This window comes from Manis javanica, chromosome 10 (genome assembly GCF_040802235.1).
Source record: "Manis javanica isolate MJ-LG chromosome 10, MJ_LKY, whole genome shotgun sequence".
Taxonomy (NCBI): domain Eukaryota; kingdom Metazoa; phylum Chordata; class Mammalia; order Pholidota; family Manidae; genus Manis; species Manis javanica.
The window spans coordinates 62349531-62615010 of record NC_133165.1 but is presented as its reverse complement, the minus strand read 5'-3'; the positions used below and the strand labels follow the sequence as shown (position 1 = coordinate 62615010).

At 41.0% G+C, this 265480-nt stretch overlaps 3 protein-coding genes across 9 annotated transcripts; 1 reads left to right on the top strand and 2 right to left on the bottom strand.

Moving 5' to 3' along the window:
* Positions 1-31175: 31175 nt before the first annotated feature.
* On the bottom strand, positions 31176-111337 carry TBC1D30 (TBC1 domain family member 30). Of its 6 annotated transcripts, none has more exons than XM_037007159.2 (14): positions 109035-109169; positions 105802-105918; positions 104880-105044; positions 67609-67670; positions 66990-67055; positions 65092-65217; positions 62703-62888; positions 54667-54835; positions 52424-52592; positions 48150-48255; positions 40980-41092; positions 40529-40668; positions 37126-37332; positions 31176-34747 (listed from the first exon to the last, which is right to left on the bottom strand). In XM_037007159.2, exons 2-14 carry the CDS (start codon positions 105821-105823, stop codon positions 33960-33962), a joined length of 2319 nt encoding a protein of 772 aa, XP_036863054.1. In that variant the 5' UTR covers positions 105824-105918; positions 109035-109169; the 3' UTR covers positions 31176-33959. The 6 variants fall into 6 exon arrangements, 5 of the variants coding, with proteins under 5 accessions (XP_036863054.1, XP_036863052.1, XP_036863053.1 ...); XR_005058233.2 differs by lacking the exon at positions 105802-105918 and having other exon boundaries at positions 31295-31399; positions 32835-34747; positions 109035-111337; XM_037007157.2 differs by lacking the exon at positions 105802-105918 and having other exon boundaries at positions 109035-111337.
* Positions 111338-119626: 8289 nt separating this feature from the next.
* GNS (glucosamine (N-acetyl)-6-sulfatase) lies at positions 119627-159268 on the top strand. Of its 2 annotated transcripts, none has more exons than XM_017661724.3 (14): positions 119627-119984; positions 125137-125196; positions 129728-129934; positions 132057-132122; positions 132526-132624; positions 134145-134312; positions 135896-135978; positions 137189-137307; positions 138919-139022; positions 144234-144335; positions 150946-151053; positions 152181-152291; positions 153721-153881; positions 156578-159268. In XM_017661724.3, the coding sequence occupies exons 1-14, from the start codon at positions 119790-119792 to the stop codon at positions 156654-156656; spliced, it is 1662 nt and encodes a 553-aa protein (XP_017517213.1). In that variant the 5' UTR covers positions 119627-119789; the 3' UTR covers positions 156657-159268. The 2 variants fall into 2 exon arrangements, with proteins under 2 accessions (XP_017517213.1, XP_017517214.1); XM_017661725.3 differs by lacking the exon at positions 119627-119984 and adding an exon at positions 120036-120093.
* A 15751-nt stretch (positions 159269-175019) lies between these two features.
* Positions 175020-246230, bottom strand: RASSF3 (Ras association domain family member 3). The gene is made up of 5 exons (XM_037007156.2): positions 245948-246230; positions 185941-186048; positions 183368-183605; positions 181570-181679; positions 175020-177682 (listed from the first exon to the last, which is right to left on the bottom strand). Exons 1-5 carry the CDS (start codon positions 246056-246058, stop codon positions 177533-177535), a joined length of 717 nt encoding a protein of 238 aa, XP_036863051.2. The 5' UTR covers positions 246059-246230; the 3' UTR covers positions 175020-177532.
* Positions 246231-265480: the final 19250 nt, after the last annotated feature.

Here is a 265480-nt window from a genome sequence, read left to right as displayed (position 1 = left end):
GCCAATCAGATGCTTCAGTTGTTCTATCATGTCTGATTCTAAATTTACCCAGAGACGGCTGTGGTTTGATGAGTTTAAATCACAGGAGAACGTGTGCCAAATTAAAGGTTTGTTGGTAATTTTTTTTTTGATGCTGGGTATTTTTAACCCTCCTCTCTTGGAGAAATAGGTTGTATTTCTCCACCACTTATAGCCAGGTCTTCAATTCCTAAAAGTCTCTGTGACATCGAGATGGCCTTGGCTGCCACATGGAACACAACGGTCCCAGTCACTCTAGATGGGTGACTACAAATGCCCCCTGGTTGGGAGTGAGGCAAGGAAGGGCAGGGCGGCTCAGACATGTCCCCCTGTGCAGGATGGGCTCAGGATGGGGGCTGGGCCCCCAGATATCTGCAAATGAGGACGGCAGAGGCAGGGATGGGGAGGTCGTTGGGAGGTGAACTACTTCAGGAACAGTTGAAGGAACTGGAGATGCTTGGCCACAGAAGACAAGATCTGGCATGAGAAGGGTGTACGGTGTGAGGAGAGAGAGAGAAACCCTTTACCTAGTCTTTAAAAGTTGTCTCATCAAGGCCAAACTGAATGTGAGCTGCGTGGCACTAGGGGGCAGATCTGAGACGGATGAGTAGAAAGTTCAAGGGAGCAAGACAGTATTCACAAGAACCAGAAGCTTCTGACATTGTGGTTTTTAATGGTGACAGTCCTGCTCCCTCCAGGGAACATTTTGGAAATTTATAGGTGCTTTTTTGACTTCTCATACAGTCACACCTGTGTTTACATGTTAAAATAGATGTTTTTTATTGTGTTTATTTCCTGTTACCTCTCCTATGTACTCCAGTTAAGGCAACATACTCACTTTTCTAAAATCATGCTTGATAGTTATATTATCTGTGGATTGCATTTCAGAATAGAAAAGAAGCTGATGCCAAATATACGTTCTGAAAATGGGGCATTGAGTTCGCTCTCAGTGTCAACCACTGCTGTGGCAGGAAGGTGACAAAATGAAGGATGTGGCCAAATATGCCCTGCAAGTATTTTTCTGGGGTTTCTTCAATATTGTTCAAAATTTTGAATTAGTTGCTGACATTTAAATACTAGGAGGTACATAAACATACAGTGGGTCTGAGCTGCACAGTTACTTGATAAAAACTCACCCTAAAGAGAGTAAACGATCCAAAAAGGGGTGGCCTCCCTGGTCCCCACCAACTCCACAGTCCCTCTTTACCCACTTCCACCACCCACCAGGGCCTTTAGGTATCTGAGGGTGGCTCCAGCACTCAGTAAACCCGTGATGTCCTCATCGGGGGCTTGCATTCCTCCCTGGCAGGGACCACATGCGGGAGGCTGGAGGGGCCAGTCCACAGTGCGGGGAACATGCATCAACCATCTGCTTAGGAAAGAGTTCTCAGCTTCTCAGGGCTGTGGCTCTTTGGGGGAATCACATAAAATCTGTTCACTCTCTCTCCAGAATGATACACAGACACACAAAATGTTGCTTACAATTTCAATAGACATTGGACCCGGGTATCTTATTATTCAACTCAAAATTAAGATTTGAACTTTAATGAGGTCAAATCCAACTGGTTTGCCAAACCACACTTCCTATCCCAATTCTCACTTGGGAGATGTTTCCTATGAATAGTGAGACAATGTTTTGATGAGCTCCCCATAAGGGAAAACTACATTAAGTGGGTGTCACCTGTGGACAGGCCGGCAGCTACTGAACTCTGGTTAAATAACCAGTTCTTTGAATAGGGTAACAAACATCTAAAATCTGCTATTCTTGGAAGCTGCTTGCTTCCCAGAAGTCTCCAATCTGACCACAACCAATAAAGAAAATAAATTATAAGACCAGATGCCCTCTCTTGCCAGTGACTCCTTAGGCCTAGAATTCAATAACCAAGACAGAGAGATCAGCGATGTCAGACAGCAGGCTCAAAGAAATGAAAGGTGGCAGTCTTTATTTTCTGGAGGGCAAATGCCTTGAAGCCAGTGCCTGATCATATTAATCTTTCATTTACATGTTTTGCTTTCAAATGACCCCTGAGCCCTTCCTGAACTGTAGCCTTCTCAGACTTCAGAAGTCATGCATCAAAAAATATTTTTAAATATACATTCTTATAAAAACCTATTTCTCCAAGAGAGGAGGGTTAAAAATACCCAGCATCAAAAAAAAAATTACCAACAAACCTTTAATTTGGCACATGTTCTCCTGTGATTTAAACTCATCAAACCACAGCCGTCTCTGGGTAAATTTAGAATCAGACATAACAAAAACAAGACATATAGGAGACTACTGAGGATAATCTTCAGAGATGATAGAAAATAATATAATAATCAATGCACATAGAAACTGTGCTTAGAAACCAGGCAACTCTACATATACCTAGGGCAATATCTTAATGTGAATGCTGGGAAAAGAGAGAGCATAAAAGTTGAATCATGTTTTCTTAAAACAAGGCAGTGTTTTCACAAAGCACCTTTCATCAAGCAATCAGATGCCTTCAGAAAGCCCTGGATAGAGAATGAGAAATATTCCCCAAATGCAATAAAGCTCAGCTGTGCCATGAAAAATAACTGCCAAGCAATGGGACATTTGGGGACAGAATTTTGGAGCAAAATACCATGTTATTATGTCACAATTTAGAAAAGGGAAACACAATTATGCCACTGAATGGCCTGCCTATTTGTGAATTGCTAAAAGGCTTTGAAAGAATAGATGAAAACTGTCCTCTCAGATCCACTCATACTCAGATACGGGGCTCTCTCTGCGTGGCACCCAGACACATATCCTTCAGATGCAAACTGTTCTGTCCAGAAATGCCTGTGCATTTAGTGATCTTTGTACAGTGGTAGGAATTCCTAGAAATGGGTTTTGGGGAGACTTTGTACTTTTGTGGTTATCGACTAAAATTGTACACACTTTGTGCTTTTCAAAATCCAAACCCTCATTCACCTGTGAATATGCTAGAAAGTGGGATGACATATCGATGAAATCATGCTCCACCTCCTGACTAACTAGTACTATACTAGATACTAATCAGTGTACATTCTAAAACACAATAAAAAGTGACCCTTGGGCTTGAGCAAATTAAGTGGTAGGAAATGTGGGGATACAGGGAAGGATCAAAACCAGCCAACTATCTCGGTCGCCAAGTCCAGTTTTGAAAAGAATTGATAAAGATAAGTTGCACCTCCCTGATGGAATTAAGAAATTGAAAACTCTGTCTGGAATTGTAGTTTTTTTTTTTAACAGAGTTAGTACTTTAACTCCAATCCAGGTCCCATCTGGGTATACTGACTCCAGGATCAAGGTCTTCTGTATCAACATCTGAAGCAAAACCACCCAGGCAGGTGGAAATTAGAAAGCATTCTCCACCAGAGCCCCACATACTCTCGCACAGGCCTATGCCTGGGGTAGGACAAGCTGGGCAGGAACTCTGGACTCTGCACTTAAGGGCCAGGGCAGGTGGTCGGGGGCAGGAAGCCTTATGATACTGAACCATATCCTCTTTACTGAATACAGTTAATATCCATTTCGAACTTTGGTCCCAAGTATACTCTAAAAACACTGATGGAGTGGACTCCTCTCAAGTGAGATTGTCTCGGGTGGACCCCACGCAGCTTGTGTAACCCCAGGCCCAGAACCCTCCTCCATGGTATGACCCTGCTTCAGTCTACATTCCCATGGTGACCTCTGCCAGGAATCCAGGGGGAGGTTGTAGGGGGCCCTGCAGCACCAGGTAGAATATTTCCACCTCTAGGAATGGGTCTTGTGGGTTCCAAAATAGAGGGGGAACTCCAGAAAGGCACAGGACATAGGTAAATATTTTATCTTTCCTATGAAGCAGTTTTAATATGTCCTCAGAAATATTTCCTCTGAACATATTTCCAAACCTATCACCAAGCAAACTGATGCCTCAAGCCACCTTTGGGTTGGCTACTGCTGAGCTTTATTTTGTTAAGGGAGTCACTCTGTGCTTCAGTAGAATTCCTTGGTGCCAACAATCAGTGAGCAACTGGATGTAAATCCAGGGATGAGAATGACAGAGAGAAATCTCTCCTGCCCTTCCCCCTCCTCCTCCCTTAGCTCAGCTCACTGTTGTGTTCCTATAATGCAGAATGCTGCCTTTGATTTTCCTTTTGGAAACTACGCAAATTTTCAGGGCCGACATAATTTCTTAGGAAGGTCAAGAGATAGAATCCCGGTGGTGCCACAAAGCTTGGAAGCATCTAAACCTCCAGGTCTGTAGTGACCAGGAGCTAAAAGAAATGCTGAGAGCTAATCTCTTTTCATCTTCAAAGTCCTTCATAAGCTCTGAATCACTCATCCTTACCACACTACTGGAATCCAGCAATTTGGCAGAAGTAATAGTCCTTTCATCTCTGGATTTCAATGTACTCTATAATAATGCCAATTAATCCTACAACTGCCCCTCAGTGGAACATCAGCTAACCTACTAGGATACACAGAGAGGTTGAATGACTTGGTCCACCCACACAGCAAACTGACAGCAGAAGTAAGTTGAGAATTTGGTCCTAGAGGTTCTGTTCCAGGGCTTGGACATCTGAGGCTGGAAGCCAGGTCTGTATTTAAAGTGCCCATATGGTAACCAGCACATAGTAGGTGCTTAGGTAGTAATTTTTGGATGAGTGACTAAATTGGATATCCGTATTTCCAATTGCCTGACAAACGTGTCTGAGTTCTGCTAACGACCCCAACTCAGGTTCAGATTTCTTCTCCAGCCTGGCTTTGATTCTTGGGCTTCCATTCATTTCTTCTCCAGCCAGCGTACCCACCATAGCAGAGGCCCTCTTCTAAGCCCTGGAGATAGAGTGGTGACTAAGACAGGCAGCATCCTTATCTCAAGGAATTTATATCCAAGAAAATGAGGCAGATCATCAAGAAGATAGATAATATTAGATAGTAAGAAGGGTGATGTAACAGCCTACAGAAGCTGATCACTGGAGACCAAAGGGTCGCCCAGCTGCCCCTGCAGATGCAAGGCAAGAACTGTATGGCACATGAGCGTCATAGCAACTTAGACCAAGAAATTCTCATTTGTTTCTCTTTCCATACAACTGACAGCAAAACCCTTAAGTCAAAAAGAAACAGGACTGTTTGTCTTCAGGACAATGAGAAAGAGGCAAACTGATGGTATTGTGTTTTAAAGAGTCCAGAAATAGCGTGTGGTGGCCGCCACTGTGCCTGGGCAGAGGACCAGGCTAATCCCCAGAGGCAGCCTGCCCCTGAGTGCATAACATCAGAAAGACCCTTGCACCCCAACAAAAGCTGCTCACCTCACTTACTCCCTTACCCAGTCACCCATTTCATACTTACTGACTATCTACTGTGGATCATGTTCCAGGCTCACCTTTGCCCTCCATGGTCCCAGCAGAACCCCGGCCTGCAGGGATCCATCCCTTTACACTTTCTCTCTTTTTGACATACAGCTTTATCTTTTCATTTTTATGAAATGATTTTTGACTCAGTAACAATGAAAAAGGGGGCAAATATGGATAAGCGATTTATAGTTTTTAAGGTGATCTACTCAGCTCCGGCTGTAGTTTTTTTTCATTTTCTTTAAATAATAGGTTTTATTTTTTTAGCAGTTTCAGGTGTACAGAAAAATTGATCAGAAAGTACAAAGAGTTTCCACATAGTCATTTCCTTCCCCCATCCTTCTGCTCTTGGTCTCTCCTAAAAATGAGCCTGCCTGCTTCTGTACAGGAGCTAGTAGGAACACTGAGAGCTTACCTTCATGCTTTTCTGATCCCTCAAACTGCACAAAGACACTTGAAAGTTAGAACACCTCAGGTTACAGAAACTCTAGCTCCTGTTTTTCTGCCTCAGACTGCAGAGCCAGCTGTGTCCCAGTAAAATTCCATTCGTGCTTCCTAGCCCTAAGGGGGCATTATTATAGGAGCACATTTCAATGTCCCTCTTGGAGCTCTTGGTTTCATTGTAAACCATTTCTTCCCCATCCTGCGTCTGACTTAGCGGGACGAGGAAGAGGAAGTGGAGGACGGGCCCTCAGAGTTCGCCGTCCTGGCGAGAGTGCCCCGATACCTGGGCTGCTGGTGGTGGGCTCCACTGTGAGAGTGTTTTTGTTTTTTTCTCAGTGCACACAAGATCAGCCCAAGCCAAGGTTTGGGGAGGCAGCTTTGTAAAAAGGACTTTTTTAGTCCTGTGTTCTCTACCTTCTTATTGCTTCTCCAAGTCAGTAGAGTTCCTTCTCTGAATATACCCAGGCAGGCTTAAATGACTCTTCATGCACCGTAACTATAATTTACCCAAAGGCAGCAAAGATTTTCTCATCACCGTACATGGAGTGTTCACCTCCTTTTATTTCCATTGTATCGTGGAAAGGCCAATGTAGATAAGCCTAAAAGCAGAGAGTAGAAGAGAAATGGTGAATTTCAAGGCTGAGATGATCCTCAAATTAAATACTTATACCCTGTAAGTAACAGTTCACAGAACATATTCTCCTGAACCCACCTAAGAGTATGGTGGTCAACTACAAGACCTTTAAGAAAATCAGAAACCACCTGAGCACCCCAATAATGCTTTCATAGATCAACTGAAAATGCTGAGGGTCCTTTCTTAGATAGCATTTAATCTGCTCTCCTGAACAATTTGTCAGTGAAGAAACTGAGGTCATACCCAGTGAAGGGTCAGGCCTGCATCACATAGTCAGGATGAGCTAGGCCCTGAATGTCCAGACTCTTCCCAAGGTGATGAGCTATGCTCACCATACACAGGTATTGATCTCTTATGCACCAATTTAAATATTGGTAGAGATTTAAAATCTCCCATCCACAGAATTTATCAGCTGCAAACTGGAAATGAAATGGGATCCTTCATCAACCAGATAGGTTCGTGTCCAAAACCCTAAAATTAAGCTGGGGAAGAGAAGTTGGCACAGCCAGTCCCAAACCGTGTGGCCCTGTCTTTCTGACATTTCCATGCCCTGCAAGTGAAATTGTCAGTTGAACACATGTGTCTGATAGAAAGACAGTTATTTAAATAGACAGTTGTCTGAATAGATAGAGGATCTAGAGATTGTCAGGGCAGCCAGTTGAGGTAAAAAGTCCTAGACAGCAGAGCCTAAGTTTTTCTGTTTATGCCCTCTGGGCTAAAAGCAAGGCCTTCCCCCCATGTGTCTTAGCCACTGCTGGATTTAAATTATGATGATAGCTGTAATTTGTTGCATGGCAGAGCCTGGACTGTGTGACTTTCCTCTAGCCTCACAATCATCCCTATTTTCCTGTAGGTTAGTTCATCCGTCTTCCTCCAGAATCTTCACTGCCCTTTTGGCTGCATGTCAGTCAGCCAGGAGTGTGTGCCCCTGCGTGTTCCCGCTGAGTGCAGGGGAAGAGGTGTCAGGACCCACAGGATGGCAAGTCCAGGAAGCTCAGCCAAGTGCTCTGGTAGGTTTTGTGCCCCAGGGGTTGGAGGAGGGGTAACTACTGTGGAATCAAGTACACGAGGAAGGCCAGTACAGCAGGGATGTTACAACTAGGCATCCCAAATCCACAGAGCTGCAGCTCCAGGTCCCAGTATGAGACCTTTTGATCAACTGACTTCACCCCTCCCTGTGACAGTCTCGGATGGGGCTCTGTCCTACTTCCTTCCCAGAGAAACCTCTTCTCCCACTGCCAATCCCAGACAACTTGTCCCTGCTGACTCCACTCATGACGCCACGGCCACATAACTGGGGAAGCGTTTCTGTTGTCCCATGAGTGCTTTGCCCAGAATCTTCCTCAAGGGGCAGCAAATCCACCCCTTTTGCTCATGTGCTGTGCTACATGCACAAAGGGATGTTGGTGTTTGACCGGAGGCCATGTCTGCAGGTAGACTGGACAAGGGGCTTCACATAAATGATTCTCTAATCCTCACATATCTGTGATGGCCTCTAGGCTCTAAGGTCACAGCCAGCTGTCCTCTGAACCCAAATCAGTCTGGTTTATACCTCACACTTAACCTGATGCTGCACCTATTTCTAGAACTTTCTCCTTTTTGCAGTATTCCTGTGGCATCCCACATATGCTCTCCCATCCTCCTCACCCCTACCTGCCATGGTGGTTACTGTAGCTCAGTGCTTCTCAAACTTGAGAAACATATAGAAAAAATGGGTTGGGGGAGGAGACGCACTTCCTGGGATCACTAGTTAGCAACCTAACAGCAAATGTGGGCACTAAAGTTAAACGGCAGTGCTTGGTTATAAGGTGATCATAAGAATGATCCAAGACTCAGGTTAGATTGGGTTTTGTTTTAAATATTGAAACTTTAAATGCATTCAATATATTTAGAAAAAAAAAATTAAACCTGCTCACCAGCCTCATGGATCTCCTGGGAATTCATGGCCTGCAGCTTAAGAAACACCTTTAGAGGATAAGGTCACCTTCACTTTCTCACCAATGGGCACAGGTAACCCCCCGTGGAATCTGAGATAGGACTTGCTGTGTGTATGTGCAGGAAGAGGGAAGGAGTGCTACAGCTAACATTTACTGAGCACTTACTTTGTACAAGTCTGGGTAAGCATGCTGCAGGCTTTATCGACTTAGCCCTCCCCCCAAGTCCTATGTGCTGGGCACTGTTCTCATCTCTGCTTTTACTGATGAAGCAGTTGAGACTTACAGAGGTCAAATCATTTGGCCAAGGAGACACAGGTATGAAGCAGAGAAGTTCTGGACTATGGCTAAAGCTACAAAGACTGGCTGTCTTGCACACGTGCAGACCCACTAATGAGGGACGGCAGCACGTCAGCCTGTTCTTCGCACTTCCTACTGCCACCTCTAGGTGCCTTAGCACTGATTCTGCACATCACTCAGAAGCTTGCCTCTGCATCACTTGGAGCACCAATGCCGTCATCGGGCACCTCACTGCTCATTAAACACTTGTTGTTTTAAAGGGCAAAAGGCACTTTAAACAATGTGTGTGTGTGTGTGTGTGTGTGTGTGTGTGTGTGTGTGTGTGTGTGTGATGTTATTGTTCGTTTCACTGATCCTTATTGTTCTGTTCCCCATTTCATGATAACGGAGTACTGGCTAGACCAAATCCAACCAAATTAACTTTCTATTATTGACAGCAGAACCATATTCCCACCTCCCCTGGGACCTGCTAGTCTGTGTGAATTCTCGAAGAGACAGAAGTCCCTACATTTCTGTGATGGGGGTTGAGCTTTGTGAGGCTTAACTGGTGGGAGACATCCTGTCAGAACTGGGGTGGGTGGACCCCATGCCTGCCTGTTCAACTCTTTCCCCTGTCCTCCTTCACGATCTCAAACAGGCCCTGAAGGACAAGGGACATACCTCCATTGTCTTACCAAACAATAGCTTCAGCAGCCCTCCAGTCATTAAGACACCACATAGAGACTTGATTGAAGAAGCACATGTTCAGACATGATTAGACTTGCTAACTGAAAGGGACATTGAAGGCAGGAAATGAGAAAGAGATGGGCCATATTACCTTACCTTAGGGACCCCAGATAATATATTTATATGGTCACCATGAGATAACAACACAGAAATGCTCCAAAGTTTGGGATGATCTAACTCGAGTCTATTTTCTTGCTTTCCGGTCTAGAATCCTCTCCTTGGGGGGCTGAATGCTGTCTGGTGCTAAATGTTTCCAGCCAGAGAACTCTGAACGTGTCTCTCCAGACCTTCTGAATAAATCAGTGAGTCGGAGTCCTCTCTTCCATTTCTTCTCACTGACATTGCTTATGTTTTAGACACTAGGCTAAATGTGTCCTCACTTTGATGGTGTACACCTTTCAAATATTTGCTGTCTGTTTTCATGTTCCTTGAAGTCATTTCTGGGTACCAGCTCTGCATTTTCATTTTCTTTAATCTCCCCGCATAAATCAGTCCCTCCTATCCTTTCATCATTCTTACTGCTTTTCTTTCAACTCTCTCCAACTTGTCTACATATTTCTAGTGCTGGGTATCTAAACATAATTTGCTAGACTAAAAGCCGTATTTGGAAGTACCTCACCAATTAATCTCCTGCTTTGCATCCTTTCAAGGGGTCGATGGTATAGTTCCAAATATCACTGACCTGTTTATCCCACGAATGCACTATAAACATCCCCTAGAACAACAGGGCAATGCTGTCCTGAGCTGCCTGCCTCAGGAGCCCTTAAAGAAGAGCCTCTTTTTCCTCTGGGTCCCTTGGTACACTGCAATTAAGCCATTATGGAGGGATTCACCTCACACCCTGGTACATTTTGTAATGAATGGTGTTAAAGAAAGATCCCAGGGTATTTTTCACAGGCAGCCCCCTGATTATGGAGGAAAGCTATTTCTAAGTTGGCCATTTAGGTAAGATATACTTCCTTAGAGAAACTGGTGTTGTTTGTGGTTAAGGCCTGATACCATTCCACAAAGTATACCTAATCAAATTTTAAAATATTCATAAATGCCAGCGTGGACAAGAGAGGGGTGAAAGGGAGCCCTCACACACTGGTAATGATTGTACCTGATGGGCACAACTTCTGTGCCTGGTAATTTGGCAATATATATCCAAAATCTTGACAACGTATCTGCCCTTTCACCAAAAGGTAACCTGTAAAGTTACTTCTAGGAAGTTATCCTAAGAAAATAATTGAAGAGAGGCAAAGATATGTGTACAAGGATGTTTATCCAAGCATTATTTATAGTCATAGGAAAATAACCTAAATATGTTTTAATTACCTGAAATCTAATAACCTAAAAAATTTCTGAAGGTGTGACTGGGTAAATATAACTGAAAAAGGGCACAAATATGTATATACAGGATATTTAGCCCAGTATTATTTATAGCAGAGGGAAAAACTGGATACAGCCTAAAATGCCAGTGTAGGGGTAGGTAGTTAAATAAGTGCTGGCCCAGCTCCATATTTATTCTCACAGAAAGATTCCTATGGCACCTTGAATTACAAGAACATTTTACAAAGAAGTAGTCATAGTGTGACCCCATTTTTATTCAGGAAAATGTCTACCTCTGTGTTCATACATACATATATATATATATACATAGAAAAAGGCCAGGAGGCAAGCCTCCTAACATCCACGGTGGTCATCTCTGAGGGGTGGGCTGAGGCATGATTTCACTTACAACTTTATTGTTTGATTCCATCTCGATGAACCAGGTTACTTGTAAAAATTAGCAAACATTTTCTTTTACTAGTTTTAAATTTCGATTATAACCTAGTCAGGGTTTAACTGAGCTTCCACTATGTGCTAGGTCTCCAAGAGACATGAGGGTGGTTTCCCTGCCTCCGGAAAAGCCTTGAGGATGCTCAGTGCCTTGAGGATGAGCTGAAGAAGACCTGCTGGGGCCTGGGAGGGCCGGGAGAGGTTTAGAGAGGAGCTCCATAGAGGATTTCAGTCTGACACCAAGGAATGCACAAAGCAGGGAGGAGAACTCCAAGGGAGTCAGAGCACTGTAAGCACACAGAGGGCAGCAAACAGAGGTCTCACTGGGCTGGAGTGGTCAGTACAGGAAACAGATCTGGAAGACAATAAGGCTGGAAGTAAGGGCAGGATCCATATTGGTAGGACCTTGAATGCCACACTCAGGATTGTCTACTTTATCCTGTAAGCAGAGAGAAACCATCAATTTTTCAGTTGGGGTACAATGTAAACAGACGTGTGTTAGAAAGACAACTGTGGAGTGGAGAGGAAAACGGATCGGAGTTAGGGAAGGGCTGGAAGCAAGGCCAGTCAGGAGGCCACTACAGCACCTGGTGGAGCACTGGATGGAGAGGACCAAACCAAAATAAAGGGTATTTTTTCCAGAACCAGAATCAAAAGAGCTTGGTAACTGAGCACAGACATTGAATGAAGTCTGCCTAAATCTTGGCTCTACAACTTCCTGGCTGTGATTTGGAGCAAATTACCTGAGCTTCCTCGTCTGAAAAAGACGTATGGGTATTGATAGCATCTATCTTAAAAGATTGTTGTGGAAATTAAATTAGTAAATATATGTGAAGCACTTGTAGAATGGTGCCCAGTGCCAGGAAGAGTTAGTCTGTAGCTATTGTTAAGTTTTAGCCCTTATTCAATAATAGCTAACACGTTTGGAGAACCTCTTCTAGGCCTGGCGCCGAGCTCTGTGCTTTACGTATATTCTCTCTACCCTCAATGGTTAAGTGACTTTAACCCCGTTTTCTATACCAGATGAGAAAACAGACTTGCAGTGCATGTGACCTGTTCAAGGCCACAGAGCTCTCCATGTCTGTGGGAATTCTGATCTCCCCCAGGCTGTCTGGGATGCAAACCCAGTCCTGTCCTCCATACCTGCTTAGATTCACGGGAGACAAGGAGGAGAGACAACGCAAGGGCGGCTCCATGCTTTCCAGTTAGGGACCGGGATGCACAGTGACGCCATTGGCCCAAGCAAAAATAAAAGGAGTCTTTCCAAAATGTTAGAGAAAGAAAGACTCTTTCAAGTTATCTAGTCCAACCCAAATTTATGGTTTCAAAATATCTAAATCTGAGACTTTAGCCCTCTCCTCACAACACATTGCCTCCTGAGTATCAAATTTACTTTTTAATTTAATAAATTACTTCCTTCCCAACATTTTGTTGGTTTTGAACTATCCCTTTAGTATACATATTGTTACAATAATTGATTATCTCTGGAGCACACAAGTATTTAATGTTTGTGTTGTATTATCCATGAAGTGATTAGTCAAGGTATACAACTAGCTTTCAGGTGATTTTGCTAACCACCTATCAAAACTAAGAAAATTAGAAAACCAAAACAAACAGTTAATTTAAAATCAAGTTCAGACTCTCAGTATGGAAATGTCCAGCTCAGAGTTAAGCAACAAACATGAGCCCAGCACTGAGCTAGACACTGAAATAGCCTTCTAAAATTCCCAGCCCCAGCCTCTTCCTCACTCACACACTCATATGGATGTCCAGCTTTCATCATTGTCCCCATTAAGCTGCTGTCTGTTAACTTAGGGTTGATGTTCTCTTCAGTGCTATTGTGAAAGACTGAATCCCATCTGAGGTTCCCTCCCACTTTCCAGATTCTTGGCTCTAAGACAGAGAACAGTCAATTGAATTCCAGATGCCAAGATGTATGCATCATCAAACAGAGGGACAATCCTCTGTTGAGAGACAATTTATCTCTCTCTACCTTCTTGCTTATGGGCACTCACTCATACCATGTGGAGCTTTGGTTCTTTGCACAGGCTACCAAAAGCCCTTTGCATATTAAGTCCTTAGTTTACCCACAGAGCTTCTGCTGACTTGTCTTCAAAATAAAGGTCTTTACCTTTATTAAAGCACCCAAATTCTGAAGCAGCCCAAGAGGGTGAGAATAGAGAAGCCACTAGAACCTACATTGTTGCTCACTCCTCCAAATTTAGATTCAAATTTGGTACACACACACACACACACACACCAAGTGGAACCAAAGAAATAATCAGGATATGCTAAAAGAAAAAATATATGCACCCTTATGCTTATCAAGTTATTGAAGCATCCTAAGTGTCCATCAATAGATGAATGGATAAAGAAGATATGGTATATATACACAATGGAATATTATTCAGCCATTAAAAAAAAGAAATCCTGCCACTTGCAACAACATGGATGGACCTAGAGAGTATTATGCTACGTGAAATAAGCCAGGTGGAGAAAGACAAATATCATATAATTTCACTTATATGTGGAATATAAAAACTAAGCAAAATAAAATGAACAAAATAGCAGTAGACTCACAGATACTGAGAAGTGACAGGTGATTACCATAGGTTGGGGATGGAAAGGGTGGGTGTTGAGGGTAAGGGGGATAAAGGGACACAAAAATTCTCAGTCATAATATAAGTTGTTCATGGGGATGGTAGTATAGCCTGGAGAATACAGGCAATGATTCTGTAACATCTTTCTATGTTGACAGATAGTAACTGCACTAGAGGGGGTGAGGAGTTAGTAATATGAGTAACTATTGAACCACTGTGTTGTATACGTGAAACCAATATAAGATTGTATATCAAGGATACTTCAATGTAAAAGTATAAATAAATAATAATCTTCAAATTTGTCCCTTCTTCCTCATAGCCTTAGTGAGACCCCCTTAATCATGTTTCCCATGGGCTATTTCCATAACTCCCTGACTTGTGACTAAGAGGCTCTCTACTTTCCCCTCTACATCACCACCAGATAAAGAATTCTTCAGAAGCATAAGGCAGAGGAGACAGGCCACATGATACCTCATGATATATGCAGCAGTCATCCCCCCTTCCTGGTCCTTACTCATACCAAAGCCTCATCCCACCCTGAGCCTGCCATAGCTTTCCAGTCCCCCATCCTTCTTCTTTCTCCTTGGATGAGCCCAAAGATGATGCTGATTGGTAGGTATCAGAGCTGGGAATGAGCATGGGGGTGGTGGTTAAGTATGTAGGGAAGTGACACCCCCAGAAGTGTCTACAGGAGGGGATTCAGGTAGGAATATACTTGAAATTGGGGGACTTGTATTACAGAGTAATTTGGGACATTTTGGGGTAGGGATCATAGAGACTAGGGGATTTGTAATAAAATAGTGTTGGCCTGCCAAGCACACTGTTTTGACTTTGTGTATTCACTTGGGTGGTGTGGCTGAGGGATGATGGGAACGATGGGGCATTCTAGTCCCATCAACCTGCCCCCGTTTACCCACACTGTAGCTTCCAGCTAACTCCTAAGTCTCTTATCACTCAGTTCAAGGATCGCTTTCTCGAGATTCTTTCCTGATACCCTGGTCTTGACCACAAGCCCCTCTTCCCGACTCTCATGACCCTTCAGGTATGCCTTGATCTAAGCACTTAACCCAGCACTCTGTCACTTTCTTTGTCTACCCTGACACTAGACTGCAGCTCCTTCAGAACAAGGAACGTCTTTCACTCTGCAACCTAAACACTGAGCACAATGTCTGACAAGTGACAAGTGCTCACTAAGTATTTTTTAACTAATAATCACATGAGTGAGCAAAGAAGAATTAAGGGTATGGGTAATTCATCTCAAGAATGTGAGAGGTTGCAGAGGAGTAAATGGTCTGCTAGTCTACACCTCTACAACCCTGACAAGCCAGAACAAACAGGCTTTATATATAATAAGTTACAGTGAACTAGCATGTGAATTGGTCATTGATGAATTAATGAATTAATGAATTCACCAAAAACAAGATTCAGGACAAATTTTGAAACAAAGTGAAACCAAAATATAGAACTATTTGAGCCCCTAAAGCTGAAGGCAGATAACAGACAGCAACAATATCATAGTCTAAAAATCTAAGAAAGACCAGGCTGGGATTTGTCAGACCTAGTTAGGTCATAGTTATTCCAAGAACAGATTGTGAGAGCATATGATATTCCTCTCCATGGACCTCTAAATAGCCCCGTCCTCCCCATATTCCCACTACAGAACAGCAAGCAAAGCCACTGTTATTTTCAGTCTCTTGCCAAATGTAATTCTAATTTACACAGCTTCCTAAAGGAGATGGTTTTGGACAATGAGCATGCGCAGGTCAAGCACAGAAGAGTAGATGGGATATTTCCGAAAGATACACAGCATGTGCACAGGGATGAAAGTGGGAAGGGCACGGTGTGTGTGTGGAGCAGTCAGTATCAGGAACTTGAGAGTAGCCCATAAAGCAGAGAAAAGCAGGATATGAGGCTGGAAAACACAGGTAGGAACTAAGTCCATGGTAGCACTGTATGCCACACAAGGGAGTCTACATTTTTATCTTGACTATGATGGGATACTAGAAACAATCTTTAGGCAGGGGAATGATACAGTCAGATTAGTATTTAGAGAGATTGCTCTAGAAGTAGCAAAGGGGATGAAGGGGAGCAACCCGGAGCCAGGTAAATGGCTGCTGCAGTTAAATCTAGACATCCATCGCCCTGAAATTTACATTGCACTTTCAAAGCAACGCAAAGTAAGTCCGCGCCTGGAGGTTAGAGATAACAGGGAATCTTGTGCTGAGTAATTGTGAAAAATTCCTGTAGCCACCTTGAGATCTTTATTTGAAAGGATAGCATATAAAGAACAGAATGTCTCAGAACTTGATCCAAGCTGTCAGGTCTGCCTCTGACACATAAAGCCAACACCCCAAAATAACTGATCCTTACACCTTTACCTCTTTCTTGACCTGTGTCCTCAATCATTTCTTGCTTCATTTCCTGGTTGTGGTCTTAAAGTCAGCACCCAAAACTTGTGCCCCGTTCTCTGACACTTAGCTCTGGCCAGCCACTGACCCATTTCTTTGCTCTCTATGCAGCAAAACCGCTCAAAATACGTCTTCCTCCCTTCTCTCTCAAACCCACCCACCATATACACTGAAATTATTTTTGTCAAGATCACCAAAGACATGCATGTTGCTAAAAACAATAATACATTTTCAGTTTTCATCTTATTTGATTAATCAGAAGCATATGACACACCTCTTTCTGGATAAACTTTCTTTATGTGGCTTCCAGGGTCCCCAACTTTGGGTCCATCCTGCTTGCTGGACTGCCCTTTCTCAGTCTCCTTTGCTGGCTCCTTCTCCTTCTGCCCTACCTCTTAAATATTTCAGGGTCTTCCAGGCTCGATCCTTGATCTTCTTTCTCCATCCGCAGAACAGTTTCTCACCTTCAGCACTATTGACATTTGGGGCCAGATAACTCTTTGTTGTAAGGAACTACCCTATGTATAAGGATACAGAGCAGCATCTCTGGCCCCTATCCATTAGATTCCAGCAGCAACCCTTCACCCCAGTTAGGACCATCAAAAAAATCCCCAGAAATGGCCACACATCCCCTGGGCAGGATGGGGAAGCACCTCTGGCTGGGAACCACAGCTCTGCACTATAGGAAATTCTCCTTTAAATACTTTAAGTGACTAAAGTCACTTAAATACTTTGACTAAAGGCTTTAATGATCTCTCCCAGTCTTTAGGATTTAAATACTATCTATACACCATGATTCCAAATGTACATATTTAGTCCCGACCTCGCTCCTGAACTGTAGACTAGAATATCCAATTTGCCATTCAAATATTTCACTTCAATATGTAATAAATATACCAAACTCAACATGCAGCCTTGCATCTCAGCTGGAGTCAACTCATTCCAGTTGCTTAGTCTAAGTCTTGGAGTCATCCTTGGCTTTGTTTTTCACATCCTGTATCCTGCCAAGAAAGCTTACTAGCTCTACCTTCAAAATACATCTGGACTCCAGCCTCTCACCATCTCCACTACTACTACCTGATCCAGGTCACCATCATCTCACATATGGGTTATCACAGTAACCGCCTCACTGACCCTCCTGGTTATATCCTCATCCCCTTACGACCTGTGCTTAGGAAAGCAGCCAGAATGAGGCTTTTACTGTATAACCTGATCATTTCATCCCTTGCTCAAAACCTACCAAGGTTTTCTCATCTCACTCGGAAGAAATTCAAAGTCCTAACAAGTCCTTATGTGATCTGGCCTCTTGCTACCTCTCCGATTTTACAAACTACTACTTTCATTTATCATCATCTGAGATGGGGTGGTCAGAAGTTTGTGCTTGGATGTTCTTATGCATTCAGTGGAGATGTTGTATAGCAGCTGGATCTATAAGTCTAAAATCAGAGGGAGTCTGGACTAGAGGTAAGAATCTGGGAGTTGTTAGCCCACAGGTGGGATTAAAGACATAGCCTGGGACAGATCACCAAGGGAGAAGATGCAGACAAAGAGGACTGAGGACTGAGCCCCCACTATTAAAATGAGTGGAAAGAAAAGGAAGAACCAGCAAAGGAGACTGAAAACAGCAATCAGAAGACTAAGGAAGTGTTGTGTCCCGCAAGCTAAGTGAAAACAGTCTGTCAGTGAACTAATCAGTGAATCGAAGGTTTCTCTCTAAACCTAATCATCTCAGGGACTTCTCTAAGAAATGTATTATCTACTTGCTTATCAAAATGCAGCACACAATATAAATATTTCTTTCATCACTGCACTTAGTTGCCCATTTATCACATACAGTTCTTGTGGTTCAGCCTCTTGTCTCCATTAAATTTCCATCTGTTTTCCTACTTCTGACGGAATCACAGTTGAATTAGGTAAACTAAAAGCTTAGGTGTTATATGAATAGGACATTTGTATGTAGAAATACCAAATCAACACATATGACTAATATCTGAAACGTGATGCCTGCAATACTATCTGATTATTAATCTTGTCATTTACCAAAATGGGTAGCTGAAGACTGAAACTGGGGGTAAAAGCCATTCCTCACTCTAAACTTCATCATAACAAAACCCTGTATGCACAAAATGGCTAAGATTTAATCATCAGTCTAGTATGTATTCAGATAATATACTAGTCAGTTAATTTCAAGGGTTGATCCCAGCACTTACTGAGTACCTGGAACCACTTGATTTGGTTATTTTTCCCAGTGATACAGATGAGTATTGATCTGGCCAGAGTGGCATAGCAAGACACAAACAAAACCAGAATTGGAACTCAGGGCAATGTTCTTGTATGAATAGAGATGCCTGATATTTTTCTAGACAGCTTCTTAGAAACATTATACCCCCATAAGGCTGAAGCTGCCTGGTCTTTGCTTCTGATCTACTTTCTAAATCAGAAGCTCATAGAGGTTACACTAAAGAGGGCCTTCAAGGTCATATTTCCTCCAGGCAATAACTGAACCCCACAAATAAAACTCAGCAGTGCTTCACAAGTGTAGGACAGCCCCTGTGCTTCCATAGTATCTATTTCTGATTTCCCTCATATACACTATTGTTCTGCAAACTCCTTGAACATAGTCATGTATCTATATGTATCAAACTTTACTAAAAATGTAGAACTAAGTAACTGCTTGAAATTTTTTAGAACACAGTGATAAATAGAATCCCAAAACTAAGCTAGGTTTTATTCACAGTCCTTGTGAAATCAGATTCTATAAAAATTAGCTCCTTCTCAAGTTCCTGCAGAACAAACAAGCACAAGCAGGCATGTTTTAGCCATTAGGATAAAGTCGGAGCAGGCATATGTTTTGAATCTGTGAATGAAAAAGCCCTGGGAGGGTCAGTTACACCAAACAGAGGAAGAGGTAAAATAATCGTCCTATCTCCTAAATAACATGTGGGGCTGTGAGGTGCTGAACACTATTTAAATGAATGAGTGGATGAGTAAGTATAAAGACCGGGTTTGTAGTGAAAATATCCATTAGAAAAGTCCAGGATAGAGAAAACTGGCTTGACACAGATGCTGAGAAAAGAGCTCTGGGAACTGAAATCCAACTGAAACTCAAATGAACCCGCACTGTTACGATATATAAAAAGTTAATACAGTCTTATTAGATGGAAGTTTCCAGATCAAGTGCAGTAATTGTCCCTATACTGTACATGAATTAGACCTCACCTGGAATGTTTCGTTTCAGGGAAGACCTAGTAAGGACTCCGGCAATCCCAGTTTTCCCCAGAGGATGCCCCAGATTGTTTAGCACAGGGTCTCAGACCTAAAGCTGTGCAATAAGTATTGAATTATTCTGAACTGATACTGAAGAGTCTGGAAATCATATGAGAGATGATTAGGCAAGTTGAAAGGAAGAAGATATTAGCTTAACACAGAATGCACTTTCTAACAGAGCTGCTCCACAGTGAAATGAGCTTCCCAACTAAGTAGGAATCAGTACAGCGAATATCACAGCAGGTGAATGCTTGTCTACCAAAAACCCCTTGTATTAAGTGGGAGACTGAAATGGACGACCTCCAAGAGCTCCCCCAGCCCAGAGGTGCCTGAGAAGACATCAGGGCCTACAGAGGGTATCTCCACAGCTAGCTGACCACACAGCCCAGCTAGTTCTATGCCCCTGCCCAGTATGAGCCCCTACTGTGCATACTATTCTTCAAACAAGAATGCTGTTGAGCTCCTGGCTGCAACTTTACCCTGTGCACAGCCAAGGAAGCATCTGGCGGGGAGCATCTTGTGACAGAGTGACCTGCACTGGCCGCTGGATGGTGCCTTTAGCCCTAAACCAGCTGTAACATTTGCTTTCCCTTACCATGCTTCACACTCTACTTGTTTAAAGGGACGCCGTTTTTGAAGTCATTCCTCAAGAAAATGATCTTTAGCTGGAAACTTTGTACCTGAGTGTTCCTTATACAACAGTCAATTCTACATACTTTTAAACATTTATAAGATGGGGGGTGGGAGGGAACAATGGGAGACTTCCTTCCTTCCTCACCCACCACCCTGAACTCTTCAGAGTAAAATTCCCAGCGTATTGCTGGAACGTAGGCATCTGGTGACGTTTGTATGAAGCAACAGCGACACCTAGTGGTTTAATTAGTTAATAACAACCCTGCTCAGTTCAAGTGAGGAAAAAAAAAAACAGTAAAAACCAGTCATTCTCTCCCTCCCTCTCTAACTCGTATCCAACAGGACCTAATGAGAAGTTGGTTGGGAAATAGAAAATGTCAGTAAAATGGGAATCACTAAAATGATACATGGAGAACTTAAAAAACACCTAGTATGTCTAACAGTGCATTCAGTCAACCATTGATTTACAGCCAGGGTCTTTCCTGAATGCAAATACTCCAAGTTATTGCTAGTCTGTGATCATAAACCAAACATTACACATCATCCACAATGTCCAATTTTTGTTCATTCGAATGGGTGAGAACTTTAAGACACTTGTGAAACAGAGTCCCTCCACGGATTTGTATAGGTTTTTTCTCTTATAGTTGTCTCTCGCTGCTTTTAATAATCATGGTTCTTTGGCTAAAGAACTAATTTAAAAGGGGAGAGACAACCCTAATTTAAAAGGGTTTCAGTCCTGGGGGCTGTATTGTCCACGTGTTGTCTGCCACACCCAGGGAGGCCAGCCAGCAGTCACCCTGGTCCAGCCCTGACTCAGAGATGGGCACATCCTGGACGTGTACGGAGCACCCTCCTCCAGCTGTCTCTTTCATCATAGCAGACTCTTAACTGGAGGGAGGAGGCCTCATAAGGGCAGGTGGAGGCACAGGCTTCTAGAAGCCCTACATTAGGTGGTTTGGGCTGTGAGAGCTGGAGCCATACCTCCTGGGTTCAATTCCACTCTCTACCACTTTGAAACTATGACCTTGAGAAAGGTGCTTGTTCTCGCTAAGCCCATGTTCCTCATCTGTCACACAGGAAGGAACACTAGCACCAACTCTTAAGAGTGGTTATGAGAATAAAATGAAATCCATGTAACACCCTTAGCACAGTGCCTGTGACACAGGAAGTGCTCAGTAAATAATGGATTCTTGTTATCTTGTGTTTATCTCTACCACTATCCCATTGACCTGCAGTTTCCAAGCGTTTTAGTCTTCAGAGGCCTTTATATAAATTCTTAAAAACTGTAAGGACTCAGTTTATAAATGTCTTATGTGCTGATATTTACTATTTTATAAACCAAATCAAAGTATTTGAAATATTTTGAAAATGACAATAATAAATCCACTAACATAAATAATATTTTGTAAAAAATAATCACATTTTCCAAAACCAAAATATTTGGTGAGAAAGTGGCATTGCTTTACATTTTTGCAAATCTCTTTAATGTCTGGTTATTAAGAAGACAGCTGGTTTCTCAAAGCTGCTCCTTCCCATCTGTTCTGTTATTGCATATGATGTTGCCTCTGAAAAACTCCTTGTACACTCATTAAAAAATGAGAGCAGAAAAGGAAAAACGTTTGGGTGTTATTATGAAAACAGTTTTGACTTCATGGACTCCATGAAAGGACTCCCAGGACTCACAGGGACCCCCCAGACCACACAGATTTGCAGCTCAAAACCCGTAGTCCAGATCTTCAGTGTCAGTATCAGTATGACAGCATCGCAGGCCCCCAGTCAGCTTACTGTCAGAATCTGGGAGGATTTTTACAGACCAGAAGGTCAATGGAATTGAACATAAAAACACAATTGCTGATGAAAGGAGGCAGGAAAACCCTTCACTCGGAGCCCCCCATACACCCTCTGCTAGAAATAGATCCAGGCCAAGCAGAAGGCCGGATCCCCTGCTCTGCTGCCTAGATGGAGCTTGGTTGTGACTATTAATTAATATTATTACTGGAATCCATCCATTTCTCTGGATGGATGGTATGCAGTTGTTTTTTGTTACTGTTTCTCTTGTTTGTTTTAGGTTTTTAAAATTTGTTTTGGAGGAGAGCCAATTCAAGAAAACAAAAATGTTCGCTTGATGTAATTCCTTTATTTGGTAATTATCTTTTTTAATTCAATGTTTGTGTGTGACTTAATCATTGTTATTTTTACATCTTTAAAGACTGGATTGTCGGGTTTGGGGCAAGCTTTTACACAACTTTCTTGCTGAATGAGACCCTCTTAATAATGTTTTATTTATTCTTTATTGACCTTTCAAGCTTCTTCAATGTAATCTATGGGGTGACATCACAGTCACCATGCCCGGGACACTGAGAACCATGTATGGAGCCACAATGAGCAACGGCTCTTCTCGGAGGGGGCTGCAGACATGACCTCTGAGGCGGTTTTCGAAGGGAGGGAAGAACCAGCCCTCTAAGGGCTCATGGCTTTGGGGGCAGAGCTTATATTTTCCTCTTCACATGGCTCTACAACACAGGTTCTCTCTCCCAATCCACTGGTTCTAGAAACTTGAAAGGTTACTGACCAGTCAAAACCCTGAGCTGCTGGCACCAATACCCCACTGAAGCAGCTGGAGAAGACAGGGATTTGGGGAGGAAATGCTCATTTATTGAAACACCCTGTAATGATCCTATTCAGTTCGGGAGTACTACGAAAATACAAACAACATGATGGATAGATTGTGGGCTGGGAAAATTATAGCATAGAAACTTATTTTCATTTATATAAACAGGATGCTAGATAAAAATTTTCCTACCTTAGTGAAGCATATTCTAATCTCCAGATCTGTCTCCATCTCTGTCCCCCTGAACTATCTATATTGTGCCTAATTCTATTTCTATTTCTATACCTATACCTGTGTCTCTACCTGTACATATGTATCCCAGCAACTTTGCACTTGCTGTTCCCTTTGCCTGGAGCACCTTTCCCCCAAATACCTGCAGGAGGACCTTCTGCACTGTAGCAGCCCCTGACACGGGCTCTGCATTCTCTGGCTAGCTTCCTGTGACTCTTTCACAGCTCCAACATCAATGGTATACTCCGTGCACACAGGGAGCAAAGGGACATACAAGTTGTTCTCACCAGGACACCATTTTATGTCACTTAATCACTCTGAGCTACAGTTGTCATCAGGAAAAAGACAGTAAGCCAGATCAGCAGTTTTCACCCTCTGCTCCCCAGAACCCCAAGGCCTCCACAGAACAGTTTAGGGGTGACCTCAGGCAATAAGGAGGAATCAAGTGGAGAGTGTTTGGCCCCTCCACCCCCACATCAACCAAAGCAGCTCTGATATTGCTGGGATTTGGTTTGTATACAGGGTTCTGCAGTGGATCTCAGAGTCCAAAAATACATCCTAAAACAGGAATTTAGTTTCGGATAAAAGTGCCTTTTCAAATCAGTAAAGGGAAGATGGATTATTTAATAAATGGTGTTCAGACCACTGGCTAACCATTTGGAAGAAATGGTAAGATGGACCCTTAAAGCACATCTTACACAGAAGTAAATTCCACATGGATCAAAGACTTAAGCATGAAAAATGAAGCCCACAAAAAAGTAGAAGAAAAGCAAAGAGAGAATTTTCAGATAATTACAAAGATGTAAGGAAGGACTTTCTAAATATCACACAGGACCCAGAGCTATAAAAGAAAACAGTGATGAATTTGACTGAATAAAAACGTTTTAAAATCTGTATATATGTCAACAAATTAGCATAAACAGTCAGAAGAAAATAAGCAAAATGAGAAAAACATTGCAACTCACATTAGAGACATTTTTCTGAATAAGTAAATAACTTGCATCAATAAGAAATAACAGACCAAAAATGAGCATAGGCTCTGAACAAAGGACGTACAAATGACTTTTAAATTTATCTTGACCTCATGCATATTTTTTAATGTATGCTAATACCTATCCAATTAGGAAAGATCAAAAAGTTTGATAAGATATTGAGTAATGGAAGGGTAGGAGGAATTTATAGAACATCTGTGGAGAGCAATTTGGCAGCAATTATCAAAATCCAAAATGCACATTGTTGATTTGCACACAAATGCACACTGGCATATCGGTTACTTTGAACTGGAACAGCTGGACAAACAGCAGAAGCAAGAGGAATCCTCTGACCCCCCTTTTGTTCCCCTCACCTTGAAGCAAGAAAATAAATCTCCCATGTGAAAGATACCCTCCCTCCTCCTGCTGCTTATCCTGGAGTTTCAATTCAAAGCAATCACTACACCAAAGTGGCATATTTGGGGGCAGCCTGCCCTTGGTCCCTACACTAAGAACGTATCCTGTAGCTAACTTTCCTCACTTGCAATATCACAACATATTACAAGGCTATTCATATTCTGTAGGTACAGAACTGGAAGCAAAACAAACATCTAACAACAGATGAGAAGATAGACGCACTGTGCACAGACCTGAAAGGGAAATGAATGCTATAGTAAAAAAAAAAAAAAAAGATATCTCTCTACCTGTACTATTATGGAATGATCTCCATGACATGTCTAGTGAATAAAGGAAGATTCAGAAGATTTTTATGCTACTATATATGAAAATATATGCATGTAAATGTGCTTGAATATGCCTAAAATATTTTCTGGAAAAATATACAAGAAAATGGGGTTTTTTGGTAGGGAAACTAGTGGCTGAGGGAGGAGGTATGGAGGAAGACTTGGTTTCCATATGGGTTTTTTGTATATTTTGAGTTTTTACCATGTGCAAATACCACCTACTTAAAGTAAAAGTTTAACTTATAATTTTGTAAATGTTCTATTGCTTAAAAATTTTTTTAAACTACCATGTTACATGATTGCTAGCTCTGACAACCGGTGATTTCATTATTCCACTACAAACAATTTTATTAAACGATTCCATGATTCTGATTTGTTTCCCCCTTGAAAAATGCACTAGACATTTCAGCTCACCACACCACATGCAAGAAAATCTTTAAGCTTTCCATCATCTGCTAGGTTCTGTTGCACATGCATTCATGGAGTTTATTTAACAGTTATATGACCTGATTCTCAGACCTCAGCACCTTTTTGGTGCAGACAAGTTCCCTGTAATAGCAATGACTCAAATCACTGTTTTCACAGACATATTTTGAAATAGCGCCTGTAAAGTCTTCCCTTGCCCTTAACATTGGACAAGGCTTCCTTGAAATCCTCGGGGGTGCCTCTCATGTGTTCCCAAACAAGTGTGCTCCCAGGGCTCTGCTGAGACTGCAGGTGCCCAAGAGGCCCATTCACCCACCCAGCCTGCTGCTCCCCAGCAGACACGGCCAAGGGTGTGCTCGAGCCTTCCTGGTGAGAGAGCAGCATGGCCCCGGGCAGCTGGCGGAGGGAACGCTGCCGTTTTCATTACACCCTGGGAGGGGATTTCTACAAAAACGCTGCCTGGGCTCCCAATTTTTCTGGAATTTGGTTAAAACACCTCTTTTGTATTTTGCTTACAATTACTCTGCTCTCCACAAGACTCTGCTGTGAATGCGGATAGGGCTGGAAGGGTAGGCCAACTGGCCGAGGGCAGCTGCACTCTCAGAATTACCTCTCCTTCGTGACAAGGGACCAAAGGTGCCTCAGGGCTTGGGGAAGAAGCCTCCCCATAAAATAAGACCCATGCTCCCTGACTCTGTCCCCTCTCCTACACTATTATTACCATGGGGAGGACAGAGCCACATATAAGAGAGAAAAGCTCAGGACAGGTTTGAATCACTGTAAAGTAAAAATATTAGCCACTTTCCACTGATGACACATCCACTATTTTGCCTTTATACCCCGTAATCTTCAGAACATTCTTGTTACAAGTAACAGTTCTTTAATCTGAATGATAGAAAACCTAATCAAACTGGCTAAAACCAAAAACTGGAATGCTGGCTTATGCAATAAAACGCTATGGAGAGATTGACTTAGTTGCAGGTCTGGCCTGCTCCAGGGGTCACCTGAAAAGGGCCTGGTTGCTGTTTCTCAGCTCTGCTTGCTTGTTCAGTATTGAGTCCCTTCTCCCACAAGCTTTCCTCTCATGGCTATAAGATGGCTGCCAGCAGCAACCCCTGGGCTTTTTCCCTCCAGGTGCAAGTCTGGTAGAAATGAGCAAGTTGGTTTCCCCAAGAGTTCAAAACAAGAGCCCAGAAACTGAACTCCTTTGCCCACGCGCTTGTCCGTGGGTGAAAATGCTGAGTGGCTTAGCTTGGGCCCTGTGTGCCAGGGGTGTCAGCCTCACTAGACACAGGAGAACAGAGAGGAAGGAGGGCTGGCTCCCCAAGCAAAATAGGGCATTGTTACCAGAGGAAGATAACTAGTTCCAGACAGCAAAATTAGCAGATGCCCACCACAAATCTTACGAGGTTGACATTATTACTCTCCTTGTACAGATACAGAAATCAAAGGTTTCAAATGTAACTTGCACAAAATCATACAACTGGAAAGTGACACTGATTGGATTTGACCCCATTAGTGTGTGTGATAAGACGAAAAGGGTGGGTACGTGTTTCCCAGGCAGAGCTGAGCAAGAAAGAGGTTTGTGGATACACAGTTACAGGGGTGCTGGCAGAGCAAGGAGCCTTCAGGGGATTTCAAGTCGTATGCAAAGTGGTCAGGGTAGCAAAGGGAAGATGGATCAGTCCTCTGCTGTTTACCAGGCAGGTGACCATGGACAAGGACAGCCATCCACTTCACTTTCATAAAGATGGTGGGTAAATGGGCTCAGAACATAACCATGAGCCAGACAGGCTAAGATAAGGATTTTAGATATTTATCCTCCAGAAAATGGGGAACGCTGTAGGGATTTTGACTGGAGGGCTGGCCTGATCACTTTCTCATTTGAGAAGGGTCCCCTGGTAGCAATGTGTAGTTACAGCAATGGAGAGAAGTAGGGCAAGATGAGATGGGTTGGGAGACCAGTTAAGAGACCAGGAAAATAGCTGGATTGACGGGTGGTGGCCAAATCTAGTTCAGTGCCAAAATTACTTGGGTAGCTTTTTGGGGTTTTTTGTTGCTTTGTTTTGTTTAAATACAAATTCCTTGACTCTCCAGGAATGGGGAGACACCTGGGTTAAGGTATCTGCTGGTTCCCATGCACAAAGCTGTTAGCCCCTTAGGGGAACAGATCCGCCTCCTCCCCAAGGATTAGCATTGCCTACAGGAAAACTGTTAGGCAGAAAGACAGACATGAGCAGGGTAGAGAGAGAATAAAGACAGTATGGTCTACTACAAGGGACTCAAAGAGTTAACCAGATAAAACTAGAGAGCCAGAAAGGACTCACAGAGTTAGTTGAAGTTTCAAAGGCCAGGAGTGACTTGGAATATTCCTCAGATGAAAAACAATTTCCAGATTAACTGTCAGAGTGCAGCCCATATCTTCATTGCACCAATTAGATCCGTCCTCCAAGGTGCAAGATTGCCAGCCCAGGACCTCTCTGCCCTACCTCATGAAGTAGCCAGGGAAATGGGACAAGGGTCATGCCATTATAAAATCTTCTTAGCCGAAGTAAAAAGCTAACCTTTTCAAACAATATGGCTTCTCTCTCACTTACCAACTTTACATTTCCCTGTATGGCCCCGGAAGATGACTGGTTAGCCAGAGACGGGTAAGATTCCTCAAGGGAGGAACAACCTAAGACAGGCACAGTCACAGGGGGGCCATCAGGTGAGAAATTGGGGATCAACAGAGGTGAGGCTCAGAACCTCACCTCCCCCTCTTTTGAGAGAAATCTCCTGCATCCGTGGATGTTTTGCTGCCCTTGTCTAGCTTGGATTAATACTTAGTCCATAGGCACACACCTGATCATCTACATTTGCCCTCTTTTCTACCTTTATTTTGCATCTACCTACCACTTCAGCATTTTATTAAAAAGAAAAATAATAATAATAATAAAGGGAGAAATGTGGGATCCACATATAAATCAAGTATAAAAATCAAACGAATATTCATATTTGACCTGATTGTTTATAGTTCATAATGCGTGATCAAAACCGAAAGTTTCTGTGATGAATGCCCTTGTACTGTTCACCATGTAAGAACTTATTCACTATGTAAGAATTCGTTCACCATGTAAGAACTTGTTCGTTATGCTTCAGAAGATTGGAGACTGACGAGAATTAGGCTTGAGATGGATTAATGATTGTGCATTGAGCATTGGCCCCCCTATACAGAATTTTATTGTTGTTAACAACCATTTGATCAATAAATATGAGAGATGCCCTCTCAAAAAAAAAAAACACATAAAAATCTTGCAAATTTGAAAAAAAAAAAATCTTCTTAGCCTGCAAAAAAGACCCATCTTATTCTTTAACTTAATCTACATGCTGTTCTTCCTCTTCTTTTAGTCCCTTATCAATTAAGTAACTTTGTAACCAAGACAGGAGATAGACCTCCAAAGTGTAAATAAACCTATGTGGATAAATAATGCTCAGATCAGGGCCAACACAGTCACCTAAATAACCCTTTTCTTAAGACAAAACTTCAAAGGAATTATGAATCACCTGTATTCATTATGCCTTATGCTGACCCCTACCCAAAAAACCCTAAAAAACCCCAAGCCCTAAATCCCTAAGCACGCCTCCTCTGAGGTTGCCCACACGCCCCTTGCTTCAAGTGTACACATTCTGCCTTAAATAAAGACTTACCCTTACTGCTCAACTTACTACATTTTGTCTCTACGCTCTTCCAGTGGTTAGTGTCTTTGTTACTTTGCTATTTCATTCTATTCTCCAGGCTTAAGCACACGTCTTCACTCTGTCTCTGTTCTACTCCAGATAAGTAGGAAGGGCTGCTGAGCGCACTGATTTGTGCCTGCAGGTTCCCATCACCTAGGTGACCAGGACAGGACTGCAGTACTTTTAGTAGCCTGCTGGAAAATCTCCTTTCTTTGCCTTTGGGAAATTCTAAGAACATAATCTTATTCCATCCTTTGCACAGAAGCTCCCCCAAATCCTGGAGTGGTAGGGGCTTAGTTCTCATGCTGTGCAGATTCAAGCAGACATTGGACACCAGGTGACCCTCACTTTAGGAGTTGGCAAGGGATTTGCCCGATGCCAAGCAGTTCAGTAGGCTTTCCTTCCCCCCCTGCTCTTGCTTGCTCTCTGTAAGGAAGAGGCAAGGCTATTCTCCCTTTAATGAAATCCTTCTTTAACTATCATTCTGACTTCTCTGCATCTCCGAACCAAACTCCTTCCTAACAAAACTGTAACTGTTATAGCAGGAACGCAAATATTAAGAAACAGACAACTTTCTGGTTTTTTAACTTTATTAAAATGGAAGTGGGAGGGGGAGCAGGGCGTAGCAATCAGGTAAGCTATCAGATTGCTGGTGCTGGGAGGGATAAAGAGAATGGGAATGGAGCCTGACTCTTCAGGAGGTCAATGCATCTGACCAGAGCCGAGCTCCAGGAAAGCAGGCTCAACTGCAGGAGCCAGCCAGCAGAGAACCTCATGGGAGTGCACACGACCCTGACAGTCCACAAGTCCCCATTCAGCCCGCATCCAGCTGAGCACAGATGCCTATGTGGATGAATCACTGCCCGGTTCTACTTTCAGCCACCAGACAGTAAAGGTCTTCCATCCTTAGCTGTGTCCCCATGGCTCTGTGGTTCCAGACACTGCTGACTTTAATCTGAACTGACTCACATGGATGATAGGTAATCACTACTTCAGTGGCCCGAACACTTATGGGCCATTGCATTTCCATCCTTGTGGATGAACCTAATTCACCCAACCCATTTCCCCTATTCTCAGATATTTGCATTATCTCCAAATTCCCACCAATAATGTTAATACCACAATGAAAATTTGCACATACAATCTTCACTGTTACCACTTCCAACTCTTAAAATACCTGATATTCTTTGATCAAACCTGGAAATGGCTTTCTCAAGGGCAAGACACCAAGTCTCAAGCACTAACTTCCTTCTCCAAAGACAAAATTAAAGATCAAAGCTTGATTTTTTTTTTAAATCCCTTAGGAGCAAAGAATAAAAGGTAATTTCCTTCACCTGATAAAGGATACCTACCAGAAATCACAGCAAATATCTTAGTCAATGGTCGCCTTAAGACAGAAATGAGATATAAGTGTCCATTGTCATTGCTTCTATCAACACTGGAGGTCCTAGAAAAAAAAAAAAACTGCTGCCTCTTCCAGAGGAACAGAGAAACTGGCATTCCTGTTCACTGCTTGGATAAGTAAGTTCAACGTTTATGAATGGTAATTTGGCAATATGTATACTTTAAAATCTGCATACTTTCTGACCCAGTAATTCCACCTCGACGTACATACCCTGAGAACATAGTAAAGGCTGTGCACAAAGGGGTAAATATTAGGATGCCCTCTCCAGTTACTAGCTAAAATCAAAAACCACCTGGCAAAGTACTGGCTATGTGAATTCTGTCACAAACACATGATGGACTACTAGTCACTGAAAATGATGCTGCATAAGAGCATTTACTAGAAAGACAGTTTAGACTCATTTGCTCAATATACCTTTTTGTAGCTAATGACGTGTATACACATACAAGAACATTTTGGAAAGACCCATAGCAGAATACCAGTGATTCTTTGTGCTGTTTTCTGTATTTTCTTAAAGCATGTGTTACTTTTCTACTTAGGGAAAATAATGTATTTTAAATGCTGCCTCAATTTTCATTGTGGTAGGGATCAGAGAAAGTGGGTCAGAAACAGTAACAGATGTTAGGAGGGGAGACAGCAGCAGCTGTACACCTGATCACAGATCTCTTCATTTAGAATCCGTACAACCAGGAAGCTAAACTACATTTTAATTTTTCTATTTCATTGAAGCAAAGGGAAATGACAGATCTAAAGGTTAATTTCATACACACACAGATATTCGCACACACATTCTCAAACTCTCTGCTTACTCATATTTAGGAACCTACTATACTGCCAGGTTCTCAGCAGGTCACAGGCCACTGTAACCCAGTGATGAGTCTGCAGGAAAGGAGCCTGCTGGGCTGTGTCCCTGGTTCAGGTGACCAAGGGGGGTGGTGGGTGACATGCTGAAGAGGAAGGGGAAAGGAATGTCACAAGTGTTCTGTGCAGCCGCTAGGAGAGAAAATGGCACAACGGCTACAACAATAAGAATCTTTATACATACATCTTTGTAATCAATACAGTTCTTCAGAGCAACAAGAGAGACAAAAAAAGGAATACAATGTTCCCAATAGTTACAGCCCACAGGCCAACATGACACATTAGGTTTAAATCATCTGGAGGCTTCTGTAAGAGGACTGAGGCGCAGAGGCAATGCAAAGAGTCAACTGCCAGTGTTGGTGCCAACAGGTACAGACATATCTAAAAAAAAAGAAACGGCTACTTGGTAAGTACTTCTGGCACTTGCATAGTGTCCAATACATAGGAAAGATGACGAGTCCATATGGGTCTTTGTACATGCTATGTGGTAGACTACTGCAGATTTATTTTCTAAGGTAGGTGAGGATCATAAATTGACCAATCCACATTGTGATTACACAGTACAATGCATGCACATTACTGGTACAGAGAGTGCTCTAATAGGAACCTGTCAGCTTTTAAATTCCTGACAAGATCACTTTTACCACAAAGGATTATCATCCTTTGAGTTATTCATTCATTCAACAAACACTCATCCTAAACTATGTGCAATCTCATCCACCCCTTTCTCAGGAAGAGCAGCGCTGGTGAAAAGGAAGGCATGCGCTACCCCCAGACCACTGGCAGACAGCAATGGCACAATTCCAGGGCCTGTAGTGAGTGGCCTCCACCCCATTACCCATCTCCCTGAACCCAGACCCTCAGAGAGCTGTGAGCTGACTCAGGAGAGAAAAGAACATTTCTCTATTCAAGTCACACAATCCTCAAGGGGAACATGACTAATCTGACTCGTTTGAGACGGGTGAGGAGAAAAGAATATAAGGTGGAATCATTCTTATCTGTAGGTTTAGCAGATGGAAGAAAATCATGACACTTGCCTAACTTTAGAATATGCAATGGGTCTCCTCCCGAGGGCGGTATTCAAAGTGAGCCCAACTCACACCTACACCCTTCCCAAGACCAGGTTGTGGGTGTGGCTGCTTTTTAAGAAGCTACATGCTAACTTCAAATGGCACAGAATTCAAGACCCAAACTGCAATAACTTTTCAGTCACGTTTTCCATCTTCGGTTCCCTGGGGGATAAAAATACCAAAAAAGGGATAAACTGGCTTTTCTCACTGTATTTGTCATTCTTGTGTTGTCTGTTTAAAAAAGCCCATGCAACGATAGTCTATTTTATTATGAAAATTAATACCTCTCATAGTAAAAGCCCTCTCTAAAACTGTAGTCTTGGCTTCAGGATTAGCAATCCAAGCAGCCCAAATTATTACGGGCTGCATCAACAATATGCCTGCAGGCATGAACACGCTCTTCCAGAGATGAGGTTAAAGATGCTGAATCTATTTTTCTAATGATGGTGGTAGCTGCAGATTGAGGAATGAACTTTCTGTTCAGCTGAGTTACAGTTGCAGAAGGCATTTTTTAAATGAACTACATCTGCAGGGAATCTGGTTCTGTGAAACACTATCACGGGACTGCCCAGCACCTGGAGAAAGGTCCTTTGAGTCAGGGGGGAATGTAGTGAATGAACGGCTTCCCAGTCTTGGTTTTTCAGAACCTATACAGCCAATCCTTCTGAGCACAAAAAGCATTGAACCCACACCGACTGCTCCGGAGGAGATGTGGCTAAGTCACATTGAATACCAGGAATATTTACCTTGAGTGTGTGAAGCACTGCTTCACCTCTGTGTGGCTCAGTTCCCATCTGCGTAGTGGAAATAAGAGTGCTGCCTCTGACCCGCTGGGGCGGAGGGAGGAGTGGGTGAGAGGGAGCTAGAGAGCACAAATGCCTTCTCCAGAGAAAGGCGGTATTCAAGTAACAGAGTACCCAATCAAAAAAGCACAAAATTCAAGTAAAAAGCTGCAGTTGCTATGTTCTGGCTTTGGAGCAAAGGCCTTACTGCATCTGCTGTGGAGAGCTGGTAGAGAAACGAGCTGCATGGTGGAGGAGGTAGGATGTGCTCCACGCAGAGCTCATCAAGCCATCCTAACACTGAGGACCAAAACTTCCTTACAAGAAAGGGAACCTCAGGAAAAGCTTAGTGGAATCAGCAAGCTGCTCAGAACAATTGCTTAGTGCTCATCCATCTGTGTTTTCTGCATAAGATCTTCAAGTTCATGATCAACCTAAATTTCAACAGATACAGGTCTTCATTTTGCAGGTAGAAATAGAAAATGAAAGAAAGGCTATCTGGATTTTTCTCCTGCACTTTAGCATAAGAATAAAAACAATTTCGAGGCCGGTTGAAAGAAACTGCTGAAGAAACGCACACACACACAAACATTCTCCCCAACAGGACATGAGGAGGACAATCAGGAAGTTTTTTTTGCAACGAAGAAACTTACTTTCTTTTTACAGTTTCTGTTCTAGCAAGCTAGTGTGGGCATGCTTGAGTATCAATAACACCCAGAAAACTGGAAGGCTGGGGGTAATGTCACAGGGACTGTGCAGGCCCTCAGAACAGGAGGAAGGAAGAGGGGTTAACAGTTCAGATACACAGTCTTTTCTAAACAGTTCACAGTGAAAACCTGGAAAAACTTCACACTTTAAAACCACAAGATTTATTTTGCCACAAAAATCCACTGTGTCAGTTATAAGTGGATGGGAAAACATCCCTATTCTAGCTCCCATTAGAAAACTCCAATTCCCATTTTAATGGACTGTTGCACATTGCTGAACCTGTCTATTCATTTCCACTGGACAACTGACATTCTTGGAGCCATCCTGCTGGAACCCTTATTCCACCAAGAAAAGGTGAATCTAGATTCCGTTTCGGAGACATCACCGTTTCTTACTGCCACTGCTTCCACTGCTGGATTTGCTGAAGCTCCTGCTCATGTGAGGAAAGTGCACGGTCGGGGTTCTCTCTGTGGGACCATACAACCCCAAATTCCTGGCGGTGGCTGACTTCCGCAGTGGCTTGATGCTGGGAAAGGGGCTAAAGATGGGTGTCTTGGGGTGGCTGCCGGGGGGCAGTTTGCTGGCGACTTGGTTTTCTCCAGATGCACGGGGCAGCTCTGGGAGGTGACGCGGGCAGGGCGGGCACAGCGTGGGCTGGGGCTCAGCAACGGCATCCCTTTGGTTCAGTTCCAGGGCTTCTAACTTCACCTGGACTGCAGACACATCGGCGCCGGCATCGGCAAACGCTGGCTCCGGGGGCTGCCCTTCCACTGTCCTCCCCAGGCCGCCTTCTGAGCCACTGCCTTGTCGCCGAGCTGTCGCCCCGCAGTCCGAGGAGAAGGCCTCTCCTGCCCCCAGGCTGTTACTCCTGCGGCCGTCGTTCTGCTCCTCTATCAGCCCGATGGTGTCCCCGCAGCCCAGCTGACTCTTTGTCCTCGTCATGGTCTTTTTGTGGACGCGGATGTGAGTTCGCCAGGGAGAATTGAGCTTCGTCCTGAGGTCTTCGTAGGGGACAGGAGATAGTTTGCCTCCTGTGTGACCAGGGATGTGGATGACAGCATTCTTGGCAGCTCTGTTTGACATTTTCATCTTTTTCCCTAAAAGAAGGTGGTTTATAACTGGAGAGTTGTTTACCTGAGATGGGAGAATGCTGGTCACTGGCCCTTTGTCTGAAATAAATGAAAGGTCATTTGAAGTATACCAGAGACACATCCAGCACAGAAGAGGAGAGACACAGAGGTTGTCCCCACACCCTTGCCCACGTATTTCCCAGGTATTGGCCGAGTCATGTGACTGGAGGCAGCAGAAACTGAATTCAACCCCAGAGCCTGGGAACCTACTCCCTCCTTCTCCCCCTACAAAGAGGAGGAGATGAGGGGCTGAGGATATGAAAAGGAGCAGACTGACTCCCTCACTACCAGTTAGAGTAAAGCCTCCCTCATGTTTTCTCCAAGAAGCAACCTGAGAGGTCTCCTACCTAGAAAATCTTTGAAGATTTTTAAAAGTAGTAAGTCAAATACCATGACCATATGGATTATCAGCTGTCAGCCTCTAAGAGGTAGGAAAAGAACATACTGCATATTATGAAATGAGAGACAGCATAATGAGAGAAGTGGTAAGGTGGTAAAAATGCAGTGAAATCACAACTACGCAATGCCTGATCTACATATGAAAAACCACTCCTACATCTGCAATGGACTTCAGGGAAAACTAGAAACTGGGAGCAGCAAAAGCTTTGTTCTCCTGGAGGGCACTGTTGATAGTGTTATTGTCCCAGGCAGAGAAAGACAAGTACCAAATGATTTCACTCATCTGTGGAGCATAAGAACAAAGCAAAGACTGAAGGAAGAAAACAACAGCAGACTCACAGAACCCAAGAATGGACTAACAGTTACCAAAGGGAAAGGGACTGGGGAGGGTGCATGGGAAGGGAGGGAGAAGCAGGGAGAAGGGGCATTACGATTAGCACACATAATGGGGGGGGCGGGCACAGGAAAGGCAGTACAGCACAGAGAAGATAAGTAGTGACTCTAAAGCATCTTACTACGCTGATGGACAGTGACTGTAATGGGGTGTGTGGTGGAGACTTGATAATGGGGGAAATCTAGTAACCACAATGTTGCTCATGTGATTGTATATTAATGATACCGAAATAAAAAAAAAAGCAATGCTTAAGAACTTTGCCTTTGAACAACAATCTCTCCCTAAAAAGAACTGCATAAACCATGATCTAGAGTAGGGGTCAGTAAACCTTTCCCATAAAGGACCTGGTTGTATTTTAGTCATTGCAGTGTGAAAGCAGTCATAGGCAAAATGGAAACAGATGGGTATGCTTGTATTACAATAAAACTTTATTTACAAAAACAGGCAGCAAGCAGGCTTTGGTCTGTAAACCATAATTTGCTGACCCCTGATTGGAGTGTCAGGCCTGGGCTGATTCAGTAACCAGGGGTGATTTTTCCCCACCCTGCTGCAAGGTTTGTGGGGTGTGGTTGAAAAGGACTATACAAAGAGGCAGAACACAAGAGTTCTAGCCCTGGCCTGACCTCTTCCCAGTGCTAAAGCACCCCAGACAACTGCCAAAGCTTCCTGAATCACCATTTCCTTATCTTTTCAAAGGATATCTGTCCTTGCCTTCCTCAAAGGAAGACAAAATGAGGACATGTATGTGCCAGTGTTTTGAAAAATAAAGTGATGTGGTTTAGTTTCTTTTGTGATTGCTTTCTTAGTGATTCAGGGTAAAGTAAGAATCTTTGAGAAGTCACCTTCTCCCCTGGGATAAGTGGAAGGTAAATTCAGTTTTTGTGCAAGATCAGTCACATCTCACAAGCCTCTTTAAAACACATCCAATTTATATTTTGGTTAATTCTGGACAGGCATCATTTCATTAGGATTTCTCTTAGAACAAGACAAACCAATTACCAAATCAGCAAATATTAAACAATAAAGCAGATTGTTCAATGAGATTCTCAAAATTAAAAGAAAAAAGAAGCTTGACAATCCTTGGAAAAGAACATTTCCAACTGCATCTTGTTTTCTTCTCAGTCAACTCCCAAGACACTGCTAACCCACCAGCAAGGCATGGTAATGGCGTTTTCCTGTCTCCGATCACAACATCTGTTACATTACCGCCAAATGACGAGTACACAGCGTAATCCACTAGAGCTCGGATGACTACACTCTATTTTCAAATACCAGAAACTTAAGAGGCAACAGCTGCAACATGTCTCAAGTCCAAGGATTGCATGGCTGTGTGACATTCTGATCATTCATAAACCCCTCTCTGCAGGCACACATGGTAAAGATATGCTCAATACCATCAACAGTCTGGTTCTTGGGACCTAAAAAGAACGCATGGTTTCTGTCTTCTTTCAAGCCTGGTAAGATAAAATAAATAATGAGACGCTCAATATGTTGCGTCTCATCCAGCTCTGTGCGTGGACACTGAACCCCAGTGTGTAGTGAGTCTGAGGCCATCCTGGGAACACCTGAGTTTCCGCCCACAAGCTGACACAGCTGAATAGACTGAGACACAGAACCACCTTACCTGCCCTGATGTACACCTGATGAACCTGCTGCTGCTGTTTCTTCGTGATGCGAGAATACTGCCGCTTCAGTGCGTCGATGTCGGTGGTCATGCGTTCCATCATCATGCTGTTCAGAGCTGCGTTGTACTCGCTTCGACACGAATTGATTGCTCCTGGACTCAGCTCTGCAATGTTATTAGACCTCAGACTCTGCTCTTCGTTTGGTTCTGTACTCCAGGGCAGAGACAAGGAGGAACAGGACAATGAGAACTGGTTACCCTACAACCCGCTATAGTAGCTGTAGTACCTTAACCTCCAGGAAATTGTAAACCACAAAAAAAAAAAATGTACTCTAGAATTTGTCTAGTACTTCTTTTGATTTGGTCCTGAGAATATGTCTGCATTTTATTCACCTAATTATGGGTCTGAAATGAGTTCTATGGGTTCACCATTTGATTTTTTTACCACTTGTTCACTTTCTAGATATCAGATCAACTGTTGGCAGATAAAATCGCTGTCATGTTCTAAAATTCTCTCAGAAAAATATAACTCCAGATATCTAACGTCAGTGTGCATATTTCCATATAACTACATGAGGATTTATAAGGGATTGATAGTTTGTAGAGGTTAGTCATTACAGTGAGTTTTTAAGTTAAAAACAGCAATACATTCTATAAAATTACCACAACTTTGGATCACTGTATCACTGAAGATGAATGTTTTTATTCATTTAGCAAACATTTTCTGATCATCTACTATGTGTATTATGTCTGGTGTGGTTTCTGCTCCTCCAGTGACCCCTACAACTGGCAGATTTGCCCCTTAAGTAAAATGGAGATGACATCTGAGAAAGAGAAACAAGCACCATGTGAGTGCACACACATTCTGCACAGGCTGGGGAAGGATGGAGCACAGCGCTCCTAGCACAGTAGGCACCACTGGCCTGGGAACCAGCTTTAAAAGAAAAAGATTAATTGGAGATTCCAAGTATCCTAACATCTGCCAAAAGTGCTACTCAGATAAAGCCTAAACATCAGATAAATTTACTTACCTTTTTTACTGAAAACCCTTCTTTAAAGAGAAGAAAATTACAAGGGGACCTCACATCTGAAATTAAAACCAACAAGAAAGATGAATGACGGGACTCGGCAGAAGACAATCCTGGTTGTATACAGAAAGAAAAGAGAGAAACAGAGGAACATGGACCCAGACCACAGAAATGAGGGCTAAAGAATTTTAGAGTTAAAATACATCTTGATCCCATGGCAAGGACCCATAGACCCCATGGCTGAAATCAAGGCAACAAAGAGCAGGGTGGAGGGCATCATGGACTCGACAGAACTCTTGTCAGGTTCAGATTTTCAAAAGCCACTTACAAAGTTGAGAAGCCATACCAGAGACACACGCACACAACAGCATGAACCTGAACCACTGAGCAGGTTAAAACTCAAAGCAAGCTAAGGCATGGGGAACTCAAAACTACCACAACCAAAAAACAAAAAGAGGAACCTTCCAAGCAAGAAGAGTAAAACTGACTCTGAGGAGAGAGCATTAAGTTGGCAGATGGCAAAGAGAACACAGAGGTGCCTCATAGCTTTTGTCTCTGTCTTCTTTTAGCATGTTTCTGTCCTTTTCAGCAAGGAGAAAGGTTCTCCAGACCAGAAGAGGCAGAACAAATACCCTAAAGGAAGAGCTGCTACCCAGATGGGAAGGAACACAGTGGGAGAACCAAGAGCCACTTTAAAAGGGTTCATCACATCAATGACGTCCAGACCGCAGCAAGTCCACGCTCCTCAAGAAAAAAAGAGAGTGTGGCGTTCAATTCAGAGTACCACATTTTTAAAAGGACACCTCTAAAGCATGTTTAGAGGTGAATTTATAGACTATCAAGAATTCTGGAAATAGTATCTTTGAGAAATTCTGAACATGGACCATGGAGAAAGCTTTAGGGGGACGTGGTGGCTGTCCTCAAAGGTACGAAGAGACATCCAATAGAGGGGGAGTAGTAGACTTGTTCTGTTTTGTTCCAAAGAGAAGAACTATTACTAGGACTGGTAGATGGAGGTTATCTCTTTGCACCTAGAAACCATGGACTAAGTGGCAGAAGCTAGCAGAATGACCTATGAGATCATGTGTTTCTTATCACTCAAATTCAAGTAGAGGCTACCATAATGTTTTAGATTAAGAGGGTATTTCTATAGGAAGAAAAGCCAGTCTATAATGAATTCAGTTAAACTCAAATAGAATTATTCATGCTTATATGCGAGAATCTGTACTACAGAACTGAACATAAGTTGGATCACAGCACTCAGTTCTTTTCGAGTTGCCTGCTTGGATCCTTCCATGTATATTTCACTTTAACCTAACAAACTCCTTGCTGCTTCTACTTGCTATCTGATCTCTCAACTCAATTATTTCCTTTGAGAAGTCAAGGACCAAGAAACTCAATGCACAATAGTTTTGTGCTATAGGGCCATAGGACTAACCTTTGGGATTATCTTTTCCACTGACAGAAATCTTCATGTGAACATTTAACTTCAGTCTCTGGACTATAATCAAACAGTAAAGAATAATGTCCAATAGATGTGCTCTACCATGTAACTGTTGGGAGAGCCAGTTAAACAATGACATTGAACAAGCAGTAATCCTCCTGCTTTGTTTCTAAGGTTTGATGATTTACCTTAAAACCTCCAATCCACCTTTTGTCGGTAACAAAGAAGATATTTTTACATCTATATTCCTGACTTTGTTGTCTATCAGTTAATGCTGAACTCAGGGCCCCCTCAAATGCCACTATCTGGTAAATCCAAATTTGGCTTAGGGAACCAGTTGTTTTGGGAAGGAAGGCTTCCTTCCCTTAGTTTAGGAAGGCATGCAACTGGTAGCAACAGTCAAAGCCTTCTGGCAACATCAGGCAATGTCAGGGTCCAAAACATCATAGTTAAAACCTAGGAGCCAGATAAGAGCCAGACTGACCTGGGCTATCAGTTCAGCTCTGCTGCTAATGGACATTATGATGCTGGGTAACTTTAAATATCAGTTTCTCGTCTGTAAAAATGGAATCAATAACACCTAATTTGCAAGTTCTTATGAAGATTAAATGAATAATATATGTAAAATGTCTAGAACCACAGTGTGTACACCACAGTTGCTTAATAAAGGTTATCTATAATATTTTTTTAAATTGAGTCATTTGAGTGGAGGTAAAACTCATAAAGAAAAAGAAATATGAATTAAGCATGCAACATATAACAGAGAAATCCTGCAAAACAATACAGTAGCAGAGAAGATGATTTCAATAAAGACCTTTTATAGTGGTATTAAGTTCAGGAAACAATAGGCATTTGTAAGACACAGTAATAATACCCTTGCTATAGCAAGCCGACACTTTGCGATCTTCTAAATAAAGAGCCACCTCCTTACCTTTAATTTGCTTTGGGTATTTCTGCAGTTCAGGTGCCAGGAGTCCACTGAAAGGTCCAAGACACCCCACTGCATTAGCAACAGCATCTTCATCGTCTGGATCATTCTCCTCATCACTGTCTCTGACCTTACCATGTCGTCTTGGAAAATATAAAATAAGAAAAAGAAATATTAAAAGAAAATAGTGCTTTAAAAAAAGTTATAAAATTACATGGTTTAAATGACAAATATGTAATTTATATATACAAAAAAATCTCTCCCCCATCCCATCTTCTCTCCTGCTCTTGTCCCACCTAATTCCTCTCTTGAATTTAAATCAGAGCCTTTAGAAAAGAGACATTCAGGTTTTAAGTACCAAACTACCTTGAATATATTTCTGAGGCTTAATAAATATTAAGGTAAAATAACAAATGAAGGTACAAAAGCAACAAGGGGAAAAAAAGGACATTACCTAGAAATGGAGATGGGTTTGACCGTGGCTGGGAATGGTGTAATGTTGTAGGTGTATTTTTCCCTCAACTCTGCCAATTGCGGGAAAGGGAATGGAGCCATAGAATAAACAGTCTGAAAAACAAAAGCAAGATTGCCAAGTCTGGAATGGTGGTCTTCACAGCTCTTATCAGTTCTGGAAAGACATTAAAGTTTGATGATCTGAGTGTGAACAGGCAGATACTGCTCCTTACACAGCAAGTGGAGAGATTCCACTTGATGGGCTTTAGAAAAAGACAAAAGCATACTGATAAACACAACAGTGAGCTCTCAAATCAGTCCAGCTGCGGCTGGGCATTCTAGTTGGTGAACCTGGGTGGGCAAACGGGGGCATCTGACTTCCTCCTGTTCATTTGATAGATGGGTTAATTCAGAAACTCCACAGCTCCTATTACTTCTTTAACAAAGAATCTGCCAGTGTTCTTCATATGTAGTGCTTGTTTTCCAAAGCTTTGTTTGATGATTTCTATAGATATTTAATGTCAGCCTTCTGGATAAAATTTAAGTCTAGTGGATGATCTTGTGATGAACTGCACGCTTTCCCCAAAGATTCCACCTTTTCAAATGCTTGTGTGTGAGTTCCAGGTGAAAATTGTTAGCTGTTATTCTTAAAGAAAAAAAAAATAAGAAAGAAGTGACAGGGTGTAAAGCATAGGCTGTTAAAAAATCTATAAATAAAAACGGGAAAAACACCTGTGCTTCCTCCAGAATTTTTTAATTATATATCATTCTATCAGGGGGAAAGTAATCTTGTCTGCTCTCTTTGTTAAAATTTAATTGCTCCAGATTTCTTTAATCCTTCAGGTTCTTATTTACCAGAAAATACTCATCATTGAGTAGTACTCATCAATGAAAAGACACTTTCATTTCTCTCAGGAAGCCATTCAAATGTCCTGATGACACTTTTCTAGGAAAACACTTTAAACTGGTATTTTTTATTTCAAAGGACTGTTTTTCTGAAGGCTTTGGAAGCACCTAATATTTGCATGGTAGGAAATGGAGGGCTCTGAAAGGGGCTTAGCTGCACTGCGGGTTCACTTTATAGCTCCAGCTCCACTGTGACAGTACTCTGCAGGTTTGATTCTAAACCGCCTGCACGTCTGACGGTCCCTGAACTGCATGGCCTCTGCTTATGTCTTACTGCAACATCTTCCAATTCCAGACAACAAAGTGTCAGCTAAAATTCCTTTAACTCTCCATTGCTTATTATGCAAAGTTACATAACTTACTGGAACCACAAAGTCATCTCGGAGTTGTCCTCTCTCATGTCCTATCTCATGAAGAAGCCACCTGTGTTCCCCACTAGTCTGGAGTGTGAGATTAGGCCAGTTCCTGACCTCTCTAGGCCTCCTTCTCCTTATCTGAAAATGAAGGTTTGAAACCCAGCATAGTGATCAGTTCTGAGAGGGGCAGGCTGTGAGGTGGGAGAGAGGTATGTGAGGTGCTCACCTGTTGTTAGTTTTATGTCTTAAGTTGGGAGGTGAGTATGTTAAGTTTTACTATATTATTTCTAATATATTCCATACACCTAAAGTACCTCCCATCATTTCATTAATAATGGTCAGAGTGAACTCACGTTCTTTGATCCCACAAAGGCACCAACACTCACCACCCAAAAAGCTGCCTCATTGCTGGTACAGAATTCTTCCCTCCTTGCTCTCCTGACCTGTCTTAGCTCCACACACCCTTTTGAGGGAAATGGAGAGAGGTGATGCCTTCTCCTCAGCACCCTGGCTTTAGGTGCAGAACACAGCAGCTCCACTTAGACCTCTGCAGGGCAACCTCAACCCCTGGTCATCACACACCAAATGTGGTCCCAGTGCTGGGCCAAGAATCAGCCTGCTCCTAACTCATGGGACTTTTTTTCTTTAAAAATTCAGAAACTTGCTTCAGATTTTAAGAAAACTATACCAGATGTAATGAACAGCACAGTGACTATAGTAATAATATTGTATCTTATATTTGAAAGTTGCTCAGAGAATACACCTTAAAAGTTCTCATCACAAGAAAAAAAATGTGTAACCATGTAAGGTGATAGATGTTAACTAGCCTGATTGTGGTGATCATTTTAGAATATATAGAAATACCACATCATTATGTTATACACTTGAAACTAACATAATGTTATACTTCAATAAAAAAAATAAAAATCGATACCATTTGGAATCAAATTTAAAAGATGGAATTATTAATGCTGGAATTTCAAAACTCCTTATCAATGAAGATATCTCAGTGAAGACAATTAGGGGGGCGACTGGCTGAAGATTCACTGCTATTTTATTTTTGCCAGTTTTATAAAAAGGTATCAGAAAATTCCCTTGTACAGCCTCATGAAGGAAGTTTGTAAGAAAGGAATGGGAAGAACATCCTGCTTCTACTTCGTCCCACCCTGCGCCAGGGTAAATGGCACTTAGTGACCTGCTGGGGCCACTCAGCTGAAGACGTCTGACCAAAAAGCAACCTGGCTCCACTGTGCTTTCTTTTCCTCTTTCTGATCTTCCTTTCTCTATCATTTACTGTTAGTTAGTCCTTCAAAGGTATCAGTGTTCCTAAAACAAGTATGTTTATAGTACTTCTTCCCATAAATTCACTCTAAATTGAAGGTCTCACATGTCTAAAAGCATGTTTATCCCACAAATGGACACCACACACCATCCCATCACCACAGTCCTCAGGGTACCAGAGAAGCTCTAAGTTTCCAGCTTTATAAATCAGAGATCTCCAACACATTCCAGGAAAAAAAATTTTACTAATCATCTTAGAGCCAAAATGTGGTACACTAACAGGCTCCTCAGGTTAGAAGGAATTTATTAGTTCAGCCTCCCTCCCAAACAGAGTTCCCTCGAGAGCATCTCCAACTCTCCAACAGATGGTTGAAACAACTTCCAGTTGAAGCACTGCTGAAACACTTCCAGTTATGGGTACACACCCTTTTGCAGGGAGATGGTTTCAATTATTGACAGCATCACTTAATCGAACGTCATCCTTCTATTGGACCAGCATCCACATACTTTTCATTCCCACCACATCCCTGGTGGAAAAATGTGAACGGTCCAAGGGCAGGTCCTGACTCATGGCGCATGAGAGCTCCCCTCAGGTAACATCACGTTATTGATGAGCACTTGGGTTAGGTTTTTCCAAACACCTGCAAACCCCTTCTAATAGCATCTAACTTTTCTCTCTATTCCATGAAGGAATTCATGAGAGATTTTGTCGTACTAAAATCCACATACACTATTTCACTGGCACTGTTTTTTCCAAACACTATCAATACACCATTGCTAATAAAGAAAAAAAGAGTGATAATTTACAGAGGAAAAAAATCCCAGGAAATTATTTTATGTATGACCCTTAGAACTGAAAGATATGCTGGAAGACAAACAAGGAGAATCCTTTCATCTCCTCAGCTCAAAAATAAAGACCTTACAGGCAGTCTGCATTTTTCATCTGGAGCGACTTCAGGTTTGCTGGCAGATTTATGGTCTACCATACTTGGATCACAGCCATTGAATTAATTTTTTTAAAAAAACACTGAATACAGAAAAGAGTGGCTTGAAATAACATTAACCATTTTTCTCCTTAATACTCTGTGACGCCAAGGGAAGCCAACAAGTCAATTTACTATCCAAACTAACAAAACGCACTTACATAGACATCTATATTCAGGCTCTGCTAAAAAGGAATTAGATTTCTTTCCTCATTACTGACATGTTTTACAAGAAATATGAAAACGCAAGTTGTACAAAAATTAGGCTTAGTTCATCTTCACCCAGACGTCTTCCTGGGCAGGAGAAATGTTACTGAAATGGAATTGAATCAACCAAACCACAACCTATATTTTTCCCTCTAGGATTTTCTTAAAGCAGGGTAAAGAAGTAGTTCTTTTTTCCCCAAATACCTAAGACTGGAAATTTCTACAGGACAAAGACGGCATATGTCAACATACCATATTCTCATTCGTTACAGCAACGTCTAAACTTCAAGTAAAATAAAACGTTGTCCTATTCTTCTAAAGAGGAATTCAGCTTTAGAAAGACATGTTTTGAATAAGGTGGAAGCAGTGTGCCAGGTGGTGGGGGAAAAGCATGCTAGGAGCCAAGTACCTGGACCTCAGGCCTGGCTCTGCCACTAGACAATCTAAGAAACTGGGAAGATGCTCACTCTCTGAGCTTTAGTTTCCTCTCTGCAAAGTGACTAGGTCAGTAAAGAGCGAGGCTAGTTGATCTTTAAACTTCTTTTAAGCCAGTGTTTTTTCCTAAGAGTTGTTTAAAGGTTTTACATCAGAACCACCCATGGGATAAGTATCTGCCTTTTAATACATTCCTGAAATGATTCTTATGCACAGTCAAGTTTGAAAATCACTGCCTCAAGTCCTAACATTCTAAGACAGTGTATTCATTGAGCAACCAGATGTATTCTTAGCACCATGCTAGGTGTTGTGAGGATACAGAGTAATATGAGGCTCCAGTCATTAAGGAACTTGCTCCTTCATCAGAAAAAATAGATTAACATATTTGAAAAAATAAGGAATACAAAATAACCTACGATTAGTATTAAATCAATTATTAAAAACCTTTAGTGCTGAAGGAGGTTGAAGGAGGCATCATCAAGGAGGCTGAGGGGTGGGGAGAGAAGAGACTGAGCAGTACCCAGGCGGGCAGATTCGATTTCCACAGATGGCGTCAGAGGGACCCGCAGCCGGGTCACAGGAATGCACATGAACTGAGAGGCCCGGGGGGCACGGAGCTGTGACCCGTGTAGTAGGTTCCAGCTGTAAAGTAGCGGGGAACATCTCTGGACAGGCGGATTGGGGCAGGCAAAGCCTGACTCTAAGCAAACCCACCTTCCTCCCTGCAATAAACTCACACTCTTCTTCCTAAGCCAGAAACTTGGGACTGCTCGTCTCCCCCATTCCGTTCTCCCCTGCCCTATATCCATTTTCCATGGCTAAGTCCTATCATTCACCTTACAAGTATTGTCTCTGTTCCTTTCTTATATCTGTACCCTTCACTGCCCCCTCAGAGGCCTTCTGCTATCAGACTTGACCCCTTCAAGTCCATCCCTCACAGAGCTGCCCCTGCAGTCAACATGAGACGCAACTCAGACCTTTCCCCTCCGCTCCTTAAGACTTTTCAGGTTACACAGTTCTTTTCAAAAGCTCCACAGAATCTCTAGAACTCCAGGAAACATCATTTCAAAACCACTAACCTAAGAGATCAAGCTCCTTACTTAAGTGGGTTGTGGTCTTCCATAACCCATCCCTGAACACCAAACTCCTTGTAGTTTCCTTCACACACCATCAGGTTTTTCACTGCCATCACTTTGCTCATGCTCAACCACAAAATGCCTCTCTACTCTGCACCATGTCCTCCAGTACATACCCACTCACCTTTACATGTGTATGCACACGCATGCACACACACACACACACACACACACACAGAGCCTGATGAACTCCTATTAATCTTTAAAGGTAAAACTGGACATTAATTCCCTCAAGGAAGTACTTTGACAGATAAAGACACTCAATAAATATTTGGAGAAGTTAATATAGGGCCTATAAAACTAGGCTGAAGCATTTTATTTGCTACAGTTAATACAAGGAAGCACTGGTTTTATGCAGAACAGTGAAATGGCAAAGCAGTAAGTGTGGACCATACTCTGGCCACAAAACCCTGATTACATTAGAGCTGAAGAATCCTGGAGGGAAGGCCATGATCATCTATGAGGGTTGTTTAATTCAGCATACATTTACTAAAGAGAGGAGGAAGAAGACTAATCGCTGACTCTCAATAGATGTTTACTTAATGATTTCATATATTGAGCAGCTCTTGTAAAAGGCGAAGTGCCAAGTGTTCAAGAAAAGCACAGTCTCTGTCCTCAAGTAACTTAAAATATCAGAGAGGAAAGAGGATACAGTCTCAAAGCAAGGTAGGGTGTGATGAACAAGAGAGGTACAAAGAAAATGTGGTGCTGATTCAAAGATGTGAGAGGTTATTTTACTTGAGACTGTCAGAAAGTTTCACAAAGGAGATGGCATCAGAACAGGAACTTTCACAAAGAGGCTGGCCTTTAAACATGGAGCAAAGGAAGAGAGGAGGCAAATTCCAGGCATTTCTGGAAGTGCGGAAGATAGTGTGACTTGACTGAAATAGGTCAAGGGTACACAGGAGGAAAAGGAAGTACAGCTGAAAAGACAGGTTAACACGAGATAGTCAATAGCACTGGATGATAAGCTGAGAAACGCATACTTTCTTTGTAGGCAGTGAGTGGCCCCTGACATTGCATGAGTGAGGGAGAAGGAATGAGGCCTCAGAGTCCTGCTCTGGGCCATCAGTCAGGCAGCTCTACAGGATGTAGGGAATCTCATAGCATGGGTCTTGCACACAGAGCCATGTTCAAAAAGAAGCACTTCACTCCAAGAGAGGGAAAGAGCAATGAAACAATGGCCCCAGGATAAATGAGAAGAGTTGGAATCAGAGCACAGATGTCAGGGTCAGAGAACCCCTCCTCCTCTGAGACAGGAAGGAAGAAAGAAGAGGTGAGAATGCAAAGAAAAGTTGAAATAAAAAATATGAATGCTCAGAGAAGTTATACCAGGCAGAAAATATTCTCTATAAATCAGTGGCTATCTGCAAACAATAAGGGATTCTGAGCAGGAGCTGGGGGTGCCAGGAAATGAGTAAAGGAATGGGAGCCCCTCACTTCTCAAGTCCTAAATCAGGACATTAGTCTTCAGTATCTAGTCTGTTGGCTGGGTCCCAGCACCCAAACCCAACCTCAACCATGGAACCCAACACAAGGTAAAAGTTGAAACCAAGAAAACGGAGAGAAACCATAGGCAGGAAGGAACAAAGGCCCAAGGACAACACTGGGCAAGCCCAGGGTTGGGCATCACCTTACAATTTGTAAGCAACACAAGTTGAATGAAAGCTGTGACAAATATCCATTATTTATTCCTTCCTTCCTCTTGTGATGTGGATAGTTCTTATCAAATTTTACACAGACTCTTGGTCAATTGTAAAACTCAAAGGGCTGGCCAAATACATTTCCCAAGACTGCTACTGTGGCACCACTCACTCCCCCGAACCAGGGTTCCCTGAGCCTAGGCAGGGCCATGCTGCCCACTTACCTGCATGAGTTCATGGCTTTCCAGAAGGTCATTCTCTAGCATCTCCTGGGTAAGGCGCCCCATGGTGCTGTAGAATTCATCTGCTGTTTCACAACATTCTATCTGACTAAAGAAAGGACAGAAAAAGGAATTGCTTAGGACACCCATGCTGTGGGTACACACTGCAGGTACAACAGGATGTGTTACCTCTTGCCATCAAATCAATCAAGTTAGCAGTCAACAAAAATCACAGTCCTAGGAATCAGCCTGCCCTATGCAGAGGAAAGATTAAAAAAACCCAAAGGCAACTCCTAGGTATGTACTATTGGATGAGTTCCTGTCCTTCCTATACTTCTCCCCAGATTCACAGCCCCACTTGAGGCATCTTTATTTCCATGTGCCACATTCTACACATCAGAATACCCACGACTGATCAGAGACAATAACCAGGAAATTAGGTACTGAAGAACAATTATCCCCTGTAGGGAATCTATTACTTTACTCTGCAAACTGTGACATCACTGATAGACTAAAACCAAACCACAGTCAAAGTGAAAGATAAAAAAAACAAGAATTTTATCTGCATATTTCATCAGGTCACAGGATGTTTTCACAGACATAGTTTTTTCAGTTCTTCTCAGGGTATTCATGCTAGTTGGAGATTATACCCTACTTTCTACATTTGGTTGTACAAGTAAATAAAGGATTGGTCATCTGGCACCCTGTGAAGCAGATTAGACTTTAATCCTCCTTCCAGAGGGAGAAAAAAAGAGAAGTGCAAAGCAAAGGGCACTACATATTTATGTTTCATCTATCATGGTGTTCTTTGTATACTAGGATAACTCTCTTTGCCCTCCAACAAAAGACGTAAGCTTTGACATAGTATAATGTTGGGGTATTTCCATAGAGCCATCAAAAAAAAATACGATGATGGAAAAATTTCAGGTTCTGGAGTGTTTTTCAAATCCAGTCATATAACCATGTAAATAAATAAATGAAATAAATGGTTGGAGTACTATTACAAAAATAGAGAGTAGCAAGTGAAAAGGAAAATGTAGTTAGGTTTATGCTGAGGGCTGACGAAGAGAAACAATGCTTGAGACGAGTTTTGGATACTATTTTCCATGCTGACAAGGAAGAAAATGCATTCCAAAGATGGACACCGAAGGCAGGAGGCTCTGCCCCAGGATCTGCAAGTCGCTCCACACACCCAGAGTGGGGGCAGGAGCAGTGGAGGGCAGGGGGTGCCTAGCCAGAGGGAGCCAGTGAGAACTGCAGGCAGAGAGCAGGTGGCCTTACCTGCCAGCTGCATCTCTTCAGGCCAAGAGTCCCTAAAGGCGTTTCACAGGGAGTGTGGGCTCAGAAGTGCCCTTGACAAGGCTGGCCTGGAGCTGCCATGGCAAGCCTAGGCTATGACTGGGACACCTGGGAGGACACACTGCACAACGCCAGGCCTGAGCTGATGAGGGAATGAGCCAAGCACAGGATCACAGGCATACGACAGAGAGACGCCAACAAAGGTAAATTGATGGGCCGTAGCTTGCCTATCCCAAAAGTAGCCTTGGTGTGAGTGAGAGGAAGAAAATCCAAGCTGCAGAAGCAAGGTAAAAGGGCCCACATATGTATATTCTCATGTATACATAAACTGGAGATTGCTGTGTGCTGTTTATGATTTCTCCAGCGGAAGTTTTGGGGGAAAGATTACAGGCACCAGAATCAGAAAGATCCAGGGTGAAGTCCCAGCTCTGCTATCACTAGCTGTGTGACCGGGAACTACTTAATCAACCTTCCTGGGGTAGTGTTCTCATTTGAAAAGGAAGGGAAAATAATTCTACTTACTCCCCTGGGTGCTGGGGAGACTCAAATGAAATAATGTGCTGAAGCTGCCTAACATAATGATGGCACTGTAGGCACTTGAGGATTTACATTGGTTGCCTCTCCTTTAGGCTTAACAAGTTGCATGCTCAAAATGTAGAATTATAATGAGCAAAGGCTGTGAAACATTTAAAATTCTGTGAAACATTTAAAATTCTGTGAGTGTATTTACAATAGCCAACATAAGGAAGCAACCTAAGTGCCCATCAATAGATGAATGGATAAAGAAGATGTGGTACATGTATACAATGGAATATTATTCAGCCACAGAAAGAAAGAAATCCTACCACTTGCAACAGCGTGGATGGAGTTAGAGGGAATTACGCTCAGTGAAATAAGCCAGGCAGAGAATGACAAGTTACAAATGATTTCACTCATCTGTGGAGTATAACAACAAAGCAAAACAGAAGGAACTAAATAGCAGTAGACTCACAGACACCAAGAAGGGTCTAGTAGTTACCAAAGGGAAGGGGTTGGGAAGGATGCAGGGGGAGGGAGAAGGGGATTTAAGGGCACTATAATTCACGATCACAATATAGGTAGGTCACAGGGACGGTAGTACAGCACAGAGAAAACAGTTAATGACTCTATAACATCTTACTATGTCAATGGACAGTGTCCACAGTGGAGGGGGTGAGGACTTGATAATATGGGTGAATGATGAACCATTGCGTTGTATATGTGAAATCATCATAAGACTGTATGTCAATGATACTTTAATTTAATAAATAAATAAATAAATATTCTATGAGTGTGATTCGTAGATGCCCTGAACTTCATAACAGTAACCATTTATTATCAGTAGATTCACATCCTTAAAAGCACAGATTTTAGAGCCAGGATACCTGGGTCCCAAATCAGGCTATTCAACTGACTAATTGGGTGACTTGAGGAAAATTTCTTAACTTCTCAGTGCCTCAGTTCTCACCTCTGTAAAACAGGACTGATAACAGTACCTACCTCATAGGATGATGGTGAGGGCTAAAAGAGTTAATTTTACATCTAGAGCACTCAGAACCACACCTGTCCACTGCAAGCACTCAAGGTACATACCGGATTTTAAGTGTAGCTATTATCATTTTAAATAGTGTGACATCTCTGGGAGGACCACATTTATAAATTTGGATCCTACAGACAATGGGTAGATGAGAATTAAACCAGAATCACCTTTTTTCCTCCTGCCCCATCATTAAGACCTGACACAAAGGTGGCTATACCTGACTCATGCTCCACCTCTTTAATCCTGTAAACTAGCTGCTCAGGAGCCAGACTCTCACATCCAGGGAAACTATCAAAGCTCAAAGAGTTTATAAGATACAGAGTAGGTTGGAAATACATGACTGCAGAAAGAGGCAGGTATCGGGAGAAAATGGAAAAATAGGTAAATAGCACACCAAATCCCCGACAGACAAATTTGTTTCTCCAACTGTAAAGCAATGTACAATAAAACAAAGGCAAAAGAGATGGCTATGTGATGTTGAAAAATACTTACAATAATGATTTTTTTAAATCCCTGAATTGATAGTTGGTGATACTTTTCTTGCAAAAAGTAAAAAATGCTGCAAGTCTCCCAGGAAACAACTTATAAATAAAAAGGCTAGCTAAAAGGTTTTTGAAATAAACCCTGGCACTGATTTATTAGTTTTCTGACATACTGTCTATGGGAACCCACTCAAGTCATATATAGCTCTAGAAAAGAAATATCAAAAACTTCTCCACATCTTAACTATAACAATTTCTTTCTAATGTTTCTTCCATTACCCCACAATAGCATTTTAATGTAATAGTTATAATATAGTAGAGATGGTTGAAAATACTATAGTTTTTACAGCCCTGCTACTAGTAAGGAAAGTAAGTAAAATCTATTTGGTAATAGACTTGGCAGTAATAGATTTCAACATTCAAGTAATTATTGAAGAAAGGAAAGAAGTTCCATGTGTTCTACTACTGACTATATACTAAATATCACGCTAGATGCCTTATACATATTATCTCATTTAATGTTATCACAGTCCTGAAAGGCAGGACAAATATAAAGCTTCAAAAATAATCTAAATTCTAACATTAACTAACAAACTCACCTACCCCTCTCCAGACCTTCCAGTGTCTCTTCCATTTAAGTCCCTCTCCCTCTTTCCAACGAGGGTCCAAAGAGATGCTGACAAAGAGGAAACCAGCCCCAACACTGGCACTGAAGACGAGGAGGAGGAGATCTGCTCCCTTCTCTATAATAGTTTTCATTTGGCCCCCGACAATCAAGAATGAGCCAGCTGAGATCTCAGAAGGCTAAAGGAATTGAACAAAGTTCACCACTTCCTCTTTTCTTCCCACTTATATGTACGTGTCTTACACAATAGAGCACAAAAATTGCTTAACACCCTCCACACCACAGAACAGAAAAGGAGAGGGAAATCACTTACTCTCCCAATTTTGCCCAGATAGCCAGCGACACCCTTAAGATGATTTCTGAGCCTTCAAAGAAGACTGAATCCCAAATCTTTAGAACTGTATGGTTAGGGAGGCACGTAGCAAAGAGAGTCAGAAACCACTGCATTGTGAAGACATTCGTGAGCGGGGGCTCATATCCACCTGAAATGAAACAAACACTGCATTTCTTCAGCATTGATGCTTGGCAAGATATAAAAATGCCCTCTTTCCGTCTACTGTGTCCACCCAAATATGTACATTTTGTGGCTGATTTTTTTAAATCTCCAAATTCTAGCTTTCCTCCTTTTTTCCTTCATTTTCTTGGAAGAACATAGATGTGTTTAATAAAAATCTCAAATATGAACTTCACAAATTCTTTTTGATATTTCAAAAATCTTAACCTAAAACTCAATTTTTTAGTTAAACTCTACACATAGTGGGGTGTTAAAAAAATAAAGAGAATATTTTACTCACCAAAACAAGATAAAAACAATATTAGCCTCTCAAAAGCAAAAACCAATTTTCAAAACCTCATAGAGTCCCTTTTTATTCAACTTACTGCTTATAAAAATAAAATTGCTCATATGAATTACTTGTCTAATTCTTAAATTATACACAGTTCTCAGACCACAATGGAATTAAACTACAAATCAATAACTGAAAGATAACTGGAAAATCCCAAAATATGTGGAGATTAAACACAAACATTTAAATAATTTTTAACTAAATTATATCCAGTTTTAAAGATCTAGGATCCATCTGGCAACTTGCTGCACTGATGGACAGTGACTGCACTGGGGTGTGGGTGGGGACTTGATAATATGGTGAAGTAGTAACCACAATGTTTTTTCATGTGAAACCTTCATAAGAGTGTATATCAATCATACCTTAATAAAAAATTAAAAATAATAATAATAAATAAATAAAGATCTAGGATCCAGCTCACTTTATAAAGTTTCTGAATTACTAAAACCACAGAGCTCCTTCCCACTTCCTGTTAGGGCATATGTATATATTTTAATGAAATATAAATATATACATATTTGGACTGATCGTCCCTCCAAATTAGTCAGGTTACGCATTTATCCAAGTATGAACAAAAACAGATCTGCTTTCCTGCATTCACTTTTTTCCTTCTTACCAAGAACAAAGGAGTATGTTGGTCAGAGACTAGAACTGAGGTCACAGCTTACAGGCAAGTGCAGGGCACTTGGGGGAAATGGGAGCCCAGTCAAGCATGTCTGACTATGGCCAGGCAAGGCTGGTCTATCAGGAAGCTTTATGATCCACACAGGTGCATGAAAATACTGTACAGGCAAATTAAATGAGAAGATTACTCAAATGGATTAGAAGGAAACACTTAAAGACACCCAGGTGTCACTAAAATCTCCAGGGTATTTTAATCACAGATTAGGTCCTCAAAATCCTTTCATATTTTCCCAGATATAAATGCATATGTTGAGAACTGGCACCATTTAGCAGAAACACAATAAACTTCTGAGTGTTCTTTCTGGGGTTCTGAGCCCAGCCAGGCAAGTGCAAGCAGTGCGTATAATGACAGCTGCTAGCTCAGGTACTCCGGAAAGCTGGATGATGCCCACCAGATAGCAGTGACTCTCCACCCGCACCCCACTCAACCCAGGGCCTTCCTTCAGGGATCAGATTCTATCCAGAAGCCCAGAGGAGCCCTTTTCCAGAAAGAACTGGCCCATTCATCTCAAGTAAATCTCATTAGCCTTAGCATGAATAAACAAAAGGAACCTTAAACATTTCAATCCAAAAGACTGCTTTTACCTTCTGCAACTTTATGAAAATGCATATTCCATTCTCTATAACCTCAGTGGTTCAGGCAAAACCAAAGTTTGTGCTAAATTATACTTGCAGCTCAGTTTTAAAGAACTGGTGCCAGCTTAGAACAGTTTAAGTAGATGCTAAGACATGGACACTGTTTTTCATCTAGAGTACAGTATATCATTTTAGTTGTTGATCTGGTACTGGTTGAAGTATTAGGTTCTTGACTAACTTCCTAACCATGACCAGTTAGAGGTTCAACATGCGGGCCTATTTTTTTTTCAGTTTTATTTTTGTTCTTTAGAAATCTGTTTCCTTGCATCAAACTCACCAATAGAAACACCCTGAAAACAGGTCTTTCGATTCAAGGTTTAGGCTCACATGTATAGTGGAATCAGAGAAGTAAAATATTTTCAGAGGTCTAATAACAGTGAATCATCACTACCTCCACTTTCCTTGTTTGCAGTTCTCTGAAGAATATCCAGGTGCTGAGACAACTCCGGGAGCTTCAGTCTCAAGAGGTCTCTAAAGACAGCCATGTCCACAGACAATGCCCGCAGATTATTGACAAAATAGCTTTCAGGAAGCACCTTATCAATAAGGTAAATCATAATCTGAAGAAAAAAATAAAGAATAAGACTGCTTCATAAAAACCAATTAATTAATGACTCTATAACATCTTATTATGTAGATAGGCTGTGACGGCAATGGAGGGGGTGAGGACTTGATAATATGGGTGAATGTTGAACCACTATGTTGGGTATGTGAAACCATCATAAGGTTGCATGTCAATGATACATTAATAAAATTTTTTTAAAAAGTATCCTAACATGTCCTAAACAGAAAGAACATATTCAAATAGATAAAACGCAGTTAGCCAAAGCACATTATCCTTTAAATGTGTCAGTACCCCACGTTCTGGATTTTCAAGGCTCACCTCCACCCTGGGTAAGGAGTGGGTGGGCATAATTATCTAAGTAACTCAGACCTGAAGTCAGCTGCTGTCTAAAATTCCTAGATGGGCCCCTAGACCTGGGCTCACTTCACAAGTAGCTGTGATTACACAACCCTCAGCCTCATGCTGAGAAGTGCCAGAGTATGTGTTTCATCAGCAGCCAGCAGGAACCTCAGTATTAGCTCCTTGATGTCAGCACACTTTTAATCAAGATGAACAAGCAAACATAAAAACCAAAAGCTGGCCTGTCATAAAACACTCCAGGCTAAAGCAGGTCTTGAGATTCACTTACCATCAACCTGGGCTATTTGAAAAACTGATGTTGGTTTTTTATCCACTTTCCTCTTCTGGGAGAATGCAACAAAGTTTTGTTTGAACAAATAGAACTTTTTAAATCAGAATTTCTTCCGTAAGATTGTCTCACAAGTTATTTAACTTACTATCTGCATTCTGACTTTTCTATTTTGTGTTATCTTTTCTAAGAGGTCAAGAACCACTAGAATGACACAGAAAAACACAGAGGAGTTCATATGTCCACCTCTGGTCCTTTCCCTGTCAGTCTGCACCTTCCCTCCTTATGCTCTCCTCTCTAGAGGAACTGCTCATTCCCTAGAGAACAAGACAAACAAAAGGAAAAATAAAAATCATAGCTGACCCTATATTTTTTAAATAAAAAATGAACTAAAAAGCTTACTGACATCACAGTATATTCAGGAATAATATTAAGAACATTATAACTGAAAGAAAATGGCATATTTATAGTCTTATTATGCACTATTTTTTTAAATAAATGTAAGACAAATAAATCCTATTAAGTAATTTAGAGCAGCATTTGGAAAAAGTACACCTATTTACAGATTTTCTTAAAAATGTCTGGTTTCACCTACATATCCACAATAATGTGCCGCTATGATGAGATAAGCCCTTAACATACATGGAATTTTTTTAAACATTATGGAATTCTTGCCACATCATCTCCTCAGCATTTATGATGGGGAGGAGTTATTGACCTTGACTTATGTAGGCAGCTTGCCTTCTTATCAGACCTTTCAGATTTCTGTTGTTAGAGAAACCAGCTGTCTCCCATTTTGATTTCCAGCGTATCACAAAATCCATTTTCCAAAAATATTTATCTCCCATACCTGACAAAGTCCCATATTTCCCTCATCCCTGACTTATAATTTCTACTTTTAGGATCATAGTTTTGACTAAGTCAATAAAGGCTGGGCCATAATCTTGAGAAGACTGCTCTGAGACCTTTATTATAGGAGTGGGCAGGCCCAGGGAGCCTCCTCAGCCTTAGATGGGATAGAATTTATCAGGTAAGTACATCATTACTTGTAAATAAGAGCTTAGCAATAAAAAGGAATATATTCAATCTGTGTGCAGGGAGGAGGTCCTGGAAAGACAAGGGCCAATTGAGGGGGAAAACAGAGATCCTGCAGAGCACAGTGTCCTGGTGGGGACTTCGCACTCTACAAGTAAGAAGAGGATTTACAGGATCACAAAGGCAAAATTTAAAGGTAACAGTCTATCCAGTACTGTACTTTTCATCTGATATAAAACCAAAATAGAACCTTAAGTTTTTAAAGAAATTATGATCACTCAAAATCAAAGGAAATAAGAAAAAAAAATCCAATTACCATAGTAATTCTAGTGACACAAAGAAATTCTCTGTCTAAAGACATCTTGAAGTCTGATGTAAGAATAAGAGCCAGCTATGGCTTATGTCAGGTACTCCACCTACTACTACTGCACTTCAAACACAAAATATTAGATCTTTAAAAATTAAGATAAATTATGGTGTGAAAGACCTATACTCTGAAAACTGTAAAACATACTTGATAGAAATTTAAAAAGACACCAATAAATGGAAATACATCCCACGCTCATGGATAGGAAGAATTAATACTGTCAAAATGGCCATCCTGGCTAAAGCAATGTATAGATTCAATGCAATCCCTGTCAAAATACTGACAGCATTCTTCAAGGAACTAGAACAAATTGTTCTAAAATTCATATGGAACCACAAAAGACCCAGAAAAGCCAAAGCAATCCTGAGAAGGGGGAATTATGCTCTGCAACTTCAAGTTCTACTACAAAGCCAGTCTTTAAGACAATTTGGTACTGGCACAAGAACAGACCCATAGATGAATGAAACAGAATAGAGAGCCCAGATATAAACCCAAGTGTATGTGGCCAATTAATATATGATAAAGGAGCCATGGATATACAATGGGGAAATGACAGCCTCTTCAACAACTGGTGTTGGCAAAACTGGACAGCTACATTTAAGAGAATGAAACTGGATTACTGTCTAACTCCACATACAAAAGTAAACTTGAAATGTATAAAAGACCAGAATGTAAGTCAGGAAACCAAAAAACTCTTAGAAGAAACATAGGTAAGAATCTCTTGAATATAAACATGAGCAACTTTTTCCTGAACACATCTCCTCGGGCAAGGGAAACAAAAGCAAAAATGAACAAAAGGGACTACATCAAACTAAAAATCTGTACAGCAAAGGACATCATCAATAGAACAAAAAGGCATCCTACAGTATGGGAGAATATATTAAAAAATGACATATCCAATAAAGGGTTTAACATACAAAATATATAAAGGGCTCACACTCCTCAACATGCAAAAAGCAAATAACCCGATTGAAAAATGGGCAGAGGATCTGAACAGACACTTCTCCAAAGAAGAAATTCAGATGGTCAACAGACACATGAAAAAATGCTCCACATCACTAATCATCAGGGAAATGCAAATTAAAACCACCATGAGATATCACCTCACACCAGTTAGGATGGACAACATCCAAAAGACAAGGAACAACAAATACTGGTGAGGATGCAGAGAAAGCGGAACCCTCCTGCACTGTTGGTGAGAATGTATACTAGTTCAACCATTGTGGAAAGCAGTATGGAGGTTCCTCAGAAAACTAAAAATAGAAATACCTTATGACCCAAGAATTCCACTTGTAGGAATTTACCCTAAGAATGCAGGAGTCCAGTTTCAAAAAGACATATGCACCCCTAGGTTTACTGCAGCACTATTTACAACAGCCAAGAAATGGAAGCAACCTAAGTGTCCATCAGTAGATGAATGGATAAAGAAGATGTGGTACATATACACAATGGAATATTATTCAGCCATAAGAAGAAAACAAATCCTACCATTTGCAACAACATAGATGGACCTAGAGGGTATGATGCTAAGTGAAATAAGCCAGGTGGAGAAAGACAAGTACCAAATGATTTCACTCATCTGTAGAACATAAGAACAAAGAAAAAACTGAAGGAACAAAACAGCAGCAGACTCACAGAACCCAATGAACTAACAGTTGCCAAAGGGAAAGGGACTGGGGTGGTGGATGGGAAGGGAGGGATAAGGGGAATAAGGAGCATTACAATTAGCACACATAATATAGGAGGGTGGGGCACGGGGAAAGCAGTGTAGCACAGAAAAGACAAGTAGTGACTCTATAGCATCTTACTACGCTGATGCACAGTGACTGCAATGGGGTATGTGGTGGGGACTTGATAATGGGGTGGATCTAGTAACCACAATGTTGCTCATGTAACTGTATATTAATGATAGCAAAATAACAAAATTTAAAATTAAATAAATAAATAAATAAAAGAAGAAAACAAATCCTACCATTTGCAACAACATGGATGGAGCTAGTGAAATAAGACAGGCAGAGAAAGACAAGTACCAAATGATTTCACTCATTTGTGGAGTATAAAAACAAAGGAAAACTGAAGGAACTAAACAGCAGCAGAATCACAGACCCCAAGAAGGGACTAGCAGTTATCAAAGGGAAAGGGGGTGGGGAGGGCAGACAGGAAGGGAGGGAGAAGGGGATTAAGGGGTATTATGATTGGCATACATAAGGTAGGGGGGGCACGGGAAGGCCGTATAGCACAGAGAAGACAAGTAGTGACTCTATAGCATATTATCATGCTGATGGACAGTGACTGTAATAGGGTATGTGGTGGGGACTTGTTAATAGGGGGGAATGTAGTAACCACAATGCTGCTCATGTGAAACCTTCATAAGATTGTATATCAATGATACCTTAATAAATTAATTAATTAATAATAATAATGGCAAGTAAGCAAAAAGTCTCTTCAACAAATGGTGGTAGAACTTGACATCCACAGGTAAAAAAATGAATCTAGAGACAAACCTTACATCTTTCACAAAAATTGACTCAAAATAGATCATGTACCTAAATGTAAAATACAAAACTATCAAACTCCTAGAAGATAACATAGCATAGATGACCTTAGGTATGATGATGACTCTTTTGATCAACAGTAAAGGCACAATCTATGAAAGAAATAATTGATAAGCTAGAATTCATTAAAATTAAAAACTTCTGCTCTGTGAGAGACAATGTCAAAGAGAATTAGAAAACAAGCCATAGATTGGGAGAAAATATTTGCAAAATTCCTGATAAAGGACTGTTATCCAATATATACAGAGACCTTTTAAAAATCGACAATAAGAAAACCAGCAATCCGATTAAAAATTGACCAAAGACCTTAACAGACACTGTATCTAAGAACATATGATGGCAAAGAGACACATGAAAAGATGCTCTGTATCATATGTCATCAAGGAAGTTCAATTAAAACAACAATGAGATTACCACTACACACCTATTAGAACAGCCAAAATATGGAAAGCAGGTAACACCAAATGCTGGTGAAGATGTAGAGCAACAGGAACTCTCATACACTCCTGGTGGGACTGCAAAGTGGTATAGCCACTCTGGAAAAGAGTTTGGCAGTTGCTTACAGAAGTAAGCATACTCTTCCTATATGATCCATCAATCACACTCCTTGGTATTCACCTGAAGGAGTTGAAAACTTATATCCACACAAAAACTTGAACATGGACATTTAGAGGAGCTTTATTCATAGTGCCAAAAGTTGGAAGCAACCAAGATGTCCTTCAGTAGGTGAATGAATAAACTGTGGTACATCCAGACAATGGAATATTTTCCACCACTAAAAAGAAATGAGTTATCAAGCCATGAAGAGACATGGATGAAACTTAAATGCATAGTACTAAGTGAAAGAAGCCAATCTGGAAAGGCTATATGCTATATGATTCCAACTATATGACATTCTGGAAAAGGCAAAATTGTCAGAGAGAATAAAAGTATCAGAGGTTGAGGTGGGAGTGGTAGGGACAGGAGGGATGAGTAAGGGGAGCACAGAGGGTTTTTAGGGTAGTGTAAATGCTCTTTATGATACTGTAATGATGAATACATGCTAGTATACATTGGTCCAAACCCACAGAATGTACAACATCAAGAGTGAACCCAATGTAAATCATAGCCTTTAAGTGATTAATGTGTATCTATGTAGGTTCACTGATTTTGACAAATGCACCACTCTGGTGAGTGATGTTAATAGTAGAGGAGGCTGTGTATTTATGGGGGCAAGAGGTATATGGAAAATCTCTGGACCTTTCTCTCAATTTTAACCTACAACTGTTCTAGAAAATTAAAGTGTTTTTAAAAATATATATATAGGAATGGTGGAGCCTTGAATTTTTAACAAATTGTTAAAAAGTTACTAAGAAAAAATAGAAAGTGCTGAAAAAACATAGTTTACCTACTTCTAATAAACTATATACTTCCCTAACAATTGCAGCTTGCAGAGGCCAAAGTAACTGCTGGGAAAACAATGAGAGTCCATATTTTCTTTTGCATCAGAAGTGTTTCTTCATGAATCCAACCTTCCTATGCAAATTAAATGTCTAACCACAAGATTAAAATGATGATGATGACATTTAATTCCATGGAGTTCATTTTCTTAGAGGCAGAAATATAAATATTCAGTTTCTCAACTTCATCTAATCCATCTTTTTAATGCAGATTTTTAGATTCTCAAGTATCACAGGGCCCTTTCATGATCTGACTGGCATGTATATCCCCTTTCCCAAACCTCTCCACTCCACCCTCAATTAACTTCTCAACAAAACAGCTCTCTTTTTATAGTCATACAAATTATATTTGAAAAAAAATTGCCTAAAGCTGATAAGACTGAGTAAACAAAATTGCTTAATTAACAATATTTTAAATTCATATATTTGATTTGTCCCTGCCTCCTCCTACCCCCACCTATTTGACAAACAAGTAGCTTCAAAGCTGTTACCCTAAATACATGAAAAAAAAAACGTGAGAGGGTGAATACAGATTTAATTATATCAGGGTGGATTTATAATTAATTACACCTGATGTATATAAAACCAGGAGGAAATCACTAAGGTATTCACCACAAACAAACACAGAGTTGAGGGGTGCTCTTAAATACAAAGACTAGGTATCCATCCTATTCATCACAAGGCATTGCAATCAACAGCAGTTGGAGGGTTCAAATGTGAATTAGTAACCCCATATTCCCCCAAGCAAATAAGGCAGTGGCCATCCTGCACATTTGAAATGCTTCATTTCTCATAAAAATTATTCCTGGTAATTCACAGACCTGTGAGCTTAAATTGCTAGCTTCCCAGCTCAAAGTGCTTCCAGAACTTTTATTTTATTTTATTTTATTGGTTCTAGGCATCAAAGATTAAAAGTTAATAACTATAATTCACTTCCATAACCTTTCTCCACACAAACACCTTCCATCATAGACATTCACTCTCAGCCTCTCTCCTCCAGATTTCACCCCTGGATAGAATAAAGAACCTAATAAGAAGATCCAGCCAGAATTAAGCAGAACTGGAAGAGGAGACAGTTTCTAACATGACCCCTGGTGACCCCAACCTCCTGGCAGTCACATCCTTTCTAAGCCCTTCCCTTTGAGTATGAGCTGGACCTAGTAACTGGCTTCTAATTAACAGAGTACAGCCAAATGATGGAATGTCACTTCTGATATGAAGCCACAAACCTGTAACAATCTCTTCACCTTTCTCATTCTTTTGTCCACCCCAAGAGATGCCAGCCACCATATTGTGAGATGTATAGTCCCAACTGCAAGAAACTAACAAAAAAAAAAGCCTCCAACCAACAGCCAGCAAAAGACTGAAGCCCTCAGCCCAACAACCTGTGAGAAATTAAATCCTGCCAACCACCACGTGGCCAAATTTGGAAGTACATGTTCCCTGTAACCGAGCCTTAGGTGAGACTGCAGCCCTAGCCCACAGTCTGAATGCCACAGTGATGTGACATTGAGCCAGCCTGGCTGCACCAGATCCCTAACTCAAACTGTGAGGTAATACATGCTTGCTGATTTAAGCAGCTAATTTGTGATGCAATGGGTAATTAATACAATTAGTGTTTAACTGCATTAAAAATATGATGTCTTAGAAGTGAGACTAAAAACATAATCATTCTCCTCACTTGACCTTGCTTTAACCTAAGGGGAATGGTCTCACAGGAAATTACAAAGGTGTAGTAAACACTTGGAAAGGGGTGGGGCATCAGGGATGAGAAATTAAAGTTCCAATATTTCACTCTCAGAAGACTTGGGTTGCCTTCCTCATAGCCTGATACTCACTTTCAGAGCATCCCCTTCATTGCCTTCGACTACTTCCAGAATCAGCGCAGCCAGGATGTTAAAGCCTTGGCAGTACCCAACATTCTTGTTCCACCGGGCATAAGCCAGCAGGACCCGTTTCAGCACCACCCTGTCCTGCTCAGCCTCCTGGCCACAGTAAGAACTGCAGCCTGTGCGGTGAAGGTCCTAAAATGGGAGGGAAACAAATTTTTTAACATAACTCCTTATATTCTCTCAAAAAAGAATGACGTTAGTTATTTTTTTGCCTCAGCCTTAAAGAGAATCAGATTTTCAACATGAATGTTACTGTTTAAAAATGTATATGCACCTATACAGCATGGAGAATACAAGTAATGACTCTATAGCATTTTACTACACTGACAGTGACTCCAAGAGAGGGGCTGAGGACTTGATAATATGGGTGAATGTTGAAATCAGTGTTTCACGTTGTCTGTGTGAAACCTTCTAAGGATTGTATATCAATGATACTTTAAAAAGTGTTTATTCACCTTATATACACAGGCCAAAACAATTTTTTTCCTAATATTTTCTAATATGCTAAAAGCCTTTTTTGCAGTTTTTATTGAGTTGACTCAATAAATTTCATGTAGTTGACCAACAGATATTTTCAAGGGCAACTTCACCCAGGTGAATTTTCTACTTATAGTGTTTCTGGAATTAACACAAAAAATAACTCAGAAATTACACTTACATTATAATTACATATAAATTTACAGTTTTAATAATATGTCTCAGATAAAACAACAGTCATTTCATTTCATACATGCATGATAAAGGCTAACATTATTCCTTTCTATAAAAAGACATATTTAGCTAACAAAAACTAAATATTACTAAGAAGCAAAATCAAAATAGCAAAAAATGCAATCTGTACTGCAGAGAGAGAGAAATCATTTTACCCAAGACAGAAAAATCATTCTATCCAAATTATTTTATAAATTTGGGTAGAAAGGACAGAAATGACAGAAATATTTAATAAGGACAATATCTACATTGAATAACTAAACAGAGACTATGATTTTCAGGAGCTGAAGTCACTTTACTGACATAGCATTCCTGCTAGTGAGAAAAATGAAAGATCTTCTTAATAACATGTTGTAAAATGTGCATTGCCTTAATGTACAATTTAAACAGAAACAATTTCAAATATAGATTTCTTTTCTGAGAAACATAGCAAAATTCCAAATAAAGAGCTAAAATGTATATAGTACAAAGGATTTTCAAGCATATAAAATAATACTGCATAATTTTTTTTTAGCATTTGTCTAAAACAAACCAAGTTATACCACAAAGTAGCTCCTTTTAGTTAGTACTTCCTCATGAAAAAGTATCTTCCAGTCTGCCAAAACATTAACCATTTCCTGGTGGTCAAACTTTAAATGAAAAAACTTTTTTAAAGCCCCAACTCAGCATCACACTGTAATGTACTCATATAAAATAAAAACAATGTGCTAGAGGCTTATGTAAGAATAGTAGGGAGAGCAAATCAAATTAGTTTTTGGCACCAGGCTGTAATGAACTGTTAATAATCCTGGTAGACAAACCAGAGCTGACTCCACAGCTGGCTGAACCCTTGAGCTTCTGGTTTAAGTAGACCCATCAGTCAAAACTATCTTCATAAATTGACAGCTGAGAAATTACCGAAGACCCTAATAAGTGCCCATTATTCGAATATGAAATATACATCACTTTAAATTTCTCAATCAGTGACTTTTATGTAAAAGTCCTGTTAACAGCACTGACACATCCTAAAGGAAAAAAAAGTAATTTCACCCTTCTATCATGTGAGCAACATAAAAAAATTGAATATGAATGGAAACATTTTCTAATTACTGGCAATAACCTAATTTATGAAAATAAGACATAGTCAAAATTCCGTACTAAAAGATTGTTACCTACACAGCAAAACAGAAGGAATAAAATAGCAGTAGACTCATTGACACCAAGAAGGGACATGATTACCAAGGGGAGGGGCTGGAATGGGTGCCAGAGGAGGAGAAAGGGAATAGAAGGGCACAATAATTCGCAATCACAATATAAGCTGGTCATGGGTACGGGAATACAGCACGGAGAATACAGTTAATGATTCTGTAACATCTTACTACGTTGATAGATAGTGACCACATTAGAGGGGGTGAGGATTTAGTAACATGGGTAACTGTTGAACCACTGTGTTGTATGTTTGCAACCAACATAAGATTGCATATCAATGATACTTTAATTTTCTTAAAAAGGTTGTTATCTAATGAAATGATGAAGCAGAAAATGTACAGACATTCAGACTGTGAGGTTTGAGTCTCTGTCCAGGAAACATGTGGCTCTTAGAATCCTTCTAAATTAGGATAATAGGCCAAGTTCAGGGCATTACCTTGACAATCTGAATTCCCATTGAGTCATCATCAGGATTACTCCTGTCATTGAAAGTGAAACGCATGGTTTTGTCCCAGTCAATGGCTATACTGTGCAAATAATGATCTGCCAAAGTCAACCAAACCTAAAATTTAACAGATAAAGAATGCTAAAGTAAAATACATAATTTTATCTTTCATTATTTAAAAAGTTATTGCATCCAACAAGAAAATGGGAACTGATTCTAGACCAGGTGTAGCCCACGTGCAGAAATCTACTTTTTACTGAAATGCTTGCTGTACTGAATTGCACCAAGTAGGGCTTTTAATTCTTTCAATTAATTTTATTGAGTTCCTACTATGTACCAAGCAATGATCCAGCCAGTAGAGAGAGAGTTAAGAAAATTTTAAATTTTTTCAAATTTTATTTCAGTTCACTGGATTAGCTATATTATCTTGTGAGCATGTTTTGCTTGGCTCTGACTTATTCTCTATGCTTGGGCAACAGCCACCTGGTCATTTAATGACCACCACAGAATGGCCTCTGCCTTTAAATCACTCTCTCACACACACAGAAACTGAAAGATGCACTCCTATAAATAATTATTTTTTCAAAAGAGCCAGTGGATATTTTTACTTCTTTGATTACCTTATCTTTAAAGCTATTTCTGAAGATGTATTTTATAATGCCATTTTAATGCATATTTCAAGGAACCCCCAATGTTCAAATTTTAAAAGTATTAAGACTAGGTTTGTAAATTAATATACTACGGGAGCATTTTGAGTTTTGGCATTTGAACATAAGTGAGCAGGAATAACACTGATTAATATCTTCAGCCAGACTTCTCTCCTAAGCATCAGAATATGTCCAAATGCCCAACTGGCATCTCAACCTTAATTAATCCAAAACCAATCATCTAACTGACCACCACCTCAACTACACATACATTCATACAAACACACACATCTGCTCCTCTCAGCTGAGTAAAAAGTAACTCTACCCTTCCAGAAGCTCAGGTTAAAATCTTGAAATCATCATTGACATACCTCTTATACCTTATATTCAATACAATAGGAATTCAGGTCAACTCGCCTTCAAAATACATCTAGAATCTGACCCCATCTCTCCATCTTTTGATATGGACCAAAACTCTGATCCATATCTTATCTGAATTATTTCAAGTTTTCTACTGGTCTTCCTGCTTCTGCATATTCTCAAGAATATTTCCTATCCTCAAGTTTGTAATGAGAGTGGTCATCGTAAATTGTAGCATGTTACTCCCATGTTCAACATTTCCCAATGACTCCCATCTCTCACTGGGCAAAAGTATTATTATGGCTTATAAGGTTCTATAGGATTTGTCATTCCCTTACCTCATCACATTATCTTGACAAGTCTCTCTTCAATTGCTTTTCCCTTTGTTCACTGTGCCTTAACCACCTGGCCACTTGCTTTTGTTTGCATACATACTCCTGAGATGCCCTCACCTGAGGGCATTTCCTCTCTGGCATACTCTTCCCCCAGCTAGCTGCATGTGGCCAACTGTTCACTTCCTTCAGGGCCCTATTCAAATATCACCTCGCTGTTTAAAATTCCACCCCCTTATCCCCATTCCCCCACACTCCCATTTCTTTCTCTGCTTTATTTTTATGCACAGCACTTAGCAACATCTGACATACTTTATGCTGCATTCATTGTCCTCCATGAGGACAAAAACTTTGGTTTGTGTTTTGTTCCGCTGCTGTTTCCACAGTGCCTGGCACAGAATAATCAATAAATACTTATTGAATGAATAGATAATGAAGAGAAACAGGTTTCAAATTACTAAATCTAGAATATACTTTTTGACTTTCAAGACACTTTAAAGAGGGACAGAGTGATTGTGTTCTGTATTTCAGCCCTACAAATTGTCCTTGCCTTTCTTCTCCATTCCTTTGGTATTCCTGTTGATAGTCTGGCAACGGCCTTGAGAGCATCATACCACTAGGGAACAAAGAAGAAATATTAGCAAAGTGATACTGTTTACCTGGATAAACACTTTTAAACCTTTTTCCATCTTGACATCCACAGAAAATGAAAAATTTGTACAGCACACTAGGGTAAACAGAGCTTCTTCCAGCTAGATATGACTGCTCTGAGGGCTATAACTGCCCCAAGACCCCCTCCTTACATACCCTTAACACACCTATGACCCATTTGCAGTACACACAATGGTTAGGAAAGCTCTGGTTCAGAAACAAAAATGTGCATTTTGGATTCAGAATACTAGATGTTTGGTTTTCTTAATTTTTTCACGCTTGTTCCATTAACAGAGAGTACAAAATTTTTCACTGGAAGTATAAACCCAGGCCACTTGTAGCTTAGTCAGTTATTTTATGTATAATTTTTAAAAACTCATTTGTCTTATTATGCATATCAAAGTATATGCTAATTTTCCCACTTTAAGAATATATTTCAAAAAAAAAAAGAATACATTTCAGCATACCCTGTAGATACCTCAAAATAAGAATATTCTCAAAACCAAAAAAAAAGTTACCTGCTGAAAACCATTCTGACCTAAAGATGGCTCAAGAGTGAACTTCAACTTTGTGTCAACTCCTAAAAGAAAAAATACATAGATAACTGTTATTTGGGGATAAAATAACAAGTTATATCAAAATTGATTAATTTTGATTAATCTGACCCTACTGAATCATCATAAAATTTTTAAGCATTTATTTTTATTAAGTTTCAGCCAATATTGTTAAAAGAAAAATCCTATGGCAATAAGCTGGAGCTTATCACACAGGATGGTAGTTTCCACAGCTGTCTGGTGTACTGCAAAAATAAAAACAAAAAAAAAATGACACCACAAGCTTAGAGTCCTACAGACCTCCATTCAACTTCAGTCCCTACAGTGGAACAAAGTGTTTAACCTATCTCAGTCTCATTTTTTTATCTTTAAGATGAGGATAATAACATCTATCTCAGCAGATTATTGTGATGATTTACTAACTATAAATCATCTACCATGGTATAATTAAAATTTATGAAACTTTGGAAGAGAATTCTCACTTAAAAAATTTGTTTTCTAGGACACTGGCCTGGTGGAGCAAGTCTATTACGAAAACTTCAGAATATCAAAAGTTACAAAAATAATGTCACTGCCTTCCCACTTACAAAATAATCCATTTTAGCAATCCTATTTGGACATTTTCATCTATTTTTTAATTCTGTCATGATATATTTATTATTTATTCATTGAAAATAAAAGTTGGTATGTTTAACTGTACACTACACGCTAAAAATATAACTGAACTCTAATTCCAAATCATCCACAACTTTAGAAAACCTTCTCTGACTCATGCAGATGCCCCTCCTGGAAGGGTACTATGAACACACGAGTTGGGTCCTACATTTCTAAAGTCAAGCTGTGTAATCCCAGGCGTCCAATCAATGCCCTGATAGTTCTTTTTTAAGCTTTAGGGCTGAAATCATACTTTGCCTAGATAGACAGAATTTTCTTCTCCGAAGGTATATAGTCAAATTTTCATCTGTCTGCGATGATTTAAATGAAGACCTGCTGCAGTACAGAGCAATGGGAACAATGGCCAGAAGAGCGCCTCCAAATGGAGCGCAGGATTTAACGCGATGGAACAGACTCCTAGCGAGGTTGCTGTCCAGACTCAGGGTGCTGAATGGAGGAGCGTATAGTCGTGACGTTTGCTTTATTGTAACAAAGACCAGGAAATTTGGTCCTACGCTGTTATTAACCGACCTAAAAGTCCTGGATTCCCTGTATGTATGACCGAATAAGCTCCCTCGACTTTTCCAGGGCACCTGCTGGGCATTATGCTGACCAGCGCTGAAACCTGGCTGGGTTTAGTCTAAACCACAACTATTTTCTCATGATCAAAAATGAGTCACAAGACTGAAAAGGAATTGATCACTCACCACCTGCATGTAAAAGCTGAAATCAGGTCACTGCCACCTCTTTCATCTAACTGAATGAGGGAGGGGAGAAGGTTTATGTTTCATCTGATAATCATGGCTTTTCCGGACTCAGGAATATAAAAGTTTTAACATAGGAAGGTTTTTTGTTTTGTTTTTAAGGATAAAGGAAGATGGTGAACAAACACTAGTCTCTGCAACTAGACACTTCCTTGGGGAGAAAAACAAAGAAACCACGAGGTTCAGAAAGGCAGCGAAGCGTTCCACCCCTTGGGGCTCCGTCCTGGCAGATTTTCCTCCGCAACCTCAGGGTAGCAGGTCCCCGAAGGCACTAGGAGGCGGGGAATGCGGGGGGGGGGGAGGGGGGGACCCAGCTGGTGCCACTCCGAAGACAGGTAAGAGCTATGCAAGGGTGCGAGTACAGCCGGCTGCCTCTGTGGCTGCCCCTTACCAGAAAGCTCTGTGCCAGGCGCCCGCGCCAGGGCCGAGCTCATAAAACCCCGGGAGGGATGCCGGCTGGTGGAGCAGACGCGGAGTTATACAGCCTGGAGACGCAGGGATGTAGAAACAAAAACTAACAGCAGAAAAGGGCCTAGCCTAACACGGCCAGGCGCCCATCTAGACTTTACCTATAAGATTTGTACTTGCAGGAGTGTTCCTGCCAGCTCCCCGAGGAGGCACATAAATTAGAAGGTCCAGGCGAGCTGACCCCAGCACTCAAGCTGCAGGAACCCAATTTTTCCTTTGCTGGTGCTGCCTTTCCTCCCAACCTCAAGCATCAAACCCGTGCCTTTCTCCGTTTCTCACACTCCTCTCAAGGTCTGGCTTCTTCGGAGCCCGCAGTACAATTGGTTGCGTAGCCTTTGATAGCCCGGCACCCGCCAGCACTTCCCCACCATGCGGAGAAGGCCGAGCGCGCGGCTTGCCAGCAGCTCCAGGCACAAGCAGAGCTGGACCACGCACGGGCTGTGGGGTGAGGGCCCGCGGGCAGCAGGCCGGAACAGCCGGTCCTCCGCGCCTTGGGAGGCCGCTGCCCCCGCTCGGGCCTTGGTCCACTCTTCCCTCCCAGGCCAACCCAGCCCTGCTGACGCCGAGCAGCGGCACCCTGCACCGGGCGGAGTCCAGCAGAGTCAGAGACACCAAGCTCCGGGGACGCCGCGCTACTTTCCAGTGCCCCAACTGTAGTCCCCGGTCCTCACCCGGCTCCAAGGTGCAGAGCAGCCGGGGCGCGGTCCGGGAAATACAGCTGCGCTTCTTGAGTACGTTGCTCAGGATGGTGCCTACGCCGCCGCTGCCGCCGCCACCCTGCCGCTTCGGACATCTCCCTCCGCGCCTCAGGGAGCCGGTCAGCTTGTCCTGCCGCATCCGAGAGCGCCCGGGCTCCGGTGCAGCCACAGTCCCCCTGGATTCCCTCTACCCACTGGCGCAGTGACTGCACGCGCGGGGTTTGGTGAGGCGGCTTAATCCAGGGTCCCTCGGGAGCAGCGAGAGCGCAGCTGGCGCTCGGAGGTCGAGCGGACCTAAGCGGCACCGCGAGAACCGCAGAGCGCGAGGCGGCCGGTGGGGATCTGCAGTGCGGAGCCTGCACGGCTGAGGCATGCGAGGGCTCGGGGCGGGGAGGAGGGCCTGGGGCGGGGAGGAGGGCGGGATCCAGCGAGCGCAGAGACGGAGGCGTCGCTCCCGCCCCCAATCCCGGCACCACCGTGCGCAGGCGGGGCGGCCCTCGCTCCCCAGCGCCAGGCCCGCTCCCGACCCCTGCGCCCGGGGAGCGTTGCGCCGGGGAGCCGGGGAGCCCTAGATCGGGCGGGTGGGCGAGCAACTGCGCCTGGAGACCAGAAGCAACAGAGATTTCCGTGCTTCTCCCAAGATTTGCGAGAGGCTGGAAGGGGCACCAAAGGGGGCAAGTTTCAGGTGCAGAACACCAGGAAGAAGCAAGTGCCCGCCTCATCTGGGTAGCGTGGGAAGGGTCAGTCTCAGTCCACAGCACCGACCTGGAAGCGCGGCGGCCAAACTGGCATAGTGAAGCACAAGTTTCACACCAAATTGTGTTAAAGTCTTACCTGGAAGCTTGGAGAAGCATGGGAAGCATGTTAAAAACAATAATTTGTTTCTCTTATTGTTTCTCCTAGAAGAATGGGCTCAAGGAAAAAGAGTTCCCATCTAAAAGCAGTTAAAAAAAAAAGTGCCTCCTCCTCTCTCCAACCAGGCACTTAAGTAGTTCAGAACTATTAACTATCGTTACAGTTAAGAAAAAAAGGTATTCTTAAGCTACAACATTCACCAATGGAATATTTAGAAAAGGAACACTACAAGGATAAACCAAAAACTGAAAAGTATTTATGTGGGAGGGAACAGTGTGGAGGAGAGAGGAATGGAAAACTAAGACTTCTCTGGATGTGCCTTACATAGTTTTAAATCTGGAATAACATGTTATATTAATAATATTACGTAAATTAAATTAAAAGAAAATCCTAAAAATTGAAAAATGAAAGAAACAAATGGACCAAACTGAGTATGCTGTTGATGGCATAAAAACACAGAAAAAGATAAGTTGTTTTAGAGTAAAGTATTATGACTATACATCACTGGTGACATATAATATATTCCAAGGGCAAATAGAGCTTCAAAGAGATCATAAATTTTATTCAGTAGCATTGTTATTAAAATGTCAGTGTTATTTTTTAAATTCTTATGTACATCATAGAATAAAGCAGATAATCATGTTAAGGTCAAAAGGAACCAAGATGTTTTTGTTGTAACAAAAAATACAAGTGTACACAGAGAAGATGAGTAGGGATTCTGCAGCATCTTACTACGCTGATGGACAGTGACTGTAATGGGGCTTGTGGGGGGGATTTGGTGAAGGGGGGAGCCTAGTAAACATCATGTTCTTCATGTAATTGTAGATTAATGATACCAAAATTAAAAAAAATACAAGTGTACAAAGGTACTAAGCTTTTTAAAAATCCGACAATAGTATGTTTAAATTGGAAATACCAGTATGAACTCATCTTTTTTCTTTTCAAAAAATACGTATGAAGCCACTAAATAGGTTTAGAACCAAGGACAATCCAGCAGCAATGAATACCCTCAGCACCAAGGTAGTGGTCTCTAAAAACTATTCCCCCTAAAAGAAACCAGGGCTCCTTTGAGGTGTGACTTATTCCAGATCTGGGCCAGAGAAAATACAAGACCTGCCTGAAACATTCTGATGAGCTCAGGAAGAAAGGAAGTACTCCATGACTAATTGGGTCATGTCAAAAGAACATGAGAGCCACATCAACAGGCTACTATTGGCCAAAGATAGAACAATTTGAGCATCAAAAACAATGGTTGGTATTGATTGAAAAGTACTGAATTTTTTTAAAAATGCATTCCTTATATTCTGAAAGATTAAAAAAATAGTTATTCTTATGACTCTGGCACACTTAGTACATTCTGGGCTTTGTGAAGGTACAATCTGAGGACAATATCAGAAATGATACAGCTCTAAACATGAAAGAATCTGTTCAAATGAGATTAGTCATCTGCAAAAGGCATCTCAGCTGCTAAGGGTCTATAAGCTACTCAGTTACACCTGCCTGACTTGGGGTGGGGGGGATACTGAAAAAGGTGGTGCTCTGCCTCAACACTTTAGAAGATGAAATCGTTGTTTAACCTTTGTGATGACCTGGCTCATATTTCCCAGCATTTTACACAAAGCTCAGGTACACAAATCTATCCATCAGCCTGACACTTTTAGAATTTTCAGCACATTTGTTTTCCTTTAGCTTTCTTTTAATTCTAAGAAAATGTCCTTTGACTGTTTTGGACAATCTCAGCTATGCTGAGAACAGTAACAGAGGCCTGATGCCTGGCTCAGGCCAATTTTTTTAGAAGGCACCATAGGCTCCTGAGGGTGATGATGGTGAACACTCAGAATCAAAGGAAGACAGACAGAAAGAGAAAATCCAGGAGAAAACACTGGTGTCTATGTGCACAGTCTCATCTTCCAGAGTTCACATCAGCACAAACCTTACTGGGTTTTATGTTCTCTTTTAACAAGAGAGGCTATTCACGCTGTTTTTAGCAGTGGACCAGCAGGAAAGACGGCCTCGGCAGCCAAAAGGAGGAGCCATAGGCTCTGCCACATGGTGCCTCTGGAGTGGAGAGGAGGGCGCCCACCTTCCAGGGCTGGCTGTTCTATGCCACTCAGACCACCCACTCCCACTCTCTTTGGCTCTGACTCCATGTGCACCAAGCAAACTTCTGATTATCATTTCGTTTCCCATAGAGACTTTCTGCAGAGGAGAGAATGTACTGACCAGCTAATAGCTGCCAACACCCCTGAGTTCACTCAACTCTCAGTGAGCTGAAGAAATCGTATTTCTGGGATGGCAAAGCTAAAGTGGAGACCCTAGATTGCCAATGTACCCACATATGCCATGACTTATAAAATGGTCTCTCTCTCTGCAATTCTTCCTTACGATTAAGCGCCAGGGCTTTGTTTACTTTCAAGATAAAAATTACACATCACCTCAGATTTATTACAAGGAAAACAAATATTTCCTTAAAAACCTCCTATTCTAAACTACCCAAGTTGAAATCAGAAAAAAAAAATTAAAGAGGTAGCAACAGGTAGCAAAGGAATTAAATTATATTTTGTTTACACTGGAGGGAAAATCCAAGACTGCCAACTTTTATAGCAAACAGATAGTTAAACACTAAAATGCAATGTTCTAAAAGCAGCCATGGCACTAGCCTATATTATATTTATTGTATGACTCACAGTTTCTTTTTCATGTCTGGAATATTGTTTTCTAAAAGCAGATGTCATCTGCAGTCAACTTGCAGAGGAAACAATGCCAGCATGGACTTTGGTTGAGAATCTAGCTGGTGAGATTTCCAGCCACAGCCAAATACCATCACTCTTTACTGAGTGATCTTTACTGATTAGATAATATCAGTTAATCCAAGTCTGGCACATCAAGATAACATCATGCCAGTTATCTTGACATAGCCCAGAGCAGTTACAATTTGGGGGAAAGGAAGCCTCAGTGAAAACATCACATTGGATAAGAATCTGTAACTTGGATTGCTAAAGAAAACAAGCATCTGAGGAAGCAACCCAAACATCTGAGAATATAATGGCTAAGCAGCACCCCAGAGATGCAAGCTTGCAGGCGGACACAAGGAAGTAGGGTTCATTTGGCTATCCCAGCATCTGCAGGCCTACATTCTGGGACTCAGGCTTCCGTAAGAGCAAATTATCCCTCTAATGGGAGAAATGGGAAGAATACGGAAGGAAAAGCCCAACAGAAGGAACAAAAGCTATGTCTCCAGGGGCTTCCAGAAGGGAATTGGGTCTGGGACTTCTGTGATTTTCAACATGCTGCTATTTTTTGTCTAACAGTAAAATCTTAAAATAAAAAGGGCCTACGTGATTATCTTCAGGGACTAAACAGAAGTATAGTGGTGAGAATCACCAAGAAGCCCCAGACGTCTGCTGTGAGGAGAGAAAATAACCACAGGAAGCCGCCTGCTCTGGGCCAGCGGACCTGGAACTCACCCTCACGTGAAGGAGTTCCCAGGCAGTCCCCAAGCACACAAGTCACAGGGTCAGAGGCAATCTGGCAGATGCCAGGCCAAGTGCTGTCCCCCACTTGAGCAGGAGATGGGCACATATTTGCACTCATATTAACAAAAAGGGTGGGGGTCTGGTGGCAGAAAAAACACTAATCTCCTCTCTGCGTTCCCCACAATTTTTTAAGGTCTGTTGCTCAACTCCTGAATAGCAAAAGTAGTATATCTCCGAGAGGGACACTAATGTGGCCAACATCTTAAGTACAGCACTCTCCTCAGATGCACCTAAAAGTAGGGCCTTAATAAGTGGTTCTGTACAAAATAGCAGCAGACTCACAGACTCCAAGAAGGGACTAGTGGTTACCAAAGGGGAGGGTGCGTGAGGGTGGGTGGGGAGGGAGGGAGAAGGGGATTGTAGGGTATTATGTTTAGTACACATGGTGTGGAGGATCACGGGGAAAACAGTGTAGCACAGAGAAGGCAAACAGTGAATCTGTGGACAGTGGCTGCATGGGGGTATGGGTGGGGACTTTATAATATGGGTAAATGTAGTAACCACATTGTTTTTTTAATGTGAAACCTTCATAAGAGTATATATCAATAATATCTTAATAAAAAATTAAAAAAAATAAAAGAACCTAAGAACAAATAAATAAATAAATAAATAAATAGTTCCTTCATTGTCCAGGATGGAGCCCCCATGCTATGAGCTCATGGAGATGAGCATCAGAAAGAGATTTCCCTTCATGAAAGAGACACGGGGACAGGAATTTTAAAAAACCTTACAATTACCTGATGCATCCACATTGTGTACATGAGACATTTGGTTTTCTTTTTGTATGATTTCCTCCCCTTTGTTATAAAAACCATCCTTGAAGACTATGAAGTATGGCTTTTGTGTTTTCTTTCAGATAAAGGACTCCATCAAGCATGGAACAGAGAAGATCCCAACACCGAGTCTCACCCAGCACTGCCTTCTACCTCCCAATACTCCCTCCTTATGCTTTCTCAGGATCATTCCTTTTACTCAGATATTCTCAAAAACAAAACCACTCCTTACATCCCCCAAACACACTCCAATATTCTGGATGAAGTATTTTCAGAAAAAACAGTTTTATTTATAGACCAGAAATTTTTTAATTAAAAACTTAGCTGATAGAGTAATTCACTGAGGGAGAGAGAAAGTGGGCAGTGATAGGACAGTGAAAGGTTCATTCAAAACACTAAGCAAGCTCCCAGAGGCATACCATTCTCTCTATCTCCTCCTAAGTACTGTATAGCCCAATGTTTTCCCAGCGCTTTATTTTATTGAACTATTAAATTTCACATGAAAACAGGCCAAGGACAAAGCTTATCTGTGCTCTTCTTGTAACTGTGATATTCAGCTCTTCACTTTCACATCAACAGTGGAACTGTAAGAGTCAGACCCATCACTTTTGAAGGTGAAATCACTGTTTAACCTGGTCATGATTAACTGTTTAGTTTTGATGTCCCAACCTTTTACACCAAGCCATTCTAAGATTCTTTTGACCTAGTGAAGGGATGTAAAAGGAGAGGGTTTCTCATCCCTATTGATACAGATCAGTGTGGCTTAGAAATATATGTTCCTAGAAAAGAGAAGGGCAATGCCCTTGAAAAGAATATGCTTAATTTTGATGGTGAGGAGAGAGAAGGAGAGAGAGATTAGAATTGACATTAATGTTGGCTCGGCCGGCCTGGGAGCCTTCCATCTCCCAGCTGAGTTCACTCAGAAGATGTAGAAGGTGTGGACTGATGGGGAGGCGAATGGAGGCACACGGTCACTGCGCCCCCATAAGACCCTCTGGGAGGCAGTGTGGGGAGCCAGAGCAGGGCTGGCTCTGAGGGCGAGAATCCCAAAGCCCGCCATACTAACTCTATGGCCCTGGGCTTCAGTTTCCTCATTTAGAATTAACAATACTTCTTTGAGTTTTGTGAGAATTAAATGGCATAACCAAAGTCAAGAGTCTAGCTGGTAGTGGCTCAAAGCAGGCACTCTATTCACTTACATCTGGGTGTCCTTTTCTTGAAGTTTGTTGTTACAAGACAAAGGTTAAAATAGTCCTGTTAGCAGGCTGCCCAGAGGCCCGCCCAGCAGAGGACCCAGGACCTGATTCACAGGCCAAGGCTGACTGGCCAGAACTCCCGATGGAGGTCCTCAGCAGATGCTCCTCTTTGCTTTCTCATTCTAGAACCCTCACTCACTGGGCAGCAACACTGAGTCATGTTTACTCCGAAGGACTGAAGCAGAACTGCTAAGTGGGAGTAACAGAGAGGCAGATATCAGCAAAATTTAAGAATGCTCAAACTGTAACAAAACTTAGATCCGAAAGGTCCTGTCCTTTGGAGTTCTCAGGCAAAGCCTACAAGCCCAGCAGTCCAGAGTGCATGAAAGAACCTTTTAAATGCAGTGCGGTTCAACTATCAATACCAGTAAAATAGCTTCCAACATTATGATTCTCTGAGATCAATTTAATACTCAGAGTCTATTACTCTATAAGAATTCCACAATCCAGCTTAAACACTGACCAACTACAGTGCTTGGAGAATACATTTTAGGTTGTTATATTTTCAGGTAAACTGAAGTTTTTTTTTTTTTTTTAGATAAGTATTTTTTATTGAAGGGTAGTTCACACACAGTATTACATTAGTTTCAGGTGTACAACACAGTGATTCAACATTTATATACATGATAATTATATACATGATATACAGGTAAACTTCAGGTAAACTGAAGTTTAAGCAAAAAAATCCTTTTAGCTTCGGTCCTCATTAAGAATATTTTTTAAAGCTAACCTTTTCAAACAATAAGGCTTCTCCCTCACTTGCCAACGTAACATTTCCCTGTATGGCCCCGGAAGATGACTGGTTAGCCAGAGACGGGTAAGATTCCTCAAGGGAGGAACAACCTAAGACAGGCACAGTCGCAGGGGGGCCATCAGATGAGAAAATGGGGATCAACAGAGGTGAGGCTTAGAACCTCCCCCCCACTATTCCGAGAGAAATCTTCTGCATAAGTGGATGTTTTATTGCCCTTGTCTAGCTTGGATTAACACATAGTCTACAGGCACACACCTGATCATCTACATTTGCTCTCTTAAAACACTAAACTGTGTTTTCTACCTTTATCTTGCATCTACCTACCACTTCAGCATTTTATTAAAAATAATAATAATAAAGAGAGAAATGTGGTATCCACATATAAATCAAGTATAAAAATCAAATGAATATTCATATTTGAACTGTTTATAGTTCATAATGCATGATCAAAACCAAAAGCTTCTGTGATGAATGCCCTTGTACTGTTCACCATGGAACTTATTCACTATGTAAGAATTTGTTCTCCATGTAAGAACTTGTTCGTTATGCTTCAGAAGATTGGAGACTGACGAGAATTAGGCTTGGGGTGGATTAATGATTGTGCATTGAGCATTGATCCCCCTATACAGAATTTTATTGTGGTTAACAACCATTTGATCAATAAATATGAGAGATGCCCTCACAAAAAAAAAAAAAGAGTACACACTTCCAATTGTAAAATAAATAAGTAACTGGGATGTAATGTATAGGATAAGGAATATAGTCAAAATATTGTAACAACTTGGTATGGTGATAGCTGGTACCTAGAATTATCATGTATATAAATGTTGAATCACTGTGTTGTACACCTGAAACTAATGTAATACTGTGTGTGAACTACCCTTCAATAAAAAATACTTATCTAAAAAAAAAAAAAGAATATTTTTTAAATGTATTATTATAATTTCTTGACTTCAGAATACTGCAAATTAAATTTTTATGTATTTATTCAGAATCTTGTATTATCTTTAGATCATTATTCTCATTGTGTAAGAGTCCAGGACAGGTATTTGAAAGCCATTAGGAACTACATTAAAGGGAAATGTGTATCTCCTGAATTATGGGGGTGACAGATACTTCAGGGTAAGAAGAATTTTATGATAGGTTACTCAGTATAGACTCAGTGTTTTAAAGGGTAGCATAACTAGCAATTCACATTCACTTTTATGTTTACCTTCATAAAGACACAGGAATCCACCAGGATATCCCTGGAAATGGTCATATACATGTTCATTTTTAAAAGTCAATCTGAAGGGGAACCCTCCTACACTGCTGGTGGGAATGTAAGCTAGTTCAACCATTGTCAGTATGGAGGTTCCTCAAAAAACTGAAAATAGAAATACCATTTAACCCAGGAATTCCACTCCTAGAAATTTACCCTAAGAATGCAGGAGCCCAGTTTCAAAAAGACAGATGCACCCTTATGTTTATCGCAGCACATTTTACAATAACCAAGAAATGGAAGCAACCTAAGTGTCCATCAGTAGATGAATGAATAAAGAAGATACACAATGGAATATTACTCAGCCATAAGAAGAAAACAAATCCTACCACTTGCAACAACATGGATGGAGCTAGAGGGTATTATGCTCAGTGAAATAAACCAAGTGGAGAAAGACAAATACCAAATGATTTCCCTCATTTGTGGAGTATAAAAACAAAACAAAACTGAAGGAACAAAATAGCAGCAGACTCACAGACTCTGAGAAGGGACTAGTAGTTACCAAAGGGGAGCAGTGAGGGAGGGTGGTTGGGGAGGGAGGAGAGGATTAAGGGGCATTATGATTAGCACACACAATATAGGTAAGTCACAGGGAAGGCAGTACAGCACGGCAAAGACAAGTAATGACTCTATAACATCTTACAACACTGATAGTGACCACAATGGAGGGGGTAAGAACCTGATAATATGGGTGAATGTTGAAACCTCTGTGTTATGTGAAACCATCATAAGATTGTGTATCAATGATACTTAAATGGAAAAAAAAAGTCAATTTGAAGTTTTGGTAATAGAGAAAAACTCCTAAGGAAGCAGACAGCTTTTAGTAAGTACACTTTCTACATGTTCCTTCTCCTCTAGAAGCCACATAAGTGTGGCCTATTATGCTCATGCACTTAATATAGCAGCACTGGCACCTTTAATTACCACTATCTTTAGTCCCAGCTTACCACAGAGTGTCACTTGCCAGTATGTCAGTCTGGCCTAATGCCAGTATCAATCAGATATGCCAGCTAGGGAGGAAATAGGTTATGACTAAAAAAAAGGTTTCTCTAAATTTTAAATCTTCCTGATACTTGAAAATTAAATACCACAGTGTATTTTGGGAAAATTCAAAGTAATTTTCTAGCACAGGCCCGAAGCACCATCAGCACTCAGTAAATGTTTTTTTAATTGCCTCTGTGACACACAACTACTATGAGACTGGGATCCTGGCTTGAACATCTAAAAATGATACCTGCATATTGTGGTAATCATTTCACAATATATGCATATATCAAAGCCTTATGGTGTATACCTAAAACTAACATAATGCTATATGTCAATTATATGTCAATAAAAAGTGTTTAAAATAGTAACCTGCCTTAATACCTGGTTTCCATATGCCACACTTCTCCCACTCCCACATGTGACTCATCCATGCCTTTGAATTATTTATAGTTAGACCTTTTCCTCTCAATAGATCATAAACTCCTTTGAGCTCAGATACTAAGTCTTATTCATTGTTGTATCTCTTCCCTCCCCTGCCTGCAGCTAGCATGGAGCTCTGTACACGTTTGACACTCAGTACATGAACATTAAAAATAAATAACATCATAAACTCATCACGTCAAGAAGAGAGGTATACCTTCTTACTCTTTAAAAAAAAGAGCTTTTATTCAACTACAAGAGAAATGGGCAGATGTATTTATGAAGTCATTTTGACTAATATCTGTGCAATGTGCAAAAAAAATCCACAAACACTATTCTTGGTCTCCTGACAAGTCTCCAAAATATGTGATGCTCACATATCACATATTTTTCCACTTATCAGGTGAGAGATGCTTTTGATAATGGCATTCAGCATAGAATGGTAGCTAAAAAGCACAGACTCTGAAACCAGCTGCCTGGCTCTACCACTTAGTCACTATATAACTTGAGTAAGTTAATTGTCTCAGTTTGCTCAGCCATAAAATGGGACAATTGAAGTACCTACATCACAGGGTTATTCTAAGGATTGAATGATACAGGTAAAGCATTTACCACACTGTGTGGCCCACAGAAGCTCTATATGAACATGACGTACTATATTGTTATTATATGGTATAAAAGGCACTTAAGACTATTTTTTAAAGGAAAGACTTTTTAAACTTGTTACACTTTAAACCTAAAGACATTTAAAACATCAACACTGCCATAGATTACAAATGATACCACCAAGTGACTAACTTCTTGGAGCTTTAATTATGTTACCACACATTTTGGCATAGAGATTACAGTGCAAAACAAGTCTAGGAAGTCCATAAAAAAGAAGCATTCATTTAAATTGACAAATTGCTCACATTTCTCATGGTCTTGATTTTTTTAAACATGCTATTTGGAAAGAATTCACTTCAATGCCGACAAGCTAATCCTTCCCTGCTCTTCATAAATTAATAAAGCCCTAACATTAATTGCCCAACAGCCACTTGCTTTGTGAGGTCACAGCAAGCAGGAAATCAATCTTCATAACAGAGTTTAAGTAACCAATTTTCTTCTCAATCCCTCTATTCCTTTAATACTATAGCTTTTTAAATAATGCATACAATTTTCTAAAATTTGGTTCAACCATTTATTTTAAAGTGTTTCCCAAATGTAGCCTATCATCTATTAGCAAAGTTCTGGTCTTTCAATACATTTTGATTATCTGCAACATTAGTAATTTTTATGACGTATTCTACATTCCTACATGTATTAACACCAATTCCTTGAGTTGGGAGTAGCAAATACGTCCCAGAGGAGAAATAGGTTGTCAAAAAAATCACTTTTATAAGTTCCTCACTTTATCAGAACTGTATTTCCTAGAGGAGATGCAAGGATTGTTAGAAGAGAACAGCAACTAATAACTGCCATGTACCAGCTGTCTTCTATCAATCCGGCACCAAGCTAGGTGCTGTAATTATCTTATCCATTTTAATTCAACAAAGTAGATATTACTTCCCAAGAAATTCAGAGTAAAAGAAGAGTGTAGGCATATATTATTGGGATAATTTCTTACTAAACAAAGAAAAAAATAACTAAAAGAAAATAAATACTTGATTCTGGGTGGTGGGAGTATAGAAAAGCACTATGTTTTTTTCTGGTACATTTCTGACTTTTTTCTTATTCTCTAAGGAAGGAAAGAAGGAATGGCCAACCAACCAGCCAAGAGTTTAACTTTCTACAGGTCACACAACGCATAAGAAGTGGAGTTGGAATTTGAACCGAGGTCTGTCTCACTCTCAAGCCGCACTAACCACAAAGCCAGGAAAATATAACCAGTTAGTTTTCATGTGAGCAGGCTCAAAAGCATGTTGGAAGTTCTGAAAGGAGACTTTTGTTCACAGTCCCATTTATGTTACCAAGTGAATAAAATGCCCCTCATTTCCTCAAACTCTCCCTGTATTATTTATGTACTAAAGCTAAGTCCTAGCAGAGATAACAAAGAAGTTGCTTCAACAAGGTCAGCTTAGCACTGGCAGCTAACCAAAAAAACCCCATGGTGCCCAAGCAAATGAGCCGCTTACTTGGGCGAGGATTAGAGAAAACCAGCTGTCTGACATGGCATGTGGTGGGGCATGCAGGAGTTAATGAGGGCCCACAGAGAGCTGGGCTGTGGAGGCCTAGTGGGGCTTGCCTTTCTGACCCAGACCACTCCAAACCATCCAGGAAAAATGTGGGCCACCTTCAAGTTCAAGAAACTGCAGACAGCATTTGGCTCTAAAGATAATTTGCTGAATTTGAAATAGGAAACAGGAAGCTGGTTAACTAGCTGAGACAGCAATAAACCAAAGACCCTCTCCACAGAGAGGAAACATTAAATGATGCAGACTCAGGGTCTAAGGGGTCTTGAATAATGTCTGGGCCATTGTTTTGCTCCCTCGTGTGCAGGCAGCACCTGTCACAATCACTGTGTCTCACAGTTAGGACAACATTTGAGATGTGCCCAGACTTTTAAAAAACATTTTGAAACTCTTGCACAATATCACACACAGTAGAAAGGTCTGATGAACCACTTACTGATGCTGAAGGTTTGATGCCGTGAGTCAACACTTCAGATGCTCCCTGCCGTACATCCACCTTTACATTACAAAATGTGGTGCACAATTTGATTCAGAATGAACTTTAGTCAAAGAGAAATGTTTAGGATGCTTCCACCTTGCTGCCTGACCCCCTCCAGGTGAGCTGGGGCTGCACAGAGGGATGTGAGAGGCAGCAAACATAACTGTGGCCAACTCTCCCAAGAGGGACAAATCGGGTGAGTGATGCAGGCTTACCTTCTAGCTCCTAAGCCTTCTGGCTTCCTGACAATAAGGACAAGTGAGCTCCAAAGTAGATTACTAGCACCTACCAGAGATGACTGTCAGAGAGAAATTCTCAGGGGATGAAGTGCAAAGAATATTTAAGAACAATATTGTCTAAGGCTCCATTTGGCAGGCAGCCATTTCCTGTTCCTTGCCATGCCACAGCTTTCCTCCATTGCCCTGACACCTTCAGGTAAGTGTGTTGCTCACAACCAGCCTCATGCCCATGGTACTCTGGGGAATGACAGAGGAGGCACGGGTTTACAGAGAAGGAAGCAGGAGACAGGATGGTGCTGCAGGACCAGAGAGCACATGACAAGGAGGAGGTAGGATGGCCAAATCAGAACCGACGTGAAACAGGCTACCCGCCGCCCAGCTGTCCGGAGGAGGGGTTGTATTTTGCTATTGGTTGTTTCTAGTACAGGAGGTCACCTGTCATTTCTCCAGTGCTTTGCGATCATGGGAGATGGGGGAGGGGAAGCAGTAGAGGCGAAGGGTAAGGAAGGGATGCTTCATGCTGAACTGAGCCTGGGAGGACTACCGACAGAGAATCCTCCTCTCTTGGTGGGATAAGCTGGAAGAGTGGAGGATAAAGCCTGGAGGGGAGGAGAAAGTGAAGGAGGGAAGGAGAACATCCTATCAAGAGATCCCAAACTCCAAGAGGTACAGAAGCAAGTCTTGACACTGGACTTACAGCATTACTCAGCCTGAACCTATAGCATTACTGATCTGAAACCACAAACAAGGTGGGTGTGAGTCACAGATGCAAGGGGAAGCCACAGAAGCAGTTTTAAGTGAGGGAAAATGAGTCATAAGATCAAAGCTGGGGAGACTGGAACAGAGCAGAAAGCAGAGAAAAATGGTTTAGGATGGGGGCTTAAGTATTCAAGGTACTAAAGGTGTGTTTTTGTGGCAAAAACACAGGTTTGTGGACAGGCTTGCCACGTTTAAAAAATTAGTGGAATTCCATGTTCACAGCAACATTATTCACAGTAGCGAAGGGGTGGAAGCAAGCCAAGTGTCCACAAACAGACACACAAATAAAATGTGATGTATACGTACAGTGGAGTATTGTTCAGCCTTTAAAATGAAGGACAGTCTGACATATGCTACCATACGGATGAAACTTGAAGACATTTTGTTAAGTGAAATAAGTTGGTCACAAAAGAACAAACAATGAGTGGGGGTTGGTGGGCACTAGGGAGAGGGAGAAATTGGGAGCTATTTTTCAACGGGTGCCAGGTTTCAGCTTTGCAAGATGAGAAGAGACCTGGATGTGGAGGACAGTGATGGCTGTACTCAGTACCACTGAGCTGTACTTAAAAATGGTCAAGATGGCACAGTTCATGATATGTGTATTTTACCACAATAAAAAAATGAGAGATGCCTTAAAAACAGAGTTACAAATCAGCGGCTGGTGTCGGGCAGTTCTGACTACACCTCTTTCATAATAGCATCTCCAGAGGCACAGGCTATCATCTGTCGAACATCTTTGAGCACCTAACCTGTGCATGAAATGTGTTAGACATGAGGAATATCAAGAGTGGTGAGACACAGCGCAGTGTGAGGTACAGGCCAGGAGAAGAGTACAATTCCATGTGGCCAGGGCGACCCTTGAAGACAGGAGGCACCTAACTCAGACTGTGTGGCCAAGGTGCTTTCCAGAAGAGATGATGCCTCAGCTGGATCCTAAAAACAGAAGTCACCATATAATGGTAGTGAAAGAAACAGCCCTGGCAGGAGAAATAGCATGTGGCAAGGGAGAGTATGGTGGGCTTTCAGCACTAACTCATCCTGCCTGGAGCACAGAATGGGAATGAGTGATGTGAAGAAGACAGGAAGGTGGGAGGTCAAACAGCATCTACACATGAATGATGAAAATTATTTTTCTGGATAATAAACCAGTCAGGCAAGGATGTTTTAGCTTTTGCCCCATGAGTAATTTTCTGGAAGAAAAAATGTCATGAATGGTATATTAGGACAGCCCAGAATAGGGAGTTGAGAAGAAATACAGCATCAACTACCCAGGTGGCCACAAGCATCTGCGTGTGTGTGTGTGTGTGTGTGTGTGTGTGTGTGAAAATACACATAAATTTACCAGAGTAACCATTTTTAAGTGTACAGTTCAGTAGTGTTATGTGCATTCACACTGCTGTGCACCATCTCCAGGAGTCTTCATCTTCCCAAACTAAAACTCTGTACACATTACACAATGACTCCCTATTCCTCCCTCTCCCAGCCCCTGGCAACCATCCTTCTACTTTGTAATTCTGACTACTACTACCTCACATAAGTGGAATCATACTGTATTTGCCTTTTTTGTGACTGGCTTGTTTCACTTAGCATAATGTCCTCAAGGTCTGTCCACGCATCAGAATTTCCTTCCTTTTTAAGATTGAATAATATTTCACTGTATGTACATACCACATTTTGTTTACCTATTCTTCTGTCAATAGACACTTGAGTTGCTTCCACCTTTTGGCTCTTATGAATAATTTTCTATGACCACGGGTGAACAAATATCTCTTCAAGAACTTGCATCCTCATATAAGTATGCATTCAATTCTTTTGGTTATATATCCAGAAGAAAATTGCTAGGTCATGGTAATTCTATTTTTAATTTTTTGAGGAACTGTCTTACCATTTTCCATAGCAGCTGCACCATTTTACTTTCCCACCAAGAGTACACATGGGTTTTTTTCTATTTTTTCCACAGTCTTGCCAACATTTTTTTTTTTATAGCAGCCATTCTAATGGGTCTGAGGTAGTTGTAAACGTCTCATTTGACCTTTTGAACCTTCAACTTCCTCATATGTAAAGTGAGCACACTAGGCTAAACTATCCCCAAAGATCTCAAATTACATTGTTCTATAAACTGAAAGGAGAATTAGCTTGATTTACTGGGAAAACTCTGGTCATTTAATCACTCTGAGGTTCACATTCTCTAACTATATTCACAGCACTGACACACATTCTGGATATGGTTTCAAGTAAAATACAGACTGAAATTTAAGTGCAAAGAGCATTAACTTAATGGGAAAGTCTAAGAGAGCCTGGCCCCAGCCATCCACAGAGAGGACACGTATACCCCTGGACACTGAAGCTGGCTGGTCCACACAGGTGCAACAAATTTTCCATTTCAACGCACCCCATGCAAGTGTGGTTGATCGTTAGCAATGAGTATAATAGAGACACATTCTACTCATTTTTCAACTTTCACTTGTATAGAGATAAAATTGCAATAAAAAATGGTCAGGCTGGGATGGCAGAGAAAAGTGGTCATTCCCCAAGGAAACATGTTATGTTTTCTTATGTGTGGTGGATCCTCCCCTCACACAAATACAGTGACTAAAACTTTGAAGGAGGAAACATTTTCTTAATGAGACACCATGAAGAGGTCACCAGTTAGTCCCTGAGAAGAACAGTGTTTATAAACAGGTAAACAAAAACAAGCAGGATAATTTGCAGAAGAACCAATGTTATCAGAAACAGAATCCAAGACTCCTGAACTCACAGTCAATACTGTTCTTGAATTTAGCTCCTCCTCTAAAAGGGAGATTATTATTACCACATCTTTCCAAGAACATAAATCTATAAGTATGGAGGTATATAGACTGTTTAACTCCATGAATTCCTTATCTTTTTGTAGGAGTACTGGAGTATTGTGGACCTTGATGTGGGAGTCAAACATGAGAAGTCTCTTAAATGTTCTGTTAAGAATCATTATCCAACACCTGAAGACCACCAACCTCCCCACGTTACGAGAGCTGAATGTGGGTGATACAGGGAAAATTAAGGAAGAAAAAGCTCAGAGAGGGCCGCCACCATGGGTTGCAAGAGATCTGACCCGAAAGAGTCAAAATGTGTGGAGAAAACAAGAAAGTGATTTTCGTGCCTCCTTTCCACTGGTTTTAATTACATTCCGTTAGTGATTCTAAAAACTGTGATCCAACCAATCAGAAAACTGCTGGATACCAGAGACAGACAAGAGTCCAGGTCCCAGATGAGGGAAAGGAGCAAGCCTGCCCTCTACTGACCATCCTGGCAAGTAGCAGCAAGATGTGAGATGGAGACGCTTTCTGAGATCTACACCTTCAGCTGGAAGATTCAGACACAGACACTGAGGCACCCACCTACAGCAACTTCCACACATGTCAGAAACCTCATGGGAGAGATCACAGACAAAATGGAAAACTGAGATATTCCTTTAGTGGAACCTGTTCTTGAAAACGGTGTTGAGAAGGCATTGGACAAAACCAAAAAGGAGCTCTGTCTGAAAGGCTAGGCATCAGCTTATGGGCATTCATTAGAAACTATTCTTTCCTAACATCGTCTATTCTTTTCCACACAGAAAAGAATCTACTTGTGCATACCCTTTCCAGAAAAAAAATGATGTTACATTATAGTTCAGTGGTATAAAATCCACTGAAAGTAAAAGAATCATGACAAAAATGCCAAGAAGTAGGTAGGAAAAACCCTCCTGCAGCTTGAGGAGGGAGAAAGGGTCAGAGGTGTATTTCGAACTAGGTAGGCAAACTTTTACAGGGCTCTTAAGGAGATACTCCATAAAGACAACACAGCTGAACTGCCTGTCTTTGCTATTCTCCTGTTGCCTGATTCGTAGATTTTCAAACAATACTATGGACTTTCTATCTAGAGTGATATAACCTAGTTTTCTCTACTCCATCCTCATATAGAGATAGAACTGTAGTAACACTACCAATTAATAAATGTGTATTTGTCAAACAGCCAAACTCCAATTTCTTTCAGTCTATGTAGGAAGGCAGTTCACATACACTATGTTCAATAAGCAGTTACACTTGATTAATTCTGAGGTTCCCTGTAGCTCTACAATTCTACAGTGTTATAACTTCACAAATTCCCTGTACTTTTACTAACATTCCAATCTCAGCCATCCTGATAAAGCTCCTTCCTAATCATCCCCTTTCCATTTATCAAAGTTATGATTCGAATGTGTACTGTTGTTCACAAGTTCCAAGCCTACTCTGCCACTCTTTCATCACCAAGTCACTGCCTCACACGTGCAGACACGTACACACACAGTAACTCAGATCCAATTTCATCATTTATCCATCCATCCACCCAGCTATATCCATCCAACATTCAATGAGCCCCACTGTCATGGCAGGCATTGTAGCAAATGCTGAATGAAAGGATGAATGATGTAGCCCTCTCCCAGATCCATGTCTAATAGCGGGGTGAGAGAAATAAACAAATACCACAATACAAAAAGAAACAAATATAATTAAATATTATTGGTGCTCTACTAGAAATAAGAATAGGAATGGTGGGGTTCAGAGGAAGAGAAGTTTAATTAATTTTAACCAATGGAGGGGAGGGGACAGAAAAGGCTCTATACAAGGGAGGCAGAACAAAGCTCATCCTCATTCCATCCCATCTCATCACCAAAAAACTTTGGAAAGACTGTAACACCCTTGCTGTATAAACCAAGTGTAACGTAGCTTCTGTCTACACCACAAGACTAAAACAGAAACTCCACTCACATCATTTTAAAAAGGCAAAAAGCTGATGCCCTTCTCAATCCTTTCCCATTTGACTTCTCTATAGCACTCACATGTGCAGTTGCATGTGCTTTATAATAGGTCTGAAAACTGTTCTATAGAAGCTAAAACTGCATCTCCTTGAAACTCTGCCTCTGTACCCCAACAGCTTGTTTGACACTCTCCCCTCTGTCCCAGGGTTCTCTCCTTCTCTAGCCGCTCCACATTCTTCCTTTGCAGTCCTGTGTGGCTCCCGCATGGGATCTCAGCTGTAAGCACGTACCAATGCCTCCCACACTTTATCCAGACCCTCTAGTCCACCCAGATTCCTCCTCTTCCCGTACTACTCTCCCAGTCCTACTCAATCTCCCTGCTCAATTTCTCATCACCTATTCTCAATTCCCGGGGTTCCTCCCTTGGAGCCCATCAATCCCACCGGTCTGCTGCACCAGCCTCCTCCTGGTATTCCTCATGTCCACTCACCCCCTCCAGCCTGTCCTCCTCACTGCTGCCAAAATGACCTTCGGAACGTGAAAATCCAATCACATTGCTCTTGTGCTCAGTGATGGTGTTGCAGGACACAACATTAACTCCAGCCTCAACTTCTGCCACTTCCTTCCAGCTACAATTTATATCCAGGAATGCTAGGTTACTCAGTCTCCCAGATACTCTCACAGTCTCTGCATCATTATCTCTGCCTGGATCGTCTCCCCACCCCTCCTCCCCTTGTCCACATGGCACATTTATCTCATTCTTCTAATCCTAGCTCTTCTTTAAAATGTTTCAAGAAGGATTTTGGTGGCTCACCTTTGCCTCTGTTGGCCTTTGTACACACAGGCAGTTGCCTATTTGCAAATATAATATGTGTCCCCAAAACATCTTACATATCATCATCTCAACTGAAACATATAAGAGAGGAGCAATTTCCCTATGTGTTACTGGAGAAGAGTAAACCATCTTTTCCCAAAGGGTTAAAAAATAATAAAATTCCTAATTATTGTTATTCAATATCTCCTCAAATAATCCCATCCCATCCATTATTTAAATGTGAGTCCCAGCAAACTTCACACTTGCCTTAAAAACCAAGTATCTGAACATGGTGGAAAAGGCAGCCTGTAAACCTCCCCACAAGCAGGAATAATAATAACACCAGTTACTACAGCCAGAAACAATTCTAAGCATTTTATATACTTTAACTCACTTAATTCTCATAATAACCCTAAGAAGTGGGTATTGTCATCCCCTTTTTACTGATGAGAAAACTGAAGTACAGGGGTGGTAAAGAACTTGCATGTGATTGCGCACCTAGTAAGTGGCAAAACTAGAATTCATGCCCTGACAATACAGCAGCTCCCCCTTATCCACCTGTGGTCAACCATGGTTCAGAAGCACATGACCCTCCTGACATATTCTCAGAAAGCCAATAATAAGCTAACTCTACATCACAATGCCTATATCACTCACCTCATTTCATCTCATCACATAGGCATCTTATCATCTCACATCATCACAAAAAGGATGAATACAGGACAATACTATATTTTTGGAGAAAGACCATGTTCACATAACTTTTATTACAGTATATTGTTACAATTGTTTGTTTTATTATTCTTGTTAATCTCTTACTCTGCCCAATTTATAAATTAAACTTTATCAGAGGTAGGTATGTATAGGAAAAAATTAAAATAGTATATATAGGTTTGGTATTATCTGGAGTTTCAGGTATCCATGAACGTATTCCCCGCAGATAAAGTGGGGACTCCTCTATAGAAGGCATAATACAACAGTTCTTAGGAAAGCTTAAAAGAGAAAGAGAACTCCCCCTGCTGGCTGGGTATATACTTTTCTTTTGACATAACTGACAGCAAGAGCACATCCTGAACCAGTCACCATCCAGGTGGGCGAGTTTCAGCCAACACTCACCTGTTCCACACTTCACTTTGCTCAGCCATGAGGTCACGAGTAAACAGAAATCAGGTTTAAGTTCTCTTCTAGCTCTAAATCATTATGACTTTGAGATTCGGGTTTGTTTCCTAAAAAACCGTTCTCTTTGTAATGCTTTCACAAGAAACATCTTACCATTTTTGTCAAAGCCACAAGAATCTCTCAGAAGTTGGAGGTTCAAAGCTATTAGGAAACTGTTGCTAAAATATACTGTAAACAATTACAATCCAGTTTCTTTCATCTACTCATATTCCTACTAAGTTATTTCAGGGCAGACCAAGCTACTGATTACATTGAAAACAAATATCTAAACCTGTTAACAATTTTAAAAATATGCCTAAATTTGAAATTCTGCAACCAATTTCCAAATTTAAGGCAAATCTACATTAACCTAAATGGTAACTTCTTTACATATCAATTATATCTCTAAATAAAGTTAGAAAAAAACCCAACTTATTTTCATTTATTAAAACAAATAAGTCATGCAAAAGGAATATACACATATGGGTTAAGAGGAAGACTGAAAAAAATCGCATCTAATTTTGATCGCCACCAAAATCACATTAAAAATACAGTAAAGAGATTTCTGTTTATTATAACCCACAAGGGCCAGAAAAAAAGGAGCAGAGGCAACAGCAATTGAATTTTGAAGCTGAAAAAGCATATGGACAAGTAGAAATTGACTTAGCAGATCCTAGAAAGCCAAATCCCAAATTGTTATGGGAAAACTGAAGTCCAACCTTCTACGCCACATATTCCATAATAGACAGGGACAGGCAGCCAAGGAGGCTTAATAAGGAGAATTGGGAGAAAGCTGTTGAGAAGCAGGTAGAGCTCTAAATCTCTTGTACTTTATGAGACTGGGCATTACTCCTGTCTCATTCCTGCAAAAGCTTGAAGGCTTCATTATGCAAGAGGGTTAAAACAGAGTTGCTGGATAACCAGTTGAGGGTGAGTACCTTACCTGAAACAGGGCTTCAGTGACCATATGCGTCCTGAATGCTGAAGGCAGAGACTCCAGCGAAAGTCCTGGAGACACTGACCTGGGCCAGGGGTGGGGGTTCTATAACCAATGGCCCACCCAGATGACCCCTTAGTGAAACTCACAGTCAGCAAGCCCTACTGGGAGCTCTGAGTTCAACTCATCACTTAAGACTCCCATCCCTAGTCAGGAGCACACTGCCAAGGAGTACCAGAGATCTGAGGAAAAACTCTAACAGCAGTTTTGAAAGTTTTTTTCCCCTGTATAATCTATTTTCTCCAAATTACTGTTTTCTGTTTCTCTTTTAGTCTCTATCATTAACATCCTTAGAGCAATAAGAAGATAATATTGTATCTATGAAACAAGAACAGGATACCATACATACAAAAGAAGCATGCAAGTAACAACCCAGAAAAGAGGTCTCAGTAACAGGATTAGAAGATAAAGTTCAAATAATCTCTAAGAATGTAAAGCCAAAAAAACAGATGGAAAATAAGAGAAGAATGTTACAGAACCAGTCCAGAAGTTCCAACAGCCAAACAATAGAATTTCAGGAAGAGAAAAAAAAAAGGAGGGGAAGGGGAGTCATCAAAGAAATAAAGAAGTAATTCACATAAATTTTCCAGAACTGAAGAATATAAGTTGCCTGACTGCAAGAGCCTGTCTAGCCCAGCAAAATGGGTGAAAATAGACCCACACCAAGCAACATGATTGTGAATTTCCAAACACCAAGAATAGAGTGAAGATTCCACAAGCTTTCAAAGAGGAAAATCAAACAGCCCAATACAATGATAAGGAATCAGAAAGGTGCTGGTCTTCTCAAAAGCGAGAATGGAAGCAAGAAGTCAATAGAGCAAGTATAGAATTATCAATTAAAGCAAGGATGTTAATAAAGACATTTTCATTCCTGCAGTTTCCAAAAATGTACCTCATGGGCACCCTCTCTCAAAGGTTACGATAAGGGCAATGACATAAAAAGAATCATCAAAAAAGAAGAAAACATGGAATGTGGGAAATGAGAGCCAACAAAGGAAAGAGACAAAGCTTCTAGAATGAGATGGTGGAGAGGCCAAGATGACAGCTGTGCAGCAGAGAGCGGACATCCAGACCAGATGGGAGCAGGGCAGCTCAGGTGGCAGTTGTGTTGACCGCACTCAACCCTGGATGCTTCCTGCTCTTGGACCATCTTTCTAACTTGAGGACAGAATGCCCCCAGAAACCTCGTCCTGACTCTCATCTGTACTTGCTTACATCCCAGTATGCAGATGAAGTTCCTGCTCTCCCTCTCACCTCCACGCCCACAGAGGTGTTCTGCTTTGACCTGCTTCTGACAGCAAGAGCAAGATCACGGTGAGTTTTCAATCAAAAATACAAAGCAGACCACTCTCCCAAATTAGCTGATCACTCAGCAACCAGCCCAAACCACAGCCCTGGCAGATGCCACAGGACTCATTTATAACCTTGGCCCCTGGCTCCCTCATTGGGGGTCTGTGCATTGTCAGGGAAACCCAACACCAGACTGTGACCCAGACACTGTTTGGTTTATCCTTTGGGGAGTTTTTATTAAAAAGAGGCAGTTTACCCCTATACAGCTAGGGTTGAGCTTGCTACTCAGTTTTCCAAAACTCCATATTTTTTAGGAATATATACAGGAGATAGAAAAATTCTAAAGAAAAAAAAGGAATGGTTAACACAAATGTAAGGGAGGGAGATTTCAAACAGGGAGGAGCACATGGGGACTTCTAATGTGCCAGTAATATTTACTAGTCAGTCTTGATAGGTAGATATCCACAAACATAGATCTTTATTTTAACAAATATACATACACGTATCAGAATATGCTTTATGATGACACATTCTGTAATAAAAAATATATTTTAGTAAGTGAATTCCTGTTTAAATCAGTGAAATTGTTTTAATATCTTGAAACATTAAAGGAATGCAAAAAATAGTCTTTAAAATTTGATGACTGCAAGTGTGGAAAGTTACATAAAATGGAAAGATTCTGTATGATTTACCAAAGATACAAAGAAATAGAGACTACAAATAATCTTACAATTTTTTGAATTGAACCCATCATTTAAAACCTTCCTACAAAGAAGGCTTGAGGTCCAAATATTTTACCAGTGAATTCTACCAAACATGGAAGTAGTAATTCCAGTCTCACACAATCTCTTCCAAAGAATGGAAAAATAGGGCATACTCTGTAACTTATTTTATGAGGCTCCCCAAACCTTACAGGAGCATTACGAAAAAGAAAAATTATAGGCTAACCTCAAAATGAACATAGCCATAAAAATCATAAACAAAATATTAGCAAACCAAACCCAGCAATACACACATAATCTCATGACCTAGTTAGAATTTTTTTCAGGAATGCAAAGTTGTCTTAACATTCAACATATTAGTTCAAACCAGTGATAAAGAATATGATACAGTTCAATGTCTTTGCAAATTGGGCAAGAGAATTTCCTTAATTTGACAACGGATTTCTACAGAAAAATTCCAGCAAGCATTGTACCTGTTGGTGAAATGGTGGAAAGAAAAGTTTCCCCCTGAGGTTGTACATGAGACAAAAATGTCCATCACATTGTCACTACTTCTAATTGGTATTATACTGGAGGCCCTAACCAGTGTACAAGATGAGAAAAAGAAATGAAAGAATGATAAAGAAATCCATAAAACTGACAGTATTCATAGATAATAAGATTATGTACTTAGAAAATACAAAGGGGTTCACAGATAAATTATGAGAATCAACAAAAGATCACAGGGTCTGATCTTGTGCCAGTACCAAATTATTTTGATGACCGTGGCTTTGTAGTAGAGCTTGAAGTTGGGGAACGTAATTCCCCCAGCTTTGTTCTTCCTTCTCAGGATTGCTTTGGCTATTCAGGGTCTTTTGTGGTTCCATATGAATTTTAGAACTATTTGTTCTAGTGCACTGAAGAGTGCTGTTGGTATTTTGATAGGGATTGCATTGAATCTGTAAATTGCTTTAGGCAGGATGGCCATCTTGACAATATTAACTCTTCCTATCCATGAGCATGGGATAGATTTCCATTTATTGATGTCTTCTTTAATTTCTCTCAGAGTGTCTTTTAGAGTTTTCAGAGTAAGGGTCTTTCACCTCCTTTATTAGGTTTTTTTCCTAGGTATTTTATTCTTTTTTATGCAATTGTAAATGGAGTTGTTTTCCTGATTTCTCTTTCTGCTAGTTCGCTGTCAGTAATAGGAATGCAACAGATTTCTATGTATTAATTTTGTATCCTGCAACTTCACTGGATTCAGTATTAGTTTTAATGGCTTTTTGGTGGATCCTTTAGTGTTTTCTATGTATAATAATCATGTCACCTGAAAATGGTGACAGTTAAGAGTTCCTAGTTTTTATGTAGTCCAAAACATTAGTTTCTTACCTTTCCGCAGGGCTGGCTTCTTGGGTATGTGACCTGTGTAGTCATATAGGGTCCCATGCTTAGTAAGTCCCCATGCTATGCTGTTGCTGTCTTGAATTTCTTGATAATTTTTGAATAAGGGGTCCCACAAATTACATAATCAATCCTGCCTTTATGGCCAGTGCTTTTTCTATCCTGTTAAAAGAATCTTTTTTTTTTATGCCAAACTCTTGAAAATAATATCCCATGTTATTTTCTGGAAGTCTTATTTTGTTTTCATATCTAGATCTACTTAGAATTTATTCATTTTGATTGCATGATGTGATATAGGAGTCAAATTTCATTTTTGTCCAGATGAATATTTAACTGAACCCACTTTGTTTACTGAAGAGATCATGCTTTTACCATTGCTCTGTGGTGCCATTTTTATATAAAAATCCGGTATCTATATATGTATGGGTCTATTTGAGCTTTTATCCTGTTTTGTCTGTCCTGGAGCCGATACAACACTGTCTTAATTACTGTCCTTTATAATAATTCTTAATAGCTGATAGCATAGGCTCTTACACCTTGTTTTTCTTCAAATTTTGGTTATTAGTTATTATTGTTATATTATTTGATTATTATTGGTTATTGTTTGGTTATTTGGTTATTATTGGGGAGCACTGACATCTTTAAAGTGTTGGGTCTTCCAAATCATAAGTACGGTATTGTAAATTTTATTTGAATAATATTTAACAGTTTTCCAAGTAGAGATCTTGTATATCTTTTACTAAATTTATTTGTAAGTAATTGATCTTTCTTTTTTCTGATTTTTTAAATTGAAGTTTTGTTGATATACAGTATTATGTTGGTTTCAAGTGTACAACATAGTGGTTTAACAGTTATATACATTATTAAATCCTCATACCAATACATATAGTTATTGTCAACATAGGAAGATGTTCTAGAACCATCGACTATATTCTCTATGCTGTACTTTCATCCCCATGACTAATATATATTATGATTGAGATTTTCTGCTCCTTTATCCCTCTCACTTATTTGACCCACCCACCCCAGTAGTTGACTTTTCTTGGTGCTATTTTAAATTGGTATCTTTTTACACATTCATTTTTCTACTTGTTTCTTGCACATAGAAATATGGCTGAGCCCAGAAAGAAAGCCATGCATATATGGTCAACTAATATATGATAAAGGAGCCATGAATATACAATGGGAAAATGACAGCCTCTTCAACAACTGGTGGTGGCAAAACTGGACAGCTACACGTAAGAGAATAAAATTGGATTATTGTCTAACTCCATACACAAAAGTAAACTCAAAATGGATCAAAGACCTAAATGTAAGTCATGAAACCATAAAACTCTTACAAGAAAACATAGACAAAAATCTTTTGAACAAAACCATGAGCAACTTTTTCCTGAACACATTTCCTCGGGTCAACAGAAACAAAATAAAAAATGAACAAGTGTGACTACATCAAACCAAAAAGCTTCTGTACAGCAAAGGACACCATCAGCAGAACAAAAAGGCATCCTACAGTATGGGAGAATATATTCATAAGTGATTCATCTGATAAGGGGTTAACATCCAAAATATATAAAGAACTCATATGCCTCAACACCCAGAAAACAAATAACCTAACCAAAAAATGGACAGAGGACCTGAACAGACATATCTCCAAAGAAGAAATACAAATGGCAAACAGGCACATGAAAAGATGCTCCACATCACTAATCATCAGGCAAATGCAAATCAAAACCACAATGAGATATCATCTCACACCAGTTAGGATGGCCAATATCCAGAAGACAAGACGAATGCTGGCGAGGATGTGGAGAAATAGGAACCCTCCCACACTGTTGGTGGGAATGTAAATTGGTTCAACCATTATGGAAAGCAGTATGGAGGTTCCTCAAAAAACTAAAAATAGAAATACCATTTGACCCAGTATTTCCACTCTCCTAGGAATTTACCCAAAGAAAACAAAGTATCTGATTCAAAAAGAATATATGCACTCGTGTTTATCACTGCACTATTTGCAATAGCCAAGATATGGAAGCAACCTAAGTGTCCATCAATAGATGAGTGGCTAAAGATGTGGGACATATACACAGAATATTATTCAGCCATAAAAAGAAAAGAAATCCTGCTATTTGCAACAATATGGATGGACCTAGAAGGTATTATGCCCAGTGAAATAAGCCAGGAGGAAAAAGACAAATACCATACGATTTCACTTACTTGTGGAATATAAAAACAAAGCAAAATAGAAGGAACAAAACAGCAGCAGACTTACAGGCACTGAGAAGTGACTATAGTTACCAAAGGGTTGAAGTAGGGATGGATGCAGGGAGGAGAGGAAGGAAGATAAAGGTGCACAATAACTCACAAATCACATTATAGTTGATCACAGGGACTGCTGAACTACTGTAAGGTACATTTGAAACCAACATAAGATTGTATATTAATGATACTTTAATAAAAAAACTAAGAACTCTTAGTCATGGGGATGAACAGCATGGTTACTACAGTTAATAATACTGTATTGCATACTTGGAAGTTGCTTAAGAGAACAGATCCTAAAAATTCTCATCACAAAAAAAACAACACTTTGTATGGGAACAGATGTTAACTAGTCTTATTATGGTGATTATTTTGCAGTATGTATAAATGTTGAATCATGTTGACACCTAAAATAATATAGTATGTCAATTACACCTCAATAAAAAAACAAATGAAGAGCTCTCATCCATTAATGACACTCTTAACATAGTGAAAATGCAAGCCAAAAAAATGGGAAAAGCTATTTGCAATATATATATCTGACAAAGACTCACAATACATAAAGAACTCTGTACGGCATATAAGAAAAACGAGACAATCCTTTCCTTTGGAGGAAAATAGCCATTAAGCACATGAAGATGGGCAAAACCCCATAAGAAATCAGCAAAATGAAAATGAAAATCACAGCCACTAAACAATGACTAGAATACTTAACATTTAAGACCAACAACACCAAAACAAATGGTTGCTCACTCCAAATCTGCCTTTTCCTGTTATGTTTCATTTTTCCTGTAACACTTGCCATCTTTTTACATACATAAACAAGTACAGTTGGTCCTTGAATAACACGGGTTTGAATTGTGCAGATCCATTACATGCAGATTTTTTCAACAAATACAGTGTACTGTATTTTTTCTTCCTTATGATTTTCTTAATAACACCTTCTTCTCTCCAGCTTACTTTATTATGTGAATACAGTATATAATACATATAACATACAAAATGTGTGTTAATTGAGTGTTTATGTTATTGGTAAGCCTTCCAACCAAGAAACAGGTTGTTAATAATGCGTCTGGGAACTCAAAAATTATACATGGATTTGACTGTGTAGAAGGTTGGTGCCCCCAATCCCCCAAGTTGTTCAAGGGTCAACTATATTTATTGATTCTTAGTGAGCATGTGACCCCACTAGATCAAGGAAATGGGATTATGGGACTTTCTGGAGTTACAAAGAACAGTTACCTGTTCTCTCAGGTAAGGTTGCTAAGTCAGAGCCACTGCTGGCCACTTCGGTATTGTCCAATACAGTGAGAAGTACAGCTCAGAGATGACTTCATATTCTTAAAGATACTATTTAAACACCTGTATCTGATTTAACTACAACTCAAGGCACATCCTTGGATTCTTAATTGTGCAAGCCAATCAATTTTCTTGTTTTTGCTTAAATCAATTTGAGCTGTATTTCTATATTCACAACAGATTCATTGTTGTAAGAAAACAAAAGGTAGATGGTAGACTGAAAAACAGTGCATCACTCATTCAAAATTACGTTTCTGAATAATTTATGCCAATGGCACCAGCTTATGATATGTTACATGAAGAAGACAGGAGAGAGAAATATTATACAGTACATTGACTTTGGAAAAGCTTCATATAAAAAATCTCTTGATCTGAATTTAGCAAGATTTCAGGTTATAAAACTAATACACAGAAATCTTTTGCATTCCTATACACTAACAATAAACTAGCAGAAAGAGAAATAAGGAAAACAATTCCATTCACAATTACATCAAAAAGAATAAAATACCTAGGAATAAACCTAACCAAGGAAGTGAAAGACCTACACCCTGAAAACTATTAAGACTCTCTCTTAAGAGAAATTAAAGAGGACACTAAGAAATGGAAATTCATCCCATGCTCATGGGTAGGAAGAATTAATATTGTCAAAATGGCCATCCTGCCTAAAGCGATATACAGATTCAATGCAATCCCTATCAAAATACCAACAGCATTCTTCAACGAAATGGAACAAATAGTTGAAAAATTCATATGAAACCACAAAAGACCCCGAATAGCCAAAGCAATCCTGAGAAGGAAAAATAAAGCAGGGGGGATCTCACTTCCCAACTTCAAGCTCTACTACAAAGCCACAGTCATCAAGACAATTTGGTACTGGCACAAGAACAGAGCTACAGACCAGTGGAACAAAATAGAGAGTTCAGTTATTAACCCAAGCATATATGGTCAATTAATATATGATAAAGGAGCCATGGATATACAATGGAGAAATGACAGCCTCTTCAACAGCTGGTGTTGGCAAAACTGGATAGCTACATGTAAGAGAATGAAACTGGATTACTGTCTAACTCCATACACAAAAGTAAACTCAAAATGGATCAAAGACCTGAGTGTAAGTCATGAAACCATAAAACTCTTACAAGAAAACATAGGGAAAACTCTCTTAAATATAAACATGAGCAACTTCTTCATGAACATATCTCCCTGGACAAGGGAAACAAAAGCAAAAATGAACAAAAGGGACTACATCAAAGTAAAAAACTTCTGTACAGCAAAGGACAGCATCAGTAGAACAAAAAGGTATCCTACAGTATGAGAGAATATATTCATAAATGACATATCCGATAAGGAGTTGACATCCAAAATACATAAAGAGCTCACATGCCTCAACAAACAAAAAGCAAATAATCCAATTAAAAATGGGCAGAGGATCTAAGCAGACACCTCTCCAAAGAAGAAATTCAGATGGCTAACAGGCACATGAAAAGATGCTCCACCTCACTAATCATCAGAGAAATGCAAATTAAAACCACAGTGAGGTATCACCTCACACCAGTTAGGATGGCCACCATCCAAAAGACAAACAACAACAAATGTTGGCGAGGATGTGGAGAAAGGAGAACCCTCCTACACTTCTGGTGGGAATGTAAATTAGTTCAACCATTGTGGAAAGCAATAAGGAGGTTCCTCAAAAAACTCAAAATAGAAATACCATTTGACCCAGGAATTCCACTCCTAGGAATTTACCCTAAGAATGCAGCAGCCCAGTTTCAAAAAGACATATGCACCCCTATGTTTATCACAGCACTATTTACAATAGCCAAGATATGGAAGTAACCTAAGTGTCCATCAGTAGATGAATGGATAAAGAAGATGTGGTACATACACACAATGGAATATTATTCAGCCATAAGAAGAAAACAAATCTTACCATTTGCAACAACATGGATGGAGCTAGAGGGTATTATGCTCAGTGAAATAGGCCAGGTGGAGAAAGACAAGTATCAAATTATTTCACTCATCTGTGGAGTATAAGAACAAAGCAAAAACTGAAGGAACAAAACGGCAGCAGACTCCCTTGCCAAAGGGAAAGGGACTGGGGAGGATAGATGGGAAGGGAGGGATAAGAGTAATAAGGGGCATTACAATTAGCATACATATAATGTAAGGGAGGGCACGGGGAAGGCAATATAGCACAGAAAAGACAAGTAGTGACTCTGTGGCATCTTACTACACTGTTGGACAGTGACTATAATGGGGTATGTGATGGGAACTTGATAATGGGGGGAATCTAGTAACCACAATGTTGCTCATGTAATTGTATATTAGTGATACCAAAATAAAAAATAAATAAATAAATAAAAAATAAATCTCTTGAATAAATAGACTCAAGAATATGAAGAGAGTTTTAGAAAATTATTTTTTCCTCTTTTTACATTTCTGTACTCTCCAAAGTTTCCATAATGACAATACTAAATTTAACAGTTTTTGAGATATAATTCACATACTATAAAATTCTTTTAAACTGTACAATTTAGTGATCATCAGTATATCTACAAACTTGTGCAAAACATCATTCCTATCAAACTGAGGACATTTTCATCAACTCAGTAAGAAACCTGCACCATTAGCAGTCACTCCCCATTCTCTACCCCCAGCTCCTGGCAAAAGTCAATCAGCTTCCTGTTTCTATGGATTTGCTCATTCTGCACATTTCAAATAGAATCACAATATGTGGACTTTTTTGTCTTGCTTTTTTCACTTTGTATATTGTTTTCAAGGGTAACCCAAATTGTAACATGAATCAGTACTTCATTCCTGTTTGTGGCCGAGTGATTTTCCATTGCATGGATATACCATTTTATTTATCCCTTTATCCACTGATAGACATTAAGCTGTTTCCATTTTTTGGTTATTATGTAATGCTGCTGAACATTCATGTATGAGCTTTTGCAAAGGCCATACGTCTTCAGTTCTCTTGAGAAAAACCTAGATGTGGAATGTCTCATTACATATATTACTTTTATAATTTTTAAAACATAGAGAATTGTTTCCTAGTGGCAAACCTTGAATTTCAGTGCCACCAAACTCAGGGCCACATAAATTCCTTCTACTGCCACAGAGGACAAGGTACTATTTAGAGAAGACAGCTATAGAAAAAGACTACTCACTATTTGACAGGTATCTGTCTCTGCCAGGCACTTATGATAGCAAGATCTAATCACACCATTACCAGATGTCAGGGTAGACACATTATTAAAATGAGGTTGTAAACTGCCTAAAATTCCCGTACTTATGGACAAGTCTAAATAAGACAACACTCCTGTGAATAGTCTTATTTTTTCACACTTTTCTCTTATCACAGTTTCCCAATGACAGATTTAATTACTTGATTTGTAATAACATTTCACAAACCCACTCACCTATTTACTACTTCAGTGCAGAAAATTGTAAAACTACTCAATGCTGATAACTAAGATGGCCCTCCTTCTGCCTTCAGGAAAAAATTGTTAAATCAGAGGATAAGCAAACCACTTAAAAATCTTAACATTGGAATCAATCTCCTGTCCAAATATTCATCACATTCTTTCCATTATCTTGAAGCCCTGAGGTAGATTTTCCTGCACACTGAGCAACCATTTGTTCAGTAATCCATCTGGCCAAGAAAAAATATGTATTTCATATGCAAAATAGGCTATAGCAGCATATTCTAATAAACCTGATGCTCTGTATTATTTCCTTTGCATGTTACAAATTTCTTATTGCTTCACCCACACTCCAGTAATATTACAGAAGCATCAATCTAATTGCTAAACAAAAGTAGAATACTCTTTTATCACAGTTTATGATGGAAAGAACAGACAGACTTTTGAGGCATCTATCTTCAGATTCCATTTCAACCACTTGCCAGAATGTGGCCTTAGGCAAATTAATTAAACTTTCCAAATCTCAATTTCCTCATAAAGCATGTACTTAATGAATAGTAACACCTGCCACCACTCTTGCTAGTTTTATTATTAACATTAAATTTATACTATGGCTATCCTTAGATAAATAGCTATACATAGGGTGAAAATCTACTTTCCTACAAGGCAAATATTGATCCTGCTCTTCGTAGGCCTAGCACAGTTATAACATAAAGGGATTCTATCGTAAGGCTTGGTGTAGGAAACCATAAAATCTAAGCAGTTATATCATCTATATTAGAAATAAAAAAGGTTCAGTCATTTGGTTCATAATCCACTTAATTATGATTATTTCAAAATTATTATATCCCCTTCAGTGTATCAACAGGAAATAACCCATTTTAACAAAAGATTAAAGTAGTTTTATTCTGTAGCATGTTATGGAAGGGGAAAAGGTACTTGAGGGAGGAATCACAAGCACTGAATCCATACAGAGGGAAAAACTGGAATTATCCAGACTTTTACATATTAAACACAAAAAAGTCAACATGTTTGAACTCATCATTGCTAATCACTACCAAAATTAAAGCTCAGTTATTTGGTGTGAGAGTGAAATCTCAATTCTTTAGAACTCACTAAATATATTTGTTTTTAGTTGACTTTGAGGAAAGAGGTAAAATGGCAACTAGTGGGATCAGGCATTTAGTCATGAAACATCCGACCTCTGGAGTTCTAAAATGGTTAAATAAGCATTTAGTCAAATTTCTAACAATGTCTATGTCATAATACCATATCATATGATGAGAATAAAAATTATAATGCACTTTTATTTCTTAATTCAATAAAAGTATCCTGTTCAGTTTAATGGAGTACTGTTACCAAGGTGAGAAATGAACTCCCAGGGAAAGGAGCCATTAACCTCATATTTTTCTGAAATGAAAAATCCAGGCTGAATTTGACAAACTCTAAAATATATAGAATGTCTGCATTCGCAAATTCACGAATTAAATTAGGTGCCTGTGGACACATTTTTCTAAAAAGAGATAAGTGCCAGTACTTTTATCAGTCAAGGAAACTCAAATTTTAAATGATTACCAGTTCCTAGTGATTACCAACCTGACATTTCTCTGTCTCCTAACACTGGCTCCAACCCTACACATTCAAACTCTAGGTTTTTACCATTTGTGCTTCTAACTTCTGGCACAAACAATAATAATAAATAGACGAAACCACAGTTGAAAAATGAAAAATCAAAATCAAGATATTTCAAAATGAAAGGGGAAAATAATAACATTTTTACTGGGCTCTTGTGAACTGATCAGAATCCATGGGAAAATATCAAATATTATGATACATGCCAGCTTTCTGTAGATATATATAGAGACATATGTATAGCTATATCTATATCTACACTCTGCTTCTCTAGCCATTTCAGACAAGTGCGTAGCTCTGGAGAAAACCCTATTCAAAATCAGTCTATTCAATTACATTCCTACTTCTTACATGGGCCATCGTCTCATTATGATAATCAAGCAATATTTTGTTTAATGCACATTAGGTTGAAACCTCCTTTAGGAAACAGAAAAAAATAATTTGGAGATAATAAACAGTGTTATTGTAAAAGAAGAGGAAGACGGCACAGTATTTTCTTTTAATAATAAGCCTAAGAATGGAATTTAAGCCATTAATTTTACCTGTAACTAATCAAGCCCTGGAAAATTATCTTATGAAAACAAACACATCATAATTTGGGATTTTTTTTTTAAAACCTCACTTTACATATAAATGTGACAGGATAAAGAAACAAGGTAAGGCAACTTGCACATGCACCTAAAAACTGCCATAGGCATTTTATTAAAAGATCATTTGATATTTTACCAAAATATCATGGTGCCTCTATTGTCCATACCTGAACATACTGTTCTGCCGTGCTGCATGTTAATAAAGAATACAAAAACAAAAATAGGGAAATGTTAGCAGAATAAAACATGAAAGTATTGCATGGAGAATTTAAAAATTAATTCACAAGCTTTTATGTCTAGTATGTAACAGGTACCAGTAATTTAACGATTTTTAACTCAGTTGACAAACTGCACAGCTCTTAGTTACAAATGGGTTACCCACAAGATGGGTTTAATTAATGAAAATATTTTATCCTTTTCAGATTTCAGAGCAAGTCCTAAAATCTTGTTACAAAAGTCTCCTTCTTTTAAATCAATTTTTAATTCACTTCTTAGAACACCGCAGAGGATAAAGACATGCCTTTTAGAGTTATGTCTGCTTGATGCTGTTTTAAAAATATTTTAGCCATTATTTAGCATCAGATAAAAATAACCATTGTCAAAGTGAAGCACTACCTCAAATCTAGAATAACAAAAATAAGTTTGTAACATCAAGACACGTACTATACATTTAAACTGAAAAGATAGGAAGCTGAGTTGTATATAGTTCTTAGTTCCGAGGGTATAAGCTTCCCTTTAAAACTTTTCAGTATATTCAAAAACACAATGACTATTGACTCAGCTTCACCAACATGCCAGTCCCATGTGGCAAAAGGGCCCACCCCCCACTCCAACACTTACTTCTCTTCTGTGACACGGCCTGCAAGCACGCGGTCATAAAATCGCAGTTTCTCTGTACTTTATGCAGAAGCCTATCTTTCTGCTTCAGCTGCCGAAGTAACTTTGCCGACTGAATGCCAATTCTGTACTTTAGCTCCTGAAGGATTGCCTTCAGTTCATTAGTGTCTATCAGTAAAGAAAAACAAAAACAAACACCCTGAGACGGATACAAATTCTGATGTGACACTAAATATAATACAAACATCTAGAACATGCATTTACACCAATTCTGGGTTTTCACCCACAATTACATGTATATTTTCAGCTAAAATATCCTGATCAAGTAAGTCACTCATCCACTTCCTGTTCTGTCCATTAGACAAATACTGTAAGATAAATTTTATCCTTGAGGCTACTTACAACATATAAATAAGCAAAGACTCTTATCAAATCTAGCACTGGTTGCAAATTTATCTTTCATTGCCTGAAAATTGGCATGTACATTTTGCATCATTGAAATGCTCAAATGGTTAGCCTGCAGGAAAAGAATCTTTTTGAGTCTGTTATATCAGTGATAAACCTAACAGCTAGTAACAAATGTTTTTAAAAGCACTCATCTTTGTAAATGATCAATTAAAAATAAATAATACTATCACATTTTCTAATGTAGATGAATGTGGCAATACTAGTTTTGTTTAAAATATTCAGCTTGACTATTAGGTGCACTATTTCTTCTTAGAGACAGTAATTCTTCAAACATGGTAGAAAATACATTTCCTTTAAACAGATATATTAAGAATAATTCTACATTCATAAAATTAATGTTCTCAACATGTTTTCTACAAGTGAAAAAAAATGGGAATCAGAAGTCAAAAACCTTTATATGAATAATCATTACAATTTGGGAGTTTTGTTTGTCACACTTCATATAATCACTACTCACCAATGTGTGACCTGCCAGTCATGTGAAGGCTTCCACTCAACTTGGCATTGGCTAGGCCCTCATTAGAAGTCCTTTGTGGGATTTAGGTCTATTCACTTTTAAAGGGATTTGGAGAAACTAGAGAGGATCAGAAGAGAGCAAAAGAATGTTCAAAAGTAAGAAAAGTATTCCAGAGATCAAAGGAAGTGAACACTGCATAAGAGAAGTTCGGTGGGGTGTTTTAACAGCTGTTATACTGTCAACATCAATTTGACCTTGAATTAAAAAGAAAACTGTCTCTGATGCTGATGGACAGTGACAGTGACTGTGAAGGGGTATGTGGGGGGGCCTTGGTGAAGGGGGAAGCCTAGTAATCATAATGTTCTTCATGTAACTGTAGATTAATGATACCAAAAAAAAAAACTATCTCTGATCAAGGAATTACCTTTGTGATCTTAAGCAAGGTAGTGCCCCAAGTCTCAAATTATGCTTAGCATACAAAATTATTCTGAGAAACAAATGGGAACAGTTTTCATAAACATTAATATAAATAGCACTAAAATAAGAACAAGGGGTTACTATGAAGAGAACAAAGGCCAGTTACTTCTCTCACCTTGAGTTCAAACATGGTGAGATAGAATGGGAAGTAAGAGTACATTCAGGTTAAACAACAATATTTGGGTTCTAAGGATGACTAAATATGGAAATAAGCTACAAGAGGAGACCAGAGCAACAAGCCTTCCATTCCTAGATTCCTTCAGTTAGGGCAAAGAGACTTTCTTTGGAGGCTTAAAAACTTTCCTGCTAGAAACAAAAGGGGTACAAATATCATCTTAAATTGAATTATACTCTTCTTCCACAAAACAGTCATTTTTTTTAGTGACTCTTAAGGTACCTACAGCTGACTCTCTGAGTTATATGTATTATGCAATATGGGAAAAATCTTCAGAGTTTGGAAATGTCTTCTACAGCAATATCCACTGATATAAAGGCATCTTGAAGACAGAAATGAGGTCTCCATTATCTTTGTAAGCCCCACAGCATTACCCATTGCTCCTAATACAGTGTTAAATATATGAGAAAAAAATGAAGAGATTGTCAACTGACAGTGGATAATTCCCTCTCTAAAGAATTCCAGTGTATATGGCAATAAAAAATATCTCACATTTACTGAGCATTTTATATACATTAACTTATATACTTCTCACTACAGCTCTCTGAGGTAGGTATATTATTATCTCTATTTGTAGGTGAGACAGAGAGGTTAAACAGCTTGCCCAAGGCCACAGCTAGTAAGGAATGATGGCAGAATATCAGCTCAAGCATTCCGACTCCAAAGTTTACTGCCTTAATGAAAACACTAATAAAAGAGCCTAGATTTCCTGAGAAACCATTTTGGTGCCCCACATATATAAAGGACTCACATATGCTAAATATCTAAATAAGTGCTACATCTAAATCCCTAATAAAGAGAGGAGCAATTTAGTACACAGGTCATCTGCATTGTATGAGAACCTTACTAAGTATTTTGTTAGTTGGGGTATTTTTCGACCCTGAAAAAAATCAAGTAGCCTAATAAGCTGTAAAATTATTAAGGCAGATAGCTGTTTCCATCACCTGATTCTTTATTCTTAGTACTCTAATGATGTTTATTAATAAAGGGCTGTGCGTATGTTGTCTGTATGTAAGACTATTATAATACGGCACCTTGTTCATCCTAACAGTGTCAACTACAAGGAAAGAAAAGATTAGCAGGCAAGTAACCATTCAAAAGACCGAGAAGTGGGCAAAACAGACTCTTATAAGTTTTATGACAGTTGAGTGGAAGGGTCACTAGATTTCAAACTAGTGAAATCCCCTGCAAAGCTGTACTGTTAGTTCTTCTCTAAACTTTAGCTTGCCAAATTTCCTCTTCTAAAAAGAAATTACTAATCCCCAAAATTCGCTCAGTAATGTAAAGTGAACAGTCTTGTAAAAACAGAAAGCCAAATTAACATTTTTCAAAATTAATTTTGTTGGATTCTGAAAGAACTATTGCCCTCCGAACTCTTGGCATAAACAGACACTCTGAGAACAGCCAAATAATTGTATAAAATGAAATGGCCCAACTCCAGCCAAAGTCCCAGGCAGGGGAGGAAGGTGGAAGCCATTAACAACAATCAGCTGGGAAAAAAATCTTCACTACGAAGCCAAAAGAGGAAGCTGAAAGCTGTTTACATAGATTTGAGAAAGCAGACGGATGTATTCCGTTCCTGAGTTTTGTTTTGGCACCAGCTAGACTGATTTTACAATTAGGAGACAGAAGACCATTCTATGTATTCTTTTTCCTCTCTCCCCTGGCAATTCAGCACTAGGACATTAATTCAAGAAATGTTATGGTGGTTTAGCATTTGTTTTCCACACCTCACTTTATTTTGTAAATTGAGGTCTCCATACATCTATACAGAAAGACAACTGTAGTAATTATGTTATTGCCTGAAAGGCAAGCTATTATGAACAGCTGGGGGGAGGGGTAGGAATCTCAATTAGGACACCAGCATCAAGTCTGATAACAAAATAAAACACCAAATTACCCTCTCACCCTGAAAGGCAAGACCGTTTTCAGATCGGCCTCTCCAAAGGAAGGTACCAGCAGTTAAATTCTGTGGTAACTCCAGGGCTCTAGAGACCGCCACTAATCTGCCACGCCACCGAGAGGGGGAAGAAAATCCATCTGCTGAGTTTACAGAAACCAGACGTTCTGGCAGAAATGGAATTCATCCGCTCTGCTTAGAAACTGCATGATCGAATTATTCGGCCTCACTGAACACTATCCAAGTGTTGTGGCCAGGTAGGACGATTAAAAAAAAAAAAGCCCCAAGGGTCGCCTCTATTCCTCGGGCGCCCTCTAGGTAACTTCAGATGCACGTACCAGAAACTCCAAACCCGTCCTAACAGCTGTTCTAGTGAAATAAGGACCGGGACTGCCTTCCCCTTGGGCCACAAAACACACTGCGGGGAAAAGGAGGGAACGCCCGCCGCTACCACTCCAACTGATGCTCCCCTAGATAACTCGAGAGGGACCGGGAGGCGCGGGCGATAAGAAGAAGCAGTCCAGTCATGAATCGGAGATACTGTGGTCACCAGCGACAGACGAAAGGCGAAGCCGCACACTTCGTCTCTGAGCTGCTCGGCCAGGTGCGCACAGGCGGGCGCGAGGCGCGGGCAGCGGCGGGGCGCGGGCAGCAGCGGCGCGCCCGGCTCCGGGGGCTCACCTTTCCGCCGCAGGTACTGCATCTGGTGCCGCTGGCTCGGCCGCTCCTGCAGCTCCTGCAGCACGCGGGAGTCGCCGGCGCCGCCGCGGCCGCCCAGGAACACGTCGGAGCCCGAGGCCTCCGTGGAGCTGTCGAGGCTGTCGCGGCGCTGCTGGCGCCTCCCCGGCCCGTGGCCCCCGCCGGCCGCCTCCTCCTCCTCGGTGCAGCTGTACAGCTCGGTGAGCAGCCCGCTCACCAGGGACGCCGTGCGGCTCCTCGGGCCGGCCCGCGGCTCGCCGGGCTCCGGGTCCTCCTCGGCCTGCTCCGCCGGCGGCACCCCGTGCAGCAGTGGGGTCGGGGACACTCCAGGGGTCTCCTCCGGCGCCCCGCGCCCCGGCCGGGCCCCGCCCGCGGGAAGGTCCTCCATGGCCCCGGCGCTCGGCGGCCGCGCTCCCGCCGCGCCGCGCCTGCCAGTTCCGGGAGGAGGCGCGGCCTCAGGGCCCGGGAGAGCCACCGGCGGGCGCGGCGCCAGCCGTCTCCAAATCCCCGCGGGCCCGACCTGCCGCCGGTAGCCTCCCGAGGCGCGGCCCCTGGGCTCCGGGCCGCGAGGACGGCCCGCTGTACCTGCAGCAGGCGAGGCCCGCCCTCGTCCGCGAGCGCTCTCGGGAGAGCGTCAGGGCGCAGGATGCGGCCGGAACACGTCGGGATGAAGCCTGCAGCCCGGAGGGGGAAGGGCGCTCTGGCCGCTGCCACCTTCACTTTCAGCACGTAATTAACTCAGAAAGAGGGGAGCTCTTGCACCTCGTTCAGCCACCAGCTGGAAATAAAACAGTGCTCAGGAGCGCCCCAAACGCCAATTAATAAGCCGAGGCTAGGAATCCCCTTCTTCTCATTCTCCAGGCACGATGCCCAGCGTTTCTCACCTTCCCACCTGATCTGGGCGCCTTTAAAAAGGTGTTCTCAGTTTAGTTTCTAACAGTAAACATTTTGAAGACCTGGCACATGTTTGAGATTTAATAACTGTGCACGTTTTTCCTCCGGTGAAAAATGAAAGACTGGATTAAGATCAACTAATTTCCTGGCGCAAGATCTAACACAGAATGAGGGTTTTTTAAATGTCCATCAGATGACCAAACTAATCAGTTGATGTAGCTGATTCTGACAGTAAAATCAAAAGCTTACATGATACCTGAGAGTTATCTTTACACCAAACAGTGGAAAATTTTGAAGTACTGTACATATTTTTGTGAATTTTTAAATTGTCAAGCTTTTTCAGCGCTTTTTGTGTGCCAGGCACTGTTCTTAGTCCTTCGCACGAATTATCCTATTTGATTCTCCCTCCTCCACTTAGGGGAGGTCTAAGCAGACCATCCCCTAAGCTAAAGGGGCTGTGAGACCAAAGAAAGGCTGAAGAGTTCAGCTGGAATTCACAGAGGTTTACTGAGGGTATCTTACCTACAAAAGTTTGTCCTGGGCAGCAGCAGGCTGCATAGATCCATGCGCCTCAGCTTTGGGTTTAGGGAAGCTAATTTATAGAAGCAAGGAGAAAGGGTCTAGGCGCAGGGGAAGGCAAAGAGCAAGGGTTGACAGATATGACCACCACTTATGTGCACAATGGAGCAAGGGGCTGATGTCTGAGTATTATCACTGGAATTTGAGCAAGGAGGTTGGCTCCAGGGAGCAATTCACTTGTGCCGTGCTGGATATTATCTAAGGATGTCAAAGGAAAGAGAATGTAAAGGTGATCCTTCAATAGTCACGTTGGATTTCATAAAATGGCATTACTCTGGTTCACAGACACTCCCCATAAAGCAGGTATGTACTATTTGTTAGTGAGGTATACTTGACATGTAACATTATATTCATTTCAGATGTACAACATAATATTAGATATTTGCATATATTATGAAATGATCACCCCAGTACATCTAAGTTAACATCTGTCACCACACACAGTTACAAAGGTAAGTACTCTTTTATCCTCACTTTTCAGAGGAGGGAGCAGAGAGGCTAAATAACCACCTGTTCACAAAGAATAAAGTGAACTTTTCTTAAAGCTTAGTGTCTGTTTTTCATTATGGATAGATACATATTCTGTTATGGATAAGTGCATATTTACCTATCTCCTTGTGCAATAAAATACTTGCCATATTTCTAAAAAGAGCAACAATGAGCCTAGTGAGCAATGGCATGCTGTAAGTTTGTTCAGCACACTTTTTATTTTTCAAGACACTTTCATAAGAAAGCCTGACCCTATAGGTAGAAACCAAGCATTCCTTGGCACCACCACCACTATACATGCAAACAGAGTGACAGCAATAGGACCCTTTTTGAAATTAGAGTTACTATAAGGAAAGAAGTTTTACAGCTTTTCCCTTAGAATTTAAAATTATACTAGAAATATTATTTCCTGGTTTTATAACTATATTAATTACTACAGTATCCATTTAATTTTAAAATGTATCATACAGAAAGAGTGGAATTTTTGTTTTGTTTCATGAAGTTTTTTTCTTTTGTCTCCATCATTGACTAGAATTCTGAGAACCTTCCTTCACATGCCAAACTTTGCACCAGATAGGACTTTCACAAAGGGCAACACTGAAATTGGATCTCTTGTCTTAGATGACTTGCCAAGCCCTTTCTCTCTAAGAGATGTGCTAACTACTAGTCTCAGCACTGTTCTCACTTAGGGTATCTCTATCAAGACCTATGGCTATAGAAACTCAAAGTGAGCTAGTGGGGATGGTGAAAGAGGCCAAGAAAAACCACAGGGATCATTGACAGCCAACATTTTTTTTACTCAAAATTTCAAAATTATTTCCCATCCCACCATTACAAAATCACCAGAGGAGAGGAAATTGGTGACATAAAAACTAACAAAGAAGGCACATGCAAGGTCCTCACACTTGTGGGAATGATCTTTCCCCAGATGTCCACATGACACGTTTCTCACCAGGGTCAGGTGTCTGCTTCAATGTCATCTTCTTAGTGGATCCGTCCTAACCTCCCTATTTGAAGTTGCAGCTCCCTCCACCCCACTATTCCCTTATTTCCTCTCCTTATTCTCTTGTTCTCCTAATACTCACCACCTTCCGACATATGTATCATGTACTGATTTATTATCTGTCTTCTGCCAGGAAAATGGAAGTTCCTAAAGGCAGGAATTTTAGTCTGTTTTGTTCACTGATACATGCTCATCAAACTAAAGAAAAGACCAACCAATTACCTAGTTTCCTAAGAAAAGCGAGTTCCATTAAATCAAATTCTAGAAATGGTATTGGTAAAGGACAGCCCATTTTGTATCCTAAATTACTGCTGCCTGGTCAATAAAAGGCCCCAGGGAATTTCCCTAAAGCTCCGAAGTCAACTAATCAGATAGAGAGAGAACCATTGGTCTAACAGAATCTGATTTCAAACTGATCCTGACTCAGATAATGGCTAAAATTAAATTTATTATTGTTAATTATGCTGCTGATAACAATCACTACTTCAGTTTGTTTGGAACTTTAGTTTTAATATTTAAATAACTATACTAATTATTTTATACCAGACCTAAGGTCCAATACTGCATTATATTTACAAGGAGCTAAGAAGCATCTATCTTCAAGTTGCATACAATTTACTACAGTGTACAGAAATGAATTTATGTAAATTTGGTGTACAAGCTATAGACTATGAACATTTAGGTTATTTCCAAACCTGTATCAGGGTCTTACCAATAACCTTCTGACATCTATCATTAAAACTATCTTAATACGTTTCTCAGCATTTTTGATGCTTTGAATTTTTTCACCATGGGCAGACACATAAGGCTGAACTGACTTTGACTGAATTTGACTGAATAGCTTTGACTAGTCTTGGAATGGCTGATTTCTAAAGTCTAGCAGTTAACCTTTACTCTATCTAATCCTTCAGGGATTACTCATTCCAGAGTCACAAGGAAAGGCAAAAGGTCATTACTGGGTTTCGGTTGCTTCTCATGGAAGCTCACTTTTGCTCTTTAATTTTGCTGATTACAACTTATTTATACCCTTCAGATACAATTCAATCTCTACTTTCAGATTAATAACTTACATTTCTTTAATCCCAAAAATTGGGAAGAGAAGTAAAAAAGGGATTTTAGTATTTTAAAAGCCATCAAGCTTTAGACCTCAGGAAACGCATAATCATAACACATAGTAAACAGTCAACAAATAACAGCCATTAATGTTGAATGGCATTTAAGTCATAAAATCTGAGGATTCAGAGGAATTTGGAGATCTAATCTGACTACTACTTCGCTAATTAATCTTTAATTATTACACTAACTTTCAAAGTGACAATAAAGCCTTTCTTTTGCAATAGTGAAAAGAACAGCTGTGATGGTGCAGAACCTATTAGCTGGGAACCAGACTTCTGATCTCTCACTTGTACTCAAGTGATATTCTTTGAGAATAAGTGAGGTGCCTATCATGCCAGCACTTAGTCACTGCCAAAGGCCAGCTAACATCACTGACTAAGCCATGCAAACACCAGAGCCTAGACTGGTGGTAGCCACAGCAGAGAGAGCAGTGGAGAAACAGCCATGGGGCAACCCCAGTGGGAAAGAAAAGGGGTTCTCTAGAAGGCCAGCTCTGGGACCTGTCATGGTAATCTAGCTGGCCCATCTGTTCCCCAAACCCCATCTTTGCAATGTTTGCACAAAACTTTGAGAGCTGGGATAGGAACTTGAGGCATTACACTTTGCCAGTAAATTATTACAAAATAAAAGCACACCTATGGACATTGTAATAAAGCATATTAGAATTATCAGAGTTCTTCAAAGAGTTTAGAGTCTCTGGTTTTGAGAACTTCTGCAAAGTGGCAAATCAAATATCCACAAATGTAGAAATAGAAATTAAAGATTCATATTTGAAGGAAAACTTTTCATATTTCAAGAATACCCAATTAATAAGGAGAACAACTTAAAATTACTATTTCCCTATAATTGAAATGCAGTGATAGACTGCATAAACAGGCACTTTGAATTATATAAAAGCTCAAAGCCACTTGAGGTTTTTTGTATACCCTCCACAAGTTATAGGAATGTCAGAGGAAACATAAATGTATCAATTATATGAGTTAAAATTTCACAATTGCAAAACTACAAGAATTTATGATTTACACTTAAAATTAAACTCTTATCTAAATAAACTGACTTATAGGAAGAGTTAAATGTTTTTAGAAAAATTGTTCCACAGATTCATCAGCTTTACATGTGCTAAAATTTCTATTTTGAAATAATCTGTCAAAAATTTATCCCATTTTTATATAGCCAAATAATACTCTTACCAGCTCCAGTAACCGTCACATTTGAATAAAGATCCTCCTCAAAGTGAAAAATTATCAAAAATTATTTGTAGCCATGCATTTGCCAAGAGCAACTGACATTGTTTTCAATTATATCAATTGAAAAGGAAGTTGCAAAAATATAATTTTGATGATCTAAGAAATGAATTTGCAGGGAAAGCAAGCCAGAGAAGTCATATATAATTAATCAAGTTACACAATAAGATATTTACTTATTATATTGTATTAATTATAATACTACAAATATTAATTGCAGTTTGTAATATTATGGTGTTACTCACGTATCACTATAACTCCCATGGCATTTTGTAAGTCATACAATAGTTTTAAAAGAGAAAGCTTTATATTTTAGTACCATTAGTGGCACTTTTCTTCTGCTTTTTTTAACAAAGGATCCCATCTTTTTATTTCACACTAGGCCCTGCAGATTTTGTAGCCAGCCCTGTTTCCTACAGAGTGTTTTTCTGCTCCAAGCCACACACAAAGCTGGCAGCCTTTCATGCCGCTCAGTATATGGGCTCAGGCAGTATTCCCAGGTAGAATGGACTGCATGCAGAGAGCAAAAAGGTCTACCAAGCACTGTGCTTCCTTCTTTGTAGATGCAACTATGTTTTTCCACTGGAGGCAATGTCCTGCCTACATACAGATTCCTAAAATCCTTTAGTGCAGTACCAAGTCCCTGGATTTTCCTAATATCTATCTCCCACCGTCTGGAGCACATGTCATATCAGATTCCAGCATGTTAGCTGCTTCTTGTTCATCTTGCCTGATCGGCATCATGTCATCAATGTAATGGATGCATATGATATTCTGCCGGATCCCCAGTCTAGATCTGTACAGACTATATCATTGACATATAGTTATAATAACTGTCTTAACGCCCTATCCTCTTAATTCCTTCTTCTCTGTCATTTATTATCTGTTTCTATTGACTGATTTTTTTTCTAATTATGGGCCACATTTTCCTGTTGGGGGGCCTGTGTAGTAATTTTTTTTATTGGATGCAGGCTATTGTGAATTTTATATTGCTGAGTATCTAGATTTTGTAGTTTGCTGAGTATCTAGATTTTGTAGTATGGGTTCTTGTTCTGGCAGACAAGTTTCTTGCAGATCAATTTGATATTTTAAGAGTTGTATTTAAACTTTATTACTGTAGGTGCACAATACTTTTCACTCAAGATAGTTTAGCCCTATACTAAGGTACGAACTTCCTGGATTCTCTACTGAATGTTCCTGGTAAACAAGGAAGACTTTCCTTCTGGCTGGTTGGATCTCAAATACCTCTAACTCCTCTGAGAATTATTACATCTCCTTGGTCATTCATTGCCTTACCTTATGATGCCTTTACCCTATGATGCCCATCTTAGTGTTCAACAATGTCTCAAATGGGTATCTATGCAGCTTTATGAATCTTTTCATCTACATAACTTCCTCCCCTTTGGAACTTTGCCCCACAATCACCAACTGCCTCAGCCTCCCCCAAACTTAATCTCTGTATCCTTAACTCCTCTTTGTGGCTCCCTGGTTCAGAATGTACCTCCAAGCTGAAAACTGGGGCAATTGTTTCCCTTCACACATGGATCATAGTCCTGCAATGACTGTTGTCATATATTTTGTGTAAAAACATATATTTTGTGCTGTTTGCTAGTTGTTTTTAGCAGGAAGGTTAGTCTGCTCCTGTCATTCCAATATGATTAGAGGTGGAGGTCTTGAGGTTATTAAATGTTTAAGTGAAAGATTATTTGTATTTCAGGCATCACGGTGAAAAGCAGTGTTGTACCTCTAATGGAAATTTCATGGGAATTTTTCAAGTAATAGCTGGATGTTTAGCCATTGGGAAAAAATAACTAATTTTACCAAAACAATTATGAAAAACTAAGTTAAATGATGGGAACATATGTTTTTAAAATGTGGTGAGTCAAACACATAACTAGACCCCAAATAATATTACACATTCTATTCTGGATGTTACAAATATTGATCAGTTGTCAATTACTGTGTACTAATCTTCTAACAGGAAACCATATCAGCAATATTTAACCTTTTTACCCAACTGAAAACGTTTACCTGATACTTCATTCAACAAGGTGAAACAAGATTTGGGCTCCTTTAACCTGTGGTTGAACAACATTTACAGTTGCAGGTCATCACAGCTATTATGACAAGTGGACAAAGGGCTGCATGTTCTTTAAAAACAAAAACTTTGTAGTTGCACAACTCACTACCTTAATTTTGCTAGAAGAAAGGCTGCCCTCAGAGTACTTGAAGTTGTTGACTACTTCAATATTTGCAACAGTTGTGTATGTTTTCAGATTCAACTACTACATGGAGTATTTTAAACATTATGGCAAATTAGATTTTTCCTTACAGAGTCTAAGTTGAAGGAAATGGTCTGCCAGTTAAAAAAGGTGTTCAAAGCCTTGCAATAGAGACTTGTGAAAATTTAAGTTCTCTAAAATATTTTTTCAACAACTCAGAAGACAAACCAAAACACAAATGAGATGTAAAAACTTATTCAGCAGTTGATAAAACTCGTATCATTTTAACTGTACTTTAGAAAGATATTTTGAAATGTTTCAATTAAACAGCTGATAAATTACACTACTGATGTGGATGTATACAATAGGAACCTTCTTTTGTCATCTTTAATAAAGCATTGAGATAAAAAATTAATGAGATATGAGACCAAAACAATAAAGATAAGTGAGAAAATCAAGAGAAACTACCATAATACGTTAACAGTAAGATTTTTTTCAGATCATAACAAAACCAGTAATCATTTAAAGAGGAAGAAATAAATTGCAAGTGAAAGTAATAGGCTCTTGAATTGTTTGATAATTAATTTGTGAAGAGAAGTGAATCATATACACTCATTCACAGATATTAAAATTTCTGATTTTACAGCAAATTGACATTAATCACAATGACATAAACTCATAATACGTAACTGCAGTGTGTACACTGATGACTAATGAGTGCCTTCAATTCAAAGAACACATAGGATTAGTAACTGTGCAAGAAAATTTGAAATGCCCATATAAAGATACTTCATAGAGCTTTCTGAAATTTGACAAAACTAACATAGATAGATAGATGCATGACCAATAATGAACTGTGAGGATGAAAAAATATTTTTTCTAAACTATCAGTAATAAACTAACACTGATCAATCATGCTAGAGAAAAAACTAAATTATCTTTCTATTCTCTCTATAGAAAATATTGAAAATTATTGTCATATTAAGAGATGAATAAAGAGGACATAGCCATAAAAATGTAGTGGGGGAAAAGCATGTAGAGGTGTGCCTGGCAATTAACTAATAAAAATATTGTTATTTTTTTATTTTACATTATTTGTAGTATTTTTCAACTTTTAAATATTTATGTTGGATTTCTTTTTTTAGTTTAAATATTCACTTTTGCACCTCACTTTGTATTTATAATTGTTATTCTTTTTCTTAGGGAGCCACCCTCACCAAATCGTACTTAAGCTTCAAGCCCTACAAAATGTGGATTTGCCCGTTATCATGTCTATCCACCTAATTGATCAACCTTTGTCCATTCCTGTTCTCTTCTAATCTGTACACCATGCCACATCCTAAAGGTTCTTATAAAAATTCACATATGATTATATTTGTCCTCTACTCCTCCAGGGATTTTACATTAGCCTTAGGATAAAGACCAAAATCCTTAAACATAGCATCAGGGTGCTGCCTACCTCTCTCTGTTCCAACCACACTGGCTTCTTTCAGCTCTTTGAATGCACCACCTCAGGACCTCTGCTCGTGCTGTGCTCTGTGCCAAGGAAACGTTCTACCACCCTACTCCATCAACAAATTATCTATTTAAACTGCAGCCCACCACTCAAAAGTTTATTTCCTCAGGGAATCTTTGACTCCGTCAGCCCCCATCTCCTTAAATGCTTATTGCACTCTTTACTGGATACTTCATGGCGTATCTCCCTATTGTGATTTTATTCTTCTGTGATTATTAGATTGCGTATCTCTCTGCCACTAGAATGCAAGTTTCATGAAACAGGGACAGTGTCTCCTCAGCACTAGCCTACCATCTGGAACAAATTTGGTGCTTTAATCATACAATCTCTGGCCTCAAATAGTTTATAATCTAAACCTTGAACCAAAAATAATTATATCATTTTACAATATGGGACATCAATGCAGTTAAAACTCGTTCTTTTTTTGTACAAGAAGTCTTCCTGGAAATCTTGAAATCCAAATACATAGGAGTTAGTTATTCTACGAGCTTGTAAAATTAGCCTAGCCTAAGACGGTCACCCAGTGCCTTGGCCATCTGGGAACTATTCTGACACTATTCACAGCATTATTTTTTCTTGCAATGGAAGTCTATTTTTTAAAGATTCTCTTGCTTTCTGTAGACTTATTTTTTAAAAATGTAATAAAACAAAGGCAACACGTCCTTTTACATAAGCTTTATAGTTGTATGTACAACGTTTTGAAGTCCTTCTTCAATTATTTTTACTTTATAGTATGGTGCGTTCACAAGTTTTAAAAGACTTTCATGTCAGAATGGTCCAGCTTAGAGAAACTGCACTTTTGTTAGGTGCCATACAGCCTGTTGTTCTGAATTGGGGATAAAGCTTAATGGTTTACCTTGCCAGGGATATTTGTTTTTCTTAGACTTTACCAGAGGCGGAGGGTAGAACTGTTCTAGAACCACCATAGAAATATTTCTAGCCCTAGTTTCATGGAACTTTTCCCTGACGGTACTTTGTACATCTTCTAAAAGGGCTTTCAAAAATTCGGCTCTCAGAATATTCCTAAATTGTTTAATTGAAACCATGCTATCAGCTGAGGAATAGTATATCCAGGCTTTTAGTTAAGTATATAAAAATACTCCAAATTTTACAGCCGAGTTGTTGCAGGGACGATTAAAAATTATTAAATATAAGGGCCCTGAGAGTGTTCGTTGACTTTAGGGTAAAGTGCGGCCTAGGCTTTCCCAGCAGCTGATCTTACTATCTCTAAGTGCGAGCCTCCTTTCTCTTAACCCTCCTCTTCATCCTATCCTCCCTCCATTCGAACCTTTGAACGAACCGCTCAGAAACCAGCCCCACCAGCGGCCAGCCGAGCCCGAGCCGAGGCGAGCCCGAGGGAAGCCCCGTCGCCCCGCCCCGCTCCGCCGGGGCCCGCCCCCGTTCCCGCTTCCCCAGTTCCCCGCCCGGCTGCTCCCGCCCTTCTCCCTTTCCGCCCGCAGCCCCGCCCCGACGCGGGCGCCGGTCACGTGGCCGCACGGCGTGCCCCGCCCCCGCTCCGGCTCACGTGACGGGCTAGGGGAGAAAACGCCTGATGCCCCAACCCCCGGCAGTCACCGTGCAGCTCTTTCTTCCCGTAGTACCTCGGCCCCTCGCCCTTCAGCCAGCCGCGCGTCCCTCTACCCCGTGCCGGGGTCCCCCGGAACCCTTTCCGCCATGCGGCTCCTGCCTCTGGCCCCAAGTGGGCCTTGGCGGGGCTCGACCCGCCCCGTGCATTCCTGCAGCCCCGGGCTGCTGCTCCTCCTGCTGGGCGGCTGCCTGGGGGGCTCCGCGGCGGCGGCGGCGCGCTCTCGGAAGCCCAATGTGGTGCTCATCCTCACCGACGACCAGGACGAAGTGCTCGGCGGCATGGTAAATCTTAGGTTCCTGCGCCGCCCCTCCATCTCCCGGTGACGCCCTGGTTTGGGCCCTCTCTTTCCATCCCGACCCCGACTCCCAGAACTGGCTCCCTTGACCTTGGGTACGTCTGCTTTTGCCACGCCGGGCCCTTTATGCAGGCTTGAGGGGCTTCAGGACTCTATTTCCTCTTCTTTCACTCGCATCTCTTCGGGATTGACCCACATACTTATTGCCTGGACCTTACTGCTGCGGAGGTTGCGTTCTCGAGATAAACCTGTGGACGCCGGTTAGGGGTGGGTTGAGCCAATCAAATGCAGGTGCTGGCTAAGAGCACGCAAGCCTTGATTGTTTTCCTTTTGGGTTAGAGGATCAGAGGACAAATCCACCCTCTCTCTGAGATACCTAGGCCCCCTATGTATTTGTCCCTGTGTACAGTGTGCCTGGGGTTTATAATTAAGTGCTCACATGAGTTAATCAGGTAGGTAGGTTGTCGAACTATTTAGGATGTGCTTTGCCTCACGTGAATAAAAACAATTAGCTTAATTGAACACCTGGCTGATGCATTTGCTACTGTCAGTGTTCCATTTTGTATCACATGGATGTTGTTACGAAACTTCATTCTATCCCAGAGTTAATTTTCATTCCATATCTTAGAGTTCTGGGATGTATGACCTTGAGGAACATCACCCAAACCCCTGCTCATGGAGAAAATGGCTTGCCCAAGGCACATAATTAGTTGCAGCTAGTCAGAACAAAATTCTGAGGAGTGCTCTGATCCTGCTTATGACATTACTATTATCTTTTTAGAAACAAATGCACCATCCCTTTCAAGTTCTTTTTTGCTTTCAGCTAAATGCTGAGACAATGGAAACATTTCAGACAAAAGGTTCTTACTGTACTGTGTGCTTAACACCCTACCCTAGCTCAGGGCCAAACTTTTGATTTCAGCCTTTAAGTGAGTTGTGAAATCAGTTTAGTAAGTAGCTACCAACGTTTTTACTTTCCTATGGAATAAAAAAATGTGTGGTAAAGGTATATCCATGTGTATGTATTTCAGGGTCGTTAATTAAGATGCATTCCTTACTCAGGGCTGTGTTCAAGATACAAGAATCTTTCCTAGATGGTGTTGAAGATGCTTACATTTTGACTATGCCCTTCCTTCTTCCTGCCATGTAAGCCTCAGTTGCCTTTAGTTGTTACCCAGCTGCATTGACATTGACACGCCCTGACTTAATTGCCCCTCTGGATTTTACTTTGGTTCTCCCACCATTCCAACTGCCACACTTGCCCTCCTCACACTTTTCTTTTTTCATTTGTGCCCTTGCAAAGTGTTTCATCTAGAAAAAGCAAGCCATCTCTATAAAAAATTAAGAGCTTAGTGATTAAAGCACTTAATTAAAAGGTCGATCTCCCACATCTCTGTTGAAAATAAAATTCTTCACTTAAATATAGGGTGTTGAGAGCTCAGTTTCTTCAATTCTCATAGACCAGAAATATGGCCTGTGTATATTTAAGGTCTCTTTGCCTTAGCATGTTATCCTGTTTGCTTCTTTAAACCAGTAGCAGGTTCTTTTTTATAGGTGTTCATACTGAAGAGAATCAAAAGTGAGTGGAGGGAACAAATCAAATTTAATGCTCCCAACTCTCTGGAGACTTCTGGCTTCTCGTGTATTGTTTTTCAGAATATTCTACCACTAGTTGTTAAATAGAACTTGGAAGAGGGAAGAGCTAATATAATAACAGCATTTGAGAACCTACATGGAGGCATAGTGTGATATACAGAGAGTTATACTTTTGCTCCAGTCATCACAGGAGCCCTCTGCTATAGGTATTGTCCTTACCTTAAATAAAAGCAAACTGATACTTAGGGGGTTAAGTAACTAGGCCAACGTTCAGATAGCTAAGAAGAGGAAAAGCCCAGTGTCTTATGCTCTCAGATCTCCATGTTTTTTCTCCTTTTCTCCAATACTTTGATAATACTGATTTACCAAATGCTATCCCACATACCTACATCGCCAACATACGCATAGACACCTACACCATAGATCAGAGGTTCTTCCCGTGACATCCAGGTACATGGTGGGTGTCTTGCCAATGGGTTTCAGCCCCAGGCAAGTTCTCTATGGATTCAGTGTGACCAAAGAAATTGACAGCAAAACGTTCTTTGGGGTGAAAGGGTTTATTACTCGGCTTGTTCTCTGGTGGCAGGTCGAGCACTAGCATCTCTTGCCCAGAGCAATGGGCCGAGCTGTCTATATAGCGCAATAATAGCTTATTGCCTAAAAGTGTGGAAGTGGCAGCCCAGCAACAGGCCAGTTACATCATCAGGTAGTTTAAGTTCAGTGAGGATCCTAGCCATAGGAACCCCAACTTCCCCACAGTGGGGTCGTGGAACTCCTTAATTTGCATGAGACCCTTTGTGTATATTACCTCCATTTCTGTGGAAAGAGGGAGCCATCTGACCCAAAAAAGATTATAAGTTGCTGCTATAGTTGGCAAAATAAACAGCAGTCAATCCCCCAGAGTAACTCAGGTCAAAGATTCTAGCACTTGTATGATTGTGGTTTAATGTGGAATCTTTCGATCCTCTTTGAAATAGTCTTCTTTGTGGTAGTGTCATCTTTGATTCTTCACTGTATTGGTTGCAGGTATTGTCTGTGGGACTCTGTTTTTAGCCTTTCTTTGCCTAGTGAAGTCTTTCTGCCCATCTATTGATTTTACTCGAATGTCATTGTAGTGTGATGGGCACCTGTTCATACAGTCATAGGTCGCTCTTTTTAAAATCATTCACTCTAGAAAAATTGACATTTGGTCAGACGTCAGGGAAGTGAGGGAAGGAGCTGTGGTGGAATGTAGGGGAAGAATAGATGCATTATGTCTCTGCTTTGCTTAATGCAAAGTGGTCTTCCGCTGTGAAAAGTTAGCCATAGAATATCAAAACTGTCAAAACCTGATTTCAGAGCAGCTATACTTGGAAGCCAAGAAAGCAAATGACTCCTTAGGATTTTTATGGAAGGCGTTTTGTTCTGAATGAGTGAAGTGATACATTTACCCATGTGCCATGCAAGGTTGGCTGCTTCCTAAGGAACACCGTATGGCCTTAACCTCTAGCCACTGTCTTTGCTTAGATCTTAAAGATCCATTTTAGCAGTCAGATTAGCATGGACACACATACATTTTCAGCACAGTGTTGGTTTTCATTTGGGACTTGTTTGATTAAGCACAGATGATGGCTATCATTTGTACTATTAACAATATGAAGATTATGGTTATTCATATAAATTTCTTATATACACTAAAATCTAGATTCCTATGCAGCCTTGCATCATCACACTCCTTCCTCTCACCTTGTCTTATACTCTACTCTTTACTTCGCTGCTTCTACCACACTGGCCTTCTTCTCTGTCCCTCATATGTGCCTCCTTCCTTCTCTGGCAGCCTTTGTATTTGCTACACACTCAGCCTGGAAGAATCTTCCTGGACCCTTGCATAGCTGAGTCATTGTTATGTGACTCTTAGTACCTCCTGAAAGAGGCCATTCCTCACCACCCATCTACAGTAGTTTCCCCCTGCTCCCGCCAACTGCAGGCACGCCATCCCATTTTATTCTCTTCATAGCACTTGACAGTGGCTGAAATTACTTTCTACTTGTTAGTTGTTTAAGTCCCAGAAGTACAAGGATCACGAGCACAGGAACCTTCTATCTTTTGTCCATCATTGCCTAGATCAGTGCCTGGCACATGTTAAGTGCTTAACAAATGTGTTATAATCACACAGTATTATATATTACAGACTTACTGTGAATCAGATGTTCTTCAGTAGCTTTGCATATTTACCAGTATGACAATTAAGTCACCTCTAATCAACTCATATGATCCTCCTTCTCCCTACTTAGACTTTGTATTCTCTTATCCTCCTTCTGTCCTCACTAACCCAAATACTTTGTCAGACCAATGTTTCATTCAGCCCAGTGTTCGTTCCCTGAGGGTGGCACTCATGTCTTGTGAGAGATCATAGTTGGTAACAGTGCTTTGAAGGTTGTTAGTAAGACCTTATGTAACTCCAGGATTTCCTGGGAACCTATGCTGGATCTCTGAAATTATCAGAGTTCTCTTGAATAAGTTAAAGTTCTCACCCTTTTGAGCTTACGGGTTCCCTCTATATAAAAATCATGGGGAGAAGTCATTTAAACAGTATTGAAATGGAGGTTCTTGTTAACATAGTTATGTTTGGATTACTTTTAAAGAATTATTACACAAAATGTATTTACAACTGCATTCAGTATAGTCTTAGACTTCAAAGGTACCTCAGAATCAACATAAACTGACTCATATAATACAACTAGAATGAGCCACCTCAGTGGTCCTTTTTTGCTATCAGGAATATAAAGATTATTAGTGTTCCTTTTATTTGTATTTAAATGACCTTAATACTTTTATCCTGACTCTAGGATTTGAGATTAATTGTTCTCTATACTCGTCAGGATCTTAGATTTTGAACAAAACATTAAAAGCTAAGGATCTAAACAAAGTAATTTCTGACTAGTCTTTTGCTTGATAGAGTTTTGTGTACACCTGTTGGCCGCCTGGCTCAAGTCCTTTCCCGGGGGTGATGATTGGTCCAGTAGAGAGAGCTGTAAACTAATAGGCTCCACCACTGACTGGTATTTGAGTCAGTCTCTGAGCCTCAGGGCCTTATCTGGCTTCAGAACCGAAGTGTTATCTTATTTCTGTTTTAAAGGGTGGAAGGCCCCTTTTGTATCATTTCCCACATCCAGCTTCTAAGCATGAATTAATGAAAATAGTTCTTCCCCATCTACCTTGTAAGGGGACTGGTGACAGATGAGAAAAGAGCACCACATTTCATTACATCAGAATTAACGTTGCTAGAAGAATGCCATCAGCTGTGAGCATCCTCCTTCTGAAAGCTTAGGAAGCATTAGGACCCCTGAACTTTTGCACAGGACATGACTGAATGTAACCAAACCTGTTTGGCCCATCTCCAGAATCAAGCAAGACTCTCTTGGCTGTTTCTTAGTGTCAGATGGAGCTGATCATTTGGGAATAAAAGGTTGAGAGTAAGATACAAAAAAACACTAATTTTAGTCTGTATGTTTTAGTTTTCTTGAAAGAAATTGTGTAACAGATCATTATTTACTTTACAGACACCATTAAAGAAAACCAAGGCTCTCATTGGAGATATGGGGATAACTTTTTCCAGCGCGGTAAGTTCTGAAGCTGATTTAATTGTGTTTATGTTCTGTGAAGAAACACTTCTTTTAGGTAGTCTAGTATAATCTATGTGGGTTTTTCCTAGTTAAATGCCTGATCTGAAGGAAGGGCTTTATTTAATTAAATTATTACTTCTTGCCAGTTGAAGATTAATTACAGGTATAAGTCAGTTCGATCTACACCCAAGAACTAGAAAGTTATTATTTTAAACCTCACTGTTTGAGGTTCAAAAATGGATTGTAAGAATCAAGTAACATTCATGCTGTATAAACTGACAGTAAAAGGTTGGAGGCAATTTAAAAAGCTCAGCTAATTCTGATAGCCAAATCTGATGAAGATAATAGCAACAAAATGAAACCAACAACTGTGTGTGTGTGTCTGTATATAATGTGTACACATGCATGTGTCCATATAAGCCATAAAAATATACAGAAGCAGAGATGCAAAGGTCCAAAATACAATACTAGCAAATCAAATTCAAGAACTCTACACATAACCAAGTATGTGGCAGGTTAGCTTACTGTCAGGAAGACCACTGAACAGCAGCGCAGTGTTGTGCTGACGAGCAAAGACTTTGGAGCCAATTGTCTAGTTTTGAATGCTCTCTCTGGCTTTTGCCCAGCTGTGTGACCTTGGGCAGGTTATTAACCTTTCTGGCCCTTGGTTCCCCCATTTGTAAACAGGGATACTAAAACCTGTCTCAGAGTTTTTGTGAGCATAAATGAATTGGTACATGTAAAGCAAGCACTTATATCAGTGCTTCATGCTTCACTTATAGTAAGTACTACATAATGAGATGGTGGTGGTTATTCTATTGTCCACCAACATGATATCAGCAGTTGAAAAAAAATGAGATGTTGATCTCAGTAGGTGCTTGAAAGTCCTCTGAAATTTTAGTATCCTTTCCTAGTAATTTATTAAATGGTTAGGGGAATGCATCCATACTATAATGATACTTCAAAAAAAATAGCACACCTTAGAGTTGAGGTGAAAGAATTCAGGGCACTGCTGTTAGGACAAGAAAAGGGCCTTATAGCTGTCACTTAATATTCTGAACTGTCTGGTCACTGGCATAAGTCTTATGGAATTAAGAGGTAAAACTACTAGAAAAAGACAAAATTAATATATCCTCTTACCTGGATTTTCTATCTAGAAAACACAAAATTGTTGGAAAACTTCACATAGAATTTAATAAGGTAGAAATGAAAAATAAAAATAACTTTCTTCTATATGACCAGTTAGAGAAATATGGCAAGGGTTAGAAAACAATCTCATTCATATAATAGGAAAATATAGACTCTAGAAATAACTGGAAGTGGCCAGTAATGGTTAAGACCTATATAAGTAAAGTTATAGACCCTTGTGATAAAATAAAAATACTTAATACATAGAAAGGCACATCATTTTCTATGGGATGACAAGATTATAAAATGTTTATTCTAAAAAATCAGAATTCCAGCAAGATGATTTTAGACTGAATTACAAGTGATTCCAGAGTTATCTGGAATAATAAGTAGGTTAGAAAAATCAAGGTAATTTTTTTTTTTTTTTTTTGACAGACAATGGCTGCAGCCCTGATGTGGCGCAGCACTTTTATTTTTTTTTTTTATTTTTTATTTTTTTTCCCACATGAGCATTTTAATAGATGCTGAAAAAGCAGTTGATAACATTTAACCTCCATTCATGATAAAAGCTCTTTAACAAAATGGGTATAGAGGGGAAGTACTGCAACATAATAAGGGCCATATATGACAGAACTACAGCTAACATCATACTTAACAGCAAAAAGCTGAAATCTTTTCCTTTAAGATTGGTAACAAGACAAGGATGCCCACTCTCACCACTTTATTTTTTTTTTTTATTTTTATTTTTATTTTTTTTGAGAGGGCATCTCTCATATTTATTGATCAAATGGTTGTTAACAACAATAAAATTCAGTATAGGGGGGTCAACTCTCAATGTACAATCATTAATCCATCTCAAGCCTAATTCTCGTCAGTCTCCAATCTTCTGAAGCATAACGAACAAGTTCTTACATGGTGAACGAATTCTTACATAGTGAATAAATTCTTACATGGTGAACACTACAAGGGCAGTCATCACAGAAACTTTCGGTTTTGATCATGCAATATGACCTATAAACAATCAGGTCAAATATGAATATTCGTTTTATTTTTGTACTTGATTTATATGTTGATCCCACATTTCTCCTATTATTATTATTATTTTTATTTTTAATAAAATGCTGAAGTGGTAGGTAGATGCAAGATAAAGGTAGAAAACATAGTTTAGTGCTGTAAGAAGGCAAATGTAGATGATCAGATGATCAGGTGTGTGCCTATGGACTAAGTATTAATCCAGGCTAGACAAGGGCAGCAAGACATCCACGGATGCAGAAGATTTCTCTCAAAGCAGGGGGGGTGAGGTTCTGAGCCTCACCTCTGTTGATCCCCAAATTCTCACCTGATGGCCCCCCTGCGACTGTGCCTGTCTTAGGTTGTTCCTCCCTTGAGGAATCTTACCCGTCTCTGGCTAACCAGTCATCTTCCAGGGCCATACAGGGAAATGTAAAGTTGGTAAGTGAGAGAGAAGCCATATTGTTTGCAAAGGTTAGCTTTTTACTTCTTTGCAGATTTATGCCCTGTGGCTTCTATGCCCAGCACTTGTCTCGAGGTATCTTTACCACCTGGAGGAATTATGATACTCGGTAAATTCGATCTGAGGCACGAATTCTATTTAAGGGTTGTAATTAGGAAGGAAGAAGAAAAGCTATAGATGTAGCATATGAAGGAAACTTGGGAGGATTGATTATTTCTTTGACATATCTTCTTGTATAGTATCAAGGTAATTTTTTTAAAGGAAGAAATTGCTCCACCAGGGACTAAATGTAACACAAAGATACAATAAACAGTGTGGTATTGGCCAAAAAATAGGTCAGAAGCAAAAAAGCAAAAGAAAAGAGTTGCCAGTGTAAAAATGGCAAAAGTCAAACATCCAACAAAATTAAAAGGCAAACGTCTCAAAAAGCTCAAAATAGAAATACCATTTGACCCAGGAATTCCACTTCTAGGAATTTACCCTAAGAATGCAGCAGCCCAGTTTGAAAAAGACAGATGCACCCCTATGTTTATCACAGTACTATTTACAATAGCCAAGATATGGAAGCAACCTAAGTGTCCATCAGTGGATGAAGGGATAAAGAAGATGTGGTACATATACACAATGGAATATTATTCAGCCATAAGAAGAAAACAAATCCTACCATTTGCAACAACATGGATGGAGCTGGAGGGTATGCTCAGTGAAATAGGCCAGGTGGAGAAAGACAAGTATCGAATGATTTCACTTATATTTGGAGTAGAACCCAAGAATGGAGTAACAGTTACCAAAAGGAAAGGGACTGGGGAGGATGGGTGGGAAGGAAGGGAGAAGGGGAATAAAGGGCATTACGATTAGCATACATAATGTAAGGGAGGGCATGGGGAAGGCAGTCTAACAGAGAAAAGACAAGTCGTGACTCTGTGGCATCTTACTATGCTGATGGACAGTGACTATAATGGGTTTTGTGGGGGGGCACTTGGTGAAGGGGGGAGCCTAGTAAACATAATGTTCCTCATGTATTTGTAGATTAATGATACCAAAATTAAAAAAAAAGGCAAACGTAAAAAGTGGAAATTATTTGTAACATGACTGAATCCTTCCTTACCTCAAATTTTATGTAACAAGAGGCCAGCGGCACAGGATGAAAAAATGCACAAAGAACATGAACAAGTCATTCACGTAAACAGAGTGGGTCAGTATATGTGGAGAATGTTCATCCTCACCAGTATTTAAAAATATTAAATCCAATTTGAAAGGCAAGGGGAGTGCTAAGTATTTAAAAAGGATAATATGTAATTTTGGCAAGGGTGTGCTCCAGTAAGCATTCCTTCCCTGCTGGTGTGAGTATATTACTACTTAATACTAACAAGCTAATACTACCATCACCGAGTGGCTTAGTGATGTGTATTAGGGCTACTCAGATATTGGGTAGAATGCGGTTAAGTCTATTGATGACAGTAGCTCATAGAAACAGAACACAAAAAAAGAATCTGTGTCCAGTGTATAAAATGATACAGAAAATGTATAAAGTTACAGATCAGCCTGAATATGAACCTCTGCTTCTGAGCTGCATTAGATTCACGTAGTATTCCCTGTCTCTGGTTAGACCTAGCTCCCCCCAAGCTGTGTTCCTTGCATGTAAATATTTCTTTAGCAGAGGAGATGATTTAGAAGAACTGTTGTGTTATCCTGCAGAAAGGAACCAGCTGAAAAAGATGTATTCCCCTCATTTTTCTGGTTTACTGTCTCAACTATGACTTAAAACAGCTCTGAAGTGTCTGATGTGTAAAGAAAATCTCTTTTCCATGGAAAGCAAGAAATTTGAAGTTAGAATATGAGGAGCTTGCTTTATTCTCTTTAGAAATGGTGAGAAATGCACCTTTCTTGTGTAATTTGTCTTTTTTGCTTCTGTCCTCTTTGTAGTATGTGCCAAGTGCTCTTTGCTGTCCGAGCCGAGCCAGTATCCTAACAGGCAAATACCCACATAATCATCACGTTGTCAACAACACTTTAGAGGGAAACTGCAGTAGCAAGTCTTGGCAGAAGATCCAAGAACCAGATACTTTCCCAGCAATTCTCAGATCAGTGTGTGGTTACCAAACCTTTTTTGCAGGGAAATACTTAAATGAGGTATGTTGATGGTTTATATTACTCTTTTATTTATAGAGATAGATAAAACAGTGTTGTAAACATAACTCAATATGATTCATGTAAACTGTTTTTAGTTAGTACCCATTCAAGCCATTTTTAAAGGGTTTTTGGTATATGTTTTCTCTTAATCCAGTTATTTAAAAACTATGCTTACATGAATGTATTTATATGATTTGGGTACTGTAATTATTCTTCCTTTAAAAAAGTCTTAGGAACATTTATTTTAAAATTGGCCTAGAACTGCTGCTGTCTGATGCATCTTCCCCTTTTCCCTCAAGAATTCTACTTGTCATGTGGCTGTCACGATGTTTTTGTTTCCATTTCCTCTTTATCAGAATCAGAGTGAAGAATTTTTTCCTCTTAGTAGCTTTCCTGAATTTTAATAGTTTAAGGTGTAATCCTTTTTCTAACCTGAAAAATCAGAACAAAATGTGGAGAGAATGGTGATAAAGGGAAAGCATCCAGAGCCTGGGACATTTAAAGCATACGATTAAGTGGTCCATGTGCTGGCCTTGTGGACCTGGATGGAGAGATACCTCATTGTGACCTGCCAAGGCCCAATTTCATGGCCTCAAATCCATCACAGTGACCTTAAAGGAAGGTGTACTTAAAACTTAAAGGAAATAATGTATTTGAATGTGTTGGGGTTATTTCATACAGTAAAACTGAGGATGCAGAGCAAAGAAAAGATGTATATTTTCTTATATACTTTATCTGTTGTTGCTAGAGGTCTTAATATCTGATCTGAATTTTCTGTTAATTCTTTCCCTCCCTGCAATAATTGGGGGAATTGCAGCCTTGTAGGTTTGAAGATGATGAGTCAGTTTGAAAAAAATAAAGAGAAATAAGTATAGATAACATATATTTACAGGTTATTGGGTTAAGGAGAAGGCGTTCTCATAAAGAGAATTTATACTACTTTGCATATTAAAGATCACCTACCATGTAATACAAAATTAGAGAATTCTTTAAAGTACAAAGATTGAGTTCTTGAGGATTAACCTTGTCGAGATAAAATGGGATGAATCTGTGGTCTGTATTTGCTCATCTCATCTGATAAATCGGACTCCAAAAGTAGATTTCATTGGCAAGACAATGAAGTTACAGGCTGATAGCTCATGGTCTGATTATTTTGGTTAGCCACAGGGTCAGTTGGACTGTTCAGTGTATGCTATCAGTGGCTCAGCAAATCAGCCCTGTGGCCTAGACTGTGTGGACTTTTTCTGTAAGGGGCCAGACATAAACATTTCAGGCTTTGCAGGCCATATGTCTCTGTTTTGACTATAGTGGTTCCCCTTTATTCTTGGAGTATGCATTCCAAGACCTCCAGTGGATGCCTGAAACTACAGATTGTAACAAACCCTATATAATCTCTGTGTTTTCCTATATATACATACTCTGATAAAGTTTGCTTTATAAATTAGGCACAGTAAGACTAACTTAAATAACTAATAATAAAGCAATTATAACAATATACTGTAAACTGGGAATGAGATCTATCTCAACGTATCTTCTTGTGCTGTACTCTTCTTTTTGTGGAGATGTCAGATGATAGGGTGCCCACACAATGGGATGAAGTGAGGTGAATGATACAGGCATTTTGCCATAGCGTTAGGCTGCTACTGACCTGGCAGTAAATAGAAAGATCATCTGCTCCCAGACTGCGGTTAACCAGGGGTAACTGAAACTGCAGAAAGCAAAACCACAGATATGGGGGTACTGCTGTATCAACTCCACCATTGTAGTGTGAAAGCGTCTGGAGACATTATGTAAACCAGTGAATAGGGCTGGGTTCCAGTAAAACTTTCACCATCACTGAAGTTCCAATTTCATGTAACTGTCAAGTGTCACAAAATATTCCTCTCTTGATTGGGGTTTATATTTTTAATAGTTGCAAAAAAATTCTTAGCTTGCTGGCCATAGAAAACCGTTGGCAGCCTAGATTTGGCCTGTTAGCCATAGTTTCCTGGTTAATGTGTTGGGAAAAGTAAGCACCTGCCATGCTTCAGGCATTGATCGAAAAAGATTCTCAGAGTTCCCTGTTCCTTTCTAATCTGGTCATGTCTGTGGCTCCTAATGACCTGCTTATCTTGCTTTCCAGTATGGAGCCCCAAATGCAGGTGGACTGGAACATGTTCCTCCTGGCTGGAGTTACTGGTATGCCTTGGTGAGTGATTATTAAAGTCAGTGACAATTATACACAGCCCTACAGGTGCAAACTATGTTTACTCTCTAATTTAGCTCTCATAGTGTCAGAACTTGGTTTGTGTATATGATTGGCCAGTTTAGCTCCTTAAAGCTTATTGACTTGTGAGTCACTCCTCTGTGGGATATTTTTCCTGCATTACACAAGGGTTAGCATCATATTTTGCTGTTTTGTCCTATCCACTTGTGGCTTTTTAAACAAGGACATATGGTTGAACACTCTAGTTAATAAACCCTAGTCTGAAAATCCAGTTTCGTACTGACTTGAGTAATTATCATTTTTATACCTTAATCATTATTTAAATAGTATTATTGAGTCCATCTTGTGTGCCAACCTCAACAAATATTACTTTCTCCCTCAATAGGAGAAGAATTCTAAGTACTATAATTATACCCTCTCTATCAATGGGAAGGCACGGAAGCACGGTGAAAACTACAGCGTGGACTACCTGACAGATGTTTTGGTGAGTTACTGAAGCTCTGTCCCTGCAGGTTTGGTTCACATTTGACTAAAGACTCTGCCTAGAAAACCTTCAGTTGTATTTGCTTGTGTTAGGTAATGTGAGTGATATGAGTAAGTAACTTGGATTACCTGCCAAAGAATATTTCCAACTGATTTAGAAACTCCTGAGGATGTGTTTCTTTATTTATAAGTTAGGCTAGATCTAATGTGTTTTTTAAATTCCAGCAACAAAACCCTTTTCCAAAGGCTAATCTCTCAGACTATAGAGGTTATTTTGAAGAGGTTTTACTTTGCAGGTGTTCCTCTCTCTTGACCCCAGTTTTACTCACAAGCTACACAAGAGTGGCTTCATCGTAAAGGCAGGGGGGTAGTGATATAGGAGCTCTTCAGGCATTATGCAGCTATTTCTATATATAAAACTACATATATAAAAATTAATGTGTTTTCATATAAAAATTACTGAAATCGGGTGAATTTGGGACTTTCCTGTCTCAGGGGTTTTTAATGACAGCCCTCTGTAGAGCTCATTCAGCAAATATTTTAACACCCAGTATAGCAATTGTTCACAGTAAGTGAAACAAGGTCTCTGATTCTGTGGAACATAACTTTTTAGTGGTAGATTTACACATATGGTGTACTACACATTCATTCATTTGTTGTCTTGTTAGATGGTGATCAGTTACAGAAATAAATAGGGTATAGGGGTTACTTAGCTTTATAGCAAAATTCTGCAGGAGGTGAGAGTGAGTTATAGAGGTCAGGGGAAAGCCTGCCATGTGCCACAGACAGAAGGAACAAGCAGTGTGAGCACTGAGGCAGAAGTGCGACTGGCAAGCTGGGGAAACCACAAGGCTGCTGACAGGCGAGGGTAAAGCAGGTGGGCAGGATGGTGACAGAAATTTATTAAGTTAGTATCTTCTGAGTTTAGTGTTGGGAATAAATCAACTAGAACAATTAAAAACATAGCATGTGTGTGAAATGCTTTCATTTTCATGAACTATCTCCAGTTAAGTAAGTGAAAAACATTAAGTCCAAATAAATTAAAGCCCTGACATGCTATATTTGGATTGAATATTACTCATTAGCTTGCATAATTTGTATCTACTCTCTACTTTTGTAAGATTAATCTACCTTTCCTACTGTTGTGATTAAGGCTGACTCTCTTCATATGCTATAAGGCATCAAATGTATATACTCTAAGTTGCATTAATGTAAGTTAATACTAAAATGGCCAAATTACTATTTCTTTCCTTATGGGAGACATAACAATTTTCAGATCATGTAAAATCAAGATCTTAATTGCTTTCTTAGAAAGGTGTACTTTTCAATTCTTTATTTTAAGTATTGCCTGAAAGCCAAAATGTTTTTTCCAACAAATGCTTGCAAATGACTGTGACATAGATTTTGTGCTAAGATTGGTTAAAGCTAATGTGACTGTGTACCTTCTGTTCACCGGAGAACATGTATCAAATCCTCAACTATTGGGCAGGGTAGAAAATAACAAATCTTTGTATCTGTCAGGCTAATGTCTCCTTGGACTTCCTGGATTATAAATCCAACTCTGAGCCATTCTTCATGATGATTTCCACTCCAGCACCGCATTCACCTTGGACAGCTGCACCTCAGTACCAGAACACCTTCCAGAATGTCTTTGCACCAAGAAACAAGAACTTCAACATCCATGGAAAGGTAGCTTCCCTTAGCCCTTGAATTAAGCTGTACTCAATACAATTACCTACATAGTATACTTGTCCGGGAGCCTTTGAACCATGTAATTGGTCTTCCAGATCTTCTAAACCTAATGACAGCTGTCTCTAGTACAACAGATAGCATAAACTTTCTTCAAAAGTACAGATAAGGTTCCTGCCATGCAACCAGTGAGCAGCTGGAGAGTCCACAGAGAATGTAAAGACATACCATCTTTCCTGACTACCGGCTCTCCTAATAACCTTTGTGTTGCCTCTTCTCCTGCCTGGCAGTGGCCAAGACTCTTCCCTTGGGGCTGTCCTGGGCCTGAAGCATAGGAAGAAGGGCAGCACAGTGCAATATGATTGGGAGGGGAAGTTGAATGAGAAATGAGCCAGAGCAGGGAATATAGTTAAGGGCCACAGCCTAAATATTTGCTTTGTATGCCAGTTACTTATCCTTCCCTGTCACAGCGAATAGGCAGGTCACTGGCTCAAAGCAGAAGGCCTCAGTGCCTCATACCTGTTACCCTGAAATCTTAATTGCTTGTGAGGAGGTAGAAGGAATGAGTCTTGGAGGTAAGCTCAGCACTGCCACTTTCTGTCTAAGTGTCGTGACTATGTGCAAGATGCCTAATTTCCATTTTTCTCTCAAGTGGGAGCTCCTAATCCCTAATACAACTGCTATATGGATAAAAGCACACAGAAGTCACTAGCTATTGCCTGGGACATTGTAGGCATGTGCTTGCTAATTACGATTTTTAAAGCTGAGTAAATTGAGTTTTAAATTAAAGGGCCATTCTCAAACTGTTCCAAAAAGAAGTTAATAGAAGTTTCCATGACCAAGTAAGTTCAGCAACTTGAGAGTCATTCAGGAACAGGATTTCTCAGTTTTTCATGTTCTAACATGAATTCCCATTAGGATATGCTATACAGCATTTCTTAAACTTGCTAACTAAAGAACACTTTGAGGATCATGGTTTGGGAGAGGGAACTTAGGGGGTTTTATGGAAAAGGGAGGAGAGAATGGTGTATGGAAATGTTTTGTTTATTTTTACACTGTGACTTTTCTATTTCAATAAGAAGAACTCTCCAGGTTTGGGCTTGAAGTTTTTGGAAATTGTTATCATAATATTTTTCCCAAGGTTCTCAGATCAATATCTTAGGTAGGAAAAGGGAAATATGATGGCTTATTCAGCAAAACATACAGGAAGTTAAAGTTACTATTTTTACCCTTGTGTAGGTTGGGTAGGAGACCCGAAGTATAGACTCAAAGTTATAATCCCCTTTTAACCAGTAGTTCACCAACATCTTTCACTAAAACTCTTCATTAATGCTGCTAATGAAGGAGTCCAGACCTCCTACATTGAGGGAGATGGTGGGAAGAAGCTAAGGAGTGAATGATATTCTACAGAAAGTCTTTTTAGGAACACAAGGGACAGAAGTGGCAGTGGTGGGGGAGTCTGAAATTGCTTACCAGGTTTCAGTTCCTTTTTGCTAAAGTAAAAAAACATTTCATTATCTACTCTGGTAGCTTTTTTGACTGTGGTGACTTGGTGTTAATAGTTTTTTTCTTTTAAATTTTAGAACAAGCACTGGTTAATTAGGCAAGCCAAGACCCCAATGACTAATTCTTCAATACAGTTTTTAGATAACGCATTTAGGAGAAGGTAAGAGCTGCTACTTCCTCAGTGCCCACAAACGGGACTGTACCATGTGGTTATCTCTGAGACAGAATCAGTGGCTAGCAAGTTGGCAGGAGACTCTTTGGTGAAGGTCTTCTGCAGAAGCAGACTGGAGATTCCTTTATGTTCAGGTATATGCAGTGGCCTTTGGGCCCCAGGACTAATTAAGCAACACATTTCTATGGCTTGTTAAAACATAATTGCAAACTGGAGCCATATGGTAAAAAAGAAAACTATGTGTAAAGAAAAGGTTCTTTTGTGATAGAGATCAGCCCCAGTATTTGCATGAGACCCAAAGACTGAGACTAAAGCAAAATATTTACCTTTGCTGTTTGGAATTTTCAAAAAAATCATTTAAGCCAATTTAAAGTAATCCATTACTTTCTGTGCAGGTATATTTAGCATAGACTAGGAGTTGGCAAACTTTTTCTGGGCCAGAGAGAAAATATTGCAGGCTTGCAGGCCAAATGGTATCTGTTGCAGCTGCTCAGCTGTACACGAAAGCAGCCCTAGACATGCATGAATGAATGAGCGTGGCTGTGTTCCCGTATAACTTTATGTGTATATAAAAACAGTGAATTTAATGGGTATAGAATTTCAGCTTTGCAAAATGAAAACGTTCTGGAGCTCTGTTTCACTGTGTGAATATATGTAACACTACTGACTTGTACACTTAAGAACTGTTGAGATGGTAAGTTTTATGTTGTGTTTTTCACTTCAGTTTAAAATAAAAAGCGCAAGTTTTGGTCCATGGCTGTAGTTTGATAACCGCTAGTTTAGACCATTAATCATTGTTGTAGCACATGTCTATCTGAATTAATCTTTATTAATCAGTACTGAAATGACAACTTGCCCTTTCAATTGTCTCTACTCTCATTACCAGTAATAATAATAAATCTAACTGGTTGTAAAAAGCCTCATTTATTTCTTTGGAAACAGTTAATTTTGGGATGAACTAATGTAGAATTTTCTAAACAGTTTTTTGCAATAAAGTGGTCTGAGGAAGGGAAATTTGATATTTGAGCTTTTTGGAGACAGGTTTGAGGGTTTGGGGTTTTGTTTTTTGATTTTGGGAATTTTGTTTTTTGTTTAAAGAAGGGTTTTGTTTTGGACTTTGCTTTTGTTTTTTGGGCAAGACAGCAAATACATCAGCCATTATCTCTGAAATCCATTGCCATGTTCTGTTCACATCCAGGTGGCAAACTCTTCTCTCAGTTGATGACCTTGTGGAGAAACTGGTCAAGAGATTGGAGTTCAATGGGGAGCTAAACAACACTTACATCTTTTATACCTCAGACAATGGCTATCACACAGGTAAGGGACAGGGGAAGGTGTTCCCATGACGTCTGTGAAGTGCCTTCCCTTTTTTCACCCAGTAGTAGCACCAGGAGCTCTAGGCCTACAGTGGTAGATAGGCCAGAGGGAAAATCTTGCCCTCCGGATCCTTCTGGTAAACTGCAACTCATTCCCATGTGGAGAAGACCAGGTGTCATTATTTGCTGTTTCATGTGCTAGGTTACATGGTGGTCTAGGAGTCAGCAGAGAATGAGCTTGATGGACTGGAAGCAGGATTTATAAAAGAGGTAAGAAATTGAATTAGATTAGACCTTAGAGAATAGGGTAAGAGACTTTACACAGAAAGACCAAGAGAAGATTGTCTTGGAGGAAAAACTGTGAACTTGTGAAATTAGTTTTATTGTTACGTTTGTAGAGGATAGTTTGTGTGTGTTTTCAAAACTGCCCTGTGAATCAGCTCTGTGTCCTTGACTTTCATCCTTTCTACTTGTGCTTTCTGTAGTTTCAGAACTAACCTGAGGTTTCCTTGCATAGCAGCAGATTGATTAAGCATTTAATGTATTATTGTGAGTATTTTTAAGCAAAGTCTAGAGACTAGTAAAATAACCCCCATTGTCCATCTTCAGTTTTCAGCTGCTTATGGCCAGTCTTTTGAATTCTTCCTACCTTCCCCATGTTTTTCTTTTTCAGCCACAAGGTTTTGAAGAAGCTCCAAACATTGAGATTCCACACGTCCACACTTAATTGTACATCTGACTAGTTTATTGTGTATCAGCACCTAGACAAAATCCACACACTACCTTTAGTTTTTATTCCTAAGGTTGTCATTTGCCACTGATATTATGGGAAAAACTGGTCTTCTATCCTACCAAATAGGTCACATTCCGGATTTGACTAACCACTGGCTTGTGATGCCCTAACTTATCAATTGTTTGCATTTTGTATAGATTGGCAGTTAGCTCTGAGTCTTCGTCTAAATGACTTAGAGACACTTTGAGCAACAGTGCTTTCTTGGCAATGCTGATCTATACTTCCTTTTGCACCACATCATGAGGCCCGTGGTGTCTGGTTCTGGTTGCCCCACTTAAAGAGTGCTAGTGTTAATTGTTTGCTCGTGCCTTAACCTGCCATTGATGATTGTCACTTAAATCCATTATTCCCTTAGAAATAGCAAAATGTTGGCTTCATAACTCTGTCCTTCCTTTTGCGTCTATTAGGTGGAAATCCTCAGAGAAGAACTTCCCCTCATCAGCTGTTTGATTATCTTGAAATGCAGGGTATTCAGAAAGGCCAGATAAGGGTATTCAGAAAGGCCAGTGTTTTTGTCCCTCTGTTCAGCAGTTCTTAGAGTAACCTCATTCAGATGTGACCCGGTCATTCGGTCTGAATATTTTCCAGTCATTCTTTCTGCTAAATTTGCTCCTAGACCAGGGAGCTCCCACTAGGCACATATTAAAGATGTTTCCTGCCTTGTAGGAATAAGAGACCCGGGCAAAATCAGGCTTTCAACTAAAACACCATAATTAGTAGAACACACTTGTTTCCATTTTTACTATTGAGTGAATGAATAAATGTGTGAGGGACATTTCTATCTTGGCACCATCTTTACCCTATGCATTTTGTTTTCAGGACAGTTTTCTTTGCCAATAGACAAAAGACAGCTGTATGAGTTTGACATCAAAGTTCCGCTGTTGGTTCGAGGACCTGGGATCAAACCAAATCAGACAAGCAAGGTAGGTGTCTGACAAGATGCTGCTATTTACAGGTAGCACTTGCCTGGGAAAAGAAGGCTATTCCTCCTCAGAGGAAGCTGATGAGATTTCTCCTATCAGGATGAAGGTTGAATGGCTTAAGATCTAGTAAGTATATTTATAAGCCTTCGAAACAGCAATTCCTTTTTTTGTTTGTTTTCTTAAACTCCTGACCACCTCCAATTTACTAACTCATATGTAATGTAATATCAGCCTGTATTGTATTGCTTCTGTTTGTCTTTTGAGACAACATCATCTTTGTCTTGGAGCAGTGACTTTTTATCAGTATGCTCATCAAAATCACCCTTTGAAATTATGAGAGGTTCACCATCCAGAGAGGTCTGGGTGACTCAGCCTGAACTGGGATAAGAACCTAGCCTCTGCTTTTTAAATTCACAGAGGATTCTGAGAGGTAGCTGGGTTTGGAGCCCACTACCCTATGGAACAGAACTCCTCAGGTTTTATTGCCTGTGCAAATCCCCTGGGGATCTTGTTAAACTGTGGGTTCTGGTCCTGCATTTCTGACCTGCACCCAGGTGGTGTCTGCTGCTGGCCTGACCTTGCTTTGAGAATAAGGATAGAGAAGCTTGTCTTCTGGGCATTTACTCCCTCTGTCTTGGCTACACAGCACTGAGCAATCAGGGAAGATTGGTTCTTCCCTACTAATGTTTTTCTGCTTTATTGATTGTCCTAGAACTGTCATAATGTACCACTTTTTTTGCCATTTCCATTTGGTTCCAGTCTTTTTCCAAACGTGGTACCTAATACTGAAGGCACTTTGTTACTAGAGCTCATGGACACCTTGATCCAAAACACTTAACCCTAGTGCTCAAGAGGTAAGAATGGATTAGACTCCACCAGTATGTCTTCCCTTTCCTGCAATTAAAATTTCATCCCAGCTCTGTGAGGTAAAAGAAAATGAGCAAATACATCATGTAAGCTAAAACTGGAAAATGGGACAGACTTTCTGGGTATACCGGATATCTCAGTTTAATTTTGGAGTTTAACTGCCTTTTTTTTTTTTAATATCTGCAATTCACATATGTCCTCTTGTGATGCTTCTGATGAAATTCTATAAAAATTCTCTCAGTAAGGTAAAATGGACTTTATAATTGCCTTTTGAATTTTCTTTTTCTCTTTTAAGTTGCACATTCCTGAAGCCAGTCACTTTCCACTACAAATTCAATACCCTCTAAACAGGTCTTTCCTTTCAAAGGAGATAGGCAAGTTTGGAAGACCATTAAATCTTAAAAGCATTTTTCTTGATCTTGTTGTTGGGAATCTGTTGAGGAGAACACACAGCAGCTGTGTGCCTGTGGAGGGTCAGGACTTGCTGGCCCTTCTGACCAGGATGGGGCGGGAGGCTGAATGAGCATAGAGTGAAGTGTTGTCAGCCAGCTGCCCATGGACCAAACTGTTTTTTCCTTCAAGTTAACAGTGGCATTTAAATGTTGAAATCAGAAACTTCACCTCCATGCAATCTTAAATGAACCCTGGTTCCTGGGAAGCCATTTCAACAACAGCATTTACTGAATGCATATGACAGGTGCTATTCTAAGTGAATTACCTGTATCAACTCATTTAACCTTCACAGCCTTATGAGGTGGAGATACTGTTATCCCCATATTACAGATAAGGAAACTGAGGTACAGGAATTAGATGGTTTGTCAGGATTGTGTAGCTAAGAAGTATCAAACGGGTCATGCATTTACACCCGGCCAGTCCCGCTCTAGAGTCCACACACTTAATCATTACGTTGTAGCTCAGACAACAAGCATTTATTAGGTATCTTCTGGTGCCAGCACAGTACCCCAGGAGCCTCAGGGAGCTTCAGGGAAGATTAGTTCTTAACTCCCTGGGAAACAGAGAACCAGATGCTTTAGCTCCAGTTGTCACTGAAAGCTTCTGAGGCATTTCAAGAGAGACCTGGGTGTTGGGAAGGATTTAGTCATGCAGTCATCTGTGGGAGGGCGTTCTGAGCAGAACAGTAGTGAATATGAAGGCCTAGATGTGAGAACAAGCTTGGCTTGTTCAAGGACAGAAGGTAGCAGTTGTACCGAACTACTTCCACTTCCTAAGTGAACCAGCTGTTACCTCCTAGCATCTTTACCTCCAGACTGCTCCTTCTTTCTGGAATGCCCACCTTGTGCCCCTTTCTACCAGGGTCAGTTGATTGTCATTTAGGGCTCCCCTCTGGGAAGTCACTACAGAGCCCTGCCCCACATGGGGTAGGTGCCTTTCCTGTGCTCCCAGCTGACCTCACACTTAACCACACTCAACTCAGCTTGTCTTTTTTACTCAGAGTTCCTAAAAGAGAGGCGCTATCTATTAAACTGAGGATACCAATCTCCCAACATACACTGGGGGATATCCATGCTGGTTGAATGCATATCACCAAGGCCACATTGTAAGAGGCAGACCAGGACTGAAAACGAACTGTGTCTGTTCTCACATCCATGTCTTCTTATACTCTGTGGAGGCACATGTGCCTTGAGAAGTCAGGAATGCCCCAGCTCTCATGTAGCACAGAGACTGCCAGGGATGGTTGAGTCATCGTGTGTTGACAGCACAGCTGTCTCAGTGCCAGTCATTCTGGTTGAGCAGCACAGGGCTGTGAGTTGGGCGTGATGAGCTGAGCTGTCAGCAGCCTAATGGCCAAAGCAGGGCACGTTTGACCGCCACAGTTACCTTTGTGTTGGCTGTTGGGGAAAGCAGGGGCAGGTGGGATGTGTGGATGCCAGAGACTGGCTGTTGAAGTTTTGTCTCCTGGGCAGAAATTAATCTAGCTTCAAATTTGGGGGTAAAAGTTCTTCAAAAGGATTTTTAAAAAGAAAAAGTGAGTAGGCAAATTAAAATGACACATCATGCCCTGGGGGAAATTGAACTGGGAGTCAAGAAGCCCACATATTGGATTTCTTTTTATAAGTCATGGCAGTGACGGGCCCATCCGTATCTGTTCTTGTATACCAACCTGGGAGAGGTATAATTCTGTTAAATTCTTCACTTGTTCTCGGTTTCCACTAGAAGTCTCCCGTCCCCTGAGCCAGTTTGCTAATTTTGAGGTTCTCTACTTAGCCAAACAAAACCATGGAAAGGGAAGAGAATTTATCCATTATTTTTAGGGAAAATATAATCATTATAGATACCTGGGGAGAAAGAGCCCTGGGGTGATGTTTATGGTTCTTGTGCCAAATCTTAGTGACTCTTGACTCATACTGGAACTTACAGACCTTTCTCCCTCTCTGCCACCATACAGCTGATGGCCTTTGAGGCACTTCCTGGTGAGACCAGCAGTCACCATTTTTTATCTGTGGGTTTTATTATTTTAGTGTTTACCCTTCTCTTTTCTTGTAAAACTGCCTTGGACATATTAGGAGTACCTGTGGACTCAGCGTCACTTCATTCATGCTCTGGACATCCTGCAGGTCTGTTAGTCACTTCAGGGTCTTGTTGCCTTGAAGTTGTGTCTCTGCTTGTCTCTCCTTTCCTGCTATGCCCCTTTCCGTATTCATACCCACTCTTGTTGACTGTATTCAAGCTGCTCAGTCTGCCTGGGACTTGAAATTAGGCAGATGTCCCTAACACTGGGTCTCATGTAGTCCCTAGAGACATCATTTGTGTGGGGTTTCCTCTCAATAACACATGGATTACCTTCCTGTGAGTTGCCTGCCACTGAGTGGTACTTTCTGGCAGCTGCATTTACACCCAGTTGACTCAGGGCCAAGATATGAGTATTACTCTGCCCTCTGGGAACCATCCTAGCTGCCTGGAACCTGGCCTCTGATGAACAATGCTCTGAAGATGTTTTCTTGTCTTTCATGTCTGTACTGCTGGTTTTGCTTTTAAATGAAAAGTACCAGGGTTAGTTGAATTCTTTTTTAAATACCCATTTGGCCTCTCCTAAGATGATCTAAGTTTCCTCATCAATTTTGAAGACTGTTAGTTCCTTTCAGTAAATGAGAGCTTTTCCACTTATAAGCTGTGACTTTCAGTTACTTCTCTTTCATTTCCTCATCTGTGAAATCGGGGAACTACTGCATCTTAGGGTTATGGTGAAGATTAAATGAGGACGGACAGTAAGCACTGCCACAGAGTAAGTGTTCAGTAATGTTTGTTCCCCTTGCTTCCCTGGTGGAGTGTCTTCACCACCCTAAAGCTTTTTCTAGCCTGTGACCAAAGTCATTTCTTCTGTGTGTGTGCTTACGTTCTGCTGAGTCTTGCACTGTCCCCTATCTGTGGCTGTCAGGCCAAAACAAATACGGGTTTAGTCTAAATTGAGATGTGTTATAACTTTGAAGTAACCAGATTGTGAAGACTTGGTTTAAAATTTTTTTAATCTTGTTAACTTTTTTATATTGCTTACCTGTTGAAATAGTAATATTTGTGATATACCAGGTTAAATAAAATATATGTGATGGAGTTCCCCCTTCTTTCTTTAATGTGGTCACTAGGCAATTTTAAATTACATACATAGTCCCATTAAATCTCTATTGGACTATGCTGGTCTAAGTCTGGAAGAGGCATTGCATGCAGAAAGAAAAATAGAAATAAACCAAATAACTAAGGCAGAGTCTTAAGTGCAAGGCAGTATCTTTAATTTGTACAATGTTTGTTTAAAACATCTAAGTTTGTGCTCCTTAAGGAAACTTTCATGGGTGCACTGTTGGAATAAGTATTCTGCAGTCTTCAAAAACTACTGCAAACACTTTTTAGCAGTTTGTCACTTTGAGAAACTATCGAAAGGGCTGATACCCTCCTTGGTGGCAACGATCCAGCCTTAGGAGTCCACTTGAGGTAAAATTTAATGAACTAGTAGGAATAATCAATTTGGAAAATACTTTATATAAAATAATAGCCCAACATTTTCTCATTATTCATAACAAACTTTGGGAAATCCCAAAGGAGTTTTGAAAAATGTTTCAATCAATAACAGTATAGGTGGAATAAATGTATAACTTCCCAGGGGCATACATTATAAGTCTTATAAACCTTTGTTTTGTTTTTTTAATTACTGTAGTTATATTTTAATACATGAATCAGTAAGACCCAACTATGGGCTGTACAGAAGATAACAGTAAATGCTGTTTGTCTCGTGCATGGCAGGGTGGGTGGGGCAGAGCTTTTGTACAGATAGAAAAGAAAAACAGGACCAACTGTGTTTTAGATTGTTTGTTTTTTTCTTCATTCTTACAGTTGCTCACTGTCAACATCGACTTGGGCCCAACTATTTTGGACATTGCTGGCTATAGCCTGAATAAGACACAGATGGATGGGATGTCTTTACTGCCCATTTTGGTGAGTATAAAACCCTCAGGGCCAAGACTCTGAAATAAATACTAGTTTGCATAGATTTAGACTTAAAAATTTAAACCTTAAAACTTAATAATTTGGGGAGCAGACAACAGAATTTTTTTCTTATCTGTGCTAGGAAGTAGTTTTCTTTAAAAAAGGACTGATTGGGCCATATTTCAACAGAGTTCTGTATCCTTCCTTCTTCCCTTCTCCCCCCCAAAAAAATCCATCATAAACAAAGTTAAGACAGGTGACAGATTGGGAAAATATTTGCAACATGTGTGAAAAGGATAATTAGTTCTAATAGATGAGCTCTCAGAAAGCACAGATTAATATCCCGGTAGAAAAATAGGCAAAAGAAGGAACTAATCAACTCACAGGGGAATTAGAAATAGCCAAAATAAACTCAAAAAGATTGCTCAGTGCTGATCAAAGAAATGTTTAACTAAAGGAGGCCTTTATTGCCTGCAGAACAGGCAAAGATTAAAAAGATTAATGCCCAGTATTTACAGAAATCTGGGAAAACGAGAACTACTCAGACTCTGTTCATAAAAGTGTACTCAGTTTAAGCTATCACGAGGCTTATTCAATGAGGCACAGCACTCAGAATATATACATCAAGCAGTTCCATTTAGGAATTTATTCTAAGGAAACAATTCATTCAAGATATATTTGAGTACCTACTGTGTGCCTAGCACTGCACAGAGCTAAATATAAAAAATGTGCATGCATTAAAAGAAACCTGAAAACCTAAATATCTAGTAGGGAATTGGTTAAATGGTAGCACAATCAAACAGTAGAATATGAAACCAACACTAAATGATGGAGATCTGTATACATTGACTTAGAAAGATGTCTTACGGACAAGCGGTGGTTTCATAACAGCTCTCTTGTCCATTAAAAATGTGAATATGTTTAAGCATAGAGAGGTTTAGAAGGATCAGCACTAAAATGTTTTAGCCATTTAGGTGATTCATTATAGGTCATCTTACTGATTTGTCTGAAGGTATCAGTTTATTATTAGGTGGTATATGATTCACACAAAAGAATACATGTAACTAATGTAAGTCATGAAACACAAATACCCATGAACCCATCATCCTCCATCTGAGAGCTCAGATATTCCCAATACTGGTGCGTCTACCTATGTGCTCCTCCCTATCCTGCCCCTTGCCTGCCCTGTGGGCACGACCACTTTCCTGAATTTCATGGTTATCATTTTCTGGCTTTTATTTTTTAGTAATTCTCATGTACATATACCTGAACAAAATACCTAATTCAGGTATTGTTTTGCACTCTAAAAATGACATCCTACTGGATGAAATCTGGGGCATTTTTCAAAATTGTTTCCAAATCGATCCATGTTGTTCACTGGTGCCCAGTACTCATTTGTAAGAATGCATCACAATTATGTGTTCACTTGTCAGCCAATGGACATTTGTGTTGTTCTAGATTTGTTTTAGGAGCAGTGCTGCCATAGAATTCTTACCCATGTCTCCCAGTGAACATGTGTGTATCTCTCAAGCTACAGGAACTGCATATGTTCATTTCTACAAATATTACCAAATTATTTTACAAAATGGTCATCAGTTTACATTCTGATTGGCAGTGTACAAGAATTCCCTTTGCTCTGTATAAAACTATCAAATTAATTTTTGACAATCAAGTGGGTAAAGACTGAAATTGTATTTGGTTCTCCTGTGCATTTCTTTGCTTATTATAGGGATTAATCTTTTTTTAACAGTGTAGTTCATTTACCATACAGTTCACTGATTTAAAGTTTACAATTCAGTCATTTTCAGCATATCCAAGTAGTTGTGCAACCATCTTATCACCTGATTTTGGAACATTTTCAGCACCCCAAAAAGAAACCCCCGAATACATCAGCAATCACATCCCCATTGCTTCTGCCAGCACCAGCCAAGCACTGATCTGCTTTCTGTCTCTATAGATTTATCTATTGTGGGCATATTGTATAAATAGAATTATACATGTGGTCTTTGGTGGATGGTTTATTACACTGAGCATTATGTTTTCAGGGGTCATCCACATTGTAACATGTATCAGTACTTCATTTTTATTGCTGAATAATATTCCATTGTCTGGATATGTCACATTTATCCATTGCTCAGTTGATAGACATTTGGCTGGTTTCCCCTTTTTGGCTATTATGAATAATGCTGCTATAAATGTGGACAAGTTTTTGTGTGGACAAATGTTTTCGGTTCTCTTTTGGTGTGTATATATCTAGGGATAGAATTGCTTGGTCATGCAGTGCCTTTACACTTAACGTTTTGAGAAACTGCTAGACTATTTTTATAGTAACTGCACCATTTTATATATTCCCACCAGCAATGTGCAGGGGTTCCAATATCTCCACATATTCCAACACTTGCTGTTATCCATCTTTTTATCATATCGTAGTGGGTGTAAAGTGGGATCTCATTGTGGTTTTGATTTGCTTTTCTGTAATGATTAATGATGTTCAGCCGCTTGTCATGGTTTTTGGATATTTGCTGCTTTGGAGAAACGTCTGTTCAGATTTTTTGCCCATTTTTTAATTGGATTTGTCATCAGTGACTCATTTTCCATTTAAGCCTGTGTTTCTTCCCTTGTGAAATGCCCCTTTTGCCCATCATATTCTCCATTTGTGATTTGTCTTTTTCCTGCATTAAGATATGAGAACATAGGAGTTGAATGTGTAATCATCTCTCTTGTGGTTAGTGTTCTGTGTCTTGATTACATAAATGCTTCTGGGGAATTGTGGACTGAACCAAAAGTTAGCAGCTTGTGTTCCAGATGGAACCATCTGCCAGCTCAAGCTGACCCACTAAGCTGTGGACTGGAAAGCCAGTTAGATTGGGAGCTCAATACATAACAGCAGAGCTCAGGTGAAGGGAATACACCCGTAGCCCTTAGAAATGGCAACAATGTGAATTCAAAAAGGATGCACAGGTACAATGCCTGTGTTTCTTGTTTTCCTTGAATGCTATCTGAAGTTCACTTCAGATCCCATCACAGTCACCAAATGTGTTAACCAACAAAAATTTAACTCAGTAAATTTAATGACCAAACTGGCTTTTATTCACTGATTCATGAATCAGGCTGCATCCCATCTAGCAACAGAAAGGAGCTCCAATGAACTCAAGAAAAAGGTTTTTAAAGGTGGAAAAAGGAAATTACTAGCAAGGAATACATTGTTTTAGGCAAGATCACCCTCCAAAGGGAATGGAAGGGCTTGTTGGGCAGATTACCTTACTAGTGCTAACCAGGTCATTCTAGATTGACTGGTCAAAAGTTATGTACCTGGGGGCTTGGAACTGCAGTTAAGTTAGGTAGAAGCCTTGGTTTGCTTACATGGGGCTTAGCACAGCTGAATCCATCTTGGGCCTGCTGCCTCCTCTTTCACACAACAAAGCAGACTTTGACTAGTAAGGCTAGTCCATTTTAAGAGCGTCTTCTAACCCTTTCTCCCATATCTCCATCTCTAGATTCTGCTGCTGGGCTGAATTTACCGTAGCACAGCCTTTATTACGTTACATCCCTGCTTGAAAGCCTCCCGTTGCTTCCCACTACCTGCTGTTCTTTGTAGAACACATGGACTAGTCAGGCCATTTTCCTTATGGTTACCAGCCTACCTCTCCACCCTGATTTGCCATCACCTCCTTGTCTGAAAGCGGTATTGTGGGAAACCATACTTACCAGGTGTTCAGCTTCCATCCTATGTTCGGTGGTGTTTTGATCCAGAACTACTACTTATTCCTAGGTCACTCCCTCTTTCACCATTTGTGTGCCCGTTACAACCTTTCCCATTTTCTTGCTTTCCACTAATGTGCAGTGAAGACTGAGTTAATGTATCTTCATTCTAACCATCAGGAAGTACTTGAAACTGTTACAGTCCTTAGCACACCAGCCCTGCTTAATATTCTTGTCCTTGTGTGTGTTGGGCTATAAATCCCCATAATTTATAGACACCATTGCTTTTTTTAATCTGGACTTTTAGCACCTGCAGTGTGACCTTGATTCTTGTTTAGCTACTTTGTTGGTTTCCATTCCTGACCTGCTTTGCAGAAAAGCTCTTGGGAATTAACTATGAAATGCTCAAAGCATTTGACCATCACTTGTAAGGGCTCAACAAGTACAGGCAGATCTCGTTTTACTGCACTTTGCTTTTTGGCACTTCACAGATACTGCGTTTTTTCACAGATTGAAGGTTGGTGGCAACCCTGTGTTGACTAAGTCTGTTTGCATCATTTTTCCAACAGCATTTGCTCACTTCATGTCACAGTCTGATAATTCTCACACTATTTCAGACTTCTTGTTTTAGTTAGGGTGATTGGTAATCAATGAACTTTGTTACTATTATGATATTTGGGGCACCATAAACTGCGCACTATCAGACCAGTTTAATTAATGAATGCTGTGTGTTCTGCCCACTCCACTCACTAGCCATCCCCCCATCTCTCCCTCTCCCTGAACCTTCCTTTTGCATGAGACACAATAATATTGAAATGAGGCCAGTTAATGACCTACAAGTGGTTCTGTGCTCAAGTGAAAGGAAGAGCCAATATGTCTCTCACTTTAAATCAAAAGCGGGACATGACAAAGCTTAGGAAGACAGGTCAAAAGCCGACACAGGCCAAAAGTTGGGACTGTTGTGCTAGATGTTTATTCAAGCCCTGAATTCAAAGGAAAAGTTATTGAAATTTTAAGTGCTACTCCAAGGAACACATGAATAAGAAAGCAAAGAAGTCTTATTGCTGATGTAGAGAAAGTTTGAGTGGTCTGGATGGAAGATCAAACTGGCCACGACATTCCTTTAAGCCAGAGCAAAATCCAGAACAAGGCCCTGACTCTGTTCAGTTCCAGGAAGGCTGAGAGAGGTGAGGAAGCTACAGAAAAGAAGTTTGAAGTTAGCAGAAACTAGTTCATGAGATTCAATAAACCATCACTGTAATATAAAATTGCAAGGTGAAGCAGCAAGAGCTGATGGAAAAGCCTCAGCCAGTCACCCAGAAGATCCAGCTAAGATCTTTAATGGTGGCTCCACTAAACAGATTTTCAATATATTAAACAAAAGATGAAACAGCCTTCTGTGGGAAGAAGATGCCATTTGAGACTCTTATAGCTAGAGAAGAAAGTCAATGCATGGCTTCAAGGGACAGGCTGACTCTTGTGAAGGGCTGTTGCAGCTGGTGACTTCCAGTGAAGCCAGTGCTCACTGACGGTTCTGAAAATCCTAGGACCCTTAAGAATTATGCTCAATCTGTCTGTGCTCTATAAATAGTACAACAAAGCCTGGATGACAGCATATCAGTTTATAACATGGTTTACTGACAATTTCAAGCCCACTGTTGAGACCTACTGCTCAGAAAAAAGTCCTTTCAAACTATTACTGCTCATTGACAGTCACCTGGCCTCCCAAGAGCTCTGGTGGACATATACAATGAGAGTAATGTTTTCTTGCCTGCTAACACAAAATCCATTCTGCAGCCTGTGGATCAAGAAGTCATTTTGATTTTCAAGTCTTGTTATTTAAGGAATACATTCCATTAGGCCACAGCTGCCGTAATTAATGTGACTCTTCTGATGGATCTGGGAAAAGTCCACTGAAAACCTTCTGGAAAGGATTCATCTTTCTAGAAGCCATTAAGAACAGTTGTGATCCATGGGAAGAGGTCAGAATATCAGCATGAACAGGAGTTTGGAAGAAGTTGATTCCAAATCTCATGGACAGCTTTGAGGGGTTCAAGACCTCAGTGGAGGAAGTAACAGCAACTATGGTGGGAACAGCAGAACTAAAATTAGAACAAGTGGAGCCTGAAGATGTGACAAGAGATTGCAGCAATTCAGATAAAATTTGAAGGGATGAGCGTGTGCTTCTTTTAGATGAGCAAACTAAGTGGTTTCTGAGATGGAATCTGCTGGTGAGGATGCTGTGAAGATTGCTGAAATATAATAAAGGATTGAGACTACTCCATTAACTTAGTTGATAAAGCAATGGCAGGGTTTGAGAGGATTGACTCCAATTTGGGAAGAATGTCTGGGTAAAATGTTGTCAAACAGTATTGCATGTTACACAGAAATAGAACGTGAAAGGAAGAGTCAGTCAATGGGGCAAACTTCGTTGTCTTATTTTAAGAGCTTGCCCCAGCCACCCAGCCTTCTGCAGCCACCACCCTGAGCGGTCAGCAGCCGTGAGCATCAAGGCAAAACCTTTCCCTAGCAAAAAAGTTACAAGTTGCTGAAAGCTCAAGTAATAGCATGTTTTAATTTAAAAATACTTATTGCTAAGACATACATTGTTTTCTTAGACATATGCCATTATACATTTAGTAGACTACAGTACAGTATATATCATGTGCACAAGGAAGCTAAGAAATTTTATTTGGTTGGCTTTATTGCAGTCTGGAACCAAATCCACAATATGTCAGAGGTACACTTGTACCAAACATGATACTAGGAAGCCTTTGTATTGTCAGTTTTAATTATTCCCTTTAATTACTGAATGAATAGTCCAGTTAGTTTTGACTCTCAAGTCCCCTTTAGCAGTAGGATAAAAACCTTTGTGATCTGTGTGCCTCACAGAAACCACTTTTGCTCTTCTTTCTAGAGTGGTACCAGTAATCTGACTTGGCGATCAGATGTCCTGGTGGAGTATCAAGGAGAAGGTCTTGATGTCACTGACCCAACATGTCCTTCCCTGAGTCCTGGAGTGTCTGTGAGTAATAGCTTGAGTTGGCTTAGACAGCTTTACTGACAACACAGTGAGGCGCTGGTTTAGATGTGTCAAGTATTGAAACCCTTAATCTGGATCCTGCTCCTCTGTCAGTTGACTTTGTCACTTGAGTGTGGGAGATGAGTGGATGGACGAAGGTAAATTCAGTAGTCCTGAGAATGGTGCCACTTACGTATCACCAGAGCGTGCACTTCAAATTCTTCCAGTGTTTGTCCAAGTGCACATAACTACCCACATCCTCTTAAAATAGAAGCCTATTTCCTGCTTTCTAAAGCAAGGCCACCATTGCTGTTATCACCTCCACGATCAGCCTGGCCGCCACTAATGCCAGACACTCAACAATGACATAGTCACAGGTGGGAACCCCATCTCTCTGGGATGCCACTGATGACATCCCTAATAAAAAATGGTGCCTCTGTTGGGAAGGGCACACAGGAAGGGGTGCTACTGATAAGGTGAGGATGTGGGCAGGTATATGCACTTGGACAAACATTGGAAGAATATGAAGTGCATGCTCTGGTGATATGTAAGCGGCACCATTCTCAGGACTACTGAATTTACCTTCATCCATCCACTCATCTCCCACACTCAAGTGACAAAGTCAACTAACTGACAGAGGTTTTAGTTGACTCTAACACCAAAGTGTTACAATAAAAGGAACCAACCAAAAGTTGGTATGAAGATATGAAGTTTAGAGTTAAGTCATATTTGGTGGTAACGTTCATAAATAACTTACCTGCAAATGATAATGCAAAGATCATTTTAGCCTTTCTCTCCAGCCTTTAGGATGACAGCTCCTAATATATCTTAGAAGTGACTCACAGAGTCTTTTCTTCTCCACCAACCCATACGTTTTACAGGTGCTCATTACAACTAATTGTTGTCAGGAGATAAGCAGACAGGGATGGCAGCAGTCTACAAACAGAACAACCGCAACCTTAATCAAGTTAGACCATCAGTAAGGAACAAAAGCTAACATCTATTTTTGATTTACTTCCCTGTGGAAAGTCTCCTCATATCTGTCCAGTTGTGTGTTTGGCTTGAGCCCTGTAGTCAAGTAGTAGTTGTAGAAGAACCATCTTCATTTAACATATTAAATCTCCCTACAGCAATGTTTCCCAGACTGTGTGTGTGAAGATGCTTACAACAACACCTATGCCTGTGTGAGGACCACATCCGCACTGTGGGATTTACAGTACTGCGAGTTTGATGACCAGGAGGTAAGGAGCGCCACCCACCCCACCCCCCTGTGCCCCTTGAGTCTGTTGCCTTTGTGGTCTTGGCTGGACTTGGGTGATGGAAAAGCCAGTCCAAGGATGCACCCTAGGGACAATGTGTTTCTTACCTGTGCTTCCTTCCACCTAGACTTCCTTAAGAAAACAATTGCACAAGGCCATTCTTCACTCCTCTGTGACCTTTCTGGATGGGGTTTTCTGAACTCCCCCCACCCAACACACACTTTCAGTGTACAGTTCACTTTTCAGAATGCTACATGCCCAGTCTGGGTTCTTCCGTGATAGTTTGGGGTGAGGATAAGACACCTCAATTTCTGTGGAGGTGAAAAAACTAGGGACATTTTCTAGAAAGGCAACCTACTTGTTCAAAACTTCTGTCCCCAGCACAGTATGGTCTGGGGCTGCAGAGACAAATTAGCAGTAGGGCACACAGGCAGGACCAGAAGCTTCATCCTTAGAAGGTAGTGGCTTTCAGCCAACACGGATCAGAGTGGATTATGTGAAGGATCATGTGGACTCCCGTCCCTTGAGGTTTCATACTCTTTATCAGTGTGTGCTCACCTGCTGCATATGGCAACTCCCGTCTTGCCATCTGGAACCGGTGCTCATTGTCTTTCTCAGAAAGCGACTCTCTCACCATTTGTTTGTGTCTCGTAAGCAAAAGCTTCCCTCAAACTGAATTCCTGGTCCCCTCAGTAATATTCACCAGTTTGATAACTACTTTATAAGGGATAGTTTGGGGGCAGCTATTTAAATCCATTACATGTAAAATTTACCATCTTCCTAGCCTAGCACTCAACTCAAATTTGAGAACAAATGTAGACCTGGGAGTTAAGCAGTGACATTAGGCAAGTATTACGTTAGAAATAACAGTATTGTGCCCTTCCCTAATTGGTGTTCTATATTCAAACTGCTTTTTTAAATAGGAAAAATTAACATTTATATACCATTTATATATATAGCATTTCATTTATATTCCATTTCAAATCTGTTCTTAATTGACTCATCACAATTCTAAGGTAAATATAAAACTTCAAATGTCAACTCTCAGTAACTTTATTATTAAGTTTGGTTTCTGAGACCTTGTCATTTCAGAGTCTTGCATTCTGTTCTCTGCTTTAATTATAAAAGCCCCCACGTGACCCTTTCCTGACTGCCTAAAGGCATAGGGTGTGCACAGGCCCCTTTCTAGCATGTGGGCCATAGATTGAAGCAATTCAACCCTGAAACAGATGCTCCACCATCTCATGTATACCCCTGGGCTCTTTGAGCATCTTGAGTACAGATGATACTCCCCTGGGCCTTGGTTTTTATCTGTCTTCTCCCTTCCCATTGAGAAATAATTCACAAGGAGATTTTCTTCGAAGTATAACCCTTGCTCTTTTCTTTTCCTCCATCTTTTCATTTCCTGTAGGTGTTTGTAGAAGTCTATAACCTGACCGCAGATGCGCACCAAATCACTAACATTGCTACAAGTATAGACCCAGAGATTTTAGGGAAGATGAACTATCGGCTGATGATGTTACAGTCCTGTGCTGGACTATCCTGTCGCACTCCAGGAGTTTTTGATCCTGGGTAAGTACGCTTTCTTCAGTGACTTTTGCCTCCCGCAGTCACGCTGTTCTTGAAGGCAGCAGTTGGAAAGGTCCTCTTTGCCTCAGGGACACTGTGTCTCAGAGCACCAGTCTGTTGTGCCCGGAGAATGAGCTGTCGGACACTTTTGCCCTCCCGGGCCAGTTGGTGCTTCCACTGGAGGCGGAGCCCCGGCCCCCACCACACGGGGTGCTTCCTGGGTGATTTTTTGTCGGGTCACCTCTTGCTGGCGCCTGTGACCCTGGGGCCTCCTCAGGTCAGCGGCCCAGGTGCTGCCTGTTCTCTAACACTTCTGAGCACACGCCTTCATTTCATTTCCCAGAAACCCCACCTACCCAGGCTTGAATACTTGCGAGTAAATTTATACTAAACACAATGAAACTGAAGGTATGAACTCTCAGATGTTGAAATATGTAAGCCCACCACAGTATCCAAAGGAAGAAAAGGTGATTAAGTATCACCTAAGTCCAGTCTGTCCTCTGCTCTCTCATTCCTCTCTAACGGTGACTTTTCACCAGAACCCTGGGTCTCAGCACACCATGCATTTGAGCTGCCAGTGGCATGAAAGCCTGTCTTTTTTTCAAGATTATGCAATTAAAAGGCAAATTTTCCTTTTAATTTCAATTTTAACTCCACCTGACTTTGTTTTAAATTCCTTGGCCACAACTTATTTCCTACCAAACATTCAGGCCTTATAGAATCCTCTGAAATGAGGGTCAGCAGACTAGATCCCAAAGGATTATTTCCATTTTTAAACTTTGATTGCAGGAGAGAGTAAAGGACTAACTATATAGGAGAGAAAAGAATGATGTCCTAGGCTGTTGGGGAGCAGGAACTTACTTATTTAGCCATCTTCATTTGAAATACCTTCAGTCCAAATTAGAGAAGAATATATGTGAATAAGTAGAGAAACTGGATTATAGACTATTAAAGAAATGTAATCCTTTTGCTTTTAAATATTGTACATAGATGGATCCAAGAGACATGGATGCCAGCAAACTAAAACTAGGTAACAATATAAAAGACAGCATTTATCATAGTTTTCTATCACACAAGCTAAATAAATTTTTTTACATGAATGATCCTGTTAATGAAGTAACTGGCCAAGCATTCATTCTGACTCTACTCCAAGTCTGTGAAATGGATCCTTAGTACCAGTTCCTTGAAATGGGAAGTTCAGTCTCCAAGATAAAAAGCACAAGACTTCTTCTAAGTGACATGGTGATTTTGCAGTTTCCAACAGCTACTCTGCTCAAAGTTTATCAAGCCAAATAGAGTTAGATGGCCATAACAGTCTCTGGTTGACTCTACAAATTTAAAGCCACCATATAACTAAAATCTTGAATGGCGGGTTGGGACTCTGATGTTTGGCCAAATATTCCCTGGCTGCATGCTGCTGGAACACAGACCTACCTCCTGGCATCGGCTGGCCAGTGCGGGACAGACACAGCAGCTCCCACACTTCTTCTCAGCAGCTAGTCTACAGCGTTAGAAGGACTCAACCATAGAGTTTCCATACAGCCCTGAGAGCCCAAGCAGGTAAATGTCAAATGAGGAGACAAAGCTTGAAGTTGTAATTTGCCCAAGGGTCATCTGTTAGGAACTGATACAACAAGATCTCCTAGGCAAGCTTGGTTAGTTTGTTTTCTTAACTATAACTGTCTTGCTCACATTCTAGAAGTTTATCACTGAGATTGTAGATGCTGGCTTTGCTGATGTTGGCTTGAACTATTTAAACTCCACCTGACTTTGTTTTAAATTCCTTAGCCATAACTTACTTCCTAACAAACATTCAGGCCTTATAGAATCCTCTGAAATGAGGGTCAGCGGACTAGATCCCAAGCCTGATCCAGCCCCACCTGTTGGAACACAGCCACCCACACACTGATTTACATATTGCCTGTGGATACTCTTGCACTTTAGCAACAAAGTTGAGTAATCAGGACAGGACTACCATGGCCCACAAACCCTAAAAAACTTATCCAGTCCTTTACCGACCTCTGCTCTAAAATAATACTGAGAGTTTGTCCCAAAAGACTGCAGATAAAAATTAAATAGTGTCATTTTAGCCTGCACATGTAAAACCTCTTTCCATCCAGTCTGTATCCTTTGCCAAGTTTGAACTCAAGTTACTATTTGGCATTTATTCTAACTTTTCCTTGGATGGTGAAATGAGTTATTTATATATAGATATTTGACATAAATTGCCTTACTATTTTATTGGTGGCCAAAGAGATTAATGGCTTACCCAAGTTCATAATAAGCCACATTCAAACTGAGATCCACACTTATTCTCGTCCCTGCCAGTCTGTGTGACTTAACTGTAAAGACAAGGCTTGGAAACTGCTGATAGGGCTTTCCGCAAGGGCTAGACTTTTCCATCCAGCTCCTTAATCATTAGGGATCACCCTTCAAAAAAAACCAACAACAACAACAATAATACAGCAGCTCGAACTTGCTCCTAATGCCTTTCAGGATTAACCTCACTTCTCTTTCTTTTCTCCTCTCCACCTTTCCTACATGGTTTTGTGCTTGCTGACGTAGAACAGGAATGCTCTTAGTTTTTAAGTACTCCTGTTTTGTGCTACAGTCTTTGCCATAGATTCCCTTCTGAGGTGGTTTAATTGTTCCTCTTACTGTCCCTTCCTGACATCCTTTTTCTTATTTCCCTTCCCCAGATACAGGTTTGACCCTCGTCTCATGTTCAACAATCATCGCAGTGTCAGGACTCGAAGGTTTTCAAAACATCTTCTGTAGTGACCTCTGCAGTCAGATCTCTGTGTGCCTCTTCCTGATGAAGTGATTGGAGTAGGCGTCTGTAGCTAGTCTTCAAGACCATGCCCGGAAGAGTTTCTGGACTGGCTTTGTTGTAAGTCTTGTTTGAAAAAGCAACCCAATCAGCGACTTCCTTGTGCAATGTGTTTAACTGTGAACTCTGTCCCTGTTTCAGAAATGGCTGTCCCTGGTCCCTTCATTCAGCTGATAACAAATGCTCCTGAGGTCTTTGTTCTTGCTGTACCCTCTCTGTCCTGGGGCTACAGTTCTTGATTATTCCCCCTGTGGTCCCAGTCTGAATTTGTAATCCCATTCAGATAAGTGGCTGTACCTTGTGGGGTAAAATGTTTTTGGTGTACAGTTTGACCTAAAATCAAAGGACCTGCATAGCATTCCAGATTGAGCACTTTACTATCAAAAATACTAACATCACATGGCTTCAAGAATAACCATCAGAGCTAAATCATCTCACTAAGAACAAGTTCCATTGTTTTTAGATCAGTAGAAATAAGTCAGCCAAGCTCTGTTCATTTTTTTGGCATTCTGGACTGGTGCTACACTGAAATAGAACAGTAAGCTTTTAGTAAAGGCAAATTCCAGGTAGTTAGGGAAGGGGATAGCCATCTGCTTTCTGGTGGCTGCTGAGTACATGAGTGCCAGTTAACAAAGGGGGATCAGGAAATATCTCCTCTCTCAGTACTTTCTGCTCTGAGAAATTAAGTGGCTTAGGTACCTCAGCAGAGAGCCAGAAGTTCCAAGGGTTGGTGAAGGTTGCATTTTCTGAGGGCCTTCTGCAGAGGGCCGTTTGAGTTGATGTGTTGAAAGGCTGTAGTTGGGGGTTGGTGAAGTGCCTGTCCAGCAGGGAGCCTGGGCTTCAGTTCTCTGTGGGAAGTTGTTTTGACTCTGCATATTGTTGGCTTTCTGTTCATTTGTTACAAGATATAAAAAATTTTTATAATTGGTACGAAGTTCTAAGTACCTTACCCTTACCTTCTTCCCTTTCAGGTAAGTTTTTCCTGAGTTTGGGACTCTTGTGTAATTTGGGCTCCATTCACTATTCCCCTGTCAAAATTAGATCTTGCTGAGATTTTCTCTCCCTTTAGAACTACCTACATTTTTGTGTTTCTTGCCTTGAAGACCAATCCCATTTCTACTGTTTTCTTCACAAGAAGGCTAATTAGTGGTAGGGTAGCAGGGGAGAAGGAAGAGCTATGGTTTATAACCTGATCAACTCAGGCAATAGTGATTTTAGCTTTATTTAAGGCCTTAGGTTTGAGCTTTAAGCACTTTGTAAGACACGGCTGCAAGCAACTTTTCTATCAGATTTCTAGATAGCCATGTTGAGTCAACAGCCATTGGGTATATTCCTTTACCTCATGCAGTCCCTTAACTGTGGTGGTATTTAGAGGTGAAATAAGCAAGTGAAAGGAACACCTCTGCTGTGAATGTTTTAGGGGAAAGAAATCCTAAAGATCTTGTAACTAAAAGCAAACTACAATGTTGAACATGGGTATCAGCTTTATTCTACACTTTGACTCTTAACATTCATCAGTCGACTTCCACAGTCATGAAAGTCCACCACAGTGATCCTGAATAAAAAGAAACCAACTCTTACCAGGTCTTGTATTATGATGTCCTACTACTTGGGTTTAAGATGCAGGTAAAGTCCTACGAGTGACACAAGGCCAGCTTAGCCATAGCCCTGCATGTTCAGCGGCTGCTGCCTGGGCTGCATGTGGTGAGGCCCTCTCTGTACCTCTACTTTACTTGGTACATTTCCTGTCTAAAATTTGGCCTCTCATTCAACTTTTTCTCTTGGACTGGCTTCTTTCTGGTTCTGTGCTGAAGTCATCTTTCACAAAGCAGGCCTCAGTTTATAAGCTTAGCAGGCTGCAAAATGTACTGACTGTCTCAGAATGTATGTGTGGAAATGACCCACTATAAGAGGCTTGCCTTGTTTCTCTCTTAATGATTTGAATTTTGATTGTTTTCCTTGTTAAGAAGGCCAGATCCATATCTGTTGATCCCCTTCAGGGTAGGAAACTATATAACCATTGGGAATGAACAGAGGCCATAGGAATGAACAGAGATTTTGCCTTACACAATTTCATACTACAAAGCTCCCCCTCAACAGCAAAGTAGGGAGCACCTTTTGAGCATCTTTGAATTTGACCAACACGGTGCTGTTGCAAAATACATTTTGATTGCCAACACTAAGGTTTTTGTACAAAACAGTCATGGAAGTTATACCTTAATCCATGAAAAATGTTCTTAAATTAATTTTTAAATGTCTAAATTAAGCATTAGTGCTTTTTTAATGAAAGAAGATAAATTATCCCAGGATCCTTGAGAGAAAGCAAAGGGTATTTCTACTGGTCCATCATGGAATTAGATGGGAATATTTGTATTCTTTAGTTTCACCACCACTTGGGTCCCAGCAAGTTTTGTGAACTCCTCTATTGCATCATCTGTTCCTAGAAGTTCTACCCTGGCGCTCTCTGTATCATCAGTCATTTGACTTAGAAAGTGCCCTTCAAAGGACCCTGTTCATTGCTGCACTTTTCAACCAATTAAATTCTATTTCTGGTCTAGTGGGAATGTGTCCTTTGTTTTAGTCCTGGCCTAGTAATTTGGATAAGATGCTTTTTTTTCTTGATGCGGTTTTAACATTTTAATCACTCATCAAGTACTGGAGAATGGGCTGGTTCCTCATTGTTCACTCTAGTCTCTATCTGGAGAGCTCTATGCATGGTCCCTGCTGACTGATATCCCTGAGTGAACACCATGTAGAAAAATGGTAAATGTTTATGCATTTACAGCTTTGGAGGAAAAAAAATCTCACCTTGGCTGGCTTTAAAGTAGATAAATGAAGCTCACTTGCAAAGGTACTTTTGCCTTCTTGTCCAGACATGTGATTTATTGCCCTAAGTGAAGAATGACATCATACAGGGGTTGCCAGACTTTTCCTGTAAGGGATAATCTTTTAGGTTTGCAGGCTGTGTGGTTTCTGTCACAACTACTTAGTTCTGCTGTTGTAACACAAAACTAGCCCTTGTCTTTACTTAAGTGAACATGAGTGACTGTGTTCAACAAAACTTTAGTTACAAGGACACCATGATCCCATAGATTACCTCTTATCTTACAAATTATGAAGACCAAGTAGAAAACCAAGACGTTAGAGGACACCAGGAAAGCTGCCAGATTGCTGTCAGAAAAGCAATGATTTGGGTCTATCACAGTGTCAAGCCATCAACATGAAAGAACATTGATTTGCATTAATTCCCAAACTAAGGGTAAGTACAGACTCCACCAGATCCATTTTTCTAACTACTTCTACCTGTTCCTCCTCAGACTGTACCCTGCCCTGTAGAATCATATTCCCTATGAAATTAGACTCTGTTCATCTCCTTTCCTAGCAGTGGGTTTAGAGGGCTGGTCATGTGCATACCTTGAAACCTGCTGTAGCACGAGCACATAGCTGAGGACCCAAAGGCCCCACTCTGAAAGCATGGTGCTGAGACCTCTACTTCTGGCCTGGGAATTCCTATGTAAGACAAGATATAGACATGGGACACGAGAGCAGGCTTATAGGGACTGCAGAATAGGTAACAGTTCTAAATCTTAGTCTTCAGCAGAAGCTATCATGACCACCTTCTGGCCAGGAGACCTGAGCACATAATCCCTTTAACCTGTGGCTGTGACTGATGCTGACAGATCCTCATAAGGCAGAAACACAAAAGATACCTGTAATAGTATAGTTCTTCTGATAATAACAGCTCTGCAGGATAGGTTTTTCCCTTGGCTTAATGTATCCACACTCACAACAAAGTTAATTGGAGGGTCAGGATTTCAAAGATCTAACACCAAAGCCATCTTTCTATTAAACTCTGCTGTTTGTGATCTAAGAAGGATTTTTTTCCCCCTTTCATCATGTATCTGAATGCCTACCCTACCTGGTAGTGAGCTTGATTATGAAAAGGAATTATTCTATTCCTGCTCTTCAGGACATTATGTAAATTGAAAAGAGACTTATGTAAATGTCCAAGAATACTGTATCTAGCAAAGTTACTCAGGATTGAAAGGTAAAGAATTTTCCAGACAAGCAAAAACTAGAGTTTATTATCTCAAACTAGCCTTATAAGAAATATTAAAGGGACTTTGTTAAGCTGAAAAGAAAGGGTGCTAATTAGTAATAAGACATAGGAAAGTATAAATCTTACTGGTACAAGTAAATATATAGTAAAGGTAGTGAATGAATCACATATAAAGCTAGTATGAATGTAAAAAGACAAAAATACAATAAGGGATACACAAAATAAAACATATCCACTTAAAACAGACTTATTTTAAATATAAGTTGTTATATATAAGCCTCATGGTGACCACTAAGCGAAAATGTAGTATATATACAAGTGAGAAAGGAATTCAAGCATAAGACTAAAGAAAGTCATCAAATCACAAAGAAGAGCTAGAGAGGAACAGAGGAGCAGAGCTACAAAGTGTCTAGAAAACAGTTAACACGATGGCAATAAGCACATACCTATCAGTAATGTATATGGACGCTCCCTGACTTCAAGCTCTACAAAACCACAATAATCAAGACAATTTGGTACTGGCACAAGAATAGACCCATAGATCAATGGAACAGAATAGAGGACCCAGATAAAAAATCCACACATATATGGTCAATTAATATTACAATAAAGGAGCCATGAATATACAATGGGGCAAAGACAGCCTCTTCAACAACCGATGTTGACAAAACTGGATAACTACATGTAAGAGAATGAAACTGGATTATGTCTAACTCCATGGCCAACAGGCACATGAAAAGATGCTCCACATCATTACTCATCAGGGAACTGAAAATTAAAGCCACAATGACATAACACCTCATACCAGTTAGGATGGCCAGCATCGAAAAGACAGGAATAACAAATGCTGGCGAGGATGCGGAGAAATGGGGAGCCTCCTACACTGTTGGTGGGAATGTAAATTGGTTCAACCATTGTGGAAAGCAGTGGAGATTCCTTAAAAAACTAAAAATAGAAATACCAGTAATTCCACTCCTAGGAATTTACCCAAAGAAAAGATCCCTGATCTGAAAAGACATGCACCCCTATGCTTATCACTGCAGTATTTACAGTAGCCAAGATACAGAAGCAGCCTAAGTGTCCATCAATAGATGAACAGATAAAGAAGATGTGGTACATATACACAATGGGATATTATTCAGCCATAAAAAGAAATCTTGCCATTTGCAACAGCATGGATGGATCTAGAGGGTATTATGTTCAACAAAATAAGCCAGGTGGAGAAAGACAAATACCAAATGATTTCACTTATTTGTGGAGTATAAAAACAAAGCAAAACAGAAGGAACAAAATAGCAATAGACTCAGACACTGAGAAGGGCCTAGTGGTTACCAAAGGGGAGGGGTTTGGGTGGGTAGATAGGGAGGGAGAAGGGGATTAAGGGGCATTACGATTCATAATCACAATATAGGTAGGTCACAGGGACAGTAGTACAGCACAGAGAATACAATTAATGACTATTAATATCTTACTACATTGACAGACAGTGAACACAACAGAGGGGGTAAGGACTTGATAATGTGTGAGGATGCTGAAGCACTTTTGTAGTGAAACCATCAAAAGATTGTATATCAATGATACTTTAAAAATTTTTTAATAAAATCAAAAATAATTTTTAGAATTATATGGACAAGAGAGAGAAATCAGGAAAACAATTCCATTCACAATTGCATCAAAAAGAATACCTAGGAATAAACCTAACCAAGGAACTGAAAGACCTATACTCTGAAAACTAAAAGACAGTCATGAGAGAAATTAAAGAAGATACCAATAAGTGGAAACACATCCTGTGCTCAAGGATAGGAAGAATTAATATTGTCAAAATGGCCATTCTGCCTAAAGCAGTCTATAGAATTAATGCAATTCCTATCAAAATACCAATAGCATTCTTCAATGAACTAGAGAAAATCATCCTAAACTTCATATGGAACCATAAAAGACCCCGAATAGCCAAAGCAAACCTTTTAGAAGGAAGAATAAAGCAGGGGGAATTACACTCCCCAACTTCAAGCTCTACTACAAAGCCACAATGATCAAGACAATTTGGTACTGGCACAGACCCATAGACCAGTGGAACAGACTAGAGAGAGAGCCCTGATATAAACCCAAGCATCTATGGTCAATTAATATATGATAAAGCAGCCATTGACATACAATGGGGAAATGACAGCCTCTTCAACACCTGGTGTTGGCAAAACTGGACAGCTACATGCAAGATAATGGAACTGGATTATTGTTTAACCCCATACACAAATGTAAACTCAAATTAAAGACTTGAATGTAAGTCATGAAACCATGAAACTCTTAGAAGACAACATAGGCAAACATCTCCTGAATAAAAGCATGAGCAACTTCTTCCTGAACACATCTCCTCGAGAAAGGGAAACAAAAGCAAAAATGAACTCATGGGACTACATCAAACTAAAAAGTTTCTGTATGGCAAAGGACATCATCAAAAGAACAAAAAGGCATCCTACAGTATGGGAGAATATATTTGTAAATGACATATCCGACAAGGGGTTAACATCCAAAATATGTAAAGAACTTACATGCCTCAACACCCAAAAAGCAAATAACCTGATTAACAGATGGGTAGAGGATATGAAGAGACAGTTCTCCAAAGAAGAAATTCAGATGGCCAACAGGCACATGAAAATATGCTCCACATCAATAATCATCAGGTAAATGCAAATTAAAACCACAATGAGATATCACCTCACACCAGTAAGGATGGCCAGCATCGAAAAGACTAAGAACAACAAATGCTGGCAAGGATGCGGAGAAAGGGGAACCCTCCTACACTGCTGGTGGGAATGTAAGCTAGTTTATTGTGGAAAGCAATATGGAGGTTCCTCAAAAAACTAAAAATAGAAATACCATTTAACCCAGGAATCCCACTCCTTGGAATTTACCCAAAGAATATAACTTCTCAGATTCAAAAAGACATATGCACCCCTATGTTTATCGCAGCACCTTTTACAATAGCCAAGATATGGAACCAACCTAAGTGTCCATCAGTAGATGAATGGATAAACAGGATGTGGTGCATATAAACAATGGAATACTATTCATCCATAAGAAAGAAACAAATCCTCCCATTTGCAACAACATGGATGGAGCTGGCAGACATTATGCTCAGTGAAATAAGCCAGGCGGAGAAAGACAAATGCCAAATGATTTCCTTCATTTGTGGAGTATAACAATGAAGCAAAACTGAAGGAACAAAATAGCAACAGACTCAGAGACTCCAAGAATGAACTAGTGGTTACCAAAGGGGAGGGGTGGGAGAGGAAGAAGGGGAGTGAGGGGTATTATCTTTAGTACACATGGTGTGGAGGGGATCACGGGGAGAACACTAGCACAGAGAAGGCACATAGTGGATCTGTGGCATCTTGCACTTACGATCAGTGACTGCATTGGGGTACAGGTGGGGACTTGATAACATGGGTAAATATAGTAACCACATTGTTTTTTTTTCATATGAAACCTTCATAAGAGGGTATATCAATCAAACCTTAATAAAAACATTTTTTAAAATTATATGGACAAATATTTCAAAGTACATATAGTGGTCGAATGGATTAAGAAAAACCCTCTATATGCTACATACACGACTCACTTCAGATGTAAGGACACATAGACTGAAAGTGAAGGGATGGAAAAGATACTACATACAAATGGAAGCCAGAAGAAACCTGGGGTAGCTATTCTTAAAACAGACTTTAAAATAAAAACTGTAACAAATGAGGAAGGGCATTACATAATGATAAGGAATCAATCCATAGAGAGGATATAACATTTGTAAATATGCACCCACATAAAAGAGCACCTAATTATATCAAGGAAATGATAATTAATAGACTGGAAAAAAGAGAACTTGGGCCTGATAACCTATATTCACAGGGAAACTACAGTTTCAGACTAAGAAGTGCAGGTGCCACTACCATTCAAGTGGTTTGTCCCACTCCACAGCATGGCTGTTGGAAAAAAAGGCAAGAGGGCTTTCTTCACAAGTCATGTAACTATTTCCAGCATGGCTGAGGTATGCCAGCATCCAGGATGCCTCCCACATGCACCAGGGATGGCCCCGAACACCAAAGGGACAGGGCATATGTGATGGTGAGTGCCTGCCCCAAGGCATGTCGAAAGACTTGCCAGTCTGCCTTGTGCTGTCACGGATAACTGGTGGAAACCTGCCACCATACCAGAAGATACCCAGCAGCTCTATGGTGCCATCTATGTGATGAGGATGTAGGCCTCCTGCAAATTACCGGACCCCAACTTGCCGGCCATATGAGTGAGCCGTCCAGCTAAGCTACTCCCAAACTCCTGACCCATGGAAACCACAAGATACAATAAATGTCTAATGTAACTGCTGATTTTGGAGTAATCTGTCATGCAGTGATACGCAACTAATAAAATGACCAAAGCTGGTTTACCAGGAGAGAAATGTTTGCCAAAACCTATCCAATTGTAGGCACCTGGGACAGGTCAAAGCTGTCTAGTTGTAGAAGGAAAGCCTATCTCCACAGGGGGAACGGGTCCCATGTCCATTACATATTTGAAGAATATAAACAAACACTGGTTCCCAGCTCTTGTTACTAAAACCAAGTAGAAGTTTCTCAGTTGGAATGGTTCTTAAAACATTCTCAGCACATGTTGGAAAATATTTTAAGGGACTCTATTGGCTGGCAGGCTCCAGTCACCAAGTCCAAGTCTTCTCTCCACTGGGTTTCAAAGGCTGGTGCCAGTGAGCACGGCACGGGCAGAGCTGCCCTTTAGAGGCTGCAGCATGCCGACATTCTGACTTGGTTTCTGAGGCCACCTGTTCAAATCAAGCCCACTCACTACTGGTGCCTTGTCCCAACACTTACTTGCAAAGTAGCGCAGAGCACCATTGATTCTGTTCCTGCTTAAGCTCCTAACAAAGTGGCTGCTTCATAATCTTGCCTTCCCCAGCCCCCAAGATCACAGCAACCTGGATTCGTTCCGCCATCTGTAACGAGTGACCCCTAACTGAGTCATCAGAGCAGCCGTCAGCTTTTGACTTATACCGGTGCTCCTGCAGAAAATGAAGCCCAGGTGCCAGGGCTGGTCCTCTGCACAGCAGGGCAAACAAAACGGGGCCTCAGTCATCCTGCCCCTCCCTTCCCATAATGACAGGGAAGACCCCAGTTAGGGGTCCCGCCAGGGGAGCCCCTATGGCATGAGGAGAGGCAGGAGGCTGTGGCACAAGTCTGCCTGGAAAAGAGCCCCTTCCTGTCTCAGCTGTCCAAGTGGCTGTTTCCATACACATCTATGAAATAGTCCCACAAATGTGCCCCACAGCTGGGTGAGATACGAAGTGCGCTGAAATACGGCTCAGTCCCCAGAGAGATTACTGCGGGGGAGAGGGTTGGGGGGGAATCGACATGCATGACAACACTGCCTAGGACCGAGGGTGCAGGCCCCGTGAGCGCACATAACACGCAGCCCCATCGGGCCGTCTCCGCACCGCGCTCCATCTCAGTGGCCTGGCCCCATGAGCATCGCTAGCCCTGCTGCTCCAGGCATTCTGGCTCCAACTTGTCAGAGGAAGAAGGGCAGCACACTGCCGCTGCATTTACGGCAGCACGAGGGAGGGCACAGGAGGTTGAATCTGGGTACCAATCGCCCTGGAATCCTGAGTTTTGCTTTATAACTTCATTTCTTTCCCTAAGCGTGGGTTTAAAATACAAAAACAAAAGGTGTTCTGCTTGGGAAAAAGTCCCTCTTGGAAACTGCATCCTAGGTGGTGCTTCAAGATGAATCTTCATGTCAGTATGATAGGTAAGCATCTTGACCCTGTGGCAAAGCAGCCATTAACACCACGGTAGGAACGAGAACTTTGGAAACAGCCTCACCTGACACAGCACCGGGCTTGATGGTGCACAGAATACCTTCCCAGCCTGTCTTATTTGGTCCTCACATCAGCCTTGTGAGGTAAGCCACCAGGTAATGCCCTCTCCGTGCTACAGGGGAAAATGACTGGGTGCGATCCAGAGCAATTGCCATTGTAAATTTTAACTCTGCCCTTGCCAAAGATGAACTCTTAACCTATGGTGACTCTTGAGCCCTAGTAAGTTCTTTTCTCGTAATAGAGGAAAAACAGCAAGAGTGACGTGGGTAAAACATGCTGCCAAAGAAAAACCTCAGGAACCAGCCCCGTCATGCAGGAAACTTTCATATAAGCTATGAATTCTGCTAAGTAACTCCTGCTCAGCTCTAGGATCTTGGCTCAAAATCACTTCCTCAAGGAAGCCTTCTCTAACCTCCTAAGTAATAAACTCTTGTAGTTCTCTGTGCTTTCCCTCATGACACCAGCTTGCATTACGTGCGAGCCCTGGTCTCCATGAAAACAAGGGCCATGATGTTCTTTTTCACCATGATCTCCACACTATCCAAAGACCTCCGGGTGATTTATAAATATTTATTGAATGAAAATAATTAAAATACTTGGTATTATACTTCAGTTTCTTTTTGTGCAAAGAACAAATATAAAGTGAAAGGTTAAAAAAACGGATTGTTTTAAGAGTACAGATACCACAAAACAACAACCCAGATTCACTCATTCCTCAAATATGGTTACAGTTAGTTCCAAGGTGTTAAGTGGGAAAGAAGAAAGGGGGGAGAGAGATGAGGGGAAAGAGATAAGGGGGCAGGCAGGGGAGAGAAGGAGGGAACCATAATCAGAGTTCTCATCCTAACAAGCATAAACCCTACTGCACCTCCAACGATAGGGAAGCTGCCTGACATGCTAGGTTAGCATACTATGGATCATATGCATCAAAGCTACATATACAGGCACACCTCGCTTCATTGTGCTTTGCAGTTACTGCGCCTTTTAAAATTGAAAGTTTTTGGCAACCCTGTGTCACACAAGTCTATCGGTGTTATTTTTCTAACAGCATTTGATCACTTAGTGTGTCTGTGTCCCATTTTGGTAATTCTCACAATATCTCAAACTTTTTCATTATATTGGTTATGGTCAGTGATCTTTGATGTTACTGTCATTAGTGTTTGGGGGCACCACTAACAGTACCCGTATAAGGTGAACTTAATAAATGTATGTGTTCTGATAAATCCACCAACTAGCTGTTCACCATCATCTCTCTCTCTCCTCAGGCCTCCCTATTCCCTGACACAACAATATTGAAACTAGGCCAAGTTATAACCCTGCAGTGCCTCTGAGTGGTCAAGTCAAAGAAATTATCACATCGTTCACTTTAAATCAAAAGCTAGAAAAGATTGACCTTAGTGAGGAAGGCATGTCAAAAGCCGAGATAGATTGAAAGCTAGTCCTCCTGGCCAAACAGCTAAATTGTGAATGCAAACGAAAAGTTCTTGAAGGAAATTAAAAGTGTTAGTCCAGTGAACATACAAATGATAAGAAAGTGAAGCAGCCTTATTGCTGATATGGAGAGAGTCTGAATGGGCTGGATAGAAGATGAAACCAGCCACAGCATTCCCTTCAGCCAAAGCCCAATGCAGAGTAAGACTCTGACTCTTCAATTCTAGAAAGGCTGAGAGATGAGGAAGCTTCAGAGAAAGTTTGAAGATAGAAGAAGTGGGTTCATGAGGTTTAAGGAAAGAAGCCATCTCCAAAACATGAAACTATGAAGTGAAGCAGCAAGTGCTGATGGAGAAGATGCAGTGAGTTACCCAGAAGATCCAGCTGAGATAATTCATGACGGTGGCTCCTCTGAACAACAGATCTTCAAAGTAGATGAAACAACCTTCTGTTGGAAGAAAATGCCATTTGAGACGTTCATATGTTAGAAGGGCAATGCCTGATTTCCAGGCTTCAAAGGACAGGTGACTGTTGTTAGGAGCTACTGCAGCTGATGACTTTAAGTTGAAGCCAGTGCACAGTGACTGTTCTGAAAATCCTAAATCCTAGGGCCTTACAATTATGGCAGCTCTATCTGTGCTCCAGAAATGAACAACAAAATCTGGATGAAAGCACATGTTTACAACATGGTTTACTGAGTCTACTCAGCAAAAAAGATTCCTTTACAAATATTATTCATGCCTATTAACACAAAATTCATTCTGCAGCCCATGGATCAAGCAGTCATCTCAACTTTCTATTCTTGTTACTTAAGGAATACATTTCAGTAGGCTGTAGCTGTCATAGTTAATGTAACTCCAATGATGGGTCTGGGCAAAGTCCATTGAAAACCTTCTGGAAAAGATTCACCTTTCTGGAAGCCAGTAAGAACATTTGTGATCCATGGAAAGAGGTCAAAATATCAACATGAACCAAAGTTGGAAGAAGTTGATTCCAACCTTCATGGACGACTTTGAGGGGTTCAAAACCTCAGTGGAAGAAGTAAGAGCAACTATGGCGGGAACAGCAAGAGAACCAAAATTAGAACACGTGAAGCCTGAAGATGTGACAAGAGATTGCAACAATTCAGATAAAACTTGAAGGGATGAGCACGCACTTCTTATGGATGAGCAAACAAAGTGGCTTCCTGAGATGGAATTTGCTGATAAAAATGCTGTGAAAATTGTTGAAATGATAAAGGATTTAGACTTCTCCATAAATTTAGTTGATAAAACAATCACAGGGTTTGAGCGGATTGACTCCAATTTGGAAAGAAGTTCTATTGTGAGTAAAAGGTTATCAAGTAGCATCACTGCTACAGAGAAATAGATCATAAAAGAAGAGTCAACTGATGGGGCACACTTCATTGTTGTATTATTTTAAGAAATTGCCACAGCCACCCCAGCCTTCCACAATACCACCCTGAGCAGTCAGCAACCATTAGCATGAGGCAAGACCCTCCACCAGCAGAAAGTTTCCAACTCAATGACAGCTCAGATGATAGTTAGCATTCTTTAGCAATAGAGTATTTTAAACTAAGGCATGTTATACATTGCTTTTTTAAACATAATGCTACTGCACACCTAACAGACTGCAGTGGAGTTTAAACGCACTGGGAAGCCAAAATGCATTCCACTTGATATACTGCAGGGGTCGGAAACAAACCCACTATAAATCCCAAGTGTACCTATACTGCAGGTAACTGTAAACTAAATTTCTGAGGGAACCAACATGTGGGTAGCAGCAGTGACATCAGTGCTTGCATTTGCAAGCTTTTCAAAAACTAGTCAAAATAAGGACTGTACAGGAACTCACCTTTTTTTTTCCACCCAAAATAACAGTAATTTTTAAAGAAACATTTCAATGCAGACCTAAAATACAAACTTAGATCAAGTGTATCTGCAGAATTTGTACTGATGTTACTGCTCTTGTTCTAGATTGTGGTCATTTGTGCCTTTGCTTTCTTTCCTAAAATGTCTGGTTAGAGGATTACCAGTTCTGTTGATCTCAAAGAACAGTGATTTCATTGTTTGGTTTCATTGTTTTTGTTTTCTACATCATCATTTACCACTCTTTATGACTTCTCTTTTCTGCTTGCTTTGCAGTTTTTTTTCTTTTTTTTTGAGAGGGCATCCCTCATATTTATTGATCATATGTTCGTTAACAACAATAAAATTCTGTATAGGGGACTCAATGCACAATCATTAATCAACCCCAAGCCTAATTCTCAACAGTCTCCAATCTTCTGAAGCATGGTGAACAAGTTCTTACATAGTGAATAAGTTCTTACATGGTGAACAGTGCAAGGGCAGTCATCACAGAAACTTTCGATTTTGATCACGCATCATGAACTATAAACAATCAGGTCAAATATGATTATTCGTTTGATTTTTATACTTGATTTATATGTGAATCCCACATTTCTCCCTTATTATTGTTGTTGTTATTATTTTTAATAAAATGCTGAAGTGGTAGGTAGATGCAAGATAAAGGTAGAAAACATAGTTTAGTGCTGTAAGAGGGCTAATGTAGATGATCAGGTGTGTGCCTATAGACTAAGTATTAATCCAAGCTAGACAAGGGCAACAAAACATCCACGGATGCAGAAGATTTCTCTCAAAACAGGGGGGGTGGTGTTCTAAGCCTCACCTCTGTTGATCCCCAATTTCTCACCTGATGGCCCCCCTGTGACTGTGCCTGTCTTAGGTTGTTCCTCCCTTGAGGAATCTTACCCGTCTCTGGCTAACCAGTCATCTTCCGGGGCCATACAGGGAAATGTAAAGTTGGTAAGTGAGAGAGAAGCATTATTGTTTGAAAAGGTTAGCTTTTTACTTCTTTGCAGATTTATGCCCTGTGGCTTCTATGCCCAGCATTTGTCTTAAGTTATCTTTACCACTTGGAAGAATTATGACACTCGGTAATTTCTATATGAGGCACGAATTCTACTTAAGGGTTGTAATATGGAAGGAAGAAGAAAAGCTATAGAAGTACCAGACGGAAGAAAACATGGGAAGATTGATCATTTCTTTGACACATCTTCTTGTAGTGTAACATAAGCATGTATAGGTTTTAAACTACTAATTAAATTGTGTGCACACATTAACATAATAGGAATACAGCTACATAACCAAAGCAGACCTACAATTACCAGCCATATCCAGTGAAACCAAGAAAACCAGTTAGGCACCCTAGGCATTTGTGAAAACTTATCAATGATATGATGGATATTGTCTAACTGAATTTGAATAGTTTGAGAAAAATCAGACAAATTAAAACAACACATTCCTGGGAACTGTTCACATCCCATATGTTCTTTTAACAGTAGATAGTCTATAGTCCCAAGATTTTGGAGCGCTGCAACTTGCACTTCTCCTAATTCTTGGTTGAGTTCCGACAGTACAGATCCAGTCAAATTTGTTGTTTTAGTGTATGCACAGACCAGCTTAGATATCTCCTTCTTCATTCCAATGGCAAGTCCAGGAACCGGTGGGATGAATGCAGCTACAATGCAGTTTTCTAGTGTCTGAAGTCACTCACTCGAGCCCTTCTGTCTTTTCTAATAATCATTTATTTAGTGCTATAAGTTTCCCTCTATTTGTACTCTTGGCCCCATTGCAGATGGGTGCATTAGTAGTGAGATCATTAAATAAAGATCATTCTTTCCTCAGGAAAGGGTACCATGAGCATCCAACAGCTAAAATACATCAGGTTCTGAATTTACTCTGAGACTTACATAGACCTTCTCTGCTCCATTGTCTTGCTTTCTCTGCAGTCTCTCTCCCCACTGACACAAGGCCCAGTGGTAGGCTCAGCGCCCTGGTCTGTTAGTACCCACCACTGACTGACTACAATTCCTGCCATTTCTTTATTTTAATTTTTGAGAAAGTCTAATTGATTAACAGCTTTGTATCAGAGGTTTTAGCTAAGATTCAGTTAGTTGTGGCCAGGATACAGGGTCAAACAGTATATATTACATGCAATTGTCCTTTCCAGAGCTAAGTGAGATAGGTCAGGGGATCTCTTTGCAGGCTAGCCATTACTCTCAATATGGAATTCATTTGTGGTGAGGTGCAGAAAAACCTTTTTAAAATCAGCACCTTCAGCAGATCTGGAAGTGGACCATGAAGAAATGGCACAGTGACCTCATTTTGTCTGGAAATCTCTTCCAGCATATCTTAAACACTGCCCTTTCCCAACCCGGCTTAACAAATAACTTTTCACAAGACCTACTGTGCCTCTGCTCAGTTGCCTTAGTTATAAATGAATGCAACTGTAAAAAGTAAGATGTGGGGTGGTCGACCAGGTGGACACAGGGACAATCCTACATCCCTATACACTAGCTGCTTGTCTCCCCTGAGGCCCACTCTCTTCCCCAGCACACACACACAACTGAAGACAATTTGTCTGGAAGAAGGCAGGACAACTTGGACTCTTGCAAAACATGATACCCAAGTTTCTTGATTGCTATGGTTGCCCTTATATTCTCAGACAAGCATCTTTCGTTGATAAGGCATCAGACAAAAATGCTTAATTTTACCTAAAAATCATGACTTTTGAGTGTTTAAAGAGATCACACATGCAAGAAAAAATATTTGAAATGTGTGCCATTTTGAAAAGAATCGGGAGATGCCACTTTCAGATAAAAGATTTGAATTTAAGCTGTTGCCTCTGCCTGCAATAGTAATAATTCAAGGTTTCGAAATTTCGGCAAAACACTAGTGTGCTGCTCCAAGATTCCTGGAATTTAAGGAAATTTTATTGTACATGAAAATCAGAAAATATATAGCAGAGCCTCCTACAACTCGACTTCAGAGAAAAGGATCCACACAGGGTTGAAATAATCCCATGGGTACATGAGGACAGGTAAAGTGAGGGGAGTCTACAAGCACCGCCCCCCACCCCCAATCCGAGACGCGGAAGACAAGGCGTGTTAAAAGGTAAGACTCCTTGTTCGAAAAGACAAAAAGGAATTATCCTGGTTAAAATAACTCCTTTCCAAAAATGAAGCCTAAACCCCAACTTCCTTTGTAGTGTACAAAGAGCCCCTATGTTTTGCTGTTAGTGTATAAACATTTAAAAATTCCAATACTCACATTTCCGGGAAGCGGAAAGAAGAACGGAGCTTTAGGAGCTCAGCTGCTGCTAAGTGCCGCGTAGGCCACACACGAGGGTCCCAAGTGTCTTCGGAAAGGGTTTGCCCTCTGCCCCACCGTTCTCACCTTACAGAATTAAAGGGAAAGATTTGCCAAAACAAAATGAAGGGAAACACCACCAGCAAACGGAAACACCACCAGCAAACCCAAACACCAGCCCGCCGGTGGCGCACACTCGCCAGGCGGTTACTGCTGCCGCCCGCTCCCGCGCCCCGCCTTTCCCCGCAGCCGCGGTCCCCGCGCCCCCGCCGCCCCGTCAGCACCCCGGGGGTCACGCCAGACAGGCGCGCGGGGTGGGGGTGGGGGGAGCGGTAAAACTCCAGCCTTTGCAGTATTTGGTGGCTCCTAGGAACTTTGACTTCTCCAGGGAGCTGTTTTCCTTCTGGTGGTTCCAGGGATTTATTTTGCTTATTGCAGTGAGAACACTGGGTTAGGGTAACTGCCCGGTTCATTTCTCCCAGCACCAGAACTTGCCAATGAGAATACAGGTTGGTATTTCTTTCTGTGTAACTTGAATGCTAAATGAACAAATGCATGGTAAAGCCCTCTAGTATCAAGGCTACACTTTCACTTCCCACAAAAGCCAACTGCACCAAGAGAGGCCCACTTTCGACCAACTGCCCATCATAGGCAACAACACAGGCTCTTAGTAGACAGTTGAACTGAAAAACTGTATAGCGCACCGAGGAAGACAGTACTTAAGAGGCAGGCAAATTGCTGGACCGCAAAGTGTTTGTTTCCTCATCTGTAAAAGGGGGATGTTGACGATACCTGCCTTCATGGAGGAGGAAATGAGTTAACACAGATTGCCTCAATATTTGTTTGAACTTGCTATTAAAAAGATGACTTTCTTCCTCCTTTCAAAAAAAGAAAATATCTAATTAAAATCACATGACAGAGTCCCAAAGCCAGTATACAATTCTTGAGAGCTAACTCTGCAACATAAGCATGTTTATTTGAACAAGGTATCAGTTGGTGACAAATTCTGAAAAGCCACCAACAGCAGGAAGCCAACTCCCTTTAAAGAATAAAAATACCGAAACATTCTGCCCCCCTGTACCTTGGGTAGTGACTAAGGCTGAACCCAACTAATTCCTTTGAATACTTCATCAAAAATGGGTATCTATATCAAGCCATCATTTTCTATCAGTATTTTTACTTAAAAGCAGCTGTGGTACTAAAATGTTTCCCCTCACCAGTCCCTGCAGCCTTGCTCCTGTTTCACCAGCGCCTCTAGAGGGCAGTGCAGCAGAAAAAACACTTGCCTCCGGCTGGCACGAAGGCCTAAGATGAGGTTTAAACCGAGTCACCACTGATGGTCACCAAACACTCCGCCCTCCTGTGTGAGTCAGTCTCGTTGAACAAAAAATACCAACGTTGAAAGTGGCCTATTTCAAGGATGGAAGGGAGACCTTGGGGCAGGAAAGGAGGGTAGAGGGAGAGGATTTTCTAAGGAACTGACATCTTAAACTGCCCACGTGCTTTATACACTTTTGAACGTGTGTATAGTTCACAATTAAAACTACTGCTTTAGGAATGCGTTGTATGGGCACTCAGCCGGGGTTATTTTTCCTAGAGGATAAGAAGGAAAAATTGGGGAGAACAAAAGGTGCCCGACTCACCTAGTGAAATTGTCACACTGGGAATGTGTCCTTGGGTATCTGCAAAAGCTCATCCCACCTCCTGTGACTTTTTATTGGTGTGTTACTGTCATTGTTTTCATATTATCATAAATAAAAACACACAAACATTAACTGACAACTTCAACTTTTAATAATGGAAACAACTCACCATTCAGGAGACAATTTTAGGGAAGAAAAATCTTCCCTATAAAAATAAACTCATCAAAATTATAAATATTATAACTTTTTACTTCTGCGATTTCAAATGCTCCCCTGCAATACTACCCCCTTCGTTTAACATCGTTCCTGTACCATCACATGCTGAAGAGACAACAGTATTACAGCAAAGCTTAGTTTAAAGCAAGAATTTGTACAATGATTTTCTAAAAATCTTTGACCTTCAATGGTCTTTCTTCTTTTACACATTAAAAATGCTGCTGCAGTAACCAGTGTTTGGGCCAAGACATGAGTCTTCAAAGAACCATGTACTGACGGAATTCAGTACAGCACATTTTCCAAACTGCAACCTGTAGTGGTCACACGACAAGGAGCAAGGGTCTGGGGGATATACATGAGGACCCCTATTTCAATCTACTTCAAGTAAAAAAAAGAAAAAAAATTCACAGATACCCATCAGCTACTACTTTAGGTTCTAACAGTGTCTTAATCTGAGAAACAAATGCTTCACAAAACATAAGCTTACTGGGATAGGTAATTAAAAGACCAGGTGTTTGGTAACAGTATCCTCAAACCCAAGCCGGTCTGAATAATAAAACCAGTATGAAAATCATGAAGCCATTCCCTGAACAAATAAAGTGTTGGGTGACAGTATCACTAAAACCTCATCAATGCACTACAAAAAAGTTACATGGAGAATTTAACTAGATGTGCCATACCATACATATTTTATAACTAGTCCTACTTTTTTCTTTCCAAGTCGCCTTAAAAAAGCTTAGGAAGATACGATTGTCTCAGTTCCGGGGCGGCACAGCATAGCCAACACTCTGTGCCTCCAACAAGATGGGTGTTCCCTGGAAAGTCGGAAGAGTCGCCGGAGGGAAACGGAAACGCTGCACAAGGCACAGTTCCCTTAGGAGGCTAAGAACCGAAGCACCTTGGAATTTCAAAAAGAATCCATTAGGTGTCCCCAAAGTGTTAACAATTCCTTGGGAATTTATAAACAAAAAACATCTAGACAAAAAATAGACTGTAAGGCCCCTCTAGCGCCACAGCACACCTTTCCTGTTTTCAGATGAACTGCTGCACAGAAGGCGGTTAACCCGCTTAATTTAAGATAGGCTTCTATCGCACAGGCATTTCTTTGGTTGGCAGGAAGGTGCACTTTTGTTACAACGTTTCCATAAAGAATCCCTCTGCCGTGGTCAGCCAGGTAGGCGGGCTGTCCTCCCTCACTGTCCTCCTTCCAGCCCAGTGGGAGGTCCTGATGGCACTAGGGCTTTAATCCGTATTACATATCATATAATATGTTGCACATTATGTAGGAAGAGACTTCAATTTGTGAGCGAGAGGGAGAAGGAGAGGGGGAGGGGTGGACGAAGGGAGGGAAGAAAAAAGGAAAAGAAGGGAAAGGACGGAAGTGATTGTCACAAACGTGTGCTGTGAGCCCTTTACCTGACAAATCTCCCAGCTAACAATGGGCAAAACAGCTGTCCCCTACCCAAAAAACTCCTTTTCAACTTTGAAAACAACCTCAGGGGGAGAAATTATTAGCAGGACTTAGCAACCGGTCAGTGCCCCACCGGCCTGGACGTTGCACCACGTGACCTTGCACCCGGAAGGCAGGACACGGGGCTCTGGGCCCCAAGCAGGCGGCCCGGCAGCCTGGGTCTGTCTGGGTGTGCGACACCCACCTGCCAGAGCACACCCAGCACCGGCCAGTTGCAGGTGGGCGCCCCTCCTGCTGGTCTAGTCCTTGGTCTAGTCCTACTCTCTGTGGCTGTTCCCACGTATTACTCACCAGGAAATCAAACAATACTACAGTGGTTAAACCTCTCAAAACTGAATGCTTTTAACTAATTTACCAGCAAATACACCTTTCTCCTCTACCTCATCACCAAACCACCTTTCCTGAAGTCCCCCACCCTCCACTCACACCTTCTTCCAAACTTGCTCTTTACTTTCTTTGTCAAAATCTTCCAAAATCCTTCACAAATTCCTCAGAGTTCCTGGCTTTTTGTGCCTTTCAATTCATGTGGATCGTTTCCTGACATTTGGAAAACAACGAAAAACCCAACAGGTAGTTTCAACATAGGACAAGTATTCAGATAGATTACTTGTAAAGCTTTTAACAAATCATTTGTACATCCTTAAGCTTAACATCATCACACAAAGTAACTAAAAGAGAGTAAGTGGGGCAAAACCCAGTGCCCATGCTTCAAAGCCCTCTGGACCGCTCCGGAGGAGACTGCAGACTCAGCTTGCAGAGGGGTGGCGCAGGCTGTCACAGGGCAAGCCGACGGCCCCACGTGCTCCCTGGCAGGGTTTGGGGAACTGCATCTAGAGGTAACAAAGGGGAAAACCCTAGCATCACTGGGCAAGGAGACAGCCCTCTGAGGAGAGAGGCATTGGCTGCTGGCTTGTACACAGGTCCTGCGTCCCTGGTGGCAGGGAGCCCCACGCTTTAATCAGTTTTCCACATCTCACTGAGAGCTTCTTCCAGCTTGTGTCTGTAGGCCGCGTAACGCTTCTTCAGGTTCTGCAGCTGCTCGTCTTCTTCCTTGTCCAAGATCCGCAAGAAATTTTGTAGTTCTGGAAGGCTGAAGGCTTCCCACTGTGTGAAAACACAAAAAAGGATGCCAGGTGTTTAAGCCAATGCCAGGCCTGGGAGTGCTGGCCAGGAGCACAGGGACGCGTGGCTGGCCCTGCTGGGCAGGCAGGTGCTCAGGGCCAGCGGGTCAGGAGCCCTGGATTAGAGGGCCAACCTCCCAGCCCTACCACTCCCTGATTCCCACTCGGGCTCCCTCCAATCGCCCTGCTCCCCTCCTCCCAGTCTCCAAAATGACTCTCACTAAAGCCAATGTACTTCCATGTGTCCCTACGTCCATTAGAATCTTTCGCTTCTGATTTGACCCCCAGAGTCTTTAGAAACCACTTCTCACTCCATCGTCCCTCTACATGGAGTCTTTACTATCACTGCCTCTTTCTCAACTCCTACAATCTTTTTTTTTAATAATGTTTTAATTCTAAAAAAACCTGGGATCCCACTCCTAAAGAGATTACTTTTTTTTAAGGTATCATTGATAGACAATCACATAAGCAACATTATGGTTACTACATTCCCCCCATTATCAAGTTCCCCCCACACACCCCATTGCAGTCACTGTCCATCAGTGTAATAAGATGCTATAGAGTCACTACTTGTCTTCTCTGTGCTATACTGCCTTCCCCTGGCCACCCCCCCCCCCTACATTATGTGTGCTAATTGTAAATGACCTTTTTTCCCCCTTACCTCTCCCTTCCTGCCCACCCCGCCCCCAGTCCCTTTCCCTTTGGTAACTGTTAGTCCATTCTTGGGTTCTGTGAGTCTGCTGCTGTTTTGTTTCTTCCGTTTTTGTTTTGTTCTTATACCCAACAGATGAGTGAAATCATTTGGTACTTGTCTTTCTCCGCCTGGCTTATTTCACTGAGCATAATACCCTCTCGCTCCATCCATGTTGTTGCAAATGGTAGGATTTGTTTTCTTCTTATGGCTGAATAATATTTCATTGTGCATATGTATCACATCTTCTTTATCCATTCATCTACTGATGGACACCTAGGTTGCTTCCATTTCTTGGCTACTGTATATAGGGCTGCGATAAACATAGGGGTGCATGTTTTTTTTGAATCAACTCCTACAATCTTAATCACCTCCTAGGCAACTCTCTAATTGGCCTGTTTTGCTCCATCTCTATTTCCCCCTAGTATTAACCACCATCATCTTCTTCTGCATCCCTGGAACAGTCTCCTGCGTAGCATGCCCACTCCACTCTTAACACTGCCACTCTGTTCAATCCACTCTTAACACTGCCACTCTGTTCCCCAAACAGTCAGCCTGAATATGCTGTGAAATGGAAGCTGGGGCATGACCCTCCCTGCTCAGAATCATTTAGTGTCTTCCCCTAGTTGTTCCTGCTTAGTCTGAAAGACCCTGACTTCTCTACCTTCATTTCTCCCATGCTGTCCCTCCACCTGTTTCCCTAAGTGGCTTTGAATATGTTCTCTCTTCCACCACTTTACCTGGCAAACTCCTACTCAACCTTCAAGTCTCAACTTAAGTGCCATTATCTCTAAGAAGCCTCCCATGATTTCCTCCCCTGCCTCCTGTAGGACTAGGTCTATTAGACGCTCTCACCAAGCACTGGTAGCCCTGATCACAAAAGATTTAAGTATTGTCGTGACCATTCTCTTTCACCTACAACTATGCACTTCTCACTCTCTGGGCTTTGCCTCTTCCCCTAAGTCTAAGTTCTGCTTCTCCAAGAGCATCTGGTACTTAGCAGGCACAAAATAAGTGCTTGGGTTTTTTTAGCTTTTAAATTAAAGCAGTGAATGGCAAGAAGGGTATTTGGCATCACCTGGAAGGGTTGGTTTTCATTTAAGTACATATGTTCCCCTTCCAAAAGGGAGCCCTGGGTCCTGAGCTGAGAATCATTGCCCTGGCCAGGAACAGTTTCTGTGGGGGAACTCCTGGGGGGTAGGGAAAAGGCTGGGGATAACCTAAGGTTAAGCAAATAGAGGAAACAGAATGAAACCACCAAGTGGTCTCGGTGTGAGAAGGCTCCTGGGAGATGAATTCTGACCTGGTTATTAAAGAAAATAAGAAACAGGGAGGTAGGAGATAAAACTTTCTACATCAGAAAATCCCATCAGCTTTTAGCAATTAACTATTTTTCACAATGTTCTCCAAAATAAAGGGCATTATAAAATATCATGTCATTCCCGCTCCCTGATACCTATGTAGAATTTCCTCCCTCGATTCAGTTAACTTTGAAACAAACATGAACACCTTACAGAGGTCCAATAAAGCAGTTCAGAACATCAAACACAATGGAAAGTAAATGCCCAAACTAGGCTGACATGACTCCCTCACACACAGTGTAGCTCTAATTGCAGTATTTGAAAGACCAGTACCAAGAAAATAACAAGTACAAGAAAAATAACATACAGGCAAGACTACACCACTGTGTCTGGCCTACTTTCAGAGGGAATGCTGCCATGTGCCAAACTAAAAAGCCAAATCTTTTGCACCCAGCTTTCTTCCCAAAATGAGTGCATTTTTCAAACTTCAAAACATCAGAATAAAAAGAAACTTCAAATATGTCCAGAATCGCCATCTTCCTAAAATTCCCTAAAGTTTCAATTTACACTGACGATATAAACATAACATTCACAAAGCATATTTATGTACATTTCTAATTGGTGACTCAAAACCACTTCTGAAAGTCTTTACTCCCTCTTCACAGATTCTAAAACTGAGGACTGAAAAGGTTAGATGATTTACCCAAGGTCATGCTCCTAATCTAACAAGCACAGGAGGAAACAGAGTCCTGGCTTTCTAACTTTTATCCTGCAAACTCTATTCACTGCATCACACATGTTCTACATGGACAATTCATACCATTTCCTGTTCCAGACATTAGACTGAGACCAGAGCTTTTGCAAGTACTCAAGTGTCATTTAAAGTTGACACCTGATCTAGAAGGACAGTCCAAAGTGCTTTTTTCCTCAACCAAACTGGCCTAAATACAATCCTCCCTGGAGAGAAAATGGCAAATGATGCATATATAAACATAATTTCTTAATCATTTGGGCGAAGAGGAAAAAAAGATTCTAGAAAATTAAATGTCTTTCGTGGTGAAGAGATTCCTTTTCCTTTCCATTCCCTTTAGAACAGATTAGCCCAGGGACTTCTGTTAATAACAAACACACAGAGAGTGTTACGTTTCAGCTGGATTGGAAGTTGGATGTAGCTGGTTGAAAATGACTGGCTGGAGAGCAAGTAAAAAATTTTATTCCCTCCCACATGGGAGAATGTAAAAGTGTTATAAAAAAATTATACTGTAATGGGGTATGTGAAGGGGGGCTTAATAATATGGGCGTATGTAGTAACCACAATGTCGCTCAGGTGAAGGGAATACACCCGTAGCCCTTAGAAATGGCAACAATGTGAATTCAAAAAGGATGCACAGGTACAATGCCTGTGTTTCTTGTTTTCCTTGAATGCTATCTGAAGTTCACTTCAGATCCCATCACAGTCACCAAATGTGTTAACCAACAAAAATTTAACTCAGTAAATTTAATGACCAAACTGGCTTTTATTCACTGATTCATGAATCAGGCTGCATCCCATCTAGCAACAGATAGGAGCTCCAAAGAACTCAAGAAAAGGTTTTTAAAGGTGGAAAAAGGAAATTACTAGCAAGGAATACCTTAAAAAAAAAAGAATTATAATGTGGGCTAACTTTGGGTTCATTTCTGACGATGCAAAAACACACAGAAAGCTGTCCTCCTTAGATCACCTCTCTTCTTCCCATGAGGACAGACAGAGATGCATATACACATTCTCTTCCCCAGCCCGCTTCCTCCTCCTCCTCTTCATGGCACTCCCTAGACTGGAGCAATAAAACAGGACCAGCGGCTCTGTAGAATTTAAAGCAAGAATGAACAACCACTTACCTCTCCAATTTCATGTTCACGAAGAACAAAACTAAGTGTGTCTGTTCTGGGCCCTGCTACCAAACGCAGGTAGAGTGGGTGTTCCCGGTCCGAGAGCTTGCAGGCGTAGACTGGAGAAGGACACAAGCAGCCCATCACAATCACCACTTCAGCATCCCCTAGACCACACACCCTTCACCGCCCTTCCCATCCCTTCCTCCAGATCAAGGCAATGGTCCGTGTCACCCCAGCCATCAGGTCACCATCCTCCTCCTGTGACCAATAAATAGCCCCCAGTGGGATGAGGGCTGATCTATATGAATTCCGTTCTATCTGCCCAATATAAACTGTGTTTTGCTTAAAAAGGAAGTAATTGTCAAGAATGAATTTAAATGGGTAGTAGTCCCAAATGTACTTACCATTCATTCTACTCCTTTTAGAAAGCAAAATAAGAAACTTTAAAAAAAAGATCTGAAACACCTTTAAAAACAGTAAAAATATACCATCCAAAGACCATGACAACAGAGTACTAGGAGCAAATCTCTGCAGATCAATGTGGAATTCGCAGCTGCCAACAAACCAAGTAGAGAGAATACAAGCTCTGGCGGCTCTAAGCACAACTCCGGGTGTCTCGGGCTGCGCACACACAGGTGCTGGCACCGCCTGTAGCGTTGGAAGATTTGCCAGCATGAGGGTATTATTTCAACAGGACACCTTTACTGTCAGATTGTGCAGCTGAAGTCCAGGAGAGCAGGCAAAGAAGCTGATAAAAATGCCATCTGAGCTTATATTACATTGGCCCTTTTGGATATAACTCCATTGTAGGTGCTCATTTCCCTGGAGATGTAAACTTCCCCCATGGTGCTAAGCCTGCGGCCTCCTGGGGTAGGAACCTTGGCGGATTCACCTTTGTATCCCAATGGCCAAGCCCACACTATGTGGCCAAAAAAATGTATGCACACTGGCACCTAGTGGGTTTCATCTCCACGCAACTGAAGGACATTCCTACCATGTCAGGTTAGTGTATTTTCTCCTACAGCTGCTTTAGGCTTTACCCAGAGAATCTAGACAAGTTCAATAGCTGACTGCTCCCTCACACACACCAGTTTCAAAGTAGCACTTAGTGAATCACTTAATCATACTGCCCACCATCAGTATCAATTTCTACTGGAGTACCTGACCTGGAATATCTTCTTCAGTCTCATTGATCTTTCCTGTCCACTGACTGTGGGTATTAAGTCCAGACAGGCAGACCCCAGATGAAAATGTTATTTATCCTCGGTTCATGTGCCTCTGGGGGGCCTGGACGACAAAATGCCCCTGTGTAACAGCTAAGGAGACAAGCTAAGGACACAGGAGAACCCCAGCCTGTGGTCGTTCACCTCAGTAAGTCTGAAACACGCAGTAATACACATGCATCTCCCCATCCTCAAGGTCTCAGAGAACACAAGTCCCAGGCACTCCATGTTCAGATGCATATCACACGTACACATGCTATTGAAAACCACACACAAAGGCATTCTTTTTCGTCCTAAAGAACATTAAAATCAAAGTTACCCCCTGTGCGCATCACAAAATTCTCCATAAAATGTCTATCACACGTGGATGCCTCTGAGCATCTCAGATCCAAAACTGTCCAACTCAAAAATATGGGCAGCAAGGAAACACTAAGTGCATGCCATTGATCACTGTGGCTTCCAGAATCTGTCCCTGGGCTCTGACGTAACTGAGAAAGTTACACCCATCAGCCTGCCTTCTGCTACTGAGGACAAAGATATAAAGGCAGAGACCACTTTAATTTTCAGCATGGCAGTGTTACCTTGGTCTTCCCTATGACAACGCTTATAAAGTGCAAACTTGGTGGGGCTCTCGGTCACAAGGAACTTTTTGAGCAGGGCCTCAATCACCTCCCCGACAGTGTTTGCGCTGCTGATGTGAAGTGTGTTCATACAGCCGCTGCTGCTGGGAGCAAGTTTTCCAGAGCTTGGAGAAGTTTGTGAAGGTCTGCAGAGTTCCATCTGTACTTTAATGAAGCCAGTGTAAATCCCATTTGAATTCTGAAGCGGGAAGAAAAGCACACACTTAGCTGGGCTGAGTGGCATTCTAGGAGCAGATCAAAACCACAGCAAGGGAAGGAGAGACATACTTTATCACGTTCCTGCCTCTTACTGCTCCGTTGCAGAACTTGACTAAAAGTTGCCCCCCAAGGGAATGGCCGCAGGTTAGCACACCCTCAAAGCTCTTCCAGAGGCAGGGTGTGCAGGGCAGATGGGGTGGCTGGGCAAGCCTCCCGGGCTGTGGCTGCCAAAGTCCAGTTCATGCCACTGAAGCTGCATGTGAAAGGTCAGGGGCCCCCTGGTGAGGTCAAACCCACTGGAGCAGATGCTAGCCCAACCCCAAGACTTACGACAGCTTAGGGGATACGTCTGGGCTAACTGCTCAAAGGGATCCTGTAACTGACTACCAGCCATATACAAAAAGGGAAGGACAGTTAGGACTCTGAAATACCCAAGTCAAAAGGGAGCAGACAGGAAGAAAACAAGGTCTTCTCCTTCCTAGTGTCAAGTACGCTCAGTCCTGGATCACCAAGTCTGCTTAAGCTTTGTTATATAGCATATACCCTGCGCAGCATGGGATACCTGACGACACGTTCCTGTCATCTCGGGCAACAATATTTTTAAAACAAACTGAAGTTACAATGTGAACTATACATATTAAAATACAAGAATTTGTCTTTTTTAACACCACATTTATGTCTCCTATGTATACATGTATTTTAACAACTTTGAGTTATAATATTTATACAATAAACTGCATATATTTAACCTCCCAAATTTTATAAGTTTTGCCCTTTTCTTAATTGAAAGTAGAATTACTATTTCTTAGTTGCCAAAAATAGATAATGGTTTTTTTGTCTTCACTTTTTCTTTTGACATTCAGTATATTTAGAAAAAAAAATGTATTCTAAGGCTTTATTAAAACAAATCTTCAGGTTTAAATCATTCCAGCTATAAATGACAGAATTCTAGAACATTAAAAACCTCCTTTATGATTATGCTTCCTTTCCACAAGATCAACTCACAATAGTAATTCACTTGTTCATTCTTATGGGAAGCTTTACAACACTTACATTTTTTATTTTTGAAACAACGTGGAAGCTTACTTAAATCTGTTTAAATCTCCATGGGGAAGGGGGAAAAAGGCCACGGTAAGTGTAATATATCTCCTTGGATGAAGACTGTGTTTGAAAAAGGAGAAATACCACTTGGGAATAATGAAGAATACTCTTGGGATCATTTGCCCCTCCCCACCCTTTTGGGGGACTCCCACTGGGAAGGGAGCCTTTATCCCAAGGGCTTATACTTAAAAGCTCCTCCCCAGGACAGAGAAGACAAGTAGTGACACTGTGGCATCTTACTACACTGATGAACAGTGACTGCAATGGGGTATGGGGGGACTTGACAGTATGGGTGAACATAGTAACCACAATGTTTTTCATGTGAAACCTTCATAAGAGTGTGTATCAATGATTACCTTAATAAAAATTTTAAAAAAGAGAAAAATTTAAATTTAAATTTAAATTTAAATTAAAAAAGCTCCTCCCCAAGAGTCACAGAACTCGGTAAGGCCTGTTCTAAACAAGTCATCCCATCCTTTGCTGAACTTTTTTTGTCAAATACAGTCAAAACAGACTAAGAGGCAGGAGTCCCAGGGCCCTGGAAACTGGCACCAAGGGATGGATGGCAGGTGCCTCGAGGAACGTCACCAAATGGGTGGGCAAGGTAGACTCCAGTCCGATTTAGAGACACATGAGTTCTCTAGGCCCTGATGTGGGCTCTCCTCTCGTGTCATCAAACCCTCCTTCCCACACCCTCACTCCCCACGGAGGTTCCAACAGGGTTGGTACCATGTTGTAGAGCCTGAAACAGCAACTTGCAGGGAGGTAAATATATAATCTCTTCGTGCACACTCACCAGCTGAGAAAACCTTAGCTCAATTATCCTCCCATCCATCGGCACGCTGTCCTTTTCCTGGCACTTCCAAGTTTATTCCCACAAAATGAAACTTACCTAAGGCCTTATTAGAATCTGAATTACCACCTATATGTTGGGACAGGCAATGATTATACTTAATGCTTAAAATCTTTTGGTGGGGGGGTGGAGTCACAAAATCTTTCATGATAAAGTTTTAAGGAGTGTTGTTCACTGATTTTGAGATATCTTAAAACAGCTTGAATTTGAAAGCTACAGAAATACTCCATTTCTCTGCCCTGCATACCCTTGACCGCTAAATTTCTACAAATGCTATTAAGAGATTTTAAAAACATATCTATTATAGTACCAACAACGTGCATTTGCAACCTACAAGGTATTATTACAGGTGCCTCCTTACCAAGGTCATCTTCAACTTGTCGGTGACAGCTAAGTTGTATTTATGGACTTTCTCTTTGATTTCCTCTTTGCTGAGGTAATTGTGAGTTTCCTTCTCTTTATCCACATCCTAGAAGAAAAACAAGCCATGCCACACATGAGCAATCATAGGGGGAAAAAATGCAGATAAGCCAGGATTCTTTCCACATTCTGCACAAGAACAACTAGGGAGCGATTACCTTGAAGCACACCCTCTGTCTCTCTTCCCTCTCACTTTCAAACTCCCCAGCCTCATCCACCAAGTATCATTCTCATTCCTTCAGACTACAGTCTTCCTCGGGAGTCTATCAAATAAAACTAATTTGTCGGCAGCTAAAAGCAACACTTCATTAATTATTATGTTGTAAAACTGTTGTTGCCAAATTTCCCTTCTGCAAAAGCACTGTTCCTTAAGTGCCCCTGTAAAACCGACCAAAGCAACATTTGAAGACATACCAAAAGTTTCTTTCTCTTCAGCAAATTCTATGAACTTTATGGTCTTTATAGCTTTACAATATTTGTAAGCAAAAGGTATGGCAATTATTGAGTGTTAACTGGCACTAACAACTGACCTGTCAAATTATACACAAGTCCAGAGGGATTTACTTTCCAAAGACTTCCCCTACCACCCCTCTCACCCTCTTACCCTCCACCCCTCGGGTTCACCCACCCCCACCTCCTCAAGCTCTGGAGGGTGGCTACCAACCCCTCTCACCTCTGTCAAGAACTCACTAACGGTTCAGTCTGACGCACACGCATGACCTTATGCAACGGCTGCTCTGTGAGCACAGAGGGCCAAACCTCAGAGCACGGTGACCCCGCAAAGCCAGTACACGAGGCACCTGACTTGTATCACATTTAATTCTCACAACAGCCTAACCAAGCAGGCGTCCTTCCTCCAGTTTCCAGAGGAGATCAAGTTCTAAGTAAATTAACCTGCCAAGAGAAACTTGACTGTTCCATGGGAGCGGTAGAGCGACTGAAGCCTGACCCCGAGGCCCACCCACCCTCAGTGACTCTGACGGTTTCATGACATGGCCACGTCCTTCCCCACAGGAGTTCCTGATTATACCTCACAACCAGCATCCCACGTTACAGACAGGGACACTGAGGATCACAGAGGTCAAGGGGCTTGTCCAGGGACAACCAACCATTTTAGGGGACCAAGCTCACTTTTAATCCAGGTCCTCTGTGTTGTTTTCATAAATCGAAAGGTCCCCACCCACTCCCATGTGGATGTTTGAAAATTTAAAAAGGCTACATGATCAGATTCAAACTTGAGCAGCAACTCAGAAAAAATAAAGGGGCTTGGCAATCTTCAAAACAAAGAGGAAGAGCAATTAAGATCAGATGATTTATCGCCCAAAACAAAACCTTTGAAAAGGTGCCTCTTTTCCAGCCAGACATACCACAGCATCCTCACAGTGGAAGACTATCCAAGTGGGCCTTTGTTCCCATGTACTCACTGAGCACTAGTGTTTTATATCCATTAGACAACCCGGCATGAACATTTTAAGAGTATAAATGGCTCTTGATCCATTCAGGTCTCAAGTTATTTGATTTTTAGACACTGACAGGAGTGTACTGACTAAGAACTGTCTCAGTAGCTTTGCTGTTGCAGCACTGCCCTAGTGATGTCTGAAGGGTCAGTACACAGCATCTCATTCCCGAGCTTCGGGAACAAGCCTCCAAGTCCCTTGGGAACGTTCCATCTGCCAGTGTAAAACCCCAAAGCAATCTGATTTTTGGTGTCATTGATATGGAAAAAAAGAAAGGCTGTAAATTAAACTATGCAGAAGTTTCGATGACTCTTTCCAAGGAAATTTAAAGCATGTATTACATCTCTTGCTTGCCCTGTTCTTTCCAATCCAGTCAGCTACAGGCCACAGCTGCAGAGGAAAATGAAACAGTCTTTGTCTCAACATTCATTTTGCAGCATGAACTGTCCAAAGACTACTCAAAGCATGTAAGAGACATTCCGTTTCACAGGTGTGGGAAGTGACACTGGCAGGGGAAAGGGTGCTGTGGGAAGTGCCCGATGCCAGCAAGCCCCGGGCTGTAGTCCCAAGTCTGTCCTCAGCTTACTGACCCGAGTGGGCACCCTCATTTCCATCAAACACAGGGACTAGAGCAGGTTGTCCCAAAGGTGCTTCCTGGCCTAACAGGATAATTTTGCAAAGATTTGCTCTTACTGGTGTGACCAAGGGGGCGACATGCTTCCTTCTGAAGGACTGAGGGAGCCACCGGCTCACCAGGAAAGGGCACAGTATTGTAGCAGACATCTGCCCTTGGGGCTGACCACTTGGATAAAAAGCAAGAAACGTAAGAATGAAGAAGGGGAAGGGGTGAGAGAGCGATTAAGAGCAGAGAGAAGGGAAAGTCAGTTGGTCAGCTCCTTGCGGCAGGTCTGGTGCTGCTGGGCATCCTCCTGAGGCCCCCACGGCAGCATTCCCAGATGCCTGGGGACAGCCAAGGAGCAAGCCTGTCAGGAAAGGAGCCTTCCCTGGATCAGCACACATGGATAACTGACACTTGCCTGTGTGACTATACTTCTCAGACATTAAAACCCAAGGAAACTGCCTGGGGCAGTAACAGAAACGACTTGTACCCAAGGGTCTCCAAGCCACACACCTCACTGTTGACCAACTCGACAGTCAATCCCAGAGAAGCAGTGAAAACCTAAAAGGCCCTGATCCTGTTTTTAACTGAGATATAATTGGCGTACAACACTGTCCTCGTTTTAGGTGTACAACGTAAGGATCTGAGATGTGTATATGTTGTGAAATGATCACCACAGGAAGTTTAGGTATAGCCATCACCTCCCATAGTTATTTCTTTTCCTGTGATGAAAACCTTTTATGATCTACTCTTTTGTATTTTTTTTTTAACAAGCGAAGAGTAGTTTAATAAGGCAAAGTACACGCTTAAGAAGGGAGTGCAGCTAGGTTCCAAAAGTGAGCAGCATAGTAGGGTTCGGTTTGGGGGTCTTATAGCTGCAGCTTAAGCAGGGGGTGGAATATTCATCAAGGTAGGTGGTGTTTTCCTTGAACAGGGAGGGGATTTCTGGGAAATAGGGTGACGCCCCCCTTTTTCTCCTAAAATGGTCTGCTTGAACTGTCCTGGTGCCAAGGGGCATGATTTAGTATGCTAATGAGCGTGTAATTTACTCTGAGATGAAATCAGGGTCAACTTCTCCGTTGGAACTGGTAAGTTTTGGCAGGTCTGGAATCTACACCCTCCCTTCTGACAGCCCCCAGAACAGTTTATTCATACTGTTTACAATATAAACAAGCATCCAACAGAATGTAAACAAGGGCCAAAATCCCCAACCCTCTCCCAGCTCACGTCTGGCTACCCACCTACTGTAACTTCCCCTCAAGGAATGTGGACCCTTGAAATCTTTCAAGGGGAAGTAGGTGTCAGTCTTTCTTCTGTAGGTGCTTCCTGCTGAGGAGGGGGTGACCCTGCGTGACACAAACTCGTAAGTCAACTGTAGACCAAGCTCACGACCGTGGCGGGCTTCTGCTAATGGGGCACTGGCCTGAGCTGGGGCTGGTCAGCTCCACCCTCCTGGCGCTTACCGTCAAGCACAGGCTGAGTGTGAGTGAGCACCAGTCAAGAAAAAAAGGCTTCCAAAATGATAACCAGGCACAGTTTCTCTGAGTGGAGGGTCCTGGCAGAGGGAAAGGTACAGAAGTCACAAACAGACTGAGGCCCCCAGCATGGAGGAGACTGGTCTTTTTTAGTGTTAGAACTGGAGACAGATCTGGAAAACTTCCAGATGGTTCACCCCTTTTAAGAGACCCACTGTCCTCTGATGTGGCAGAATGCCCCCAGTCTTCCCCTAAGTCCAATGCCTTTGGAAATCAGCAGGCCGGAGGAGGAAGGCCGGGAACCCAGAAGGGAGAAAGTAGGTACAACAGATGAGAATAAGAAAAGGGTTAAAAACCCTGTGCGGCAGGTGTGTAAATAAAACAGCATAACCATTACCCTTTACAACAGTGGTGAGCAGAGGAGGCACTGTGCCTGCCAGCTTAATTGTTCTTAGCAGCCAGGGAGGGTGTGGTGCCAGCCTTGCAGTGTCTGTGTGGCAAGTTACAAGCTGTCCTTTTTATAAGCCACTTTTCTTTTATATTCTTCAAACTCTCCATTTCCTCTAAGGGAGAGTTCTTCCACAAAAAAATCATCAACCATGGACTCCTATCTCCTGTTTTCACCCAGCAAGCCCTGAGGGCTGCTTCCCATTTAGCGACAGTTCCTGGGTGGGGTCACAGGGTTGTTTTTCTTTCTCATAAGGAACACACCACACCCCACCTCACAGGTCTCCTCCTGCAGCAAGGCCCAGGGTGGCCCCGTCCCATGCTAAAGCAGCTCACAAATCAAGGCCACCAGGAATACACTCTTATAAATCTGGGCAAAAAGGTCTAAGAACTGTTTATACCCTTCCTGCTGACTTTTCTGTAACTCTGAACTTATACTGAAATGTAATAAAAAATTTAAGTTAAAAATATAACCAAGAAACCCCCAAATACAAAGCACCTGAGAGTGACTGTGTCTGAGGGAGAGAGCAAGAATATGCTCCCTCTACTTCAGCGGAGTGAAGGCATGTGTTCTACGGGTCAGGCATACTTGGTCTGAATCACAGCTGTCATGTTCTAGCTGGGTGACCAAAGGCAACTTATTTAATGTGAGTCTCAGTCTGCTCTTCTCTGTGAAATGTATAAACCAGCACATTTTTTATAGAACTGTTACGAAAATATAATACTGCCCATATTTCAACAACTGAGTGCCTACTGGTACCCAGCTCTGTGCACTGAAATCCAGGGAGACAGTTGTGGTCCCAGCCTTTCTTGCCTTTCCTTGGTTGTCAGCCTAGAGTCTGTCTTTTCCCCACCCCACCCTCTTGTGCTTTTTTTTTTTTCCTTCTTCACAGATCTCTTCAAGAAATAAACCTGACCCTTTTAACAAATGCAAATAGCACAGATTCTCTGAGTGGAGGACAATATACACAGTGCCTGATGACAGGGGCAGACAGGCCCTGGGTAAACAGTGTCATCGCTGCTCCACTGGTGGTCCCAACAGCTCTCACGTGGAGCTGCTGACTCCTGGCCAGGTTTGGGGTCCAGCCTGTGCCAACGAAGACGAGTAAACTCACGAGGCCAACAGGTTCTTTCTCTAAGTGAGACTAGATTCCAAATTCAGGAATGCCTGCTTTTAATCTCACCTCCAGTTGCAAAAACCAGCACCTACTGATGTCCCAAACAGCCTGGGATACCTGGTGCGTTCCAGACAGAACAAGTGCCAGCCATACAGAATAAAGCAGTGAGCACTCTTCATCCTAGGACCACACTTCCTGGGAGCAGCGAGCACCTGCCGTGAAAGGACTCCACGAACAGCCCGGAGGAATAGTCTGGGTGACAACTGCTTTACACATCTTCCTTCCAGGCTCTGTTCCAACCAAGACGTCAAAAACAGTATGGTGGAACTAATGCCCCAAAAAATCTTCTCTAAGAGAGCCCTTTCCCACTGCAATCAGGGAGGGACCTATAAGCAAAGCAAAGTGGGGTTGCACTTAACCCGGAATTAAGCAAATGATTTCCAGGAGTTGGAGAGCAAGCAGTTTGGGGGCTCAAACGAAACTTTCAGGAAATCCAGTTTGATGCTCCTGAATTCTAAGATACGATCAACAGGAAAAACTGCTTTGAAATGTTTTTTCAGTGTCCCAAGCGGAAGGAAACCCTGTGGTTAATACTGGAGGGGCTTGTCACACAGCGAAATCTGCAGAGCCCTCAAAGGGTCTTCCAGGCTGGGGGCAAGTCTTGTGTGCGAAGGGCCACCGGGCACCCTGGGTTTTGTGCCCTGGGGAGGCCCAGAAAGCCTTCTTAAATAGGGATCCCCACTGCTGACAGACATCAGCGCTCTCCAACCGCACTGTCTCCAGAGAGGGAAGAATTTCATTTAATTTTAAGTAATTTAAATATAAATAGCCACAAGTTGCTCATGCTGGACAATGTGAATCTAGAATGTAAATGTGCATGGGTGCAAATGAGGAACGAGGAAGGAAAAACCCACCAGAAAGCCGTGTAAAATAGTATGTTCAAGTCACCAGACCACTGTCCTGAAGCAGACCAAGTCTTCTTCCTACAGGAAAGAACCAGCAGCTGTGTCTGGGGTGCTCGGGGCTGCTGTTCTTGACCTTAAAAGTACACTGTGCTGCTTGCTGCCACGGTCTCACGGCACCAGCATTGACCATCCGCTGGGTGCCACGTCTAGAAGCTCACGCTTATTTTGGTGTCCAGCCATGGCATGCTGATTCATCCTGGCCACTCTAGGGTTTTTTCTGGGAAGATGGTTTTAAATGGCAGGATATGGATCTGGTACTCTGTTTCCAGTTATGTCAGCCTGCAGGCACTTGTCACACCAAATTCAGCTTACAAGCAACTCTCCTGTGCAGCCCTGCAAGAAGTGTGCTGCTGGTGTTTCTAACCGCAAAGAAAAAGGAAGGGAGGGCTGTACAGGCCCCTCACCATCTTTGTATCCAGAGATGCATCTCTGTCATCTCAGGGTAGGAAAAGTAAGTGCAAAAAAGGAGGGCAGCTGGCACACAGGCGAGTGCATGGCACACAGCCTGGCAGAAAAGCAGGGCAGCACGTTCCCAAAGACCACCCCGTGGAACACTAGATGTTCTGTGGACAGAAAGGGCGCTGCTCTTCCTCCTTCTTCCCTCAGCCCTGCGCTTAGAGATTCCCAGTGCACTTCAGAATGCTAAAAGCTCTGAGAAGTCCCGGAGATAAGAAACCCGTGTAAACACACAAGGAAGCTTTATGAGAACTGGCTTTGAATAACGTTGTGTGACATTCATTAATTATGAGCAAATGGGAACATTATACAGGAACAGACATTTCTTTCTCTTATTAATTATTCACTCACCGAGTGGAGTCTTTACTCATTAGGGAATATTAGCACACCCAGACCACATCTGTTGAACTTGACAATTTTAAGCAACCTCTTTGTCTTGTTAAACAAACAGTGAGAATGGGAAAAGGGAGTCTAGGTGGGTATTTTAGATGACTTCTAAAAAAATGAACTAGGTCTTCAAAAATAGAACTAGGCAGCATCCTTATAAGGATAGAACACTGTACTAGTCTTCTCTTAAATGCACTTGTGAGAGAGAGAGAAAGAGAGAGAGAGAGAGAGAGAGAGAGAGAGAGAGAGAGAGAGAGAGAGAGAGAGGGAGCAGGAAAGAGAGAGATCAAAGTATTCCATCTATACTGCCTTTCAGTTCTTCCAGCCTTACCCCCTACCACTGTATCACTCCACCACTCAACCATGCTTAACTCTCCCCTCAGAGCACCGTGGCGTCCCTCACCCTGTGCCTCAGCTGGTGACACCCCATTCAATGCCCACCCCACCCAGGGCGCCATCCGGAAGACAACCCTCATGTACCTCTCTATCTTAGGAGCCCACTGCTACCCCATCAGTTCAAACTTAGCAACCACAGCTCCTTCTGTGGCTCACTGTTTCCTGTGTTTATTACTCTTGCCTCCCAACCTGGCAGTATCTTTTAAATCTTTCACTCTTGAATACTGTCCTGTAACTTGCTGGATGCTGGACACACAGGAGGGCCCATTCCTTTTCAGCTGATTCTGGGGGGTCACAGAGCCACAGCTACAAGATTGCATTTGCAATCCATCCTCTTTGCACATCCTACCAATCTGCATGAAGTTTATTTGTTTGCTTCTCAAAACCGAGTGAATCTGCAAGCGCACACAAAAGGCTTCTATAATACCAGATACAAAGTTTTGTATGCTTCTGCTATCCATCTGCACCATCAAAGAAGAGAGTCCTTCAAAGCAAGCCCCTCAAATATCCTCACACACCCGGGGCAGTGAAAGCAGGCGCAGGCTCAGCACTTTAATATGATTAATTGCAGTTGTAATACACATTAAAAGAGTTTCATCTGGGCCTTCCATGACCTCACTTTTTAATCCCCCTGGTTACCAGTCTGTAATACCCTATATGGTTGTATTTCTAAAACCGGGTCGCGTGCCAATCGTAAAACAGCCACTCATTTGTTTGGAGCCAGAAAACAAACTTAGAGGTGGACCAGTCTCCCCCGGAGTGCCCCAGCTTGAGGTTCCAACCTCAAGGCGTACCGGATTACACTCAGACTTTGAAATCCCAGTTGGACGTGTTTCCAAAGGGAGTCAAGTCAATTAAGATGCTATTCATTTCTGAAAGGTGATACATTTCACAGCTGGTTTAACTTTCTTTAAATTCTAGGTGAGATAGGTAACAAAGAAAGGAAGGATTATTAGAGGCCTCCAAGCCATCCAAACCCAACTAATCAGCTTTGGGTATTAAAAAAGGGCTGTGGTCGCAGTGAGGTGGGGTCTCGGCGGGAAGGGAAGCAGCAGTGCATTCTTAGGTTCCAAAGGAAGGAGTGTCCTCAGGGACTCAGTTTCCCGAGTATTAAGAACACACTGGGCTATGGTCCCGTCCAGCAGTACATCCTAATGTTCCATATCATCTACCACACGACCCTACTCAAGTATCTACAAAGTCAGTCCACGGGGTATTAGGAACATTAACTGGAAAAACAGCAGAGATCACTGAGAAGTCAGGAAGTAAGACTGGCACTAGACTGGTGAGCAGCAACACAATGGCCACCCTAAATTCTAGACTAAAACATCCCACCGCTCAAGGCTCTAAGGGTCATCCAGCAGCCATCCAGTCCTAACAGCAATTACAGCTGTGGCTCTAGAGGCTCTGTCAAAGGTCAGAGTTTGGAGGTCAGGTCTCATGACCACCTTATCCTTTATGGCACCTTTGAACCCTGGCAATAGGACAGGTTTCAGAGAAAGGAAATGAGTAGGCTCATTGGGAGATGAGCCAGACAGGAAGCATGAAGGAATGCTACAGCAACTGAGGAGGCAGGTGGAGCCCATCTGGGAAATTCAGCAGTTCCTGGGTTGCTCCAGCTCCACCAACAGCAGAATTCTGTAAATCAAGCACAGAGGCTTGCAAAAAATAAAAATAAAAAAAATACAGCCATCACCTCACCAACTGACACCTTATTTGACAAGAGGACAGAGTGTCTCAAGAAAATGAGAAACATCTATAGACCAGTCCTCCAAGAAGAACTCTCTAACACAAGCTTAACCTGAAGATATTTGGTGTCTTCTTCCCTGACAATTGTAATACGGAATCTGAGTTGATAATGTGGAGTCTAAGTTGCCACCGCATAATAAGAGGAGATTTAAAAGCAATTTGGGGTCTATGTTTTCAGGCAACACAGAGTTAAAAAGAATACATGATAACAATTTTTTCAAGATGGCACTGTCCAGAGAAGGTCACATTTAATTCCTTAAAGTTCTGGATTTGTAAATCTTCAATTCTTATTGCAGCCTTATTAACGCACTAGTCCAAACACATTTATACAGCTCCCTCTCATACCATCTGAGATACGGAGATGGCACCACACAAGGAGTAAAAGTGAGAATCAGCAGCCCTTCCAAGCCAGGTGTCCAGACCATGAAAAGTTGTTTAATTAGACAAACTTGAAAGTTTGAAGGGGACACAAGGGGTAGAACTGTTTCCTTTCACTCTTGTTCCCATTAATTCAATCTACCTCCCTTTCCTGATTCTCCTCCCCTCCGCCCTACACTCCACTCAAGAAGGCTCTTTTTCCTTAAGTCTGTTTGTAGCTCTTAAAAGGCATGGTTAAGTATCAAGCATGAAGGACTCATTTTTCTGCCAGGGGCAATGCATGATGAAGAACAAAGAGAGCCCTCTGCTGCCCCCCACTCTCAGGAGGACACTGATGTATGCAGGAAGGGCACATGAGGATCACCTACACACCCAGGGTCCACGTTAGCAGCCCCAGGTGTTGGCTTATCTGAGGAATCACCTTTCTGAAAGTACTCTGGAGAAATGAAAAGAAATGTTAGAGCAATTCAAATAAAAATCAAGTGGATTAATACTTGATGAGCCTCACATAAGCAATTTCTAAAGAAACTCTCTTCTATGTAAGTCCTTTCCTGTCCTGCTGAGCAGCAGATGGGTGAAAAGCACACAAGCCACAAGGAGAATGTCAGGGACATGAGGCTGGTCAGAGCCAGGATTCTGGGGTTAGTAAGGCACCACCAGACAGACCAGGAGAGGACAGACCAGGCAGGCAGATCCCCTGGTGCTCCTGGCCCACCTCTGTCACCTGGCTGCACTGGGCCAGGCGGCCTAATCCCTGCCTGGACCTACTGCCTTTGAGGGTTCAGGCAGTGCCCAAAATGCACTTGAACTTCTCCACACTTAAAAGGACAAAAAATGTTTTCTCATATACATCCCCCTCTGCTTCCCTTTCCTTTCTGGTTCCTCTTCCAAACCAGGGAGAATTAGCCAACCCAGGTATGTGCAAGGGGCTGAAAACAGAGGCAGGTTGATAGTAGCTGCCCTTAGTGAATCTTACCATCACTAAATTCCACACCGGGCCACACCCTTCACAACCTGACTGGATCCTTCCAATAACCCTGTAGTTGGGCACTATCCCTTATTTTGCAGTAGGAAAATGCAGGCTAAGGAGGATTCGTGTGCCTGAGGACATGCAGTTAGCGCAGGGGCTAAGGAAGGTTCACACCAGGCCTGGATGGGTCGAAGCCAAATAAGCCAGGAAAGGAGGCAGAGTAAAGTCCCAGGGATGGGGACTGCTGAAAGCACGCTGAGGGACCCTTGGGTTTGTGTACTGTTGGCTTCTGGAGGCTTAGCTGTTTTGGTATCCTGTATTCAGTGTAATACCCTGAATTTTGGAGAGTGGGGTACTAACAACACCAAGTTAATAGGGAATTCACAATCTGGCCAGGACCACAGAGAATTATTTTTAAAATTAGAAACTGTATGCCCAGCATTAAGGAAATGGCTAAATAAATACCTTCATACCTCAAGAGGAACCATACAGGAGCTGTCAACCTGAACCCTACACAAGAGTTTTTAATTGGAGGGAGGGGGTGGCCCACAGGGGAAAACCTAAGAAGATATTGTACATCCAATATGACAAACTGCACACCTATTAAAAAAGACAGCAGGCCCAAAATGGAGTCACCTGTCCTAAGCTCGCATCACCAGAGACTTAAAACCTAACTTCTAGTTTTAATCTCCCTCAGGAGTGGAACCTTAAACCAGTCAACCTGAGATTTCCTGGTCAGCACTAGTGAGGTAATAACCTGTCTGACAGACACCCTCATCCCAGCCCCTAAAGAATGGTAGCCTTGCCACAACACACTGCCCCGTACCTTTCATAACTTCCTCGTCCCACCCGCTTCCACTGTGAATCTCATTTTGTACAGCTTTCTGGAGCTCCTTTCTGTTGCTAGATGGGATGCTGCCTGAGTCATGAATTGTTTTAGAAAGCCAATCAAAATCTTCAAAATTTATTCAGATGAATTTTGGTTTTTTGCACGCCTAAAGACTAGGAGGAAATATTCCGAACTGTTAACAGCAATTATGCCTGATTGGTAAAATTTGAACATTTTTTTTCTTTCTGCACAGAACTTGCAGATTTTCAAAGAAGTCTCCAAAGTCTATATGCTTGTTAGAAAAAAAAAAAAATCATGTATAAAAAACAATTTTTTTAATAGCCTCGGAAACAAAAGTAGACACAGTAAACACAAAGCAATTTATCAGCACTTTGTCAACATAAATGGACACTTTGATGTGCTGACTGCCCCTCATGGGGTAAGCCACCTCCTGAGAAACAGCTACATTAAGAATGCAGGCACCAGCGTGGCAAAACTATCCTTTTCCCTAAACGTTGACAACAGCCAATTGCACTTACAGAGATCAACGTACAGAAGTTTCTAGAGAGAGCAAACCAGAGATCTCCTAGGTAAAAACAGGCCACTGAGGTCTGGAAATAAAAAAAGGTTTCTCCAGCCATTAAAGAAAAAAAGCTGCTATTGCCAAAAAAACAATAGTTTTTTTTTCCTAATATCACCCTATTATCAATCGACCAATTTATAAATAAAAGTTACCCTTCAGCTGCCCTAGCAACTGAATGACCAATCTAAGAAAAAAGTTCTTTTATAATTTAAAGCAATCTAAATTGTCTCTGTAGTGCAGGAGCATTCGTGTGGCTGAGGGCTCCTCCCCCCGCCGACCCCCCCTTTTCCTTTGGGCATGCACAGGATGTCCAAGCCCTGGAGGAAGGGCCTCCAACCCCACCTTTCCTCAGTGCTGGAGGTCAGCGACCTGGCCGGCACCCCACCCAGGAGCAGGGCACAGCGGGGGGAAGCAGGCAGCTCAGCTGGAGAGTGTGGACTGGAAACACCCAAAGAGGAGATGGCTGATCTGAAGTAGAACAAAGAAAAACTGAATTTAAGTTAATGAACACACTAGTATTAGGGGTCTGAAGCCACCGTGGATCTCAATTGGGTGGACATAGGTTCATGATTGTACTTCACTAACGATCTGGACCGGAAACAAGTAGCAGACACTGAAAGAGGAGGGTCAACACACAGTACTCAACACAGGATACACACCCACTTAGACCCGCAGCCCTATCTTCCCCCCTATCCACGTGGTGCATGGCCTGCAACAAGAGTGGGGGTGGGGGGCAACCTGTTTAATCCGGGACACCTAAGGAAACGCTGAGGCAAGGACTCCATCACATTCCACGAGTCCTGGGCCAGATCCCTTACACAAAGACATGAATGTCTCCTTTGTCACTCTTGCCCCAGCCCACCAATTTCAACAAGCCCCCCGCCACCCCCACAACACAGGAACTTTTACATAGTCCTATAAGATGTGTAACAGAAGTTTTAAAACAGCCACTTACAGAATGTCCTAGAAATGAGAATATTTAGAATTGAAAGGCTTTTGTTCTCTGAGGTTAAACAGGCCACATTGTTCAACTTCTGGCAAAATCAATTCCAGGTGTAACACAAGTTTTTCGACGGTGTATAAAACTCTTTCAGTGTAGGACTTTACTTCCTTAGGAGCAATTTTTTGTCCTCCCAAAAGAGGAAAATTAAAATAGGCAACTTCCAAGTCCCACTCTGCTGAGAGCCACCCCCTCCAATCACCAAGTTTTCAGAGGCTCCACACCAGGATTAAAAAGAACAAGCGGATAGGTAAGTGTCTCTGGCTGGGTGCCATTTGCCTTGCTGATTATGAGGAAAGGGAGGACTGGCCAGGCTTCATTAAACACAGATTATAGCTAATGGAACCCTCCTGAAGGTCCTTGAGTAGTAAGCTGCACCCCACTGTACAAATGCATAAACCATCACAAAGGGCACTGAGGTAGCATGTGAACCTGAGGCCTGGCTAAGTCCAAAACCATGCCCTTTCTATTCACACCGAAGAGCCCAGGAGAAAAACCGTTGCCAACTAGCCGTGTGCCCTTAGCAAAACACATAACCTTTCCAGGTGTCATTTTCTTACCTCTTAATAGGGAAGAGGGCTTCCTCTCCCCACCCCACGAGTCTCCCTCCCCCACCAGGAAGGAGAACAGGATCAGTGAGTCTGTAAGGCGCCCATGCAGGTCAGCCCTCCCGCCATCCCGCGTGGGGGCAGCCGCTCTGCGCGGGCCCTGCTGGGGGCGGGGCACTGGAGGCCAGCCTCACAGAGGCCACAGGGATAAGCCCATTCTCCCCATCAGCTTTATCCGTAGGAGCAGTAAAGACACATGTCGGTCTCCATCTTCCTTGTCAGTGGATTCAGAACTCAGGGAAATGGAATGAAATTTGGTTCTCTTGGAATTCCTAACAACTGTAAAATTGGAACATTTAAACCACATTTTTGAAGTACAGATACAGTTTTAAAAACAAAAGCATGGGCTTGGGCAGAGGACAGGCAGGTGGTGTCGGCCGCTTCCCCCTCCTCCCCCAGCCGGACTCTGGGCCTGGCGACCTGCTCAGCACCTCTGGGCCACGCCCATCCCAACTACTGTCTCTTCCTTTCCTTTCTGTTCCCACTGCCTTCTTAAGTCACCTGAAAAGATCAGTCTCTTCGTGGACACCACCAACAAACAGTATTTTCCCTTCTTTCTGTTTTAGTAAATGGACTGGTTTTGACATTCGAAAAAACATTTGTTAAGAATCTCAATATATAGCACAAAGTTGTGTGAGGTACTGGGACAGAACAGTGAACAGAATATAGGCTGTGGCCTGCAGGGCAGGGATGGGACACGGAAAGCGGGGCTATTTAATGGAGGACACAGTGACAGGTGGGACACCGGGCGCACAGGAGGGGAGAGCCTTGGGAAGCCTTCCCTCCGGGGGGAAGACAAAGGTGGAACCTGCCGCAGATATTTGCCAATTCTCCTGTGAAAGATGAGGCCATCCTTGTTTGCTTCCCCATCAAATGTGTTATGCAGAGCTCATGAAATCAGAGAGAAGCTGCTCTGGCACCTAGTGAAAGGATTTAGAAAAAAAGACCACACTACTCAAACCAGCTAGCTAGTGAGAAAAGACTCCAGTGTGCTGCTAAAGGGTATTTTTAGCATCTGTTTCAGTTAACCAGTCTGAACTTCTCAGTGGTGAGAAGACAATTTCACATTTGTAACAACTACGAAATAGTTTTCCACCCCTGTGCCCATCTATTTCAACATTAACAGGAAACAAACAGCATTCCAGAACTAACTCCATTCTGTGCCCCAAACACCTCGGTATCTGCTTGGAACTTGGAGAAGAAAGGTGACTACAACTGTTACTTCTCACTGCCCATTTTGAGAAAATATCAAACAATGTAAAACACATATGAGCAACAAGCAATGTATCAGCACAATTATATTTGTGCTGCTTATTTCCTGTCTCTGAGGGTTGGCATTGTAGTAATATGCAGAGAAGTTCTGTCGATTTCAGTGTTTTAAAATAAGACCAAAGAGACATAACAACCCAATATGAGAACCTTGATTGGCTCAAAAACAGCTGTGAAAGATATTTTGGGGACAGACAGGAACTGGATATGGAATGGATACTGAATGATGTTTAGAAATTTTAGCATCTCCTTTCCTCTCAACACCACCCAAGAACAATATTTCAGAAACCAAGAGCAGCCCCAAGCCTACTCCACCCTCCTCAAACCTCTGAGTGCCCAGCCTGAGAGGCAAACCAAATTCCAAAGTTTGGGACGGGAAGTTCGACAGCTCAGCTTTCACTATAAACGATGGCACCTGTTTTTTTGTTCTCTGCAAAAATACATCATCAGCCTTAGAAATGTTGGCAGAAGCACCCAGTGTCACTCCTTTTCCAGGTCTGGTACTAATTCAGCCTACTTTTCTGCAAATGCCCATGAGGAACTAGACAGATTCCCCCTCATCCTTGCATTCCTGCCTTCAGCAAGTCTGCAAGGAGAACAAAACAACCCACTTTCAAAGTCGCTATTACTTTCACATGGTTGTGCCGTTCACATTTTCCCATGCATTCCAGAGATTGCTGAATGGCTGGCACTGTGCAAGGTGCTTTGGGAAGATTCAGAGATAGACCATGCACTCAAGGAGTCAGCACAGGGGAAGGGACAGGGTTAACAGTGCCAGCTGGTTTCTTGGGACTGACTTCCCACTCAGCAAATATGTACTATATATGTTACATGGTCTCTGCCCTCTGTGAGTTTAATTTCACCTTTATGTAAGGGGTGAGCTGTACTTATTTTTTTGCAGAACCATGTCTAAATTGCAGACATGATGACACTGTACCCCTACATCCATAAGCGTGAATCTCTGAGGACTAAGGCCAAGCTCCTACATAATCAAAACACCTTTATCATACCTGAGAAATCCAGTAATTTCTTAATCATCCCATATTCAGAGCTCCCTATCTATCCCCAAAATATCTTTTACAGCTGTTTTTTAGTTATTTAAGGTTCTCATATTGGTTTGTTATGTCTCTTCGGTCTTATTTTAAAACACTGTGAGATCGACAGAACTTCTCTGCATATTCACTACAGTGTCAACCCTGAGAGAGAGGATATATGCACAAACGTGAGAAGAAAAATAATGTTGCATTCTAGAACTTAAAATGTTCATTTCCAAGTAACTGGGGTGTTGGGTATATCAAAAGTTCTAAATTGCTAAGCGTAAGGACAGCCAATTGGTTACTGACCACATTCCCAGCTGCGTGGAGAGCCTCAACATGAGGAATCCCAAAGGAAGAGAGAAATGTGATGAAAATGATGAGCATCTCAGACCTGCCCAGGGCATCTGGAGACCAAACTATCTGTTGTGGTTTTCCAGCCTCTTTCCTTCCTTGCAAAACAGAGATTACAAGCTGGACTCTCATTCTGTGGGAACTAAGAATGATCAGGAGTAAACCAGTTATTTCCCAGGTAAATAGATCAACTTATAAGAAAGCTAAGTTTAGAAAGTTCCTGGGATTTTCAGGAAGACCATACAAATACACCAGACCTTTTGGATTCCATCTGATCAGCAAAGAGCCCACTGCTGGTAAGCATGTAACAGGCAGACTTGGCTTCTATCCTGCAAAAACGTTGAATTGCTTCAAAAAGAAAGCTCCTACTACTTATCTTTTATGAGCAGCCTCCCATGACTTTCTGACTTACGTTACCCTTGACCAATGAAGTTTAACCTAACAAACACTTTCCTTTCATTAGTTCTCAATCTCTCAATCTCACTTAGCCTCCCTTGCATGTCAGCAAAATGAACGTAACACACATAAAACACTTTCTACAATATCTGACTGGCAACCATCATTGTTATTCTACTAAAGTTATAACAACATTAAACTGAAATCTAACATTAAAAATTAATGTTTATCGACTGGGCAATCTGAGGGCTCTCAAAATCAATAGCAGGAGTGAACAAACTGTTTCTGACAGAAGTCAAATCAATTGGACTTAATTTTAGCATCCACTTTGTGACACTTACATGTATATTAATCATCACAATAACTTTGTTAAGATAATTATTGTTTCACATGTGAGAAAACGGAGATGGAGAGAATAACCTGCCCAAATTTTATACACCTGATTGAGACACAGGCTGGCATTATAACCCAGATCCATGCTAAACTTGCCTCTATATTTCATTGCTCTTCAGATTTTAGAAGATTATTTTAGCTCACAAAACACCAATGAAGAACCCTGTACCTTTTCATTCTGAGCCTGACTTTTTAGGGAGGTGGTATAGATAACTCTAGTATTTTCAGTGAAGACCTACTATTAAAATGACTTAGTGACCCACTGTTAAATTGTGATACACATACTGTATAGAGAACTGGAGTAATTAGCAGAGCCTTCAGTAAAGTTTTTGAAGCATAATTTTTAACATGGGTAATGGAATCCATATCCTTAAGCTAACAAGCACCCTGAGAAGTAATGAGAAATTGCAGGTATAAACCACATAGAAAGAGCTCACATCCCAGAATGGATTTCTGTATTTCAAAAAACCCAACTTTAGTCACTCAACAAGATATGGCTGGAGTTCAGGAAAGCACTGTATGTTTTTTCCATCAATCAGCACGTGCCACACCTTTACTAGACTTCTGATCCTCTTCTCTTTATCCAAGCACATTTTTAGAAACCTGACTATACTTCAAGAATGTGTTTCTTCCTCTTGCCTATTGATTCACGGGATACTGACACAAGATACCTTTGTTACGTACATTAACATGCCTGCCTTAAAATCTGGTCCTCCAAAAAGACCCCAGGGAATGACGGGGGTGGGGAGAAGTACCAGTGTAGGAATGACTGGGGATAGGGTGGGTCAGCAACATTACGTCTAGGCTCCAAATTTGGTACTTATGTAATTACTGTTTCTGGCACTGGGCACTTTTTTCAAGAAAGGGGCCCCTCCAGTTGCTATTTAAAACTCTTGAGTTTTGTAACAGAAGACATAATAGCTAAAAATTTTAACAGTAGCTAAAATTTATTGAATGCTTGACACACATAAACACACACACACATACATACACACACACACTCTCTCTCCCCTCCCAAACCCTAAGCCCTGTTGCTGGAGGCCTCATTCCGAAGTTCCACTTCAAGGAGCGGTGAGTTCTGGCCTCCAGCTGGAGTGTAAAGACCCATTCACATGGAAACAACATGCAGCTACATTACAGCTTAAATAATTCAATATTCCCTCTTCCCCAACACACACACACACACCCCATCCCACACTTCACCCTTTTCTCCTTCGTACTTACCACTATTTACTATATCCTTTATTTTAGGTATTTATCTTGGTTATGACTGCCTCCCCCACAAGAATCTGAGCTCCTCAGGACAGGGATTTTGTTGTTGTTGTTTTGGTGTCCAGTATCTGGAGAGGCCTGACACACAGATGATGCTCAATAAACGTTTCTGAATGAACAAAACAGGTTTGAGGGGACAAAACATCAGTAGAGAGAACTTCCTGAGAGCCTGCTGTGCCCCAGGTAAATCAGGTAACTTTATCTAAGAAACGTTATTTCCACTTACACATGAGCAAGGTGAGTGGAACTTGACACAGCTACAATTCCCCTAGGGAATGAGGCCAGATTCTGAATCCAATACCTCTGCCTGAGGGCTCCTTTCCTCTACACAAGGTATTTGAACTTTCTAAACCCAGAGAGTACACACCCGAAGTGAAGGGATGCCCAGTACGTTCTGTTAGCCAGAAACACCGACCTTAACAAATTTCAAAGTCAAGCACCTCGCTCTGCACAAAAAAAGACAGGAAGTTGAGTGGGTGGAAGGCCAGGGTACTGCCTCCCAAATTCTCCATAGTCAAGAGATAGATAATAGGGAAGGAAAGGGCAGTGGTGTCCCTAACAACTCCACAAACTCGTCCCCCAATCAGAAGGGCTGCTAGTATGGATGAAGACGGAGTAGCAGGGACCAAACTTGCTCAAAAGTCAACAGTTATCCTGAAAGACACGGCCTGAAAGGAAGAGGTTTTTCGAGAAACATCTCCATTTTTCCTAACGTCTGAGTATTCTGCACTGAGTATGCATTAGCTTAGCCATTGGAAAAAACACATTTTAAAAAGAAATTTCCCTACTTTTACAAGATGAACACATGGCAGTGTCACCACCTTATTTGTGACCTACTCCTTCAAGGTAAGGAAACTGGATTAATGGCAAAGTATTAACCTTACTTATGAAACAGGCAGTTGTATTTTGCCCTTAATAGCATCGAGCCAGGTTTAGGCCACAGCTTTCCCATAGTACAGGTCAACACTAACACCTCAGGATCCACTCTCTTAAACACAAAGTGATTGCTCTTTAATAGTTTCCCTTAAAATGCCTATCAGGGTGGTTTCTAAATGTAACCTGTTAGTGACAATGAAATGGTGAGCAAGCAGAAAGAAGTTATCACTTTTAGTGTAATTACTTTCTAGTTTTTCTTTTCTGGAAAAAAAAAGTATATTTGTTTCCAACAAAGCTGTTAATAATTCTTAATTCTTAGTGTTTGATTTTTCTTTTTTTTCTTAAGGTATCATTGATAAACACTTTTATGAAGGTTTCACATGAAAAACAATGTGGTTACTACATTCACCCATATTATCGAGCACCCCTCTTACCCCACTGCAGTCACTGTCCATCAGAGTAGTAAGATGCCACAGAGTCACTACTTATCCTCTCTATGCTACACTGTCTTTCCCATGATCACCCCAACACAATGTGAACCTCCATATTGCTTTCCATAATGGTCAAACTAGTTTACAATCCCACCAGCAGTGTAGAAGGGTTCCCCTTTCTCCACATCCTTGCCAGCATTTGTTGTTCCTAGTCTTTTAGATGTTGGCCATCCTAACTGGTGTGAGGTGATATCTCATTGTGGTTTTAATTTGCATTTCCCTGATGATTAACGATGTGGAGCATCTTTTCATGTGCTTGTTGGCCATCTGAATTTCTTCTTTGGAGAAGTGTCTGTTCATATCCTCCACCCATTTTTTAATTGGATTATTTGCTTTTTGGGTGTTGAGACTTGTGAGTTCTTTATATATTTTGGAATGTAACCCCTTGTCAGATATGTCGTTTACAAATATATTCTCCCATACTGTAGTATCCCTTTTTGTTCTGCTGATGGTGTCCTTTGCTGTACAGAAGCTTTTTAGTTTGATGTAGTCCCATGTATTCATTTTTGCTTTTGTTTCCCTTTCTCGAGGAGATGCGTTCAGGAAGCAGTTGCTCATGCTTATATTCAGGAGAATTTTGCCAATGTTGTCTTCTAAGAGTTTTATGGTTTCATGACTTACATTCAGGTCTTTAATCCATTTCGAGTTTACTTTTGTGTATGGGGTTAGACAATAATCCATTTTCATTCTCTTGCATGTAGCTGTCCAGTTTTGCCAACACCAGTTGTTGAAAAGGCTGTCATTTCCCCATTGTATGTCCATAGCTCCTTTATCTTATATTAATTGACCATATATGCTTGGGTTAATATCTGGACTCTCTATCTGTTCCATTGGTCTATGGGTCTGTTCTTGTGCCAGTAGTGTTTGATTTTTCCAAATTTCCTTTCAAAACTTGCTACCCTGTACTCTGAATTCATGTAAACACACACCACCCCTCCATCTCTACCCTATTCCAGGGGGAAAGTGACAGGAAGATAAAAACTGATTTACTTTCATTGTGAAATTCACAAACAAATCTAATCAAAATAAAGTATTTCACAAAAACCAACCTCTCCCTTGTTCTAAAGCCCAGTTTTTCAAGCATACTTAGGACATGACCTCATGTTTGACACAAGGGCTGGGAACCCAGTTCTTCCAGCCTGCCCATTTTGTTTTGACTTTTTCATTACTAAGAGGATGACCACAGTTCCGAGTTAACTAGGAGGGAGCTCTTATTGGAGAAACTACTTTGTCTCAAACTGTTGCAAAAATATACCCTTGCCTTGCTTCACCTCTCCTCCACCCTTCTACCCCACTCCTCCCCAGTAAAGAACTGACTGAACAGATGAAGACTGCCTCTGAGAATGATGTCTAAAAACATTAACAGGACTATAAAAAGTGCTTTGAAACTAGACTCCCCAAGCTCATACTCACTGATGCAAATGACTTTCATGCTTCTCTCCCATGATTTTGTTCTTAATAAATCGATTTTCAGTTAATTGTATGTTGCTCTGTGCTGCAGACTAAATTATCTGCATTCTCCCAAAATTCTTACATTGAAGTCCTATCCCCCCCTAAAGGGATGGTATTCAGAGGTGAGGCCTTTGGGAGGTGGTTCCGTCAGGAGGGATTCATGTCCTCACAAGAGAGACCCCAGAGAGCTCCTTCGCCCATCTACCCTGGGAGGACACAGCTAAATGCTGTGATCGAGAAAGCAGACCCCCTCCAGACACCAAACCTTAGACTTCCAAGCCTCCAGAACTGTGAGGAACAAGCTCCTGTGGCATGTGTGCCACCCAGGCTGTGCTTTTTTGCTGCAGTAGCCAAAACGGGCTAAGGCGCTCCGTAAACATGTTCTCTTCACCTTTGTGTTTCGGTGGCTTCCACTGACGACTACCAGTCAATTCCTAAAAGAAATGGCCGTGTGTTTGTCTCTTCTGTCACCCCAGGAACAGCAAGTCATCAGTTAGTTCACATCATCCTCATCTCGTGGCTCCTCAGAACAGTGCAGTTTGTCTGGCATCACAAGGCTTTTCTCCGGGAGGAATTTTTAGGCTGTAGACAAGTCGACACTCTTCCAGAGACCATTCGTCTTTTCTAAACAGTTCTGCGGGTATCAAATTTCAGCCAAGAACTGATTTTACTACTTTAAATTAGGTTTCTAGACATATCACTGTCACCCCACAAATACTACCTAAATAGCGCTACCCACGCTTCCTACCACATGTGAGCACTATGCAATGTGAGGATTTTTTTAAGCAAAACCATCCATCTCTCCCAACCTCATTTGGGACGATTAACCCGTTGGGGCACACTTTCCTTTTCTCCCTCCCCAGGGTGGAGCTCAGTTTCTGGGACCCAGAATGTGTTCCAGGAGTGCCTGCTGGAAAACCTAGAAGGAACGGTAAGCAGGTAGAGACCTCGCTAAGCACGCTGGCATGTCCCTCACCCACACTCAGAACAGCGGCAGAGGCAAGGCTGTCAAGAAGGGTGCCCTGTCTGATAGTGAATATAAACATCACATCATTCCATCCTCTTCTTCTCTAATTGATTTTACAGTTTTCTTTTATTGCAGCTAAACATACATAATAAAGTTTAACATTTTAAGTGTACAATTCAGTGTATTCAGTACATTCACATGGTCGTGCAACTGTCACGAACATTCAACTCCAGAATTTTTTCACCTTCCCTAACTGAAATCTCCATCTATTGAACAGTACCCCATCTCCCCTCCCTTAGCCCTTCACAACCACCGTTCTATTTTGTCTCTATGGATCTGACTCATATACTATTTGTTCTTTGGTGACTTTGTATAATGTGTTTAAGTTTCAACCATGTTGTAACATGTGTCAGAATTTCAGTTTATACTACTACTTTGCTGACAGACCAGAACGGTCCACAAATTAAGGGACCCAGATCAGGAAATCCCAGACTTCCCATCAGGCAGACAGGCCCATTTCTCTGCTCACTTTTTGCCTGTGTGAGCCTTCAGCCAGATTTTTTCTTATCTCTGGGCTTACAGACTCAGGCTTGTGTAAACAACTCTCATGCACAAATTCAGGGCCACTCAGCATTTCCCCACCAGCAGAAGATAAGGGTGTCCAGTGTTCTATATCTTTCATTTCAACTGCTTTAGGAGATCTGGAAAATCTAAAAAGGAAAGCAGGAAATCACAAGCAACTTTGAAATCTCCGGACTGAAAATTCATTAATGACATTTTTTTTTAATGCCATTAAGATATAAGTCATATACCATAAAGTGCACCCCGTTAAGCGTACAAGTCAATGGTTTTAGTATTGTCACAAAGTTGTACTACCATCACCATGTCTAAGTTTACAGTATTTTCAGCAACCCAAAATGAAACCCTGCCATCTTAAAGTTTTTATCTAGCCGATATTCTTACACTCCCTTCTGCACCTCCCAAAGAACTTAAGTACTTTAAAGTCTAATTAATACGTGTCCACTACCATCAAATGCAAACATACACACACCCACCAATAATCTCAACAGTAATTCTCTCCAAGAAACATTATTTGTAGAAATTTTGTTACTAGGCATTCCCCAAGATCTCTTTCTCCTCCAAAATTGAACTTGATAATCCAGTTAGGAATAAAAGAGTTTGATTCTTTCTTTTTAGTAGATGTATGTTCCTAAAACAGTACCATTTCTGTTCTGTTGTTTTGTTTCTTAGTTTTGTTTTTCACCATTAATAATTTTAGAGCAGCTAAGATAGGCACTTCTGGAGAGGACTCCTCTCTAGAACATCCAGCGCTCTCTTCTCGGTCCCCTGCCTCACCACCACCATGGGAGACTAGATCTGTCCACCTGTTCTATGGAGATTCGTGCCTCCATCCCATCAGAAATAACATAGAAGGGCTATCACATGACACTTTATTTGGTAACGTATGTTTTAAAATATTCTGATGCCGGGTCCTCTTAAATGAAGTAGTATCAAGAAATGGGACATCACAAGCTTTTTTTTGTTAAGGTAAATTATTATAATCACAGAGAGCTGAGTATGAAATAAAAAACTTGCAAGCATTAAGTAGATTTGAAAACCTCTACAGATCTATACCAGCATTGTTGAGAGGAAAGCACTTGCTTTGTCCATAAGCTAGTTTTTAATTAAAGATCTGCCGCTTGCTCTCCACTTCGGAGCTGATTTCTTCCTGGGACCGGTACTGGTGTCATTAATTCTTGATAGTCAGTAAATCACAGCACGTGAGTAGTTTCTTAAAAACAGCATTCAAAGAAGTTAATACAGTAACAAAGGAAAACACAACTGAAATCATTTACTTGGAAATGAGAGAACACAATCTTGGTGAATTAGTTCCAGTTGGAATATAGAGTTTTATTAAAAACTAGACTATTGCCAAGAGTATTGTGTCAAGGTAGAAACAACTCCTCCCGCTACTACTAAATTGATTCTAGTGGCAATTAAGCATTAGGAGAACAGAATCTGACAACCTGGCAATCTGACACTGGAGCAACAATCTCATTTTCCAAAATGAACTTGCCCGTGATCCAGAGAATGAGAGCTCCACTAGCAACTGCACTCCACAAAGCCGATGACCCTTGAGGGTCAATCTGAGCTGTACTCCACGGTCATCATTCTCAGACACTGCTACGCAGACATGCTACAGATTGGCTGCTGAAGATACCAAAACTTTGAATATGAAGAGAATTACACTGAGAATTATATAGTGAAACATCAAAGTTCCCCCAAGAACCACACTATTAGGTAATGTAAGTATGTGACTGCCATAGTAACACTGACATAATCCCATCACAGATTCAAGGAACTCTCCTAGAAGCTAGGAGGAAGCAAAGAACAACTAAGTGAAAAGAAGACATCCTCGTTCATCTCGGTATCAGATGCTCCCTGAGCCTGAGGTCTGTTCAAATATTGACTGGCAAATACACTGATCTGTTTCCTCTACAAAATGGACACAATGCCTGTAAAGTTATGGTCCTGGGATGTGTGTGTAAAAGAAAAAAGTCTGAGCACTTGCTATGAAGAAAACACCATGCTATATATAGCAACACACTGAAAGACACAGAAAGTTAAAAATGGACAGTCTCTAAGGAAATCACAGATCAGATTCTACAAAGCAGACTAAAAAGACAGCATCTATTCAGAAAATTACATTATTCAAGAACCCAGAAGATTACATTTCTTCTGCCATTTGAACCTCAGCCCCCTCATTTATAGCTAAGATACCACCCTTCCTTATCCCTACTGGAAAAAGGAAATTGCTGATATATCAAAAAGCATGGTAATCTAACATCTAACCACCTTAATCTGTGGTAAATTTCAAAGCTACTGTTTAGCACTTCCAATAATTCAAAAAGTTTAATAATTCATACATAACAATCACCAAGTATACAACTACACATTAAATGGTGCCTTAAAAATAACTTAATATATTCATCTCAAGGCACCATGGTTATTATCATTTTATTCCTCTCTTTATATCCTGCGCCTTAGGTAAGCTGCCGAAGTTCCTGACATTTTGTCAGCACTTGGTGGGGAAAAGAAGAGGGGGCCACTAGAGGGAGGCACAGCTGGTTAAGAGACTGCTTTTTCTATTATTAGATTTAAGTGTCTGAAATGCAATAACATATCCTTAATAAGTTAGCTCTGTATATAGGCTCTATGGCACTATCAAATCCCAATCTCAAATCTGTTTATGTCACTGCAGCAAAACACATATGGCAAATACCTCTTGGAAATGACTTAATAAGCATCTATGAAATCAGTGGCAGTAGAGAAAAAGGCAAAAAGAACCAGCCATACAATCTCACGCTGAAGTCACGCGGTTTACAGAACAGTATGGCTAAAAGAAAATCCTCAGGGCAGGGACTTTCCAAAGGGTGTGCTGTATTTTAAACAAAAAAGTGTGAGAATCAGTATGAAACATACAAAGTGTCCAGCCACTTTAGTGCAACTGCTTCACAAAGGTGCAGGAAAAGGAAAGACCCCTAAAACTCCTTACCTGGTAAAAATCTCCTGGGGTGAAAAGGCAGGCTTTTATTTTAGCACGCCATGGACAACTCATCAGGTAGTCAATAAATATGTGAATTGGGTCTTTTCTGTCAGCTCCTAACTGAACACATCACCGGAGTCACGAGACAGAGATTCAGGGCAGGGGTCGCCTTAGCCTGCCGTGGAGGCACTGCTGCACCTGTCGCTTGGAGAGGATCAGATTTACTTATCAAACTGGCAAAATGACATGAAGGACAGTGGGCCAGGTAACACAGCAAAGATCCACAGGCTGAAATAATAGGATGAACCCACAGTGAATTAAAGGTACCTTTGGGGTCTACACTTGGGATCCTTCCATACCCCTTCAAAAAAATGCAGAAGAATATTATCAACAGAAAAAAGAAGAATAAATGGTCCCACTCTATTTCCTGCTGGCCAAAATGCCTGGGTTGGGGATGCCCAACTTGAAGAACAGCAGTAGGAAAAAGGAACTGAGATCAAATGGAGGCTGTGAAAAGCACACCAGGAGTACAGTGGGGCAGGGCTGGCCAGGGTCAGGAAGAGGAAACCTGGCGAGCCGTGAACACCGCCCTCAGGAGCTCACCAAGGATCCCACAGAGCATGGGCCAGCCTGTGCTCCCCGCAGGGCTCTCTGTGGGAGCTACACAAGGAGAAGCTTGGCTTCTTTCACCAGAAAGCTTTTCTGAGCCTCAAAATTGTCCAAAAATGGCTTCCTGGGAAGTTGGCAAGCTCTGTTCAGAAAGTGTTTAAGCAGGGACAGCATGACCACTTTGGAAGCAAGAATTTTCAGAGACATTTATTTAACAATGCTCCCTTCCTATCAGGACAGCAGGATTTCTGGCATCTGACTCTCCTGCCCCTGACAGGAGTGTGTCCTGAAGGGGTGCTCTGGACCATTTTCCACACAGATTCACTGGTTCTCACCTGGAGGGTGGGAAGGCAAAGTGCATTAGAAGAAGCTGAGATACTTTTTAAAATCCAGATGCAGCTGCAACCTTAGAACCACCAATCAAAAAAAGCTCTGAGGTTGGCTGAAGCCAGTGTGTTAAGTGTTTTATGAGCAACTCTGATGCTTACCCGTGGTTAACCCCACCACTCTAGAGCTCTAGCCAGGAGCCTCTGTCCACTCCCACAGCTCCTATAACCAGTTTTGTGTTCATTTTCTCCAGCCCAGATCTCCCTCCTGACCGTCAGTCCTACATGGCTGCCACGCTACTGCAATTCCATCTGCTGCCCAACTCATCTTCCCGAAGCCGGAAATACTCAAAAGTTTGCAAAGTGAGATATTCAACAAAGACCTGGTCTGGATCTTGGGGTCCAAGTTTATGCCTGTCACACATCTCACACGTCCATCAAACACAAATATCTGCAATTGGGAGCACAGACACCCTCTCTCCCCTTGGCCCAACCACCTCCAGTGCCCACATGGCTGAGGTCCAGCTGCTCTCCAAAGTGTCACAGGTCAGATATCTCCTACACAAAGCCACCACAGCCTTAGGACCCGTCCTCTGCCTTTTCTGTGTGGCCAGCGGCCATATGCACTTCTAGTCTCAGGTACTACAGACAGAGCCCCGAGGGCTGCCCTCATTCTGCTGTGACTCCTCCAAGGACCGAAACACAATAATTTGGGAATAGAACAAATAAGGGCTTCACTTATCCTTTGCCAGGATGGGGGTGGGGAAGGGAAAGCTCAATTAAAAAGAAATTAGGTTAGTAAATTGTCACTGTGTAGAGAGGTAGCATTTAGATAATTATTGCCAAACAAGTGATCACAAGGAAGGAGTCTACTTCCGTCCTTTGTAGTTATAGATATATTAAAATTCCAGCTTCTGCCCTTAATATTGGACAAACATGGGCAAATTACTTAACCTCTCAGTGCTTTAGTCTCCTCCTCTGTAAAATGCGACTAGTAACAGTACCTATACCTCACTGAATCCTGATGGAGAATAAATGAACTAAGGAAGCAATGAGCCTCACCCAGGGAAGGCCCTCAACAAACTGTAGTAATTGTTACTGGATCATCGAATTGTCACTGGATCACGAACACCTTTTTTTCTGGATCTTTCGTTCCAAGTCAACAAAAGGAGAACTGGAGGGGAGAAATCAAACAAACACTCATGTCCTCTGAAGCATGAGGTTTCCTATAGGAATTTAAAGTAGTATCTCAGCATGAAAATGAGGTGGGGGGAATGATGAGCCTCTTACCCTGGAAAAACCTAAACATAATCGGACTCAATTTTTGACAAAGTTGGCTTAAAGAAAAGGTTGATGGGTAGGATCCAATCCATTTCTGTTATCATTGAAAAAACTGCTACATCTGAATAAGTTGCTGAGCAAAGCTTTTGGCTAGTTGTGTATTAGTAATTTACATTCATCTCCATCCAAGTCACACTAATCAATAACCTTCTCCCAAACTCCCTATTTGAAGATGCAATTAAAATCCAAACTTCTAAAGAAGATGGTTGGCAAGAATGTGGAGTGAAGGGCGCTCCCACATATTGCTGGTGGGCATGTACACTGGTGTAACCATGTTGGAAAACACAACAGGTACTAAAGCCAAACACATACTCACCCTACAATGCAGCAATTCTCGAGGTACGTACCTAAAAGAAATGAGGGCATCTGTCCATCAGAGGACATAGACTGCAAGAATGTTCAAAGCAGCTGGAAAGAATCCAAATGTTCACCAAGAAAAGGGTAAATTATGGCTTACTCACACAGTGGAATACTATACAGCAATAAGGAATTCTGACACATACAGCACGAATAAATCACACATATGGAATTCCAGATGAAGCAAAGTTATTTATGGTGACAGAAGTCAGAACAGTGGTTCGTCCAGGAGTGAGGAGAAGTATTGACTGGGAATGGACACAAAGAACCTTCTGGGGTGACAAAATGTACTTTTTTTTCCCTTTATTCAAGTATTGTTGATATACAATCTTATGTTGGTTTCAAATGTACAACACAGCGGGCTCAACAGTTACCCATGTTATTAAATCCCACCCCCTCTAGTGTGGTTACTATCTATCAACATAGGAAGATGTTACAGATTCATTGACTATATTCTCCATGCTGGGATGTACTGTATTTTGATCTGGGTGGTAGTTGGGGATGGGAAGAGAAAGGTGGAAGTGGGTGGGGGGGCGCTCATTAGCCTGTACAATTTAGAACACATTTTACTTGATATTAGACCTCAATTATTTAAATTCACATATCTCTACAAATAAAGATAAAGAGTCTGTGTCTGAAGATATAACATGCTCTATTCTTAACCTTAGGAATGAATTTTTTTTTTTTTTTTGGTAAGAGATGGCAGGGCAGGAGACTAGCAATAAAAAGTATTATTTAACAAAACAATATACACCTAATGCACACAAAAACTTTCAAAATGAAGACATTTTGTAAGAAATGATAAATTCATCTCTAATGTTAATGCTCCCCCATAAATGAGGGTGATGAGAATATCTATCCTGTAGGGTTGCTGTCATAATTAACTAAGATAACATAATTAAGTACTTAATACAGTACCCATTCATCACATAATTCATTAATACACTACATACTCACATAATAATTGTTTACCATATTTTGTCTGCTTACTTCACTCCCTTTCAGCCCAACCTACAAAAATGCTCAACCTAGCAGGCGCTAAATGTTTGTAGAATAACCTCAGACACTTCTCTCAAAGCATATAAACCATATACAATTCCCACCTGAATCCATAAGATAATATTCCCACTGTCTGGGCCTTGCTTCACACACCAACACAGACACAAACCCTTGGGCCTTCCAAGGTAGACTGGAGTTCAGGATAAATATGACACATCTACCAAAGGCAATCTCACTAAAATTTAGAAGAAAACATATTTATATTTAAACACGTATTAAGACGACTACAATCTTTGCTAGGACAGCATGCGGCAGGTACTGCTGAGAATCTCTAGCTTTCGGGGTCCCTTGTCCCACAGCCACATGCACTCTCTTCCACTCCCCGCCTTCACTTCTGAAACAGGTTTAACAGCATGGGAACGGGGCAGTTAGAATATTCCTGGCTCTCCACCTTATAAAACTCCAATCAAAGTACCCCTGGCTTTTCATGTGATTTTAACAGACGACAGTTTAGGTTATTTCCTTGAATTATCAACACCACTCCATCTGGCTCACTAACCTGCAGAGCAAAATATTTATTTTCAGCCATGTTGACATGCAAAATTCAAAGAACAGGAAGCTACAGTTAAGAATAACAAAATACCACATTAAGATTAACAAACTATATAAAATTTTAAGGATATATATATAGGAAGTTGCCTTTGTATGAAAGTGCATTTTCTACACAACTGTATGCATGCCACAATGAATCTTTATTTCAACAGTTAGTTGACCAAGGGGAACAAATGAAACTCTTGAGATCAAGTGAAAAATCAAATTACCCTTTTTAGGACTAACCTGCCCAGAACTGTTCTTGCCCGGAGACCCCAGAATAAAATTGTATGCAAATTTCTATTACAAAAGAAAAACAGGACTATTATAGAAGGAAAAAACACAGAAGCAAATGAGATTATCCTATCACCCAGAGAGGTGGATTCTTCCAATTTGTTTTTCTATTCTTACATTTAATGATATATACATGCTGTTTAAAAAACTTTTCCACGTAAAAATTTTATTTAATATATGTGTATTGAGTATTTTAACAACAATAGCTAATGTATCTTGGGCAAAGAGTACAAAGGCTCAATTATGTATGATAAATAATATGAGAGAACTACTGCTCAAGGTAGGTGGTACAATAAATAAAATCATACTGAATACAGGCTATATGCTGAGAGTAGATTTCAGGTGCTCTCATCAAACACACAAAAAAAAATGGTTAACCACGTGAGGAAATGTCATGTTAATTGGCTTGACTGTAGCAATCACTTCACTGTGCATATGCATATCAAATCATCAGGTTGTACACCTTAAATACAGTTTTCTATTTTTAAAAGAAAAAAAATACACACAATTAATGTTTGTTGTGCATTTACTAAAGACCAACTCAGTAAAAGCTTTTGACATGTATTAAGTTCTTTGAAATTCAAAATAACCCAAAGAAGGCTGTTAACATTTGCCATTATCAATTCCATGAAGAAACCTGCCCACACAACAGTATGAATGCACTTGATGCCACTTAATTATAAAGTTAAAAGGGGTTAAAATGGTGAAGGTTATGTTACGTGTATTTACCACAATTTAAAAAAGAAATAAACTTGCCCAGGATCACACGGCTTTCTAAGTAGCAGCACCAGACTTAGAATTCACATAGTCTGGATCCAGAATCTGTACTTTTAGCCGCTGTACTGTACAAATAATTTTAAATAACTGAATATCTACCTGACGGACAATCCTGGGCCTTTAAATTGCTTCCAGATTTCCCACTCTTACAAACAATGCTTTGATAAGCCTTCCCTGTAAGAGAACTTTTCATATATCCTTGTTTATGTAACAAGGTGGATTTTTGGTTTAAGGATAAAGTAAACAATTAACAGGTAAGCTGTTAACCAGAGCTCATTCTGATAGCTAACAAGAGAGCCTAATGCAGTAGAAAAGATAATTTTTTTTATTAAGGTATCACTGATATACACTCTTACGAAGGTTTCACATGAAAAACATGGCGGTTACTACATTCACCCATATTATCAAGTCCCCCCCCCTCCCATACCTCACTGCAGTCACTGTCCATCAGTGTAGTAAGATGCCACAGTTACTACTTGTCTTCCCTGTGCTACACTGTCTTCTCCATGATCCCCCCCACACAATCATAATATCCCTCAATCCCCTTCTCCCTCCCTCCTCCCCACCTCCCCTACCCCTCCCCTTTGGTAACTGCTAGTACCTTCTTGTAGTCTGTGAGTCTGCTGCTGTTTTATTCCTTCAGTTTTGCTTCATTATTATACTCCACAAATGAGGGAAATCATTTGGTACTTGTCTTTTTCTGCCTGGCTTATTTCACTGAGCATAATACCCTCTAGCTCCATCCATGTTGTTGCAAATGGTAGGATTTGTTTTCTTCAAGGGCTAAATAGTATTTCATTGTGTATATGTACCACATCTTCCTTATCCATTCATCTACTGAGGGACACTTAGGTTGCTTCCATTTCTTGGCTATCGTAAGTAATGCTGCAATAAACATAGGGGTGCATATGCCCTTTTGAATCTGAGAACTTGTTTTCTTTGGGTAAATTCCTGGCAATTCTACTCCTAGGAATTTACCCAAAGAAAACAAGTTCTCAGATTCAAAAAGACATATGCACCCTTATGTTTATTGAAAAGATGATTTTCAACAAATAATTGTAATTAGATGGCTCCAAGTACAAGAATAAAAATCACTAGATACTTCAGAGCCACAAAGGAGGCCATACATGACTAAAGAAATGTTGGTTTTCAAGAACAGCTTAACTGCTTAAATGTCCCTTGGAGTCGGTTATTTCCCAAACCAAGTCTCAACAACTGTTTCACAGGACCCTGAAAGGAAAGGAGCGACACACAGCAGCAATTCACCGGAGAGTTCCGCTTTATTAGGGAAAGGTGCTGGGTTATATAGGAAGGGGCATAGGGTGATTGTGGTGTTACTTCTACGGGGCTGTTGGCTGTTGGCTAGGTGCTGGGATTGGGAGGGGGGCGAGAGGTGATTGGGCTTCAGGTGGCGCCGGCGGGAACCGAGGACCCCGAAAAGAAGCCGGAAGTTTGCCATCTTACTGGTGGGGACCCTTCAGACCCCACATCCATAGAATTTCCCATTTGTTCTCAACTTTGACCATCACCTGATTTAAAGTTCTAAGACCAAACTGGCACGAGAGTGGAGGCCCTCAGAAGCCTCAGAGAAAACCCCACAGATACGAAGTTTATCCCTCATGTCTTCATAAAATGGTAAGGATTCACGTTGCATTCCCTCAAAAGGTCCCTGTCAATGATGTCACATCACAGAACTTGTGACCAAGATCAAGGTGAAGCAGCTCTCTTACTCTGATTCCTGCCAGAAGGAAATAAATGTATGGAGAAGCAACTGAACTGTGGCAGCAAATGGTTTTAGGATCTTATTGAAGAGAGAGTTACATAAAAGTTCTAAAAAAAAGATGTTGACAAAAAACGAAGAACTGTTATTATCAACCCAAAGCCAGTTCAACAGGTACAAAAACCACAAACTAAAACCTGAGCAGCCTGAGCAGGAAGACTACCAAAAAAAAAAAGAACAGAGCCCTCTTTCAGGAGGCACACACCAGGTTATTTCAACAAGATTCTACCAGGATTTCTATCAATCTTCATAACTCAGGCACCTGTTTCTTCTATCTAATCACCCTGAGACAAAATGAGGATTGAAAAAGAGATTTTCAGTGCAGCATGGCAACTAGAGTTAACAATACTGTATGGCCTACTTGAAAGTTGTTAAGAGAGTAAATTGGTTAAGTTCTCACTGCAAGAAAAAAAAAATTGTGTAACTTTGTGTGGTGACAGATGTTAATTAGACTTGTTGTGGTGATCATTTTGTAATAAATGCAAATATCAAATCATTATGTTGTACACCTGAAACTAATATACTGCATGTCAATTATACCTCAATAAAGATTTTAGTTAAAAAAATTTTTTCAAATAGATTATAGAAAATTTAAAGATCACAAAATGTTATCTATTCATAAGACTCCCCTGTCCCACCAACCCATACACACCTAACCTCCAAGTGAGCACCAATAACCAAAGAAATACCGTTTAAGAATTTCTTTTCTATAGTCTTTCACAGAGGTCCTAGGTGAAGATATTTATTTAACTAACTGGAACTTTTACATAAATCACAAGTTACAAATCATGAACACATAATAAATATTACCTATTCTGTTATCCCAAACCACAAGCTTTCACAGGTCTAATAACTTCAAGAAAATATTAGCATACAAGTTAGAAAGAAATAATTTGATTCCTCAAGCTTCCCACTCCAAACATGGAACAAAAGAACCTACCCAACAAACATGAAGATAATTTCCTTCCCTATGACTAGCAATTCCACCCCAGAGATTATGCTTACTCAAAGTCTCACACTCAAAAGGAGACATGTAAAGATGTGTGGTGCAATATTATTTGTAATAGAGAAAAATGAGAGGAAAAATAAACATCCATCAACAAGAAGATGGATACACTGTAGTGTGTTCAGCAGTTAAAAAGAATCAGAAAGAATGAACTGGTGTAACAAGAACCTCAAAAATACCTGAGCTAGAGAAGAAATCACATCTACAAATACCTAACATCTACAAAGATACCACATCTACAAATTCTAAACACATGTAAAGTAACACTAACTATTGGTGATGAATATTTACAGGCACCCTTATTAAAACTATAAAATACTTAGATCGAAAAGATTAAAAAGAGCAGGAGAGAAAGGAAGGGAAAGAGAAAAGTGAGGGGGGGTGGGGACTGAGACCTGGGGGGCTTCAGCTGTATCAGCAATACTCTATCTTTTAGGTTGGATGGCAGCTATAAAGGAATTCATGCTTTTACATAATTACTGTATTCTGAATTACTTTATAATAGTCAAAAGAAAAACATTCCCTCCTAGCATTTTGACTTGTTTCAAGAAATTAATATATACTTTGACAATGTAAGAGTTCAAAAACTAATTTCCTTTCTATTACAATCTTGGATTCTCTAGTAGGAACATCCTAATTTAAGAGTTATCCCAATCTCACAGATATACTTTGCAGTGTTTCTAGAAAGTTACTATCCACACTAATCACTTATCTCTAGAGATAACCCCTGTTGGAGGATGCACATGGCATTGCTGAAAACTAAGTATGTTTTTGAGGCCATCTATCCCTTTTCAAAACACAAACCAGTGCTTTTTCTACAGAAAAAAAAGACCCAAGTCATTGGTTGAGCTTCTATCCTTCCAACACCCAAATCCAAGCTTCTACAACCTTTAGCAGGTATTCCTAAGGAGGCCTGCCTGACCTTTTCTATTCAGCCTCTGGAGCCCACTTGTTCAACAAGAGTTGCACAAAGGAATATATCAAAGGCATTATTATATACTTTAAATGTCTCCTAAAGGTATTTATTTCAATCCCTTCTGGGTTGTTCTATGCTCATTTATACAGCTGTTACTGTTCACAAACTGCATTGTATTATGTTGTTCTCCCATTTAATCCCAGAGAGGTTCCTCATAGAGAGGGAGCAGGACTCTCATAATAACCCAATTAGATATAATACTAAGCTCTGCATATGGTCCATGCTCAATAATACTGCAAATATTTAAGCAATTTCAGTGGGTGTGAATGACTTTAGTTTTCAGAACCCACCCAGATCCTTTAAATATTCTTTCTGATCTGAAACAAATATATGCAGCAATACGCAACCAGCCTCTAGAACTCCTCCATTTACTACTCCTTGAAACAAATTTCCAAAGCCTACTTACTCATTACAGACTACTCTTTAATTACATTAGTCCCCAGCTTCTTCAGAGTTGTGACAATCGTTATAATCTCCACCCATGTTGACCTGAATATTTTTTTAGATGACATGGAACACAATCAGTATGAAAATAAGAATGCTATAAATTCACAAGGTCCTAGGCTGCTTCTGAATGCCCACACTAAATGTACAGATGTGCAAAACTAAAGAAATATTTTTAGGAGTTTCATGGTAAACCTGGATAATAAAAGGAGATGCTGCCTGTTTTCAGCATGGGGTCCCCATCTTCCTCTCCATCATCACCTTCCACCACTTGACTTCAGACTAGACCATCCAGGCTTCATTTAACCATAACCCTATGATTTTCCTCCCATGTCCCCTGACCCCCAGCCCAAGATCCACACACTCAGGCCCTTATTTTTAATAATGTGGCAGTCATCCCAACCAGACTGCTGCCTGCCCTACTCTTCAGTCCCATGACTCCTCCAGCACTTCAGAGGCCAACTGCAAGTCCAAACTGTCACCTGTGCTTATGAGGGACCTGCTATAAACTGGGGGTTCCCATGACTCCCCTACTCAGGTTCAATTGACCAGAATGGCTTGCAGGACCGGGGAAGTGCTGTAATTACCATTACCAGCTCAGGAAGAGCCAACTGCAAGAGATGCCTAGGGTAAGGGATGTGGGAAGGGGCGCAAAGCTTACATGCCCTCGCCACAAACACCACCCTCCTACCATCCACATGTTCACCCACCAAGCTCTCCAAACTCCTTTGGTCAGGAGTTTTATGGAGGATTCATTACGTAGGCATGACTGATTAACTCACTGGCCACTGGTAACAACTAAATCTCTAGCCTTTCTCCCCTCTCAGGAGGTAGGGGTGTGGAGTGAGAGAGAATTCAACCCTCTAATCATGTTTAGAAGTTCCTGGGGCAACCAGGCCCCCACTTTAGGGGCTTTTCAAAAGTCACCTCATTAACCTAAACTCAAAAGTGGTTGAGAGGGTCTTGTCAAAGATAACGAAGACATTCTTTTTCCCCTTATCAATCACTTAAGAAATTCAAGGATGTTAGGAGTTTTGTACCAGGAGCAGGATAGAGAGCGATACTCATTTACTTTAAGCCACAACAGCACAGGCCATCACTTTCCACTAGATTGTGCTCTTGAGGGCAAGGATGCTGGCTTATTCCTCTTTGAACCCCGAGGACAAAGCCCAGCAATGGGTATACGGCAGACACTCAATAAATGTTTGTTGATCCCATTAAGCAGGAATAGTAATTGATCTTCTACAGCATTAAATCAAAAAGTAGTAGACACTTTACTGACAGCAGAGGGCTAGGAGAACAATCCCACTCACTCACCTCCCCTATGCTGCTGAACTTTCCCAGGGTTTAAAGACTACCTGTTTAACATTTCCACAGATCAGCAGTATTATTTAGGTATTTCGGGAAGGAAAACAGAAAAATGTGGATTTTTTTTTTTTGAGAGGGCATCTCTCATATTTATTGATCAAATGGTTGTTAACAACAATAAAATTCTGTATAGGGGGGGTCAATGCTCAATGCACAATCATTAATCCTTCTCAAGCCTAATTCTCGTCAGTCTCCAATCTTCTGAAGCATAATGAACAAGTTCTTACATGGTGAACGAATGCTTACATAGTGAATAAATTCTTACATGGTGAACAGTACAAGGGCATTCATCACAAAAACTTTCGGTTCTGATCATGCATTATGAACTATAAACAATCAGGTCAAATATGAATATTCATCTGATTTTTATACTTGATTTATATGTGGATCCCACATTTCTCCCCTTTATTATTATTATTATTTTTATTTTTAATAAAATGCTGAAGTGGTAGGTAGATGCAAGATAAAGGTAGAAAACATAGTTTAGTGCTGTAAGAGGGCAAGTGTAGATGATCAGGTGTGTGCCTATAGACTAAGTATTAATCCAAGCTAGACAAGGGCAGCAAAACATCCACGGATGCAGAAGATTTCTCTCAAAACAGGGGGGTGAGGTTCTGAGCCTCACCTCTGTTGATCCCCAATTTCTCACCTGATGGCCCCCCTGCAACTGTGCCTGTCTTAGGTTGTTCCTCCCTTGAGGAATCTTACCCGTCTCTGGCTAACCAGTCATCTTCCGGGGCCATACAGGGAAATGTAAAGTTGGTAAGTGAGAGAGAAGCCATATTGTTTGAAAAGGTTAGCTTTTTACTTCTTTGCAGATTTATGCCCTGTGGCTCCTATGCCCAGCACTTGTCTCGAGGTATCTTTACCACGTGGAGGAATTATGATACTCAGTAAATTCGATATGAGACACGAATTCTATTTAAGGGTTGTAATTAGGAAGGAAGAAGAAAAGCTATAGAGGTAGCATATGGAAGAAAACATGGGAGAATTGATTATTTCTTTGACATATCTTCTTGTAGAGTACCTTAAGCATGTATAGGTTTTAAACTACTAACTAACTTGCGCTCACATATTAACATAATAGGAATACGATGACATAAACAAAGCAAATCTATAATTACCATCCATCTCCAGTGAAGCCAAGAAAACCATTTAGGCACCCTAGGCATTTGTGAAAATTTGTCTATGATATGATGGATATTGTCCCACTGTACTTGAACAGTTTGAGAGAAATCAGACAAATTAAAGCAACCCATTTCTGGGATCTGTTCACATCCCATATGTTCTTTTAACCGTAGACAGTCTATAGTCATGAGATTTTGGAGTGCTACAACTTGCACCCCTCCCAACTCCTGGTTGAGTTCCAACAGTACAAATCCGGTCAAATTCGTTGTCTCACTGTATGCACATGCCAGCCTAGACATCTCCCTCCTCATTCCAATGGCAAGTCCAGGAAACGGTGGGGTGGACGCAGCCACAACCGCAGCATTGCCCAGATCCCTGTGGAGGCTTTTTGATGATCATCCCCTGGCACGAGTCCTCCAGAGAGTGCTGATGCCGGAAGCTCCTCCTCATATCGTATCTTAGTTCATTTTCTGGGTAGCCAAGCTAGGCCTTGATCTTCTGTTAGTCCATTTTTGGGTTCTGTAATTCTGCTGCTGTTTTGTTCCTTCACTTTTTCCTTTGTTCTTATACTCCTCAGATGAGTGAAATCATTTGGTATTTCTCTTTCTCCACTTGGCTTATTTCACTGAGCATAATACTCTCCAGCTCCATCCATGTTGCTGCAAATGGTTGGATTTTTCCAATTCTTATGGCTGAGTAGTATTCCATTGTGTATATGTACCACATCTTCTTTATCCATTCATCTACTGATGGACATTTACGTTGCTTCCAATTCTTGGCTATTGTAAATAGTGCTGCGATAAACACAGGGGTGCATATGTCTTTCTCAAACTTGACTGATGCGTTCTTAGGGTAAATTCCTAGGAGTGGAATTCCTGGGTCAAATGGTAGGTCTGTTTTGAGCATTTTGATGAACCTCCATACTGCTTTCCACAATGGCTGAACTAATTTACATTCCCACCAGCAGTGTAGGAGGGTTCCCCTTTCTCCACAGCCTCGCCAACATTTGTTGTTGTTTGTCTTTTGGATGGCAGCCGTCCTTACTGGTGTGAGGTGATACCTCATTGTAGTTTTAATTTGCATTTCTCTGATAATTAGCGATGTGGAGCATCTTTTCATGTGTCTGTTGGCCATCTGTATTTCTTTCTTAGAGAACTGTCTGTTCAGTTCCTCTGCCCATTTTTTAATTGGGTTATTTGTTTTTTTTGTTTCTTGAGGCATGTGAGCTCTTTATATATTCTGGACATAAAGCCTTTATCGGATCTGTCATTTTCAAATATATTCTCCCATACTGTAGGGTTCCTTTTTGTTCTATTGATGGTGTCTTTAGCTGTACAGAAGCTTTTCAGCTTAATGTAGTCCCACTTGCTCATTTTTGCTGTTGTTTTCCTTGCCCGGGGAGATATGTTCAAGAAGAGGTCACTCATGTTTATGTCTAAGAGGTTTTTGCCTATGTTTTTTTCCAAGAGTTTAATGGTTTCGTGACTTACATTCAGGTCTTTGATCCATTTTGAGTTTACCTTTGTATATGGGGTTAGACAATGGTCCAGGTTTCATAATGTAGCTGTCCAGTTTTGCCAGCACCATCTGTTGAAGAGACTGTCATTTTGCCATTGTATGTCCATGGCTCCTTTATCAAATATTAATTGACCATATATGTTTGGGTTAATGTCTGGAATCTCTGGTCTGTTCCACTGGTCTGTGGCTCTGTTCTTGTGCCAGTACCAAATTGTCTTGATTACTATGGCTTTGTAGTAGAGCTTGAAGTTGGGGAGTGAGATCCCCCCTACCTTATTCTTCTTTTTTAGGATTGCTTTGACTATTCGGGGTCTTTGGTGTTTTCATATGAATCTTTGAATGATTTGTTCCAATTCATTGAAGAATGTTGCTGGTAATTTGAGAGGGATTGCATCAAATCTGTATATTGCTTTGGGCAGGATGGCCATTTTGACGATATTAATTCTTCCTAGCCATGAGCACGGGATGAGTTTCCATTTATTAGTGTCCCCTTTAATTTCTCTTAAGAGTGACTTGTAGTTTTCAGAGTATATGTCTTTCACTTCTTTGGTTAGGTTTATTCCTAGGTATTTTATTCTTTTTGATGCAATGGTGAATGGAATTGTTTTCCTGATATCTCTTTCTATTGGTTCATTGTTAGTGTATAGGAAAGACACAGATTTCTGTGTGTTAATTTTGTATCCTGCAACTGTGCTGTATTTCGATATCAGTTCTAGTAGTTTTGGAGTGGAGTCTTTAGGGTTTTTTATGTACAGTATCATATCATCTGCAAATAGTGACAGTTTAACTTCTTCTTTACCAATCTGGATTCCTTGTATTTCTTTGTTTTGTCTGATTGCCGTGGCTAGGACCTCCAGTACTATGTTAAATAAGTGGGGAGAGTGGGCATCCCTGTCTTGTTCCTGATCTCAGAGGAAATGCTTTCAGCTTCTCGCTGTTCAGTATAATGCTGGCTGTGGGTTTATCATATATGGCCTTTATTATGTTGAGGTACTTGCCCTCTATTCCCATTTTGCCGAGAGTTTTTATCATGAATGGATGTTGAATTTTGTCAAATGCTTTTTCAGCATCTATGGAGATGATCATGTGGTTTTTGTCTTTCTTTTTGTTGATGTGGTGGATGATGTTGATGGATTTTCGAATGTTGTTCCATCCTTGCATCCCTGGGATGAATCCCACTTGGTCATGGTGTATGATCCTTTTGACATACTGTTGAATTCTGTTTGCTAATATTTTATTGAGTATTTTTGCATCTACATTCACCAGGAATATTGGTCTGTAATTTTCTCTTTTGGTGGGGTCTTTGCCTGGTTTTGGTATTAGGGTGATGTTGGCTTCATAGAATGATTTTGGGAGTATTCCCTCCTCTTCTATTTTTTGGAAAACTTTAAGGAGAATGGGTATTATGTCTTCTCTGTGTGTCTGATAAAATTCTGAGGGAAATCCGTCCGTCCCCGGGCTTTTGTTCTTGGGTAGTTTTTTGATTACCGTTTCAATTTCTTTGCTCGTAAGTGGTTTGTTTAACTTTTGTGTTTCTTCCTTGGTCAGTCTTGGGAGGTTGTATTTTTCTAGGAAGTTGTCCATTTCTTCTAGGTTTTCCAGCTTGTTGGCATATAGGTTTTCATAGTAGTCTTTAATAATTCTTTGTATTTCTGTGGAGTCTGTTGTGATTTTTCCGTTCTCATTTCTGATTCTGTTGTTGTGTTGATTCTCTTTTTCTCTTAATAAGTTTGGCTAGAGGCTTATCTATTTTGTTTATTTTCTCAAACAACCAGCTCTTGGTTTCGTTCATTTTTGCTATTGTTTTATTCTTCTCAATTTTGTTTATTTCTTCTCTGATCTTTATTATGTCCCTCCTTCTGCTGACTTTAGGCCTCATTTGTTCTTCTTTTTCCAGTTTTAATAGTTGTGATGTTAGACTATTCATTTGGGATTGTTCTTCCTTCTTCAAGTGTGCCTGGATTGCTATATACTTTCCTCTTAAGACTGCTTATTTCTAGTTTTATACCTTTGTGGTCTGAAAAATTAGTTGGTAGAATTTCAATATTTTCAAATTTACTGAGGCTCTTTTTGTGAGCTAGTATGTGGTCTATTCTGGAGAATGTTCCATGTGCACTTGAGAAGAATGTATATCCTGTTGCTTTTGGATGTACACTTCTATAGATGTTGATTAGGTCCATCTGTTCTAGTGTGTTGTTCAGTGCCTGTGTGTCCTTACTTATTTTCTGCCCGGTGGATCTATCCTTTGCGGTGAGTGGTGTGTTGAAGTCTCCTAAAATGAATGCATTGCAGTCTATTTCCCTCTTTAGTTCTGTTAGTATTTGTTTCACATATGCTGGTGCTCCTGTATTGGGTGCATATATATTTAGAATGGTTATATCCTCTTGTTGGACTGAGCCCTTTATCATTATGTAGTGTCCTTCTTTATCTCTTGTTACTTTCTTTGTTTTGAAGTCTGTTTTGTCTGATTTTAGTACTGCAACCCCTGCTTTCTTCTCACTGTTGTTTGGCTGAAATATGTTTTTCCGTCCCTTGACTTTTAGTCTGTGCTTGTCTTTGGGTTTAAGGTGAGTTTCTTGTAAGCAGCATATAGATGGGTCTTGCTTTTTTATCCATTCTATTACTCTGTGTCTTTTGATTGGTGCATTAAGTCCATTTACATTTAGAGTGACTATTGAGAGATATGTACTTATTGCCATTGCAGGCTTTAGATTTGTGGTTACCAAAGGTTCAAGGTTAGCTTCTTTAGTATCTTAATGCCTAACTTAGCTCGCTTATTGAGCTGTTATATACACTGTCTGGAGATTCTTTTCTTCTCTCCCTTCTTATTCCTCCTCCTCCATTCTTCATATGTTGTGTGTTTTGTTCTGTGCTCTTTTTAGGAGTGCTCCCATCTAGAGCAGTCCCTGTAGGATGCCCTGTAGAGGTGGTTTGTGGGAAGCAAATTCCCTCAGCTTTTGCTTGTCTGGGAATTGTTTAATCCCGCCATCGTATTTAAATGATAGTCGTGCTGGATACAGTATCCTTGGTTCAAGGCCCTTCTGTTTCATTGCATTAAATATATCATGCCATTCTCTTCTGGCCTGTAGGGTTTCTGTCGAGAAGTCTGATGTCAGCCTGATGGGTTTTCCTTTATAGGTGACCTTTTTCTCTCTAGCTGCCTTTAAAACTCTTTCCTTGTCCTTGATCCTTGCCATTTTAATTATTATGTGTCTTGGTGTTGTCCTCCTTGGATCCTTTCTGTTGGGGGTTCTGTATAATTCCATGGTCTGTTCGATTATTTCCTCCCCCAGTTTGGGGAAGTTTTCAGCAATTATTTCTTCAAAGACACTTTCTATCCCTTTTCCTCTTTCTTCCTCTTCTGGTACCCCTATAATACGAATGTTAGTCCTTTTGGATTGGTCACATAGTTCTCTTAGTGTTGTTTCATTCCTGGAGATCCTTTAATCTCTCTCTATGTCAGCTTCTATATGTTCCTGTTCTTTGGTTTCTATTCCTTCAATGGCCTCTTGCATCTTATCCATTCTGCTTATAAATCCTTCCAGGGATTGTTTCACTTCTGTGATCTCCTTCCTAACATCTGTGATCTTCCTCCTGACTTCATCCCATTACTCTTGCAGTTTTCTCTGCATCTCATCCCATTGCTCTTGCATTTTTCTCTGCATCTCTGTGAGCATGTTCATGATTTTTATTTTGAATTCTTTTTCAGGAGGACTGGTTAGGTCTGTCTCCTTCTCGGATGTTCTCTCTGTGATCTTTGTCTGCCTGTAGTTTTGCCTTTTCATGGTGATAGAGATAGTTTGCAGAGCTGGTACGAGTGACCGCTGGAAAAGCTTCCCTTCTTGTTGGTTTGTGGCCTTCCTCTCCCCCTTCGCAAGGTGCTGGGTTCTTGCAGGTGTGGATGTGGTCTGGATGTTGTCCTGTGTCCTCTGGTCTCTATTTTAGGAAGAGTTTTCTTTGTTATATTTTCATAGATCTTTGTGTTTTTGGGAGGAGATTTCCACTGCTCTACTCACGCCGCCATCTTGGCTCCGCCTCTATCAAAAATGTGGATTTTATGGCAGATCCAACGCAAGCCTCTACAAATCACTACTTAGCTAAATATAAACTGTAATCAGCCTATTTTCTGAAAAGAGATATAAATCTCCTATACATTTTTTTGATCCCCCTCTAGACATTGCATTAGAACATCTAATTATTAGGTATGTAATGAAGTCTAAGCCAGGGAATAAAAGGCAATGATACTACATGCAAGACAATGCCTCATCTTCAAAGGTTTTCTAAAAATATGAACAATTAGTCTCCATCAGTCTTCTGAAGTCTGATATCAAAAGGACTGAAGGAACAAAAACGATCAAGTTAACAGCATTTCTATAGAACCCTCCCCTGAATTTACTTCCTAACACTTTTTTGTCCTGTTACTTTGAGCTGGGGGTGTGGGCATCCACATTCTGGTCAAAGGCTTTATTCTAAGAAAGTTAAAAATACACCGAAACGGTCTGAGAAGTTTACTTTTACAATCTGTATCCGTATCAAGATTTATTTTTCTCCTGTTCTTTCAAATACATCTTCACTGTTTCCAATTCAAGGATGATGATCTCATGCCTCCAAATCTTTGTCTCTTGCCCTGACCTCTATCCTGAGCTTCAGACGCCTGATTCTGGTTTCCAGCTGGACACTAAAGTTCTACAAATGCCTAAAATTGAACTGTCCTACCACCTCACTAGACCACTGTTCCTCCTCTTCCGTATTTCCACTGCGGCATGGAGTCCTCTCCGCTGCCTTCCCCACACCCCTCCACTCATTCTTTCTCCCCTCTCCTTCCTCTCCCTCCCTCACCTGGTCAATCAGCGCCAATCTCCCCACTGAACTTCTGGCATCATCTCTCCCACTCCAAGTGGCCCATTTCTAGTCCTAATGATCTTCTCCCAGGTTACTGCAATAGCCGTCCACACAATGTCCCTGCCTCTCTTCCACTCTGCCATTAAGCGCTATCAGTTTCAAAATCATAGATCTCATCATACTACTTCTCCCTAAATGGCTCCTCCTTACCCAGAATATAAAATCCAAAATCCTCAGGATGGCAAACACTGCCCTTTGGAGCTCATCTCCTTTTCCAGCCTAGTTTGTCACCACAACCACAGGTGACACCATTTGCTCCACCCAGAACACCACTGGGGTCCACAGATACACCAACTCCCTCTGGTCTCTGCAAGTTTCCCTCCTATGCACACATACCCACCTCCTCCACCAGTGTCCATTTGCCACCAACTCAATTTCCTAGTCACCTCCATGTGTCACGTACATGTTTTTTCCAGATTTAACTCTACCCTGTTCTCCAAGAAGAGCCGTCCTCTTTCTAAGAGGTCCTCTTCCACCGATAGCCCAAATTCCATTCCTTCTGCTGGGAAAGCAGCCATCTATCTCCATCAACAAATCCCTCTCCCTCACCTGTATCCCCAAATCCCCATACTCCTTTCTATTCAAGCCTCTCATCTAAAAATGACTACAGAACCACCCCAAACACCTTCCTCGACCTTAAGGCCTCCCTGTTTTATGACCAGCCTTTCCTCCCTAGTCTAGCTTCATGGAAGAGCAGTCTACCCTCACTTCCCCACTTCCTCCCCAACGATTCACACCTGTCCCACTGTAGTCCGACTTACCAGCTCCTGACCTACCTTGGCTCCCAGGACACTCATCTTTCCTGGTTGTCTTCCTACCTCTTTAGCCACTCATCTTGGTAATCTCTGGGGACACCCCTTCTTCTCTGCCTCACCTTTAAATGCTGGTGTATTCCACGCTTCCATCTGAAATCCCATGGCTTCAACAAATCCCAAAGCTCTCTCCCAAAATTAGGTGTACCTTCTCTATCTTCTGGACAAGTTCAGGACACCTTGATATCCTAGATAGCTCAGAAAATATAGACACCCAAGTTTTCATTCATTCCCTATTTAGTGACTGCCTGGAGTCAATGCATGTCTGGGTTTATCCTCCCTGCCAAATCCATTCCTTCTCCTACATTTCCTTTCTTGGTGGTTAAAGCATCATCTCCCAAGTCACCCAAGCCAAGCAACCCACCGTTCATCCCTGACTCCTCTTACCACCCCCAAGGCCAACACTCAGGGCCGGCAAATGGTCCCAACATCTCCCACCTGACCCCTCCACTTCATCCCCACTCTGCCTTCATTCCACCTCAGTAACTGAAGCCACGGAGGATTGGTAATGATTCCTCCTGAGGTGGATGTGACCAGATACAACAACCCCTGACAGCTACAAAGAACAAGTCAGGGTTTTGAAGGAGCTTTTAGCATTATGTTTTTATCTTTTTTGGTGCCATAATTATACACATCTAGGGGAACCTTTTTATTTGTGGTTCAGCCCATCTTTTTCCCTTTTGACCACTAAAATTGCTAAAATCAGAAAGTGTCTATATAAATGCACTGCCAATGTGTAAATTCAGAGATACTTCAAAGACTATTTAAAAACTGTAACATTTAGGATCTTGAGTGTTGGTACTCTACTCCCTGCGAAGTGCTAACACAACATTTTAGTTCATATAAACCATTCTGACATAATGCTCATTTTCATATGGCCAACATTTCAAATTAAAGCAAACACAAAATGTGAGCAGCTAGTTAAATCACCCCTCTCTTCACATTATCACAGCATACATTTCCCAAATCTAAAATGCACCACAGAATTTTACAGATACTAGGGTGTGCTTAATGAAAAGACCAGGAGTCCCTGGAAAAATATGTTATTGCCATGGCTGAAAACAAAACTTTGTATACTTATGCATTTTAAGCATGTCCCTTCTAGCGAAGAGAGTAACAGAAAACCTCAGACTCTCAGGCTAAAAGGAACCATTCCACCTAGTCCATTCCTTTAGAGTTACAGTTATGTCATTCTAAATTATCCATAATCCTGCAAATGTTTAAAAGTCCAATTTTAAAGAAATATCTTTCCCCCCAGAGTCTTCCTGAAATATCCCCTGGAGTATATATGAAATTAGAAACAGATGAGAAGAAAGTTCTAAATGAACTGTTCAGATTAAAATAATTCTCGGGGAAGACAATGCCTCAATAATGAATCGAGTTAATCATCACACTCATGAATCATCTGACATGGCCTCCACAAAGCAAAGCTCCCTAGCCCTCAACAGCTCTGTCATGCTCATCAGGAAGACAATACTTACATAAATATAGCTATAGCAATCAAAGGACAAGACATAAGAAATGAGCCTCGGACTGGGTAATTCTAAGATCAGTGAACCTCAGGCTGAGTACGGCACTTTCTACAGAGTGTGGGCAAGGGGGGCAGAAACCTCAGGAGCCTCACATTTGGCTATGTGGAGTAAACAACAGGTTGATGTCTTATAATGGGTTTCCACTTACTAAAAGACATTTTCCAAGAATATTTACCCGGTAAATTTATGTGCAGACCAGCTGGAGTAAAGGAAACACTAGAAACAAAGGACAGAATTATATCTCCCAAAGGAAATGAATATGCTTCCTCGCTCCCAAATGTCGCACCCACCCACCGACAGTCACCCTTCCGCGGTAAACTACCCAGTCCTAGCCCTCCCAGGCAGTCATCCTGGCCTGTCTTTAAGGACCGCAGCACAGCTGACAGGCTCTCTTTCTTCAACAGTTTTTGACACCAAATTTGTAACTACTGCAATACATAAGTTCAGAACAATGAAATGTTCTCCTTGGCTTGCATGAAACTCACTCTTGTTGGCACTACATATGAATGACTTAAACCATCCCTGACCACACCCCCCCCACCTCCTTGACAGTTCTCTCCCAAGACATTCCCTCTTCAGTAAAAGAAGTAATTCTACATATTCTACTCATTTCTCAAACACGATGACTAACCGAATCACTTCAGTTCAGCCCCACCCAACCAGATATGACCTAATACAGCTAATATAGCCAAACTAATCTGGCATTTCTAATACATTTCATGGAATCCCTTTCATGCCTTATCGCTGTTACTTGCCCTCTAATCAGGAGTTCACCTCTAGAATAATTAACCATTAACTCCCAAAGTTACCTCTGCTAGTTAATAAAATGACTGGGCCTAGGATGTAGGTCTCCACATCGTCAACCCAATATACTTTCCATTTCACCTGTATGTCTCACTTTCACATGATACAGAATCTATTATAACTATGTGTTGTATTATTACTCCCCGAAAGAAAAGAACTCTGTTTCACTGCCTCCACCCAATTTTTTTCTTATGACTCTGATACCAATCTGATCAAATGAAAACCAGGTAGTCACTCAGCAAATATTGACAGGCTGCCCTCTGTGCTGGGTGCAAGGCACCATGCCAGCAATGAAGATACAGTGGTGAACAAGACAGACACCGTCTGCCCTTGCAAAGCTCAGACAGGATACTCTGCAAGGCTTAAAACTAAATTAACAAGAATCCTGATGCACACATCAATGAGCTAGAATATCATCTTTTCCCAGAGTATCAGAGTACTTCATCAACAGCCTAATCGATTCATAAAGTAATTTAGATTCTCTGCTTAGATATAAATTGTTCAGGCCCCCAAATGTAAATCACTACTTTGCAGATAAAAATAGACATACATGAATGAGATGGAGAAATATTCATTTTTGAACAACTATTTATCAAGTCTCACCTCCAATATTATGGTAAGCTGAGAATTTTAAATCAGTTTCTAAGACACAAGATACATATTAAAAGGAGCAAACAATTTGTAGTTATCTCTAAATGCACTGACAGTTTGGGGAAGGGTCCATACTTATAGTAATGAGCACTTAGTAATATACATAATTACTGAGTCACTATGTTGTATGTGAAACCAATATACTATTGCATATCAATTACATCTCAATTTTAAAAAGTAGAATTTTGAAAAGCTTTTTCAGCAAATGCAGCGGGCATAAATTTTCATTTTAATTAGAAATAAACTAATAATAAAACAAAATTAACATTGGTGATGCTGTCATTCTTGCAATTATGTAACAATTTATAATCTAGGGATGTTTTCTGCACACATTTTCTCATTTAACTTTTCTATATCTGTTTTAAAGATGAGTAAATTGATACTCAAGGAAATTAAGGAACCTGGCTCAAGCTACAAACCTGTAAATGAAAGATCCAGAACCCAGATAATCTCCCAATTTTAGATTCATAGATTTTTCTGCTGAGCCACACTATCTTGGTAAAAGTTCCCACCATATTGTTTTTAGTCATTTTAACGTCCAATTATAAAATAAGTCACGGGAATGAAATGTACAGCATGGGGAATATTGTCAATAGTACTGTAATTACTTTGTATGGTGACAGACAGTAACTATACTTATCATGGTAAGAATTTTGTAATGTACATAAATGTCAAATCACTAGATTGTACACCTGAAACTAATAACTATTAATATTTATAATAAAAATGATACATAAATGCCCCCAAAAAATCAATGCTGACAGCAGTAGAAATAGTTAACCTTTAATGTTACATATTACACATATGCTAATGTTCGAAGTCTTTTATATTAATTATTGATAATATCACTTACCTAAGAACGTAAATTTTTAACAATTTTAAGTGATTAAACACATTCACAATGGCGTTCAGAATAAACAACCAATTTATTGCACAACACATAACCAAAGAGGAGGGGAAGTTGAGGACAGAGAGGGAATAGCAAACTCCAAGAGGCTCACGTGACCCAAAGAGTTTCCCAGTAGATTCCGAAACTCACGCAAGTATTACAGAGCATAAATGAACTCGTTAGCCGACAAACAGATCATGTGACTCGCCGGGCTGCTCTAACGCCCTGCATTCAAATGTTGCATAAGCAAGCTGTCTGTGAACTGTTGGCTGTGTCCAGCAATGCTGAAATCCCTGAGAGAGGAGAGAGCACTCTGTGGGTGGGAGGCCAGAGGGCTGGAACGGAGCCACCGCGGGGCTGGACGCTAATGACAGCTGCAGCATCTCCCTTTGCAGCGCGCTAGAGTTCACATAAATTACCCCCTTTGATTTGATCTCCTGAAAACGAGAAACAGGACACTGACTAAGTACCTAAACAATGAGCCGAAGGCGATTCAGACCTTGTGGCGAAAAAAGGAAAGCCCCCGGAAGCGGTATTTGTCACCAGGTCAAGCCAGCAGCCTTGAGCAAAACTGCAGCCAGAATCCTACAGCCACAGGCAGATAAGAGGGAGAACAGAGGAAGTTGAAAATGGGGTGGTGGGGGGCGGGGGTGGAATTCATACAATGTGTTAACTTATACATAAACTCTTGAACCAAAGAACCACTTTCATATCTTTCCACTGGGGTGGCTTGCGCTAAAGGAAAAAGAAAATGGTGAAGCCTTTGATAGGTGGCCTCAGGCTAGGTCAGGAGGAAAACTATCCCTTTACCAGGAAACAAAGCGCCACAGTGATGCTGAACGCGGTTAAAAAAAATAAAAATAATAAGCCTCCAGGAATGACTAAAGCTCCTTCCTGATCAATTACAGAGATTCCCAATTCATTTCGGTCAATAAAACCAGAGAGGCACACCTAATGTCCTGCCATCTTCCCCTCCTTTCTGGGTTGTTAGCTGCTTCTAATCTCCCTGCATGGTCAGTTTTCCACTCAGCCAGCACTCTCAAATGAGAAAAGTACACGACCATATACAGTAGAAGAACCTTTTGAAGTTAACCATTATTATGTGCTACTCTACAAAGGAGGAAATTCAGGCTTAAGGAACTTCCGTGACTTCCCCATGATAACACTGCCAAGCACTGATTTAAACTAAGGCTGCCTCAACAGCTGATTGCTTGCAACCAACAATTCAATTAAGAACACGCACTCATTTAGCCAGTAGCAGAATCTAGTCTCTCCTCTCCACCCACCACCCGGCTTTTTGAATAGTAACCGCCCACACCTTAGACATTCCAGACCCATTGTCAGTAAAGCTGCACAGAACCACCTCCAAGGGAGGATGGATTTCAAGTTGATTTGCTGATATCGGGTGCTTTATTTGCCTTTCTGAAAGCAGAGCCTTCCCCTACAGGACTTGACTCTGCCCTCTCCCCCAAAGGCAGGAGTAACTCTGCAAGGGGGTCCAGTTCCTAGAACTAACTTCCTCTGGCAGACACCAACAGGACAAGGACAGCCTGGGGTCAAACCCCACCTCAGCACAGCGGCACCACACTCTTCCCAACCATCTGCACCACGTCAGGAAAGCAAGAAAGCAGCTTTTCAACTTCAGAAGATCTGGAAGGGCAGCACACCTTCCTCCCTAAGGAAAACTGGCAAGAAAAAGCAATCCACAAGCCTGTTCAAACAGAAACAAACCTTAATTGGACAAAAGTATCATTGTTTCTTTAAAGCGCTACATATTATTTACCTTTTACCATAGCTGGAAAATCACTGACCAAACACTAGTACCCCTGAATTCACCTCTCCCTGCTATTAAACCTGCTTAAGGCCCAAACCAGTACAACTTCGGCTGGTTTAATTTCTCATCTCAAAGTTCCACTGAATTTAGAGTCCAAACAAGTCAACTGAATTTTAATTCCCTTGGAAAGCTCCATTAACTGTAAAACACTGTGGAATGTTAAACTTCATTTCGGAATTGGTATTTTTCCTCCTGTGTAATGCATGCAGCTATGTTTTTCTACTTTCATAAAAACTTCTCATTTCTGTCTGCTTTGCTGTTTAAGAACTATATTGGATACTTACAAATTTCTATGACTTAACTGGCAAAATGTCAAAAAAAATTCCTCAAAACAATTATTTGTGGGAAATTTTCATAGTAAGCTTGTCTGAGCTGCCTAGGAAAATGTGAATTAAGGAGGGTTCATGATCTAAAGACAGAAAAAATTCTCCAGATCTTATTAAAAGATTCACTTAATTAAAATAGTCTGTACAAAGAAAAATTTAAGTGAGGGCAAACTAGGAATTAATCAGATTATAAGAGATTAAGCAGAAATTACTGACAGAGGCAAGCCTTAAGTAGACAGTGATGCCAGATTCCATGTAATTGCAATTTTTCAACAAAAGACAGTAAGCTTGAAAGTACACAGTATAAAAATCTTCCTTGGTAGTTGAGGTTTTTAGTGGTTTGCCCTACCATCCTTTTTTTAATACCTATTTATAACCTAGGTTCCTCCAAATTCTACCTGGGTGGCTGGAAAACTGATGCTGAATTTCTTGAAATTACAAGCTAAACAGGCATTTCCAGTCATCCTTTTTCATGCGGTTAGTATAAACAACACATAATCCAGCCCCACCCTCTGTATTCCATGACATATTCACAAAACACTGCTGCTTTCTTAGCAATGCCTTTCCTGCGTCCTGCGTCATTATTACAGCAGTAAAAGTATTTTGTTCTGAGTTTCAGTGATGTCAGCCTGAAAAACACTCTTAAGTATTTCAAAATGCCAGTGTATGCAATGTCCCATTGGTACAGAGTAAGTAAAAAAATAACCTGAAGTTCAGCTCACCACAAAAAATGGGAACCACCTACCCAAGCGAACTATGCATAGGGCTGAAGAGCAATGCTCTCAGGATTTCCGTAGACCTAACAGATGGTCAAAGGCCATGAACCATGCTTATAGCAAGAGGAAGATCGACTTGTAAGTACAGAAAAATATTAACTGTTAATTAAAGAATGCAAATTAAATCACAATGAAGTGCCTTTATGAAGTTTTCCCTCTATTTTAATGACTATATCCAGTGGGGCTAAGGATGCAGTGAAACTAGTTAAAAGTATATAGCTTTAAATTGGCAGTACAGAACTAGAACCATACAAATGATCATACCCTCATGTTCGGTTCGGTAAAACCCATTGTGTGTATCTATCCTAATAAATCAATCCATAGTGGACAAGGTTTCTTGCTTAAGATGTTCACTACACTGTTAAATATAGCAGCAAAAATTAGAAACATTCAGGTTTTCCCATATTAGGGGAATAGTGCCTATTAAATAAAATACCACAAAGACATCAAAATGATAGCTGAAATCATGCAGCAGTATCTCCTAATTCTAAGATTAAATAGCAGGATTCAAATTTGTCAGTACAGTAGTCCTCAAAAAATTAAAAACAGAACTACCAAATGATCCGGCAATGCCACTTCTGGGTATAGATCTGAAAGGGCTGAAAGCAGGGTCTCTTAGATATTTGCACCCTTGTTTAGAACAGCATTATTCCCCACAGCCAAAAGGTGGAAGCACCCAAATGTCCATCGACTGAATGAATGGATAAACAAAATGTGGTCTATACATACAATGGAATATTATTCGGACTTAAAGGAAATTCTGACACGTGGATGGGCTCTGAGAACAAAATGACAAACACCGCAGAGTTTCACTTATGTGAGCTACCTAGGCTAGTCAACTCATCCGGGGAAAGGTAGAATGCTGGTTGGAGGGAGGAGAAAACAGGGAAATTGTACTTTAATGGGGACAGAGTTTCAGTTTCCAAGACAAAAAAGTTCTGGCAATTGAATATACAACAGGGTAAATATCCTTAACACTGCTACACTGCTTAAAAAATGGTTTAGATGGCAAACTTTATATCATGTGTATTTTCCCACAATTTAAAAAAAATGTCAGTACAGTATGATTACATGTACATAAAAGAGACAAGTAAACACTAGGAAACAATTCCACAAAATAATATTTGGATTAGGACAGTGAGATATTGGGCCATTTCACCCAAACTCTGTGATGTGATTTTTAGAGGACTCGTTATTAAAAATATAAACTCAAGAACATTGATCTAGCTACCCACTAAACCTTAAAATATTTCCACTAGAAATAACATGCTTATGAGAAATTACTCATTTTTCAGCATATACAACACAAAGATGGAGCCAATTTTTGAACTAAGATCTTGTTCCTCACCATGGATGAGAGATGATCTATATAGACTACTAACCAGCCTCCATGAGAACAGATTCCCATCTGTTTTGTTCACTGCATCCCTAGCACCAGTTTAGAACATTGTGAAGAGTCAAACACGTCAGAAATGAATTTAGGAAACTACTTTCACAATCTTCACACACACACACACACACACACACACACACACACACACACACACACTCTTTGCCCAACCTGCATTAATTTTGTGAACATACTTTGCTGATTATATTCTAAATCTCTTAAATCCGAGATCTAAATCTATTCTGGCCTCCAATTCCCAAATTCATCCTTCTTCCACCTCTAATTATCTCACTTCGTTTAGCATCTGGAAAGAGAACTGATTGCTGCAATATTTAAGTAGTCAATTATTCTTCGCTGACTTAATCACGTAGCAGCAGTTAGCAATTACTGTCCCATTAACTGCATGTCACTCTTGTTGCTTTCATACTCTGAAATAATGAGCCCTATTCTCTGTAAGCTGAAGGCAGAACTGTAAGTTAGTATACCATCAGGACAAGTTTCATCCTATCAACTCATGTGGACAAAAAGGGGAAGTTACCCACACACGAGTTTCACAACCCCAAAATGCGGGTATGCACGTGACCCAAGATACAGTGAGGGAAACTATTCCCAACAGTAAAGGGTAAGTTCCCCTTCATAGAGAAAAGCCCTCCAGGAATGCCTCGGGTCTTCTGCACCATCTACAGGATGGAGATCCTGGCAAGAGCTAGTAGCTCTGCTTTAGCAAACACCACTGTCCAACAGAGATACAATGCAAACCACATATATAATTTAAAATTTTCCAACTACCATACTAAAAAGTAAAACAGGTAAAAATAAATGTTAACTCAATATATCCAAAATATTATCATTTCAACATGTACTCAATTATTTTTAAATTACTGTGATATATGTTATATTCTCTTATTCTCTTTCCTTGTCTTGGAAAGCTAATGTGTACTTCATACTTCTCAGTGCCTCTCATTTCAGGCTCGCTACATCTGGCTAGTAACTACCACATTGGATGGTACAGTTTTACAGTGACTGTCACTTCCATTTCATAATACTTTGACATGTAGTCCACATTTTAATCACTTTTTTTCGGGTTTCCTAATGCATATCTGACCCTCTCCGTTAAAAAAAAAAAATTAACAAGTAAACAACAACCATTTGACTAGTCCACTTACAGCCAAACCAAAACTAACTACTGAGAGAAACCTGTAAGAGTAACCTCATTCAAGAGTTTGGTAAACCCTAGTTGGTGTTATTAACTCTGCTTTATGCATTTTATATCCCTCAGCATGATTATGTTTCTGTTGCAACACAGACATCCACAAAGTTAGGACAAGAGGAGATGACTTTTTTCCAGGGACACACTCAGTCAGTATTTCCATATAAATACATGTATGTATGGCTTTACCACCCTTTACCCAATAGATGTGTTCCTGAAAAACTGAATAGTTAAAAGTTTCCTTTGCACTGAAGAAATACACTTCTTTAAAGGAAAAGAGATGTTTCATCTATTTAACAAACTTTTAAAAAATATCACTAAATGACACTAGGTTCTTCATTTTGTTCACTGTTTTGTTTACTGCCAAACCTGTGTGTGTGTGTGGCGGGGGCGAGCAATACACAATTCTTCCATGTCACCCTCTCAAAGAAGTCCTCCTAAGCCACCAAACCAAAGCAGATCTCCCTTCTCCTCTAAAGCCTTTTGCTCTTTCCCTTCATAGCAAAAATAAACTGTTTGCAAAAACAATCTCAAATTGTTAAACAGAGTGAATGAATGAATGATGGACTTTCTTAAAATAAGGAGGAAATATATATAGTGAGTTATAACCTAAACTAGTAATAACAGATATCACCAACATAGTCCATTTTTAAATGGCAACACGTGAAGATACTCAGGAGGCTCACAGTCTAGTTGTGGAGGGGGGAAAACTATGCACATTAGTGAATAAAGGAAAACTCACAGTACCGAGTACTGGACTCCCACACGAAATGAAAGGCTTTCATCCGTTCAAGTGTCTACAAAGTGCAGAGCATTTATTTTATACTGGGTAGATATGCTAATCTCTGTCCTTATTAAACAAAAATGTAAGAACGAACTATAATTTTTGCTAGGAAGGGAAAGAGTAGAGGGGGTTAAGAGGGAAGGGACAGCCTTCAAATTGGCGGATCAGGAAGACTTCTCTGAGAAGGAGTCATGGGAGCTGACATAGGAAGGAGAACTGAGAGAAGCTAATACAACTAGAGTCCTACTTGTATCTGCTGTTATTTAAAAGTCACTGCATAAGCGAGTGAACAGTAAATATGGGCCTGTACCATAGGTAATGCTTGGTCAGAATAAAAAAAAAAATCCCACTAGGCAATACGTTTTAGCCCTTCAATGAGACAAGGATACAAACAGGATAAATTAGCCAAAAAATACCTTATTAAGAGCAGCTCCATGGCATACATCTATCTTACCCCCTATTCTGTCTCCACCATCCCTTTGGAAAAGAGGCCTGGGGGTAGCTAATGGCACTGGGCCAAATCAGAAGTGTAAAGCAAGCCTTGGGCAGGGGCCTTTATCCAAAGACAGCTGCTTACACAGAAAGTTGGGGGTAAGCAACAACCGATGCTCAAGGCTAAGAGTCAGTGATCAGGCCACCCTAGGAAGCATTTGGTCAGCCCCTTTTTTTTTCCTGCTAGAAAATGAATGTTTACAGTATGACATGCACTGACTGCCAAAGGAAGTCCAAAAAGAATAACCACATTATTGGATATTTTTAGCTTTTTTCTTCATCAATGTTTTGTGTCACTGCTTTCCAAATAATTCCTAACCTTGCAAGTTAGCCAGAAGAAGTGATGGGGTAGAGAATGTATTGTTCATACATGAGGGCACATAAAATTGGTGGATAATTTTCTTTTGAAATTCAGTTAAAGGAATGTGCCTTTGTGAGTCCTGCTCCCACTAACACAAAATTCCAGTGGACTAATACTACAAAAACAGAATTCATCAGACATGGAGACAAGATGTACAAATCACCATGCACGGGGCAAAAGGACTGGTAGGAATGTTTATATTCAATAACATAGGGATTTTTAAAAGTTAAGATAGCCAAAATACCTTTCACGTTATAAACCATTATTCTTTTGCCCCAGTGATCTAATGCAAACACTGAATAAAACAGTACAATTCATTACTGCTGATTTAAGCAGTAAGACACACACCAAAAGAACAGCCACAGAAATATTTAAATTATAATATAAAGAGAACCCTTGGGTAAGCTTGAGGACTGTTATGTGGAGGCTCACCGTCTTGCCTCATTAAACAATTCTTCACTAAAGCTTTTTTAAAAAGTATGTGTGGTTCAGAGATGACTTCAAGTTTTTCAGGTCTGCTTGGCTATTACATTTCAAAAGCAGAAGGTTTGGATTTTTGGGTTTTTTCCCCTCACTTCTTTATTCCTATTAACTGCCAAAGGCTCAGGCAGAAAAGTGATTAACTTAGCTATGGGGTCAGACATGCTCCATTAGATTATATTAATAATTTCAGCCCATTTCTACTCCTGGAAGTCTAAATGGGTAGAAAAGAAAAATTTTAAATTACAGTACTTCCCATGTTCTTGGTTCTGTATAAAACAACCCAGGAAAGCCATAGGTATTAATTACAAACACCATAATGAAAATATATTCAGAACAGGGGGTCAACATTTTAAGAAACTCCTAAATTATAGATGTCCATATGTACAAAGGGAAAAATCAAACTTGAAAATTATTCTTGTAACTGAGAAGTACGGAAAAGGAAAGCGGGATCTGAGTCAGAAAACCTGAGCTCCAGCCTCTCCCCTATCCTAAGTGTGCAGCTGCCAACAGATCATCTATCATGGTCTTACCTTTCTTTAGGGCAATCTTCCAGAGGGTTTTTGGAAGAATCCTAAAATACCGTACATCTGAAAACCCATCTGAAAACCCGTAAAAAGCCAATTATTATCACACCAGGAGAGCATTCATTCATTCAACAAATAGTCACTGATTGACTGGGTGGCAGGTACTGATGGAGACGCTGGGACTAAAGCAATAACCGGCATCCAAACCGCCCCATGCAGGCCATGTGTTCATTCCTCTTAATATCCTTCAGACAGGTTTTTAAGTCATTTTTATTTTTTTAAGAGTCTGCTAACATAAAAGAAAGGAATAGGTAACATTTTCTTTACATCTATAGAATTTTTGTTATCATTGGAGACAGAAAGAAGTTGGCCTAAGTTCCTTTGCCTGGCAAAAGACAAGACATTTCTCAGTACCCACCTCTCCGTCTCCCCATCCTACATTTACCACAGACTTCTTGCTTTCTCTGGGTATTTTCAAGAGCTCTAAAAACCATGTTTTCCTGTCTTTTCCATCAGGTGGTTCGTCACACACACTAACACACACACACACAATCACTGTAATCCTCATGGCAACACCTCTCTTTCCACTTCTGAAAAGAGAAATTTCACTTCCACACTTTGCTTTATTCTTACAATCACCAGCATCATAAAAAAAAAAAAAAAACACACCTAACCTTAGGTAAAAAGAATGTTCTACACTCACAGTGCCTTGCTTTGTAAGTTTTACTTCCTTAACTCCTGAATCTTATCAGGAATGAAATGGACACGGTCACTTTTTTTTTTCACTCAGTCACTTCTTAAGTAAACCGAAATGCTAAAGTCCAGTTTAAAACATGTTTTCCACCTGACAAATTAGGTTTTCACTCGGCACCTTGCTTGTGTTATGTTAGAAGGGGAAATACACAGGCAATAAAGCCTCCGAATATACATAACAAGGTCTTCAAGGAAAGAACTAAGTCTTACTATCCTGATTTTCAGCACATTATTTCAAAATATTTTGTTAGACTAATTCTAAAGGCTACATAAGTAACATTATATGGGTATAATATATTTGCCAGATGAATACTATATAAATTCATGAGTATAACAGACACACTGCGTGTGTATAAACTCACAAAACCTGATGGGTTTACTTTTGACAGCACTACAGCCTTCCCATACAAGTCCAACCAGGAGAGCTGGCCCTTGTGAAGGAGGAATATCACACCTGGAGAATCCAAGCAGCAGCAACTTTTCTGGAGATGAAAGGCCACCTTTGCACAGACTTGGAGCTAGCACAACCACCTCTGGCAGCAAGCTCTAAAAGGGTGACAGCAACATAAGTGGAAGGAGAAAATACAGAGCAGAGAAGGGAGAGGAGGGAGGCCAAGAAAGAAAAAGTGAAGAAAGCACAAGGAAATGTAGTTCTTCCATCAAGGGCAGGGGACGGAGGGCATGCTGACTTCCAAACTTCACAGCAAACTGCTCTCAGAATACACTACTGAAAATAAGAAACCACTCACTAGGGACTGAGTGTTTATGAACCACCCCCCATCCCGGTCCCCCAAGCTCACAGGATGAAGCCCTAACTTGAAAGGATTTGGAGGCGGGGTCTTTGCGAGCTCGTTAGGCCAGGAGGGTGGCCGCCACCATGGGAGCAGTGACCCTAAGAGGACAGGAGCTAGCGTTTCCTCCCTGTGAGGGATACTGCAAGGCACCTGTCTACAAACCAGGAAGCCCGGGGAGCGGTCCTCGCCAGAAGCCATCCATGCGGTCACCCAGATCTCCGACCTCCAGCCTCCAGAATTGTGAAACGTAGTATTTGTGTTTAGGTTACCTAGTCTTAGTAATCTGTTACAGCAGCCCGAGCTAAGACGTCACTCAAAATGACTAGTAACGAGTGCGGCCTGAAACCTCGGAAAACAATAAACTGAGGGCGTGGACTGACCCGGTATTTCACTCAGGATTACCTACTACTGAGCAAGGGCACTTGGCTTTCCTCTTGCCCTTTACCGTCCCCTCTCCCCTTTCTTCTGGTTGGGGAGTAAAGAAGTTGAAAAGACTAGAACTTCTGAGTCATAAAAAGAAATCTGACCTCAAAAAGTGGCCAAATGAACTTAAACGGTCTGGCAAGGAAACCCTGACACGTTACTCTGTGCTCATCACTCCCATAACTCATCAGGCGGCCCTGAACGATTTTCCTTGCTTTCAGCCTCCAGGACTGATACTCAAAGCACTGCTTGGTGCGCGCCTGTTGTTTTTTAAGAGTAACAACTTTGTTCCATTACAGCCTTCTCTAATCTGCTGTGCGCACGGCTGGCTTGGAAGGGCTTCCTGGTGCGGCTCCCCGAGCCAGGAGGCCGCGGGTTCCAACGCCAGGCTCAAAGGTCCACCCCGGGAGCCCCGTTTCGGAAGAGCCTCCCAGAAAACCACTGCCGCGGTCGGCGAAAGCGGCCCAAGCTCTCTTCCGTCCCTCCCCGAGTCAGGCTTCCCACGGCATGCTTCCTCCAAAAAAGGAAGAAACCCGTCTAAGGCTCGACTCTCGCCCGCTTGTATTTACCTAGCACCGGAACTGTTTGCAAAACATTCGAGACACCTATAGACTTGACTTTACCGGAAACGCACAACCTCGACTCCTACAACCCAGGTTTCGTGACCGCCTACTATCTCCGCGGCCCCCGACCAGAGGGGCCGGGACGCGGAAGGTGGGGGGGGGGGGTACAGTCAGAGCGGCCACGCCTGTCAGCTACCCGGCTCCACGCCACCCTGGGGCCACAGGCCGCTGGTAGGACTTGCAGGGCGCGCGAGGACCCGACCGCGGGCTCGCAGGGCGCGAAGGGCGTCCCCGGAGGGGGAAGCGCCGGGAGGGGCAGGGACGCCTTCACGGCCTCAGAACGGTCCCCGGCAGCCGGCTGCGCGAGGCGGGGTGGCGGGAGGCCATCTGGCGCGGAAGGCAGGAGCGGGCCCTCGGCGCCCCCGCCCTCCTCGGCTTCCCCTCGCGCAGGGCTCCCCCCGGCACGCCCACGTGCGCGGCAAGACTCCGAGATCTTTTCAAAAGAAGGCAGAATCCCCTTGGCGGGGGCCTTCTCCTCCTTCCCCGTGAGCATCCCGGGCGCGCCCCACCGAGACACGTGGAGTCGGGCGTCCCGGGACACCCGAGAGCGATGGGGTCGCGGCTGCAGCGCCGAGCCACTTACTTGCTGGCCGGCGCGGGGCTTGCCCTGGGGCGCCCTCCTGAAGAAGGAGGTCCTGGCGGTGAAGAAGAAGTCCTCGGCGTCCTCCTCCAGGCTGCTGTAGCCGCTGCTCATGCTGCTGGTCCCGTCGTGCGCGGCCGCGTCCCCGGGCGCAGGCGGCCAGGCTGGGGGTGCAGCGCCCGCCCGCCCCACGAGGTTCCCGGCGCGCGGCCAGAGCCGCCGGCGGGCCGTCTTGCTGCAGCTGCGGCCGCCGCTCACTCCAGCCGTCCCGGCCCCTCCCTGCGCTGCCCGGGCCCTAAAGCGCCGTGCGACCCCGCCCCCCGAGGCCCCGCCCCCGCCTCGCGCCCCTCCCCGTGAAGCTCGGGACACTCCCCGCGCAGGTGGGGCGGTGCCGTCAGCCCCCTCCCGGCTGGCTGCTCCTCCCCAGCTAGGCTGGCGGAACCCGGAAAGACCGGGTGGACGACTGCTTCTCCGGGGATTGTATGCGGGTAGCTTCCCCGACCTCCCGGAAACTGCGGATTCCTCGGTGATCCGGCCACCCGCCCCAGCTCCCCTAGCTCGGGTTTTGGGGAGGACAGGGTCAGAGCAGGGAACTTTCTCCGCTATCCCCGCGCCGTTCGCCCCCTCCCGGGGCCCAGCTGGTCCCCAGGCCCGCGGGCGTCCTGCAGCCTCTACACCCCACCCTGAACCCCTGCAGCTCGCCCCTCCAGGAGGGTTAAAAGTTAGCGGAGTTGCAAGAGGAAGTACCAATTGGGTTGAATTTATTCAAATGAAAACATCCTTTCTAGTAGTTCAGTTGAGCTTTGGTCTTCCCCTCTCGGCCTTCTCTCCATCTAGTGTTTATTCCCGGATCAGAACGGCCAAGGTCGTCATGAGCTTAGAGGTCACTTTGGTGCAAAGTGGGGGTGAACTAGTTCTATAGTTCAAGTATTTAGTAATCAAACATGCTTTTTAAATGTCCCCTCCCACAATCCGCTTTAAATCTACAAGGCATGGTTTCTGTGATCTGAAGGGTTCAGGGAATTCTGTTCACCCTTGTACAAGAATAAAAGGCTTCATATTTTCTGAAATCTTTCCAGTCACCGAATCCTCTTTTAAAAATACAAACTTTTCCTCTGAGCCACCTGTGAGTACCAGTTATTTACACCTTGGTATTACTGAATTGATTTAAATTATACTAATTTCTTTGCAGAGACCCTGACTGAAAGGAGGTTGTTTTGAAGCTTCAGCACTTGCTATGTGATAAGCAGGGTTTAGGAAGGAGGAGCAAGGTTAGAAAAGAGCAGTATTTCACCCATCATAGCTAAACTTTGTTGCATTTTCTCCTTTAATCCTCAAAACAACTCTATAAGGAAGGTAGGTAGTACTGTTTTATGCTCATTTTACACCCAGGGCAGCTGAGGCTGAAAGAGAGGAAAGGGAGCTGTAGGTGGCAGGGCTGAGACCATTCTGATCTGCTTTCTGCTGATCTGAATATCTTCCAAGACCTCTCTGGGTTGTCTGCTGGGTGGGTGGTCAGCGTGCTCATTTGTGTCCTACTGGAAAGGAGAACTGGCCCAGCGACGACAAGGAGAAAACTGGCTCTTGAGTCATCCTATCCACAGGCAGAAAGAAGGCTTGCAAGTTTACTCTGCCTTCTTTATTTACTTACTTACTCACACATCCAGCTTGCAAAGTTGTGTATTATTCCCAAGGAATTCACTGCTCTACGTACGAGGCAGGCCTTTTTAAAGATCCTGAAACATTAAAGCCTTCTTCCCAGTCACACAGCTGCCCACTTGGAAGTGGATTCTCCAGCCAGTGCTGCTCCAAATAATGCCACTTGGGTCAAAGATGAGCCCATCCAAGCCACATTCTTGACCGGCCAGCATAAATGGGAGAACATTGCATCCCAAGATGGAAGGAGTATGGATCTATGTGTCACTAATAGAAGAGTGATCCAAGAGAGCTACCCACCCAGGAACATACATGTTGGATTTTGTATAAACAGTAAACAAATATTTTTAATTAGAATAATTAGAAACTAGAAATTCTAACTCTATATTGTTTTGCCCAGTCTAAACTGATCCCTATGTGTGCCAGGCCATAATCTAATATAAGGTTAAGATAATTTACTTCTTTTTTTGATAGATTTATAGCCTAATAACCTTTTATTTCTGTATTAAATGGGGAATATATTTAAAACTAATTAATATGCATAAATATTATAAACATGTTTTATAATTTTAATCATCCTATACACCAGATCTCTTTCCTTGAATGAATGTAAAAGGAGCAGTTTTAGTAACAGTTTAACCCTTCTTGTTCACCAGTTAAACCACCCAGGAGAAAAATAACCCTATAAGTGTGATTATAAATAAAAAAGTTTAAATCATTATTCAGATTCTTTAAGCTCTATATATCCATAAGTAGTGAAACTCAAACATAATAAATGTAGAAAAAAATTGGGAGCACAGCTCCCCCTTTGACTATATTTAGAAGTAAATTTTTTATTTTGTCAACTTGTCCTAATAAAACACAAGATGACAAAGGAAAATATTTCTATATTTGACCACGTGAAATTTTAAATATCTTTAACACACACACACACACACACACACACACACACACATGGAAAAACTGGGGCAAATATATGCCTTGAAATTTACATCCTTAAAATATAAAGAGTTCACACAAATCAATAAAAACTTGGAACACAGGAAAATAAGCAAAGGACATGACAATTCATAAAAGGAAAAATATAAGTAACATATCACTTATTAAAACATTCACTCAGTCAACAAATATTTACTGAGCACATACCATCTGCCAAACACTGATCTCAGCACAAATGACACATCACCGGCCAAACAGACAAAAATCTTTGTTCTTGTAGAGCGTATATTTTAGTGTGGTTTGGAGGGAGACAAGCAAACTGTATAAGGAAATTACATAGTATATTTTAAGGTAATAAGTACTCTCACATAAATCAATGTATAATGATAAAGAATGCCTCAGACAACACTGATTATTGAAGCTCTCACTGAGAAGGTCACTTTTCAGCAAAGATGTATAGGAGGTAAGGGAGCTGGCCATGCAGATATCATTGGAGAAGGCAATTCAGGCAGAGAAAACAGCAAGAACAAAGGCCTGGAGGCAGGAGTGTGCTGGTGTGTTTGAATAACAGCAGAGAAGTCACTGTGTCTGAAGTAGGTGAGGGGAAGAGAGTAATAGGAGTTGCCATCCTACAGGTAATAGGGACATAAAGGTTACATTCCCATTCCCACAGTACCTGGAAAGCAATTAAAAGGACTTTGATTTTCATGTTTAGTCTGAGATGAGAACCCACTAGAGGTTTTGAGCAGAGGAATGACATGATTTGACTTACCTTTCCAAAGGACTCCTTCAATTGTTGGATTATAAGGGTTATAAAAACTCAAGCAAATGAAAACAAGGTATATTTTTCACTCATAAGATTGGCAAGGTTTTTTTTTTATTGAAGTATAGTTGACATAGAATAATATATTGGTTTCAGGTGTACAACACAGTGATTCAACAGTTATATGCATTATCACACGTTCACTATAAGCCACATTACCATCTGTTGCTAGACAAAGTTATTACAATATTATTGACAATATTCCCTATGTTGTACTTTTCATCCCCGTGACTTCTTTATTTAATAACTGGAAGTCTATACTTCTCAATCTTCTTCACCTATTTCACCCGTCCCCTCCACTCCCATGAGTATTTTTAGAGCAGATCACGAAATAGTGTGCGTTACATGAATTACATTTGTTTAACTATAATCATAGGTAATATTCTTAAGATGTCCCAGGAACTAAGATCATTTATCAGGCAGATTTATAATAAAGGTCATATTGACAGACAACTGTTATTTTGCTACCCATGTATATGGAAAAAGCCTGACCTTGGAGGTGTGGCAGACCTGAGTTTGAATGATAATACTGTCACAGACTCCTCTGTCACCTTCAGCAATTTAATTAACTTCCTTGTGCCTCAGGTTTATCATGAGTGAAATGGGAATAACAATGTCCCCATTTTACTCTCTTTACTGAAAGGATTAAGCAAAACAATCCATATAAAACCCTTGGCATAGAATAGGACCAAGGAAATATTAGCCTTTCTTAGCCCAAATATTAGACCTTGTTACACTTGTGACATCCATTACCCACTTCCTTGTTAACCAAACAAGGACTTTGGTTCAGGAATCCCCCTCCCCGGGGAGGTAGGGACAATCCAGCTCAGGAGAAAGGCCCGATGTTCAGTCAGTCCGTGGTCCCACATCCCTTGCCAGGGGCTGCTTTGGGTGTGAGCACCTGTCTCGGACTTGACCCTCGAGACCTGAGGGGAAAACGGCAGGGTGGCTTTGGGGAGAAGCTTCCTCACCTTCTCACCTTGAAAGGAGACTCATGAAAAGAAAGTCTGTTCTTCCCCTGGGCCTTGCACGCCTGTATATGGTGCCTGGGAACTCAGCGGCCATTTATGGACAGAACCGACAGGCTAAAGAGGACAAAACAGAATGATGCAAAGAACTGGCGTGGGCCCTTGAATTAACTAACTTTGAGGCTACCCTCATTAGGAAGCCTTGGTATGTGAGATAACGTATCTTCTTCATTGGTTAAGCCGGTTGACTCAGCCCCTGTCATCCTGACATATTCCCATCACTTATCTATTTTTCTGCTAGAAAAGTCTCTCTCATCCCATTTCTTCCAATTTCTGTTCTCCTGCATCAACATTGGGAGAATCAATAGAGACAAATAGAGAACGGAAGTAAGATTTTCAAAATTGTAACTGAATTGTTCCCCTGAAAATAATTTAGAAAGGTCATTCTCTCACATTTAAACAAACAGAACCTATCCCAAAGAGTTGATCTTTAAAATGGCTTTAAAAAAAAGTTGGGGGGGGAGATGTGCTAAAATTTCTCTCAAAAATTCTATGACCTTCAAACTCAAAGAAGAGAGAAGTTGGTTACTTCAGGACTGATATCAGAGGATATGCGCTGGGGTGGAGTAACTACTGACTCTCACTCTGGTTACTTCCATTTTGTTCATGACAGCAAAAGAAATAGTGTAATAACTGGAAGGCTTGGAAATCAGACTGCCTATGTTGAAATGCAGAAGAAGATGGTGCGACCCAAAATAACTTGTGTAACTGGTCAAGCCTCAGTCGCATGCCTGGAAAATGGGGGACAGCAGTACTACCTTGAAGATGTCTTACGGGGATTAAATAAAATAAGGCATGTAATATACTGCACCTGGTACATCATAACAGCTCAGTGAATGTTATCTAATACGATTACATGTAAGAAAGATCTTTCTGTGTTTGAGCACATCCTCAGTATCAAGAAACTTAACAGCTACCTATGAACCTAGAGGTTACCCAGGTGCATAGGACAAGGTGGAGGAGAAAAACTAACGGTCCTTCCTATCACCAGGTTTGCCAGCCCAACATATCTAGGACCTACTGGAATGAGCCAAAATACTTCATGCAGGGGAAACTATCTGATATAAGTATTCCAAAATGACCACCCATAGTTTGGTGTCTCTGTGTCCAAGTAGGTGTCATCTTAGGCTTCTGCATTTCCTCCTTATTCTGATAAGCATCCGCCCCAGGAAAGCACATATGTGATGAAACAGTCCTTTATCATTATGATACTTAATCATATTACTTTCCATCTCAGACCCTCAAAGCCATTGGCATTTATCCTAACTCTCATCAAGTAATAATTACTGTCTCCTTTAGAAGATAAAGAAATGAAGGAAGAGATGGGAAGGCTGCATCCCAAATTCGGGAGAGTGAAGAAGAATGGGAAGCAGTCTCAAGAGCTGTGGCATTTTATCTCTTTAAAAAGGAAAAGGCTAAAAGAAATATGGCAAAATGTTAACATGTATTTTGTCTGGGTATTGGAAACACAGATTTTTAAAATAGTATTGCCTGTATTTCTTGTATATCCTGTTTCTTAATTTTATAAAATAGAGAAGCTAAAGGACAATTGCAATTTTTTAAACATCACGTTTTAATACATAAAGGAACTTAATCCATAGATTATGGAATGAGAATAGGGATCTTGGCCCTAAAACATCTGAAAACTGAAGTCATAATAGTAAAACAGACTCCCTAACAATTTTTGAAAAAATATTTTATCTTAAAAAGTCAAACACTACTGAAATAGTTTCACTAAGGCCTAGATGGAGAAAAATCTCCTATGATCCTGGTTTAGGCACTTTGGGAAGGTTGCAGTGGTCTTAAGAGAGGAGTGTGAAGATGGAAAGAAGAAAATGTACACCTTCTATGTCTAAAAATATCTTTTCTCATGGAAATCTAAACAGAAAATGAACAACAATATTCCAGAGCAAAAATCACCTTGAGGTTGAGAAACTTAATATAGTAATAATGAAACATTTAAGTTAGTAGCTTCATAAATTTTAAAAACCCAACACCACACAAAACCACTGGGGTCTAACATATTCATTGGTCATTTCCACTTATTATTAACTACATATCAGTCAGTTAAAAATTCTTATAAGTCAAGTTAAAAAAATGGATGTATACACAGTGAATGAAAACAGTAGAGAACTCTACCGTCCCTCAAATGAGCAAAAAATGAAACAGTAATGAAAAGCCCCAAACAAAATATTAACATTGAATCATTTTGGCAAAGATACAGGTCTTCTAAAGGACATTTGAAACTAAAACTTAATCAGTTGGATTGTTCCTCAAATAGTTGGGAATTGTACTGAGTAAACATACTTTGCCTTAATTGAAGTACTAGTTTGTTCATGTCCAATTAAAGAAATCCTATTGGGGAAAAAAAACAAGGAGTTAGTGGTATGTGTTTTATTTCTGATATTATTCCTAGAAAGGATCCCTCAGGTAAGGAAAAAAAAATTCATTGAACAATTTATTGAACTCTTACTATGTGCCAGGCACTATTCTGAGTGCTTGGTCTGAATTAACTCCTTTAGTGCTCAAAACAGCCCCATTTTGTCTCTGATGAAAGAGAAATACGGAGTAACCACAAAGACTACCCAGCAGGGGAACAGTCTTAGTCCCTAAATTTGCCCTCCTGACCCCTGTACACACTGCCTTTGGGCTCAACCAATCTAGGATGAGAGTAGATTCAGGCTGCCTCAAAGAAAAACCAGGTTTCTGTCACTCAGAAATGACTTGCAGTGAATTGATTTGACATGCATCATAATAGAATCTCTTGGTGCGAGAGGTATTTGCTATTTGAAGTTTTTAAATGAGAGGAAAGATTGTTTTTATTTTATTGATCAGGACTTGAACTTTCAACCAAATTTTCAACTAATTTAAGCCCAACCCACCCTCAGCTTCTGCAAAAGGCTTGCAAGGGTGCTCTGTTCCTTGTTCTGAATGTCGGCAGGGAGAACCCACACTCATTTTGCCTTGGCTCATTTACTTCGCATTATCCCTTGGAGGGCTTCTGTGTGTAAAACTGTAGTATTTCCAGAATATCTCTCCTGGCTTTAGTACATATGCATATCAATAGGCGTCCAGAGGTGGAAAGAAGTGTGCTTTAGTGCATTTGCATAATTTCTCAGGAGTGGAGAGAAGTACATCTCCATATCAATGGGTAATTACCTGGGCAACTGAGGGCTTGCTTATCTGTACCTGAGAGGTGAGGGGAGGGCCAGTTTTGCTTCTGCTGGAGCAGGAAAGAGAGACAGCCCGGGACTGCAGTTTGTGAGCAATAAACTGATTTTAAACTTTACTTCTCCCTTTGACTGATTTCGGTTTTTAGAAGTATTTTACCCCGGGATTTCCTTTCCCTGGGCTTACAGCTTCTAAGAGAAGAGTTGTGACTGGGAGATTAAATTTGTCCTCAGACTAAAGAGTCACCATCTCTACTGGGTCCCCTTGCCAAGTGGTATTCCCCTCTGCAGACATGTTCATTGTGAAACCTATGAAGAATAAGAGGACATCTTCCTGCAATTTTGCTTGAGATATAACTAACCTCAGGGAGCTGGAAGGAAGAATGGAGAAATAGAGAGTGTTCTGTGGCTAAATATGGAATGTTTATCACAAACAGGAGGCAGAGATCTGATGACTGTTTTTCAATAAATAGTACCTGTGCCCAGAGCCCAAAATATCTGACTTTGAAATCTATGCCTTAAGACAACAGCTTTAGAAAACAGAAATTAATTCCAGGGAGATATTGATCCTTCTTAATAAATACAAATAGAAACCCAGGGTGGCTTCAGAATTTCTCTGGAGGAGGCCTTAGGGGCAGCTTTAAATGGGCTGCATAAATTGCCCATACCAAAGAGAGCAGAATTGCTGATGGAGAGAGATTTCTGAAAAAACTTAAAAGCTCCCCTGCTCTTCTCTGGTGCTCGGCAGCCTCCAGTTTTCCTACACTAAATATTTATTCAGACCTCACTTGGCACATAGCCCCACGGAAACTGGGTAAGGTATAAAACAAGTGTCAGACAGGTTCCCTGCCCTCCAAAGGCTTATAATTTAGTTGGTAAGAAGAACATGCCCCATGGAAAACTATATAATAATGCTAGACTGTAATTAGGCAATGAAATCTCTGAAGAATGTGTCAAAATATAAGCTAAAGATCAGGAAATGTGAAGAGATTTGGTGAGCTGAAGAGGAGGAAGTAAGAAATTAGGAAGTTCAGGGAGGTGAGGGAGGGTCACCAGCAAAAATTTAGGCACAGCCCATTCTCAGGCTGGATCAAGCACTTCAAGTTGAAAAGAAAGGTTGACCATCAGGGTGAGGGCCAAGGTGTCAAAAGACAGGCTGAGGAGTAGGTCTTCATCTGCCAGGGATTTGGGGACTACGAAGCAGGTGATACGAAGAAGAGAGCAGCGCAGGCGGGTCCCAACCTCAGCGGCAGAGGAGCCGACAAACAAGCTTGAGCACTCTTGTGAAACTTCCTGTGGTTTTGTGAGGGACTCACAGTGCAGAGGTTGAGCTCCGGTTAGAGGTTGGGAAACAGAACCTCAGATCCTTGAACTTTGCCCTCATTGACTGCTGTTGTCAAAAAAACAATCAAGCAAAATTCAATTTCCCGCTAAACTCAAAAAATTTAAGTGATATGAGTAGTGTAGGGGAAGAAGAAACTTTACTCTCTTTGGTCCAGTATCTGCTACCCTGCAAATGACACCTATAAAGACAGGTGAACAGAAGAGTGTTTGTTACATAGGCATATGGAAAAGCTTCACAGACAGGGAGTGAAAGCCCAGAGGCTTGCATATCTTTGTATCTGTGTGGGGAAAGGAATTGGGACTTTGCAGGGAGGTGGGAGGTTGTAGCAAGGTGACCAGGAAATGCTTCCTGATAGGACCATTTAGGAAGGTTTGTTAAGCAGATGCACATCATCTCAGGTGATGAAAGCTGTCTTCAGAGTTATTCTCCTCTTTCAGGTGTAGGAGTGGAAGACACCTTTACAAATGGGTATTTCTTTTCCAGAAGGGAAATTATTGCTGTTTCTTAATTGCCTTCAAGTCAAAATAATCCTTATACCAAAGGGGCATCCTTTGGGGTGATGCATCCTGATCCCCTTCAGGAGCATGTTGGCAGTAGCAGAACTACCAAGCCCTGTGAGACCGCCAAAGTCCTTTCTGCTTCTTCAACCTATTGCTTGTCCTACAATCCCTCCAATGGAAGAGTTATCCTATTCAGCTTTGCTATAGGAACTTAAAACTTTTAAGTTTAGAAGTTCATTTAACAGGAAAAAAAAATGCATTTTATTATTTGTGTCCTCACCTCCCCAGGTAGAATGTACATTCAAGCTGTGTTATATTCATTTAAAAACCAGAAGAAAATCATGAGATATTGGTTGAAAGAAACTGTCTATATTAAATAATCATTGTAGTAGCTAAAAACAAGTATAATCATGACAAAATACAATACAATAGAGTCAAAGGCAAATGACAGGAACTATTCTAAATCTTAACTGTGGCTCTGGGAGGTGACACAATTATGTAGATTTGTCAAAACTCATTGAACTGTACTCTAAAAAGGATGAATTCTACTGTATATAAATTATGACCTAATTTTTTAAATGAGGGGAAAGGTAATTAACAAACCAGGAAACATTTACAAATGTTGTCACAAACAGCAAATAGCCATGATCTATAAAGCAGTCCTAAACATCAAGAACAGCAAGGACCCAAAAGAAAAATGAGCAAAAGATAAGGTCAGATAGTTCATAGAAAAGTAAGTGAAAACAGCCCATAAGCATAAAAAAGAAGCTCAATCAGGATAAAGTATTTAAATTATAAAGATGGTGTTGTTTTTATGTTCACATTTTTTAGAAATATACTTTGAAGTGCATATGGATGAAATGACGTGATGTCTGAAAATTCCTTGAGCAAAAGAAAGAAACAGAATGAATAAAACAAGGCTGGCAGAATCTTGACAACTGTTGCATGTTAGTGATTGGCATGTGGGGCCTCACTATGCAACTGGTTCTCATGCTAAGTTTTATAATAAAAAGTTTAAAAAGAAGCATAAGATCTCTATTTTTAGTAACTCCACTGGAATACAATCCCTGCCCCCTTACAGTATTTAAAAACAAATTCAGCTGGGACCAGATCTGAACCCCTGTGAAGAAAACTTAGCACCCTTTCATCTTCAAAGCTCTTTAAAATCTAAAAGATAGAGTGGCACTGTATCACTGAGTGCTATTTCAATAAATTGCTGCACTTCCACAAGGAGGAATTAAATAACAGGAGTGTAATATATAGCCATGCTCTTTTGAATGATCAGGGCATTTTCTCAGAGCTATCTCTGCTTCACCTAAGGGCTCTGTAATTACTGCCACTTCAGAGGTGAGAAACTGAGTCTTGGAGATGGCAAGCAATGAGTCCATGATCACAGTTGAGCAGTTGAGCTGACACTGGGACTCAGGTTTCCTGTTCATACAGACTACAGAGAAAATTAACACCAAGAGATGAGATTAGAATTCATAATATTTTAGCTTTTACTCCAGTACTCTGATTAAGTAGTATACAGTAGACATTAGATCACCTGAAAACCCTAAATTTCATATGCAATGGATAGTCTACAACAAGCTAAAAACCTTCCTATGCATTTGGGCTTTTGCTGTGTGTGGTTTGTCCATCTGTCTGCCTTTTCAACACTACTTATGAAATCAAGGGTGTCCCTTCCCCTTTATTTGAAAGTCAATTTCATGGGCTGCTGTCTACAAAGTAATCATGGCAGCACCACCGTAGTTAGAACACAGTGGTGTTGAAAGTCTTTGCGCTGCCTTGACCCCATTCCTTCCTCCAGAAGGGTTAAGCTACTAAGTTGATGTTCATCAGGTAGTCACAGAATGCATTGTTACAGGGCATGCCTAGGTCATGAACACCTTTTCTTTAAGGGGAAAAAATTGTTAATCTGAAACAGGACCTCTGACATTTTAAAATTATGCTCATGTTTACTGAAGCAATCCTGGCATGTAGGAAGGTCCTCACTCTAGACCTACTATCTTTTATCTTCAGTTGTGGAGTGTCATCTTTAACTGTGGTTACTCTGACACTTCTGTGTGAAAAAGAGAATTGACTTCCAACCTAAATTCTCATGTTGCCTTTATTCTTCAATTTACATCACACGTAGGGTGTTATTTGAATACATTGTTTTATTATTTTTCAAAAGACAGGGTTATGATTTCTTATTTTTCCTTCAGGTGTTCTTATAATTTGGGTGAAAGCAGCTTTTTGCAAAGTAAGAAACCAAAAGAAATCATGTAAAAAATTATAGGCTTTAAAATGTATGCATATTGACCCCATTAAATGTATTCAACCACATTAAAAGTTACATAAAAATAGCTTTTATATGTTTACATTATAGAGACATTAAAATCACCTTATTTAATATCATGGAGAAATGCTCATGATTTAATATCAGGTCAAAAATGTAGGATACAAAACAAAATATACAGCATGACCCCAATTTTTTCTAAAAATAATTTATGCATAGAAAAGAAGACTGACAGGCTGGAATGTATATAAATATCATCTTAGCCTGGTGAACTTAAGGGTCATTTTAATTTTCTTCTTTTGTGTTTTTCTACATTTAATGGATATTCTGTAATAGATATATATTACTTTTATCGTAAGAAGAAAGATATTTTAAAGTGTTTTCTATGCCAGATTCTATTCTACAATAATGATATTTTTAAAATAATTATAACTGTCAGTTATTTAAAGTAATACATATCCAGCCTAAATAGTTCTAAATTGTACATTTCAGGTTTAGCCCACTTCATAAAAATACTTTGAGGACAGCTGTAACCACAGATTTCAACTACATGACTCTATCTTTGCCCACTCTTCTCTCTCTTTTCTTTCCCCAAATAATCTCTTCCAGATATGGTTCAAGGTAGAATTTATCCTCCTCCTATTTTATCCCCTGCTCTCTAGGCAAGATCTACTGCAGCATAGGCAGAATCTAATGCAACCCAGTGCCCATTAATGCAAAACAACCTGCCGTGAAAAAAGGTTCTCAGGAAACTCTCATGGCTTCTTTTACATGCTCATCCTCATATACTGTAACATCCCCCATCAGCCCTGACTTATGGAACCCTGTAGCATTGTAATACCATTTTCGAACATCCCCCATCCACCAACTTGCTGCCAGGGCAGGCCTGCTTCGCATTTTGGCCTGAGACTGAAGAATTGCCCTCAATAATGAATATTCAAAACAGTGATTATACACAGCCTCCCTCAACGCTGTGGCATGCAGAAATGTACTACAACACGTGCAGTTGACTGGACAAACAATTCATTTCTCTGATCTTCCATCCACTACTGCCGCAAAAATGCAAAAGCAAAGGAATATTCCCTATGACATTTTCCCTCTATTTCCTCTCTGTATTCTGAGTAACTACGTGAGCACAACTTGGAATAACTTACTCTTCCCTGGTGTACTCGTTTAGCAAATGGTTGTTGATAAATATAGAAACCTAAAGACACTGCCAGATGGTGCTCACTTAGTTAATACTATGAAACAGTCAAATATTATTATCACTACTGGGTTGAGATACCATTGTCTATGCTGAACAAATGGTATTTTTAGCTCAAACAAAATAGAACTGCTATAGCTTCCATAGTCTTCCAACGGTTACATGTTATAAGTGGCTGAAATAATAAAAACCAACTGAGGAGAGGGGGAAGGAGCCAAGATGGCGGCATGAGTAGAGCAGCAGAAATCTCCTCCCAAAACCATATATATATATTTGAAAATAAAACAAATACAACTATTCCTAAAAGAGAGACCAGAAGATACAGGACATCCATGCTACATCCACACCTCCAAGAACCCAGCACCTCACGAAGGGGGTAAGATACAAGCCCTGGCCCAGCGGGACCCAAGCGACCCTCACCTCAGCTCCTGGGGGGAGGAGAGAAGTCAGAGCAGGGAGGGAGAGGGAGCCCAGGACTTCTAAACACCCAGCCCTAGCCATCCTGACCAGAGCACAGACACACAGTGTGTGAGGTGCTGGATACTAGGGGAACAGGACAGTAAGACTTGCGAGTGGGTCGCTGCAGCCAGTGCCCCTGGGACAAAGAAAAGCGAGTGCTTTTTGGAAGTCTTGAAGGGACAGGGACCCCACAGCTGGATGGAAGCGTCCCGGGACACTTAGCCCAGTGTCTAGGAATCCCAGGGAACTCCGGGCACCCTAACCTTATGGGCAGCAGGGCAGCTGGGAGGACCCTCATGGCGATAAACAGCCTCCCGCCCATTTCCCCTCCAATGCGGCTCTGCCATATTGGAGCAGCGGCCTGAGGCTGGCCACACCCATAGCAGCAGGGCAGAACTTCTTTCACAGTGGTCAGGCAAGAATTAGAAACCCCGTCTGTGTGCAGCTGCCCAGCACAAGCCGCTAGAGGTTGCGGTTTTCCCAGGAGAGGAAGGTCACAAACCAGCAAGAAGGTTCTCCCAACCAACGCATGCGCCAGCTCCTCACAACTACCTCTATCACCATGAAAAGGCAGAAGAATTTAATACAGACCAGACTAACCCAGACATCCTCCCCTGAGAAGGAATCTGGGGAGATAGACCTAACTAATCTCCCTGAAAAAGAATTCAAAATGAAGGTCATAACCATGCTGATGGATCTTCAGAGAAATAGGCAAGAGCTAAGGAGTCAAGTCTGGAGGGAGATTACAGAAATGAAACAATCTCTGGAAGGACTTAAGAGCAAACTGGATAAGGTGCAAGAGGCCATTAATGGAATAGAAACCAAAGAACAAGAATGCAGAGAAGCTGATGCAGAGAGAGATAAAAAGATCTCCAGGAATGAAAGAATATTAAGAGAACTGTGTGACCAATCCAAACAAAACAATATTTGTATTATAGGGGTACCAGAAGAAGAAGAGAGAGAAAAAGGGATAGAAAGTGTTTTTGAAGAAATAATTGCTGAAAACTTCCCGAAACAGGGGGAGGAAATAGTTGCTCAGACTACAGAAGCACACAGAACTCCCAACAGAAGGGACCCGAAGAGGATAACACCAAGACACATAATAATTAAAATGGCAGAGATCAAGGACAAGGACAGAGTATTAAAGGCAGCTAGAAAGAGAAAAAAGGTCACCTACAAAGGAAAACCCATGAGGCTATCATCAGACTTCTCAACAGAAACCTTACAGGCCAGAAGAGAATGGCATGATATATTTAATGCAATGAAACAGAAGGGCCTTGAACCAAGAATACTGTACCCAGCATGATTATAATTTAAATATGAAGGAGGGATTAAACTATTCCCAGACAAGCAAAAGTTGAGGGAATTTGCCTCCCACAAACCATCTCTACAGGATATTTTAGAAGGACTGCTCTAATGGGAGCACTCCTAAGGCTAAACAGATGTCACCAGAGAACATAAAATCACAGAAAAGAAAGCAGACCAACAAAATACTAACTAAAGACAAAAAATAAAATCAACTACCCACAAAAGCAGTTAAAGGAAACACAAAAGAGCACAGAATAAAACACCCAACATATAAAGAATGTAGGAGGAGGAATAAGAAGGGAGAGAAATAAAGTATCACCAGACAGTGTTTATAACAGCTCAGTAAGCGAGTTAAGTTAGACAGTAAGATAGTAAAGAAGCTAACCTTGAACCTTTGATAACCACGAATCTAAAGCCTGCAATGGCAATAAGTACATACCTTTCAATAATCACCCTAAATGTAAATGGACTGAATGCACCAATCAAAAGACATAGAGTCACTGAATGGATAAAAAAACAAGACCCATCTATATGCTGCTTACAAGAGACCCACCTTAAACTCAAAGACAGGCACAGACTAAAAGTCAAGGGATGGAAAAAGATATTCCATGCAAAACAGGGAGAAAAAAGTAGGTGTTGCAGTACTAGAATCAGACAAAATAGACTTCAAAACAAATAAAGTAACAAGAGATAAAGAATGACATTACATAATGATAAAGGGCTCAGTCCAACAAGAGGATATAACCATTATATATATATACGCACCCAACACAGGAGCAACAACATATGTGAAACAAATACTAACAGAACTAAAGGAGGAAATAGAATGCAATGCATTCATTTTGGGAGACTTCAACACTCCAAAGGACAGATCCACCAGACAGAAAATAAGTAAGGACACAGAGGCACTGAACAACACACTAGAACAGATGGACCTAATCAACATCTATAGAAGTGTACATCCAAAAGCAACAGGATACACATCTTCTTAAGTGCACATGGAACATTCTCCAGAACAGACCACATACTAGGCCACAAAAAGAGCCTCAGTAAATTCCAAAAGATTGAAATTCTACCAACCAACTTTACAGACCACAAATGAATAAAACTAGAACTAAACTGTACAAAGAAAGCAAAAAGGCCCACAAACACATGGAGGCTTAACAACATGCTTCTAAATAATCAATGGATCAATGACCAAATTAAAATAGAGATCAAGCAATATATGGAAACAAATGACAACAACAACACAAAGCCCTAACTTCTGTGGGATGCAGTGAAAGCAGTCTTAAGAGGAAAGTATATAGCAATCCAGGCATATTTAAAGAAGAAAGAACAATCCCAAATGAATAGCCTAATGTCACAATTATTGAAATTGGAAAAAGAAGAGCAAATGAGGCCTAAGGTCAGCAGAAGGAAGGACATAATAAAGATCAGAGAAGAAATAAATAAAATTGAGAAGAATAAAACAATAGAAAAAAATCAATGAAACCAAGAGCGGGTTCTTTTGAGAAAATAAACAAAATAGATAAGCCTCTAGCCAGACTTATTAAGAGAAAAAGAGAATCAACACACATCAACAGAATCAGAAACAAGAAAGGAGAAATCACGACGGGCCCCATAGAAACACAAAGAATTATTAGAGCATACTATGAAAACCTATATGCTAACAACCTGGAAAACATAGAAGAAATGGACAACTTCTTAGAAAAATACAACCTTCCAAGACTGACCAAGGAAGAAACACAAAATCTAAACAAACCAAATACCAGCAAAGAAATTGAAGCAGCAATCAAAAATCTACCCAGGAACAAAACCCCCGGGCCAGATGGATTTACCTCAGAATTTTATCAGACATACAGCGAAGATATAACACCCATTCTCCTTAAAGTTTTCCAGAAAATAGAAGAGGAGGGAATACTCCCAAACTCATTCTATGAAGCCACCATCAACCTAATACCAAACCCAGGCAAAGACCCCACCAAAAAAGAAAATTACAGACCAATATCCCTGATGAGCGTAGATGCAAAAATACTCAACAAAATATTAGCAAACCAAATTCAAAAATACATCAAAAGATCATACACCACGACCAAGTGGGATTCATCCCAGTGATGCAAGGATGGTACAACATTCAAAAATCCATCAACATCATCCACCACATCAACAAAAAGAAAGACAAAAACCACATGATCATCTCCATAGATGTTGAAAAAGCATTCGACAAAATTCAACATCCATTCATGATAAAAACTCTCAACAAAATGGGTATACAGGGCAAGCACCTCAACATAATAAAGTCTATATATGATAAACCCACAGCCAACATCATACTGAACAGCAAGAAGCTGAAAGCTTTTCCTCTGAGATTGGGAACAAGACAGGGATGCCCACTCTCCCCAGTTATTCAACATAGTATTGGAGGTCCTAGCCATGGCAATGAGACAAAACAAAGAAATACAAGGAATCCAAATTGGTAAAGAAGAAGTCAAACTGTCACTATTTGCAGATGACATGATATTGTACATAAAAAACCCTAAAGACTCCACTCCAAAACTACTAGAACTGATATCAGAATTAAGCAAGGTTGCAGGATACAAAATTAACACACAGAAATCTGTAGCTTTCCTATACACTAACAATGAACTAATAGAAAGAGAAATCAGGAAAACAATTCCATTCACAACTGCATCAAAAAGAATAAAATACCTAGGAATAAACCTAACCAAAGAAGTGAAAGACTTATACCCTGAAAACTACAAGACACTCTTAAGAGAAATTAAAGAAGACACCAGCAAATGGAAACTCATCCCATGCTCTGGGCTAGGATGAATTAATATCATCAAAATGGCCATTCTGCCCAAAGCAATATACAGATTTGATGCAATCCCTATCAAATTACCAACAACATTCTTCAATGAACTGGAACAAGTACTTCAAAAATTCATATGGAACCACCAAAGACCCTGAATAGCCAAAGCAATCCTGAGAAGGAAGAATAAAGTGGGGGGGATCTTGCTCTCCAAGTTCAAGCTTTACTACAAAGCCACAGTAATCAAGACAATTTGGTACTGGCCCAAAAACAGAGCCACAGACCAGTGGAACAGAATAGAGACTCCAGACATTAACCCAAACATATATGGTCAATTAATATACGATAAAGGAGCCATGGACATACAATGGGGAAATGACAGTCTATTCAACAGATGGTGCTGGCAAAACTGGACAGCTACATGTAAGAGAATGAAACTGAATCACTGTCTAACCCCAAACACAAGAGTAAATTTGAAATGGATCAAAGACCTGAATGTAAGTCATGAAACCATAAAACTCTCAGAAAAAAACATAGGCAAAAATCTCGTGGACATGAACATGAGCAACTTCTTCATGAACATATCTCGCAGGGCAAGAGAAAAAAAAGCAAAAATGAACAAGTGGGACTATATCAAGCTGAAGAGCTTCTGTACAACAAAGGACAACATGAATAGAACAAAAAGTTACCCTACAGTATGGGATAATATATATTCATAAATGACAGATCCAATAAAGGGTTGACATCCAAAATATATAAAGAGCTCACACACCTCAACAAACAAAAAGCAAATAATTCAATTAAGAAATGGGCAGAGGAGCTAAACAGACAGTTCTCCAAAGAAGAAATTCAGATGACCAACAGACACATGAAAAGATGCTCCACATCGCTAATCATCAGAGAAATGCAAATTAAAACCACAATGAGATATCACCTCACACCAGTAAGGATCACCACCATCCAAAAGACAAACAACAACAAATGTTGGCGAGGTTGTGGAGAAAGGGGAACCCTCCTACACTGCTGCTGGGAATGTAAATTAGTTCAACCATTGTGGAAAGCAGTATGGAGGTTCCTCAAAAAGCTCAAAATAGACATACCATTTGACCCATGAATTCCACTTCTAGGAATTTACCCTAAGAATGCAGCACTCCAGTTTGAAAAAGACAGATGCACCCCTATGTTTATTGCTGCACTATTTACAATAGCCAAGAAATGGAAGCAACCTAAGTGTCCATCAGTAGATGAGTGGATAAAGAAGATGTGGTACATATACACAATGGAATATTATCCAGCCATAAGAAGAAAACAAATCCTACCATTTGCAACAACATGGATGGAGCTAGAGGCTCTTATGCTCAGTGAAATAAGCCAGATGGAGAAAGACAAGTACCAAGTGATTTTACTCATGTGTGGAGTATAACAACAAAAAAAAAACTGAAGGAATAAAACAGCAGCAGACTCACAGAACCCAAGAATGGACTAATAGTTACCAAAGGGAAAGGGACTAGGGAGGATGGGTGGGAAGGGAGGGATGAGGGTGAGAAAAAGAAAGGGGGCATTACGATTAGCATGTACAGTGTGGGGGGGCACGGGGAGGGCTGTGCAACACAGTGAAGACAAATAGTGATTCTACAGCATCTTACTTCGCTGATGGACAGTGACTGCAATGGGGTGGTGGTGGGGACTTGATGAAGGGAGGAGCCTTGTAAACATAATGTTCTTCATATGATTGTAGATTAATGATAACAAAATAAAAAATATATATTAATTTAATTTACTTTTAAAAAAACTGAGGACCTCACATCTTAGTACAGAAGCCAGAACTGTGGAAGCTGCCACCTGGCAAATACCAAGAGAGTACCATCCTCTGCGCTAGAAGCATCTGTCCCTTATACCACAAGGGAAAGGGGGAGGGACTGCGACCCTTCCAGGCCTCAGGCACATTGATCCTGTAGATGGTGACCCACTCCAAAACCCACGCCTTTTAAATCACATTATGTATTTATGT

Coding starts and splice junctions, on each gene's coding strand:
- TBC1D30 (XM_037007157.2), bottom strand. CDS start 109,440: ATGGAGGACCTTCCCGCGGGCGGGGCCCGGCCGGGGCGCGGGGCGCCG. Junction 48,256..52,423: donor ATCTGGGCAAAATTGGGAGA/GTAAGTGATTTC, acceptor TCCTTTCTTTAG/TCAGATAGAATGTTGTGAAA. Junction 41,093..48,149: donor AAAGCCATGAACTCATGCAG/GTAAGTGGGCAG, acceptor TTTGTTTTTCAG/ACTGTTTATTCTATGGCTCC.
- GNS (XM_017661724.3), top strand. CDS start 119,790: ATGCGGCTCCTGCCTCTGGCCCCAAGTGGGCCTTGGCGGGGCTCGACC. Junction 151,054..152,180: donor CCCTGAGTCCTGGAGTGTCT/GTGAGTAATAGC, acceptor ATCTCCCTACAG/CAATGTTTCCCAGACTGTGT. Junction 153,882..156,577: donor CCAGGAGTTTTTGATCCTGG/GTAAGTACGCTT, acceptor TCCCTTCCCCAG/ATACAGGTTTGACCCTCGTC.
- RASSF3 (XM_037007156.2), bottom strand. CDS start 246,058: ATGAGCAGCGGCTACAGCAGCCTGGAGGAGGACGCCGAGGACTTCTTC. Junction 186,049..245,947: donor AGCCCCGCGCCGGCCAGCAA/GTAAGTGGCTCG, acceptor TTTTTCTTCTAG/GATGTGGATAAAGAGAAGGA. Junction 181,680..183,367: donor TTGTCATAGGGAAGACCAAG/GTAACACTGCCA, acceptor GTCCTTCTCCAG/TCTACGCCTGCAAGCTCTCG.